The sequence below is a fragment of the Podarcis pityusensis genome, assembly GCF_964106645.2.
Source record: "Podarcis pityusensis genome assembly, chromosome: 9".
NCBI classification, from domain to species: domain Eukaryota; kingdom Metazoa; phylum Chordata; class Lepidosauria; order Squamata; family Lacertidae; genus Podarcis; species Podarcis pityusensis.
The window spans coordinates 39,986,907-40,275,264 of NC_138034.1; the positions used below are offsets into that span (position 1 = coordinate 39,986,907).

The following is a 288,358-nucleotide window of genomic DNA, read 5'->3' on the forward strand; positions in this document are numbered from 1 at the left end:
TTTACCTTTATTTGAAGGATTGGTTCGTTTACACAAATATCTGATTAAGTTTTACATATTCTATAAAGGACTATGGTTTTCCCCAGGAGAACTGGGTTTTGCCACTCAGCCTTCAGATGTAGTTGGTATCCCCAATATGGAGGCAACACAGCCTAGTCTAGAAGCCACAGGCTCTAGAGATTTAGACAAAAAGCAGAGGGAGGTGCTATATGGCCTGCATGCTTTTATTTGTCCATTCCTCTTTCTGATTATTTGTAAAAATGTGTACATTATGCAAAATATACATATACAAATACGTGTATATTTTTTATTGCACTATTTTTTATGAAGACCTTTAAAAAAATAAAATGTGGAGAGATTGGTAAAAATGAGCCAAGCTTCTTCACTGTATTGTATTCAGTGTAGAGCTCTGAAGTTTCAGCCAACCATTAGTCCAGGAGTTAGAGAACGTTCAGAACTCCTTTCTAAATAAAGTATTGACTTTACTTGTTGGCAATCCTGCCACTTATATTTGTGCAGAAGTGGTTGGCCCTCTGCTGGGCTAGAATTCTAGTCCAGGTCTTATATTTCAATAACAGAATGTTAATTGTGCCATTGCAAGCCTTTAAAGTTTCAAAGGTGATTAGCTGGTTTAGGTACACGTGCCAGAGATCTTGATAGTGAACTGACTAAGATCTAGTCAGTGGCTAAGTGACAGTTCAGGCCTATCCTATATGGGAAGGAAGGCTTAATTGACTGATCTGCTAATTATCCATTCACTGAGATTTTCTAGGCTGTATCCCTATATCAAGCCAGATTATCAGAAAGCTCACTGTTTGGATCTAATTAGCTCCATGTAGGAATGCTTTTCTTGAAAGAAATTACCCTTGGAACCACTCTTTTGTGTGTCCCGTGAAATGGTTATACAGGATATTCTTCACTACATTACTCAGTGTCCTTTTATAAAGGTCCTGGAGAATAATATTTGTCCAAGTTAGGTTTCAGGAAGAGTTTTGTCACACTTAGTGAGTTCGGGTGTTTTTTTGCTTCTTGACATTGAAAATTGTATTACAGTATATTGCCTGTTTCCTTGTTTGTGTTGGCAGCCAACAAAATTTGCAGCCAGCTAAAATTGTGGCTCAATTCTGAATGTTCTTTATGTTTTGTTATGACTTACAGCCAAGCAAGTAAAACTATTATAAAGAGAACTTAAGACTAGAAAAATGAGAAATGGAGAGAAACCAACATAGTCTGATTCACACATCCCTAGGAAGGAACCTCTCAAGACAATTCACCCTACTGCCCAGCACCTTTTACTGTTAGGAAGTTTCTCCTCCTACTACTTAGCCAAATTCCTTACAATATCCACCCTGAGCGCTAGTGTACTATGCATTTTATGCATGTGAAGCAAATGCTCCATTCGTACATCCCCTTGGATAGCTCAGGCAGTAGAGCTTGAGACTCTTAATCTCAGGGTCATGGGTTCAAGTCCTGTGTTGGGCAAGAGATTCCTGCAATGCATGGGGTTGGATTAGAGGACCCTCATGATCCCTTCCAACTCCATAGTTCTATGATTCTGTGTCAGATGCAGCTGTGAAGAGCCAATCCAGAAATGGGTCTTCTCTGCACATAACTCAGCATCGAGTGATGCTCAGTGCCGCACTGCAAGGGACAGCAGGAGGATACTGTATGAATCAAAACGAGGTTCATTTTCCACTTCTGTTGTCAAACTTGAAGGGCTGGATCTGCATGTGAATAGGCATCAGATTAGGTACCGGTACGTGTATTGAACCTTTTCACACATATGCATACCAAGATGACCTCCATATCTATTTTATTCCAATCTCCATCTGGCAATGCAATCCAGAAGATGCCCCAATGTATACAATGCAAGCAGGGCTGTTGTCTGCTGGCTCTTCATGGAAAACGTTTGCACCTGAGAGCAAGACTGTGATCATGCAGTCTAAGCCTGAAGAAGCGCTGAATGAGAGATGACTGACTCTATAAAACCATTCCCTGTTATAGCCTTATGTCTAATTATTAGCAGGCATGGAGCTGAGCAGCTAACCATTTTATTTTTTTAAGTATCCTTATCTCAGATTCTCTGAACTACAGTGGCAGCGTTGTTTAGATTCAAGTTATTCATTTACGCCCAGATGCTTTGGAACAATGCGACGATCTATGGTTTACACCTAACAACTTGCTCTCCTGACAAGCAGGGAAGTTAAATTATGAAGCCAACTTGAGCTTTGAAGAAATTTTTTATTTAATCTGTATTCCCCTGTTTCATCTGCTCATCCATCCGGCACAATCTGCATCATTATTAACCGCACCATATTTCTAAAAAAAGAGCCTGAAAAGTAAGACATCTGTGTTATAGCATTAATATATTCAAAGGTTTTTCACTTTCATCTTCCAGGCATTAACACTATGTAAGTGCAATGTAGCCGCAACTTGCAGCATCAGTGAATTAGCCATGGGGGGGGGGGGGGGGGCGACGACGGAGAGAGTCATTTAGTGACAAAAAAGGGTGATCATCGTGGTGGCAGTGGCAGTGCAGAAGATAAAAATAGTCAGGGCATTATGTAAAAAGCTGGCTTTTATTTATAAACAGAGCCTCTCTCCTTTTTCTTTTTCTTTTCCCCCCTTCTTTTTGCCCAGTGCTGCTGTGCACCTTGATTTCTAATTGCTAGCACAATTTTTAAGGCACTGAGGCAAGCCTCCAGCAGTGTGCTGAAGGTGTGTTTGTGCTGTTATGCCCTCTGGCTTGGCTGCCAGCCTATTCCCTTAGATCAGAGCCAGAAGGCAGACTGTTTTCGAATACCGATCACCTCACCCGGACCTAATCCTTTGAGTTCTCTTTGGCATCCATTCCTTCTGCCAGTTTCCTCTTCTGTTCCTCTCTTTTCTTCTGAAGTTGACAACAAAGACATCCTCAGGGCCCTCCTTAGATGTAAGACCACTCTTGATGTTGCTACAGTGGTTGGGGTTTTTTTTTTTTTGTACCCTAAAGTTGTGCTACTTTTACATTCAGCTAGCACAATATTTGCACACCAGAAGATAAAGAAAATGTGAATAAGTTATATGGTTTCTTTTTAATTTGTACACCTTGGTCATTGGGATGGAAGCCCCAGTTGATACCTCTGATATTCATCTCCATACCTGATCAAGAACCTTGAAGGTTTTGGTTTTTTTAACACACACACACACACACACGTAGGCTACGTGGCTTATATACCTTAAATTGGCCTGAGCTGCCACTTTTAATTTTAAAATGATGGCTGCATGGGATGTGGATGAATATGGAATTTCTATGAAGCACAAAACTTTTGAACGGTTCCTGTCCTCTGTGATAGTGAGTTTTAAAAGGGAAATCTCCAAAGAGCTAATTAGTAGACAAGTAGAGCTCAGGCTGAACAAAGCTGAAAAGATAGCAGATAACTAAAAGGACCTGGCCATAGCTGACAAAAATCAAAGCACTGACAGAGAGCTGGCAGTAACCTTGGGCTGCTAACTGACAGGGACAAAAAAAAAAAAAGCCTCTGAGTGTGGCTGAGAGTGACAGCTTCACCACAGGCTCTCTAAAGAACATGAAGCCTCCACCAAAAAAGAAGAGATAATCTTCTGACTGGCGATAACATAGGCCTCAGCCCTCCTCTCTAATTCGGGAAGAGCTGAGCTTGTTTTTATTATAGCCTTTCATACAATATATGGGTCAAGGTAGAAAACATGCAAGGACATGAAGACCCAAAAGCAGGGGAACAGGGAACCTTTGACCATCCAGGACTACAACTCCCATCATCCTTGACCAGTGGCCATGCTAACTGGGGCTGATGGGTGTTGTAGTCCCACAACAACTGAAGGGTTGCAGGTTCCCCAGCCTTGCCATAAAGGCTATGAGTTAACAGAGGATTTGCTCTAGTGTGAAAGGAATAGTTGGTTCTGATGGTAACATTTCTAATTTTGATTCTCATTTTTTACTAATCCACCTCACCACCACACCACTCAGTAATGCCATCTATGTGCCATTTTGGGGCAGCAAAGTGTTGAAGATTCATTCCCCATGTCTGCAGTCATGGGATTTTGTCTTTCACATGACGGTGTATGTTTTGACTCCACAGAGTGGGAAGTGACGGAGACAGGATGTTTGTGTTACTGTGTTCTGTGAAGTTGGGCTATCGTCCTTTGTTCATTTTCTTTGCTGTCTGATGCTAGAGAGAGAGGGAGCCATATTGCAGTGCTCCACATGTGTTTATATGTACCAAATAAAGTAGATTAGCGAAAATGCTGAGTTGCTGAGGTCTGTTACGCAAGCTGTGAAGACTCTGTGGATCCCTAAGTGTGCCGATGTCTGTTGGCATCGGTCGCTGTGATGTGTTTTGGACTGAAGAAAGCTTTTGAAGCTCCCGAACGAACAACCAGGAGGGAGAGAACATGCCAGTCGGGCATGTGACTCTACCAGGGTCCTACTCGAGTGTAGGACGAGCTCCTGACACAAAGATGTGCAGAGGGGAGTTTGGAGTGGCTTCTCCATAACTGTAAAATGTCTGCTCTGGGAAATCCACCAAAGGACATGCCTGAAAAATCTTTTGTAAGTCTAACACCACTTTTTCCTTGTTGGTTTGTTTTTTTTATTTTAGACTGTTCGGTTGTGTGTTCATAGGGTTTTCATCATATATTTATATGATGAAATGATATATATTTATATTGGGCTACATATACACTCTGACTTTCTGTTTTTCAAAACTGGTATTTCTTTTCCTTCCATCGTCTCTAAAAAGTAGAGCCATGCCCTTCTGCCAGCTTCTTCTTTTATTGGGATAGGTAGGGCTGGTTCCTGCCTTTAGACATAGTGAGGTAGCTAGAGATGTTGGAGGTTTTGTACCCCCTAAGCTAGCCTGCTTCCCGGAAGTGCAGGAGAGAGGTCTGCCTTGCCACCAGAGCTGAAATAAGGTTCAACTGCCAATCTGGTTGACTTTTTTTTATATGGAATGAGAGAGACATTGTCTTGTCCTTTGCCTCAGGCTACAAAATGTATTGGGTTGGGCTTGTCAATATGTGTGCTATGTTGTAGCATCACGTCTGGTCTGTGTAATGCAAATATTCTACGGTTGTGCCAACTCTGTGTGGCCTTTTATGGTCTCGTGGTTTCTCTCCATGTTGGCTTTTCCACTTCAGCAAGTTTGGTGTTTGCTCTATATTTTCTTCTCAGTGCAATGATGGAGTCCTTGATAACAGGGATTACATGAAGAGTTTGGACTGGTCCTGATACCTTTGCCTCCCCATACCCAGAATGAATTTAGCACCAATTAGAAATTAAGAGACAATACGAGCCTTAATTTACAAAATACATCCACAGAATCATTCAAAACTCTATATTACTGATACTTCTATGGCACTTTTGTTTGGATTAAATGTAGTGCCTACTCAGGGCCTTTGTGGTAAAGTATATAGATTCAAATAAATAAATAGCCCTTGGCTAGCAATAGGTCACCAGGCCCTTTGCAACTATAGTTTGTGTTCTGTTCAAGATTATCTATTTACCAAGCATCAGATATATGTGCTGAAGTGTCTGCAGGGGGGGGGTAAGGGTAAGGGAATAACACAATGAAAGGTATTAATAATTTATATATATATATGTGTGTGTGTGTGTGTGTGTGTGTACACATACACACACAAAATGGAGACACTTACTTGGCTTAGGACAGAGTCTGCTTTTACTAAAAATGTGGAGGTTATTCCTATGTGAACCAACAGCCCTGGAAGGATCAAATTCACTGAAGTACCACTGCCATACATATTCCTTCAAATGATGTACAGCCTTTAAAAGTGAGCAGTTTTATCCCATCCCCCATTTCCTAAAAGTTTAGAAAAAGCTAATAATAAAATGGACGAAAAACCCAACAGAAATTGATAACCTTCCCCCCACCAAACGCTCACTGAGAAAACTCGTACATTCCAAAACTCCAAGTTGAACTGAAGAGAGTTTTGCCCATGATAATCAGACAAGTGAGATTTCCTGCATCAGAAGTAGGGTTTTTGAATGGTGGGTCCTTCCCTAGGGTCTGAACCACATAGTCCTTCTGACAGCCATGCCTGATGCCTTGCAGTACCTTGACACCATTGATTTACTTTCCAGCACCCTAGGGGAGCATCAACCAGCTGCCAAGGATAACTTGGTAATGGTAGGAGCCAACTTTTCACTCTGAAAGCCTACTTTTTGTTTATTGACCCAAATTAGCACGGCTTGTGCAGACTAGGATGCCACCAGTTTGGCTCTCAAGGCAGCAGCTGAAGCATCTCAGGAGTGCCTGAGCGCCAGTTCTATCCTCCTGTCATCTGATCCTCAGGGAGTTCTTCCCTCACCATAGGCAATGCTGTCTCCTTAGATAATGAGGCAGCTGCCTTAGGAAGCTCAGGCAGAACAGCGTTTCCTTCACAAAGGAAAAGGTAAGCTTGCTGACTCTGAGGGAGTGGAAGGGTCTGCCCCACATGAATCTAATGAGCTGTGCAAAGGGGTGAGTAAAGGGGGGGAACCGACTAGCTCCAGTTGTGCCAACTGCTGGAATGTCACAATTCTGAAAGGTCCCCCCTGAAGCAGAAGTCTCCTTCCCTGTCTTGGCCCAGACGTTTAGAGAGATAATGACTTCATGAAGTAACCTCTCAAATGTAACTGAGTGTGTGGGGAAGAGAGAATCTATTGAGGAAGATTAGGATGCTTCCAAAGACTTTAAATTGCAAATGGGTCATTGAGATACCACAAATGGGTCATTGGCAGCAGGTGGTGTTGTGGAATAACTTACTGGTTTTCTGCAGAAATGAGAAATTTGAATTAAATAGCAGTGGTGGGAAAACAGACTAGCATTTTGATATCAATGAAGTTTGGATGTTGCAAAAATATTGCATGCATGAGGAGCACTGATCTCAGAGTAAACACCTACCCAGAAGCACCCTCATTATCGTGCCTGAGCTTCTGTCCAGAAAGCAGCACAAGACAGGGAATCAAATCTCTTGCACCTGCCCTAGTCTTTTTCTCACTGATTTTCTTGCACAAGACAGTCTTCCTTTGTGCTTATAATCCAGAGGGAGAAAGACTCTGGAGAAAATATGCTTCCTCTTATTTGCCTTCCTGGTATTGATGTTTTATTTTTATTGGTTTTTATGTTGTTTTTGAGCCACTTGGATAACTGTTTGTTATGGGTGGCCTAAAATTAATTAATTAATTATTGCATTTATATCCTACCTTTTTCTCCAAACAGCTCAAGGTGGCATACATGGTTCTTCCCATTCTCATCTAATCCTCACAGTGATTTTGTGAGGTAGGTTAGACGGAGACGCAGTAACTAACCCAAGGTTGCCCAGTAAGCTTCATGGCTGAGTGGTGATTAGTCTGGCAATAATTCATAATCCATTCAGTAATAATGAATGAATGAATTGGGATCATATGGATGGGCTGTTCAAGTTCTAGACCAGCCTTTTCCAATCTGGTGCCCTCCAGATGTTGTTGAACTTCCGACTCCTCTCAGCCCAAGCAAACATGGTCAATGGTGAGGTATTATGGGAGTTGTAGACCAAGATACCTAAAGGGCACAATTTTGGGGATGGCAACTCTAGACCAAGGAGTAAGCTATGAGAGCACTTGCTTTGCATACAAAGATCCCAGGTTGTTGTTGTTGGTGGTGGTGGTGGTGGTGGTGGTGGTGGTAGTGTTAGAGTGCAACCACTGCAGAGCAGTGTCCCCAATACTCATCTCCCATAGACAGTCCAGGAGGATACCATGGTTGATGATAACAAAAGCTAATGAGAGATCTAGTAAAAGCAACAGGGTTGTATTCTCCTTATCCATCTCCCAATCATGATCATCCTTCTTAGTGACCAAGGCAGATACAATATTAAACCTGGGTCTGAACGGGCCTAGATTACCAGTTTCCTCCAGGAATGTCTGCAGCTGCATTACTATGACTCTCTCAAGTACTTTGCCCCAAAAGGGGGGCATTTGCAACTGTACTGTAGTTGTTAAATACAAACGGGTTCAGGGTGGACTTTTTCAGGAATGATTATTATCTCCTCCAAGGTGGCTGGCACCACCCCATCAGCAAACAACTCACAGAGGGTCTCTGGGGGCTCTCAGGCTCCATCCACTGATGTAAACAGTCTATGGACTATCCTGAAGAGTTCTGCTGGTTGATGTTAGGGATGGGCAGGAACCTAAGCAGTGCAGGAATGTGTGGGCAGAGAAGACAGACTGGGGGGAGGATTGTCCAGGGGAAGGAGTCCGTGATTTGTGGGGATTTGTGCCACCTGTGCTGCAGCCGCCAGTAGTGGGTGAGGAACAGGGTCAGGAGCAGGAGACTGGGTAGTCAGAGACAGCGGAGAAGGAGGCAAGAGAAGAGCTGCGGGAGATTCTGGGTCCAGGAGAGCCTGTGGAGCTCTGGGAAAGGCTCATGTCTGCAGAATCCCCTGGGTTCCCTGCAGAATCCCCTGGGTTCCCTGTTGTCTCCCCATTCAAGGAGGGACTTGAAGTGAAGGGAATAGCTAGAGCTTCCACTGAGGTGGAGCCATTGGGTGCTCAAGTGCACCATGTCAGCAAGACGGTTTAAGAAGAATAATAGTCCCGGCATCTCCAGAAAGGGCTGGAAAAGACCCCTCTTTAATAATAATAATAATAATAATAATAATAATAATAATAATAAATTTTATTTATATCCTGCCCTCCCCAGCCGAAGCCGGGCTCAGAGCGGCTACCAACAGTAAAAATAACACAGTTTACATAAAATCACAATCAATTAATTGAAATACATTCTAAAATCAATTCATTCTAAAATCAATTCAAAATCAGATTAATGGCAACCATTGGGCTAGAGTGCTATGAGGATTACAGGAGGAGGGGGTAAGGCTGTGCCTTGGCCAAAGGCCGGGTGGAACAGCTCTGTCTTGCAGGACCTGCGGAAAGATGTCAAGTCCCACAGGGTCCTTGTTTCTTGTGACAGAGCGTTCTACCAGATCGGGGCCAAAGCCGAAAAAGCCCTGGCTCTGGTTGAGGCCAGCCTAACCTCCCTGTGGCCCAGGACCTCCAAGCTGTTTTTGTTTGAAGACCGTAAGGTCCTCCGTGGGACATACCAGGAGAGGTGGTCCCGTAGGTACGAGGGACCTAGGCCGTATAGGGCTTTAAAGGTTAAAACCAGCACCTTAAACCTGATCCTGTACTCCACTGGGAGCCAGTGCAGCTGGTATAGCATCGGGTGAATGTGATCCCGTGGCGAGGACCCCGTAAGGAGTCTCGCCGCAGCATTCTGCACCCGCTGGAGTTTTCTTTAGCCCTTAAGAGCCAATTCTATGTCAGTGTAGACAATAGATGGACTAATAATCAGACTCAGTAACATATATGGTAGTTTTCTATGTTCCTGCTAGTAAGACATGGCCACAGAAAAGGATGGGGAAACATTCCATGTGAAAAACATGTTCTGTCGCATGTTTTGTCGTACACTCAGCCCACCAAGGCAGAGAAACATCTGAACTTCAGGAAGGAAAAAAACAATTCTATACCCAGGTTTCAATTATCTTTGATAAAGGCTGTCTCTTACCAGTTTCAAGAAGGAACTGCACCTCAGAGATTGGTGCTCAGTGCTACCTGGAAAAATGAAGTAACCTAAAGGGCACACTGTACATGATTTCAGTTTTATTTGTCTGTACATTACGATGGATGAGGCGTAGGAATGTACTTTGTTCTCTCTCTGGCCCTTTTGGGAGAATGCAGCTGAAGACAGATAGCCCTAGAATCTCTGGACCTAGTGAAGATAATGTGGCAAACTAATTAGCACTTCTGCTGTATAGTTTGCTCACAGTCATGAGCAATGATATGCAATTTGAAAAGTTGGATAACTAGGAAATTTCTAGGTTACTCTTTTCAGAATTACCTTCAGCAAGGCTACTCAAGTAAATATTCTATTACTTCTGGGCACTAGTCATCACTGTGATTTTCCCTGCTTCCTCTCCCCATCTCCACCCTCCGCTGCCTGCAACTTGTAGCAGTTGGCCAGAGAAATTCAAAGGGTATCTATTGCTTGCTATAGTGACTGACAGTTTGTTTGTTTGTTTGTTTGTTTGTTTGTTTAGAAACCAAACATAGTATGTGTTTGAAAGGGGGAGAAGGGGAAGAGAAAGAGGGAGATAGGCAGAGTTTTGAATTTAAAATTCAATATATGAGATGTGAGTGGGGAGAAGAAAAACATAGTTTCTGATATTTCAAGGATCCCCTGGTATAACTACACTATTCATTAAGAATAAAACCAATTAAATTGCATAGTGATCCATTTTTGCCTTTGCTAGGTATGGGATTTAAAGTCTGATTTCTTCAATTTGCCAAGTTTGGGGATGAAATTGGGGGGGGGGATATTAATTGTGCAATATATATATTTTGTGCAGTAATGGATGCCACTGATTAACAATTTTGATACCAATCCATTTCCCCTGCCGTATCCTGTGCCCTTGACAAGATGTGGGTTGGTTGTGATTTATTCAGTGTCTCTTCTCATAATTCCTTGATAGCAACATACTTTTGACGATGTCAGCGGTGCTGAGTGTAATCCAGTGACTGAGTATGATACACAGGCTGCATGAAACCAATCTCTCCTTTGCCCTTTTCATGCCTCTTCTGGTTGTGGGAGACAAGGAGGGAGGAAATCTTATCAAAACAGGAGGGGGAGACATCTGTGACTCAGCCAGCCTGACTCATCTCTGCCTTTTGGCCTACCTCCTCCCCTGCTTCAGCTTCTGCCTCTGATTCTGGACTCCTCTCTGCCACAGATTCTCCCAGCTCACTAACCTCTGTTACCTCTTCAGCTTCTGACACCATGTCTTCTCAGTCTTCTCCCTCTGACCACTCATTGTTGCCCCACCACCCGTCTGTGGGCTCTGAGCCTTCCTCCCTCGATGGTTCCCCCAGCTGGGTTCTCCCACCATTCCTCTGCATCCAAAAAGTCCATGATATCTGGATGGAGGACAGAGAGGTGTGTGCGTGTGGAAACTAGCCTACCATACAAAAGTAACATTGACATTTGTTGCTCTGTCCGCTTTTGCCGTTGGTCTTGCTCACCACTGGCATGTGGCCTCAGGTTGCCCAGAATGGAATGTGGCCCTTGAGATGAAAAGCATTCCCCATCCCTGGCCTGATGGGACCTATACAGTCTGCTATGCCAGGCCAGCATAGCTCCAGCTCAGCCTGGCAATGCCAGGGAAACATAGAATAATACAATCATAGAATTGTAGAGTTGGGAGGGTCATCTAGTCCAATGCCCTGCTAATGCAGGAATCCCAACTAAAGCATCCATGACAGGTGGCCACCCAACTTGGGCTTAAAAACCTCCAAGGAAGGAGAGTCCACCACTTCCTGAGGGAGTCCATTCTCCTGTCTAACAGATAATCTTGGTTGCCCTCCTCTGTACACGTTCCAGCTTGTCAATACATAGAGTACAATGCACAGTTCTCCAGATGACATAATAGGTCGCAGACCCTTAATGAGGATTGTGTCACACAATCCTAAATGCTTAAAGGGCAGTTCTGAAGCTCCTGGGAATTGGCATCAATGGCATTTCATGCCACACCCTTGTTGTGTCAGGCTTCTGATGCTTTTCACAGGTCTCTGTAAATATGTCTTAGTCCTGTCAATGCTCAGGTAAAACTGAGGACACAGACCTTTTGGGCTCCAAGACTGTATTTATAATTTTGTACATTTAACCTAAATAGTGGCTAGAAATGCTTTCTTCTTCTTCTTCTTCTTCTTCTTCTTCTTCTTCTTCTGACTTGAAGATGAGATGTGTGTTGTTGTTTTTTTTAAGAAGGAAGACAGCTTCTCCGTTTGTGTAATGAATTTTTATTTTGTATGTGCTCGTATAATCTGATAAGCATATTTTATAAATCAAAAAGTGAGGCATACAATTGTGTATAGTGCAGTCAAAGAGAATGTGTTATGAAAGCTTACACTTAACGGTATCTAATTCAAAGACCAAAATCCCACAGCTTACCACAGGAAATGGGAAATGAAAGGGATAATACTAACGCAGACAGATTTAAAAGTCCAGCACTTTCCTCCTTGTCCCTGAAAAAGTGTTTATTGCAGCACAATTTCAAGGTAAAAGCAATGGGCTAAATTTATCCTTAGCATTGTTGTCAATGGGGTGACACCTTGCATGAATTTGTCCCATATTTGCTGCAATCAATTTTTGTTGCCTTGTCACAGCAACTCTGATCTAATGCGTTGAAAGCATAATTCTTACATGCCACTGCATTGATTAATGGTCTAGAAGACTCATGGGTGTGTGTGTCTCACTCACTCACCTCATCATTTATCTAGCTCCCCAATATCTTAGGATCCTTTATCCCAGGAAGCTGCACCCTCAACAGTCACAATCCAACAAAGACATGGCCTTGGTTGGCATCCGTCTGTCTCAGGAGACAGTGGAAGAGTGTGCCTTTGGGGGTGAAGTCAAATCGTAGGAGAGTTATAGCGCCTGCTGTGGCTGCGGAGACATGCTTTATTGCAGGTGGGGCAGATGAAGGTGTCTGGTTTTGCTGCTACAGATGCACAATGGCATTTCTTCTTTTTGCAGTCCTCCCAGCGATCCTTCCTCTGCTGGTCACTGCTGTGGATACACAACTTGTCTGTCTGTCTCCAGGCGCTGTGGCCACCTGCAAGGAATTCCCACACACTGCAAGGGTTAATGTTCCCAGCCTTCACGTCACATTTGCAGACATCTTGGTAACACAAAGCTGGTCTGCCAACAAACCTGGTGCCTGAAGACAGCTCCCTGTACTGCACATCCTTGGGGATCCTGTCAATTAATGGATTATGTGTCCATTGTGCATTTGAGTCTACTCTTATTTCACACCATACAGCAGTATTATATTGCTTTAACAGTCTTGGGGGTTCTGACCTCACAGAGCTACATTTCCCAGCATTCTCCATAACTGTTAAAGTGGCATGATAACGTTTCAAATGATGTGGATGTGATCACAAATTCCCATTGTTCAGAGCAGATAGGGCTAAGCAATGGCCCACATGTCCAGTCTGGTCTCCCAAGCTATTTTCTGCGACTTCCCAAGAATTTGCAGCAAAGCAGAAGAAGAAATTCACAAACTGTACTGCCCTGAGACTTTGCAGTCCTTTCCTTTTCATTTCTTCCCCAGTAGCTTTTCCTTCCCAGAAAAGCACAAAAGTGCAAGGTGAAGGTGGAACTATGAGAAGCTGCAAACCTGCTGATTCCTCCTGTCTTATGATGCCCCCAGAAATAACACATTCTCTCCCACCCCCTTGCCCTTATTTCTTCATCCATTCCTACTATGATTGCTAAGAGCAAGAAGCCCTGTTGCTGCTGGAATAGGTTTTATTTGCATGCCGTTAGTGGAGAAAGCCTTGCAAGACATCACTCAGGAGAGAGAGTGTGAGCAAGTAGTTCATCTGAGCTCCTTGATGAGCTTGCTGGACAGCTCCCTGGCTAGAAAGGTCCAACACATTTGCCAAGGAGCTTGATGATCAAGGACTGGAAGACAAAGAAAGCCACACATGCATCTGTGTGTGTACGTGTACGCATGCATGTGGTGTTTGCGTGCATCTGTGTTCATTTGTGTTTCTCTCTGAGTGTGTGCTCCCTCCGCATTTCTCCCACACCTGCCACTCCGCTGTTTCTGTTTTGAAGTTGCCTGTCAACAGTTAGCACCTAAGGTTGCCACCTGTCCTGTATAATGCAGGATTGTCCTGTCTTTCAGTATAAAATGCTATGTCCTGTATTGATACAGTTTTGTCCAGTATTTCAGGTCCTCTCTCTCTCTCCCACCCAAGTTAAGGATCCTCCAAGTGCATGTGTTGGGTTAGCTTAGCACAGATTGTGTGTGTGTGTGTGTGTTGCAAATTCCAGAGGGGGGTATCCTGTAAGGCTGCAATAGATTGTACAGTGGTACCTCGGGTTAAGTACTTAATTCGTTCCGGAGGTCCGTTCTTAAGCTGAAACTGTTCTTAACCTGAAGCACCACTTTAGCTAATGGGGCCTCCCGCTGCCTCTGTGCCGCCGGAGCACGATTTCTGTTCTCCTCCTGAAGCAAAGTTCTTAACCTGAGGTAATATTTCTGGGTTAGCGGAGTCTGTAACCTGAAGCGTATGTAACCCGAGGTACCACTGTAATGGTTTGCTTTGAAATAACATCAGCACCAGATAATAATAATAAAATCTTCCACCATTCGCACCACCCTACACCGTCGTGTCCTGTATTTTGCCATAACAAAGGTAGCAACCCTATTAGCACCTGACCAGCACTGACTGTGCAGGCACACAGGTCACCTGAACCCTGTCTTGCCTATAGTAGTGACAGCGGTTACCATGGGCAAAGGCAGTAAGCTTCTGAATACCAGTTGCTGGAAACTGCAAAGAGAGTTCTTTTGTGTTCAGGCCCTGCTTGCAGGTTTTCCGCAGTCAGCTTGTGTGAGAACAGGATGCTGGACTGATCCAGCCAACAGTCATTGGCCTGATCCAGCAGGCTCTTCTTATGTGCAGTGAATTGTATATCTATTCAAATTACATATATTCTTTCCCTATTGTGCCAATTTAATGCAAGTCTGTGCCCTGGCTTGTTTTCTTTGTTTGGTCATGCACAAGTCCTCCTGTCCCCCATCCCCTTAGAAGAAGCAAGATGAGTAGCCACCCCACAATTTGACTCTCACATTTCCTTGCCAGAGCTACAAATGGTTTATTTAAAAACACATTAGACTGCCAGTGACAGGTAGCAACAACAGCAGCTAAGCAGGATACACATGAAGTGCACCCCTGTTGCTAATGAGGTAAAATCCAATTCCTATCAATCCTGTGAGCATTCAGAAACCTTTCCCTCCCATATTGCTATATAAATAAAAGCCAACGAGATGTGACACACACGCCTTTTTGCAGACGGGTAAACCAAAAATATCAGCGATTCAAGAGACACTTTGAGAAATGTGTGGACTGAGCAGTAATAAATGCGTATGTTTTCATCTCCTCATTCCAAAAAGAGGAAGGGATCGCTCTTTTAACAGCCATCTTGAATTCATTGCAGCTGGAATAGGCAGTGGTGAATAAGCCATTAAGGCAGGTACAGGGGAGCTGATGTTTATGATGTTTCTGCCAAATATGTTTTCTGCCTTTAACTGAGCTAAGTATTTTATTTTTTCTGTGCCTTGCTTTTTTGCTGACAATTAGAGAGATTTTTTTTTTTTAAAAAAACAACTACTTTCCTGCCCCAAAAAGATTGAAGGTGGGAAGGGGGTACCTAAATCTCTTCGTTGAAAATATACTGTTATAAGATTGTGGGTGTTAGGCTTCCCCTAAAATCCTGGGTTCAGTGAACGTTCGAATTTTTTTAAGGCTTATGTGTTGAAACTGGGTAAGCAGCCGGAGTGTGTATTTAAGCCGTGTGCTAGACCTTGCTAATCCTTTAATTAAGCCAAGTGTCAAAAGCCAGTTAAACCGAGTGTCAAAAGCAAGTTAAGCCAGGACTAGTCTCCTGCAGTGAAGTATTAGCCTGGGGTAATGATATATTAGCATGACAAAGGATCAATGGCAGTGTTTTGAGGTTAGAGTTTAGAATGGCAGTTAGGAGTTACACAACAGAGTTAGGAAGCAGTGGGCTGGAGAGAGAGAGTTAGAGAGCAATGTTTGAAAACAGTGGTTGGGGTCTGCTTAAGTCTAAGGCTGCTGTGGCAATGGAAGAAGCCAGAACCTCTTGAGGTATGAATGCTGTGACCTCTCAATTGGAGGCTCAGGTTGTATCTATGTGTAAAGGTAAAGGGACCCCTGACCATTAGGTCCAGTCGTGGCCAACTCTGGGGTTGCGTCGCTCATCTCGCTTTATTGGCCGAGGGAGCCGGCGTACAGCTTCCGGGTCATGTGGCCAGCATGACTAAGCCGCTTCTGGCGAACCAGAGCAGCGCACAGAAACGCCGTTTACCTTCCCGCCGGAGCGGTACCTATTTATCTACTTGCAGTTTGATGTGCTTTTGAACTGCTAGGTTGGCAGGAGCAGGGCCCAAGCAACGGGAGCTTACCCCGTCGTGGGAATTCGAACCTCCTACCTTCTGATCGGCAAGCCCTAGGCTCTGTGGTTTAACCCACAGCGCCACCCGCGTCCTGTTGTATATATGTGTACATAAGCCATATATCACAGAGACACGACAGTCTCCACTGTGCCTCATTTCCAAAAGGAAACATGAACCCCAGGTTGTGTGGTGAGGCCCTGGGCCCTGGAGTTCTCTTAGATAATAAACACATGGACTGCACCACAGTTTAAACAGCAAGAGGCCACGCCATGACTGTGCTGATTGGTCTGCATGACGTGGCCAGGAGTCCTGATGACATGGGTGGCATCCCTCTGCCCTCCAGCCAGGTCACTGGGAGGTCCCAGATGCCCTTCCGCAACACTGCCCACTGGGGAAGGTGAACGGACTAGATGCTTGGAACCCCTGGAATCTTGCACTACTATGGAGATTAGGGTGGCATGTAACAATACTATCACATATCATAGTTTGGCAATTATTTCTCTTAAACAGCCTATCCCACAACTTGGACTGATTAAGAAAGGAATGAATACTGCAAATAATAGTTGTTCAGGTCTGAGTGTGTGAAGTGAATGTCTAATGAAAGACATTACTGTATGTAGAAGACATAACCTAATCCAGAATCAGAAACAGTAATCTCATCCCGTCTCAAATGGGTCGTCTGCTTTCAGCCTCTGACACCAATTGTGATCAGTCTACTGTAAATAAAAGGGTAAGATCCCAACATTCCATACCACCTTCCCAACATTTTGAAATACTTCAGTGTGGCCGAAAACAACAACAACTACCACCACCTCAGGACCCAGCTATGTAGACAGAAAAAGGCTTCATTCTCAGGGACTACAGTCATTAGGGGCAAGGAAACAAGTTTACCCCTCACCCCTCTGTATATGTTGTTTATTTCTTATTTAAAATATTTATACACTGGCTTTCTATTCCCCCAAAAATCCTTAAATTAATTTACATAATAAAATTGGGCAACAGTTAAACTGTCCTTAGACCTAGTGTATTTGGACTCTCAAAAAGCTTTCAGCGAAGTATCTCACCAAAGATTCCTGACTGAATATGCTTAACAGTTATGGATAAGAAGAGAGATCCTCAGTGGAGAGCTGAATAGCCTGGTACACATCTTTCATCATTCCTATGTGAATATTATGTATGTGTGAGGCATTCATGTGAATAGCTGACCTGTAGGAATATCAGGTGACTTAATGTTGGAGAGCAGCTGACCTATTGGAGCATCTCATGACCTGGTCAGCTGACATATAGAAACATCATTTGTGTAAGTTTGGTGTGTGCTGTTGGTGGGGAGAGAGAGAGAAGTATTAAAAGGTGAAATGCATGTGAGAATTATCTGACTAGGTAAGAAGTCCAACTCTGCTTGCTGGGTTCAAGCTACCAGTGATGCTAAAAGGAGAATGCCTATGTTGAAACTGCACTCTTATTTTGAAACCTAGTACTATACATCTGCTCAGGAAGGAGAAGCAGTATTGTAAGTACAGATAAATCCAGGGAATGCTTCACATCACATTAATCTGATAGCCCCAAATTGAACTTCATTGCACTTTATTTTGCTTTATGTTTTGTAGACTGGTAGTGAGAATATAGCACATCATGCATTATTGTAGCAAACAAGTAATGTTGTCAAGGTGATATAATGGTGTCTGGTGACAACTTATTAAATAATATTGCAGCAGAGTCCAATACAAGTCAACTCAACAGTAAGCCCCATTGAATTCAATGGGACTTACTCCCTGGTAAGGGGGCATGGGACAGCATCATTGGAAACCTTTTAAATGAGGGAATTTCTCCACCTACCTTAAAAACATATGTTTACACCCATGCATGTGCACACATGCACATGCAAGCGCACATACACAATAAATCCATGTATTTTGTTTCCAATAAAATATTATCTACCAAATGTGAAGTTTTTTCAGATCTTCAGCAGTGCTAAAGGTACTTCCTAGCAGTACACTATGGAAATACAATGCATGTGTGTATTGACACTCACGGTAAAAAATAATTGTTCATGTTATCTGTAAAGATTATTGTCTTTGAGAGAAAGACATTTATAACAGTAAATTATTAAACCCAGAGGATTCACTACAAGGAGAAGAAATTGACTTCTCAGCTGCCTTTTAAAGGAGCCAATTAATTGTAGTTAAAAAACAAAATAATAAATGCCATTAAGAACTACTTTGATCTAAATTACAGTCTTGAAGTAACAAAAGACGTAACTGAAGAAACATAAAATGGTTGTCTCTTCAGAGCTGTTCTATTATGTGTACACCAAAGGGAGAAAGGCAGTGCCAACCAAAGGAAAAACATTAGCAGTGTAGTCAAAATAGGTGTGAATCTGGCTCAGATATTGAAAGCTAATAATTTATAAGGAGCATTTTTTTTATTTATCACTAAAATTTTATCTCTCTATTAGGAGTAACTGTGTGGGGTGACACTCTGAGTCCTACTGAAGTTAAACTAGGCATTAGACACGTTCCACATAATTTGCTTTTTCTGTAAAAAGTAATCAGTAAAAGTGGAAGGGGAGCCTGTGCCCTTGACTGGGGTCAACGTAATCATGCCCTCGGTTACAATCATGTAACAAAATAAATTAAGTCAAAATTACAAACCAAAACCAGTGAAATGCTGCTAAATGTCTGGCCAACATTGGTGCCTTAAAGAAAGCAAAGATGGTGCCTTGATAAATGTCTCTGGTGAGGAAATTCTGCTGCCTGTTCTAAGGCCCCGTTCTTGATAGACACTCCCCTCACTTCAGAAGGTGAAAGCACCTGGATCAGAGCCTTGATTGAAAAGCATAAAACAAGTTTATATGGGAGTAGGCAGTGATTCCATGATCACTGCAGATGGTGACAGCAGCCACGAAATTAAAAGACACCTGCTTCTTAGGAGAAAAGCAGTGACAAACCTAGACAGCATCTTAAAAAGCAGAGACATCACCTTGCCAACAAAGGTCTGTATAGTTAAAGCTATGGTTTTCCCAGTAGTGGTGTATGGAAGTGAGAGCTGGACCATAAAGAAGGCTGATCGCTGAAGAATTTATGCTTTTGAATTATGATGCTGGAGGAGACTCTTGAGAGTCCCATGGACTGCAAGAAGATCAAACCTATCCATTCTGAAGGAAATCAGCCCTGAGTGCTCACTGGAAGGACAGATCCTGAAGCTGAGACTCCAGTACTTTGGCCACCTCATGAGAAGAGAAGACTCCCTGGAAAAGACCCTGATGTTGGGAAAGATGGAGGGCACAAGGAGAAGGGGATGACAGAGGACGAGATGATTGGACAGTGTTCTCGAAGCTACCAGCATGAGTATGACCAAACTGCGGGAGGCAGTGGAAGACAGGAGTGCCTGGCGTGCTCTGGTCCATGGGGTCACGAAGAGTCGGACACGACTAAACGACTGTACAACAACAAGGCAGTGATTCAGATACTCATCTCCCTGACTGTTTAGATATCTAGTAGCAATCCTAGTAGCAACTCTGTCCAGTGGGAATAACTCAAGGATAATCATTTAAATTATTTAGACCAGAGATTCCCAAACTTATTTGCCCTACTGTCCCCTTTTTAGCACCCCCACCTGGAAATCTACCTTCTTTAAGTGAACAGGAAGTTGCAGTCTATTTGTATTTCTACTTGCGTCCTGCAATATAGTAAAGAAAGATGCTGTTGTAAATAAGACACCTCGAAGCTTGAAATTATAAAATTATTTCTTAAAATAAAACCCATAGTGTAGCTTGCTGGCTCAGTCCGATACGCCACAGGAGCAGAGCCAGTGCTGGAGTCCGCCTGCCATCGGCCAAACAGGCAGGCAAGCTGCGATCCACTTCTTGGGCCTGAATGAAGCCAAAAAGGGTTCGCCCAAGCCAGGGAAAACCCCTTGGCTCCAGCATGACTGCCAGATCAAGGGGAGGTGTGGTCGCCCCATAACAGCGCCTGACCTGGCGGTAAGCATCATTACACAACAGATGAAATGTGCATGAATGGTTTTTCATAATTTTATTCTCTTCTTTCTTTATGCTTCCACCACCCCCTTACTTTTATTCAACACCCCCCCCATTGCTCCCAAGGCTACTACCACCCCCAGGATCTTTCCAGAGCCCCCTGCAAATATTTGATTTTTAATAACTATACTACTGCTATTTTGCTCTATACTATCTACATAGACCTGTATATCTTTCATACTTTAGTGGGCATCCTTGCTTTCTAAGGAAGTTATATATCATTCTTAGTACTTCTAATCACAAAGCATAACTTAATGAGAAACATGCAAATATGGGGATTATTTGTTCATAGCCCAAGTTTCTAATATACATTTAAATTGTGCTATTAAATAAGCATATTAACTTCACAGTTTCTGTTTTACACTTTTATTTTTAATTAAACCACTGGCAGCTTCTTTTTATTTCACATTGTAGTCCGCTCCAAACAGGCTGCAGATTCTGAAGTATCATTCAAATGCCTGTACAGGATGAAAGTCTTTCATGCTATTCCATACAGTGAGAAACCAAAACGGTAAATAATGTGCAGTATCATTTTTGACTGACTTGTCTTTGAAATGGATGCAATCTACGTAAGCTGTTCTGCGGGTGCAAGGTTTTGAACCGCAACACTAAATCATTCCATAGATTAGTCTGCTAATGTCGAAAATGATTATAAACATCTCAGTTCATCATATTAATGAGTTATAGTCAATGGGAAAGGACAAAAATCCATAACTTTTCCACAAACTTAGTTAAACGTCAAGGTTTTTAAAGGCCTAGTTAGCAAGTATATTAGATGAGATATGTCAGTTTCCCAATTTACGACTCTGACTTGTCTCTTGTGATTCCTTATAGCCTCTAGCCATTCTCCTCTTACCTGAGGCATTCTCTGGCAAAAACCTGATGCTTCCAGTCATTCTGCATTCTTGTGTTCCTTCAAAAATAATTGGACAGGCAGCTCTCCATAAACAATCATCATTAGTCATATAAGGTACACAGATAAGGACACCACAAATAAGTTGCCAGAGAATATATTCAGCTAAATAATAATAATTTGGCCAGCAAGTGAAAAAAAATGTGATTGACAGAGATTTAATGCACTTAACACTTTTCTAGGAGGCTGTTAGAATTGCGGTCGTTCCTTGATGCTCAGAGAGTCCTGCTCCCTGAAAAGTGACACTGACATTGACCATTGAGATGGTTGCTGTTCAATAACATCTTCACTCCCCAGACTGTATGATTAAAGTCATTATGGCAACTGTCAGCAGGGAGGAAAAATGGAAAATGTCATAAAAAGCAACTGACAGAAAATATTTTTTGTTAAAAAAAATTAATGTTCAACTCAATTAAAGCATCTGATTCTAATTTCCTCATGCCAAACTAGAATAAAAGTTAAAATAAAATAAAAATCCAATACTGTTAGCCTAGGTCCTCCACATAATTGCTCATGCCTAAGTTTTGCTTGCTGCTAAATTCTTCATTAATACTGGAAATCAAGTAACAATTTGACCTATAACCTATAGAACAACTTGGATTTTAGCCACTTTTACCCCACCAATCTATTGGGTTCAAGAGGATTTATATTTTACCATTAAAAAAAAAATCATCACAGCTGTATTTTAAAAAATGCTATGTGGAATTTAAAATTTCAAAACCTGTTTGTTTAAATTGACAGGATATCATGTATGACTCAACATCAATAATTCTTTCCAAGCATTATATTAATGTATATACTAAAAAAGGAAATACTAAATATGATTATACTAGTTCTTAAGAAAAATGTGTCTTTCATTAGCATGAATATCTCTGTTTAAAATAATATTAACTGTGCAAACCTAGACTACAATCTTATACACACTTTCAAAGTAAGTACCCTTAGAACAATGAAGGCTATTATTTCTAAGTAGGTATTACATTGTTACAGAGAGATCCATATTTGTTCAAAGTAACATATGCACAACAACAAAAATATGATTTGGTTCTGTTCGTAGTACTACATATTTAGTTTATCATAGAGCAGAACATTGCAGATGGGAGTGTATATTTCTATGCATGCACTGTACATTATAAAGTGCATGGTATTGAATTGAATTTCAGTATTTACTATCATTATAGTAACATTGATGCACCTGAGTGGGCTTTAATGTGTCCCTCTGTCAACTCATGAATACATGACTTGCACGTTGCTCTAAGATTTGTTTTCACCTTTACTTTGTCAGTGTAGCCTCCTGACCCTTTTTCTGCATTAGGTTTTGAAATGCTTTATACCAATCGAGAATGACCTAGCATAGAGGGCAGTGTTGTTGTTTGTTTCTAACCCTACAGCTGCCTCATATTTATTTTTCTCTCCTCTATGCCTATGCCCAGGTTTTGACATTAGGTACATTGTGTTTGATATTTTCAGCATTAAAAACCACTTCAGGCTTTGGTTCCACTTTACACCCAGTCAGAAGGATCAGAAAAAGCTCAAGTCACACAGTGAGAAACTTTATTCACTGAATGAGACATTATTCATTCCACTAGACTACAAATCAAAGAGTATCTCTTAGGCTGCTTAAAAATTCATTTTAAAATCTGATCCTGATTGTACTTTTATGGTAATTTCATACCATCAATCATCCTTTTACCTTTAGTCTCTAGGTCCACTGCTTTCCCCATAGATCTCATTCACTCTACCTCATTATAATTCTTTAGGTGAAAAAACAGAGTAAGAAACCTTAACAGAAAATGAGAGAAAGATGTAAATTTCTTGAGAAAAGTCAGGTTCACTAAGAAGCATGGCTAATGATATGTTCTGATCTAGTTTTTTTAAAATAAAAAGAAGAGGAGGGGTAGAGGAAAGGACAGAATAGAAGTGGAAAACATGTTTCCCATGCAAATAACTTATTTGTACATTGCACTGCACCTCAGTCACATCATTTATACTACTAAGCTGCCAAAATACTACATGCAGGTAAGTTGGAAGGAAAGGAAATCCAACCAACCCACAAATATTTCTGGTGTTTCCATGCTACTTTTTTCTGGTTTTGAACTTCTTAGAATTCTCTCATTTTCCTCTTACTCCAATTCTGCTTCACCTTTCTTAACTCCATTGATTAGAAACATATACTACATGAAAACTTTTGTCAGTGTGGTTAACATCTGTGTAGCTGTGAATAGGATAGCCATCTCAGTTTACCATAAAATCAGGTGTGTAGCTTGGCTTGTTTAACAGCTTGTGCTAGCCTTAACTACAGAAAATATATTGTTGGTGCAGATTTGTAAAAGCTAATGGAACTGTAAGGCTGTAAGCCACACACACACATGCAGTGGTACCTCGGGTTACAGACGCTTCAGGTTACAGATGCTTCAGGTTACAGACTCCGCTAAACCAGAAATAGTATCTCGGGTTAAGAACTTTGCTTCAGGATGAGAACAGAAATCGTGCGGCGGCAGCACAGCAGGAGGCCCCATTAGCTAAAGTAGTGTTTCAGGTTAAGAACAGTTTCAGGTTAAGAACGGACCTCCAGAACGAATTAAGTTCTTAAACCGAGGTACCACTGTACTTGGGAGAAAATCCCATTGAACTCAATGGGATTCCCTTCCAATGAGACACTGAATGCACAATAAATATCTAACCAAAGATTATCATAATAGAGCATTTTTGCACTAAATTGTTTTTGTAGGTTTGGAGTCAAATTGTAAAACAAAAGCATGTTTCACAGATCATTACATTTGGCAAGGTTAATTCATTTCATCCTGTACACCCAATAAGCTGAATCCAATAAATGGGAAGAATTATTAACCTCCTGGGGGAAAGAATCACCTCCCCCCCCCCAACTCAGTTTGGGTAATCTCTATTTCATTTCCTAATACCTTTAACAAAATGTAGCCATAAACCACTGCATACCTAGTAATAGGCATAATCCCACCGAAATAGGCTCTTACCAGCACTTAGTGACCAGTTTCTTATTTAATAGCCTAAGGGAGAGAGGCTTTAAAAAGACTCTATGCAATGTTTCCTCTCAGGCAATTTAAATGGATGCATTAAGCTGCATTTTTTCAGGGTTTTTTTTTCCAAATGTCTCTAACCTTAACAAAATTCTAGTCTGAGGAAGGTGAAATAAATCAGCCATAATTTTTATCTATTTATAATTAAAAAGTATTGGGGGTGGGGAGCTGATAAGGGTGCTGTTATCCAGATATTTAGGCTTAACCCATTTATCCCACTGATACATATTCTTTGCTCAAAAACCTTAAGTACCTTGACTTAACTATTGGTGAATAACTATCAGGGTTGCATTGTTCTAATTAGGCAAACCAGCTTCATTTGAAAGAATTTCAGATACATCACTGCAGATTATAATTTGTGGTTAACAAAAACAGAAAAGCACACCAATAACTTAGATGTTATAATTCTACCTTTAATAAAAATGTAGAGAAAATACCATGTTTCAAACCATAGTTCAAGCAGATCTTAGGAACCCAGTAAAAACTGACCTTAGAAGCCCTAAACAGCCTTGGCCCTGTATACCTAAAGGAGCATCTCCAATCCATCGCTCTGGTAAGGTCCAGCTCCAAGGGCCTTCTGGCAGTTCCCTTGCTGCAAGAAGGGAAGTTACAGGAAACCAGGCAGAGGGCCTTCTCATTGGCACCCACCCTGTGGAACACCCTCCCATCAGTTGTCAAGGAGATAAACAATATATGACTTTTAGAAGACATCTGAAGGCAACCCTTTAATGTTTCATGTTTTATTGTGTTTTTCTATTTTGCTGGAAGCCGCCCAGTGTGGCTGAGGCAACCCAGGCAGATGAACAGCATATAAATAATAAAAACATCATCATCATCATCATCACCATCATTAATCTAGCCAGTGTTATCCATGAGAATAAATGGGTTTTCATTTGCAGATCTCTGCACCCATACATGCAAAGGGGACAATTCCCGCATACAATGACATAGCATATAACAGAGCTCTCAGCTCTGACAGACCAGTCGCCTTTTCAGCCAGAGTAAGGAGAAAGCAGGTATCAGATTAGTCTAGATGCCTCTGGACTACCCAAAAGGTGTTACCAAAAAGTTATCAGCACTTGGACCAATCCCTACCAGAGAGGAGAAGCAAGTATTACAGGAGGAGAACAGAATGTGAGCAGCCTCCCACTTCTTTAGGAAAACATTTTGGATATGTGCAGCAAACTACTTTTGCTCCAGATTGCTTTAATAATTCTCTCCTACTGCATACTGTTGAGATTTCAACTGATATATTAATTTTAGCATGGTAGTAAAATAAATAAAATTAATAAATGGAAAATATTCACAGACTAGGAAGATTATGTTATTTCATCTAACATACTGGATATAAATATTGGATTCACTGAAGAAGAAATTAATCAGAAACATTAACCTGACTATGCTAGAAAAATCAAATGGCTTACTGGCATAAGACTGAATACTCTGAACTCCACATTGAAATGCACTCACTCATTGGTACAATCATGATAAAATACTGGACATTGGTACAATAGGGTGATAAATTTGACCTATAAACACCTGAGAAGGCTGCCTCCTTTTCTTTGTGCAGTCATAACTGTTAAGAATACTTCCATGTTGCCAAATTAAATCAGCAAGGTGGGCACAGAGAGAGGCCTTCTTAGTCGCTGACATTCAATGGGCCACCTAGAGTGACTGTCAGGAGTGCTCATACAACAATGATGCGGAAGGCAGTACAAATAAGATGATGATATTATATACACACACTGTAGAAGCAAAGGGGGTGAATTGTGCTCTGTGAAATCCCTCTAAATATAGTAAGTAAATTAAATGAAAGGCAACTCTGTGAAATTCAAATCTCACTTAACCCACAAAATCAATCTTAAAAATGCAGTCTTATATATATATATGCCCATTGAACTCAGTGGGGCTTACTTCTGAGTAGACATGTGTAAGATTGCAGCGTAAATGACCTTACATTTATATACCTCCTTTTTCCTCCAAGGAGCTCAAGGCAGTCCTCCCCTCCCAATTTTATCATCACAACAACCCTGTGAGGTATGTTAGGCAGAGAGACAGTGCTTAGCCCAAAGTCACCCAGTGAACTTTACAGGTGAGTAGGGATTTGAACCCTTGTCTCCCAGGCCATAGTACAACACTCTAACAACACACAGTCTCACAAGCTCATCTGCGACATGGGAATAAAAGCAACAAAACTATCCTGAAAAGTGGTTGTAAGGACTATTGGGACAATGCCTCTTCAGTGCTTTCAACACTAAAAAAAAATAAAAAATCTTTTCCATCATACACTTAATCATATTTAATCATAAGAAGGCTTCGATACTAATCGCCTGTAAGTTCAGAGGATGAGTTTTATGAATCTATGTGTAGAGCCACGGTTTGGAGTTGAAATAGCCTAACAAGGAGTGAGACACTTGGCATTATCAATTCTCTGTGAGATTCTTCTGTGTAACAGAGAAGCCGTACAAAGGAGAATAAATAGGAAGACCCACCTGAATTAGTTCATGCTAAGCATTAGGAACACAAGCATTATGTGTCTGAAAGCAGGTGACTTTGGGCACAGAAGCATCCCAGATGAAAAATACAAAACACAGGTAAGAGGAAAAAAATCAGAAAGAGTGCTTGAGGCAAAGAGACAGAGATGATCAAGGGTGAGCAAGATGGGAATAGTTTTCTTTAGTGTAGCCTGAGATGGATTTTCGGCAAGTAGAACAGCCTCTGCATGCATACTTTGGGTCACCCATTAAAAATGGCCAGGATGTATTTCCAAGTTTAAAAAATATTATTTAATACATTTCTATACCAACCTTCATCCGAGGATCACAAGGCAGTTTACAAAAAAAGAAACATAAACTGCATAACATAGTAACAAACAAAAACAATCACACATACACACACGTGCATACAGAGAGAGAGAGAGAGAGAGAGAGAGAGAGAGAGAGAGAGTTTAAAAGGCCTCAATTGTTTAATTAGCCAAAGGCCTGGTAGAAGAAGAATGTTTTTGCCTGGCACCTAAAGATACGTAACAAAGGGAGCCTCCCTGGGGAGATCATTCCACAAATGGGGAGCCACTGCAGAAAAGGCCCGTTCTCATGTTGCCATCCTCTTGCAGAGAAGGCACACAAAGAATGGGCTCAGATGATGATCATAGGGTACAGGTGAGTTCATATGGGAAGGGGTGGTCCTTGAAGTATTGCGGTCCTGAGCCATTTAAGGGTTTACCAGCTCTTTGAATTGGGCCCAGAAACTAATTGGCAGCCAGTGCAGTCGGGCCAGGATTGGCATTATATGTTCAAACCCTCTTGCCCTGATTAGCAACCTGGCCACTGAATTCTGCACCAGCTGAAGTTTCTGAGCTGTCTTCAGAAGCAACCCTATGTATAACATGTTGCAATAATCTAACCTGGAAATTACCAGAGCATAACGTGTTCCACTGAAATAAATTAAATGGAAAGGCACTCTGCACTTGTGGTGTGCAATTCTTTTCCAGTAAGATTCTAAACATATTTTGTCAATATACAAAATAAAACATTGCCCTGATTCAAAGAGCTCATCACATAGAGCAGCATGCTGCTGCTACATCCAAGGACTATCCCTATTGAATGGCCAATTGGCACCCTCAGCGTTGACAACAATTCTTACCACCTGTATTGAGAACAGCCTGGATTCTACCCCAAGAAATCAAAATCACTGTCAGAGAGGCCTGTTTGGGTGAATGCGCAGTGGAAAATCACTAGATGTGCACAGCCAAATTAAGCAGTATTTAATGTGCATAGAACCTGAACATTAGAAAAGTGTTCAGTCTGCCTTTGGTCTCATACACCTGGCAATATTAGTTTAACTAAATCACTTGACTTGAAGCCTGCTTTCTGCATTACCATTGTATGAGCTCTCATTCTATGTCAGAAAACATCACATGAAAATTATTGGTTTTAATTATATGGACAAAACTACAAATCAATTCTATTAAAAATATGGTATCAGGATGCTTACTACACAAGTCGTAATAGTTTGGGGAAAGATGGATTTGCTACAAGACTCCAAAAGTGGCTTCACAGCACACGTCTTTCTCTGAGACCGATAATATATTAATCACCCCCACGCTATGTTTTCAGATGCAGGAATGACTCTCAGGCGCACTCCTGTGTCATTAAATCATAATGTGTAAAGCACTCCTGAGCTGGAAAGTTAGACTAGTATCGCAAGTGTTGAAACTTCATACTTCCTATGATCAAGATGCTTATTTTTATTTTGCTGCCAAAGACAGAAATGAAGATTGTGTCGTGTGAAATGTGAAGATGTGGCATTGGTAGTTTTGTTCACATTGTGGCTTAGTCAGTGTGCAGACTTATATAACTATGAGTGTACTGCAAAGAGAATTTACTTGGTTTCACTACTCATCAAGTGCATCTTACTGGTGTGTGTGCCTAATTTTGCCAGTAATTGCCAAAACAACTTTTATTCTTTATTTATCCTTCCCTTCCCCTATCCTCCTTCCCCACCCCACTTCATTCTCATCTCCAACGATCTTTCCACTTGTATTTCTGCTCCCCAATGTTTTATTTACATTGTATCACTGAGCACTCGAAGGGACCTTATGTTTCATGACTAGCCCCCTTTTCAAAGCTCCAGGCTCAAACAGAATAACTTAGTATTAGATGACCTTTTGCACTGATTTTTCAGTCAAAGCTTAGGCTAGAGACTGCCAAAAGCAGTCTGTGTATCGGAGCTCTTCTCATTATGTAGTACAGTTTCTGCAGTGCAGAAGATGGTATTCAGAAACATAACCTCTGCTTTTCATTTAACAGTGATAAGGAGGAAATCGAAGGATTGTTTAGTTGTAGTTATCTGAAAGATATGCGTTGTCATTTGCAAAACACTGCGGCAAAGCTTGCTGAGATTGTGTGTGCAGTTTAAGTGTACACAACCTAAGAGAAATAGGCAGAAATTCTTGATTGAACAGGTGCTGTATCGCACATCATACTGTTTTATGAAAAGCTGACAAAAGCCTAAGCTTATATATCTGGGACTAAGCACCATTGATCCTATTTCTGAGGATACATGCAGATGAATGCACTTCTAACCAGAGCAAATTGGTTCATTATTGGCATACTGTGCAGCCTGATCCTATGCATGAGATCCTATGCATGCATGGAATACATGAGGACTTTTCTGAGTACAGTGGTACCTCAGGTTACATATGCTTCAGGTTACATATGCTTCAGGTTACAGACTCCGCTAACCCAGAAATAGTGCTTCAGGTTAAGAACTTTGCTTCAGGATGAGAACAGAAATCGTGCCCTGGCGGTGCGGCAGCAGCGGGAGGCCCCATTAGCTAAAGTGGTGCTTCAGGATAAGAAGAGTTTCAGGTTAAGAACGGACCTCCGGAACGAATTAAGTACTTAACCTGAGGTACCACTGTACTCAGAAAAAGTCCTCATGTATTCCGTCTGGAGTCCTGTGCCCTGTTGACTTGGCTAAGTGCCATTAAGCACAGTGGGGCTTACTTTTTAGTAAGCACACATTGAATTGGGTGCACATCATGCAACTATTTTCAAAAGGAAAGGCCCCATTATAACTGACAGAATCATGTGTACCTTTGAAACGACGTCTGTACTTGGTAACATAAATAGCAGCTGAAGGGATATTTCAGCTGTTTTGGGACAATGGGAAGGGTGGGTGAGAGTGAAAAGTTTGACTCTTTCTCCCCCTGCCTCAATCCTGATTAAAAATGGTCTCTCAGAAGCTCCTGTTTTCATTTCAAGGGAAGCTTCCATTGGTGCTGAATGGTAGAAGACTTGGGGCAGACAAGAGGGAGTTACTTATTCACACAGCACGTGGGTGAACATAGAATTCACGGCTAGAAGATACAACAATGTCCACCAACTTAGGCTACCAGTCATGAAAGCCGCATGCTGCCTCCAGCATAAGGGGCAGCATGGCTCTGATTACTGGGCGACAACGGTGAGAGAGAGAGCCGTTGTTCTCATGTCTAGTTTGGCATGTGGTTAGTCACTGTGGGTGGGTCACTGCTAGACTAGGCAGTGGGGGCTCTTTTATGTTTAGAGTGGGTGGTATGAGCATATGGCAGTTCCATGGCCCCCAGTCCATTTCCGGTCCCAAGTCCAATACTGGTTTTGACATTTACAAGACCTTCACAGCTTGGGACCCAAGTATCTGAAGTATCTTGTGCTTCCACATACATCTACCTGGACCTTTTGGGTGCTGTCCCCACTGTCTGAGATGTGGTGGGTGGCTATTGGGGAAAGGGTCTTCTCAGTGGTGACCTCCCCACAGTTATGGAATACACTCCCCAAAGAAGCTCACCTTCTCAAGCTCCTTGATATTTCATTTATTTATTTTTGTTTATTTATTTATTTTCAATGCAGAATCATAACAAAAATTACAAACATTGAATCCAAAATAATACTATACAAACAAACAAAACGGAACATACCAAAAAAACCCCAGAAAAGTAAAAGAAAAAAAGCAAAGGAAACAAAACAAAACTAAACAAAACAAAAATGAAAAAACACACATCTACAGAAAAAACCCATATCATTACGTACATTTACACATATTGACTTCCTTCCTTTGTTCTAAGACCTCAAAAAATTTACTCTTACTATATTGTTGTGTCTGGTTAGATTACTTCCATCTTTGTCCTTTTTTTTTTTTTTACACCATTTTTCCCCCCTTTAACCCTGTAAAGCATCATTCATTACATACCAATATACTTACTCCAGAACAATGTTTTTTCATATACTCTTTAGCACAACTCCATTCTTTTAATAATTTCTGGTCCGATTTTCCCCTTATGAATGCTGTGAGTCTTGCCAGATTTATGTATTCACAAAATTTAATTTGCCAATCTTTCACTGATGGAATTTTCCTCCCTTTCCAGTTTTTTGCTATAAGCATCCTGGTAGCTGTTATTGCATAAAGGAATACTTTCCTTTGATTTTCGGGAATATCATTTGTAATTAAACCTAAAAGGAATGCCTCCGGTTTTTTACTGAAATATATTTTAAACATCTTTTTGAGTTCTTCGTAAATTTCGTTCCAGAATTGTTTAATAGGTCGGCATTCCCACCACATGTGAAACATTGATCCTATTTCTTTTTTACATCTCCAACAGGTATTCGATTTTAATTTGTAAATTTTAGCCAATTTTACCGGAGTTAAGTACCATTGGTACACCATTTTCATAAAATTTTCTCTTATTGTATAACATGCCGTGTTCACGGCTCCTTGATATTTCATCAGCAGGCTAAGGTCTTCCTTTTTTTCCTGTGCCTTTTAATCTGCTCCATCTAAAACTTAACCAGTTTTATCTTTGCTGCACAATTTTTACATACTTTATTGTTGACTTGCCCTGCTATGTTGTATGGATTTGCTTTATTCAGTCTAATCAGGCAGTAGTTACTAGGGGGTAGATAACCAAACCTATCCCCATCTAGGTACAGTGAGGGGAAAAGTATTTGATCCCCTGCTTAATTAGCCCATTTGCCTCCTGACGAAGAAATGACCAGTCCATAATTTTAATGGTAGGTTTATTGTAGCTGTGAGAAACAGAATAACTACAGGAAAACCTGCAGAAACCCAGAAGACAAAAGTCAGAAATTGATGTGCATTATAATGAGTGAAATAAGTATTTGATCCCCTATCAACCAGCCAGATGTCAGGCTACCTGGTATCTTCACTGTATGTAACTAGCTGAGATTAGAAGCACCTGCTGTAAGCGAGAGGTTTTACCTGTAATCCCAGCTCATTACAGTACAAAAGACACCTGTTGACAGAAGCAATCAATCCAGCAGATTCCAAAGTAGCCACTATGACCAAGACCAAAGAGCTGTCCAAGGATGTCAGGGACAAAATTGTAGACCTGCACAAGGCTGGAGTGGGCTACAAGCAGCTTGGTGAAAAAGGTGACAACAGTTGGTGCAATAATTCGCAAATGGAAGAAACACAAAATTACTGTCAACCTCCCTCGGTCTGGGACTCCATTCAAGATCTCCTCTCATGGAGTTGCAATAATCATGAGAACGGTGATGAAGCAGCCCAGAACTACACGGGGGGAACTTGTCAATGATCTCAGGGCAGCTGGGACCATAGTCACCATGAAAACAGTTGGTAACACACTACGCCGTGAAGGACTGAGATCTTGCAGAGCCCGCAAGGTCCCCTTGCTCAAGACAGCACATGTACAGGCCCGTCTGCAGTTTGCCAATGCACATCTGAATGACCCAGAGGAGAAGTGGGTGAAAGTGCTGTGGTCAGATGAGACCAAAATCGAGCTCTTTGGCATCAACTCAATTCGCCGTGTTTGAAGGAGGAGGAATGCTGCCTACGACCCCAAGAACACCATCCCCACTGTCAAACATGGAGGGGGACATATTATGCTTTGGGGGTATTTTTCTGCTAAGGGGACAGGACACCTTCACCGCATCGAAGGAACGATGGATGGGACCATGTATCATCAAATCTTGGGTGAGCACCTCCTTCCCTCAGCCAGGGCATTGAAAATGGGTCAAGGATGGGTATTCCAGCATGACAATGACCCAAAACACACGGCCAAGGCAACAAAGGAGTGGCTCAGGAAGAAGCACATTAAGGTCCTGGAGTGGCCTAGCCAGTCTCCAGACCTTAATCCCATTGAAAATCTGTGGAGGGAACTGAAGGTTCGAGTAGCTACACATCAGCCTCGAAATCTTACTGTCTTGGAGAGGATCTATCTGCAAAGAGACATCCTGAGATGTATGCAAACCTGGTGGCCACCTACAAGAAACGTCTGACCTCCGTAATTGCCAACAAGGGTTTTACCACCAAGTACTAAGTCATCTTTTGCAAAGGGATCAAATACTTATTTCACTCATTATAATGTACATCAGTCTCTGACTTTTGTCTTCTGGGTTTCTGGGGGTTTTCCTGTTGCTATTCTGTCTCTCACAGCTACAATAAGCTTATCATTAAAATTATAGACTGGTCATTTCTTCGTCAGGAGGCAAACGGGCAAATTTAGCAGGGGATCAAATACTTTCCCCCCTCACTGTAAGGACTATAGCAGATGCAGATGCATCAGCCTAAGCTGGTAAAAGGTTCTCTGTGCCATGGAGGAACCATGTGCCTCCAGTGATGGTGGATCAAAGAGCATGACCAGACTATATACCTGGTTCCTTGGGGCAAGGGTAGCTAACCTGTGGTCCTCCAGATGTTGTTGGACTCCAACTCCCATCAGCCACAATTACCATGGCCAGCAGTCAGACATAATTATAGTCCAACATTATCTGGAGGGCCACAGAACAGCCACTTTTGCTTTAGAAGGAATGTGACCCCACTCTAGAACTAGTTGAACATCACTCACCTGGGCAAAACAGCCACCTGTTAATAGCATCTACATCTTTCTGGATTGAGCTTCACTCTACTAACCTTCATCCAGTTCATTAATACACCCAACCACAAATTCACCACTGATAAATCACAGATTACATGCCCATTTTTTGTATATTTACAGGCTTACATCCCTCCCAACCATGGATTTCAACAGCCTGCTTTTCACATATGGCACACCAGGACCGTAGGAATATGCAGGCTCCCAGAGAGGAGCTTGCAGCCTCTTTACTACTCTCTGATCTTTTTCATTCCCACAAGGCCTGGTTAGCAAGGAGAGAGCTTAACCACGACTGGATTTGGATGACGCAGTAAGCCAAATCTGCTCCAGAACCTATTTGTGTCCCCTGTTCTTTGCTTGTGTGTTTGGAAATAAAACAGATATTGCAAGAGTCCAGTTCTCTGCCATCCAAAGGAAACTAAATCCTGTGGCAATGTCCCTAAACTTCTCACCACTCAGGAAAGTGAGGAGTCTGTAATGCTATACACTGATTACTTGTAGAGATTGGTGTGGAGGGGGGCGGAAACACTGATTCCCCTGTGAAGACAACAGAAAGGTACTATTAATTGTAATTGGGATGGCAGCTTTGTTCTCGGGGACATAAAACTAAACTGGTAAATCAAAGGAAAATATACTCTGACAATTTAAACAGAGAGCTCTGATGATCTCAGTGTAGCACAGCAACTTTCAGTTTCATGTTGAAGGCTTTGATACATGCCTACACTTGCTTTAAAAAAATAATAATTTCAGAACAGGTCTGTGAGTGATCAGCAACCAGTCATGGGAGAATCCACATAACAGGAAGTTTAGAAAAGTGTGGACTGGAAGGAGAATGAGAAGAGTCTCTTCTTTTTCAAGAAAATGGCATTCTTTGTGCTTCTGACAGCTTCACTAACACCGGGGCGGGGGGGGGGAGTCTTCAAGTCTTGTTTTCTATTGTTTGGGATGATGTATGGAGCCCAAAGAACACAGCTTCACATTTGTTAGACAGTGGTGAAATGATCAAAAACTTGTTTTGACTGGTAAACTGAGCACACATAGAAAGGAAGTTATAAAGCAAACACTTCAACACCAAGGTCTCACTTTTACAGTGTCTCCGTGTGGGTAGATGGTTATGTGCTTTTTGCACAGGGTGGAAAATACTTTTTTTATTTCATACCTGTGAAGTAAAACTATGGAATGTGAAGAACACTTTTGTAACTTCCTGGTACGGATACGGAATAGGAAATAAGCATGGCAATGCCAAAAAACACTGAGTTTGTGACAGATATAATATAGTGGGTCCAACTTGACAGTGTGTGTGTCCCTAAAAAGAATGCTTTGGGATTCTTGTGTGTGCACGTTGATGCATTTGGCCTTTTGGAAAGCAGGAGGTGTGTCACAAAATGGCCTCTGTGATGGCATGGTTAAATACAAAATGGCAAGAAGTAAAAGTTTGATCTAGTAAATAAAAAATGAATAATTGTGAATGAGCATGATTCTCACATACAATTTCCCATGCCCCAAACCACTATCGATTTAAAGTTTCAACCAGTGCAGCCATCCCGTGCGCTGTTCTGTAGGGGGCACCACAGCAATGTTGCGTAAGAGGCAGGGGCGCCAAATTTTAGCATCACACAGGATGCCACTGGGACCTGAGAGCCCCGCATCCACCACTGCTCCAACCTCCTTCCTTCGTCCACTCACTACTGATCTTGGGGACACTCCAATTTCAGAACAGTGTGAGATTCTCCTGCACATAGTAGGATATTCTATATCTTACACCAATGAATCCACTGTTAAGTTATGTTGGGGTGGGAGCCTCCATTTGAGAAAGGCCACGGTTAGTTCAAAGTATCCTGGAAACGGAAGAGAAAGTTAACTTGCAAGCATCTAATTTGAAGTTTTGGCACTTTGAAACTATGCTTCATGGCTGTACTTTGTACTAGCATGACACAGGGAAATCACTTCTAAATGTGTTCACATTGCATAGGCAATGCCAAGATCTACCTCTATCTAATTTGTTATTTATGAAACATGGGGGCACAAGGAATCCAAGAGCAATAAATAAATGTAATGCTAATACAGGAGAATGCTTACAGGGCAGCTTTGAGTTAGGGCTGTACACTGGAGCCCAGTGAAAGGAGAACCAGGCTGCTGTGGGCCATCTAGGCATATAATAATGTAAAGCTGTCATCTGCTATGTTAATATAACCAAAGATGTGGCCGCAATCTTACGCGAAAAGAGGCAGTCACCAGCTGCTGTTCCTGAACAAACAGAGGAAAATAAAAACAGGGAACATTAGGACACGCGGTGACAAGATTGTATAAAATTAAAAGACTCTTTAATACCCTAACACACACACACACCACCCCTGCCCCCCCCCCACAAAAAAAGATCAGGGGCTGAAGGCAGGGAAGGCAGGAAATGTACTGTAGGCTGTAATAATTGCAGGCTGCCCAGGGAAAAGGCATCAAGGCCAGAGCAGCCACGGTTCCATGCAAGCACATCCTCTAATTATTGAAAAACCTGTGTAGAGTCTCAATGTTAATCAGTCTCTGAGAGACTTCAGCTTTATATGGTTAGTGCAGATTTGTGGCATTTTTCTTTTCTGCTTATTAAAACTGATATTTCACAAGGAAGGATCTTTCTCCAGACAACTGTTAAAATGCAAAGTTTCAGTCATAAAAGAAAACTGCAGGATTATTCTGAGACTATTCCACAGAGAAACCAAACAAGGAGGATAAAACACATCAAAAGGCAAGCAGGGTAGGATAAGAAAAGAGACAAAAAATTAAGTGAAGACTCAACAGTTGGCCGATAGATTCCAGAGGTTAGAGCATAATTAATTTCAGTGCTTGTTGCAATTACAGAAATAAACACAGCATCCATAAACACAGCATGAGCTATGCATAATTATTAGCAAGCAGAAACAAATTGCGCTGCTTGTATGAACATGTGACTGAAGTGAGTCACATTGTTGAGCAAGTCACACTAATAAAAGTGTGGATTTTGAAAGTGATGTCACACAGCCAAACTTTGCTAGACTTGCTACTGTCAATGCAGCTATTCAAATTAATTCTGTAATTTGGGTGAAAAAAACATAGAAGCTGTCTTATGCTGAATTAGACCACTGGTCCATCTAGCTTAGCATTGTCTACACTGACTGGCAGCTGCTCTCCTCAATTCCAGACAAGGGATATTTTCAGCCATACCTGTAAGTACTAGGAACTGAGCATAGTACGTTCTACATGCAAAGCAGATGCTCTGCCATTAGAGCCCTGTTGGGTGGGTGTGGATATTATAGCAAACTCTTGTGGATCATTCCTTTGTTACTCTGGTAGCCCAGAACACCTGGCATTTCTCCTCAATTGGGAGCTGATGACAAGAGATGACCTCCTGGGACTCTGCCATTTTGCCATCATGCCTCCTGCCAACCTCACTTATCCCCACCTAAGGTCTGAAGTTAGGAACCTGCTGAACATACATCGGCTCCCCCCGTTGATTTAGAACCCTAAGTTTACAGGGTGCTAAATAATGCAGGGAGCCCATAGAGTGAGCAGGCACCCTGCTCCAGACCTTTAGCACCAATATATGGATGACCTGAGAGTCGATAAGCTGAAACCTGCTAAGACATGCACCACAGTTCCTAGGTCCAGATTTTGCCTGTTGTAGATGGGGTAACACTCTCTCTGAAGGAAGGGGTATGCAGCTCAGGGATGCTCTTACAATTATCTTTGTCCATAGAGAGCAAAACGAAAAATGCATAGTAGAGAATACATTGTTGTTGTTGTTTAGCTGTTTAGTCGTGTCCAAATCTTCGTGACCCCATGGACCAGAGCACGCCACGCACTCCTGTCTTCCACTGCCTCCCGCAGTTTGGTCAAACTCATGTTTGTAGCTTCGAGAACACTGTCCAACCATCTCATCCTCTGTCATCCCCTTCTCCTTGTGCCCTCAATCTTTCCCAACATCAGGGTCTTTTCCAGGGAGTCTTCTCTTCTCATGAGGTGGCCAAAGTATTGAAGCCTCAGCTTCAGGATCTGTCCTTCCAGTGAGCACTCAAGGCTGATTTCCTTAATAATGGATAGGTCTGATCTTCTGGCAGTCCATGGGACTCTCAAGAGTCTTCTCCAGCACCATAATTCAAATGCATAGTAGAGAACATTTCAGGTCCATTTATCCTATGCAACTACATATAAATAGATTTCTGGTCTCTTTGTAACACAGCATCCTGCAAAGTCATTTGCACAATGAGACACGAAAGATGGTTGGCAACATGCCACTTTTAAGTCCACTCTTGACCAGGTGGACCAATTCACAGGTGGTCCTGAGCAACCAACCACAGGAACTTCACACAGCCTGGAAAATAGAAACAATACCTTTGGGGGGCTAGAGCATGAATTGATTCAGTTGTCAATAGCAGGGAGATAGGGGTTGTCAAAGTGTCCCTACAACTAGAAAATCTGGTAATCATAAAGGGACAGGTTAGGGCAAGGCAGAACCGTGTCACATCCCTGACTGCCAGTCTTCAAAAAGGAACAGAATAAAACTAAACAAGGTAAGGTTGCACTACTTCTCATTACAAAATGACAGTCAATGGATAAACGCTGTTGCTGTTCCTTGGCAATGGAACCTTGGTTTCAAATCCCAGCTGAGCCAGATAGAATTGATTCAAACCTTGGATAGGCCTGGGGTTTTTTGTTTTTTTTTTTTTGCACATACTGGAATTCTGCTCCCATCTGCATTAATACAGAAGTTATGCAATGTGCAAGTTGGGAGGGTGGTCAGAATTGCTGTGCCTGAGAACAGGTTTTAAACTGGCCATATGAATGCTAAAACCAAGAAGTCTTGCAAGGGCAAAAAGCTGCCCAACATGAAAGCCGATGTAGACTTTCAACAAGGCCCTGTATTGTCAGTAAAACAAGGATTGCCATGTTCTATCCCACAGAATTATTACAGATGAATGATGTTGTAAATGCATTTGATGAACTCTAAAGGGCCGTAGAGATATGTCATAACGGCAATAATTTTATACATCAGAATTAAGAAGTGATAATATAGCAATGACTAACTCCCCCTCCACAACTCAGTTCTGAGATTTCAAAGCTTCTACAGTGTATTGCTTCCAAAGGAGTCAGCAGGATTATGGGATAAAGGATATATGCTCTGAAGCAAGTGCGCTGTCCCTTCCTTAGCCCAGTGGCAGAAGATAAAAGTCATAGTGCTATTATCTCTCTCTCTCTCTCTCTCTCTCTTTCTCTCTCTCTCTCTCTGGCACAGTGATCGTCTCCCGTATGCCAAAGCACAGTCACTATTTTGCCAGCTTCAGCAGTTCAACTGTTTTTATTTTGTTTCAGTTTTTTATTATGTGGTAATTTAGATGTAGCTATTGAAGTTTCTACAGTTTGTGTTAGAAAATTCTCAGTAATCCCCCAGAGTTTTGTATCTTGTTTTCAAGTCCTTCCCTTGTTTTTATCAGTTGTCATCTATTGTGCTTGAGTATTTTACTCTTGGGTATTTCAATTATATATGAATGTGAGTGCTTCACAGCAGCTAGTTTTCGTTTGCCATCTAAGTATCTTTGTACATGAATGGAGCAACCTACATTTAACTTCAGAAGCACTCGTGTAAGTCTTTTGTATTCAGGGCTGTGTGTGCATGTACATGCATGTGCCTTGCTGGCTCTGGCTCTGGTTTGCTTGCTTTTATTTGATGGTTTCTGGTTGATTCTTGCAGTGTTCTTCAAAAACAACATTTTAAACCCCCTTTTTAAAATGCACTCCCCTTTAAAACAAAAAAAAAACACCTTATCACCTCCATCCCGATGCCTACAGCAGTGGCCAGTCATAAATTTTTGAACAGTTCCATTTGCATGCGGGGGGGGGGGGGGCTAGGCCCGGAGTTAACCCATTCATAAAAACACAGGTCCCATGTGGATCTCCACACTGAGGGGCCTGTCTGAAAAATCACCTCACAGTGGGAAAACAATGCAAGTGGAACAGAAAAGAAAAAAGTGGGACTATGTGCATGCTGTTAAAAGCTTCAGTGCTCAATTTTCAATGCAATCCATGGATACCACTTTGACCCCTTTACATTCAGCCTAGAAACTGCTGCATCTGAGCAACTTGAAGAACTAGGAAAGAAAAGATGGCTGCATAGATCAAAAATACAGGGTGGAAAAAAACCCAAACAGCATCTTTTCTGAATTTAGGGACTCAGGGACCAGGGCTGGGAGCTCTGATTTTTATATTTATGGGCCTTTCTGAGAGACAGCAGTTAGAGCGAATAGGCCCAAACCCATTAACAGACTGATTTATTTCCTATTTCTTTCGAAGTCTATTGTCACACTCTCCTAGCAAAACCTTCAAGGTAAGTGTCTGTTGCTTCTGCCAGGTTCTATATAATCTTCCCATAGCAACTTTGTGGGCTTTCCTTCCGGTTGTCACTATTCTCTTCTCCCTCCACCTTCTTTGAGAGCTTCTAACATCTATAGGATTCTCCTGTCTGTCCTCAGAAAAATTCCTGCCTCTTTTGCCACATTTCATCCCTGCAGGCTGTTGGTGACCACTTTACTGGCATCATTGAGACACAGGATGCTGTGGTGAAGTAAACAGCACTTCTCTCTGTGCACATGGAGAGATACAAAATTCCCAGTAGCGAAAGCAGTATACAGTGGTACCTCGGGTTAAGAACTTAATTCATTCTGGAGGTCCGTTCTTAACCTGAAACTGTTCTTTACCTGAGGTACCACTTTAGCTAATGGGGCATCCTATTGCCGCTGCGCCGCCACCCCGCAATTTCTGTTCTCATCCTGAGGTAAAGTTCTTAACCCGAGGTACTACCGGTATTTCTGGGTTAGCAGAGTCTGTAACCTGAAGCGTCTGTAACCCGAGGTACCACTGTACTATCTCTGAACATAGGTCATGATGGTTATTCAGCCAAAATAGGGCTACTGAAAAATAAAAGGCAGATACCGGCACGTCTGGCAGAAGAACAAGTGTTGGTATTGTTATTTCGGAGGACTACCGTATTTTTTGCTCTATAAGATGCACCAAACCACAAGACGCACCTAGTTTTTGGAGGAGGAAAACAAGAAAAAAAATATTCTGAATCTCAGACGCCAGAACAGCAAGAGGAGTCGCTGCGCAGTGAAAGAAGCAATCCCTCTTGCTGTTCTGGCTTCTGGGATAGCTGTGCAGCCTGCATTCGCTCCATAAGACACACACACATTTTCCCTTACTTTTTAGGAGGGAAAAAGAGAGTCATATAGAGCAAAAAATACGGTAAGTATGATTAGTGTGTATGGAATATTAAGTATGTTGCAGTGAGGGGAAAATGGAAACTGGAGTAAGCAGAGAAATGGAATCATAGAGTTGGAAGGGACCTCAAGGGTGAGCTAGTCCAATGCCCTGCAATGCAGGAATCTCACAGTCCCCCATCACATTTGAAACCATGCCAGAACCTGCTTAGCTTTACAAATGTGCTATCAGTTTTATTGCTGCACCTCTAGGTGTAGTAACCTGTAAGAAGGCATAACTGACTTGCACACTGAACTGGAACAGTCCACACTCCCAACATTTTTTGCTAGTCTTACTTTCTTAGTTTGAAATGATTAAGCAACTCAAGGAGTCTGAGCAGTCACAGTTAAAAATCGCAATCAAATGTGCATTACCTTTAGTCCGTCTGAAGTCAAGTTAGAAATATATTCCTCATATCAAAGATCTGCGATTTATAGGTGAGAACTGAAAGAGTTTAAATTAATCAAGACAAATCTTTTATGGTTACATCCATCTAATATCACACCTGTGCTACATTACCTCTGAGTATATGAAAGGGCTTGTTAATCGTTTACCTATATCTTTTTTTAAATGAGGGAAGCTTTTTGAAGTCACGTGGTAATCCACGATCTGACTGACAGTTGTGATAATTGGGGAAATAACATGAATAACTGACTAAATAAATACAAGTCAAAAAGCATGAAAAAATACATGACTGACAAAAACAACAACAGGAAATCCATGGAGGGTGATGCTGTCCTCAATCCTGCTAAAATACAAATTGAGCTTAAGATGTGTAATTATTGGTTAAACTATGTTTAATGAAAAGTAAAGACCTTTGTACTCCTGAATGGATAATTTATGTGCCACTTTATTGTCTCCCAAGGTTTAATTAAATGTTTGCCTCGTGGCTAACATTAATAAGAGCTACAATTAATAAGAGAGGCTTATATTCATGTCACTTATAGGGAATGTTGAAATGCTCTATTAGAATTTCACTAACGAATTTGTTGATGGCCCAGAAAAATAGAAACTATTTTCCCTCAGAGTCCTAGTCATAAGAGTAAGCAAAATAAAATGCCAGGACTAAGCAGGTACAGCAATCCTATACTTGCATTGCCCTGAGACTGGAGATGCTCCTCAGTTACACCAGCGGAATGACTGCTGAATCCAATGCATGTGCAGCCCAGAAAGGGAAGAGAAAAATGCAATGGGAAAATACAGTGGTGGGCAGAAAAATGGCAGACACACCCACAACTTTCCCACCAGTTTCCCCTTCCCCTGCTTACCTGCATGAGGTGCACTGTCCTCACATTTTCATCTGTTGGGAGGAGAGTTTGGTGTTTGTGAACCACCAATCAGGGACTGTGCTAGTGGTGATGCTCACTTGTTCTGCTGCTGGCCAAGGGGGTCTCTCTCTCCCAGTTTGCATGAAATGGAGTGTGAAATAGATCTGGGACAGTGGCTGTGAAGAGCAAAGGGTGGCATAGATTGTGTAAGCACGAACATGTTTGTAGCACAAAAATGTAGTTTTTCCTCATCTTCAACATGCTGCTTTCAATCAAGGCATACTTTGCTCCCTCCACTGCATCCTCATTGTGCTGTTCGGAAGAGCTTTTCTAGATAGTGTGGGGCCTTTTGTAGTCTGTACTGAAGGAGGTGGCAGAACCGACAATAGCTCACTGACACTTATCTGTGCAGCATTTTGAGGATAAGATTGCTAGCATCCACTGGGATGCTGACTCCGCAGGTGTTGATTCAGCGGATGAATCTCAATGAGTGTCCAGAGCACTGTCTAGTCCTGCTGTGTTGGTTGAGTTTTGGTTGTTCAGACTTGAAGATGTGGACAAGGTGCTTGGATCAGTCCTGGTAACCACTTTTGTTCTGGACTCCTGTCCCTCTTGGCTTATAAAAACTAGCAGGGAGGGGACAGCTGGCTGGGCCGGGGAGGTGATTAATGCTTCCTTGTGAGAGGGAGTGGTCCCTGCTTGCTTGAAGAAGGCAGTGGTAAAACCACTCCTTAATAAGCCCTCCCTGGATTTGGAAAAGATGCTGATGACACATAGCTCTACTTCTCCTTTACATCTGCAGGTGTGGCAGTGGATGTGCTGGACCCTTGTCTTGCCTTGGTAATGGGCTGAATGAGAGCCAACAAACTGAAGCTCAATCTAGATAAGACTGAGGCACTGTTAGTGGATGGTTCTGTAGGGCCAGATAAAGAGACCTAGAGAGGGTCACATTTGGCTCCTGGGCCTGAAGTTCCCCACTCCTGTCCTAAGACTATCCCCTCAACCACACACTGCATTCTAGCCCCACATCTCTTCTTGCCCAAAAGGGGAATTTCCTTCCCTGTCTCTTCACTTGCCCTTCTCCATATTTTTACTTTTATTTCATTATCTTTAACCAAGGTGGAACATAGATACAAGGAATCATTCTTTGAATCAGTCCTTATGAAGCCTGGTTGCTATTATTTTCCTTCAAAAAACCCAAAAAGAACCCCCTCAAGAACGACATAGAAAAAAATGTATCTCACACTATGTTTTGATTATCTTTCACTCATTCATAAAGGAGACCTTCACGTTCATTTGCCTGAGGCTATGAAGAACTCAAGGTAACAGCTACTGTTCTAGAGAAAACCTTTGATGCTTGGATTCCTCATTTTATTTATTTTACAAGATTTATATACCGCTTGATTATAATACAAGACCTCAAACAACTGCTGGTCTATGACCATAATAATAAACTGATTGACTGACCTCAGTTTACAAAAAGGTGTTTATGCAGCATTCCCGTCATAATTCAATCCAGCCGTGTTGTGGCCAATATATGTGCAAACTACCAGTGTTTAAAAACAAATCTTTTGCTGATAACCTATAGCTGAAAAGAACATAAGCAGTAAGTTTAGCATTTAGATTGCAATATTTTAATACTGCTACATGCAACTCCCAATCTCTGCCAAGCAGTAAGAAGATTCCAGGGGGTTCTGGGCACTGACCCAGAATTGTGTTTCCTTCTGGAGAATTAGGCACAGCAGAGACTGCCGTGTTTATATGAAATACGGTTTAATTACACATATTTACAACCTGCACCTAGATGGAGAGAGTTCCCAGCATTCACATCACAAGAGAGTCCTTTGTCGCCCTGCTAAGAGCAACCAGCTCGAATCCACAAGCAGATGAATCAGCCATGCTGCCTGCACCCTGTAGAGATGGCTGCTTCTTCTTCAGCGCCGTGTGGCTGCCTGCCCATTTCCTGCTTCTTCCCAGCACCAGTTGCAGAAACAACTCCTCCTCTTCCGCTTATAACTTCCTCCTCTTCCGCTTATAGCTTCACCCACTGTCACCCAGGCAACTTCCGTTTGCCAAGCCTATTGCAAAGCAACCACTTTTTTTCAAGGCCCACTGTAACCCAGGCAACCCTTGTTTTTCCCAGACTCAATAATCTTCCTTTGATGTGTTCATGACTGGTCATCAGCACCTTTGTACTCCTTAACAGCTTCCCCCCAGGCGATGCCCTGGTCTGGAAAAGAAGCTTAGTCCACAGGAATCTATAGGGAGGCAGGGCACCCAGACACCCAGGGGAATTTGGATACCCACAAATCCATAACAATACTAATGTGAGTTCATATGTGTATGCAGATGTGGAGTTTAAGACAGTAACTAGCATGTGAAATGTATTCCTCCAATTTCCATATATCTTTTGACCATTTTATTCCTCAAAATCTATCTGCATAGGATGAATTCTGTTCTGATAAACTGCTTCAAGCAAGTATTCTCTTCTTTACTGGCAGAACAATATACTCTCTCTGCTGAATATATTATCCCATCCCACACCTTAAAACCCTCCATTACAAAGGAATTGTCTTTCAAAATAAAAAGATATTATTTATCTTATATTTTAAAAAATGTAACTGCTTCATCAAAAGATGAATATAATATTTAAAAACCTTAAAGACATATTAAGAACATAAAACTTAAGGAATGGAGGAGGCAGTTCTAACTAAATATCACACATCTTTTTTGGATCATTATAAATGTACAGAACTAGGCAAATTTCAATTTGCTCAGTGAGTTGTCTACACAAATCCAATCCTCGAGCCAAATAAAGAGCATTGGCAATGGAATTACTCCTGTGGCTTTTGCATATAATGTTATTGATTTATCCATCTAATAATACCTACCACTAGCATCCTAATCTGTAGATCAATTTCCCTTTCCATGGAACCACCCATCTTTAAAACCCCATTATTGTATGTTGTGTGATGGTTAGGTAAAGATATGCATCATAGTAGATTTTTAAAATCTTTCTGGAATTAAGGATTCTTAGTACTGGAACTGTGAATTTAAAACTTAGTACCATTACTGTAAAATTATGTAGTTTCACAAATTTTAGTTCAACATGTAAGTTCATGGATCACTATTTTTGTAAAGGTTATGTTTACTCTCTGTGTATCCACTATTAGCAAACCCTGGAATATTAATATTTCTTTTGCTCATTGTCTAAAGACACACTTTACATGAATTAAATCTGCAGGATAAAAGAGTTTTCTTCAGTTTTGAATTCCAGACCTTCAAATGGCATGAAAAGAGGCTGCTTGAGAAAACAATTTAACATACAGTACCTAGTACTTCTATTCAGATTCTTTTTACTTTAAATTGATTTTTCCTCTAAGTAACCATAAACCAGCTCTGAGCACTTTTTCACTGCCAACAGCACAATCCTAACCATGACTACTCAGAACTATGTCCCAGTGAGGAACGCGGGTGGCACTGTAGTCTAAAGCACTGATCCTCTTGGGCTTGCCAGTCGGAAGGTCGGCAATTTGAATCTGTGCAACGGTGGTGAGATCCCGTTGCTCTGTCCCAGCTTCTGCCAACCTAGCAGTTTGAAAGCACACCAGTGCAAGTAGAAAAATAGGTACTGCTGTGGTAGGAAGGTAAATGGCATTTCTGTGCACTCTGGCTTCCGTCACTGTGTTCCGTTGTGCCAGAAGCAGTTTAGTCATGTTGGCCACATGACCCAGATAGCTGTCTGTAGACAAACACCAGCTCCCTCAGCCTGAAAAGCGAGATGAGCGCTGCACCCCATAGTCACCTTTGACAGGACTTAAGCGTCCAGGGGTCCTTTACCTTTTTTACCTTATGTCTCAGTGAATGAAATTGGGCTTACTCTCTGGTAGGGACCATTTGCCAGTAAGTACTTGATTTATCTTTATACATGGCACAGCTAACACCAAGCCTTAAATATGTTTAGAGGAGCTTACGCTCTGGTAAATATGTTTTAGGACAACAGGGGATGGCCTTCCAGCTGTTGATGGACTCCAACTCCCATCAGACACAGCTGGCACTGTCAATGGTTAGAGATGGAGACAGATGTAGTCCAACATCTTCAGGAGGACCACAGGTTACCCCATCCTTTCTATAGAAAGACTAAATAAAATAAAAGTTTTGGCTTTTTAGCCACTAATGACAAGAAACATGATGCTAACCCATATTAATGAAAAGCAAGACTGGAGATTCCTTTAGTGATTTCTTTATAGAAAGTCTGTTTGATCTTCATTGGCACCCACTGTCTCCATCACGTTTCTCAAACAGAGTTAAACAAAAGAAACACATGACACAGAGACAATTCCGATCATGGTTCTATAGAAACTATGTCTATCTTAGAAAGAAGAGACAGATTACTTTAGTAGGTAGGGTGTTGTTTATACAAATGTAAACAGGCTGTCTTGGTAATCAGTCAAAAGAAAACCAGCATGTTTAGTCAGGGGGGGAGTGTTTTATTGAAATCTCTATCTTCATAACTTTTAAGGAAATAATAGGAGATTAAACATTGTTATATAGGGGTTTGTAAAGTTAGCATGCTCCTAGGGCAGGCATCCCCAAACTCAGCCCTCCAGATGTTTTGGGACTACAACTCCCATCATCCCTAGCTAACAGGACTAGTGGTCAGGGATGATGGGAATTATAGTCCCAAAACATCTGGAGGGCTGAGTTTGGGGGTGCCTGTTCTAGGGATATGTAGCGGAGTGAGGTGAGACAGAAATGTCAGAGAGGGGGAAAACATGTTGAGGAAAGAGTTGGGACAAATGCTTGGTTCTTCAGTGGCCATTTAAGAGGCCAGTGAGAAACCTAGAACCTTGGCATACACACAACTGTGCAAAAAGGAGAAGGCTGCAGTCAATGCTGTTTTCCTAAACCTGCCCATGTGGGCACAGAGCAACAGCTCTCCATGTCAGTCAAAACACCAGCCTTTTGCAGCTACAAAACACATTCTGAAATTTGCAAGGGAGAAAGATTGCTTGGGAACTAGACTGATATGATAAACTGAAAGATACCCATGATTGTAATATCATATTAACATTATTTCTAGACAAGAAAGGAAGTTATATGTTAAAAGATTTCTAGAGTTCTTTTATGAAATAAAAACAGACAGCTCATACCACACAACCTATGATTCTTTCACATGGGCAGCTGAATCTGAAGCATATTTACTCAAAAGAAAATCCTGTGGAGCTCAGTGAGACTTACTTTCTCATATGTGTCACCACCAGCGTAAGGCCTGCCAGGGCGCTGCTGCTGCTAACCTCACAGGCTTGCCTCACTCCCAATGGCAGGAGTGCCAGGCTGCTGGCAGGCCCGCTGAGCCACCAACGTTGATGTACTTCTGGAAGCTGGTGCCAGAAGTTTGCTTCTTGAATAGGGCTGGGCAATATATCAATATATCGCCCCAAACCAGTTTGAAGTTCATATTGTGATAATTGTTTCATAATATTTGAGCTGGGCAGTGGCAGAAGTGGCGGTGGCCTGCCAGGCCTTGCCACAGCGGTGGGAGGAGGTGGCAGAAAGCAGCGGCAGAAGCAGCAGCCTGGAAGGCCTCACTTCTGTGCCAGGAAGTGGCAGCGGCAAAAGCGTTGGCGGTCTGCCAGTCCTCATCACAGCAGTAGGGGGCAGTGGCATAAACAGGTGCGGCCTGGCAGGCCAACGCCACTTCTGTCCATACCTCCTGCCACCTCAGCGAAGCCTCCCAGGCCCAGTGGCGTAGCGTGGGGGGTGCAGGGGGGGCCGGGCGCAACATCTGGGGGTTAGGGTTAGGGGGCGCAAATCCACGGGTTAGGGGGCGCAAATTACTTGCCTTGCCCCGGATGCTGACAACCCACGTTACGCCACTGCCCAGGCCTGGCAGACCATTGCTTCTGCCACTGCCTCCCACCACAGCAGCAAGACCTGCCAAGCCACTTCCACTTCTGCCACCTCCTGCAGCCACTGCCAGGCTGACTCCGCCTCTGCCACCACCTCCCGTTGTGCCTAACACACAATCTCTTTGTGAAATCCTGCATGTGCTCCAAATTCAGCCCTGCACACCATGTGTGAAAGGCGTCATCTAGCTGCAGGCCGAAGTTGCCTGTTTACCAAGAAAATGTAACCGGCAGTACCTTCCAGCACCTGGGTTGGGATACTGAAAAAAGTAATCCAACAAGATTTTTCACTCACACGCCCATAACAGACTGGCAGCTATTTCGACTCTTGCAGCGACCGACAAAATAGCAAAGGGTGAACTGTGAATAATAGTTGTTGTTGTTGTTGTTGTTGTTTTATACCCTGCCCATCTGGCTGGGTTTCCCCAGCCACTCTCCATGAAAAAGTCTCCATGAATCGAAAGTGGAGACGAAAGATGCACTTTCCCCCGTTTATTTGTTTGTTTTGTAGCGCAAGGAAATCTTTCAATTAAAGCCAGTTTTTCAAATGAATGAATGAAAGAGCAGCGAAGGGAGCCATCGCAAGACGTCAGCCGGCCACTATAGCAGGAAGCCGGATCCTTCCTCTTCCCCCAAGCCAGGCCGAGGGCGCGAGGGCGCGCCTGGGAGGCGGGGGCGGAACACTTTCCCTGGCGCCGCCCCGTTGCCATGGTGACGGCTAGGCGTCTTTCCCTGCCCGAGTCCGTAAGGCCTTACAAGTAAGCTGTGCAGAGGTGGGGGTAGACCCGGTCTTCACTTTCCCTTCCCGGGAGGGGGTGGGGTTGAACGCCGTTATTCATGCTGGGAGGCAGGCGGGGGGAGGGAGAGAGAGATATGGAAAGAAAAAGAAAAGGAAAAGCAACAGGTTGCGCTGGTGGTGGAGAGGGCGCCGTCTCCACTCGCCCCCAGCCTTTGTATAGCCTGGCTCTAGCTGCAGGTGCTGTGCCCTCCCTCTCGCATCCAGCGGAGGGCAGGGAGAGGGGCTGTCCTCTCTGCGTGTGCCCGGCTACTGGGTGCTTCTTTCACACGTGCATAGAACTGGGCTGAACGCGCCCGCGCAGAGAGGCGCCTCGCCCTTTCCCCACCTGTGTGGGGCTTTTTCTTGGGGGGGGGGGGAGTTGCGCGCTTTTGTGTCTGGATCCTATAGTGTAGAGTCAGCCCACGTTTCTCCTTTCTCCTTCAGTTCCGGGTTGAGGCGAGTGGGCCGAAGTTGGAGGTGATGGGCAAAGGGGAATAGTGGGGAAGATGGCGAGGGGGGGGGGGGCGACGAAAATCCGAGATCAATGGGGTCTCCCCCCCCCCCCCGTATTGCAGGCTGTGTGTGCAGAGACTCTGCTGTGCCGTCCGGTGTCCAAATGAATCGCTCCTGATCCCTGATAACGATTAGTTGCATCCTTGGGATTTGGGAACCAGCGCAAAGCTGGAAAGCAAAAGGTGCTTTCAGACGCTCCAGAGCTTAAACTGCTGGCGCGCGGAAGCGCAGCGAGAATATATATATATAAATGTAATCGGGCACATTTTAGCTCCGGAAGAATCATTTTGCAGTTGTCAGTCATGCATCACTTTAATAGGTGTTGACCCTCTAAAATGTACAACACAGCAGCGCAAGATCTCGGACGCCCTGCGAGAAACCTTTGGTGGGGAGGACGCAGTGGAAACGCAGTTTCTCTCGCTAACTGAACAGCAAGACCCTCGTCAGATTCGTGTAGCTGTCCAGTCTTTTTAAAAGCAAGCGAATGCAATATTTCAGAACTCCCTCCAAGGCTGCATTTCTGTATTCATCATGCTGGTTAGAGGTGGAGTGGTTGTTTTGCTGCCACAGTAGTCTGAAGCGATTTGAAATGTGGTTCATTAAAAAGGATTTGCCTTAAGTAAGTCAATAGGCAGGGAAACTTCTAATTCAATATTTATTTAAGGGCCAAAATAAGCGTACAAGCCCACAGCCAACAGTTAAACTGACTTATGCAAACTGAAATCAATATGCTTGAGCATGCCTAGCTCTGTGATGGATTTAGGCATAATTATAAGTTACTTCCATATTTTAAGTTAGGATATACTAATGTTACACAAAGACTGGGTGGGGATGTACTTTTGTGGGAGGATATAGATAGTATTTAAGGTTTTACTGAATAGCAGCAAAGGGAAATTATAAATGTCAATAAGAGATTTTAGGAACACAGTCTTGTCAACCCTTTGCCAATCACGAAAAGGCTTGTCTTGAACCTTTCCAAGTGTAGGGAACAGAAAGGATCCCAGGCAATCAAAATCATCACAGAAAGCAAGAACTGTCCCTTTGAAACTGCTTCTTTTGGGTGGCATGCCCTGCACTTTAGCACTAATCCTTTCAAGAGCAATAGTGTAATATCTCTAGCTGATTAAGAACACTGTGAAATTGCTTTTGATGTAGGAATTCCTCTCTAATTAGGCCAGTTTGGACAATTCACCCCCAAACCTCTCAAAGAAGGGTTTTTTAAAATGGCTAGTCCTTTGTTAAAATGACATTCTGTTGCTAACTTTACAGTTCTAGAGGGATTCTCCCTGCTTCAGAATGTAACATTATGGCAAGATATGTGTATGTAGATCCTCAGCTTTTTACACAATAACTTTAAGTAGATACAGTTTGTTACTTGGTGAGGTGTAGGTTTTCTGCATTTCATAGTGAACTCTTGGACTATTTTTCTTTCAAGATGATTGTATTAACATTTCCCTGCACGTATTTTTTGCTTGCTGTTACACACTATCCCCGTCCCATCTATTATATAAGCCACTGCTTGTAGCTATTCTAGAACTGGATTGGGGTAGTGCAATTATAGCTCAAGCATCAGTTTTTGTGAGTTTGCTGCAGGTGCATTTGAAAAGGCCTTCAGCAACAGACGGGGCCAAACTAGATGTTATGCTAACACAGTTACAATCCTAGCCCCACATTTGCCAAGATAGCAGGGCTGGGAGAGGGTTGGCAGCGGGGTGGGGTGTTTATCTTCTCCCATACCCATTTATAATCCACTGCAAATACCCTCATAGACTTTTTCCTTCCCCTTGTTGGGGGTGGCTAACTTTGTTGCAGAGCTAGTGTGGGGACAAAAAGCTGGCTGAAGGCACAGAAGAATGATTTGGTGATTAAATTAGGACTTTGGCTAATTAAACAATCTATGTCTTTTTAAACTCTGTGTGCGTGTGTGTGTGTGTGTTGCTGTGCTCTGTATTTTTGTATTTTTATATTGTAAACTGCCTTGGATGAAGGACAGCACTGAAATTTAATCAATCAATCAATAGCCATTCTGTCCTGCTAATCCCTGCAACTCTTCTGTTGGAATTAAGATGGAAAATGTGCTTCTTTTGTAACAATTTGGGTGACAAAAGCAACACTGTATGTGGTAATGTGTATTGGCTACCCACAAGAAGGAAGTTCGCCAGCTTTTTTTTTTTTTTTGGATAAGATATGTTTCATTGTCTTGTAGGAAGATTTATTTATTGAGACTGTGAATAGATAAGATGGTTATTTTTCAGGAATATATAAATCAGGCGGTTATTTTTCAGAAATAATTTTAACATTCTGACCATTTGGCAGTTCTTTCCGGAATTTGCCACTCATTTTAAAATTAGCATAGTTTATGGAAGTTGGGTGACTCGATCCAAATGCAGCAGAAACAGTTGTCCGGGTTTGCAGCATACACCAAAAAAGCTTTAACCAATTTATTACATCACAAGCATTTAGGAAATGTGCACATGATTATGCTGCAAATGTTATTACACATCTAATCAGTAGTCAGTCCCATTGAAATCAGTGGGTTTACTCACATGTCACCTGTGTACAGGATTAGAGTCTTACGGTATCTGTCTATCTACTTATCTGTCTAAACTAGTTCCCAAGAACTGTCACACTATTCATGTGACCAAGAAACAACCCAGATGCAATTTGATTCACAAATGCTAGGGGCAGAAGAGGTTTGAGTAGTTTAGCTCCTGGTCCTGTGGTGTACTCCTTTACTTTTCCTGACATACTGAATATTCAATTCCCATCCAATCCTGTGGGGTCAGATAAAGTGCTGCACTTGAGTGTGCTTCTAGTGAGGGCAAACCTGCTCTTAGCTCTCAATGACAGCGATTGTGGCAGGGAGTGTAGCGTATGCACAGAATATGCAAAGACACATTGCAGTCCCCTGGTAGCCTTGCAGTGTATAATCCCCACCCCTGTGGTGCCTACCAGGAGGGACACTTTGCCAACGCTTAACAATTTATCAATTTCTTTGTCCGATATGTGTTTAAAGTGCATTTCTTTCTTTTTTAGGTATCCTAAAAGAACAAGCACAGTACTGCCCATCATTAAGCTGTAAGAGTTTATCATCTTTGGTTTATTATTCATACAGTTTGAATAATCTCTGTTCTGATTTCTGAGATGTTTATGACACTCAAGTAGCAACTCTTGGCATGGGCGTAGCCAGGGGGGCAAGGAGGGGCAGCTACCCACCCAATCAATAAAAATCAATAAAAATACATAGTTTACTGAGGTTCTCTCTCTCCCCCCCCAACAAAAATCCTGGCTATGCCCATGGCTCTTGGTTATGTGGCAGACTGCTCATATGCAGTCGCTTATTAGGTGGATGGGGAAGCGTTCATAAGTCATGGCAAACTTCCGGTTTTGACATTCGCAGTGCCATGAGTAGAAAAACATGGTGAGCTGATAGACACAAATGTTTCAGTATATGTTGCCATATGGAGTGTATTAAAGTGAACACCGTGTGGTAACTACCCCATAGCCTTGCTTCTGATGTCATTGATGAAAATACACGAACCACTGATACATCTAAAGATGGCATTGTGTACTTGTTGGTCATAGTATTCACAGACTCACTAATGTGTAGAAATAAATTGCTGTTATTTTTATTTTGCAGTAAAATGGTGGTATTCTGGGTAATACTTCCTCATATTACAACTTTGTGTATTTTATATGTTTTTTTCTTTAAGAAGATGTATACATCTTTTGATTATAATAAAATCTCTAAGTGGTTTACAAGAAATATTAAAATTATCAGTAAAAATTAACAGTAAAACAGATGAAAAGCTGTCAACATCTATTATTCAGTTTGTTTTGTAAGCTGCCTTTGTAAGCCTGAATGGCAGCATATAAATCTCTTAAATAAGTAAATGAGATCTTATTTGGCTTCATTAAGCACTGTTCGACTTTTCAGTGACAATGTACTGTCACTCTTCTTCACCTGCTGCTGGCCTGTCAATCTGCATTTTAAGCTGAACCTGAATACATCCCCTAAGAAGTTTTTTATTTACTTTGTTTGCACATTCTCATGGCAATTATCCTGTCAAATGGTGTTTTCCCTAAGAGAAAGACCTGATTTATATACATTATTCTGTGTCTTGATTAGTAATGGGCAAGCTTTCTTTCACGTACTTTGGAATGGGCTCAATTCAGACCAGCCCATTTACGTTTTAGGTCTAATCACACACTTGGTGATATAACTAGGAACACAAATGAGGCAATAATGATTGCCATTCCCTGCTGCCTCTTTCACTTTTTCCAAATCTTTCTGGGTGGTAGCATGCAATTAGAGGTGGTTTTAGGGCAGTGCAACTGGTTCCGCCACACTGGGCACCAAACCTAGACAGCCACAGGGCATCGCAACTATGATGTAGTGAATTAAGCAGAATGGAAGGCGAGAGGTGGGAGAGCAAATTTTAGCTTCGCACAGGTCACCACTGACATTTGGAAGACCAAAGTCCGTTCCTGATGCAGTTGTTTCTTCTGCTTCTGCTGCCTTGATTAAATCCTGGAACACTCCAGCAATCACATCACGCTTGCCAGAAACTCTGGGATTATAGTGAAACCTGCAATTTTCCAGGAATCTTGAGACACACAGTGCTGTTACATGGCCTAACAAAGTCCCTTTTAATCACTGAGCCCAGATAGGTTTCAGCAAAACAAGGGAAGTGAGTGGCTTTGGTTGTGGGAAGGGCTGGTGTTGGGGCAAAATTGGGTTAATTATGAACTGAACCCAGTCTCTAGGTATGTTTGTCCTTCATTTGTAATTTATTCAGAAGGTCCAAATGGAAGAAGTTCGCATTCAAAAGACTGTGCAGTTCTGAACTGGGGATTATCATTAGTCTTGATCTAACAACAGCAGAGGCTCTGTTACTTATTTTTACTTTTTAACTACTATCAGCTATTCCGTACTTGTAAAGCAAACTAAATTTCCTTGGAATAACATATCTCTAACAACTGGAGAACCTTCTCTCCATTTTTACAATGCTGTGTTTCTGACTCCATTAAAAGTTTGTGCCTTCAGGCCTGCCAGCAGGGCTTACAATATCTACATTAAACCAAATTTAAGAGTAAGGGTGCTCCTGCTGCTAACATTCTCAGATCATAGACTTGCAAAATGAAGGAACTGGCAGCTGTAACTTTAATGGTGGGAAGTGTAAGCTGAGTATGTGGGGAAAAGAACACAGTGCTCTATGTGACAAAAAAGTCCTATTAGCATTTATGAACTTCAAAATGACAAGCTAGACTGCTCTGTCTAATGGCTTTTTGTTGTTGTTCTGCTTAAAAGAAATAAAGCTTGTGCTCATATAAGACTAATTGTGGTATTAAGTTACTATCATTATGTTGTCATTATAACATGTTAGTGTTCCATAAGCAATGTTCTTATAGCTACTGAAATGTAAGGCTGTTAAAATAAGCACTTGTTGGGTCATTATTTAAAACTGGGGTTTCATTCTAATATACAGGAGGAGGAAATTTGTTGCAAATGTTCAGTTAAAAGAAACAAAACAGTGAAACTGAATGTTATAGTTAAATGCTGGGAAATGCTAACTTGAGATACTTGTAGGCAACTTGTACTATCACTGTTACAAAAATAGCTATGTTTTTGTTTTCCCTGTTCAACATGAGGTCTAGCAGTATGATCACAATATTCTATGTATTAATTTCCCACCTGCTCCATTATAAAACATAGATTTGTCTCATGCCTACATGATGATAAGAGATCCGTTCTATTGCAAGCACTGTTTCTGGGCCAGTGAATAGAACCAAATCTAATATTTCAGTCTACAAATACTTAGAATGTTCTTGAAATCTCTGTTTTTATAAAATAAAATAAAAACTTCTCTGTGCTTTCATTGTTACTTTTATTCGCTCCCACTATTCTTGGAAGTTTTGCATCCCTAGTTAAAATATGGTTTTGGGATAACACCTTTTCATTGCTGCTCTTGTTGATTTCAAATTGGTGTGTGCTATGAGGGGTCTCTGTTTATTATGATGGGTATCTAATGAGTCAATTTCACAGTGACTAAAAGCTCTGCTGATATCTCAGTGCTGCGGAACCTTTGAACGACTAGTATAGTTTACACCGAACAACACACCTGTAATGAATGCCTAAGAAAAGTGAAAACTATGTGACATGAATTTCTGACAATATTCTGTATTCATTTATTTAGTTCAAGATGAATATATTCCTTCCTGTGCCAGTGCGAACCCCCAAAGCGCATCCAAGTAAGGAAGAGATGAGATGCCCATCACCAGAACTTGCAAGGTGTGTGTTTCTTGTATTTGTTTGTTTATTATTTCTCAGTTGAGTGTACCACTCTTTAAAGCTAAAGTACTAAAGGAGCACATTGAGATACAGGCCAGCTATGAAGAAGAGTCAGACCTGTGCACTAATTGATTCTGAGAGGGACTGTATGCAGTCAACTAATGTGTAATTAGAGTGTTTTAAAACTTGACGTCTCCCTCCCCTTTCTGCTGATGACCAAGTCACAATAAACTGTGTGCTTTGTGATAGAAGTACAAAATAGTGGAGCTGAAATTAAAATGGAGAGGCATTTTTAATATTTGTGGATTCTCAATAGTAGCTGTTTTTGTAAGAAAATGGGCAGGTGGTCTAGGTATAAAAAAGAGCCTGTTGGGGGGGATAGGTGAAGGCACAGGGGCCTGGAGGAGAGAGGAAATCACCCAAACCAGTCTTCCTCTGCTTTAGGTTGACAGATGCCATCCATCAGCAGAGGGGACAGCACTGGATACCACCCACAGTCTCTAAAGTTTCTTACCAATTCACTATATTTCCCCCCTCAGGAAGCTACATTTGAAATTTTTTTCGAAATTGAAAGCATTATTTGACTTAGTTCCCTGAGTTTGATGTAATGAATGCATTAGGTCTCAGTTGTGCTCAAATGTTACATCTTATCAAAATGTTACTAGGATTTTGTGAACTGCCATCAGTTGGCTTTATCTGAAGCAGTTCGTTACTGGGCTGTGCCCTGACTTTTTCACATAGGTTAGATAGAACTCTGCTAATATTTCAAAACATTTGTGATTAAACCTGATTTTCAAAAAATAACAGAAATCCTTCTCAAAAGGAAATTCTGTTGAATTTAGTGAGGATTACTCTCTGGTACATAGGGATTAAGATTTCAGTCTAAATGTATCTTGCCCAACTCAAATAATGCTCATTGTGGTCATTGCAGTTGAGAGAGAAGATGCACATTTACTTCCCAATCATTGCAAAACATGGACTCCAATAAGGTTTATTATTTATGTACTAAAAGTGAAAGTCATAAATAAAAGGAGCCTTTTGCTAAAGCCAAGTGTACTTTTCTACAAAATAAAGGTTTGAATTAGCTGCAGACCCAAAAGGTAAAGTGATACTTGTACATGTTGATAGTATGTGTTTGATAAAATACTTTGTCAATATTTTAATATTTATCTGTCTTTGCTTGGCAAAGGTTAATACATAATACATGTAGCAGATTTTGATGTTAAATCACCTCACTGTTCTTTAATTTTTTTTATTTAAATTTAGGATGCATTTGATCAAAGGCAAAGATGCCATAGATCGTTATTTGGCCAAGCATATCAAAGGATTGTCAAAACAAGAGGCTGCTGCGTAAGTAAGGTCTTTCTGAGGCATTTTTATACTGAAAGTTTATTGTTTTCTTTCTTTCTAGTCTTATTCATTGAAATCTAAAGTTCCTCAGGCAATTTTCTGAGGAACATGGCATTTAAAAATTAAAACTGATATTAAATAATTATGTTTCACTGCTACTTATCTTGCATATATCAAAGCTTTCAGTTCAATGTTTGTGTTAATTCACTGATTTACCAAAGTAGATTTGCAGCATTTAATTGTTTGTCAGTAATTAAAACGTATTTTTCTTCCTTGGTTTTTGTAAAGCCTCTCACTTAGGGCTGAAATTTTACTTTCTGAAATATACTATTGTGATTTGCAGTACTTAACTCTATAATGTTCCCTGGTTCTCTAAAACCCACTGTCCAAAGTCAGCCTGGGGAAAAGTGCAATTTCCCACACAGTTTACACAGCACAATCACTGCTGTTTCTACATAGTGTTTAAAAATAGTTGTATGCATAGCAGCATTTTGATATAGGTCATTATCCCAACTTTTGCCCTTGTTTTGTCTGTGACCCTGAAATTAACATTGTAATTCAGGAATTGCTACCTTAGGGTTCAGTATTGTAGTTGCAGGCAGCATTTGCCTTTGACTTGCAAAAGAGCATTTTATTGGAGTCTAAATGTGATTCTTTTTTCAAGGGTAGATACCTGGAGGAGTTACTGTCTGATCGTCTCCATTCTCCCCCTCCTGAATATTCCTTATTACATGTAACAGTACCCTTCATTCTTATTGTGCAAGCTCATTCACTATCAGTATCCAATCACTAGTTTTCTCATTAAAGCAAGACAGGTGAAAAAAGACTAACATTTGAAAGTGAGAGAACTATTTAAAAATACTTGCTAGGGGCAGCCCATCATATGACTTCATGCTGAAGGTCCATTCAATTTTTGATTCCTTGCTGCTGGGATCTGTTTAGGATTTCTGTGAAATCCAGTGTAAGAACCTGAATTCATGCGTCTGTGATTTTTGCAGACGCCAGCTTCCATGAGTCCATCTGTAAGTGTGGCACTCTGGCCCCTTTTCTCTCTCCTGTCCCTTTTTCTGGTGAGGAAACCTCTGAATCACTGCCACATTATTCACTTTGGTCATGCTTCAGATTGGAGGACACAGGACAGAGAATCTCCGTAATTTGGAAAAATAATTTCCTTATAACATGTGTTGATAAATCACTAAAGCTGCAATTGCACTGCAAAGGGTACCAAAGTGCAAGAGTAAATTCTGGACTGCACAGTAACATTATTCCTTTCCCTTTATATTATTATGTGCTATTGAACATTCAAAAATGAGATTGTTTCAAAACAATTAACAGCAGGCACTGTTAAAATATTACTTTTGGAGAAAAGAGTTGAAGTATGACATTAGAGATTACTCTTTGGAAAACACACCCAAAGTCTCCTTGTGCACAGTTGTGCTGTTCATTTAAATCTAACCAAAATAAAGATCAAATGTAGAATATTAAAGTAGATTAAGAAGTGCTGATAAATTATCCTAAAAGCAACAGTCCAGAGCATTGTCCCTCTAGTTGCAATAAAGGAAAGAAATCGTATTTCCCACCACAAATACCATTGGTGCTCACTCTGTTTAGCTTTAGATGCCTATTAAAAACCCTTACTGACATTGTGAAAACTTTAAATATTTCACAATTAACAAAATGCAGTACAGGTATAGGAAAATAAATTAAATTGGTATCTGAGTATGACAGACAGAGATAGGAGCCCATAATGAAATAAAATGTAATTTCAGGGATACTAAATTATGCCAACTGTGTCCTTAAGGTTTGGTACAGTTGAGAAATACCTGCTGAAGGTGCCTTTGTTTTAGTGTTCCTTATATCTTCAGTAGAAGTAGAAGAGTGAAAGACTGCTTATACTCAAAAAACTACAATTCCACATTTGGGTAGGAAAGTTAAGTCAGCTTTCTTATAAAAGGCACATAGTACAGTATGATGAGTACATTAGAGCAGCTTCCTAATGTAGTGTTATGAAATCAAGCATTTTAAAAAAAATAGGGTTCTATCCAACCGAGCTGCTCACTGATGTTCAAACTTCTGTCAGCAGAATGAGAGAAACCATTTTCAGTGATTTCCCCTTCCCACTCTGCATCCCCACATGCCCTCCCTAAATCTGCTGCAGAGGAGAAAACTCAAAGTGAGTGAGATAGGGGGTAGGATGGTCGCTATGGATTGCCAAGGCACAGTTCACATATTACCTAGATACATGGATTCTGCATTCTATCAGGCAAGAGAGAAATCCTCTCAGGGTTATGACTCTTCTGCCTAGGACTTAAGCATTAGATGCTTATTCAAGTTGGCTCAGCTCAACTCACCAAATATAACTCCCTGACTTGAAATAATCAATTTGCATCACTTCTGTTCTGCCTCTCCTACTGCACCTAGCCCACTCAACCCCTTGCTTACCCCATTACTTCTCTCCACCTTCCATTACCTGCACATCTTACCAGTGTGTCTGTACAGGTGTATCATGTTAGGGATGGCAGAAGGTAGATCTGTGTTTGGGGTGATCTTCCAGTAGTTCAGCAAGGGTTTCTGACTGTCAGCTGGCTAACAATAGCAGCAACTAACATTGTCCGCTCCCCCTAAAAAATAATCGGTGGCTGAAAAAGGACACCAGGGGAAACCTGAAATGGATTTAACTTGTTTGCTTGGCTGAGTAAGTACTCAAAAGCCCCCTTTTTTAATATATCCAACTGAGTTCTAGTTCTTTTGCACCTGGTTACGATTGCTAGACATCAGAGTTCTAGGAAAGAAAAGTAAATACCTAAACACTGATATTTGGCCTGTCCCATACTTTTGGGGATGGGGTATTGTCATTACAATCCTAAACACACAAGGGAATACTTACAACTGAATGCACTGAAACTTTCTATTGAGTAAACATTCACAGGATTGTACTGTGTCTCACCTTCTTTAATATCTGTGCCAGACAACTTTTAAAGCATTTATGAAAAGATAATTTAAAAGCCCTGAAGATCCCAAAATTGAGCTATGCATAATCAGTTTCAACTCATCTTTGTCACCACCCTTATTTGTATATATGAAGCCTTAGAAATTAAGAACCTTTCTGTGTAAAGCAGTTGCTGGAAGATCTAATATAACTTTTTCTTGCTATACTTTTGAATCTTGCTGCTTGAGAAAGACTAGCTTATTAGCATTTTATTTGAGTTGATAGAGTATTTTTTCCTAATGAAAAAAAATAATATTTGAAGATCGCTTTCAAATCTCCTCTCGTTCTCCTCTTTACCAGACTAAACATACCTAATTTCCACAACCATTCCTCATAAGACTTGGTCATCTTGGTCACCCTCTCATTCCAGCTTGTCAATATCCTTCTTAAATTGTGGTGCCCAGAACTGGGCACAGTACTCTAGGTATGGTCTGACCAAAGCAAAATAGAGCAGTACTATAACTGCCCTTGATCAGGACACTAGACTTTGGTAAATGCAGCCTAGAAAACCCTAGCCTTTCTAGGCTGCATCACATTGTTGCCTCATGTTAAGCTTGTGGTCTACTAAAACCCCTAGATCCTTTTCACATGTACTAATGGCAAGCACATCTTAAAAAGCAGAGGCATCATCTTGCCAACAAAGGTCCATATAGTTAAAGCTATGGTTTTCCCAGTAGTGATGTATGGAAGTGAGAGCTGGACCATAAAGAAGGCTGATCGCCGAAGAATAGATGCTTTTGAATTGTGGTGCTGGAAGAGACTCTTGAGAGTCCCATGGACTGCAAGAAGATCAAACGTATCCATTCTGAAGGAAGTCAGTCCTGAGTGCTCACTGGAAGGACAGATCGTGAAGCTGAGGCTCCAATACTTTGGCCACCTCATGAGAAGAGAAGACTCCCTGGAAAAGACTCTGATGTTGGGAAAGATGGAGGGCACAAGGAGAAGGGGACGACAGAGGACGAGATGGTTGGACAGTGTTCTTGAAGCTACCAGCATGAGTTTGACCAAACTGCGGGAGGCAGTGGAAGACAGGAGTGCCTGGCGTGCTCTGGTCCATGGGGTCACGAAGAGTCGGACGCGACTAAACGACTAAACAACAACAACAATGGCAAGCAAGGTGCTCCTATCTTATATTTGTGCAGCTGGTTCTTCCTGCCTAAGTGCAGAACCTTACATTTGTCCCTCTTAGTTTGTTAGTTTGGCCCAGTTCGCCAATCTTTTCAGGTCCTCTTGAATCCTGATTCTGTCTTCAGCGGCATTGGCTACCCCTCCCACTTTGGTGTCATCTGAAAACCTGATGAGCATCCCTTCAATAGCTTCATCCATGCCATTTTTAAAGATGTTGAACAACAACAAGCCCAGGACAGAACCCTACACCACTACTTGCCACTTTCCCCCAGGATGACGAAGAACCATTAGTGAGCACTCTTTGGGTTTGGTCAGTCAGCTACAAACCCACCTAACAATTATCTCATCCTGTTCACATTTTACCAGCTTCTCTACAAAAATAACATAGGCGACTATGTCAAACGCCTTACTAAAATCAAGATACAGTAGGTCCACAGCATTCTCCTGAGCCACCAAGCTCGTAACTGAGCATGTTTGGTTCTCATTCAACTGTATTGGGATTTCTCTCTCTATATAAAAAAAGTACTTATGCAAACATACTTATCCTAACCCTGCTGATGCTTCCTTCTTGTGGAAGTTTGGTGGGGGTTCCATTTTGGCTACATAAGGCTCCACAGTTGGATAATGTATTCACTATCAGTATATAGTGAATTCAAAATTAAAATTTGTTTACTTTCTAAACTCCCCACTGATATGATGCTGTCCAAGAGAAAAAAATAATATATGTTATAGACAGTATTATAAGACACAGATTTGATGTTTTTTAATAACACTGACATTTTTAATTTTGTTTCAATGTGTATTCCTCTTTTGTCTAAATAATTCCTAATAATCTTGCATGTTGTGACCAAAATTTTATGTTTTTATGAAGCAATACTCTCTTAGAATTATATTCTCTTCGAAAGAGAGGAGGGAAGTGAGTCTTTTATTCAAATCAGTGGTCTCTCCACACTTTGATTTGATCTGATATATATGGTGTAACTAGAGAAAGACGAAATAATAGGAATGCAAGGGAAATGAATAGTTTACCGTTCATGAAAAAGCTGCCCTACACATTTGGAAGAGTTTTCTTGGAAAGGTTAAAAAGTTCTAATCAACTTCTGTACATTATGTAGAAGTTCCATTTTCTAAACTCTGCAAAAGAAAGTTTCATATTTAATGGGAAATCATGAATAATTCCATTTATTATCTACTTCCTCCTTTCAAAGACATGATCTGGATAAAAGGCGGGGTGAATAATTTCAAAAAATACAATACATTTTTAATGGGAAGGTGCAAACTACAGATTCTCATGACTATTAGCAAGTGTAGAGGAAACAGAATTTTACTTGCAAAAACTCATCAGATTCTTGCAAAGATAAAATACAAGACATTATTTAATAGAGAAGAACGCTGTGAACTGAAGTTAACTTTGTGTAACTTGTTTTTGCTGAGTTTAGTCCTATTGTTTTCTAAACCTTTCTTTTATCAATAGTTCAACAATATTTAATAGGAAATATAGGGCAAAAGTAAACAACTATGTTTTATTTGTGATGTGCTCAGAGATACTATGAAAATATTCAGAATGTAAAATGATACAAAATGACAAGTGGGAATTTCATTGTCCTAGAATTTATAGTGAAGCTTCTTTCTGAACTCCATCAGGCTCTGTCTCTCTGTCTCTGTCTCTGTCTCTGTCTCTCTCTCTCTCTCTCTCTCTCTCACACACACACACACCCCGCAATTAACGGTGGTACCTCGGGTTAAGTAATTAATTCGTTCCGGAGGTCCATACTTAACCTGAAACTGTTCTTAATCTGAAGCACCACTTTAGCTAATGGGGCCTTCTGCTGCTGCTGTGCCGCCAGAGCGCGATTTCTGTTCTCATCCTGAAGCAAAGTTCTTAACCTGAAGCACTATTTCTGGGTTAGCGGAGTCTGTAACCTGAAGTGTCTGTAACCCGAGGTACCACTGTAATTGTGTGTGTGAGTGTAAGTGTAAGTACACACACACACACACACACACACAGAGAGAGAGAGAGAGAGAGAGAGAGAACACACACTGAAAACCAAACATGAATTGTAACTTTGATGTGCTGCATATGTATTGCCTAACTTCTTTCTTTCAATGTTCCCGTTATGAAGCAGAGGGAGTCTAGTAATGTCCCGGTTTGAAAGGCAATGGTCTTGTTCAGAAGTAATGAACAGCTATAGTTATGAAAATTAGCATGCATAAGCCTTGGGCTTTTATGATCCCCCTCTCCTCCCTCCCTCTATGCATGAAAAGAGTTGTTAAGACAGATCAGTTTGTTGAGTTTGGACTTGATGGGAGAACTATTTTGAGTGTTAAAAAGTGAAAGCTTTCAGTGCATTTTTTCCTTGCATGCTAAGAGGTATGTAAGCCAATGCTGGCACAGGCTTGTTCTGTGAAAAACAATACATGGTTTGTCATTTCATCTGAACTCAGCCAATGAAACAAAGCTGCAAGCAATTAAGGTAATATTCCTGACGTGGTGTTTTTAAATCTTTCAATATGCCTTCGGCCCGGTATGGTTCCCCTTTAGCACATACATAGCCCAACAAGTCAACAATGAGAATCTGCCAACAGCATACAAGACAACAACGAGAATCCACCAACAGCATACAAATCAATCTGGCTAACCTGATCCAAACACACACACACACACACACAAAACAACTCTCACTACAGCCAACCAAAGACAACCAATCACATCCTAGGCCACCCCCAACCTCTCTCACCACCAAGGAAATACAACAAGTGAATAGTAAGAGAACGCACCCAAGTGACTCTGACACAAAACCCCACACATACACTAAGTAGAAGAATTGAAACATAACCACCCAACCCCACACCACTCCCCACTCCCAATCTTTTCTTCCTAACCTAACACTGCATGCAACACTAATGTCTCACAACAAATGAAACTGATCTGTAGACAACACAACTTGAAAAAAGAGACAATGTATTTTTGTAAACTAAGAAAACTTTAATAAAATATATTTTTTAAAAATAAATAATTGAAAGGTCAATTTGGCTTCCTACACCTGAATGTATTTGGAATATACTGCTTGTTGGGACACTTGCTTTTGTTCAAAGGGATGATCCAGTATGAAATGGCTTCCCTAAAATTTATAAGCAAATTCTACTCTTCACCACCTTAAGTGGAACTGTGGGCTTCTTTCACACTTCATGTGTTAAATTAACATAGCTTAACTACAAAGATGTTATTAGCAATGACTGCTGTTCCGAATTGGTCATTGTTCTTGTATATCTTTGGCCTTTTTATAGAAATGTTACAGACTCAGTGTTACACCTTGTTTTATGTTTAACTCCTTCTGTAGGTACTTTGATTTCTCTGTTTGTCATCTAATGATAACACATCATGCAACAGAAATAAGCTCAAGTCCACAAAGATTATGCTACACAAAAATTCAGTCTTTTGGGTGCCACAGGAATCTTTTTGTTTTTCTTTTGTTAAGTTACTTTGCATTAATAAAATATGATACGTTCCTTTATTAAGTGAACATATTTAAACTTCAGAAACATGTATTTCTCACATCAGCAAACAGAAGTAAAAAAGAAGTTGATTTTTGTGGAGAATAGCATTTCCTCCCAGTGTTGATAAATAAATAATACTTTCCCCCAGTATTTCAAATTGAATTGGCTTAATGTTGGAATATTCTAATACAAGCTGTTTCTTATGTTTTAATAGCACAATCCTATCCATGTCTATTCACAAGTAAGACCCATTAAATTCAATTGAGTTTACTCCCAAGTAAGTGGGTATTGGTTTTCAGCCTAATCATCTACTTATCCCAATTCCAAAGGATTCTAGTTGGAATTAAATTTTGTTTGTTACTGCTGGGGCTTTCATGCGCATAATGAAAAACTGACAGATAAACAGGTTTCAAAACAGAAGTTTCAATTTACCTGTGTTAGCAAATGATACATTCACTAATCTGCAGTCATTTCATCTGTGACTTATTTAGGATGGTTACTGTTGATTGGTTCTTCTTTCTCTGCATTACTAAATTGAGATGCATGTATTTACAGATTAAAGACATTTTACTGACATATACATCTTCAAATATATTCCTGACATCCAAATGGTTAATTTAGTACAAACATCATTGTCCTTCTCCTGTAAAGGGGAATTTATAAAAAAATAAACAAATTAAAAGAACAAGGGTAAAGCAATGTAAAAGGATCAGAATATTGTTTTATAGTAAAATATTCAGAATTGCAACAGAAACAGTTGGAATTATGCTATTTATAATTACTTAATTTCTTTTTAATCCAATAATGTACAGCTTTTTTACAATAATATCACTTGAAGTGTGGCTGAACTGCATGTCTACTAAAAGTGGCATAAGATTTATGAGACTGAAACTGGATGCTCATATTCAAAATAATATCTCTCTGTTTAATTGTTCTATTATGAAAATATCCAGCAGTGTTTGGAAGTTAAAACAATGTTATCAGAAGATTGTATATGCTCACTATAAAGCCTTCTAAGTTTGTTGAACAGTCTTTTGTAAAAGAAATTAAGCAATATAAAAAAGTATATTGTAGTGCTTGCAATGGCCCATTGGTTATTGGGTTTTAATTAAATTTGTTTCAGAAATCACAGAAATCACTAAGACCTTGAGGCCACTTAAAGAGATCTCTGCTTGAAGCTTGCAGGTGCCTGTTACAGTTACCTGGGGGCTGCTTAAGGTAGAAGTGCAGGTTGCAGCAACAAGAGCTATATTTTTATGAGAGTTCTGGGGCTAAAAACATATCCAGGTTTCTCCTGGAAATGTAAGCAACCACTGAAGGAAACAACAAGAAGTCATAAGTATTTTATTTCGCTCTTACAAAGAAGGGATCCTCCCTTTTTAACAACTTGATCTCAGTTTCGTCTTCTGTCATTTAGTCACAGTTGTCAGGGTCTCGTAAGATAACTTATTCAGGACCCAAGATGGTTGAGTCGAAAGACCCTACTCAGTAGCTTATTCAGGCAGATGCCTCACAGAGTGCCATTAAAAGCACCTGCTGGAAGAAGGAAAGGTCCACTTTATCAGAAGTTAGAAACTTGCATGCTGGAGCACATGAGTTTTCAAGGGAGAGGCAAATGGCAGAGATCAACTCATCTTCTAGTAGCCTCACTTGTATCCTCTACTGCTAGCTTCCTCCTTCATTTTGGGGGGCCAGCCTTTTGAAGCCACAGGCTCCACCTTCTAGTCCCAAAGTGGCCTGTTTGGTGGAGAACAATATTTGAAATGTGCAGAGCTCTTGCATGGCTTTCTGCCCTTTAGAATAGGGAGGCTCATCAGCTGAAAATTACTCCTTGGCCATGGTTAGGTCTGAGCTCTTCTTTCCATCATCAATTTGGGTAGTTTTGAGGGTCACAATCAGGCAGCATTGCATAATACTCTGGCCTTGTGGTAAGTAATGAAAAAAGGAAAATCTTTGGGTCCCCAGAAATCTTTCTCTGAACCCTTTACTCAAAAGCTAGTCTTTCTGCATAATAATAAATGTTATGCAGAAAACTTTAGCCAGCTAAATAGGGAAGAACAAATATGTAGATGTGCTTCAAATAACAAGCTTCTAGTAGTAGTTTGAAATCATCCCGGGGGGGTCAAAGCATCCCATTAGGCTATAAAAATGATATGAATGTGTATTACAAGATTTGCCTTAAGGTCTCACTGCAGTGTCCTAATTTAGAAATGGTTAAAGAGTTCTTAGGTTATTATTTTGGGAGTATTGATCAATACAGTGTCACATAGTTTCAGCAAACGGTCACGTCATAAGCTTGTGTTCACGTTGAGATCAGTGGGAAAACTCTCATTGATGCTCCGAATGTGAATCACACACAATGCACTTTGTATTTACTTTTGTTCAACAATGCTATATTGTGCTGTGTATCACTTGAATAACCAGATTTAACTGCAATATTGCAAAATTTCCAGCAGATGCCCCCAGAGGCCATTCTACCTATTGAAACGGTGTTTTTAAACACCAATACCTTTGAATTTCATTTCTTCCTAGAACAATATGATGCTGATTAGAATTTTCTAATTGGAACAAACAGCATGGTTATAACAAAATCTTTGCCGTTTCAAAATCAGCTCTGATAAGGAGCATAAGAAATAAGACAGATGTTCAAAACTATGTTTTAGAAGTAAGAATCTCACTTGTAAATACATCATGTCAATAGGTTTCTTTGCATTTGGTGGCTTCCTCCCTGTAAAAGCCAGAATATCCCAAGTATGAATAGATTTTGGGGCTATATATGAGTAATTTCGCTTCTATCTACTTTGATGGTATAGGTATAATACAGGATCATTGTCAGTTGGTTAAATCCTATCAATAAAAACCATGGGGATAATTTATTTGATTAAATTGTCAAATTAGAGACAATACAAGTTTTTTAAAAAATCTCATGTTCTGAGCTACCCATTAATTGGCTGATCAATTGCTCCATCAGGACGTTGGCTTATGCTTTATTACGTATCCTATACAGCCCACTCAGAAAGAAGAGAGAGATCATCCAGAGACGGAACTGGCACTGAGTAATATTTGTCCCCAAAATTCCAAAAAAAAGAAAAAGATAAAACAAAGAGCAGCCTATAGTCCCTTTACTTTTATTCTAAGCATTTTGAACACCTGATCCTTTTTCAGTGTCTGCCTTTCCTTTCTTCAGAATCTTCTTTTAATTCCTTCCAGCCTGGTTTCTCCTCACATCACCCTGTTGAAATTATTCTCACTTCAAGGAAGCTTCTGCCCAGCTGTTTATTATGGACTTGGTACTGATCATGCTTCCATGTTTTTCACACAGTCCACATGATGTCGTCATCCTCAAATTGCATTGCAAATCAGCAACATGGCCGGGTAACATCACGGGCTAAGCAGAAAGCCTTTGTGTACTAATCCATTGCTGAGAATAGATAGTATGTCTGGGAAGGGGGAAGGTAAACAAACAGGCTGTCTTTCTGCAGACAGATTCAATAGGGGTCTTTTGGTGGCATCTGTTTTCATCATGGAAATAGGCATTCTCTACGGAATCACCTCTGCCCCTGAAATATAAAAGTTTCTATTTTGCCAAATGTGACTTATCCTGGTAATATTTGTTCTTATGCATTTTCTGAGACACACCTGTGTGCATACCCACAATATAAAAAGATAGAGCAGGGCAGGAGTAATTGAGGGGAGAAACAAAAAACCCCACACCCAGAATATTTTTCATTAAGCTCTCCTCCTCTGGTGTGGATGGGAAGTGATGGAATAGAAATGAATATAATGAGTGAAAAAACAAGTGTGTATGGACATTTGCATATCAAATGTGTTAGAACTGCCCCTTTCCACAATAACACCTCTGTGTCAAAGCATCCTAATTTCCAATAACCTTCTCTTAGCTAAATATTAGGTTATTCTGTCCTCCTTGTCTGATTTTTTTGATAAGGTAAAGGTAAAGGTACCCCTCTCCGTATGGGCCAGTCTTGACAGACTCTAGGGTTGTGCGCTCATCTCACTCGAGAGGCCGGGAGCCAGCGCTGTCCGCAGACACTTCCGGGTCACGTGGCTAGCGTGACGAAGCTGCTCTGGCGAACCGGCACCACAGCAGCACACGGAAACGCCGTTTACCTTCCCGCTATAAAGCGGTACCTATTTATCTACTTGCACTTAAGGGTGCTTTCAAACTGCTAGGTGGGCAGGAGCTGGGACCGAACGATGGGAGCTCACCCCACCGCGGGGATTCGAATCGCCTACCATGCGATCGGCAATCTTTTCCTTGCTTTAGATTTTAAGCATCCTGTTTTTGCTAGATTTGTCTTCTTTTTCTTTTCTTATTGTTTCTGTTAATAGTACTTTTAAAATCCCTTTCTCTTTGGAGTTCCATGAGGCTCTTTCTTAGGTCTTTCTTAGGTGTTAATTTGACTTCCCTTGTTTGTTCTTTTAACACAGACATATATATAGAGAGAGTTTTATTCTACTGAGCTACAACTATATATTAAATCTTCCTTCTTCTTTTTTTTGTTTAGCTAATAATCTGTGGCTGTTTTATTATTTTCCTCATTAATATTTTCTTGTTTTTTGAATTTATCCAAAAGTGGAGTCTTAGTTTTGCATCTGTAGGGATTTCTACTGGTCAAGAAGAGGAAGAACCTGAAGGAACCATTTTTCCTCAATCTCCTGTTCTGAATAATATTTCTTGTCTATGTCCTCAGATACACCTCTCCAGAGGCTCCCTTATCTCTGGGGGCTCCATCTTCACTACTATACCAATCCTAGAGGCCACAAAGGACTTGTAGGGAGGTTTCTGGTCTAAGCTCTATTTAGATCAATGCTCACTTAAAAGGGCCATGCTCTAACTTCTGCAGCATGAACCTTCAGCGGACCCTTTTAAGTGAACGTTGATCCAAGGAAGAGCCTAAGACATACACCTTCAATAATATTCAGTCTTCAGTAAGCTGCAGACCAGTTCTGGAGCCAGCATTCTGGCCTTCTTAGTCTTGTTCTGTCTCCTATTATCAGTGTAGTGCCTCCGGTCTTGACATATTTAAATTACAAAATCCACACTATTGCCTTTCTACCATGCAAGCTCTGTAACCCATGAATGGCTGGGGCTGTATGTATTGTACAACTTTACTCCCACCGTCTGGTAATTGGCCATGTCACCATTGCTAGGAGAGCACACTTGATCAAGCCAGAATGTCATATGTTATCTCTTATTTGTCCCTTTTTAATTTACTTATTTCTTACCTGCTGACAGTGTATTCTACAGGTTAGGTAGAGTGAGGTAGATCAGGTAGAAATAGAGGTAGAGTTAGGTAGAGTTAGGTAGATCAGTCAGGAGCAGGATGGTATTGGAAGATAGACCTTTGCCAGCCATATGGCCTGCTCTGTGTCCCTAAGCTAGCTTGCTATCAGGTGTGGTGAAAGATGGTGCCCTGTCACCAGTAAGTAAGATTCAGCTGCCAACCTAGCTGGCTTGTGTATGTGGTAGGGGGAAAAGCATCAAATGTCTTGGGCCAGCCCTGTGCCTTTTTGCATGATATTACGTCAATTTTCCTTTAAACTGTTGTGATGTATTTTATTCTGCTAGGTCTCTTCTTTAGTTTTCTGCAGTTTCCTACTCTTTTCCTCTGTCTCTGTGTCCAGTAGACTATAAACTTTTGCAGACAGGGCTTGGCTTCAACTTTATTTGTTGTACAGTGCTTTTTTAAAGTGCTTCGCTAATGTTTGTTGTTGTGTATAGGCTTCTGGTTTCAACAGTAAAAATGCAGTTACCATTGTCCTTGAAGAACTTATAAAGTGATGCAAAGATCTTCTTGCTTTCTTTAAAAACATTACTAGTTAGTAAATAGCAGTGCTCTGTTTTGAAATTTACTTTGTATATAAAACCATATACTAACCATTTAGGGACTGTTATCAAGTTCTACTGCTTATATTAAAATATGATCAGAGCAATGCTTTTAAGCAAAATCTGTTTCCATGCATGTTTCAATAACAGGAACAAGTAAAAATGCATGTTTCTAATGTTCAAGTGTATTTTAACGATACAATATTGAAGGGCAGCACTTTCTGTAAAATTGGAATTAACTGAACTTTTAATCAAAAAATCAACAATTAATATTCTACAGTTGATTTGATGTAACATGAAAATGGCCTTACTATAGCAGAGTAATATGCCTTGAAATATGTACCATCTCTTGATAGTGTTTAATTATACATGTTTTAATATGAATATCTGTTCCATGTTTATTATTAGAATAACTTTGATATACATTCTTCATTGTATCTCTGTGGGTATGTCATTTGGTTTTAAAATTAGGTGGAAATTATGAAACTTCTGTGTTACTAAATTAGTCCCAGCTGAAGACAGATATTGAACACAGGGAAATAATATGTAAGGAGTCTAGTTCTAACAAATACTATGTCAGACATTTTAAACCAAACCACCATAACCTCCAGCAAAACTATTTAACATATACATTGTTTTGACATGCAGTATATGCTTAGTTTCCCCCACTGCTCCCTGTTTTAAGTAAACTCTGAGCTTGTGTTCTAGTGAACAAATGCCGCAACGTTTGGGTAAGTCCCCCCCTCCCCCCGTAGGTTAACTCAGTTGACCTTCATGGCTGATTTCAATTGCAGAACACTGTTATATTTGTAATGCAGTTCTAGTAGAAATAGTATTAAACGCCTACTGCGGCTTTCCTCTGTTGAAGACGTGTGGGCATTTACCAAGAAAAAAAATGAGTTGGTGAAAGGAACACTTGTCACATTTTAATCACTGGTGTATACTGATTGCGTGTGTGTGTAAGTAATATCTGTGTGTGTATCTTGATCTCTTTCAGTGGAAGTAGATAATTCACATTTAAAGAATTAAAACTGGCCTTTTTTAAATTCCCAGTTACCGGAATTCATACAAGAAGAACATCTGCATAGACATGCTGCGACAGGGTTATCACAAGTCTTTCGCTGAGCTCTTTACTCTGATAGAGCACTGGAATGCCTTGAGGGAGGCTGCAGGGCCTGGGTCAGCCATATGGCTGGAGAAGTCCCTAGCGGAACAGCCTGATAAGCTGGATCAGCTTCACCACTTCCTGACCAGGGCTGAGGCAGCCCTACGATCAGGTAAATAGAGGAATTCTGGGTAATGGAGCAGCAATGTGTGCCTGAGGGAAGATTCCAAATTGTTTCATGTATGAATTTGAAGCATTACTGGGCTTTAGCACATTTCAGCCTTAGTCAACTGTATTTATAGAATAAATTGTGGGTAACACTGAATTATCAGACTTACAGTTAAATACTCAGGTGACAAAATGAGGAGTTTCTCTCTCTCTCTCTCTCTCTCTCTCTCTCTGTGTGTGTGTGTGTGTAAAGATGTCATCAGGATCCCATTGATAGATTTAATTAACATCTCAATTACAATCACTCTAGTGTTTTCCTTACTGTTTAGTTTTATGTATTGATTTTTAAAATTAAGCACTTGCTATTGTATTATATGTTTTTATCTAGCAATTAAAGTCAGTTTGGTCTAAAATGGAAGACCCAGAGTGTTCTGTGCATGATATTTTCCTACAAATTCCAGGCCAAAGTTCTTTTCTTTGTGTTTAAGAATGGGACCATGACTATTAATATTCTTTGATAAAGAATGTATCCATGTATCAGTTGTTGAATTCCTCTGATTGAAATTGTTGTATTGAATATGGTCCTTCTAGGCTGCAGTCTCGCATCCACTTAACACACCAATTTCATTGTGAAAGTAATTTCACTGTGTTAGTGGTGAAGCGTTGCAGCTATAAGACATAGATGTCTGAGGAAAGGCCTCAGGACATGCATCAAGGGCATTAGTAGGTAGGAGAGGAAAGGACTTTGCATCTGATGGGGTCAGGGTGCAACAGGATTGGCTGTTTTGGAATGGTGATCTTATACCCAGACTGCAGGTGGAAAGGAGGTTGAAGGAAGAGGCAGGACCTAAATATGGTATGGTGTCACAAAGAGTTTTCCATATTAGTTATTGGAGAATTCTGGGCACACTGTGTATAAGAATAGGGGCTGTAGTCCATTTAGATAATGTGGAAACTGGCAAAATTGCAGCAGCAAGAAAAGGCTGGTATGAATCAGAGTGAAGGGGAGCATTTAATACTACATTTCATAGGATATGCTATCCAGTTTTAGATATTGTAGTGCAGTGTATGCCAGCAAAAAGCTTGCAAGCAACTTGATTGCCATGTACTCCTCTGATGTGCTTAGTAGACATAGAAACAGGGATAGTTCGTACAGAGTCATCCTCAGTAAATCTTCCTGAATGCAGAGTTCAATATTATTTTACACAATATTGAAGTCCTAGTTTGATATCCCTATATATGATTTTCTCCAAATGGTTAGGAAGATGCCGACTGTATTATTTTAATGGCTCAGTCTGTCATGTTGGGAGCTAGGATGGGTTTGCAGGCCAGGCTAGGCCTAATCCATAAAGTAATGACCACCTTTCCTCCATCATGCACCCTTCCCACAAGTCTATGAGTTGCTGGTTATTCCCAGGTACAACCTGGTTTACCCAATATGGCCTAAACTATACAACTGCTGAACTGTGAACTCTTTAATCTGTCTACCTTCTCAGAAGCCTTCATTTTACTCACAAGGTTCATCACTTCTGTAATGTTTCAGTTTTAGGCTTTCTGTTGTTAGCTTGAGGTTTAATTCTGAAACGGACAGACAGAAATTAAAACGACAGCTTAGAAAGATTACAGGAAAATGAACAATTTTAGATTGTGTTTATAAAAATGTTCATCACATGTTGAAGACTGGCTATGTGGAAGACAAAAATTCGTCTTCTAGAAAGTGGACTAACCCATGCTAATAGCATACTGTGATCAACAAAATTTTGTTTTGAACCCAAAGCATGCTGAAATATAATGTGGGCAATTATCTGGGAGAGCAGTACTGTCTCTTTTTTTATACCTGTCTGTGCAGTAGTCTAAACAATGTAAAGAGACAGCTAAAATAAAAAAAATGCTCTGCTTTATTCATATGACTCCAGCACATTTGGCCAGTTTGTGTCCAAAACAATTATACTGAAACGGTTATCTTTGTGCACGACTTATTCTTATTCACTGAAAGGATAGACACTTGAGGGTCACATTAAAGTTCATTCAATCAGGGCTGCAGCAGTAACAATAGTCAGCCTCAGGTCACTTCCATCTCTTGAGAATTGTAGGGTACTTACCTCAAGTTATTTGCATAATTTTACAGAACTCTGCAGCTTTGATATTCAGTAACAGAGAGCAGTTAAAGCTATCCTGTCGTATGTATTACTTTATTCCAATTAGCAGTCACTCCATTTTTTTCTTTGCTCTTTTTGATCTGTTTACATGTGATATACTTTATGATACCATTTAATAGGTTTATTGTTACTTGCATTCGTATCTGCTGACATACCACATTAAAATGCAGCTGGGTGACTCTGAGGACTGGAAATGCAATATTGAATGTAACACACGTGTGTTTGTGTGTGTCTGTGTTGCACTGCCTCCGAAGTGGACATGGTGGCACCATTTGATTTAATATTTGCATGGCAGGCTTGTCCTTAGAGCTAGAAGAAGACAATAGCCTCCTTGCCCTTTTGCTCTTTTCTCCCTCATACAGTACTTCTTAAGGAGACCGCATGAGCATGTAATTTCATTTGATTTTCTCAAACTAGTTTCAGAGAATAAGCACTCTTCCAAGCAGTGACACTAAGGTAGATGGGAAACTCGCATTACTTCAGGAGGGCCTCTAGGAAGGCAAAAAATAGCTGCTGCAGACCATTCCATTTACCCAGTAAAGGAAGACCACAATAAACTTGACCAAGAGAGGCAAGGGAATCAGTCAAGTGAAGATTGAGTCCTGAATGCCAATGAAAAGGTGCATTTGAATGGGGGAGATTTGCTCCAATAAGTACTGTAAACAATAACATTCTGCCAGAGCAGTATGATTTTTCTCATGATACCACCAGATATTCCTGCACAAAATATACCGAGCTACAATATGATTATTTATATGCACACCTTAAAGCTGTGTGCAGGGTGGAGTATAATAATCATGCCAGAACTGGTTCTTATTAGTTGTGCTTCACAGGGAAACTGAGATATGAAAGCTAGCAGCTAAATGTCACCTTAAACCTAGGTTATGGTCGCTGCAACAGAACGTCTAGGCACTCTTTCGTATAACAAGAATGCAAAGATGAAAATGAATGGACTGGAGCTAAAATCTTATATTCATTTTTCACATGGTCTAGTCCTCATCTGAGGACTACAAAAAACAAGGCCATACTTCCCCTGCCCTACCCCTGATATTCTTATGAGGGTCCCTTCTCCAGTCCTCAGAGAGTGGCAGAAAAAGGTCCTCCTTTCGTTCCAACAGTGGCCGTTTTAATCTGAAATCTTAGGCACAGTACTGCTCCCAGAGCTCAGAAACTGCTCGCATTAATGAAATTCCCTGTCGCAAAATGTGCCTAGAACAATGGGAGTTTGGGACGCTGTGGGGCGGATGGGCTATACTATAGAAATTTACTTCATTGTGCCACATAAATTCATGTTGCTATCAGAGAATATTAGGTTCATGACAAGGAAGCAGTCTAGCCAAAGTGTAGAAGAGATTATGTTGAAATTGGTATTTCAGAACAAATTCAGTTCTTGTGTTTCTATTTCAAATGCACATCTATTTGATAACATTTGATTTCCTTTAAAAATATTATTATTATTATTATTATTATTATTATTACCTGCCTTTCACCAGCAGTTCCCAGAGCAGGCTGCAGCAATTTCAACTTCAGCATTAAAAACAGTTAAAATAAATTACAGGCAACGACAGTTTTGCGCAGGGGTTACATTCCTGACCCTCATGCAGGGTGGCGGGGTTCACATAAGCCTGCTGTACCCTGTTATGCCCCATTATGCTTCCACCCCTGTCTAATTCCCTTTTCCAGCCCCTTCCAGGTTGCAGTGAGGCGCACGCATGCTGTTGCACGCAAATTGAATGTGTGCAAAACTGTTGTTGCTTGTACAGTAGCAGGAACGAGGTTGGGTCCTGAAAACCCCCATCTCAGATGTCAAAGGCCAGGGTAAAGAGGTGCCTTTCCAACATCTTCTGAAAGCCAAATGGTGAAGGTGTCAGACACACCTGTGTATAGAGGGCATTCCACAGCTTCTCTATATCCTCAGGCAGCAATATTTGAAATTGATCCAGTATGGATGGAACAGACTGTGTATTCTGAACATAAGAGAAACATTATGCCTCTCTGCAGGGTTGATCTTGATGGGAGGCTGAATGACCCTGGAAAGGAGATCTGGCTCCAGTTGCAATTGTGTTTGCCAGTGTAATACTTATATTTTCCTCTATAAGTGTAGATGGCTGCTGTTAAGGCATGTATTTAAGGGCAATGTTAGGCTTTGAACTTCACCAGCTTCCTGACCTTTATGATCCCAGTTTCTTGGGGAGAGAGGTTTTGGCCCACCTCCGTCTAGTTCAGGGATATGTGTGAACTCTTAACAAGCATTTGATCTACGTAAATACTGCCCAGAAGGGATAGAGTCCAATGAGATCCATAGAAAGAAATTCAAAGTCTTGAATCTTGCGTATTTGTTTTTAAACTTAACATTAAGAAAGTAAGCATAGCGTATATTTTATCAAATCTTAAGATTTAATTACTTTCTTTTCACTGAAGAATTCTATGACGAGGTGTATTGTAACCAGCTAAATTTGGCCTATTGCTTCAACAAACCAGAAGACAGATGGCTAAGGAATTACTTCTATGAACAATGCTACAAAACTGCTCAGCTGATTAAAATAGATGGCGGAAGAAGAGAAGCTGAAGCACATTCAAATATGGGCCTTGTGTATGAGGAGCAAGGTAGGTAACAGAGAATATGCTTGATTGCATCGAAAATTATTGGCAAAGTCCCTCCCTAAAAATCTGTATGTGAGCAATAAGGTTGTAGGATGTGGCATCTGATGTAGAATCTAGTAGTTTGGGTATATTTGTTTTCACGTGCTTTCTGAGGGAACATCAACATTTGATGATCTTTGCTGAAGTGACAAAACCATCAAAATAGCATAAATTCTAGTGACCAATAGTTAGGACTGTGTGCAGATGACGACTCAATGAACCGTTTGGTAAACACCAATTTTGTTTCTAAATTTTGTTCTTAACAGCCGTGGAATCTACAGATGCAATTACTAAGTAGCATTGCCCTTTATACAAATCTAGTGTTCACATTTTCTTGTGTTGATTAGTGTGTGGCAATACTGCACATATTTCTGTTGAGTTATGGCTAAAGAATTCTTTATAATAGCAAAAGCTGATGCAGACTTGATTTTTGTCGGTTTCATTTTTAAACTTTTTCACCTTTCAGAGATCAAAAATGAAGTTACTTTCAGAAAATTATATAACAATTAATATCTTCAAAGACTCTTGCTAAGTGGGACTCTCTACCCTTATTAACCCACTGCCTAAACTCTGTTTAATGCATGGTATGAGAAAGATAATTTAATAGTTAAATATATTTATGGCAACTTTGCATGATATACCAAAAAATGATACACTCCAAAGGTCCTAATGAAACCTTGTTCAGAAGACGGCTACAGAGGTTTTCAGACACCTCCCATTTACTGAAAAATAGCAATGGTGTTCAGTCTGTTCTGATTGGAAGAAGCACCAAACCTGTTTTAAATAACATTTTATTTTCACAGGAAAGTGAAGCATTGTGAAATAGAAGTAGGAAAATTCTGATTTGCTCTGAGGGAGTAATTTGTGGCTGGAGCATCTGTAGGATTCCTTCACTTAATAAAAGCTAAAGGAATTCAGCTACAAGACTTAGCTGTAGGAAATGATTGAAGGAATGTGAATTATTGCATTCCATATAGATTACTCCTTTCAGTACACTTATCTTTGCAATAGTCTACATAACAGTGGGATCTGTTTATTTCAGCATGGAATTCCTTTAGATGTTAGTGCCCTTTCACAGAATAAAAATGCCAAAAGAACAGATAGTATATTAACAATATAAATAGTAGCAACACTTTAAAACAAATAATATTGCAGGCCAGATACTTCACACAGCAGTGAAAAGCCAGAAATGAGGGGTGAGGCAAGCAATCTCTAGGGAGAGAATTTCACAGTCTAGGATGGCCACAGGAAAGGCTTCCTTTCTCATTCCTGTTAACCTCAACTAAAAAATGCAATAGTAGCCTATTCAGAAAAATTAATGATTGGGCAGATTTATACGGATACAAGGAGTCTTGTAATTATCTCTTACTAAGCCATTTAGGATGTCTTTAGATTGAGCCCAGAAACAAACCAGAAGTCAATAGTAGCTATTTTAACAAGTGTGTGTGTGATCTTAATGAAAAGCCTTATTCTGCGCCAGCTATAGTTTTTGGACACATTTCAGAGGTATCCTCATATTCACAGTACATTGCATTAGTCTGGTCAGGATGTGTAACTAAGACATGGATCACCATGGCCAAATTGGACATCTCTAATGAGCATAGCTAGCCCTTCAACCTAGTCTCAACTGACACCTAAACATAAGGTTCGAGCCTGAGTCAAAATTACAAACCAGAGTCTTAAAGAGGACTGCAATTCCATCCAGACTTTGTATTCTCATATCAGTCATGCTACTCTGTCTTGCTTGGAATAGCCTTCAATTAATTCACCTACTGACAGCAAAGTGTACCTATTGGCAGCCAAGAAATTACTGTAATATTTGTAGAGAAGTATTGTGTGCCAATGTAATGCACTTCCAAATTTATATTCTGACAGTGTTTTAAATCTTTTGATTCTGTATATGCTTATGTGGTAGGAAGTCCCACTGAACTCAGCGGAACTTACAGATAGGCATAGGATTTTGCTGTTAGGTACATTCAGGTGGCAACCCCTCATTGAAGCCTATTTTAGAATTACATTTTCACTTTGGAAAGTTGTTACCAGTCTTCCACCAAAATGCAGTGACCCAATTCATGCGTAACACTGAGCTGAACCATGGCTCAGCATGAACATGTGAGCTCCCAGAGGGAAGACTGCAGCTGTTTTGCTCCTTCTGAGGCATCCTGCTGCATTGCTGTGAGCAAAGAAATGGGTTGACTTGGTGCATCACCGAAATCTGGGCTCCTGATTTGTTTCACTGCAGGCAAAGCATGAATAGTTAGCAAAAGAACAAACCTTGGCTACAGCTTGGGGTTTGGCTATTGTGAGTCAAACCACGAGCCCAGGTTCAGATGATATTCTAGGTGAGGCTTCCTCAACCTCGGCCCTCCAGATGTTTTTGACCAAAACTCCCATGATCCCTAGCTAGCAGGACCAGTGGTCAGGGATGGTGGGAATTGTGGTCTCAAAACATCTGGAGGGCCAAGGTTGAGGAAGCCTGCCCTAGGCCAAATCACAGTTTAGCTCACAGTGTCACAGCAGTAGCTGGACCAGAGGAAGAGCAAAGCAGGCACGATTTCTTCTCTGGGAGTCCATGCGCTCGCACATCCGAGCTAAGCCACGGTTTAGCTTCGTGTTATGTGTGAATCAGGTCAGCAATAGTTTCATAGTTCCAGTTGCATTAAAAATTAAAACCATTTTCATTAGCCTATGAAGTTTGACTTGAGAGGTCAATGTGAGAGTTTCTGCAGTATGTTAATGTGGAATGTCTTTGGAGACTGGTACAATTCCCTGCCATTCCATGACCAGAGGGAAGCACCCATAAATCCAGAACGACAAGTCTGAAGAGCAGACTGATGGAAATACTTATTGGATAATTCAGTTCATCTCTATGCAAGCACAGGGTTTTGCTTCCCGTACAAAGATTGTAATCTTATTACACTGAAATAATATATTGCTATAGGTATTGAACTGACAGTTATTTGCTTGAATTGATTCCACATTGATTATTTGTATCTTCAATTTAAATGAATAGGATGATGAAATCTACAAATAGGCCTATGTGACAAAATGATATGCATGCTGATGAACAAAAGTCATATTGTTGTTAACCATGGTAAAAATGCATACATGCTTGCAGTTGAACTATAGTAGAAATTGGAACAAATTGAAAGGATTTGTCATGCTGCATTTACTTATACTGTACTACTGTTTGGCTTTTTGTTACAACTATATATTTATGTTTTAATATTAGGGAGGGGGAAAACAAGAACAAATCTCCCTTTTTATAAGACTTTGTGTAAACATTTCTTAAACAAATAATTTAGATGGAAGCAAGTATAGCTGAATTAGCCCTGTATGAATGCCTTTTCAGCATTCTGGCTAACACACATTTTTAGTAGTATTTTATAACTGTAGTATTTTGTAATTATTTTTGTTTTCATAATTTTTAACTTACTTTCAAAAATCCTAGAAATATAGGGAAAGTGTAGCAGTTTTAATGATGAAGCTTTTTCATTATACCTTCTATCATTTTAAGTTTAATATCTTAGACAGTTGACGTGCAGTCAAAGGTTTAGCTAATCAGTTCAGTTCGATTTATTGTGTTTAATGAGTAGCCATTACACACAAAAAAATAAGAAGAATAAGAATACTGCTGATAATAGTGGTTTACATTTCTAATTAGTTCTAATTGATACATGAACCCTATCATCCTCTGATCACCACTTTGGGCTCCCTAGCCCACAATCTCAAAAGTTTGCCTTGTGTTCACCAGCTCCATTGATGCTCCTGTTCCAGAGCTTCTTCTGCACTTACCTCATACATGAGCATTTCCTTCAGCCTCGTTTTCTCACTGGCCATCAACTTATACATGGTACAAGTTGTCCCCCTTTTCTTCAAGGCTTATATTTCCCTCCCTTCCTGCTTCTAAGGAAGTAAAATTCTGTGCTGTGTGTATGTGAAAATCTTTGCTTGGCGTGCCTCTGCTTTTTAGCAAGGAAGTGAAAAGTGGAAACCTATGATCAACAGGGACAGCCTAGACAGGGGAAGGCAGAGACTGTTTATGTACTAAATGTATAGGCCACTCTTCAGCGCAAGACTCTCATGACGGTATACAATAAAAGGAATAAAATCATGCAATAAAACACTATATGAAATCAATACATATCATGAATTGGCCAAGGACAAGTAAAATTGGTTGGCAGGGCTTTGCTTTGATGAGCCAACTAATTTTGGGAGGCATTCCCTTGTCGTTTCTCTTAACGAAACAGGGCAAGGTAAAATGAAAAAGGAAGCTGTTTGTTTTTTTACCACACCATCAGTACACACTCTCATATTCCTCAATTCCTTGCATGGTGACAGTAGTTGCCCTGCCGTCAGTGGAAAGGAAGACAGAAGGGAAGGAATAGGGGCAGCTTGTGTGTTGATGGGGAGCTGCTCCATTCATCTCTACCGCTTCTGGAATAAGCATAGCCACTTCTTGCTGTTCTGAGAGTTTGGAGTCCAAGTTGCAGGTATTCATGGAAACAAAGTGTTTTTCTTTTTGCTGGAAGCCCAGGTGGCCTTGGCCTCCTCCTCAAAAGCCATCTTCTTGAGCCTCTTCCCCCACACCCCTCTTAAGGGTCACGGTTGTTGCTCCCACGCCCCCAGCTTCTCTCTGAAGTGAGGCAAAATAAGCTGAAGTGAAATCAGTAACAGCACTGCAGATAGGAAAAGATAATAAAACTCTAAATGGGCCTGCTATCTAGCTATCCTGATTTGTAACACAGCCTTTTCCTCCTGAATATTCCCTGTCATGGAGACTCCTCATTGTCATAGGTATAATACAATACAGTGGTACCTCGGGTTAAGAACTTAATTCGTTCTGGAGGTCCGTTTTTAACCTGAAACTGTTCTTAACCTGAGGTACCACTTTAGCTAATGGGGCCTCACACCGCCGCATGATTTCTGTTCTCACCCTGAAGCAAAGTTCTTAACCCGAGGTACTATTTCTGGGCTAGTGGAGTCTGTAACCTGAAGCGTCTGTAACCCAAGGTACCACTGTACCAATATCAAATGGTCATGATTGAGCTGATTATTAGGGTACCATTATGTTAGCTTTCTTGTCTGCTATATACATATCAATGCATACATAATATTAGAAATGAAAATAAATCTTCTATCATTCATCATAAATGTATGTTTGGTCTTAAGCACTAAAGTTTAAGGTCTTGTGGTTGAAAAAATATAGACACAGCATGCTCTTTTCTCTTTACTTTTGCCGAATTTCTTGGGCTGAAATTTGCTCTGTAGAACGTCCAAAGCATGAAGTCCACTGAATTCAAGTCCACTGAATTCAAGAGGAAACCTTGGGGGGAAATTTCATGTGGGCTCCATGGGCTGCTTCCCCATGAATTGCTCTTGTGCAATATGCCCCCCCCCCCACCTTTTTCTGAAGTCAAGGGAATTTTAAAAGCAGTCTGTGGGTCTGAAGGAACAGCTTCTGAAAAGGAAACACTGTTTAAAAAATTTAGGTGCCCATTTGGATCATAATTAGGTCCCATCCCTAAAGTCTAATATATCTTTAAACAAGGCTGCAATTGAAATTTATTAAAACTTCAAATGAATTATTTCATTGCTTTTTTAAAATTCATTTTTCTACATTTCTCTTTTAAGTCTGTTACTGACACCGCTGCTTGTATTTTACCTGTCTGTTTCTGTGGTATTTTAATTATTTATTGTTTAATGAGTAGTACTGAGATGAAGCTTCATTCAAAGCTGCTTTCACCCCCAAAACTTTTTTTTTTTTGCTTCAAAGCTTCACAAGGCATTGGAATGCTGCATTGGATCCTAATGTTCTTGTTAAACAGAACAAACTTTTGGAGAGGCAAAGTTACTGTTAGTTCTTTGCAGAGGAGACCTTGGTTTTAGAGATGCCCTTTCCACTGGAGCTATGGAATTATTGTCTAGGGAATAAATGATTGTCTGTAGAATAATTGTGCGGTGAATTAATGTATAGCTAGGATCCTTGTTTTTTTATATCTATTTATACATTATTCAAGTGTAATCTTGGAAACAATCCAGCCAAACGTTTGCTGTCACACTGGTTTTAATAGAATTAAGCCTTAAAGTCCCCCCTGGTTCATTAAAATGGATTTAATATTACTTATTGATGGCTGGAATGTATAGCTAAATTCTTAGGTTTTACAGTGGCTGGAACTGATAGTGTATCTGCAATGAAGTAGTCAAATGGTACCTCAAACAGATACTCTGGCAGTGAGACCCCAGATGTCTTACTCTCCTGAATATATGGCAGATCACCAGAAGAGGGAGCTACTGCCCTGCTATCGGAAGTGTTTGAGTGTCACCAAGGCAGCTGAGTATTACTTGCTGACCTACAACTGTCAAGTGACATAAGGGGCCAATAGGATTTCACCTGACCCTATAAAGCATCAAATTCTCTAGCCAGTTCTCCAGTCTAAGCAGCATTGCAGTCAGAAAAGGCTGGGTTGGTATAGTACATATACATATTTGCCCCTTGCTTGCTCTGCTGTACCTTGCTTGCCTGTGTAATTGAAAGCAATAATAATAATAATAATAATAATAATAATAATAATAAATAATTTATACCCCGCCCTCTCTGGCCAAAACCGGGCTCAGAGCGGCTAACATCAAATGTATAGCACGTTAACATAAAATCAGGTAATCCATTAAAATACATCCTAAAATCAGATTAGAATCAGAATAAAATCCAGAATAAACTGGTCTTTTGTCCACACAACCAGCCCTGACATAAAATGCACTTGTTTATTTTAAGGAAATATAACCCACAGTTCAATAAAATTTGCAGGGCAACATACAAGAAATTAAAAACACAATAAAACAAATTAAAAACATATATTATCCTGTTTTGCATGTGACACTAAGCCAAACCACAACTTAGTGCAAATGCGCAGGATCCTGGAGAAGAGCAGATGCTTTGCCCCCGCACCATCTTTTTGCTGCTGTACCACATTGTCTTGGCATGTTGTCCCAATCCAGGTTCATTGTTTAGTTTTCTCCACAATAATAATGAGCTGTAACTAAGTTTTGACCAGTGATTTACAGCTTGTGGTTTGTTCAGCACAGCTAAACCTGCATGCTCATGTGTTTCCTCTAAGTTGTGGTCTGGCTTAGCATGATGTGCAAGCCAGGCCAATAAAATATAGTAAATGCAGTAAACTCAAATAAGTATAACAAAAAAACAACAACTGGCCAAGATAAAACAGATCAAATTGAATTAAAAGGCCTGGGGAAATAAATGGCTTTGCCTCGTGTCTAAATGGCATTGGAGTAGATGTCAGGCAAGCATCTCTCCCTTTTCTAGTGGCAAAATTCCTGGTTATAATTTCTTGTCTGGCAACATATTAATTAATAGTCTCTCTTGCAAATCTTGTAGTATGCTTGTATTTCATGAGCTTAGGCAGTATACATTTGACTTTATTGAGTTTCTGATTATTTTGCTCGTGATTTGGGCTGGTAGTTTGATATGAAGCTATTAATAGTGTTGGCAAAATGAAAGCCAATGCATTTGGTAATAGGAATTGCTTACTATTAACCATAGGAAGAACTGGGCGATATACTTACTCTGTGCTTTCTAAAATCCCATCCATTTTTAAAAACAGGTACATAGGACCGTTTGGTGCCACTGACTGTACTAATAGGCCAAATAGAATGTAAATATCTCAAGCATTTAAACTGACTTCAAGCCCTTGCATTAGATTTGAATCAGAATAATATTGTTCACTGTTGGTTCCTACTTGAAAATAAGCTCACTTAAGTTACTAACCTGCAGGGGATGGTATATGTTATGCACTGAAGTTCTCACCCTGGGCCAGCAGGGGGATACTGTAGATAGTTTTCACTCAGGTCCACATATGCAAATAAGGAATTGAAAGTGAGGCTCAGTGATTGGATAGTTACAGAAAGTTGTTACTGTTGCATTGTAGTGGAGTTCTATATAAGCAGGCTGGCTGAACCCTTCAGTTCAGTTCTGTTCTGGCCTGTGAATAAACAAGAGCTGTTTAAAGAATCGCTGTGTCGTCTGATATGTTCACCCACAACTTAACAGTATAGGAGAATCTGTATTTCCCTCAGCAAACCTCTCTGTGCTTGGGCTGGAGGAGGAAGCTGAGCAGAGAGGAAGGATAGAATACCCAACCTGCTTTCTGTGCTGTCAAATCACGGAATATTATTGTGATTTTGAGGAGATTTGTATGGTATGTGGCAATGCTGCTTTCATGCCTGCAAAACCTAGGGGCCAGGGGGCTTTAAGGGGTTAATTCTGTCTCTTTTATAAAATGTTAAGTTTCTCACAGCTAAGTTATATGTTGAGATGGAACCTTGTGGGAATTTTAATCTCTATGATAGGTTTCTGCTGATCCCATGCTAGCACCTGGAACTGACAGTATATGTTAGTCTTAGAAGTTATCTATGTTGGCAGTCTCCCAAACACCCTAACAGTACATAAGCCTCTAGATCACCTCTGCTAGGATTTAAAAGATTTATAATAATCAGCATATGCCATAGAAAGCAGAAAGTGTGGTGTACTGGCCAAGCTCCAGCTTCAGGAGTCATAGCTGATAGGGTTGCTGGCAACCTCAAGGATGTAAGCATAATTGTAATGCTTTGTAGCTTTCTTTTTAGCTATTTAATATAATATTTAGCCTTCATTTCTATGTTCATTATGTTCCAAATTCATAAAGAAAACACTTTGCCCTTTGGCGGATGCCAGCATGCAATTCCTCCTTGCCTATGGCTACCAGGTGAGTGCTTAAACACAAGGCTGCTAGTAACTCTCACTGCTAACAGATTTTAGAACTGTGTTGTATTATTGTAATTATTATAATTTATTATCCGCTCTTCACACTAATGTCCCTGGGTGCTTTACAACAGATTAAAACACAATGTTAAAAGATGTTTAAAGTAACTTACAATCACAAGAAATAAGGTGGGTTCTAAAAATATACACCTCAGGTGTCAAAAGCCACCGTAAAGAGGTGTGTCGTCAGTACTGTACTGTATAACAGCTTATTCCACCAGATACAGATTTTAGAGCTGCTACATACCATAATAGTAGCTTATTCCCCCAAATATAGATTAAAATTGTAATAAAATGTTATTGGCTCTCTCTCAATTTTAGCTTTTTTCAAAGTTTCCAGTACAATGTGGACAATATAAAATTAAATGTGCTTTCTATCATAATGCTGCTGAACAAATGCACCACATAGACATGTCAGATTATTTTTACACCATTGTTTTCAAGTGGGTTATTTTCATTGCAAAATGTAAAGTCTAGCAGAGAAGGAAATAATTAGTTTCTCTCGATATTGCTGAAACATGGAGCTAGAACAGGTCAGTCAATGCCTCTTGCAGATTGCGACGTTTTGAATTACCTGAATAATACTTGAAGCAATCTTTGGACCTAATTAATGTCAGTTTGTTACATACAGACCTAAGAGAGATTTGCATTTATTTACTTATTAAATATCACATTCTTCCAATCATCCGTCTTTATTTTTCTGTATTGTAAACTTCAAATTTGTGTACTGTTTTCTTAAGTGGGGTAACTCTTCTTTTTCTTCCCCTGCCTTCAAGTAATCAATGTGCTGCTGAATGAGTTCATTTTAATGCATTCAATCATGCCTCTAATGTTTGTAGCTTACGGGCGCAGGCATCAGTAATGCAGGAATGTTATATGGCTTTAGTTTGGGCCATTTCATAAAATATTCATGGAATCAAAAATGTGCATCAAAATAGCGTCTGGGAGAATTACATTTATGTGCCTGCTTTTATGGCAGCTTCACATTTAAACCCATTTGTGTTAATATCTAGTCAATCTTTCTGCTCAAAAATAGTGCAGAATGATAAAGATCATATATATCCTTTTTCATTCATATTTGCCTAAGATAATTCTTTCCTAATAAAAATTTACACTTTTGCAGTTATATAGAAGAATAAGTGTAAAGAAGAATGGTATTCAGAAACTATAGAGAAGAATAGTATTCAGAAACCATAGAGATCTATGTGAATATGCATTTCCTTTTACATCATATAGTTCGGGGGGGGGGGGAGCTATACCTGCCACCCTCCCAAAATCAGGAAGGATACATTGCAGTTTAAATGTAGCCCAGATACCAGATTATTATTCAAAATGTAAACTTTTTTTAAAGCCACAAATCTTTTGCACTCACATTTCTAGTTTCTATGAAAAATGAATTATTTACTATATTTAATTCATTTTAATATATGAGTATTGTCTTTCCATTAGTATAATAGTTTAGAATGGGGACCCCCTATTGAAAGAAGCTTGCAGTTATACAGTGTCATTTCAGCTATTAAAAAACAAAGATTAACTGATTGATTTGATGCTATATCCTGGGGGCCTCTTAAATTATAAACATTTTTAGCAATTCTTTAATTTCTGTTAGTGATTCGTGTAATGGTATGTAAAAGTGCTGTGTTTTCCATTTCAAACGTATGATATGTTTGTGCTGATCAGAAGGTTGGCGGTTCAAATCTGTGCAACGGGGTGAACTCCCATTGCTCTGTCCCAGTTCCTGCCAACCTAGCAGTTCAAAAGCATACCAGTGTCAGTAGATAAAGAGGTACCACTGCAGTGGGAGGGTAAACAGCGTTTCCATGCGCTCTGGTTTCCATCACAGTGTTCCGTTGTGCCCAGAAAGCTGCCTGTGGACAAACGCCAGCTCCCTCGGCCTGAAAGTGAGATGAGCACTGCACCCCATAGTCACCTTTGACTGGACTTAACCATCCTGGGGTCCTTTACCTATGTTCATGCAATTTAGGGTGATATTGCTCAGGTAAGTTAGACAGCTCCTTTTAAATGGAATTACAGTTCTCTTCAAGGTGTTTGGAACACTTTTTACAGATTTTCTGTAAACGGGAGGGGAGAGCAGTGAAATCAAAAGTTCTCAAGCATGCCTAACTCTTCACTGGTTTGTAGTGAGTATATTTGGGACTAATCTTAATTCCTGCTGAATGAACATATCATTATGTTTTCTTTTCTTTTTTCCCTTTTCCTTTTTTCCTTCGCTAATATTTCCTCCACAAGTGACTATGCAACTTTTAAAACACCAGCTTTCTTACAAAATAACAATGCTATAAACCCCTACCATACCTATGGTTAATTCTGGGATTCTCTGCAGCTGGTTTCCTAATAAAGTTTAATCAAAATTATAACTGATCAGTCACATATGACCATCACAGCATCTATACAATATGGGATCTGTTCCCTGTTCCCTTGCTTACCTGTGTGAGGTGCACTGTCCTGGCACTCTCACTTGTTGGAGTGGATTTTGGTGTTAGGTGTTCATGTCCAGAGGCCAAGGCACACTACCTGTTAGGCCCCTAGTATTAACAGCACGCTCAAGTTCCCATGGGCCATGTGTGCTGTGAGAGCAAGCTGTTTTGTGAAAGTGCTCCCCTGGTGTGAAAAGTGCCTTTTCTCCATAGTTTCCTCTCAGCAAATTCCCACTTTATGAGCTCTAAGCATTGGTTCATACTATGTGCCCAGTCACCTGAGTTATGGTCTCCTTGTGAGGTTTATATGCAGGTGGTAGAAAATGTTGATTGCGTGCTGAGTTACATCACATCCTATGCTTGGTCTTGGTGAGGTGGGCAGAGTGAACATTGACAGCTATTTTTAAAATTCTTCCTCCCATCCCACAAGTCAATAGAAGGGAAATTTCCTGCACCAGGTTCAGGGCAGGTGCAAAGTTGTGCCTTCAGGAGTATAGCTACAGTATAGCTTGAAGAGGTCCACACCTTTACCAATACATCTTCAGCAGTGGAATGGCTGGGTTGATGTACAGAATATCAGGAGTATCGTGCCAGCATATGGCTTCCACCATATTTTATAGCCTCTCAGCTGGCATAACTGATGTATTGGATTTTCTCCACAGCTGACTTTCTTATCCTAATCCTATATTTTGTAGTTCTGAATACATTGATGTTTTCATCTATATTTGATCCTGTTATCAACTAGTGTAGCAGAATTCTACTAGAAAGGCCCTGCCCTATAGTTTAATTATTTGTGATTTGCTCTCGATTAGCTCATCACAGTTCTGACTATAGGGATTAAGTTTCTAAATGTGTTCCTTTAACCATCTAAACTAAAAATCAGATTGAGAGAGAATGGAATTATTGATATACCTGGTTTCTCCAATTGCAGTCAAAAAGTCACTATATATTGGAAAGCTTTCTGCAACTATATTTCTCACAGTAGGCCCTTAGTGGAAAAAGAGTAGACACAGATGCTTTATATATGTGACTCTTGTGTGGCATTTAGTAGCATTTCGCCCCTCATAGTCTTTTAATTTTATTTCAATTTCCAGTCTTTCTTTCAAAACTCCAGTGGGTAGATTGACAAGCTAAATATGGATGAATCAGAATGCCAGAGTTTGCTTTGAGGAATTGTCTAGAAAGGCCCAGACCTTCCACCTATATATGGAAGAGACCTCAGTGATGGGGTGATCTCCATAAAAATGTATATTCAACATCTGAGAACTCACTTTTGCCTATGCGTCTCTCCCAGGACTCAGATCAAGTTTCTTGATTGAAATAGTTCATTGATCTGAGCCACTGGATCACATTTTCTTTTACTGATATGTGATAAATTCATATTGTTGCACTCAACTGATTTTACTCCTCAGATCTCCCAACCAATACTTGCCTTGGGGTGGGAAATTATATTTTCCAACTTCTTTTATTAGTGGCTGCTTGCTTGGGATCTCTATGATGTTGACATAGTTGTCCAAAGTAATCACTTGGAGATTTCTTCTGTTTTCCATTGAACTTCTGAGGGCATATTTTTGAAGAGTATGCCTAAAAGCATATTTCTGGGGACAATATCATTTGTGGAAATAATCTGTTTCTCTCCAAGATTTACAGCTGACTTTACAAAGCATGGACATGGACAGTGTTAGTCTCAAAAAGACTATATTTTACAAGCAAGATCAAAGGCAGTGGAACAAACACCAAATATTATATGCTCAATAACAGACTATAAATACTTCTTTTAAAAAATATTTCCCTGTTGTTAGCTGCAATTTTATAATGAAACTATAGATAGCAGGTTGAGTCATATGTTTCAGTCCAGCTCGTGAGTGCCTATGCATGTTGGAATGAGTTTACCCCTAGATACATGTGGCGCTGATGTGTGTTTCATCAAGCTAAGTTCAGTTCAGGGGCAGATGTGTGTGGATAGCCTTAAAGATTCTGACAAGATGTCAGAGCCTTTCATCCTGGAGAATCGTGTGCACAAGAACCCACTAAGCAGCTGGGTTGGTGCAATAGTGCAGTCCTTTCAAGAACAATAGCTTTAAAAGTATTTAAATTCATTAGTAAGTACTGGTGATTAATGATCTACTGTCGGCTTTTATTTCTAGTGAAGTCGAAATTAAGAGGAACACACAGTTCAAGGTGTACCTGTATAGACAACCTTCTGACGGCTGTATTTGTCTACAAATCATTTTTATTTGTTTTGCAAACTGAAACTAGTAACAAACAAAATAAACATGTAATTACTTTATAGTGTATACTGGTCCTAACTATTACTGCCAGGATATCTCTGTACAAAGAAATATGTAGTGCTCTATTAGAAGCAGCTCCCTGTTTACGTGGGGGCTGCATTCTGAGGTACCACAAATGTCGGTGAAATCGTGTATAATTGAAACCCATTGAAAAAGCCTGCAAATGCCCCACCCCCACTCTGCTCCCGTTCTTCCCTTTTAGTGATGCTTCAATGACATCTTTATGATGTTTCCGGTCACTTCCAGGTTTGGCGCAATGCACATGTGCATGGTTGCACGGATTTTGGACATGCGTAAATGGGGAGCTGCATGTCTGCTCTTCCAATATTGCTGTGGACAAACCCCACATTTTTGTCTTTGAATTGGCATATCAAAATATTGTCCGTTTATCATAATGTTATTATCAAATATTATGCCTTTAATCAGTAAGTAATATCCTACTGGGAGTAGCTAATGATGAGAGTTCTTCAGGAATATTTTGTAAACTACGTAGATGCCTTATCAATATGACTGGCTTACATTCTTCAGGTCAGTTCCTGAAAGCCGCAGAACATTATGAAGCATTCTATCAACTGACAGTGGGACGGATATGGAAAGATGATACAGGCAAGACTCTCACTTCACTAGCCTGTGAGCATCTCTGGAGAATTTACACATTACTAGCAGACAAAATGCTAGGAAATAAAGAACACCAACAGGCCATCAGAACTCTAATAAAAGCACTTGAAATGGCAAAAGAAGGTGGGTAGAAAATAACACTCCTGCATTTCTCTCTTTAATGTGCAGGCCTGTTCTTTCCCAGGAGTAAAGTAAAAAACATCAAGTGTTTGGTGATTATTTTCTATGAAATTCAAGACAAATGCTATCAATATATTTCTAAATCTTGTTGTAAAACAGAAGTACCTACTTGCTGACAAGTAGGAATCCATTTATTTCTTGAAAGCTTTTAACACCAAAAATGCAGTCTCCTGAGAGTACTTTTGTAAAACAATGAGTCCATAATCGGAAGTAAGGTCACTGGCAGCACTGCTGGTTGTGGTTGTTCACTGATTATTCACTCTTACTTGGCTGGCATTGCTTATTGGACTGTCAGCTAATTATGAAAACAAGATCGTTTGTATCAGAGCTGATAAGCTTTTTCACCTTAGTGAAAAGTGACTATCTTAGTGACTAAGATAAAAGCTTAATTATTGGGGAAAGGGTTTTGTGCTCCCTGTGGTAGGGTTTCAGGAAACTTGGGAAGTTTAGAGCACTTTTGTTTGCTTGTTTGTTTGTTTGTTTTAGTACCAACTGTATTTATTTATTACATGCATTTATAGCTTGCCCTTCAGCAAGCAGTCCCAGCATAGGTTGCACGCAGCTAAATAAACAAATAAAGCTAGACAATGCTTATCAGTAAGCCAATAATTAAAACCAATTTAAATAGCAAACAAAGCCTGGGCAAAAGGATGTATCTTTTCACACCAAGATTTGCCCATCAGAAGAATTGTGTTTCTAAGTTTCACATGCATGCATGCATACACTTTAACTTACAGAATATCAAAATTATTAGAGTATTTCCTCAAGAGATAAGTTGATTTAGGTAGATACTATGTAGTCTTAACTTCCTTCATGCACAAACTCAGCCGCATGGGAACTGCTTTGCTGTGGTGCTCACTGTTGATTATGCTGAAGTAGAGCAAAGCCTCAACTCCTTCCAGAGGGGAAGAGTTGCGAGCGGAAGCCGGTTCCCGTGTCGGCAGGGGGGCGTATTCGGCCCCCTGCGTCATTACCCGGCTGCCGCACCACGCCCATCCACCAACCAATAAGGCTGGCTTGGGGGCGGGGTTTGTTGGGTTGAAATCACGACAGACGAGTGGCGGGTGTCAAAGGAGAGGCGTCTGCTGGGGCAAGCCCCGGGAACTCTCTTTTATTGAATATTACAAACATTGCCACAGGTGTGCTTGTGGCTGATTGGTTGATACAAACACAAAGCATCTTGTTGCTGATTGGTTAACATAGGTACAAGGCGGGAATAACATATTACATTAATCACTGATAGTTCAAAGACTGGGAACGGAGCTGGAACTAGACAGGCATGAATCCTCCTAATTAAATTATAACTAAAGATTAATATAACATGACTAAAACAATTACTAATGATTGATCATAACATGAAAGTTCCGTATATGTGGTTAGCTATGCATTAAGAACAGACCATGTTGTTTTGTACATGAACTTGAAATGAACTGAAGAATGACAGAATGTCTGGGTGTGCTAAGCTTGGTGTGTTTGGAACAGTATGTGCAGAAGCGAGACTTCCCAGAATCCAAGAGGAAAGAAGCAAGAGTTCTCATAGTAAGCATAGCAAGATTTCATAGTAAGACTTCCCACAATGCCACAGTTATGTGCAGTAAGAGAAACTGCAGAAAGAAAACTTCCCTTCAGGGTTTAGTCATTTTCAAGCGGCCGCGGCAGCACCGTCCCCTCATTCTGCCACCAATTGGCACCAGCCTCTCGGTTTTTCACCTTTGTTGTTTAGTTGTTTAGTCGTGTCCGACTTTTTGTGACCCCATGGACCAGAGCACGCCAGGCACTCCTGTCTTCCACTGCCTCCCACAGTTTGATCAAACTCATGCTGGTAGCTTCGAGAACACTGTCCAACCATTATTAACTTAGGCCCATTAATTTCAGTGGGTTTACTCTGAGAAGAACCTAATTGGATACAACCCAAAAACTTTATCCTTAATTGAACTACCATTTCTGTGTCTGGAATCAGGACTGGCTCTAAAAGCCTGAGATGCCCTGACCCTCTAGAATCCTTTCCATTAGTTCTCCTACTTGCATATGGAGGAACCCTCCCTGCTGGATACACAGAGATTGATAAAGCAGCTCGTTCCCAGCTTCTGCTGGAGCACAGCTTGTATTCTCCTGACACTACAGTTCTCACTTAACCTACCTGGTCACTGCTCACCATTGACTAAAACAGGAGAAGGCTGCTTTGTTATGGTATTGCTTTCTGATAACTTACATCTACAGAAAATGTAGTGTGGCGGGACAGTAGCATTCATGTAACCTCCCAGCAGCTGAGTTGCTGCTACTGCTTCCCAGAAGAAGGAGGCAGTGGGGAGGTCCATGCAGCATGAACACACTGGCAGGAGCACCATGCCATCCTCCCTTCTGCCTCTTCCTTCCCCCTCTCCTGGTAAGCAGCAGCTTCTCAGGAGGTCAAGTGAGCACCACCATCCCACCACAACTGGTGTTCACAACTGATCTACAGGTTGAGGAGATAAGTAATAATAAAGTATTAATGTAAAAACATGATATTTAGAAATGCATATCAAGTACCAGGCATCGCATTAGTTTTTAAGCTTTCTGATGATAAATCTTAATGATAATTATTGCCTTGATACCTCTTATTTAGCGGGGAACAAAAAGATGGAAGGAGAAGCTGCCTACTGTTTGGGTCTAGCATATCATACAGTTGGAGAAGAAAAGACAGCAATAGAAGTAAGTTTTTTAAAGAGTTGGTTCATTACCTAATATACATTATGGAACTTACTATTTAAGCTATCATATCTGTGGTGGGGTTGGTTGTATATATTGTTCTCTTAATGGATTGAATTCTGAGAAGAGATAAAACTATTAGCTCAGTAACTTAATTCTATGTCAATTCTTAGTTTTCAGACAGCTCGACAACCTAAGATAATTAAATACAAGCACAGGAACTGGCTTCTAAGAATGATTGAAGCAATTCTCAATTGTATTTTTTTCTCTGTTGTTTCAAAATAATAGTACTGCAAAAGACTCATTAAGTGAAACCCTGAATTTTCAGATATACGTTAAAGCAGTTTATAAACTTTGCTTCCTGCTGTTTTAATACAGTTTTCCTGATGGCCATAAAGCTGAATTAGGATAAATAAATGAGAACAAGCATTCACAGAAACAGATAGAGCTAAAAATCTATTTGGGCATTTTTCCCAGGTGTCAAACATACTTTTTCAAAACAGAAGCAGGATTTCCCACATTTTTAGGGTCAAAATCAAACTTGAGAAGCTTTGGTGAACCCAAAAGAACATTGCTGTTGCTTAAAGGTTACCATAGCCTAGCTTTTCACTTCATGGGATTAGCAGTTTAACACTCCTTTTTAAGTAGAATATATTTAACATACAAACTTTGATTAAAATAGCTAGTATTTCTAGTTAGAATACTTTTACTGTAAACAGTGTAATAACCAGAATTATAATACAGAGGAAGTTAAAGTCAAAGTTAGTCCATATTATTATTATTATTATTATTATTATTATTATTTGTCATGTCACACATGTTATATAATATATGTAATACTAAATGTGGTATGCCATTTAACTATAATATCCCCACAGAAGAAATTTACAGAATAGTAAAAATAAAGTGCAATTCTTACTAAGAAAAAGTGCACAGTGAGGAATGAAAAATGTTTTATAGAAGCCTTTAATCCTCAACAGTGATCAATATATATACAGTGGTAAAATATCTGCTGTTTTCAATTCCATTGAGCACATGTGAGCTTTACTATCCAATTAGAAATCATTGGCTTAAAATTTACCCTTCTGTTCTCAGTTTAATGGTCCCTTTATCCAAGGGGAGCTCAGATGCTTACAGAGATAAATCATTGCATTCTGCTCCCAGAGGACTACTGGTTATCATTACTTGTAACATGCAGACAATACTGCTGGAAGCCAGTTTGCCACATGGTAATGTGTAGTTCATCACCAGCTTCTGTAGCATGCTAAAAGGGTCTTGCCACACAGCATGGGCCTATTCAGGTATACACTCAGGGGTCTCAACAGTTATTTTCCTGCTTTGCATCAGAGTTTTCATCTTCTTTATCCCTTTGTTCTGTGGGCCACCTCAAGCAGACTCCTTCTGGGAGAATCTAAAAGGCACAGTTTTTTTCAGATGCTGTTGCCTCCAATTGCTGCCTGTCGTTGGTTCCTTTTGCCATTTTGTTATTACTCTCCTTCCACAATGCAAACAGCAAAGAAAACAAAGGTTCAAGGTAATCCACCTGAAACACGAGTTTTACAAGGCGATTTATGATTATGATTTAAGTACAATTATGTGCCCACCTTGTCTAAAGAATGGAACTGGATTTTTCTCCCTTGAGGTGCTTAATGACTGAATGATATGTATTCATTACAGCAAAACTGACTTTAAGTGGATACTTTAACAAATGCAATTTAAGCCATCTCTGTCACAGGAGGGGGGGGGTGCCTCTGAATAATAGTTGCCAGGGAACACAAGTAGGAAGAGCGCTGTTGCTCTTGTGTTATGCTTGCAGGCTTCCCAGAGGCATCTGGCTTGCCACTGTGAGAACAGAATGCCAGACTATATAAGCTTTTGGTGTGATCCAACAGGTATCTTCCTCTGTTCTTCTCCTGTTTCCACTGCTTGTCTGGAACCTCGAGAACAAGGAAGTGGTTAAACACTGGACAGGCCACAGCACATGGGTGATGGGCTGCAGTCACCTTCATCAAAACATGTTGTCCATTAAGCACACGTATTAAAGCATACTTTACTCAAATATGAATAGAAATAGGCTTGTGTGTTTGGAGCAAGTTGAAATATAGGGCCTAATGGCATTTGGGAATGACTGGAATTCGAAAATATTATAGTCTGTTTCTTCGTCACAAGAGGGTAGTGGATCCTGGTGTTCTGAGGTCTGCCTCCGCAGCTGGTTGGCACTAGGTGAACTTGTATTAGAAGTGGGTTTCAGAGACAGGGGTCTATAATGCACTAGGAAAATACGATGAGATATCAACCCTGCAGCCAGGATAGCCGCTTGGGTACACATCAGGAATAATGCACTCTAGCAGGAGGCCTTGGAAGATGACTCAAAAACCTCAGCTAATGCAGAATGTGGCAGTTTATCTGGTAACAGTGTGGCTCAATTCATATTATTTTGGGGAGCACTGATACCCCATATGGCTCCCCCCCTTAATACTTAAGATTTTCTGCTCTTAAATCTACAAACTCCTCTTCCTTACATGCACTTCTCATTTTATACTACATTTCCTTTTGACCACAGAAAGTCCAAAGGGAACAGATATTTGTCACCAGAGCTGGCCTTATTCTGTTGCTATTGCTGGGGTCTCCCCATAGCTGTTCCTCACCAAGGTGGCTGTTGTAAGTTGGCATTAAAGCGGTAATCAGTAAAGTTCAAGCTTGTTCTCATTTGTGCCACTTTCTCTCCACCTTCCCCACGCTGACATGAGTTAATCACTAGCACACATTAGAAATGATTCTCCTGAGAGAGGCATGCATTGAAAGAATGAAGAAGGCCACTCTTTGCAACTCAGACCTCCCTGATTGTCTACTGTACTGTACAGTATATAAAACCACCAAAGTTGCATCTGACAGAAGCTAAAGTCATTTGCATGCTTTAAAATACTTTGCTTGTGCCTATGACGCAATTATAGTCCGAATTTTTTTAGAATGACCTGCAGTTGTCTGATGCCATGTGGGTGGTTGCACCTGGTAACAAGGAGCTTTGTAAAACATGTAGTAGACATACACCTTAGATGAACAAAGTGTTTTTTGCATTACTAGCAAGTCATTCAGAAAACTGACTTGACTCTCTGACTTGACGTTCATTATGTGCAGCTTTGAAGGTAGAGTATTGTTCCTTTCAGATGCATCAGACAAATAAAGATAGCTGTGTATGTAAACAGGTGATTTGAAAAGCTATATCTGTTGAATTTCTGCCTTGTCATATTTATTTACTACTGCATTCCAAATGAGCTAGTTGTACAATTAAAATTCATACACAGGCTGATTCAAGCAATCCTCTTGTTCTCCCTGCCTCACTTGCCCATCTAGGTCCACTTGTGTACATCCTGTCATTATAAAACAAGCTGTAGATGCTATGCAACTTCCTTTTTAAAAGGTTCACAGCCCATGACTACCAAAAAGACCTTTATTAGGAGGAAAACATGGGCTTTTGGGATCATTCACTGCTGATATTGGGTTTGTTATGGTATGACAATGTTTTTAGTTTTTCAATTTTAGGTGTTTTAAGTAGTGTAAATGGTAGTATTTTTATACTGTTGTCTACTGCCCTGAGCCTCTTTGGGAGCAAGGACAGTATATAAACATTAATAAGATAGTTTATTATATTATTAACCCTCTCCTTGCTTTCCATTATAGATATGCTAGCTTTCTCTTGCTTTGCCCTTCCGTCCTGCCAAATTAATTGCCTTAAAAAGCCTTACTAGGGGAGGGAGGAATCAAGTGCTAGAGGGCTACCAGTAGCTTCAAATGATGCACAGGAATTCACCATCTGTTACCACTGCCAACTTTCTCTTGATCTCTATCCGCAGCTCTCTGCCCTATGACATACATGTTTTTTCCACCCTGCATGGCGGTTCTTCACGTAGAGAAAATGTAATACATGATCTAGAACCAACTTAAATTTAACAATTTGTCATCCCCCTGCCTACACAAAGTAGGGTTAACAGAGAGCCAGGATACCATGTTGGGAGTGGTAAAACACAACTAGCTTTACTTTTCTACAGTACTTGCAATCTCTAGCCTCCTTGCACAGCACCACCTACTGGCCTTGTGCATCACAATAGAGTGACCCAGCTGATTGAGGGGGGTCAGATACTCTGTCCCTCTTCTGCTGATATACATACTTTCCATGCTAACCATGGAGGAAGGAAACTCATTTCCTCCATGACTAGTGTGAAAATGCAGTCTGCTAGCTGCTTAACAGGATTGTAGAAAAAATGCAGGCTATTAACTTTGTGGGTTTATTTACATGGCTGGTAAATGTAAAATAAGCTACAAACATGAGTCTGACCAAACTGCGGGAGGCAGTGGAGGACAGGAGTGCCTGGCGTGCTCTGGTCCAGGGGGTCACGAAGAGTCGGACACGACTAAATGACTAAACAACAAAAAATGTAAAATTAAATAGATTTGTTTCATATTATCGCTTTACTTGCAAACACTTTGTCAGTGAATTTTAAAAGCAGATAAATATAAATCATTTAATAAAATTTTGGAAATAATTGAGCTCAACTTATGTTTATGTTCAAAAAGTGGGAGTGTTTCCTCATTCTATTCTGCTGGAGCTCATCTGATATCAACTTTAAAATATCTACAAATTTTACTTATGAATTATAGTTGGGCACCTTTCACAATAAAACCGGAAGTATTAGTTAAGCCTGCTCATTCTGTCACTTTATTTTAAGCAGACATGTATTTCATAATTTCAGTTCTAATCAGAAATGTTGATAGTAAACAGTAAAATAAATAAACCGGCCATTCCATACTGTGAATGTAGTAATATCAATATTTAAACTATTATTGTCTGAAATCTTTTTATGATTGCATGTAGCAATAATGCTACTTCTCTCCACTGTTTTATACACTATGATATCAGCTACTAAACATCATAAAAGTATTGTATTTTATCATTTAAATGTGCCCAAGATTTCAGTTTTTATTTGCATGTAAAGGTCTAATTTTTTATTGTCAATAGTACAGTGAATTTCTTGCAATTCTGTGGACTTAACCTTTGCAAATGCAAGCTTTTATTGATTGAGAACTTTTCCTTCAACGTCAGTAGTTTTGAAAAAAGAAAGTGATTATCCAAATCATGTGTTTTTTTAACTTAGAAATGCTTCTGCCTGTATTTTTTTTATCCCCTTATCTTAGGGGGAAACTGGTATATTATTATTTTATGGATAGCCACTGCTGGAAATGACAACATTAATTTTAGAGTATTGAAGTCAATCAGCAAATATCTGTGAAACCTTCAATTGCTGATTGGCTTCAATAGTCCAAAGCCTATGTTTATATTCCCACCAATTAAAACACACACCATGGTATCAACAAAGCAACATCATCCTGACAGCAAGGTATATAAGTGTAGGCATATTAGTGTGATAAAAGCAATTCAGACATCAGGATCACAGTGCTGCTGTACAAGAGCATGCATTTTTACTTACCCGAATCTTCAGGCACCTTGCATCTAGCTCATTGTTTTCTTCGCTGTCTTTGAAGAATCTCCCCCTTTCAGAAATCCTCTCCATCTGCTGGTGTGTGTGTGTGTCTTGGTGGCCCTTATGCTGCCCATCATATTGAAGAATCCTCAAGGTGAAGGATGGTAGCCTCATCCCTGCTTCCCTCTGCACTGTTTTCAGGCTTGTCACTGCTCAGTACTCAGCGCCACACTGGCTTGTTTTGTCAATAACCATTTATTTGTTGCTGGAGTAGTAGCAACCATTACATCTGACCTCCCTGTTTCATCAATTATGGATAGATTATTGGATGTGAACATCTGCAAAAGCTTGCTGCTGAATTCACCTCCTGGCTGGGATTAGATAAAGTATTAAACTGTTGTTTATTGTCAGGCCAAAACTCTACTGGGAAGCCAGGGAGTTCCAGGACCAGCAGATTCCCCATCAGCAAGCACCAAAAACTGTTTACTATTGCCACTGTTTCCCATAAGATCTTAGCATTTATTATTTACACTTATTACTAGTTGTTATAACATACTTGATAAAAGCTCTTGGCAGGCCTAGCATTTTGAGCCATTGTCACAGCTGTCAGGACAGAAAGCATACATAAATTGCTTTTGCCTCTTATATCACCTCTGCAGGATAACAGACGAAGCCTCTTCAGACTGTCACAGCATTTATGCTTAAATATTCACCACATTTGCTGGCTGAAAATATTAGGTTCCGGTTTCTAAGGGGGAAATTATGCTAAGCTTTAATTTTGTTTAAAGAAATGAAGCCCATGTTATTCAGGATTTGAATTTAAGTAGATTCTGAGCTATCCGTATTAATCTAATGTACAAAGTTACTGGAATTTGTAAGTAATTACTACAAAGATAAATACTGTATATGTTGTTGAAATAGCTTAGATTTTATCAGTATTAATGTACGTGCTGATATAAAAATAATCAGAGAATCAGTGCAGTAAAGGTGATAAAAGAAACAAAAAATATAGTTCAGAAGTGCCCGTAGTTCATTTTAGGTGCCATATTATGTAGCCTATTCATTTCTGCTACTTATTGAAGAAAGTTATAGCCAGTTATGACAATAAGAATAGATGTAGACGTGATGACTGAAGAACATGAGAAACACAATATCCATGTTCACAGGTATGAGCCAAAGCAAACTTTCCACCTTCTCTCCTGTTCCTATATAGCTGGGAGGAGGAGTTTGGAAGCTTTTGGTTCTATGTTTGGTTAGCCACAGCTTGATCTGATACTAAAATTATCTAGCAAGTGTTTTGAAGCACCCCTAAAGATATCCAGCTTTTGCCATGATAGCCAGCACCTCAAAAAGAAGTTTCAGTTTTGACCTGGAGAAGCTTCAAGGCAGACTCCATTACAGACAGCAAAGCTTGCTCCAAACAAGGTGAGCTGCAAGAGAGATGGTAAATTCATTGTCGCCTTACACAGTAACCTCTGCCATTCCTCCCTCATCATTTGTAAATTTGGAACCACAGCAAAAGAGCATCAGACTCATGGGAGCATTAAACCAAGATGTGGCCACCCAAATATTACTCCTTCCTCCCCACAACCCTCACATTTAGTAATCAAGAAGTTTAAATAGCCTGAGGAGCTCTTGCCAGATGTTAATCTCTTTTTCCCATTTTACCTGGACAGCAGAATATTGAAACAATTTTGTGAACATGTATTTAGACAAACTCTTCCTGGCTGACATCATTTTGCTTTTTACACCCATTCACTGTCATCTTTGGTAATTTTCTAGCCTAACTCAAGCATAAGAAGTGGTGCCTTTCACCATAATATCTAGGAATCTTTCAGAAACCAAGGAAACCTCACCCCTCTGCCTAGAAACTTTCCTGTGGATTCCCCCCTCCATTCCTTTTGTTGCTGAAGGGGAGCTCTCACGTCTAACACACCAAATCCCAGCATCACAGAACAAGGACAGGTATTAACACCACTTCCTCTCCAGCGAGCCCATCGGCTGGCCAGACCCTCTCTCTCCCCTTCCACTACCTTGTGCTTTCAAGCCCCATCATTTCTCTTTTTTTCTTTGAGACATCTCCTGTCTTTATTCCCTTGCCATGCCCCAAACTCTTCCAAATGCTATATTAGAATTCTTGCCCTAAAACATTTGTGTGTCGAGGTCCCCAAATTAACTCACACTTCACACAGAAATTTTTGTTTAAGGTTTAAGGTTTTTGGCAGAATTTCGGCCACAACTTTATTTAAATACACAAACGTGAGTGGTTTTTTAGGCATTGGTTACGACTTTCTGTCCATGGCCCAGGAACAGAACTGACTTCCGGATTCCAGCAGAAGCCAGTCAGGGAAAGCAATATTGGGGATCAATGAAGCTGGGCAACAGACCCTCACCTCTCCCCGCATGCTCCCAGGGGCTTATGTGGCCCAAACCCGATGCCAGGGATCTGGAGGAAGGCATGGCAAGCCCCCGGATTCCTTTAACGGAATTCCCTTGCAGCACCAGCATTGGAGGGGTAGGCACTTACCCCTCCACCAGCCAATTTTTTAACCAATGCCTAACCGCAAACCTTACAAGTTGTGATGATTTGCTACGCGGTAGGCAAAAACCAAATGGCACCAGTCAATCAGCCAAATGGACAAAATTCCTACCAGGCCCCTGCCCCAAAAGCAGGCAACCCTATGACAGGCATAGCAAGGTTAAGCGAAATAACCCTCATTTCAGGGAGGGTGGGCGGGTGATTCGGTGCACGCAGCAAAAGAGAAAGTCCAAAGCTACGTGACCTGTATTTAAAACCTTTGTGTCCCACCCCCAAATTGGCAACATGAAAATCTCCCCAGAAACTCAACTGCCCAGTGACTGCCTGTGGCCATCCAAACAGATCTGCCCAGCAACAGTGGGGTGGCCTGCTAGGCCCCACTGCAACACGTGCTCTCTATTGGGAGAACACGCTTTCCCAGACTCCCACAAAATCACTACCAAAACATTCCTTATTCCCAGACAACCTCCCCATCCCTTTCTATAAAGAAGCAATGCAACTCTGCACCCAATTTTTTGCCTTCTGGTACCACTTCACCCCCATCAGTGAAATCTACTTCCTCTCATTCATTTCATCCTCAATTTTCCTGGAAAAATTCTGGTTTTCCTACGGAATGCTTCTAAGTATAACTCTTGAACTGGCTTTTAGTTTCCTAATATCAAACTAATATTAGTGTACTTCGTAACATTGAAAGTTTATTCTTGTATTATTACATAATTCTGTGAAAATTGGAGGGAGAATGAATGTGAAGAACAAATCAAATATTCTAATATTTGAAAGTGGAAAGATACATTATTGTTTCATTGGTAGATATATAATTGTATGAAATGTCAGCACTGGGTATATCTAAGTATTCAACATAGTAGTATATTTTATATATCTACAGATACTTGACAGTGGCGGGAAATGTTGCCTGGAGTAATGTCTATAAAGTACCCAGTAACAAGAAGTTTGAAATGCAAGAGATGAGGGGGCTGCAATGTTATGTTGAGGAATGAAAGCAATTGAATGAGAAAGATGGAAATGATGTTTTAGGGTAACCAAAATAATTGCAGTAGTCATGAAGACTTCAGCAAGAGATACTTTGAAGCTGAAGACAAATAGTACATTAGAAAAAAATATGTAGTCGAGCTTGGCAGATTTGTACATGGGCTCTTATGAAATAACACTAGAATGGTCAAGGATGATGAAGACAGATTTATGGATAGTGGTAAGGAAGAGTGTTTCCCTTCTCTGCTGTAAGACAATGCCCACAGCTCAAATGTTGAGTTGAAGCTGACCTCCATCTTGAAGTCTGACCTTTGGAAATACATATTTAATGCTAAGACAACATAAATATAATTTAAGCCTACTGCTGGGTTTGAGTATTCCAAACATTTCTTCTAAAACAGATTATTTCAGACCTCATTTTATACCACTCCTGTCTGTACATCGGGAGTTTTTTTTTTACTTTGTTTTATTTCATTCAACTGGAATGCTCTGTTTCAACATTTGCTGTGACTTCTTGATACTGCTAACATATTTCCACTCTAGAATTGCTTTTGCTACAGGCAGTGGTTTATGCCTATGCATTGGAATGTTTCTATTTCTATCCAACATACCATTATTAAGCCTTGTGAAACATAGCCTCTCTATGCCAGGATAGGGGGGAATAGACAAATGTGGAATGTGCCCACAATTTCATCATTATATAATGTTTATTATATAATAATGTATATTAGTATATCTTATACGTATATGATATGTGTAAATATTATACATACTATATATGTTTATTTTAAAGACATTGTACAAACCTAGAGAAATGCTTGATACCCAGAGTTGAAATTAGTAGTATTTGTAATATGTATTGTTTGCTAAGACAATTAAGGTAAAAAGCCAAATTCTGAAATAAATTAAATTCATTTTTAATACATAAGATTAGATCCAGACATTAGTCATACTTGGAGATGATTCACTGAAATCAGTAGGACATAGATTAGAGTCTTCTCTAAATATAGCTGGCTCTTGATCTAAGCCACACTTCTTTACGGTGTTAAGGAAGTAACTTTTCAGAATGTTAGGATTGGCTTTATATGTATCTATATTTCAGCATTATCCATTTTCCTTCTGATGCCCTGCATTATCCATAGTTCCAATCCACACTAACTATAGGGCACAGGGAAGAAATCTGCTATATAGAATCATAGAATCATAGAATCATAGAGTTGGAAGAGACCACAAGGGCCATCGAGTCCAACCCCCTGCCAAGCAGGAAACACCATCAGAGCACTCCTGACATATGGTTGTCAAGAACGAGAAAGATGCTGCTACCTATTTAGAAGTGTTTTATTGAATATGATATAGATATTCCAAAAAGCGGAACAGGATTCTAACATGGCCACACTTAAGCTGTTTGGTGGATAGCAGGGAAGCAAGGTTGTGGCAGTTGAATACGAAAGTGGCAGAAATGTCATTATGAACCACATTATGAACCATGAAAGACTGTAAGAAAACAGATAATTTGTTCAATAAACTGCTTCTAGAGATATGTGATGCTCTGGTCAAAGAAGTTAGATCTTTACCTCTACTTCATCCAACACTTTATTCAATACTTTAGACATGACCACATCCCCTTACAAGCTTCCTAGCGCAGTATTGCAGTCTTTTAAATAGTAGAATCATAGAATCATAGAGTTGGAAGAGACCACAAGGGCCATCGAGTCCAACCCCCTGCCAAGCAAGAAACACCTATAGAATCATGGTAGCAGCTGACACATTCCAGGCTGTCAGCACTGCAAAGGTGAAGTATTCTAGCTCACATGGATGAGATCCAGTTTAGCCAACCCTTAGAAAAGATTGCCCTATGATGTGTACTAGTCAAGGTTCATTTTGACTGGGCTGCATGTGCTCCACTTAAGGTACATCTGAACATCAGTAAAGCCTTATGGTTTGCATAGATTTGTCCAGCATGGTTTGCATAGATTTCCTGTTCCCTTCCCATCCCCCCATTAAACCTTGTAAATGACATTCACTAATCCTTTATTGAAAATGTGCAAAAAGGATTTCCATAGATAGTCTTTGGAGAGTTCTTGTGTCCTCATGTGTGTAATAGATTGGGTCAAGGTACTAAGAGGGAGGGAGGAAAGAATGAGATTTCATTATATATACATGTTTTCCTGCGACTCATTGAAAAAATTGGAAAAGAAATTATGCAATACAGATTATGTGAGTGTTTAAATTAAATTAAGTTCATATGTTTCACTGTGGCAGCTGTAATCCTTTGTTTACAGAAGAGGTCACATTAATAGACTACATTCCAAATGAATATTAACAAATCACTTTTGTGCAAAGATTATTAGAAGCACATACAATAAATTTGTATACAACAGCTTGTTTTCAAGTTTACCCTTTTAAATTCTATACAATCTATTATAATGGATTCCTCTGGACTATAATAAACCAAACAAATACATAGTAACTATTACAAGGAGATTGTGCATTTGAATGATTGAATCCAAATCTGGGTACAGCTAATGGAATTTAAGGATGTTATCTCATAATTGCCAAGCATGTATGCACAACTGGTAAATTGTATAAATTTCTTTGTTAACTGAAATTTATGTATTTAGCTTCTTATTAGGCTAGAACAGTGATACATTTTCATTAAATCAGACAGTTTGTGTGTATGCGTAATGTTTACAGAGATGTGAAACAATTACACAAAAATCCCTTATGCAAATGCTTTCACATAAATGCTGTCCATTTTTGTCCCGCAATGTGGACAAAAGGTTTCAAAGCATAAATTGCTAATAGTGTTTATATCTTCTTTTTTGTCTCACAGAAGCTAAATACTTATCTGGAAATATCCAAACTACTGGGAGATTTCGCTGGTTTAGGGAGAGCATATCAAGCTATAGCTCAGGTCCTGGTAAGGTAGGTTAGTGCCTCCTTGTCTTACTGTCACTGTAAATTCATTCAGCTGTGAAAAACTTAAATTGTTGGATGTCTGTTGCTTCCCATTACTGACTGCTTAAATTTTAAGCAATGGCCTGCTTTTCCACATATGGCTTTTCAATTCGGAGTTACTTAAATTAATATACCTTATCAGGCATCAAAGCATTTCTTTGTGCATCATAATCTTATTTGAGGGTATTAAGCAGGATTGGAAGTTGCGTTGTTTATTTTTGCCTTTCAGAAAGGGTAAGGCACGGCTGAAAAACAAACATCCTGTCATATCTTACAGGCTAAAAAGCAGAAAGCACAGAAAATTATAACATACTTCAATAGGCATGCCACAGTGTAACCTTTCCAGAATTCTTCTTTAGAAGTTTTTATTTATTTATCTAGATCTGCCTCACTTTTTCCAGCTTTTAGAACATGAGTAAAATTTCTAGTAAATATCATTCAATTTCTATCATCCCAGATTATTATTATATGCCATGAAAGTGTGGATTATGGGGGGGGGCATTGAAACACCTGGAATTTAGTGGGAAATCATTGATACAAACTAATGTTTTTGTCAGTGAATCCTGTGCAGTCATCCCAGCACAGAGTTGAGCGTATTCTCTAAGGTGCTTACAGAGGTCATGTATGCACAGAAGTCCCCATTTGTTTCAGTAAAAGGACGCAAAATACAGATGCAAAGGAACACATGGGGAGATCAGCTCCCTCCATTAAAATGCATGGTTCGTTAACAATTAGTATTCAGAGCAGGCTATTTTATTAATCTTTTGTTTTTAAAATTATGTACTACTTTTCAGCATGTTTTCAGGGCAATGTACAAAATTACAATAATCACTATAGATATTGCAATTTTCAACCTGAATGTCCTGAATCTCAGATGCAGAAAAGTTGAGGTTCTTCCAAAAACAGATTGTTTAATGTGTTGCTGGCCAAAATGCCCTTATTTTTCCTTTCTTGGAAGATATTGAGATGCATATCAACACACTTAAGCAAACAAACCTAAATAGATTTTTGAACATGCTTCCAAGATTTCCTTTATTGTCACTGGAGCTCCATCATCAAAAGCAATAATGGCAATGCTAGTGTACTTTGATCAATCCTTTCCCCACCAACACTAATTTTATATTTAGGACTACTCTGAGCAGCAAGAAATATGTAATAAGATTCACATTATAATGGAATTCAGAGGCTGAAGAACAAAGCTACATATTTGTATGTGTGTGGCTGTAACTACATGACCACTTACAAAGATTGCTGATTTCTTCCCTCACTATTTTCCAAAGACTAAGACTACTACTGATAGCCTGTCTGTCCTTTTGCTTCTAGAGGTTGTGAAAGCAGGTGATATGAGTATATGGCAAGCAGATAGTGTTGTTATAGTAAGCATCCTTTTCTTTTTATTGAAATTGTTAAGGGACCATCTGGCAGAGATCATAGCCTGAGATGAGTTGCAAAAGTCTGATCTTTGAGTGCTCTTGAAAACAGAAATAATGTTCTACAGGACAATGACAATAATCCACCAACAGCATACAAATCAATATGGCTAACCTGATCCAAAACACCCACCCACCTCACTCACACACGAAAACAAAGATCACCACAGCCAATCACAAGCAAACAATCACACCCTAGGCCAACCCCAACCTCTCTCACCACCAAAGGAACACAAGTGAACAACACAAGCAACGCTGACACCAAACTCTACATACATTAAACATAATAGAAACACCGCCACCCGACCCCACCCCCATCCATCTTCCCTCTCTCCACCCCCCCTTCTTTTTTCTTTCTTTTTTCTTCTCCCCCTAATGCCTCAACAAATGAAACGGATTTGTAAAAATGTTACATGAAAAAAAAATACGAGGCACTACACTTCTGTAAAACAAGAAAATCCTTAATAAAATATTTTAAATAAATAAATAAATAAAGAAAGAAATAATGTTCTTTAATGACAAGTAGTTTTTTGAAATTTGAACAGAAAACTACAATCATCTTGTTTTCAGATTAATAAACACTGGTGTTTCCATGCTTTTAAATAGCTGAGGCACGTCTGGCACCTGCACATATTTACTTTTAAAGTGTGTAAGAGAAATTACTCACCTTCAGCAGAGTTTACACAACCTGTGTTTCATATTATGGGAGTGCTTTCTGCAGAGTTGCAGTGGGAAGCCTCCACCTATGAGTGGCAATTCACCTGGATCTCTACGCTGGGAATAACTGAATTATTAATTTATATCCAGTGCAGAGATGCGGCAATATTGCCAACTTTCCAAAAGAGACTTAGAAGAATGCAAGTCTAATCAAAACAGTGATGCAGCAGACTCCTTTAGGAGTGAGCATGTACAGTTCCCAAGATCCTGTAATTATTAATTAAGGTTTAATTGCTTACTTAAAGTACTTTCATGGCACAAAGTTTAGGAATTCCTATTATTTACTATTGATGTGTGCCCAACCTAGCACCATAGTCTCAACAAAATGAGTCTTCAAAGTAGCCATTTAAACTACTGAAGGGCTGGGTATTTTTGCCAAAATATATTACTTTGAATGATTGCCTGCTTCCCTGCTAATTTAATTGTTTGCTAGCAACTGCTGATTCTGTACAGTCTTGATTCAGCTCAAACTTATTTATAGGAGAGCCCTGCTAGAACCCCATTTAAATAAATGAAGAAGATACAGCACAGTACTAGGAGGATTATACCCACTACCAGTGCTTAGATCTGTGCACTTGGTTCCAGTGAAAAAATGGAAAAACTGTTCAGACAGGAAATGGATGGCATTCACTGAGATCTTATCAACTTGCCATAATTTGGCTTGTGACTTTTATTTCTCCTTGATGGCCATATTGTTTGTTGATTGCATATGCATAGCATACCTGGCAGTTTCCTAGTTCCAAGTTCTAATATGACTTCCTGATCCCATACAAAGGTAGCTGGCATCTTTGGCAAAGGTGACCCCATGCTATATTATATGGGGGGGGGCAGGTCTGAGGCATTTCAGCATTTGAGGCTAAATGCCCTCAGGAAGGGATCCAAAAGGTTTGAGAAACACTGAACTATGCACAGGAATCTGTGGTTTTCTAGCCCAAACTGTTGAGCCAAGACATAGGATATTGTGCCTGAGACTCTCAGGTAAGTGATTTATAATGTTCTTTTGAACACCTTTAAGAAAGGAGATCACATCCACCCCTAAATAGTTTGATCATTCACTGAAGAAGTATTGAAGAGTTGAAAGCTTCAGAAAGTGAAATGCTTCTTCATTAGAATCATCAGGTCTCAAATTATTTAATAACTGTTTCAGTAATTTGGGAATAATTAATTCTTCATCAAGATGCCTTATCCTCCTTCTAACATAAATCACAGGCCTCATGTAAATGTAAGTTCAATGATCTGTAGGAATCAACACATGAAACCTTCCTAGGGAACATTCATCCATTGCAGAGGTATGGACTGTATTTTCTAACAGAGCCTAAACATACCCTTCATTATTTTTAAAAAACTGTTTTTTACCCCCCGTGTTTGTAGCTTCTATCACATAGTGTGATGTTTTCTGTTACCAAGGAGTAAATGTAATTTGTAAAGCATCAAATTGTACCAGTATCAGAGAAGGCATGTGTGAGAAAGTAGAAGGCACTATTTACTAATCTGATGAAATTCCACTGAAATTTCTAGCTCTATCTGGAAAACAAGACTTATAGATAACAAATAGCCACTTCTGTCTGCTGAAGCTTCAAGATGCACATTCTGTATGATATATGATATATAAATGAAATGAAATAATTAAGAAAAGTTTAGTTCAACTCAACAGATGTTAATCTGATAGTAATGCTTGTTTAGGGTTTGCTCCCTGCATAATCATTTGGCAGACCTGTTTCAATCCTGTTTTAATCTTGTAGCAGAGTTTTATTCTCATGGCATAAATAAAGCTTTGTGTTGGCATATTGCCTTTTGATTATAGAACAAATTAATTCTTCTTTCTTTTTTCTTTCTTTAGGTAAATGGTATTTATTTTTTGTAAATGGAATATAGGTTCATGTAATGCTATATCAAAAAAGATCAAAAATACATCAAAAACATTTCTATTAATTCATTACATTAAGAAAACCTTTTTACATTTTCTCCTGTCACTGATTCCATTTGACTTATTACTTTCAGCTTCTAACCCACAAACGTGGTGGCACAATCAACAAAACCCTCAGTGGCTGTTTCATCTCTGCTCTATTTGATTTCTTCACTCTGAGTAAATGATTAAGATTTCATGCATTGGTTCAACCAAAATCTATGTTCACTCAACCACATCCTTTATTGATTACTTCTACTGCAAACAGTAGGCCAAGTGTGATATACATAATTGGACAGTTGTCAGGGGATGTGGGTGTTAACAGTCCTGTTTTCCCAGTTGGAAACTGGAATCACCTTGATACACAAATATTCTGCACAGTTTCATTCTCATTCTTTGGACCAAGGAGTACTTTTCCTCAGAATATATGTTTTTAACTCTCTAAGGTCTGGTTGAATGAATTTAATGATTATACCATATAATATGCTGTTCAAGTTGCACCTGTGCACTGCATATAGAAAACTAGAAAAACTGGAATTAATATTTGTCTAACATTTTAACCTTGTCCTTTAACTTATATAAATCAGTTCAGTTCTTCTGGGTGGAAATGTTTGATTCTCTCCCCTTTGAAAGAAAAATAGCCATCAAAATGTGACTTTGATTTTAAACTTTAGAAACCTTTTGACATATGGCAAATGTTTGCAATACATTTTACATTCCAGGAATGTTTGCTTGCCGCCTTCTCCTGATTGTAATAAAATAAACACTTCATAAGGATGAAAAAATGTTAAATGTTAGACCATTTTCAACCTCATGGAAATTTTGGACTGTAGTCCTAAGACTAAACTCCGTTAGACAATTAGACTTTATCAGTTTGTTACATGTTATATCCACTTAATCATGTGGAGGCATCATGGCATTGTTACAATTTTGTAGATATTGTCTTCTATTTTTATGGCTCATATGTGAGGTTAGAGAACACCACCATTCATATTTTGGTACATAGATATCATACTATGTTGGTATATTTTTATTTCTTAAAGCTCAGTCTTTTGCTGCATAAAATTAACTTGAAGCTTCTTCTTTAAAACAATAAGAGAACAATTCCCTTTGTCATTACCTATAAACTTTAGTTTCTACACATTTCTATATTAGGACTGGAGGTTTTGGCTCACTGGTGGCGTGACATTTAGTTTTCTGCACTGCCACATTAGACACTCAGGTTCACAGCTAATATTAAGGTCACCAGCTATGACACAGACTCAGAAAGAGGAACTGTGTGATGTTTCACCCACAAACAAACTGTAGCATCTGGCTGTGTGTTGTAATGGTGGTGTGGAGGTGCTTTGTTGTTAATATAGCTTGCTTTATTAAAAAATGTGCAAATGTCTTATCAATGTACATTTGCCAATATTCAGCTTAGATTTGGCAATGACCTCAGGTTGTGTATATTGAATTGGGAATTAGAGGTAACACCTGCAATCTACTGCAGATGTGGTAGGTAGTATGACTCCAGCAACCCTTGGCTTACCCAGATAAAGAGCAGCAATTACATCTTGAAGGAGGCCATGGTGTTTATGAGCTCCAGCCTTCAAACTGTGATGTAGCTGCTGTGGCCTACAATTCTTCCGCAAACAACACTAATAATTTCAAGCTACAAAATTTTGCCTTACAAATTTCAGTGCACTGATTGCTGAGCAGAGCTTCAACTATAATCAGTCATGGTATGATGAATTTGCTCATTAAATGTTTATTTCTTGTTTTGTTTCTTAGCCTGGGAGAAGTGGAGGAAGCTATTAAGTACATGGAAATGTTTATGGTTATTACCAACAAAGTTAATCTTGGCCCAAGTCTAGTGGATGCATGTACATTCCTTGGAAATATTTACAACCAAAAAGTAAGTATTAGTTTGAGAAGTTCTATCATAGATTAAGGATAACATTGTCAGTGGATTCATATGATCTGATTCTTAAATATAAGTATATATGTTCAGTTGCGACATGGTTGGTTTGTTTATTTTTATTGATGTATGTTATGGATGCTTTTGATAACTTCAATATAACTTGGAATGCCTTATGTGCTTGTATGAAAGTGTGGGTCATAAATACTTTAATGCATGCATGAAAGAATGAAACGTTGCTGAACATAATGTTTCCTTAGCTATTTTTGTGCCACATCCCAACAGTAGCAAATCTTGGGAGTACTTGCTTTAGATAGCCCTAAAATGAAATGTGTGGGATTCAACTAAAAATGAGAAGCCCTGCAAAAGGATTTCTACTTGCACAACAAATCTCAGGGTGGGGTTGGGGGTCATTCCATCTGGTAAGCCAAAATGTTTGCCTTGATGAAACGATCGCCATAGCATGATGTTGAATTCTTCCCAGTGATTTTAGCATTTTTAACTTTCAGATGATGACTTGATGCACAGTCTAACATAGCTGCAAATACACAGTACACATTTGGAAGAGCTGCGGTTGACTTAGTTAAGATCCAAAACTTTGCAGTCTAGCAATTTATTGAATAGTACAGAGGTATTGGCCTGCATACCAACAAAAGACGGCATTATCCTGGTTGTATGGTAACAGTGCATATCTTTCAGAAACTGGTTGGACATCTGAACCGTAGCTAGCAAGTCAAACATTCAATCTTATTGTTCTATTCTGATGCAGCTTCAGCTGTGACTGAAACTCCCCCAATGTGATTCCATTCTTCAGTGAGCAGGAAAGCTGATTTCTGCACTAGGCTATTACAGTAAACTGCAGCCTTAAAATGACAGGCATCTGTGCTGCTTACTGCTTCCCAGCTTTTGAAGAGGGTAAAATACGGAATCCTGGGTGGTGTCGGATGTGAATCTTAGGTGCTCATCATTCACTTTGATTGGTGCCAAAGTCTGCACAATGTCAGGTTTTCTGTTCATTGGTTTGTTTAATCAAGCCCTTTTTCTGAATCGGGAGCTGAAATACCACTTTAAGTTATCTTTTAATACCTGTTCAAAAGAGTTTTTCAGAGAATAGCTCATGTTCTAATGCTTTTCATTCAAGTTTGATTTGACTCAAATCCTTCACTGAGATTTCAGATTCTTTAGGATATGAAGAACTGCCCCAACATCAGTGCATTTTTTCTAGAAAAAGAGGTGAAGAAACTTCCACCTTTTTTTGACGGATGACCCAAAGTTCTTGAGCTTTTTTCTTTAGGGGGAGCCAAAGACGTGGAGCATTCTTAGGGGGGGACCAGTTTTTAGGGGGGAACACTTCTCTGCCTGATCGCCCCACTGCCGGCATTGCTGCAGCCGCATTACATCAACTCCGACATGCTACAGAAAAAACCATGAGCAGCATGAAGCCTGAAGACTCTGGCACACAGCTCTGGGCGCCATGCTGCTATACAGCTGCCGGTACGCTACAAAGAGGTACTGGAAGACACCAAAGAGGTGTTGGAACTCAGTTCTGGTGAGTTCTGGCTGAAAAAAAGCCCTAGCCAACTGCCCAATTGCACATGCACAATTTAAAAAAAGAAAAACCAGGAGAGTTAGAACATTAATTCCTATCAACTAACTTTTTTCATTATGCATGTGTATCTCACATGAACAAGTAACATGGAGAAGCCTAGACAGTCCATAGTCACTGGAATACCTATCTAGTAATAACTATGAATTAATTCCAGGGACACGGGTGGCGCTGTGGGTTAAACCACAGAGCGTAGGACTTGCCGATCAGAAGGTCAGCGGTTCGAATCCCCGTGACGGGGTGAGCTCCCGTTGTTCGGTCCCTGCTCCTGCCAACCTAGCAGTTCAAAAGCACGTCAAACTGCAGGTAGATAAATAGGTACCGCTCCGGCGGGAAGGTAAACAGTGTTTCCGTGCGCTGCCCTGGTTCGCCAGAAGCGGCTTCGTCATGCTGGCCACATGACCCGGAAGCTGTACGCCGGCTCCCTCGGCCAATAAAGCGAGATGAGCGCCGCAACCCCAGAGTCGGTCACGACTGGACCTAATGGTCAGGGGTCCCTTTACCTTTACCTATGAATTAGTTCGACACATGTGTTTTAATGTTTCTGTATATGTAAAAAGTAACCTTTATGAATGTGTTACAGATTAATGACTGGATGCATAGGATCCTCCCTAATTTCTGCCAGTTGTGCCTCTTGCTGCAGCCCCCAGCTGCATACCCCACATCATTTTAGAGAATTACCCAATTATTGGGAGTAGCTTTTGTTGTTTGTATTTTGCTCTACATTAACTGTGTTTGAGAACTATTTGGTTGAAGGGTGGCATAGACATGTGCTACATTAATATTACTTTTTATAAACTTAGATTAAAAGTGGAAGGCTATCACAAAAATAGTTTTATTTGTTCCACTCTTCCTTTTGGTTTCAATCTTCCTCCAAGGAACTCAGGGCAGTACACATATTTATTTCACCCCACACCCTGTGAAGTAAGCTAAGCAGAGAGTGTATGAGTGGCCTAAGGTCACCTAGTAACCTTTTTAGCTGTGTAGTGATGTGAATCATGATCTCGCCAGTCCTTGTCTAGCACTGTCATCACGACACCCCAGATAAATGCTTGATAAAGTGAATTCAGCAACACCTAACTGCATATATACTGTATCATACATCTTCAGGCTATTTTCTAAACAAAACGTGCGGTTGAATTTCAGGGTTGAATAAGGACCTGAGTATCTTATTTAATGTTTATACTATTTTTCACCTAACACGGAAGTGCTTATCCATTTAGCATGCCCATTCTGCCTGTAGTACAGAAGAAGAGAACTGCTTCATTATTATTGTCTTTCTAGATTTCAAGTATACCTTTATGGCGCACTTTTATTTGCGGGCATTTTGTTTGTTTGTTTGTTTGTTTGTTTGTTTGTTTGTTTGTTTGTTTTGGCTTATAATCTATTGCATGTCAATGACTTGGAGCTGGTAACCATATTCTAATTATTCTACTCCTATTCCTGGCCACAAAAAGGTTTGACTATCAAGCACTGCTTCCAGAAGATATACACTGTACAGACTTAGGTGTAAACAAGTCTCAAAGGGGGGGGGGAGAGTCCAGACCACTAGGGAACACCCATCTCTGCATAACCTTGCAGTCCTGACTTGGTACATATTTGCTATATATTGAGTATGTTTAAGGGAGCCTTCCCAGCTGATCTTAAAGGTCGTAGTGGAACATTTTACTGTAGAGTAGGATTATGGGGGAAAGTGACAGTGGCAGTAATTCAGGGTTCTAGCAATTCTCTGAGATGATCCAAACCATAAATTTAAGTGCCTCCTCCATGTTCCTTGCTTGTATTGGGAGAATAGGACTCCTGCTTTTGCAAAAGGTAAAGCATAGAGTCAATAGCATTTTCCCTCCCCGTTTTTCATCAGACGAGGAAGGTCATCACTGGAGGATAATTATCCTTTTAGTTACAGTACTTCCAATATTGGTCTGCTATTTAATGTTCTTTCCATTTTAAATGGTACAAAATGGAGTCAATAATGTAAAGCTGTAAATCCAGGGGTATCTATGACAATTTGCCACTTTGTTGGTTCAGTATGCAACAAACTGCAACCTCTTAAAGGCTGCAAGTGGGGAAAATAAGAAATGCTGGAGTATTTGAAAACTGGGACGTACCTGTCTTTTCTTTTATTAGGGTAACTACTCCAAGGCCTGTGAGTATTTTGATCAGGCATTTGCTACAGCAAATTCTCTTTCGGACTGGGCTCTAGTGAACGAGACAAAGGTATATTGTGGCATTGGGAAAGCTCACAACATGATGCTGAAATATAACAGTCACACAGAAGCTGCAGATTACGCCAACATCAAGTACCTGGTGGCCTGGAAGGAGAACCGAAGTGACATGTTCACTGACCCTTTTCCAGTTGGTAAGACAGTAGTTATGAAACGCATTAGTGCTGCTTTGTCCTTATGGTTAAGTCATTTTTCTTGTATAGTTTTATTAAATTACTTTGCTGAGTTTAATCCTATTGGACTAACTTTGTCCTGGGTGGAGGTACGACTTGCGTTTGCATGAGATTTTTTTTAAAAAAATTATTAAATAGGTCTATACAAACACAGACAATCAAGTCCAATGGATATCTCTGCTAGAAGCTCACTGACATTGTTTTTGAAGTTATCACAATTTCAAGCTTAGAAAACATTGATAAAGTAATTTCTTTTCTTGATACATTAACCAGGCCACATTCTCACAGGAATGTAACAGCAGTGTATTATTTCTCATGTGAATCTCAGTTAAACTGTAGCAGTTGTAACCAGCAGTGCAGGAGCAGAAGACAAGCCTATGCAATGTCTCTCTTCCTTTTCCTCCTCTGCCTGCATCTCCCTCTGCCCCAAAAAGCCTTTCCAGAGGGTAGTAAGGGCCTACCAATCATTGCAGATTGTACAGGTGGCGGGTGGGAGCATGAAATCGCCTGAAATCTGACACACAAATTCCTCTGCCTAGTTTGAAGCAATTCCCAACTCCCACTGCAGCCTGCAGAAGGTTGGATAGAACCCTTAGATATTTATCTCTTTGATATGGAAGCAGGGCTATGAAATGGCTTTTATGTAAGTGCTGGAAATATACAGTGGAAAATGTGCAGTGGTAAAGAACTCTAAAACTCTTTGTATGCATATGTGTGGGAGTGCATATAGTAGCCTTCACCACAGTCGTTTTCATGGCATATTATAAGGATGAAAAAGGGGTCTGCCCTCTTAGTTTACCTTGTCGGCTGGAATCTGCAAGGCCTTATAGATGACTCTGTAGCGGCCAATGGGTCCTTTTAGGATAATGTATAGAATAATATTTTTAATAGAATATTTATGTTGAAGTAATGACCCTCTAAATATGGGCCATTAAGATAACAAAGGAAGTGGCTCTGTGCCAGATAACAAATGAGTGGGCCCTCCTTCCTCAACTCCCCTTAAAAAGACAAAGAGGAGAGTTGAGAGTTGAGTTATATGAGTGAGAAGGTAGAAGCAAGGCTGCAGGTTGGGAGATAGAACCATGATTGATTTATGCTGGAATCCAAGGCTGCTGCTTTGGGAGAAGCAAGACCCTCCTGCTGTGAGTCCCTCCACCATAGGCCCAGGTTGTATATGTGTGTAAATAAACCATATATCTTACTGTAAAGGCACCATAGTCTTGCTGTCTCTCATTCTGAGGAAACATGAACCTGGTTATGTGCCCAGAACCCCTGGAATTTTGCACCTCATGGAAATTGGGGTATCGTGTAAAAATATATGTGTGTGCATGTAAAATTTTAATTCTATCAATGCTTAATTCTTTTTTAATGCTTAATTTCCCCCTATGTTTTAACTGCTCCTATTTTCTGATCAGGATTTGGCTTCAGAAACCAAATTGGATAGCCTGTGAGTCACTTTTCTGAGTCAGTTATTTCCTGAAGCACCAAATCAGGAGTCCAAATTGTATCTTGTGGTTGGTGTCTGTGCCTAACACATTGTATCGCTTCCATTAGAAATCCCATTTATTATTATTATTATTATTATTATTATTATTATTATTTGTTATTTATACCCCGCCCATCTGGCTGGATTTCCCCAGCCACTCTGGGCAGCTTCCAACAGGATATTAAAACACAATAAAAGATCAAACATTAAAAACTTCCCTAAACAGGGCTGCCTTCAGATATCTTCTAAAAGTCAGATTAAAAGTTTATTTCTTTGACATCTGATGGGAGGGTGTTCCACAGGGTGGGTACCACTACCAAGAAAGCCCTCTGCCTGGTTCCCTGTAAATTTGCTTCTCGCAGTGAGGGAACTGCCAGAAGGCCTTCGGTGCTGGACCTCAGTGTCCGGGCTGAACGATGGTGGTGGAGACGCTCCTTCAGGTATACTGGGCTGAGGCTGTTTAGAGCTTTAAAGGTCAACACCAACACTTTGAATTGTGTCCGGAAACGTACTGGGAGCCAATGTAGTTCTTTCAGGACCAGTGTTATGTGGTCTCAGCGACCACTCCCAGTCACCAGTCTAGCTGCCGCATTCTGGATTAGTTGTAGTTTCCGGGTCACCTTCAAAGAGCGCATTGCAGTAGTCCAAGCAGGAGATAACCAGAACATGCATCACTCTGGCAAGACAGTCCATGGGCAGATAGGGTCTCAGCCTGTGTACCAGATGGAGCTGGTAGATGGAGCTGATTTCCTTGAGGTGTGATGCCTTCTAAAAGGGCACCTCGTTTGCAGGTAGTTTCATTGCTTGAAACTAAACTGAAAGCTGTTCTCCATGAACCCTCAGGAACATTTCCATTTAAATGGGAATCCAAGAGAGTCCTAAGCTTCACATTGCAGAAACAACACTACAAGCTTTGTAGTTGCTTTAACAGAGACAGCTCACTAGGCATCTGAGCCCATAGGAAGAGAAACCGAGGCTTCAGGTGCTAGCCATGTAGGCTTTAGAAACTGAGGCAAAGGCCAGCCAACTAAAAGTGAAGCCAAGAAGAAAGAATCTGAAGTAGGTGGGCTGCTGAGGTGACATATTAACTATTCAATCCTACAAGACAAGAAGAGGGAGTGTTAGGAAAATACCAGTAGATCAATTTGGATGCCAATAGCGAGAAAATAAATAAGAAATTTCGGCTTCAGACCAAAATGCATTGTACTTATTCAGAAAAGGAAGGGGATTTGCAGTTGTTGGTGTGGGGGAGAAATTCCTGGTATTCCAGCAGTGTTACGGGGATAAAGAATGATTTTAATTCAAACTCATTTCTTGCACTCTGTTATTTCATCTTCTGTTTAATTAATAACCAGTTGTATAGTTAAGTGTTCCCAGCATATCTGGCATTTTTATTATTCCATTATACAAAAAAGTGCTAAGATTTACTCTCATTTTTGTCTTAATTGCAATTTATTGCCCCTTTGCTATTTTCCATATGAGCATTAAAACATCTCCTATACTTACTTTATACTTTTCAATTAAATACTTTGTCTCTTTAGTTCAGCATACATTTTTAAAGTTTCTTTCATCTTTTTTATACTTCATTTATAACTTTGTCTTTACATGGTAGATCATTAGTATATTTCTTGAACAATTTGATGCCCTCTGAACTTATAGGCACAGCACATAAAAAGAGAAAATTAGAAGATTATAAGTATTTTTTTAAAACTTCTCTCTGATTACTGATTTGCTGCTAGTTGGTTTTTTGGGTTTTTTTTGAGGTGGGACAGACGGACTTGAAAGCTTTTATTTCACGAAAGTTCCAAAATACAGCACAACTGTTAGTTGAACTATGGCCACAGTAGTAAGATTCGTCACAGTTGGCGGGGGGGGGGGCAACATGTCCATCCAGGCAGATTTTTACATTTTAAAGGAAATGTTCGGGCTGGGGGGGGGTTAATTCAGGCAACTTGGACTTGGGCTGATCTGCATGCCACAGCTGCTGCCAGCCCAAGTCAGGGAAAGAGGCATGGGGTATTATTATTATTGTTGTTGTTTAGTCATTTAGTCGTGTCCGACTTTTTGTGACCCCATGGACCAGAGCACGCCAGGCACTCCTGTCTTCCACTGCCTCCCCCAGCTTGGTCAAACTCATGCTGGTAGCTTCAAGAACACTGTCCAACCATCTCGTCCTCTGTCATCCCCTTCTCCTTGTGCCCTCAATCTTTCCCAATATCAGGGTCTTTTCCAGGGAGTCTTCTCTTCTCATGAGGTGGCCAAAGTATTGGAGCCTCAGCTTCAGGATCTGTCCTTCCAGTGAGCACTCAGGGCTGATTTCCTTCAGAATGGATACGTTTGATCTTCTTGCAGTCCATGGGACTCTCAAGAGTCTCCTCCAGCACCATAATTCAAAAGCATCCATTCTTCAGCAATCAGCCTTCTTTATGGTCCAGCTCTCACTTCCATACATCATCATCATCATCATTATTATTATTAATGAGGTTTAGTTGAAGGGTCTCACCCATGTTGACTGACTGTGCTGAATAATGCTACACAATTGCCAGAAGAGTTGGCAATTTTCCCTTTCCTAAGTTTGAATTGCACAAGTTCAGACTAAGATATTAAATTGTGGCAATGACAATGCTACACATGTGTAAGTAAACACAGAGCACCTAGCTTCTTCTGCTAAGAAAGAAAAATGGGAGTGAGTGCCTCTTACAGATGTCTTTGAAGGACACCCTTGGCTCACATGTCCTATTGCTCTGAAGACTAAACTGTATTTTGCCAACCAATGTATCCATGGCATCCTAAAAATAAAATTAAAAAGCTTGAGATTTACCCCCAAAATTATGCCTTGTAGACATAATGATTGTGCTGAAAGTACTGAAGGCATCATTGTACGATCTGACAACATTCATAAGAAAAATAGGCGAGTTTTGAAGCAGTTGTAGTTGTGCATGGAACACTAGTGGGATTCTGTCCACAGCAGTGAGACCCTTTGTTCATCTTTTGGGCTCACTATACTTCCATATCTTGAATGTAACATTTGCTTAGAGTTGCCACATGTAGAGTTGAGTAAGGTCATTTCCTGAAAGGAGAATTAACAGCCACACTGATCAGGTCTATAGTCATTGAGTCTGTAGTCATTATTTCAAATGTTGAATACAACAATGAATATCTGATGGCACCAATACATGGTGCAGTGGTACCTTAGTTCTTGAACTTAATCCATTCCAGAAGTCTGTTCGACTCCCGAAACCATTCGAAAACCAAGGCACGGCTTCCGATTGGCTGCAGGAGCTTCCTGCAGTCAAGCGGAAGCTGCGTCGGACGTTAGGCTTCCGAAAAACGTTCACAAACTGGAACACTTACTTCTGGGTTTGCAGTGTTCAGGAGCCAAAATGTACGAGTACGAAGGCATTCAAGAACCAAGCAACAACTGTGCAAATGCACTCATGAGCCCACTGTGTACTGGTCTTGTGTGTAGGCTCTATATTGGTCCATAGTTTTACACCAGTGTTTTTCAGTCTTGGGTTCCCAGCTGTTGTTGGAGTGCAGCTCCCATCATCCCTGACCACTGGTGCTGCCGACTAGACATGATGGGAGTTGTAGTCCAACAACAGCTGGGGACCTAGGCTTGAGAAACACTGAGCTGATAATGTTGAATTGGTTGACCCGTACAGGAAAGTGACTGACACCCACCATTTCCAGTTTCCTAGCTCTTTCATTTCTGTTGCTCTTTACTCTGGGAAAGTTCCAGGTTAGAAGGTAGTAGAACAAGAAACCATAGCCAACAACTAATGATGTCAGATCAGCCAGGGTCAAACTGAACTCTGAGTAAGGCAGCATTTTCAACTGTGCTTTCCCAGAAGCCGACTATCACCTTACAAGAATGAAATAATGAATATTCTGCTACTGCCCACATCCAAACCTTGTACTGGTTTCATCCTGGCATTTCAGCCCCAGAGCATTCTGGGTGATGTTTAATATTTAATGATAACTGTGTTGGAGTGAATGCACAATGTGCACACACACACATATATTATTTATGCCTCTTTTACTATATATAAATTATATTGGATGAACCAAAACAACTGAGCTGGTTATCTAAAGTGTGATCTCCCAAAAGGCCTTGTTAAGCAAATGTAAATTGCTTGGATATTATTATTTTCAAAAGTAAAGTCACCTGGGCCAAAATATGTCTGGGATGCCTTAAAATCACCCCGTTCCCTAATTTATTGACAATTATAATAAAATACATACTTACAATGTGTAGCATTCATTTAAAATTGCAGGTACTATGATGCTAAGCAACAGGCTAGACACTTTTATTTACCTATAGTGTTATGTTAAACCACAGAGGAGATGGCAGGAAAGTTATTAATGTCATATTGTCAGCACATGGGAATCACCAAGGAACTAATCCCCATAGAGTTACTAATACTAGTACTGAAATCAACAGGTTGTTCATGTTCATGTTCGACTGCAAAGGTTTTTTCCTGATGATAATTGAAAATTTTTCTATTTGTGATTCTTAGCAACAGTCAGAAACAGAGGTTTGCAAAAGGGAAATTATGCATTTATTGCGTGCACAGTACACATTTGCTGTAAATGCATACCTCATTTGATGAAATGATAATCATGACAATAAAAAGATACATGTACAAAAGAAGGAAGAAAACACATATATGATACAAATTAAGCTTGATTTTGCTCTCTGTGACTGCGAAATTGAATAGGCATATTGATACACAGGAAATCCCATTTATAATTACATTCTAAATTGCATGTGCCTCAATCCCTCCCCCCCCCCCCAAAAAAAACCAGAATGTAGAACAAAAAATATTTAGATAAATGGGACAGTGAATTATGGGGATATCATTGACGCTGAAATGTGTGCTCTGGGACATAATCTAGACACCAGAAACCATTTTGGATGAAAGAGATTGGGATAAATCTCATATGTCCACTGCATTATGTTTAACACTCTCAGAAGCTGGTATTGAGCCCTGTTATTGTGAGGTACCATGCAGTGTTAGAAAAACCTTTACATACTAATTTTATTATGGGGGCATTAAAGAAATTATCTCTTTGGCAGAAGGATACAAGTGGAAGTCTCACATGTCCATAGGAAAACATGGGGTTAAAGTGGACTGTATGTTAGGCTGTATTCAGTTGACTTGCTGTGTGGGGAGAGGCTGAGCAGTCCTGGCTAATGACTTGTAGGTACTGAATCCTCAGGTCTCTCAGGTGGTTTCACTCGACCAGTTTCAGCAGAATGATGAAAAGGCTGAGATAAAATAAACTGACAGTTGCTACTCATCGCAGGCAGCAAGCTGTACCCCAGCAGCTGAGACCCTGGGAGCCCTCTTTTTTTAAACAAAGGCTTTCACTGCAGTGAGCAATGAACTCCACACACACAAAAAGGGAGAGGGAGATTGGCAGCTGGTGACCGACAGGAGGAGGGGAAGGAGGAAAACTGGGAAACACAGCAATTGTTGGCTAATTAGAAGCCGTTCCCACCTACTTAATACCAACCCATTAAGCAGAAAACACTTTTTCATCTTACTCTTCACATGACATTACTGCTTCACATGACATTATACTCCAATCAATACCCTCCCACTGGCTGCCTCAGTGCCCACAAATGAATACATTTCAGTTCAAGAATGCAGTAATTGAGTTGGGGCAATGAAATTGGAGCTCTCACAGACAACATCTTTCTCTGAAGATACAAATATTATATTTGTGAAGCTTGGATAAAGAAATCAGATCTTCCTATTGACAGATGTCTGAAATGGGCAAATGAAAAAAGACAGTGATTAATATATTTTAACCTTTGCATTTAAAGACTGGGACAATTTCTATTTTCTGTTACTCGTTTCTCTTTTTGATAGAAATATATTGATATAAGTTTACATAAACAGCAAGCCTTCTGCAGTTTCAAGCATTATTTAATGGCAGATTGATCTTTTATTTGCAAGTGATTCAGAATAGAAACAGAGGACCTATTAAAAAACCATTCATGAAATGACAAATGCATCATGTGGGAACTTTCTTCCCAATGATGACTACCATGTAGTCAACATGTGACAAAAGCTTCAAACAAGCAGGCTGATGTGATAAGAACATGGAATTGGATTCTTAGTTGTCCTTACAGCTCCTCCCATTTTAAAAAATCATAATTGGTAGCAATTGTTTGTATCACACTTCTCTGAATATGAGGGAAAGTAATCCTAAATTCATCTTCTCCTTGTTTGTTTAGCCGTTTAGTAGTGTCCGACTCTTCGTGACCCCATGGACCAGAGCACACCTGGCACTCCTGTCTTCCACTGCCTCCCGCAGTTTGGTCAAACTCATGTTTGTAGCTTCGAGAACACTGTGCAACCATCTCATCCTCTGTCGTCCCCTTCTCCTTGTGCCCTCAATCTTTCCCAACATCAGGGTCTTTTCCAAGGAGTCTTCTCTTCTCATGAGGTGGCCAAAGTATTGGAGCCTCAGCTTCAGGATCTGTCCTTCCAGTGAGCACTCAGGGCCAATTTCCTTATGAATGGATAGGTTTGATCTTCTTGCAGTCCATGGGACTCTCAAGGGTCTCCTCCTTACCTCCCCACAATAATGGAGGAGGCTCTGATCCAGTGGAGGCTAATACTGGGAGAAGTGGGGGAAGCTATTTTAACTGATTTCCCCCATGTCCTCCAACAGCTCCCAGTGCTATCTCCCATCAGGGCCGTCTTTACCTGGGGGTGCAAGGGGTGCCGAATTCTGGGGGGCACCCGCTGCTGAAGTCACCTAAGCTCTTAACTATCTACCTGTTGTGAAATAATAAATAATTTTGATCAAGCTAGAAAACAAAATACATATATACCTAGGTGTTACCGAAATGTATACCTACTGTTTCACTAAAGGACTTTCAACTTTGTGCACTCATTTACCAAAGACGCACCAGCAGCGGCACTTGTCATTCACAATGGTGGCGCTTGTCAGACTCAACGACGGTGCTTGTCAGACTCAGCGGCGCCGTGCACGCAAAATTAACTCTTACATCAAAATATTATGTTACGTATTGTCTGGGAGCTAAACTAATTTTGGGGGCGCTGGGCGGATCTTTGCACCCCGGCGGCACACATGCTAAAGACGGCCCTGTGTCCCATGCTGCTATTGAAATCCTCTGGAGCTGTTTTTGAGAGGGCATAAGGGGGCTGCAGGGCAGGGAGGGGTTGCCTTCCTCTCCTTCCTCTCCTTCCTCTCCAGCAGGAATGTTCCATAAGCCAAGTTCCATTCACAGAAAGTTAGGATCCAATCCAATAGCATCTTAATCCACCCTTCAGTGTAACTCCTACTAAATTAATAACACTTTTTCTTGAGTTGTTCTTTGTGTGGAGCTCTAATGGATAATGATTTATTGTGTGTGTGAAATTGTTTTGTTGTTTTTGCCATGCTTTGTTGTGAACCACTTACAATATATGCAGATGAAGTGACTCTAGGTGAGTAAACTTACAAGGAATGTAGAGGTTCTAGGGGTTGCTCGTGCGTAAATCGGCGCCCCACCTGGCTGGGTTGCCTGAGTGAACCTTTTCTGTCCGGACAGCTACCCGCCCGTCGCTGTCTCAATTGCTGGCAGAATCCGTCAGTGGGCATTTCTTGAACTTCTTCCAGCACAGAAGTTCTTTGACGCCCAGTCTCCACCTAGTCTCCCTGCCCGGAAGCCTTCTGCGCAGGGAGGGTGTGGGCAGCGGAGGACCCGTGCTCTCCCCGCTGGTCCCCGGCGAAGAGTCATGGAGCCACCTTGCCGATTCCCCCATCTGCCCCCCTTCTCCACTGGTGCTACGCTGATTTCCTTCCCCAGAAGATGTGCTGCTTCTCTCCCTCCTGGGACGCTCTCCGGAATCCCTCTGGAGCCCTCCCTCTCCCCCTGGCTCCGATGGCAGTTCCCTGACAAGGAAGTAAGTTCAAGCGATATTAGAGGGCTTGCATCCAACTAGGACTGCAACCCCATGTAATTAGATACAAAAGCTACCTTGAATTCAGTAGCAACAACTTCTGAGAAAACATGCTTAGGATCACACTGCACTTGATTTTGGAAGCCAGAGCAATGGGAATAGTTCTGCAGTTGACAGATTTAGAAAGTCTCTGTGCCAAAACACGTGTGGTAAATGTGAAGATACTGTGAAACCCTTTTGGCCATAAGCTGTGATTTCCCCTGCCTTTGAATTCCAGAATTCCAGAATGCGTCGGTATAGAAGGAAGGAACTTTTTCAAAGGAAGTGTTTTATGCTTCGACTTCTTATGCATTTTCATTCTCTCACACAGCTCTTTTTTTTCCCAAAGCCACAAATTGAAGGTTTATAAATAGAAAGCAACTCATAACCCGCCTGTATCTGTCTTCTTTTCCATGTTCTTCTATTATTCCTTTTCATCAAGCTTTATTGCATGCCACTTCTTGTCTTGGACCAGACTAGGGATAGGATAGAAATTTGATTCAGTTTGCATTTAAAGCTGATCCTACCTATTTCACACTTTCCAAAACAATACTAGAACTGAAACACAAACATATTTTGTAATGTGCACATCTCTGAATTTTGTGATGCAGTTCTTCAGTCAAACAGTGTTTACAAAAATGCATATATTAGGGCAAAGTGTGCATATAAATGAATATATTGGTGACAATAACATTAAAATGCATTATATTAAAGTGAGGTGGCTTGGGAAAATATGTGCATTAGTCAAAACTGCATACACATGGAAGTTTGGCCACTTGTGGAGCCAACATGGTTCCCAGTCCCTAGTCTAAAATAATATGATGTGCTTTTAAATAAATTTACTGCTTTTCAGACAGCCCTTTTTTGTTTATCGAATGCTGAAGTGCTCTTTAGCATTATCTCAAGAACCACAGCTTTAAAAATGAAATGAAGTACTTACCAATGTACTAACCTTTAGCACAAGCTTTTTAAAGCACTGGGGGTGCACAAATTCTTGCTGTGGTTTTTGTTCTATTAAGTAGACTGAGCCCTGACTCTTGATCCTACTGAAACATGGTTAAATATTCTGTATATCCAAGATAAGCGCATAAAATCATAGAATTGTAGAGTTGGAAGCGACTGCAAGGGTCATCTACTCCAAACCCTGCAATGTAGGAATTTTTTGCTCAACAACCCTGAGATTAAGAGGGAGATAGCTCTACTGACTGAGCTATCCTCTTTGTGGCACTGTCATAAACACGCTCATTTTCTGTCAGTTTGTTAGACAATATACATGGCACTTCTGAGTCATAACCAGATATGAAAATCCAGGGTATGTTTGGCTAAAATTGGAAAGAATCAAAGACTGGGAGTTGTGGGTTTCATTAAAAGACACTATCCTTCTCTCCTATATTTCAAATGCCACTCTTCTCTCTCTGATGAACTCACTCATGGCTTTAGACAAGCTGCCTTCTTTCAAACTTGCCTCGTCAACACATTTTCTATAATAATAATCAGGGTAGTTGCAAGGTAGATCCTCAATCGGCTCTCTCTCGAATTTGTAAAAGTGAGCTTGAAATGGCTTGCACCCAAAGTCATGTCACAGGTTCACATTTCTGTGCTATAACTAAATATATAAATATGCTTGACAGGAAAGCTGTGGCTTGAACCAGGAAACCTTTCAGAACATGGATGAGGAGCCTCTGGCTCTTCAGACATTGCTGGACTACAGTTCTCTCATCCTGGAGTCTCAGCCATGCTGGCTGGAGCTGAAGAATGTTGGAGGCCTGCGCAGTCTCCATTTCTGCTCCAGAATCTAACCTGGTGAGCTGCCTGCTGGGATTCTACTTGAAGTCTCAGAGCCAGGTGCAAAAGGAAAGAGTGCTGTGGAACATTGGCTCTTGCAGTTGGCAGGCAACCTTTGGATGAACAAGAACTGATATAAATGCTAGGATTCTGGCTTTCCTGCTTTGCCTAATGGGTCAGTTAAAACACCTTATTGAAATATCTCTAGCTGCTCCACACCCTCCAGGTCTAGATTGAGTTCTGTCAGTACGAGTTACTGCATTGCTTGTTATGTCTACACACACGGTGCACATGCAGTCCTGATCTGGTTTTCGGGTAGAGTTTGCTAATAATATAGCAGTAGATCTAGGATAGGTTTCACACAATTACAGTGGTACCTCGGTTTAAAAACAGCCCTGTTTACGAACTATTCGGTATACGAACTCCGCAAAACCGGAAGTAGTGTTCCGGTTAGCAAATTTTACCTCGGTCTAAGAATGGAATCCTAACGGTGGAAGGGAACCAGCAGTCGGAGGCCTCATTAGAGAAAGCACACCTCGGTTTCAGAACAGCTTTAGTTTAAGAATGGACTTCCGGAACAGATTAAGTTCGTAAACCGAGGTACCACGGTATTTGGCTGAGCAGATCATCATGCATTGACCCTTTTTCAGTTGAATTTCTTCCTTTGAGGCTTTATCTTGATTCCTCTTGGCCACATTCTGAGGCATGGGTAATCAGCTTAATTCAGCAACAAAATATTGCCATAAAAATACTCATTTTTTGCAATAAGCCATTTCAGAATCTTTGTATTCTACAAAGAGAATGAAGTTGTGGAGTGATTTGTTTTTCTTTTGGAAGCTGAAGAAAGCTATTGATTCAACCTAGAGTCTGTACTGTGGATTATAGTTCTGTATTTTGTGCTCTGGTCCTGGAATGCACTTTGTCATGTTGGATGGGGGGGGGGCGCTGGGAATCAAGAAAAAAGCTATAGAGTGAGGCACTTTTCAGGTACATGCTTTTTATTTTTGGTTGTGTTTTCTGGGTTGAAAGTAAAAAGGTTATCTTCAAGAGTGTTGCTTATTGCTGTGGCTTCTTAGTAACAGCATCATAACTCAGTACGGGGGGGGGGGAATACTGGACATCTCATAGTACAGATTAATTTGGAAGGTGATGAAAAGCTTGTATTATTCTCTTTAGTTGAAAACAGCAAAAGGGAACTGCCTGAGAAAACCAGTCTGAGGCCTTAGGTGTACATGCGGGGGGAAGCATTTTGTGACTTAAAACTAGGGGAGGTTAATGTGATAATTTTTGTTTATTGAATAAGAGCACCCAGGTTGATTGATACAGTAATTTCAGCTTTTGCTATGGCAAATATTTAGCTCATTATCAATTTTAATAGCATTTTGCAGAACAAGCCTTTTCTTGATATGCAGAAAATACTATTAAATTTCCCTGCATAGATACATTGTTATGACATGCAATAACTACTTGAATATAAAGGGGGATTAATAATTTAGGAGGTGTTAACAAATTAGGGCCATCATTAAAAATACTTTGAACCATTTTGTAGAAAAATCAGATTGAGGTAATGCTTTGCTCTTATGATAAAGAATTACAGCATTAATTCTGCAAAGTGAACTTATTGCTCCTATTCGTCTCCTAAACCCTAGAGCATTAAAAGACAGGAAGAATGAAATGATCATTGCATTTTTTTTCTAGGCATAACAGCTCTAATATTTCCATCACAGTTTCATAGCTTAGCCTTCTTGGATGTGCTGGAGGAAAAGCCCACCAATGTTATCTTTTCCTTTGTTTTGCTATTGCTGTTTTATGAAATCTGCTCACAGTTTGTAATAACACGTTGGGAATTTTGCTTGTACAGCATTCTACACTGAATACATACTGGAATCTTTTTTTAAAGTAGTTTGTTGCTTCAAATTATAAAACCTTCTTAGTTTTGTTTGTGCACTTTGCCTTGATATATTCTTTCTTTTTTATTTAATGCAAATAAAATAGAAAAGAAAAGAACAATGTCAGCTCACATTAACAAAAAATAACACATCAATCCTGACTTAAATGTATATATTAATATAGGTAGTCCAGATGTGCAAATAGATTTCTGCAGGAGATTGACAAATATAAGATAGGTGTTTAATTGTAGAAAAGGCAGTAAGATCTTCAGACCACTGGTGTTTGGTGCATATCTTTCCAGCCTTCAAGTGTCTTTCAAACATAAGAGCTCACAGGATCCACTTTCATTGCCCATCTGTTCATCTCCATAATTTAAAAGTGTGTGAACATCCACAAATATGAATGATTTTTCCAAAACATAGCTAATACAGCTTCTAATCAGAAAGAAGACACTACAGGACACTCCCACTTCGTATGCCTCAGAGAGGCGTTATCAGCATTACATCACCAGCATCTATCATAACTACACAATTTCTTTATAAATAGGCACTGTAGAGTCCTGATATGCTTGGAACATCCATTTTTGTCTAGTCTCTAGCCTAAAGAAACACTAGATACAGGTGCTAAAGTGTTTTTCCATAGATTGAGTGGAACGGAACACTGTCGTTCCCTATTCCATTCATCTCTAAGATCCTGAACATCCAATTTTATAACATTTCAATAAACATTTATAAACAGCTACTGGAAGTTCAAATTTCTGTAAAGATCCCATCATTTCCTCCAGCAGTGTAGGAGATACCAAGGCACTCAAAACTGACAAAACATTTTTTTTTTATCATTATTGAACACCAAAAGGTGTTGCAGTTGACAACAATGCCATTCACATTAGCAGGCAAGTGATATCTAAGCTCCAATGTAAAAGAAAAGAAAAGAAAATCCATCCGTTCTTATTAACCAATCCAGTTCAGTTACCATCTAGCTCAGTGTTGAGTAAGGGTTGGGAAATCCCCAGAAAAGATTTAGAAAGCATGAGGGGGTGGGAGAGAGAGAGAGAGAGAGAGAGAGAGAGAGAGAGAGAGAGATCCACTGTGGAAGCAAATGGAGCAACCTCACTGGATGCAATCTGGTATTTTCAGATATATTTTTGCCCCCTTTGTCATTTACAACAATAGTCTGTGTGTGTGTGTGTGTGTGTGTGTGTGTGTGTGTCGGTAGAATAGGGCATAGGACCTTTCCTGTGGTGGCATCCCCACCACATCCCCAGAGGGGTTTACCTAGCACCTGTGCTTCTGTCTTTCAGGCATCAAGGAAATACTTTTCCATTCTCCCAGGCTTTTGCTGATTTTTATACAGTTGTGGTTGTAATTGGTATGTTTGTACTGGATTAATTCTTACTATTGTTATAATGATTATGTTGCATTATTGGATGGTGGGGTGGAGTGGGTAGGGTTCAGTTGTTCTCCTGAATTCCATCATAGGAGGTGGGCAAACATTGTCCCCATCTTTAAAAAGGAGGTGTGTGTTGTGAAAGTACTTCAGTTATTTTTTATTTCTCCACCCCATTAGTGACTCAGTCACTTGAAGTCACCTCAGACTGGGGGAGGCAAGGCTTTACAGCAGTCGCCAAGGATACATATATGCTTGCAGAATGCAAGCTGAATTTAGTAGTGTACATATATCCTACCAAATAGAATCCCACTTGCTCCTAGAATGATCAGATGATATAAATCTTAAAATTATTGAAAACCAGAATTGACTGGGTTATAAGCATTTTCACCATCATTATTTGCAGAGTTTCACTAGTGTGTCGGTGAGAAAATTTAGGAGAACATGGTGCCATAGTAGAAGCAGCAAATCTCTTGAATTACGCCCCCCCTTTCCCCCAAAAAAACACTGCAGTTTATTTTTATAGCACTCTTTACGTAAAATAAAATGCAAACTGGTCTTCAGGGAGTAGTCAGCTAAGTTCAGTGAGCTTTCCTTTTGGATGACAACTCTGTAAAGTGCCAGGTTTTTTGAGTGCAGAAAATTGCACCAAAAATCTATTTCTCTCATCTGTATTGTGCTGCTGCAGTAGAGGCTGTCTTCTTGCTCAAATACCTTAAGATTCTGCTCCCAAATGTAGCCTCTGATAAACTGTCTGAGAGCCAGTGTGGTGTAGTGGTTAAGAGCAGTGGACTTGTAATCTGGTGAACCGGTCTCGCTTCCCTGCTCCTCCACATGCAGCTGCTGGGTGACCTTGGGCTAGTCACACTTCTCTGAAGTCTCTCAGCCCCACTCACCTCACAGAGTGTTTGTTGTGGGGGAGGAAGGGAAAGGAGATTGTTAGCCGCTTTGAGACTCCTTCGGGTAGTGATAAAGCAGGATATCAAATCCAAACTCTTCTTCTCTTCTTTTTCATGGGTAGTGTCAGGGAACTGCCATCGGCTCAGGAACAAGAGGGGAAAAGCCGGATGGATTACAGAGAGCCCCCAAAGATCATGGGAAGCAGCACCTCCTCAGCGGAGGAGAGTAACCACGCCTCCAGTGGAGAGGAGCTTCAGGGCTCGGAGGAGGCGAGGCGGTGCCAGGACACCTTGCCTGGGCAAAGCGGGGAGGAGAGAGGTCCTCAGTTACCCACGCCCTCCCTGCACAGTAGGCTTCCGCGCAGAGAGGGGAAGTGCAGACTGGGCGTCAAGAAACTACTCTGCTGGGGAAGGTTTAAGGAACGCCCACTCACAGATTCTGCCAGTGAATGAGCCAGCCACGGAATAGTGGTGCTCTGCATGGTGAAGGTTTTTTGGCACAAATAATGTGGCCTTACAGCCGACCAGGGAGGCATTTGCCCGATTGCTCTCGAGTAACCCCCTGATATCCTTACAGGTAGACTTTTTCCAATATGTCCCATTGAGAACATTAGGAATAATTAAGTTTTTGTGCAGAAGACTGTGAGCTTTTCTTGGTTTTATGTCCCTTTAAGGCAGGAATGGGCAACCTGTGGCCCTACACATACTGTTGGACTCCAGCTTCCATCAGTTCCAGCAAATATGGCTGGTGCTGAGGAATTATGGAAGTTGTTGCCCAACAAGAACTGGAGGGCCAGAGCTTCCCCCTGCTGGCTTTAAGACTTTAAGATTTCCCTACCTGAAATCTTCCAGTGTTGGGAACTTGACACCCCCCCCCCCCGCCGAAATAATCTTGAAAATGTTGACTTTTTGTATGGGTTTCTGTAACCAATTCTGTTCAAGTTGGATTTCGATGATCAGCATAAAGTTAGTTCCATAAGGTTTTGGTTTGAGTTTGAGGTTTGGTTGGTGAGCAGCAGGGAATGGTTACATTGGTTACACCTTGGTTCAAATAACAAAGAATGGCAAAGTATTTTTCACTTGTATAACTTTAAAGAATTGTAAAACATTTCTGAGATCTGTGCATGTGACTTATTGAAGTGTGCATGGAAGTTGCATGGTTGCAATAAAAATCTGTTGAAATAGCTGGAGCTCATTAATGAACTAATCCAGGAAGAGTAAATAACATTGCTGGCACAGCATCTACTGCCCATAGAGAAGGAGGGTGAATTTGGAACTGTGATAGGTGAGAGGTCGGATAGGGATCTATAGCAGTAATGAACAAAGATCAGAGGGTGCCACATCAAAGAATATTGGAAGGTTTAGAAAATCAAACACCTGAGAGAGAACCACATTCTCAAGAGAGAGTGGAAATGAGAATCAGTAAAAATGGCAGAAGGGTATATGGAAGAGGTGCAAGACATAGCAGCACAATTCATTGCTTACTTTGTCTATGGAAAGCCATGCCACATCCTTTCTATTTGCTGTATTGATGAAGTGGTATATCTATGCTTTACCCTATTCATTCATCTTCCACATTTTCTAGCCTTACCTTTACATTTACCTATTTCTCTCCACTACTGTATTCCTTCCTTCCACACACTTGTTTTGATTGATGGGTTGTTGCAAACAGAGCCAGGAATATATAGGATGCTATTGTTATTGTTGTTAATGTACTTGGCATTGACTATAAATATATTTCAGAATTTTATGCATCCCCAATACATTCTGTAATCAATGTATTCTAATGCAGTGAAGTACTAGGAACCAATGTAAAACACAGAAATAGATTCTCTTAACTGTGGAGCAAAAGAATAAACCTGTTAATAGAGTAAACTCCCCTCTAGGATTGTGTATTTAACAGATGTCTACTGGATAACATATCTAGGGATTTGATTCTTTGTTTAGTATAAGTAGCAATGGGAACACAGTTAAAGGAAAGGCTAGCCTTCTTTGCTGTCTTCAGAGCAGATTGCCTTAAGAGACACTGAGACTAGAAGAGAAAAAGAGAAATTACATAGATCCAATAGGCTGAGAGGGTTCTATTATATTTCTACCTCAGAGATTGTACCACCATTAAATCCACACTTTAAGGCCATGGGAATCAGGCCAGCATGATAAAGAAGTTTGGCTAAAATGAATCTGCTATATTAGTTTTTGTGGAAATGATTAAGCTTTCTGGGTATGAGATCAGCACTATTTTTCAAACGGTCACTGTTTGGAAGCTAGGCAAATAATCCCTAATATGAGAAAGAGAAGGAAAGGGAACCAGACAGAGATAAAATTGTGTACCAACATAAACAAACCACCTGAATATATTATTTGAAATAGAAAACAATGCAAGGTAATTTATTTGTACTAGCATGAAAAAACCCTTTTCTACTGGCAGGAAAATATTTTTTTAAAGTATTTAAAGTAGAGTGCCCATCAAGTAAGCATATTTATAATCAAAATCCTTAGAACATTCACAAAAAATCCTGAAGGCAGTCAGCTCTACTCAAATTAGTAACTCAGATAAATCACCGTTAATTAGCTAATATAAGCCAGCAGGTGGTTGCAAGCCCATTCTCTGCTTATTTAAATTATGTATACTACACTACACCAAAGTTAGAGTAAGTGAAAGGGGAGCAACAGACATGAACGTATTAAAAAAAACCTGTTTAGGGGTAATACTCAACTAAAATCTCCTGCAGTCCAGTCCCCAGATCCGCCCAAAGGAATAGAAGGCAGCTTTGACCCACCTCCATGCTCAAATAATATAATCTATGAACACTCCATGCTGCTCTTATTTCAGCACTGATTATGCATGCAGTGAGCAAAGTCTGCTTTGGAGGAAAACTTGCATATCATAGAATCATAGAGTTGGAAGAGACCACAAGGGCCATCGAGTCCAACCCCCTGCCAAGCAGGAAACACCATCAGAGCACTCCTGACATATGGTTGTCAAGCCTCTGCTTAAAGACCTCCAAAGAAGGAGACTCCACCACACTCCTTGGCAGCAAATTCCACTGTCGAACAGCTCTTACTGTCAGGAAGTTCTTCCTAATGTTTAGGTGGAATCTTCTTTCTTGTAGTTTGGATCCATTGCTCCGTGTCCGCTTCTCTGGAGCAGCAGAAAACAACCTTTCTCCCTCCTCTATGTGACATCCTTTTATATATTTGAACATGGCTATCATATCACCCCTTAACCTCCTCTTCTCCAGGCTAAACATGCCCAGCTCCCTTAGCCGTTCCTCATAAGACATCGTTTCCAGGCCTTTGACCATTTTGGTTGCCCTCCTCTGGACACGGTCCAGTTTGTCAGTGTCCTTCTTGAACTGTGGTGCCCAGAACTGGACACAGTACTCCAGGTGAGGTCTGACCAGAGCAGAATACAGTGGCACTATTATTTCCCTTGATCTAGATGCTATACTCCTATTGATGCAGCCCAGAATTGCATTGGCTTTTTTAGCTGCCATGTCACACTGTTGGCTCATGTCAACTTTGTGGTCAACCAAGACTCCTAGATCCTTTTCACATGTACTGCTCTCAAGCTAGGTGTCACCCATCTTGTATTTGTGCCTCTCATTTTTTTTGCCCAAGTGCAATACTTTACATTTCTCCCTGTTAAAATTCATCTTGTTTGTTTTTGCCCAGTTCTCTAATCTGTCAAGGTCGTTTTGAAGTGTGATCCTGTCCTCTGGGGTGTTAGCCACCCCTCCTAGTTTGGTGTCATCTGCAAATTTGATCAGGATGCCCTTGAGTCCATCATCCAAGTCGTTGATAAAGATGATAAAGATGTTGAATAAGACCGGGCCCAAGACAGAACCAAGACAAAAGCTTTAGCTTTTCTGACTTTGTGTCTACACGTGCTGGCTATTTGTTTGAATTCCTCTTTGGTGGTTTCCCCCCTTTTCCATTTTTTGTACACATCCTTTTTTAATCTTAACTCAGTTAAAAGTTCTTTAGATAGCCACTCTGGCTTCTTTAGGCACCTTCCATGTTTCCGTCTCATTGGTATTGCCTGAAGTTGTTCTTTTACTATCTCCCTCTTAACAAACTCCCAGCCATCATGAACTCCCTTTCCTTTTAGTATTACTTTCCATGGGATCTCACCCAGCACTTCCCTAAGTTTTATGAAGTTGGCTTTCTTAAAGTCAAGAAATTGAGTCCTAGTATGCTTGGCTGCTCCTTTCCGCTGTATAGTAAACTTCAGAAGAGCATGATCACTCGCGCCTAATGATCCTTCCACTTCTACCCACTAACCAGGTCATCAACATTGGTTAGGACCAGATCTAAAATGGCTGTTCCTCTTGTTGCTTCTCCCACTTTCTGGACAATGAAGTTGTCTGCAAGGCCAGTGAGGAATCTGTTTGACCTTATGCTCTTGGCTGAGTTTGACATCCAACAAATATCCGGGTAATTGAAGTCCCCCATTACTACTATCTCCCTTCCTTTTGCATGCTTGGCCATCTGTTCCAGGAAGGCATCATCTATGTCCTCCTTTTGGCTTGGGGATCTATAGTACAATGGGAAAATAACTTCTGAAATAGTAACCAGTTTTAAAAATTACGTCACGGATATTTGAAAGATAAGGTCAGTGCATTATACCTGAGTAATCTTTTTCATTTGGATTTCCTCAGAACATTATTCGGAACTTAACTTGGATGCAATATGTTAATGATGAAATATAAATCACATGTCCTGGTTAAAGCTGAAACAAATGTAGAATTAAAATTCAGATCTCTAATGCAGGTGTTACGTAAACAAATATTTTATATATCAAAACTTCAACAGACTCTAAAAGTTGGGCAAAGGGTGGAATGAGAAGTACTCCATAAAATTCTGAAGATGACAGACTGGCCCTTCTACAGCCATATCCAATATTATTATTTTTCTCTAACTTTCTCTGTTCTTCTTCCTATTTGTAATCCTCTCAGTTCTGGAGACCACACACTTGAAATTTGAAAAGTGATAGAAGTGTGAAACTCCAAGCTGTAGCCTCATATTGAAGAACAGGTCTCTAGATCTTGTGGTTGGATGACTCTTTAAAAAAAATAAGTGTAAAGACAAGTCTCTTGTCATTTGGCTTACTGAGAAGGAAAATGTATAGTCATGATTAGAAATGATGAGTGTCAGGAATAAATGGCGTGAGCATGCACAAAGCATACCTGTCTGACTAAATCTCTGTACATTGTTTAATGAGATGATTCTACAACATCCATTCCTGCCCAAAAAGAAACATATGTCTCAGGATGCCTTTGAGGAAGTTGTTGGGGAACATAAACAGGATAGTGCTACTGCACTCATGCCTTGCTTGTGGGCTTCTCATAAGAACTTAAGAAGAGCCTGCTGGATCAGGCCAGGGGCCCAACTAATCCAGTATCCTTTTCCCACAGTGGTCAACCAGCAAGGAGGAATATAGCACAAGAGCACTCTCCCCTCCTATAAAAGGTAAAGGGACCCCTGACCATTAGGTCCAGGTGTGACTGACTTTGGGGTTGCAGTGCTCATCTCGCTTTATTGGCCGAGGGAGCCGGCGTACAGCTTCTGGGTCATGTGGCCAGCATGACTAAGCCGCTTCTGGCAAACCAGAGCAGCGCACGGAAACGCCGTTTACCTTCCCACCGGAGTGGTACCTATTTATCTACTTGCACTTTTGATATGCTTTCAAACTGCTAGGTTGGCAGGAGCAGGAACCAAGCAACGGTAGCTCACCGCATCGCGGGGATTCGAACCGCCTGTTAGGATATTTCCGTTCCACCTTAAAAGGGAGCAGGCTTTGTGAGTCAGAGTCTGCGTATTTCCTGTTCACAGGATGTTTATGTTTTATGTTGCTTTCGTTTTCTCTCTGTGTGTCGCAGACACTAAAAGCAGGCAGTCATGTTTTTCTGTGTTCTGATCAACGCTGAATAAACTTGTAAATAATGCTCTCCTGAATGCAACTTTTGGCTGTGCATTATCTGCTGATAGAGCGTGCATGAGCTCTAGAATGTGGCAAGATGTTTTTCTAGCAACTCATGTCGCTGCGTGCCTACGGGAGGTCGATGGATCGTCCGGCAGACGGCTTGGGGGGCCTTGATGGACTCTATCTCCCTGGCAGTATCCCAACAACAGGTTATGGGCCCAGATTCACAGCACTTACAGGAGAGTAAGACTGCGACAGACTGCGTTGAGAGGTATGTGGAAGAAAAGCGAAAGTGAGGCTTTTCTGTTTGCCGAGGCAAGGGCCTTTGAACTCCGGCAGATTAATGGATCTGGGAGCCGCGCCAAAGGCTTTGTGATTAATGAGCTGCTGAGATAAGACGTCTTTGAAGGCATAAAGGCTCACGGCTCAAATAGAAACCTGGAATGGAGTTTTTCCAAGCTTCTGAGGCTGCTGAGTGCCCAAAGCTAAATCGGCACAACTATCAGACCTGGGCTGTGTGGTGTGAGAGCTTGCTGCGTCAGTTTGGAGTGTGGCATACTGTGTCTGAAGCCCCTCCAGTTCCTCTGACAGATAGATGGAAGGCCGAAAATTCGAAGGCGATAGACGTAATAGTCTTGTCCGTCTCTCTGGAGGAAATTAAGACGCTTGCTGGCAATGTGACTGCACGTAAGATGTGGAATGCTTTGAAAGTAGCCCATCTGCCAATCATCCCAGCCCAGAGTTTGACTGCATCGGAGGTCCTGGCTGTTTCCCAGAATGCGAGTGAATGCAGGGATGCCGAGGGCACCGGTTGCAAGCTGCAGGGGGAGCTGACTGTCACGTCATCCCAGGCAGCATTCCAGCCTCCAGGGGGAGCCAAGGAGTCGGCAGCTGAGAGCTCTGTTTCTCATGGGAACCAAGGTCATCACCTTTGCAGAGGCCGGAAGGGCAAAGGTAAACAGAGGCAGACGCCTGCAGATGGCCAGAAGCAGAGGGAGGGTGAAGAGCCCACGCCAGAGAAAAACAAGGTTTTGTTTGCTGGCACAGTTTCACCAAAGGCTAAATGCAAGTCTGATGGCCAGGAGCAGGGGGGCAAGCTGCAAAAGCCCATGCCGGTGGAAAACAAGGTTTTGTTTACTGGCACAGCTTCACCAAAGGCTAAAGGCAAGTCTGATGGCCAGGAGCAGGGGGGCAAGCTGCAAAAGCCCACGCCGGTGGAAAACAAGGTTTTGCTTGCTACAAAGGCTGCCCCAAAGGCCAAAGCCAGGTTTGTTGTTGATTCAGGCTGTACCCGCCATGTGTCGAAAGACCGCCATCTCTTTATCTCCTTCAAGCCTCAAGAAGGTGAGATCCACCTGGCTGATGGAAAGACGTTGCGAATTGCAGGAGAAGGGACTGTGAAACTGGCAAGTCTGCACACTACCATCAAAGATGTACTATATGTTCCAGGTGCTGCAGACAATTTGCTCAGTGTCCCACAGTTGACTGGGCGTGGTTTTGAGATTTCCTTCAAGAGGAGCGTCTGTGTCATCAGAAAAGGCAAAGAGGACATTTTGCATGCAAAGTTTATGGATGGCTTGTTCTGTATAACTTATGACGACAATGGTGCTGTTGTGTCTAATGCTGATTCTTGTTGTGTTGCACAAACTAACAAAGTTCTTCATGCAGGATGCATTCACGATGCACATCGAAGGTTTTGCCACCTCTCTTGGAAGGCACTGGCCAAGATGCCAGAGATGGTTGAGGGTTTGAACATCAAACCCTGTAAGTTTCACATGAAATGTGTATCTTGTGCAGAGAACAAGGTGAAGGTTGCTCCAAAAGGCAAGGAGTCTAGCAGGCAGGCTTCCAAACCCTACCAGCTAGTGCACGCAGACCTGGTTGGTCCACTTGCGCCCTCTTTGGGTGGAGCAAGGTACTTCATGGTTCTAATTGATTCTTTTTCCAGGTACATTCGTGTGTTTATGCTCGAGCAGAAATCGCAAGCGTTTCCGAAGTTCAAGGCATTCTGTGCTTGGTTGGAGAATGTTCACGGTAAACGTATTGGCTGTCTCTTTACTGATCGGGGCGGGGAGTTCACTTCTCAGCAGTTTGAAGCTTTCCTGACTGAGAAGGGAATCCAGCATGACTTGTCAACGCCTAGATCACCATGGATGAATGGGCTTGCGGAGTGAGCAAATCAAACGTTGCTGCAAGGAATGAAAACATTGTTGCATGATGCCAATCTCCCTGATAAGTATTGGGGGGAGGCTCTGTCGAATTTTGCTTACACTTATAATCGCAGATTGTCATCACCTATTGGTTGTACCCCCTATGAGAAGATGTTTGGTAAGAAACCCAACATCAAGCACATGAGAATCTTTGGTTCTGACATGTGGGTACACACCCCGCAAAGCAACAAGCTTGGGAAGCGTGGGGCACATGGTTTGTTCATGGGGTACAAAAAAGGTGCATACAGGGTGTGGATGACCAACTCTAAGTCCATTAAGTTCACAAAGAGTGTTGAGTACAATCCTAAGTGGGGGGGAAATGTGGGAATTTTCCAGAGTTACCCAGAGGAGGATGAAGGTGATGTCAAAGAAGCAGCTAAAGCTGAGGAAGCTGCTGAGGATGATGATGATGATGATGATCAGAGTTCGGATTCCAGTTCAGTGGGCGGCGCTAATGCTGGTGTCAGTGACAGTGATGACACAGCAGACTACAAGAGCGCAAAGGCCTCAGTCAGACCATCTGATGCGTCTGACAATGAACTGGAACAACCACTGTTCACCATTGGTCACTTTTCTCCTAAGAAGGAGGAGATGAGTCCAGAAGACTTGTGTCTAGTACGCAGATCTGAAAGAGCCACAAAGGGCAGACCTCCAAAGATATTTGCTGATGCGTTTGCCAAGACAGCAATTGCTGTTCTTAGTAGCTCAGAGAAGGTGTGGGAACCTTCAAGTTTCAAAGAGGTTCAGGAGTTAACCTCTAAAGATGCTGAGCCTTGGCTTAATGCCATGAAGGCTGAAGTTGATTCCTTGAATAGGAACCAAACTTGGGAGCTGGTACCAGTAGTCCCAGGAATGAGACTGGTTGGCAGCAAATGGGTCTTCAAGGCCAAGACAGACCAAAATGGCAAGGTTGTCAGACACAAAGCCAGATTGGTTGCCAGAGGTTTTTCACAGGTACCAGGACAGGATTACCACAAGACCTACTCACCCACCGTCAAATATGAGAGCATTCGGCTGATGCTCAAGATCGCTGCGGAGGAGAAACTGCATGTTTCCCATCATGACATTAATACAGCTTTTTTGTACGGGATTCTGGGGGAAGAGCTGTTTATGCTTCCACCTGACGGGATGCAGATACAGAAGGGAATGGTCTGTAAACTGCGGAAATCCTTATATGGTCTCAAGCAGAGTGCCAGGTGTTGGAACACAAAACTCACTGAGACATTGCTTTCTCTAGGTTTTCACCAGGGCAAAGCTGATCCATGTGTGTTTGTCAAGGAGGAGGGGCAAAACAAACTGTATTGTTTATGTTTTGTTGATGATCTTCTGATGTTTTGGAAGAATCAGGCTTTGTACCAAAGCACCCTAGCTCAGCTGAAGGAGCACTTTGACATGAAGGATCTTGGTGAGGTATCCAACTATCTTTCTCTGCAGGTGGAGAGGGACCAAGCAGGTAATTTTCTGGTACACCAAACACAGAAAATTGCTGATGTATTAACCAGGTTGAATTTGGTTGATGCAAACCCAGCAGACACACCGATGGTGACAGGTTATCAGGTAGACAGTACTGCTGAAGCGTTTTCTGACACAACGCTGTACAGATGCATTCTAGGCAAGTTGAATTTCATTGCTAGATGCTCAAGACCTGACATAGCTGTAAGCTGTAACCTGCTTAGCAGACATGCCAACAATCCTACTGTTCAGGATTGGAAAGCTCTGAAGCGCATAGCCCGCTATTTGAAAGGGACTTTGCACTACAGGCTGAGGTTCACCAGTCAGAAGACTGGAGGTCTTGAAATCTTTGCAGATGCCAGTTTTGGAAGTGACACCACGGATGGTACAAGCACTTCTGGAGTATGCTACATGTACAACCACTGTCTGTTTGACTGGTTGTGCAAAAAGCAGACGACAGTGAGCCTAAGTTCCTGTGAAGCAGAACTCAATGCTCTGTCATTTTCACTCATGGATTGTGAATGGTTGATGCAACTGTTTAAGGACATCAGAGTTTCTGTGAAATGTCCTGTACAAGTGTATCAAGACAATAGATCGTGTTTGGCTTTGCTGAACTCGGAGAGTTGCAAGCAAAGGACCAAGTACTTGCAGATTAAGCTACATCGTGCAAGGGAGTGTATTCAGAAAGGACTCATTCAGGTGTCCTACATGCCAGGAAATGAAATTCCTGCTGATCTGTTGTCTAAGGTTGTTAACAGAGAACAACTTAAGGTTTACGTACAAAGGTTGCAATTGGGTTGAACCACAGGTACTACAGGTTACACGGAAAGGGGGAGGATGTTAGGATATTTCCGTTCCACCTTAAAAGGGAGCAGGCTTTGTGAGTCAGAGTCTGCGTATTTCCTGTTCACAGGATGTTTATGTTTTATGTTGCTTTCGTTTTCTCTCTGTGTGTCGCAGACACTAAAAGCAGGCAGTCATGTTTTTCTGTGTTCTGATCAACGCTGAATAAACTTGTAAATAATGCTCTCCTGAATGCAACTTTTGGCTGTGCATTATCTGCTGATAGAGCGTGCATGAGCTCTAGAATGTGGCAAGATGTTTTTCTAGCAACTCATGTCGCTGCGTGCCTACGGGAGGTCGATGGATCGTCCGGCAGACGGCTTGGGGGCCTTGATGGACTCTATCTCCCTGGCAGTATCCCAACACCGCCGACCTTCTGATCGGCAAGCCCTAGGCTCTGTGGTTTAACCCACAGCACCACCCGCATTCCTCTCCCCTCCTGTAGTTTCCAGCAACTGGTAGAAGCACTGCTGCCTCCTACTGTTGCATCTCTGATTGTCCTCTGGTAAAATGACAAAGTCTTTGTCTGATCCAGCAAGGCACTTCTTATTTTTCTATGTTTAGAAAGCAATGACACAAAAAGGGCGTTTATAGTGGTTGCTCACTTACAGTACTCCCTCCCACTACAGACTCTCCCAAGTCCAAGCCTAAGCACCTCCCGGAAACACTGTGAAACCTGTCGGAAATCAAGCCTTTATCGGGAGAAACTGGCAACTCTCCCAGGCACCCGGCTTGGTCTCCTGTTGACCTCCCTGGCTGCATTCCCCAGCAAGATCCAGGCTAGGTCTCGATAGGCGATTCTTCCCAAACGTGGGAAGAACACACCCCCTCCCTCCTGCTCCCCCGGCAGGGAAAGGAGATAGACAGAAATGTATTTACATGCCTTTATTTCTGTCTTTGCAGCATTACAGAAAACATGTCTGTACTCTTCAAACTCCAGCAATCAAGTGACAAAGACTTCCTGTTCTTCCTGTACATACACAAGAGGAAGAGCTCATATTACACTCTGGTGCACTGCCCTGTGAACTGACTGTCCCGCTGTTTCCCACGGACAGTCCCAACATTCCCATCATGTTTTGTTTTCAAGCTACCAGTTTGCAGCTGCATTGCTTCTATATCGTAACAAAACCTACCTCTTTAGGATCACCTTTGGGGCTGAGAGTTAAGGCAGGAAAGGCTGGGATAACAATCCATGTGACTCCATTTCTATTTGAAAGACTCCAGAGTGAAGGTCGTGAGGACCAAGTTGCAGACTTCACATAAAGTCCTGAGTGTGCTGGTGTGTGTGTGTTAACTGGGGAAGAGAGTGTTAACTTGGCAAGAACTGATATCCAAGCTACTTTGGTCATGACTGCTGTTAGATTTGAATTTTATTTCAAGCGGCCCTCCCTTGAGCAGTAGGGACAAGTGATAACAATACTTTATAATTTTCTGGCTTTTATGAATGTTGCTTTATTTTTATGGCCTGCTTTATACTTGATAAGTGTAATTTTTATTACATGTATTATTAAAAGCCTATCTGTGGCATGTTAGCAAGGGTGACTGGTCTTTTGACATGCAGCATAGGCTGGCATTAAATACTTCAACTTTCTCCTTAAATAAGAACTTGAAAGGTTGTTTTTAAAAGCAATACAAGTATAACGTGTCTCTTCTGTAATAGTTTCTTCCTGGTTTATGTTGTACTTGTATATACAGTCCTATTACATAAGTAAGGGATTAGTTTTGCACGTCAGTATTTTACATCTTGGATTCCTAGTAAATCTCCCTTTGCTAACCTGATGTTGCAGGGATCCATATTGATCTTTTTTTCTACATGTATTTGTGGTGTTTATTTTTTGAGATATTGGGGATTAATAACAAAATTAGCAAGTGGTGAAGAATGTTTCTTTAGTACCTTGGATTACGTTCTTTTAGGAAATAAAGAGAGCGAAGGAGATGGCATAATAAAGGAATCGATTTATTCTATCACTGAGTATAAAAACATTAGCCCTGGGAAAGAACCTTCCTCCAAGAGCTTTAGCTGCCCAGTCCCACTTACGTGGCACAAAATGATTTGCATTTTTAGAGAAATTTCTGGTCTTCAGTGAGCTCTCGTGAAACATGAATAAATTGCTCTCTTTTCCTCTTTTTACAGACTTTATGAAGCTGAATCCATTAGGAGCTGAGTCAAAGTGTAATGAAATAAAGGCAACAACTGACATGATGGAAACCCTGGATTAGGTTTCCTGCTAGTCGAAGCTTAGCTGTCATGGCCTACGTGTCAAGTTAGTGGTCTTTGGGGAGGCTCATGAGTACATGTGGATATTTTTTTAAAACTGCTGCATTACAGCAGGTCTCTAAAGTAGGCAGAAATTAAATAGAGAAGCAAAGATTAAGAATTAAACTCAACAGTAGCAAGCAGTTCGCTACACCAAACCAGATTTTGGTCATATGATCCTTTTCTAGCCTGCTGGCTTGCTATCATCCTGTAGCTGTTTTGCATGACGTATAGATAATATTGCTTTATGCCTGCCAAGAATAGCATTTGTATAAGAAAATCGTATAGACAATGCAGGGCTCATAAATCTGGTTGTGAGCTAGAACAGTTACCAGAATTTAGTGCAAAGGGACATCTGTGAGCAGTGAAGCACTCTGCATTTTAAGTGTGCAGGTGTTGTTTGCAAAATAACCTATTTAGCTGGTGTCACTGGTAATTCAGTGCCTTGAATATTGGTCCAGGACTAAATTTATTTGTCAGCCTTTTAGGATATATGAGCTGCAAGCAGTCTGGTTTGGGAAACACCATTCAGAGCAGACCTCACACTTTTGACTGTGAGCTAGGGTGGACCCAAATGGTTCCTGACATGAATGTGTAAGAGACTGCACCTACAGTTTATATATACCTTGGTTCTCGCACACCTTGGTACTCGAACGTTTCGGCTCCCAAACGCCAAAAACCCAAAAGTAAGTGTTCTGGTTTTCAAATGTTTTTCAGAAGCTGAACGTCCAATGCGGCTGTTGGCTATTGTTTTACTATTGGCTATTGGACTGTGCCAATCGGAAGCTGAGCCTTGGTTTTCGAACATTTTGGAAGTCGAATGGACTTCCGGAATGGATTATGTTTGAGAACCAAGGTACCACTATATACCACAGTGCATCATGTAGGACTCCTTGGCTGCAATCCTGTACACACTTCTTTGGAAGTAGGTCTCATTTAACTTACTCAGGTCTACCTCTGATGTGTAAGATTGCACTGTTTATCTGTCTGGGTATTGCAAATCAAATAGACCAATAGGTTGGTGCTACAAACCTGGAGAATTAAAGCAGTCTTGTAAATAAATATAGAAATATATAACTCACCTGCATATACTGGGAGTTGCAGAACATCTTGAAATGAGAGGAGGGCAAGCTGTTAATGCAGAATGCGTAACTACAGAAACGAGAAACTACAAAACCAAACTCTACAGTCAGAAAAGAAAAAGAAAAACTCCAGTTGCTGCAGGACATGACCCTGCTGTCCCCTTGTGCACTTAGTTGCTGAAATGGCACTATGGGGTAAGGATACGGTCATGAACCCAGTGACTAGCTCTGGGCCACCACTTTATATATTGATATGCCCTCCATTTCCATACTAGCTGATTCCACAACTCTCAAACATTATTTTCCTTGCAGAATAGGCTTCCTTGAAGAAGAAGAAGAAAAGGTTTTGCAGGGAATGCTTTCTCTTTCCTCTCCCTAAATGGATGCTTGCACATTCATTTATATTCCCTGTCCATATTAAGAGACAGAGCTAATTGCCACTACTAGGAAAATGATTTTACCCTGTGCAAAGATGCACAGATACCACTGGAACAGCTGGATGGCTTCAAAGGGTGACTTTTTTCTCCCTGAAGAGTTTTCCTGAAGGAAAACCGGCTCTTCTGTAAGGTTCAGTGACAGGAACTCTACCTGTACTCTGAAAGCATCAGAATCTTCAACCTGCTTTTCCCACACTTCCTTACCCTGAAGGGATGCACTCAAGGCTAATGCTCCTTAAAAGCTTTAAAGCAAAACTCTAGCCTTACAGAAAATCTCCCTGGCATCCCATTTTGTTGCAGATGCATTCTTGGATTTTCTCTGCTTTGCTGGCTTCAGTTTCAGTACCCTCATAAAATACCTTTTGCTAAGATCTTGAAAAGCCAGTTTCAAGGAGGAAACTTGGTGTGATCTCTAAATAACTCAGATGTCACACGGTCTGTAAGCAACTAGGCAAAATATTGCCAGAGTTGCCAAAACAAAAGTTTCTAGCTTCAGACTGACACGGTCCATTCTTACTAATATTTTGTTACTGTTGATTAGCAAACGAAGACACACCTTCTGAGGCAGACAGGTGTGAGAAGAGGCCTCTGTACTAAATAAACCTTAAACATTTCCAGAAAAGACAAATCTCTGTTGATCTGTACACGCACAAAAAAGAACCACTACTGCTGATATGCTGATCAGGAATCTAGGAAGAGCCCTACTGGATCAGACCAAAGGCCCATCTTGTCCAGCTTCCTGTTCTCACAGTTGTTAACCAGATGCCTATGGGACATGAAAGATGGTGCCAGGCAGCAGAGGAACCAACCCCCACAACAGGTTGGCAGGAATGGACAAGACAAGGGAAAGTCCTTACCATCTGCTTTTATTCAGTATTCACAGAGAGAGGCTTGGGATGTGGCCTCTCGGAATAATGGCGTTGCTCTAAGTAATTCTCCCCTCCCCTTCTCTCCCACTTCCTCATTCCTCATCCCTTCTACAGCTGGCACTGAGGGCCTTTTGCTTCTGAGTGCTTTGCTCTCCTATTTTTAAGGCTCGCCAGGTTCTGTGAGATGGTGGGTCTGGAATGCTTTCTAGTGACAACGTGTCAGCCAGGTGCTACTCCGGTTCTGCCTCCTACTCCTACCCCTCTCCCATTATTTCCCAACTTTTCCCCTCATCTTCCTCTGAGCTGTGATCTCCCTCAAACCCCTGTTGTAATTCTGAACTGTCGTCTTCTTCTCTGGAAGGGTCAGGCTGGGGAGGCAGTCTCCACCATTCCTCCTCTGCCCAGTCCCTGACAGATAGAGATGGTGCACTGTCAGCATGCCTAGTAGCCTTATTGTTCATAAATTTGTCGTGGATTTTTAAATATAAAAACCTAAGTCACCACAGCCTGTTCCAGTTGGCCTGTACTTCTCCCACTGCTGAGTCAACTACAACCAACTATTCTTATAACTTGCTATATGTTGATATTGTTTTGTTTTGTTTTAAAATTAGCATTGCTGTTATTTGTAAGCTGCCTTGGAAGTATTCACAGTCTAAAAGGCAGAATATATAAATAATTGTAATAGGAACAGAGGAAGCTGCCTCCCACCAAGCCAAACCGTTGGCCCATCCGGATCCATACTGACATAATGGCAGCAGTTCTCCAGGGTTTCAGATGGGACATTCCCAGTTTTACCTAAAGATGCTGGGGGTTGAATCTACACCTTCTGCATGGAAAAGGGATATCATTGAGCCATGGTTCTTCATCAGGTGTAAATACATTCCATATCTTTGCTTAAGAAACATAACTCAGCAATTTAATGCTAGATAAAAAGTCTTGATTATCTGGGAGCTTTGCCTTTTAATTCCCCCTAAACTGAATTTTGCAAAGACACCTTCCCTCCTTAGTTACAAATCCATGCACACATTTTACCACATTACGCAAATTAGAAAGAATACACTATTCTGGAGCCTTTGAGGCCTTTTTACTTTTCAGAGCCAGAAAGATGTTCAAACTTCAAGTCGAGTCGGCCCTGACAGCCACAATAGTTTCATGAAGAAGTTTGAATGAAACTGTTTTCAATAAATAGATAATAATAGTGGCAGAAGAAGAGATTTCCATTAGGTTTTCTATCTCGGCTCAAAAATTGTGCTTACCGGGATCCCAAAAGATTTGACTTCCCATTTCAAGGTGTATAAAATAAATCCTCCTTCTAATTCATAAACTGGGCCCCAACAATCAAGCCTTCTGCTCATATAAACCTACCTATTCAAAGTCAAACATTCCAAACGCTGTTCATTTAGGACTCCCACTTGTGCTCATAAAGACTCGTTCATGGCTCTGTATAATACATTGCTTCAAAGAGACCCCAATAAAACATCTTTACAATCTACATTAAACAACTTTGAATAATAAAAGCAGAGGATTCTCTGCCTTAAGTCTTCTGGAAGAAGCACCGAGTCTTCTATTTAGTATTTTATTTTATCTAGATTGGGCTGAAATATCTGAACAGTAAGTGAAGTAAGATAATGCAGTTGTTTTGTCTTCTCCTGTGGCAACTAATCGGCACCGACTTTAAGCACAAAGGAAGTTCAGCACAAAAATTACAATTTGTAATATAAAATGTGATATAAAAGGGAATGGAAGATGAGAGGTGTGTTTTGTATTCATTTGCAGATGACTCCTAACATACCTGGTGGTGACAGGAATCATTCTCTTTTTCTTTTCTTTTCTTTTTTTGAATTATTTTTTATTCATTTTACAATACAAAAATATAAAAACACATAACACAATTTTTCACAAATACTTTTCAAATAGTCTACAAATTTACTCCAGTCTTCAGTGAATCTGTGGTCTCGTAGGCCTCGAATCCTTCCTATTAGTTTATCAAGTTCTGCATATTCCATTAACTTCATTCTACATTCTTCCATCGATGGTAATTCTTCTTGTTTCCATTTTTGGGCTAGCAGTATTCTTGCCGCTGTTACTGCGTATAAAAAAAGCTTATAATCTTTTCTATTTATTTCATTTCCTACCATTCCTAACAAAAATGCCTCTGGTTTCTTAACAAATGTATATTTCAACATTTTTTTCAATTCGTTATATATCATTTCCCAGAAGCCTTCTCTACAGGAATCATTCTCTACAGTAGTTGGTTATTTTAGAATTTCTCTTCGGACAGTAGGCCCTAGTGAAAAATGTTTATGCAGCAATAAATCTGAAAGGCTTAAGGAGGTTCATGAAAGGAAGTTTTCCTGTCCCTCCTATACTCTGTATCCTCCTATGCTCCCAAAAAAGCCTCTCTGGAGGATCATTTTGTCCTTCTGAACCATATAGGGTAGGATGTGGGAGTGATTTCTCTCTCCCAGCAGCCCCCTGTGCTCTATCTTGTGGGAATGTTGAGGGTGGCAGGAGAGAATATATTGATTATTAATATCCTTCCTAACTCGCACTAGCAAGTTTCTTTATATAGCAGAGAGCATTCCCCCCTTACGCAGCAGAAAACTGGTTTCAGACTTGTGTGAGCCTCTTAAGACAATAGACAATTCAATCTGGCTTGCCCAGATTGAGAAATGTTCTATTATTCCTGGTAAGACCCCTTTGATCCCTCCTAAAAGAATAAAGACACCACAGTCTTATTCATAAGGAACAAAAAGTAGTTTTACTTGCAATCAGGCAGAGCACAGTGTGATCCCTGAAGACAGGCTTTAAGCTTAAAGTTACAAACATGTACAAACAGGTTTACCCCATATGGGATATAACCTGGGGGGCGGGGTTGATGGCTGGCAGCCAGCAGTACAGTCCAGGTGAATCAGGAAGTTTGCAGGACGAAAAAGAAGATCGAAAAGAGGGAGGTGGCTGTGAGACTTGGCCTTTTACCAGGTCTGGAAAGTTCACGCCCACCTACTAGTCACATGCAAGGAAGGATGCTCCAGCCAGGTGTAACAGGAAGTTCAGCTGACTAGACCAACATCTCCTGCATGACCACTCTAGCAAAACAGGTACAGTGGTACCTCTGGTTACGTACTTAATTCATTCCGGAGATCCGTTCTTAACCTGAAACTGTTCTTAACCTGAGGTACCACTTTAGCTCATGGGGCCTCCCGCTGCCACCGTGCCACCGCCGTGCGATTTCTGTTCTCATCCTGAGGTAAAGTTCTTAACCTGAGGTACTATTTCCAGGTTAGCGGACTCTGTAAACCGAAGTGTTTGTAACCCAAGGTACCACTGTAATGTTGTACTTGACTGTTCCCAGTGGATTACATCCCATGTATCTTACATTGTTCAACTGTCCTGAGAGGTTTATGAGGTGGGAAGCAGCTGGCTACAGGGGGAGAGGAAATTTGACTTCCATGAACTTCCTTAAGTTATATTCTCATAAGATCCATGCCTTTGTCTTCAAGGTGCCCACAGGACACTATGGTTTTTTTGCTGCAACAAATTTAGCATGGCTTCCTTCTGGTATTTATTATTTAATATTACTGTTCCGTTTCATTTGTTCTGTTTCCTTATTTGTTCCCTGTACCCACCAAACACAGGACTGCTTGTCTGTTAAACTCTAGAAGATCTAGCTTACTGATCCGCATCAGAGCTGTGCCTAGACATTTTTATGCATGGGACAAGTTCTAGGCAGGTTCCCAATTCTGTGTCTCCCCAGGAACCCGGCATCAGAGAAGGCTGGTCCACTAGGGCAAATCAGGGCATTTCCTTACTAAGGGGAATTGCAAGGGCACACCTGGTAGACCTATCTGAATCGTAAATATCTATTCTGAGGATGCTCAGAGCTGTTTCCTTGATGGCCACACCTTTCCATCAAGAGAAGCAGCAGGAAGTGTTTCCTACTTGGAGAAGCCTGTTTTGCTTTGCTGTACACGTCCTATTGTGAGGAAAACAACAAAGTTAGAAATTGCAGCCCTGCCAAGTCAAAAGTGCCACCAGCTTCCACTGCCTGGCATTAAACATGGTTTGAACTCCAAGGCAGAAGCTTGGGAACAATGAAGAATGGATCAGGGGGACAAGAGGTTGAGAGAAATGGTGAAAGGATAGGATGCTCAAAGGTTGAATCTACCTGCTTGTGCTAGGCAGCAGACACAAAGCCAATGAGAGCTGCAAAACCGAATCTGCCCTGCTGCCCTAACTAAGCCTCCAAGGCAAGCTAAGGTCTGACTTAAAATTGTTCTATTCTGGAATGCTGACAGGGTGATTAAAAAATCCAGCAGTTCTGTAGACCCTCAACACTTAATATGTGTTTTTGAACTGTTTAACCGATAGCTGAACTGTGTATAGTAGTCTCATAAAGTGCTATTTTTCTAGAAAAAGAGGTGCCAGAACACACCGTGAACAACTCCTTTGTTCTCTTATAATGGCAATGTGCCCACCTGAGAGGTGCCAGAACTGGTGAGTTCTGGCTGGGAAAAAAGCCCTGGTCTCATGTAATCCTTCTTTCATACTTTGCCTGGTACTTATCTTTGCTAGACTCTCCAGCCCAGTCATAAACCCGGTCGCTCCGTGTAGCTTGTCTCTAAATAAATACACTTAGGACTGCCACCTGAATAGGGTTATAATTATTTTTAAATAGAGTATTCTTGTGCTTTTCTGAAGCACTTCTCATAGTTTAACACACTGTCTGGCCTTTTCACATTATATGATCAACTTTTTGACAGGGCAGGAGTGGACAAGCACAGCTAATGGAATAATAGCCTGCAGGGTCTAGCTAAATGATATACGAATATAATCAACCTTTGTGATGACTATTCAAAAGTAATCCCTTTAGCTTTCAAGTGCAACATATATTTCAGCACAGCAAAGCTGCAAGAAAAAAATCTCTGCAGACTGCACTGATACAATATGGCTTTCATATCTCCACAGTGGTTTTGACGCTCATTGTGATGCTTAAATTTAAGGTAATGGCTACTGTATATTCATGTAAGTTGAGAACAATACCTTTGATTTGTTGTGGAAATGCTATTCTAGCTACCAAGGGTCCTATTCTGTAAACTTTGACACAACCCTTATATGCAGTTTACTGCATACTCTCTCTCTCTTTTTAATGGAATGTGCTAGATAAAAATGGTTTGTGTAGCCAAATTTTACATATTCATTCATCTGGATCTTAATAAAGCTACCAGATAAAACTGCCACTGTTTCCAGACCTTTACTTCTGATAATAGTTAAAATCAGCAGCAATTAGTAACTCTGCTGATACTGGTTAAAAACATATTAAAATTATTCCATGAGATTTTCCTGCACAATCTCCATGGAGATACATGGAAACTGTGCAAAAACCCTACTGTGCTAGGAGAACCTCAGAGAGGTTATACCCATGTCTAATTGTGGCAATTTCCCACAGTGATTTTTATTCTGTTTTGCTAAACCGCAAAAGCATGACTGTTTGAAAATTCAAATAAACTTCAGAGCAGAATAAGGAAATGTTTCTTGTCACTTGAAATATGCCAAATCGAAGAGACTGCATATCCTGTCAGATCCTGGTCAGATTTTATCAAATGTATGTTACTATAGAAATAGCATGTATATGGTTTACACTTACACTTATTGAAGTGATAACTCACACGTCAACAAATAATATAGTGCAGACGGCAACAAATGGAATTACAGAAAATGAGCATGAAAATCTTGCAAGTCTAAGCAATACTACCTGAGTTTTATTTTATGTGTGCTATACTCAAATATTTAAAATATAGCATAACAAGCAGAATAAAAATTGGCTCAGTTATTGGTTTAATTTCCTTTGAAACTGCTTCAGTGTGAGAAACTTGTGCATATAATTTTGTGAATATCCAGAGTACCATAAATACATAATGGGTTAAATTTTCCAAAGTTCTTGAATTTTCACTTTTTATATTTTTCTAGTGGGTTGAAATGTTGGACCTGGGGGAAAAAATAGTGGGCAAAGAAGCAGGGGAGGGAGAGAAGTGATAGTTCAGTGTTTAACTGCTGGTTATCTTAAAGCATGGGATAGCCAACATGGTGCCCTCCTGATGTTGAACTACAACTCCCATCAGCCCCTGCTAGCAGGGCCCATGAAGGCATTGTAGTTCAGCAACCTCTGAAGGGCACCATGTTGGCTACCCCTGTCTTAAAGCAACATAACGATCAACCATTAATTAGCAACAAACCTACAAAGTTAAAGAGATACTATTGTTAACCGAGATAGCTCAGTTGGTAGAGCAAAATGCTCTTATTCTCAGCATTGTGGGTTCAAGCCCCATGTTGGGTAAAATATTTGCATTGCAGAGGGTTGGACTAGATGGTCCTTGTAGTCTGTTCCAACTGTTTGATTCTCTGAGTCTATGACTGTATCATGGCACTTTATAGGGTAACAAGAGAAGAGAGGAAACAGAGAAGAACGTGTGCCTATTACTCGTATGCTTTGTTTCAGTAGAAGATGAGGATGTGTCAGAGGCGTCACAGAAAATACATTTTTTTAGGAGGAGTTTTCAGGGAAAGAGAGAGGTGACAATCCTAGGTTTCTGTGGGGGAGTTCCAAGCAAATGGGAGTAGCAAGAGTGAAAACACTGACATTTAAGGGAGCAGGAAACCTTTGGATGGGAAAGCTGGAAAAGAGAAGGTCGCAGGCACAGATATCTCAGAATAAGAAGTTGGAGTAAAGCAAGAGTAAAGCAAGGGAGGGCTTTGAAGGTAGGAATGAGGAAGTCATGCTGGATCCAGCTGTGAATGGATTTAACAGAGACCACATGGCCTGAGTAACAAAAGGTGACAGAATTTTGAACAAAGCTAGTGAGAAGACCAAGGAGTGGCATCAGAAAGCCAGGGAAATGGGAGTTAACTTGAACCAGTTTTCACTGAGAAGGCAGAGAGGGTGGGTCATATTTTTATAGCATTGTACAGGAAGGAGCAATTTGATTGAATACTATTGCTTAAGTTGATGTAAATAGTTCAGCTCTGTAACATTAACTCCCATCATTTGTTATTGCCTATTTACTCTATCTGCATACACCAGAAGTCACTCACAAAAATGAAGGGGTAATGGAAAACTAATAGGGAAAGGAAGGCTGCTTTATAAATTACTTCTTCCTTGTTTTTTAAATTACTGCTTCTCCACAGGCTTCAAAGGAGCTCTACCCATACTTTTTAAGAAGGTGTCACAATTAACTCTGAAGTTGTGCATAATTTTCTTTCCCATACAAAAGGTTCAATGCTTCTCTAATACTGATATCGATTAGCCAAGGGTACATAAATTTCCAAGCTAATTGCTGGGCCGCTAATGAGGTCCTTGCTAAAACTAGATATTATGTCTAGCAGCCTTCTTCAACCTGGTGCCCTCCAGATGTTTCAGACTACAACTCCCATCATCCCTGACCACTAGCCATGACATCTGAGGCTGCTGGGAGTTGTCTGAAACATCTGGAGGACACCAGATTGGGGAACGCTAGTGTATGGTGTGTGCATCTGGATTAATAACATATTATAATATTAAATACTGTGATTAGCATAACTTGAACGCATGACATATTTCTATGTTGCATGGGCTTCAGATGTTTCAGCAAAATGGGCTGCTACAGAAAGTCAGCTCTGAGTTATTTTCAATACACAGAAAATTTCAGTTTATGGTGAGTGTACAATGAATACCCAACACTTTGATTAATCCTAAAATTAAGGTCCCATGGCAATACCTACCAGACTTCTTCCTGTGGTGCATAGATCAAAGTTGTAACACTAATCAAACTCTGGCACTCTACAATGTGGTCAATTTGGAATTACATTTTTTTATATCTCAATTTCTCAGTTAAGAAGGCTGTCGTCTCAATAACTCTGGGTTCTTCTGAACCATGCAGCTGTGGTAGAAGACTCCTTACTGGGATATCTGTCTCTCTTATGTCTAAATAAAATGTCTTATATAGGTTGCTTGGGTTGGGAGACTGTAACTCTATGTCTAAGATGAAAGAAGACCAGTCAGTTCTACATCCCAAATGGAGCCCACAGCACTGAGATATAGCTCAGCAGAGAAAGGCAGTTCACTGTGTGTTTTTAAGAAGCTACTGTCATTACTGACATCTTACTTATAGGAAGAAACTACTGGGAAATTCCAAAGCATGTTTGTGAAACAGAGCTGCAAGCTTTAGTTGGTGGGTTAATCAAGTACGTAAAGCTTTGGTTGGTTAAATTGTAGGGACCAATTTTAATCAGTGAGCACAAAATTTAATTGGCAAAGCTGAATGCTTGCTTATTTTTTAAGACACTTTAATAAAGTTCTGGTGTGCTGTTATAGTGGGAATTAAAAGGAAAATATCTAAGAGGACTTTCCTTCTTAAGGAGAAACTTATTGTTTATTAAATGGAGTGTTATATTGTGTTTCCTTCAATATGTCTTAAAGTCACCTTTAGTGGAAGTCTGATGGTGGACAGATCTGTTGGTATCTAAATGATAAATGAATCAATTAACTGATGAAAATGCAGATGTGTTAACTGCTTAAAGCTTTTTTTACAGCTAATGAACCACCCTAGTGTCAAAAAATGCACAAAATATTTGACCACAATGCCTGCAGTTCACATGAAATGTTATCCCTAGTTTAAAAACAATGCTGGGAGTGGTTTTGAAAGAACCGTTACCCTGTGCAATGTTTCACATGCTTGGCATAGTGTATAAATGGTTGATGCCAGAAGTGGTTGACGCCAGAGCATACAATGTTAGCATGGTAGGTATCACTGGGAGTAAGTGATGCTGGCATGCTGATTAAATACAATCACTGATAAAATCTGCACATGGCAGCAGAAACACCTAATGAACCGGGGGGAAGTTTGCAGAATAATTGGTCCCCACTTCCCCTGGCTATACTGGTCACAATAGCGCTTTTACTGCTTTCTGTTTTCTCAAATGCATAGGCTTGCATGAGGAAGAGTGGAGATGTGCTGCCAAGCCTGATCCCCTTTAGTGCATCACCTTGGGCCCCTACACAGCGCTCCATGGGTTTGAGAGTGAGGGTGTGGAGCAAGGAGCCTTCTCTACTCTTGGAAGCTCCCCACACAACTTAGAACACTGATTGTGCACCTGTGTTTCAAAGTCGTGGGGAGCCTTCCCATCTAGGAGGCGGTTCTGTTTCAGACCCCCATCCTGTAAGGGGCCCAGGGATAACATGGGGCATGGCTGGGCATTGTGCCTCCACTGACCTTCCTGTGGCTGTTTATATGCAAGGAAACAATGCCTGCGTAGGGCTTTGTAGCATGTGTAGAAAGCAGTGATGACCTGGGACTAGGAGAGGTCTCAAGTAGAGCCACTCTGCACTCTGTTCCAGCAAGTGAAACTTCCACCTGTAATCTCTGTAGCAAGTGAAGCATCTCAAGTACTGGTGTGTCTTTCAGGTGGCAAGACAGAAGAAAATGTTGAACGTGTACTTGGATCCACTGCTGCTTCAGACGTCGTCTGGTAATCTTTTTAACTATATGCCAGATATCCATTCTGTTCACATCTGTATATGCTGTCGATTCTACATCTTATATGGATGTCAGTAAAAATAGTTTTAACCCAATCGTGGATATGTTTTTATTACGCATTTTTGATTTATCCTATCCAGATACTTTATTCCTAATGGAATGAATAAAGCTATATTAGAAATGCATTTACAATTCAACGTTAACCAGTTAATTTTTTTTAAAGAAACTTTATTAAATTTTAAAATAAAGACAAAATACAAACAACATCAAACATCCTGATACAAAGGAGGCAGGAGGAAAACTAGAAGGGAGGAGAAGGAAAGGAAAGATTCATGCAATGCTTCTTTTATAATCACAGTCCAAGACACTGAGAAATCACTTTATCCTAATCTTCTAAAATATATCATCTCCACAAACATAATTGAACCTCTGGGGATCTGTGCTCCATCTCTATTATATTGACATATATCAAAAATTAGGCCAAATAGCATAAAAATGATCTGATTTGAAGTCTCCCCTGGTTACTTTTCTTTTATAGGTGAGACGCTCTGGGAGATCTATATCCCAGACTCTATCAAACCAATAATCAACCATGGGAGATGAACGAGATTTCCATTGACTTGCTATTTACGTTCTGGCTGCTGCTCATGAAAAAAAGACCAATGTCTTATAAGATTATCTGGAATTTGCATTGCTTTCTGTGAAAGCAAGGCCAAGACTAGATCTGGTGTTGGTGATTTATCTGTTATTTGAGAGATAGTGGTAAAATCCTTAATCCAAAAACTATATAAAACTTCACATTCCCACCACATATGCATATAAGTTCCAATAGTATTATGGCCTTGTCAGCTTAGTGGAGAGATATTTTATTGATTTTGAAAAGGTGTTCTTGAGTCCAATACCACCTAAGTATTTTTTTAGAGTGGATTACTGAATCCTATATTATTTAGGTTTTAGTGAAGCATTTATACAAATTTGATCCCGTTCATGTTAATCAATCTGACATTCAAGGTCACCCTCCCAGGATATCCTAAGGCCCTGGGAGGAACCATAACCTAGCTTATTAGTAATTTGTAAATATTGGATACTGAGCCTTTGGAATTCAGAGATTTCTGAGTTAACTGAATCCATGTATGTGGTATATTTCCATTTTTTTCCCTTTAAGGCTGACATGGACATAGGATGACTATTAGGAAGAATATTCTCAGTTTTATAAATTTCTGCTGCCTTCCATTGTTTATATTGTACATATTTGTCTGTACGGCAGAAGGATAGGTGGTCCAGTATAGGAATTAAAGGGGATGTAAATGGAGCTAAATGTGAACATCAGTTAACTTCGTTTCACTTTGTTTTCCATTCTGCAGAGCTATGGGAGAGGTTCTGAAGCTGATAAATGAGTTTAAGAAGATACTTATTAGGAGAAGCCCAATGAAAGTTTGCATTTCATTTTGGAACGTTTAATAGGGGAGCACATGGCAAGTATAATCAGATACATGTTTTAATGTGTATTATCTTTCATATCCACAATCGTCAACATACAGCAGCACATTAAAAGAATTCCAAAAGATATTTACTTTTTATTCATTGCCTAACTAGCACCTTATTCTACAAGGTGACCCGCAATTAACTGCTTGGTGCTTTCATTTCCATCAAAATGAATGAATGCAATGGATTTGTCCGACTAGATACTGTAAAGAACACTAAATATATTCTCTGGTGTACATGAGTCAAGTAACTGGTTTGCATTTTGTCTGTTAGGATTATAGCTGGTGCTGCCTCGGAACTTAGCAAATGAACTTCACAAGTTCACAATGATCTCCTGGATTCTCTTTCAGCAGCACAGAAGAAAGCTTTGCTGCACACACATCTTCCCTGTGTTTGTAGCATGCTCATGGGTGGCCACAGACTTTAGAAACCTTATGGAAATTGCCTCCATTGCAGGGTGTCCAGACTCAGTGCTCTGCGTTTTGTCCCCTCTTGCACTGTGAGAACTACTCAAAACACATCATTTGGCTACTCTGTAGGACATTGGTGTAGAATGACCCCAGCCAATCAGGCCCATAAGAGGAGGAAGGAACAAGCACCTCTCCCAACACAGACAGGGGATTGCAAAGCACCAAAATTTCTTGTTGCTGCTTTGCAGCACCTTCCTTGTGCTTTTGTTTTAAATTTAGACCTAGTGCGAAAAAAGACAATGAGTGAGCAGTGTGATCAGTAATTGGTAAGGAAGTAGAGAAGCCCCTCCCCTTTCCATGTCATCTCTCCCCTGATTTCTTCTTTCCTATTCTTTCTCAGAGCACCCCCATTTGGTCAGGCCCATTCCTCGGAGCTTCTGCACTGCAAGCCTTCCTGGCAGGGGCAGAGTTTGTTTGTTTGTTTCTGACTGAGGGCCACATTTCCTTCTGGACAATCTTCCAGGGGCCGTATGCCACTGGCGAGCAGGGCCAGAAGCAAAAGTGGATGGAGAAATACATGTAAATTTTACCTTTCTATAGTAGACATACACCTCTCTATATCCTCCACCCAGGGAAACAAGGACCATCACATCCCAGCAAGGCAAATAACACTCAAGAAGGATGTGAAGCAAGACTGGTGGGAGAGACAGGTGCCTGAATAGGAGTGTGTCTTGTAGAGAATCTTAAGAGACAAGTAGAGAGGCCTGGAGCACCACATTTGGCTCCTGGGCCTGAGGTTCCCCACCTCTGCTTCATGGGCATAGCCTGAATTTTTGTTAGGGGGGCAGAACCAATGTGATGGGCCAGTTAGTTAAGTATTTCTATTGTTTTACTTGATTGGGGGTGTGCCCTACACCCATGCTCTGCTTTCTGGCAAAACTGCTCCATTCCCAAAAAAAAAAATTGTCCCAATAAGGAAAGCACTCAACATCTCTGTGCTGAATTTGCAGGGTATGTGCATATGTATGTGTATCATTCCAGAAGGGAAGGGGGAAGTGTGTGTGTCTTTAAGTCAAACCTGGTACTAAAAAACAGTGGTCAATTCCTGAAGAAAAAACAATTCTCTAATTACTTGAGAGCTGGGAGTGGAGCTCAGCTACATCAGGCCTTCTCGGTAGTGGCACCCTCCCTGTGGAACGCCCTCCCACCAGATGTCAAAGAGAACAACAACTACCAGACTTTTAGAAGACATCTGAAGGCAGCCCTCTTTAGGGAAGCTTTTAATGTTTGATGTATTACAGTATTTTAATATTTTTTGGAAGCCACCCAGGGTGGCTGGGGAAGCCCAGCCAGATGGGTAGGGCATAAATAATAAATTATATTATTATTATTATTATTATTATTATTATTATTATTATCAGGCAACTCAAGTGGGTGGGTGGGCATGTCATGAACTGGCAGGAAGACAGGAAGGGAGAAGAGTAGAGGATCCCAAGGAGGAGTGTAGCCGGGACTGGGACACACCAGAGCAAGAAGGGGGAGAGGACGGAAGTACTCACAGGGTGACAGATGGCAAAGGGATGGGAGTCGGTGCATAGGAACCAGAGGAGCAGGAGCAGGAGCCAGAGCGGCCCCTGTCTCCATAAACACGGCAAGCTCAAGGAGGCTGAGGCAGGCAAGGGCCCACAGTCCAGCTCCCTAGCTGGCCAGGTGGAGCTCACTAGCTCTGGGAGGAGAGATGTGATTCCTCAGCTGGCTTGGAACAGGTGAGGGTCACATGCCTCGTCAAGCCCAGATGCTGCAATCAGTGTGCAAAGGGCAAAAGGGAAGCAGAGCTGAGGTGCTTTATTTGCTCAGCTTCCCATGTTGGACCTTGGCTTGGATGCACCTGGACTTCTATGGAATTGTGCTTTGGGTTTGACTCTGGACTGTATCCTGACTGCTGGACTTCAGACATGGCTACTTGGATTGACCCTGGACTGTGTTTCCTGACCTTTGGACTTTGCTTTTGTGGACTGACCCTTGGACTTTGGACTTGGCATACTGACAGGTAGGCCAGGGGTTCAGGACAGGGGGCATCAAAACCAGCCCTGTCCTCCTCCCATGCATTTTGTCTTTCCTGCCTTCTTTCCCTGAGTCCCTGAGCTTGCTTTGTCCTAGTCCTAGGAGCATTGCATGCCCTTAAGGCAAAGAATGATCTTCCATTCTGAAATATAAGTAAAGCCTCTTGTACTGTTTGCTGCTTTGCAGGGAGAAGGAGGGATGAGAAAGAGAAAAGTGTGTGTGTGCTTGTGTATGTATTCGTCTCTTCTATTGAGTGGGAGAGGGGAGACAAGGAATATGAAGTAGCTTTAGGCAGAGCAATGTTTACTCTGATGTGCATGAGACCCATAAAACAGACAAAATGGCCAATTCTTGGACCCTGAACTCTGCTCTTTGTGTGGAAGCTGGTCCTTCCAAATACATCCTCAAGCAGAATATGAGATAATTCATTTGTTGATGCTTCTCAATGAAAAATTACAGGATATAAATACATTACAAAGGGCATGAAACAGCCAGAGTAAAGCACTTCTGAGACCTGTTTGTGTAAATGAAAGAGTGAGTTATGCATATGCCACGTACGCAAGGAATACTCCTGAACACAGTGGCTTACTTCTGAGTAAAGAGGTGTTGGGATGTGTTGTCAGGACAGATGAACAGCCATAATTTAATATATGTGTGTAATACCTCTTGGTAGACTGAGAAGCCTGTGAATGTCCTGGGTTATTGGTTGAGATGATCTGGCTCTGTTGCATCCAGTTTCAGTCAGTTGCCAAATCTGGTTACTCCTGCTTGCAGCAGAATTCCTTGTTGTGGTCCCAATGTTTCAAGGCCTAAATCTGTCTCTGACTACTGTTAGCTGCCCTGGCAGCCCTGCCCTCCACCCCACTAGCCCCAGTGGACCCCAGCTGCCATGGCTCAAGAGCTTTGTGGAAATTACAGATTTTGATGAACTGGTCCTCTTGTTTTTACCTTGCTTCTCCCATGATCCATTGTGAGAAAAGAGCATTGCCAGTGTATTCAAAACCTGACAGTACATTTGGTGGTGATGGCTGAAGAAATGCCTGAGGTGCTAATATCTAAGCAGAAGAGAGCCAAGATTTATGACTTCAAAAATGACTCCTGTCAGGCTGTGGTTCTTGGAGAACTCTGAGCTAACACACACTAAATGCTCTGAGAGGGATGTAAATACAAAACACACTTGCTCATGCATATTTTTCAGTAATGTTAATATAAATGACAAACTCTTATCAAGGGAAAATTGGTACCTTTGTGGTTCCATATAAAGTTTAAGCATTTGTCTGTAAACTGTGCAGATTTCCATAATAACAGTAAATAGATCCCTAACTGTGACAAATACTTTCTAAACATTGCAGCGGTGGACTAATATGCCAACCTTGCTATGTTGGAAGCTTGCTAGGATAGCTTAGAATGTCAGGCTGAGTGTTCCACAGCAAACATCTTTCTGAGAAGCTTGAGGGGTCTGGAAGGGGAGCAAAAAAGCAAGACCTGTTTGGAAGCCAAAGACTACATATCAATTTCAATTTGTGCACTCTGTGTATGACTGAGCTGGATATTCCCCACTGTTTTTACATGAAAGACCAAATCAAAATGGAGTAGCAGTGTATCCTCAGTGAGATAAAGCATTCTTATGGGTTTGGAGGGGTGAGTCTGGATGATCTTTGTGGGTCTCTTCCAAACTTGTGATGCTGTGTATCTGAAGGTAAAATCTATAATGGGAAACCAGCCATACCTGTTCCCTTGTTATGGCAATAGCCTTAGCTGGCCAGTTAAGTACTGTTGTTTACATTACCTATTGCAGTTGGTTGATTCTACAGCCTTTTCTTCCATCACATAAAGGATTCTTCTAAAATGCTTGTCAGGGAGTATTCAAGGAAAAGAAGGGTAAACGGCAGATTCCTTCCTACCCACCACCCACCCAAGATTCAAGTTTCTTAATAGCAAGCCTAGGGAAGAATGTTTGTATCTGCATCTCACCCACCCACCTGGAGACTTTTGCACGCATCCCCTCTCTCAAGAAGCAGAAATGAGGATGGGGCAGAAGTAAGTCATTGTGTTCAGCGGGGCACCCATCACTCTGCACCAGCCTGACTTGTCTCTGCCTCTTGGCCTCCCTCACCCCACTCTCCTGCTTCAGCTTCTGCCTCTGATTCTGGACTTCTTTCGGCCACAGGCTTTCCCAGCTCACTAAGCACTGTTACCTCTTCAGCTTCCAACACCTCCTCCCAGTCTTCCTCTTCTCCCTCTGACCACTCACCATTGACCCACCACTACTCCCTGGGCTCTGAGCCTTCTTCCCGTAGTGGTTCCCCAGCTGGTTCCTCCCACCATTCCTCTGTGTCCAACCAGCCCATGACATCTGTGTAAAAAAAAATTCTCCCCCAACCTTCCAGTACACAGGCACCACTCAGAGCAGTGTACAATTTAGAATCACAATACAATTATATAATACGACAATTTTAAAAAGTATTATTGTGAGGATCAAATGACAGAATTATGTGATAAGCAGCTGGGGCTCAGATCAAAGACAATGTAGTGTAGTGGTTAGAGTGCCAGGCTAGGACTGGAGGGACCCCACTTCAAATCGCCACTCAGCCATGAAGCTCCTTCAGTGACCTTGGGCCAGTCACAATCTCTTGGCTTTACCTAGCTCACAAGCTGGCTAGCTCACATGTGAAAGAGGGTGGATGCTCATGGAAAGGAGAGGTTAAATTGGATTTAACTGGCCCAAATTGTTTTGGAACCTCTGTTTTTAAATTTAGGTGAAAAGATAAATAAGGCCAGATAACTAAAGTTTTAAAATGTTAAAATTAATAAAAGCATGTAAAGGAATCTGGTATTTGAATTCTCCCCTCCATTAAAAACAAACAAACTATTCACACAGAAAGCCAGCAGATTACAGACAAGGCTAGGCTAGAACTTCTCTTCCCAATTTGCTAGCTTGCAAATGGAAAGGAGTTCTTTTGATGTGGATTTGGTCGTGCTGTTCCCTAGCATTCTGGAATGGTACTGTCCTAGGAGGACATGCTTTTTACAGAGAGAGAGAGAGAGAGAGAGAGAGAGAGAGAGAGAGAGAGCGCAACCTACACATGACCTTGCATCTCCTGTAGCTTCCTTCTGACCTTCATGACAGACAACCACCATGATATCAAATGATGCTTAAATAAACACAACAAATAACTGGAAGTTGCCACAACCACTTTGCTTTGAGATAAATATGACACATGAAAGCAAGTTTAGTTCAAGTGTTTATTAGCTTTACTTCTTTAGCATTTAATGTGACTAACTTTTCACATATATGAGCCCTATTGACAATATGATGTAAATGAGCATAAAGCCTTATCAAGTCAAAGGATTTCTTTTTATTTATTTGTTTTGACAAGGTGGCTTCTTGTGAATATGAAATAATCCTGGGAGCCATGGCAATTTTTATTACAAAAATGAGATATCAACTGCTCTGTGTAAAACCTGACTACCCGTGTTTAGTGTCTCTCTTCATCCAGCCGATTCCATTTCATCAAAAAGAGCATCAAATGGCTGCGAGTTGCATTTAAGAAGACAGAATTAGAACAGCTGTAGCAAAGACTGCTTTGAGTCAAAGATGTTTTACAGGAAAGCGGTATGAAAGAATCTCTAGAGAAACATATATCTTTGCCCCAGCACTCTCCATTGTTCAAATAGATCTATAATTGTTTTATGAACAAAAGATCAGTTAAATAAGCTACCTTTCCTCCTTTCATCCTTTCTTCAAAATAAAAGCCATCAGATCATAGTAACCTATGTATATTTCTTGTGTATGATACAATACACTGCATAAGAAGTAAGAGACCCTGTGAGGTTTCAGTTTGGCCAGCTTGGCCATGCCTTTGATATTACGCCAGGGGTGGGAAGCCTCAGTCCCAGAGAACAAGTGGGGTGCTCCAGAACACTCTTCCTAGCCCTCAGGACATTCCTAGACCACACCCTCACTGGTCCTGCTCTGTAGCCTTCTCAAGTACTTTGGCCTGGCTGGAATTGTAATAATGCCTCCTGCTTGCCTCGATGGAAAGGTGTGGGTATAGAAACCTGGAATGTAGTCTTCTGTAGACATTCGAGTCCCATTCGTTGCTCTGCCCAGTTTTTGCCTCTGGGCTCATCCACTTTTGTACCTGGCTCCATTCACAACTGGCCTGGTGACCCTGGAAGGTTGCCCATGAGGGAATGCAGTTCTCAGAATTAAAGAAAGGCTTCCCCATTCCTGGAATAAACAATACATTGGAAAGGATTCAGATTTGTGCCCACTGCACCAAATCAAGTATAGATCTGCAGTATTGTTAAGTAATGCTAATTCTCACCCCTTTGTGCTCCATTACTTTCAGCCAGGGGTGCACAACCTGTGGCCCTCCAGGTGTTTATTGGACTACAACTCCCAAAAGCCCCAACGAGCATAGCCAGTGATCAGGGATGCTGGGAGGTGTAGTCCAACAATATCTGGAGGGCTGCAGGTTGTGCACCCCTGCTTTTAAATCAGAACACTTCAGTACTAAGCATGCACAAACCATGCCTCATCTAAGGTTACTTGAGATCCTACTTTGGCTCACTTGCATCAATTCACCAAGGTAGTCTTACTTGTGTGAACAACTTACAATATGAGAAGGCAACCAGTGTGTCTCAGGTGAAGCAAAAGTCTATAATGAACCTTCAGTTATAAAGTTTGCTGTACCTAAGATCATAGATCTTCCAGATCATATAAATACTCCAAATAAATGGTTTATATTGTCATAACAAGTAAAAAGCTTCAACGAGTGAAGAAAATAAGTTGCACTGCTTCGTGTATTTTTATGATATTGGGAGCTGCCCTTAGTGGGCTATGCACCCAGATGCAACATAGAGATTTTTTTTAATCATATTGATTATTTGGACTAGTCTTCCTGTGCATCACAGAAGGAAACCGTGGCTCTAAACAAAGGTCAAAGCAAAGCACTGATTGTTGGCAAAATAAACTGAAACTATGTACATTGTATATACCTGTGAATCTGCTTCTTCTCATTTGCTTGCATTCTAACAGCCCTAGCCCACCCTCCTTTTTGTGTTTCAGGGCAGGTTTAGCAGGTCATCTGCTGATAAAAATGAATTTTAAAGCCTGGGCTACCTCCCAGCCAAAGTTAAACACACTCAAGTCCCATTTATTTCAGTGAGCAAGCTAAGCACACATTTATTCTTTACCACAGTAAGTACTTAATTTTTACTGTACTTGACTCTCTTCTTTTCTCTCTGTGCATAACTTCAACTGACACTTGTTAAGATGTTGTGTAACAGACTACCAAAAATTGAGGTCCATGTCAGAAATAGCCTTACTTGTATTTCTCCAGTCTAGTACCCTGGACAGCTCCATATACCCAGTGACAGGGTCCTGCAGAACAAGCGCACTAGGCTACAAATCACATCATCAAACCCTCAGAAGTGCAGGGAATTGAAAAATGAAGTGAAATATGGGCGCAGTTGGAATTGAGAGAAGTCACTAGCTGAGGTTAAAGAATTTAATCCATCCTGAAGTCCAAGAAGTTTAACAGTCTGGCAGAAAGGCTTGTTAAACCAAAATGAATATTCCAATTCCTTCTTTAATAGGAAATAAATGTTTCACTTTTTTTTCAGGTTCTCACCTTGCAAACATTTTTTTAACAATCACAACTTTATTTATTTGTTCTCAAAAATAGAAGCATGCCATTCAAACTTTCTTAAAAGTAATACCGGAGCTTTTACAATGAAATGTGCAAGATAAACATCAAAACAGAAACTCTTGTTCACTGTGTGTCTTGTTCATGCCACTATTTATTATTATTTTTACTACTACTACTACTACTACTACTGTGATGTCATTTTACTCACAAAAGTAACCCAAAGTGACTTACACAACACAGCATAAACAGTGAAACCAATTACAACACACAAACCAATAAAAACAAAACAAAAAACCCCACATCTATACAAATAAAAGACAGGTCTTACAGAACCTGCCCCACAGCTATGTGAAACCCTTCAAATTAAGGAACAAAGGACCAGGTTTAAAAAAAGGTTTTGCCTGGCACCTAAAAATAGCACCAAGTGCATCTCCCTGGGGAGAGCATTCCACAAACAGGGAGCCACCGCTGTAGAGGCCTGTTCTCATGTTGACCTATTTGCTGGAGCCAGAGTAAATGGAAAGAGAGGAGTGTGTGAAGTGGGAAAACATATCCTGTGAAGGGCAGTTTCTCAGCAGTATTCTTTTTGACTTGAACCTGAAAGATTCATTCATATGCTGTGAAGTAATTTCTCTAGGCCAAGTCTGTTAGCTTTATCTATTTACTCTTAGCCTTGGCTTGGGTTCATATGATTCCTTTGTTGCCCATTAACCAAAGTAGGCTTTGCTTTGGGGTGGTTTTTCTTCTAATTTCAAAATCTATTGCAAAAAAAAAGGTTTTAAAATTTACACTGGTCTCTGATAGCTATGGCTATCCTAGCACCCTGATGACTAACTTCCTCTCTGTGCATATCTTGTTTTGAGCATAAGAAGCTGCCTTATACTGAGTCAGACCAGTAGCTCCATGTGGCTCACTACAGTGGCTCTCCAAGTTTCAGACAAGAACATTAATCCCAACCCTACCTAAAGATACTGGAGATTAAACCAATGACTTTCTGCACACAAAACATACACCCTACCACCGAGCTATGGCTCCCAAACGTTTACATAGACACTACAGAAGTCTTTGACAGCATTAAAATACTTAAATATGTAATTTGAGGCAGTCAATATGCTCTGAAGCAGATTAACGAAGTACATATATTAGCTACATTGTTTGAATAGGAAACAAATTGCCTGCTACTTGGTTCTCCTTGGGTCACCAAGTATATAACCAATTTCCACTAGCTCTGCACCCAGCTAAAAGTTATTCCACTGTCACCTCAGCTGCCCGCAGTGATTTCCACTACACCAGAAACTGACTGTGTCCCAATGAATGGCTATGCTATGAAATCCACAACACCAACCGGCATGACAACAGGTGTGATCACAATTCTGTCATCTGCATGGAAGCAACAAACCCATCAATGAGCCACTGAAACAATCATGAATTAATTTAACACTTGTAGTGCTTCTTGGGTATCTGTGCAATGTCAACGCAAAACTGTCCACCTGGTGCCTGCTGTAGCATGATACAAAGTTCTCCATCTTGTTGACTATATGTTGTCATTACTCAGATACCTGTCACCTGGCCTATACTTACACCTTCTGAACACTGAGTAGTGATTATTCTCCCCATTTCACTGCAGTATGAAGAGATGCTCAGAATGGTTCATGGCACATTGACCCAGGTTATCAACGTTGAACAGCCAGATAAAAGACCATGGGTGGTTGGTTGTGATGCTCATCATTTCTTCAGAGAAATAACCTAGGTATTCAGCAAAGAAATGAAAGAAAAGAAATTAATGGGTACACGAGCAACTGAACACTCAAGACACACATTAAAAACTTCCTTTAAAGGAGAAATACATGAAAATACAGTGGGGTTATATGTATCATTTAAGGAAAAAATGGAGATTTGAGGAGATACAAACTGTTAGAATCTTTTCAATAGTGTTTTGGTTTCCATTTTATTTGTTACTAACTATGCTCAAAAGTTCTTACAACTGTGGAGCGAAGAATGCACACACAGAAGCCAAGTCATAAAACCTGCCACCTGAGATCAACTGGCCTCTGTGACATCCCCCCAACCACTGGCAGTGGCTGCCCTAGATCTCTGGCAGGGGTCTTTCTCTGCTACTTCAGGTCCTTTGAATTAGAGATGTGAGAAATTATAACATTATTAGGAGTGGCGAGGTCAGTGGCTGAGGACACACTTTCAATGCAAAAGGCCCCAGGTTAAAACAGTCAGACTATTTTATGAACTAAGACTGCAATCCTGCAAATTTACCTGGGAATACATCCCATTGAAAACATATATGCCCACTGCCCATTAACTAAAACTTTACCCCAGTAGTGTGGATTGTGGAAAGGCTGAGAGTACTGAAGCGAATATAAATGATATTTTATAGTTAATAAGTCTTGCAATAACATATCCATTTTGACAGATAATTCTGGGGTGTACAGTGAAGTCCTGTGTCGGCCTTCTTGCAAATACAGACTTCAGATCTGCATGAACTCCTTTGGGTTCTTTTTTTATTAGAACCCTCAATCCACTACTTTGAGTCAGGCAAAATTCTGCCTGTGGGGGCAGAACCAGGTGCAAAATGGGAGCACAGGCAGATCCAGTTACATACAGCCCCCATGCACAGTGGTGACTCGCATACACATCTGTGCTACTACAGAGATTCTCAAATGGCCTAATTGGGGGGTAAGGAAAAGCTTTTAAGTTGTTACATACGGTTAAACAAGTGGGAGTCAGAAACAATTGCCAATCTACACAATGCCAGTGTCAAGATAGACTGATGCCTTGGGCAATGTTGTCCTTCCCTGTCACTCGCTGACCTCTTCCTTCTTGTCTTTCTTTAGCGTTTGCCACCCTGATGCGGTAGGATTGCCATATTTCAAAAAGTAAAATTCCTGACAGCCACTGGGAACAAACACAAATTGTGTTGGTGGGAAAACTCCCCTTAAATTGGGGTTTTAAGCTTTTAGAGCTGTTTCCACTGCTCTTTCCATCACGTTGCCATACATCCGGGTTTTCCCTGACATTTTGCCGATTCCCCCGATGCCATTTTTACCTCCCAAAAACCAAGACATGTCAGGAATTTTCTTGATGTATGGCAAGCCTAGATGGGGTGTGTGGTACCTCTTCAGGGCCGTCCTCCACCTGACAATGTATATCACTTTGGAAAAGTGCACAATAGAACAAATGGTCGTTCTAGAAGAAGGCATTGTTGAGTGTCAAGCCCTGAAGCGTTTCTGTGCCACGGCTGCTTTGCAGCTGCAAATACTTTTTAAGGTTTAAGAGTACAGTGGTACCTCGGGTTACAGATGCTTCAGGTTATGCGTTTTTGGGTTGCACACCGCGCAGAACCTGGAAGTACCGGAATGGGTTACTTCCGGGTTTCAGTACTCGCACATGCACAGAAGTACTAAATCGTGCTTTGTGCATGCACAGAAGTGCCAAATCGTGACCCGCGTGTGCACAGGTGCGGCGCTGTAGGTTGCAAATGCTGCGGGTTGCGAACATACCTCACGCATGGATCACATTCGCAACCCGAGGTTCCACTGTAGTGAATGGTTCCAACTTAGAAGGTTTTGTCACTGTTAAAACTTCAACCAGTATTCAGTGCAGCAAAGCAACAGTAGCAGAGGAGACAATGGAGATATTTGGCTACTGTGCTCAATGCTCTGTCTCTTCTACCACTCATACAGTGATGGAGAAAGCCGCTCGGGCACCTGGGACAGGGCGAGCCACCCATAGGGACGGGGCGCATTGTGGGGCCTCCGGGGTCTGCCTACCTCCTCCCACTCAGCTGCCCTACAGCTGGTGGGGGGGGGGAGGCAGCAGGCGGACTGTTTGGGCAGCACAGAGCCTGCGCACGCCCAAGTCACCTAAGTCCATAAATTACCATATAGCATATATTCAACACAAAAACAGTGACAATTTGTTGTTGACAAAGGACAGCTGGACATATAAAGGGCCCCATTACCTTCAGTAGCTTAGAGCCTCATCAAATCATACCTAAATCCGGCCCTGCTAAGGGTGCATATGAGCCACAAGGACCCTTCCTGGTGCCTGCAAGGTCCTCTTTCCTCCCCTACCTTGGAATTAGGCTTGAAAGAAACATTACTTTGTAGTCACTAAACTAGGTTGTGGTGTGTGCTTGGATGTGATGTCCGTGCATGGTGTCTGTGGCAATTTTTCTTGTTCATAAATGCACCCATGTGAATAAAAAGGTTAGTGAACCTGGGTCCATATGACACAAAGCATATGCAAATTTTATGCAAAGCTATGTCATCTTTTGCAAGTGTATTTGAGGGTCAGATCCATATACAGCATACCAAGCCATGAAAATCCTGTTGGCACGCCTGCCTATGGCTTCTGAAGTTACCTTTAAACTGAGACTAGTGCGGCTGAGTTACTTGCAACAGTTGAAGTTGTTTTGTATTTGATTAATTGCTTTTAACCCAGTTTTGTTGTCCGGTGTACCATAATATGGTGATGCCCTTTCTCCTAGTTTTACCCACTCTTTATCTCTGAGTGCTGCTCAGACCAAATCAAGTCTCTCCAGTTTTTCTAAGGAATTCTTGCAGGTCAGAAGCAGGGCAAAGGGTACTAATGGATGCTCTGTGATTCAACCCTCCTCTCCGCACCTCTCTACTAAATACCAGGGCTTCGATTGTTTTCAGCACAAGTCAAAATGCTGCATGGATTCACTCAGCTCAGGCACAGCACCCTCTAGTTCAGTTGTGTGAAGTTGCCCTCACGCAACCAGTGCCATTTGGGGCACGGGGATTGGGTCTTGGAATATAGACCTATCAGTGATTAGTATTGGGGTGTAAGCCCATCCCTGATGGGTTGAGGCCTCAGTTCTGGGGGAAGGTGGGCAGTGGCAGCTGGTACTGCTGCAAAAGGGTTGCGCTTCCAGGGCTGACCTGTGCATGCGACGGACTGAGGCAGCCACCTCAGGCGGAGGAAGCCAAGGGGCACCTCTGCAGGTGGCAAGAGGGGGACAGCATGCAGATGACACAGACGGCAGCACCTTCCCATTTCTCCTTGCTGCTCTGGGCGCGCCTTTGGCAAGCACCGCCTCGGGAGCGCGCCTCGCCTGCCTGCTAACAATGGGCCGGCTGCCTCGCTCGCTCGCTTGCTCGCGCTCTCCCTCCTGGCTGGCCTGCCTGCCTGCCTCCCTCCCGGCCGGCTGTCCCCCTCCTCGGCGCCTCGGGCCACTGGCACCGTGTCATTGCCACCACGCGGGCTCCCGACCTGCCTCGCCTTGACCCAGCCGCTCATCTGTCAGCGCGCTCTCATTCCTGTTATTTACATCTGTCTTTAGCATTCTAATTACTCGCTTTATTACTTTCGCCCGGAGGAATCCCGGAAAAGGCAGCCGCGAAGGAGGTGCCGACCAACAATAAAACGGCGCCCGCGGATTCCCGCTGCCTCCGAGGCCCCGCGCGCCTTGGTGACCTCGAGATGTCCTTAAATGGGGCTTATTCCTGCGGGGGCCTCCCTCGCCCGGGCGCCACACAGCGGAGTCCGGCCCCGCATGGTAACATAAAAGTATACTGGTGGGGCGCAGTGGGGGTGAGAGAGAGAGAAAGAGAGAGAGAGAGAGAGAGAGAGAGAGAGAGAGAGAGAGATTTTATCACACGGTCACCATACAGGATGGATCCAGCGCCTGGCCGTCTGGTGGAGAGGAGAGACAAAATACAGAACGAGAAAAGTTCGCTCCTCTTCGTCATCGGGTCTTTCTGCTCTCCAGCAGATTTGCCTTCGCTCTTCCTTCCAGGAGGAGACAGCGAACTGCCCGAGCTAATTGTGGTGATTTCATCTGTCAGGTGCATCAACGTGCCAAGAGGTAGAGAGGGAACGGGGAGCGCGGATCGATTTCCTCGGACCGCTTTACGACGCCATCAGACTCCCATTTTAAAAGGGGGGGGGCGGAGATTAAATTTATTTGGATTGGGAGCTGTTGGATACAAAGCTGCCGCGCGTTCGGTCTAGGCTTCGGCTTCATGGAATACAGGAGGCCGACAAATTTCGGGCAATAGGATCGGGACGCCGAGAGCGTTCACGTCGAAGGGCTTAGAGAGGAGCCTAACCGAGCCCAGGGCTCCAGTTTAGCAAATCTGCTCGCTTTCTTGGTGAGATTTGGCCCCCACGTGCTTTGCTTTGTACACCACCTTGTGACATTTTGCTTGCCCTAACAAAGGTATTGCCCTGAGACTGAATTTTTAATTGTACCCTTTCCGAAGGGGGTGGATACATTTTCGACTAATCTGTCGAAAGCAAGACATCCTTTTTAAGAAGACCTGTAATCCTTTGATTTCCTCTTCAGATCCACAATGTCTCCCATCCCTCCTCTTCTAAGCAGATCTTGGACCTTCATCTCCTTCCTCCCCCCCCCCCTCGTTTTCCCTTGCCTCATCTCTACCCTTCCCAGCCCCTGAACTGAAGGAAGGGCTGGCGTGGTTAATGGCGAGCCACGGAGGGGGCCCCGGAGGCTGTATGCAGATTTCCCTTATTTATCTGAGCTAGTGAAATGCTTGTTGCACTCAGCGACAATTTAATGCCGGGGCTAATGGGCTTCCCTTTATTATCTTTCACTAACATAATATCCTGCAGGAAAAAAAAGATGACAGAACGTATGGATTTTTAGATAAATAACAGGGGTAATTTATTGCCCTTGATGCTCTTCTGATGGAATGGTTGATAGATAATGTAATAATATGTACATAATTAAGAGGGCTTACTGTACCTCCGTCAAATTAGGTTCAGCTGCGCTGGAGATGGGCTTTCCCCCACCCGCTACAAGCAGCCACAAGAAACTCCGGGTGAATTCATGGTGGTGAATCCTCCCTTCCTGCTCACTTGGGAAAACCCTAAGGCAGAGGAGGCAGATCCCTGGAGATTTCCAAAGGCGATGATTCGCTCTTTTACCGGCGGGGGGCGGGGCGGTGGTCGCGCGACAAGGGTTCAGAAGTGCCTGCCCTATTGTACTGCTTCCTTGTCTTGTCTCTGCTGCCTGCCTTCACTTCCTCTGTCGTTTCCCCTGCGCAGAATTTTAGTTTTTCATTTTATTTTTAGACTCCTTGGGGCACTGCCACTTTGTGTCCACAAGGGCGGCGCTATATACATAACTAATCTAGGTACAATCATAGACCCGGATTAAAATCGCCATTTTCCACACCGAGACACCTACACAAAAACTCGTGCCTACTTTAGTCCACGTTCTTTAAGTCTGGAATATGTACCCAATACCCATTGTTGGCTACTGAAGAACAGCGACACCCGGGAAGAGGATTCAACCTTTAACCACGCTGAAAATGAATAAGGAAGGACAGTGTCCAAAAGATTAAAATTAAGGGGTAACTAATGAATGCAGACCCTTGTTATCCTGAGTGAGCTTTTTTTAGGTTTTAAAGACATTTTCACTAGAGGAATCGGTTGAGACATCTCTCTCTAACACACACACACGGAGCAAGGGAGAAGCTTCTACAAGGGGCACTGAAGGAGCGCAGGCTGTGCAGTCAATGAGGACTAGTATATTACGCAGCACCTTTTTTTGGAGCGTCTCAGCTCCTCATCGTTGGTCCGGTTAGTCCTGCAAACAGTGCAGGCCCAGGACTTCTCCTGCTGCGCAGCTTTCAGAGTAGGAGGCTCTGGAGTTTTCCTTCTCTATTTTCCTTCCCGCAATCCTCTCGCCTCCTTTGTAACCAAGTCAGCCTCGCTCTCCCCCCGCGCGCCCCCTTGTTCTTGTAGGTTGTCCATTCAAGGCATGGCGCACTTGCTCTTCCAAACTCATCTAAATTACATCAATAACAGAGCGCACTCTTTAATGAGCTCTCAACTTTAAAGACTTGAAGGATATTAACAAGCCGCTTGACAAATGGTGCTTAGAAGCACATTAAAGACGCAGCTAATGGAGCGCATAATGACGGCTAATTTTCGATCAGATATAAATTAGAGCCCCAACAGTTATTTGCCTTAAGGACTTTATGTAAATGATCCTGTTCTGTATAAACTGGAAAGCCAAGAGAGCCCTGCCTGTTGGCAATCTTTGTGGAGATGATTAATAGAGCCGCAACCGAACTGGGCAGACAACGCGTGGCATTTCCAGCTAAAAGTCACGCGGGGGGTGGAGCAGTAAATATTGTGCCGGGCGACGCCGAGACAATGAGGGCGGCCGGAGGCTGAGCCGAGCAGGCCGAGGCCGAGCAGCCGCGACAGATGGGAGGACAGGGAGCTGCTCCACGGGAGGGGAGGGAAACACCCCGGCAGCCACGGGGGCTCCAGCGCTGCCCCTTCTGGCCTCCAGTCCCACTCACAGCCTCCCATCGTGCACTTCCCTACATCCATCCATCGGGCTGGCTGGCTAGATGGCTGTCCAGCTTCCTTCTTCCCTTCAGATCCACTTCACTGCCTGGGAAAGTTGAGGCTTCAATCCAGACCCTCCCGTGGCCATGGTGGGGGCAAGTCACCAGCTCTCTGACTTAAACATTGCAGCAGGTTTGTGGTGAGCAAAACACCAAAGGGTAGGCCGGGAAGCGCAGAAAGCACGTGTATGCTGGGAAATGGTCTTCTCTTCTGCCGCTGATACAGCTCTTATTCCCTTAGCACCAACAATGCAGTGGCTGATCATCTCTGGTTTCTTTCCAATGGCTTCATGTGAAGAGAAAGGAGATTCCAACTTCACATCAGGAAAAACTTTCTGACAGTAAGAGCTGTTGGACAGTGGAACAGACTCCCAGGAGAAGTGGTGCACTCTTCTTCCTTGGAGAAGCAGAGATTGGGGTGGTCACCTGAGATTGCAGGGCATTGAACTAGATTACCCTTGGGGTCCCTCCTAACTCTGCAATCTTAAGATTCTATTATTCTGGGTGGAGAGAGCTGGAAAGCACCCAAGCTGCACCCAAAGGAATTCAGAGACTGTTCCCAACCTCACTTTCTACTTTTTAAAGACACTTGGAAGTTGTCCCAATTTCTAGAGGGTGAGATGGCCCTGTTGCCTGTCCTGCATCAAGAGCCACAGAGTCTTGTAGTACCTTAAAGACTAAATGGGAACAACTTTCCTGGAACAGAATCCTAACACCTTATGCCATGACACATTTGTTAGTATTTAAAGGGTTGCAAGGCTTTGTTGCTGTAGAAGAAGAAGAAGAGTTTGGATTTGATATCTCGCTTTATTACTACCCTAAGGAGTCTCAAAGCGGCTCACAATCTCCTTTCCCTTCCTCCCCCACAACAGACACCCTGTGAGGTGGGTGGGGCTGAGAGACTTCAGAGAAGTGTGACTAGTCCAAGGTCACCCAGCAGCTGCATGAGGAGGAGCGGAGACACGAACCCGGTTCACCAGATTACGAGTCTACCGCTCTTAACCACTACACCACACTGGCTCTCTTGAATTCTTCTGAAAGCATGTTGCCTGTATTCTTGATGTTCCTCACACAGCCAGTTCTCCACCACAACCAAAGGTTGTGAACACATCAAGGTTTAAAAGAGAAAAGCTACATATGCATGGGGATCTACCTGTCTGTTTGGAGTCAGTACTCATGTGATATGCACACTCCTACCCTCCATTCTGCAAAGACATCCGATTCTTACCCATTGTATTACCTCACCTACCAGAACAGATGCCATCGTACCAGCAACACATCTAATCCCAGTGCTCTCGGCTTTCTTTAACTACCTCCATGACATGCAAAGGTCATATGGACTCACTGAGGAGGCACACAGAGTTGCTGGGCCTCCTCTCAGCTGACTGTGAATGGCTTATCTGGGAAAGAAAGCTGCCTGCTTGCTCTCTTGACTCCCTTCCTACCAGGTCCATAGTTCAAAGGATGAGTCCTGTGGATCTGCACATCTCTGAAAATCTCTTTGTTCCCTATTGAAGTCAGGTGTGTTAGAGAACCCCTCCTCCAATTGTCTATCCTAACTTGTTTGTTCCCTTAGGCTGAATGAATTATTTCCTGAAACTTTTGTGTTTTCTAGACCAGGAGTTCTGTGGCCCTCCAAATGCTGCTGGACTCCTATCAGCCTCAGCCAGCATGTTCAGTGGTCAGAGATTATGGAAGATGTAACCCCAGCATCATCCGCAGGGACGCAGATTCTTTATCCCTGTTCTGTACGATTGAATATTTATATCTTATTTTAAATAGGAAATGTGTTTTGTTGAAAAATAAAAGAGAAACACGTTTTAAGAAAAGAGATTTGCAACACTCAAGTGTTTAATAACAGGTGCTTCTGAAAAAAGAGTTCATCCCTTGTCACAAAGTACTGACCCTCTCCCTACCAGTTTTCTTTATATAAAGCCCTTGTCATTTCCTGTCTGCCCCGGGGTTGTAACTCATCCAGTCTGTAGTTATTGGTAGGAAGCATGTGCTTGTATATTATTAAGGAGGGGGGAGAGTCGTGACTTAAAAAAATAATATATGGACTTTCTTTCTTTAGCATTCCTAACTTACCTAGCCTATCCCCTTACGGTTCCTAGGAAGAAGGTTGTCGGTCTAACTATTCTCATACTTCTGTCCTGTTTCTATATAGAGGGCAAACGGCTCAAGCAGAGGTGGCACCTGATTCCTGAGACTTTGTACCTGCTGGTAAGGTCGGGCGCCCCCTGTAGGCCAGTCAGTCTCTGCCGGCTTCTTGTTCCTTAGCCGCACGTGTCCAGGCAGCAAAAATACGTGGCAGGAAAGATGTACACAGTGAAGTACAGAAGGGGAAAGGTGTCCTGCGAAGTAGCTCTTGGGTTGTAAGAATGAGCTGGAAGCCTGAGTTCGTGCAGGACCGGATCATCCTTCAGGGAAGTCACCTCTGATCCTCAGGAAATGCTCTGATGTGCAGCCTCGGCTTATTTCTTCCGTACTGATTCCAGTTAAGAAATTGAGCAAGCCGGCCAATGTTCCAAACAGAGGTCGCGAGGAGTGATGCGCTCTTTTCTCCCCCACCCCCGCTGCAGTTCGTACGAGGCCTTTGAGGAAGTATCCACCCACGCGCAGAGTTCCTGCCCCCTTTTGAACTTCTTTGTGCAAAACCGGCAGCTCTGCCAGCCTTGGAAGGCCCTGCTTGACGCCTTGGATTTTGCCAACCTACCTGCTGCTGGAGTCCTTCCTTGGGAGCCTGGGTGGGGGGGCGTGTGTGGCTCTACAGCGCTCGATTCCCTACTCTTCCTACTTGAAAAGATTTAGAAAACTGGATGGACCAACTTCCGGATGGCAGGCCACTGGTTTCCAGAATGGTGGCGGGATGGGGGGGGGGTAACAAGAAACACTGCCCCGGTAGCCTCCCTTCCCGTCGTTGACCCTTCACTCCTATGCGATCAAGCCCCCAACGCAGAAGCCGGTAGATCTCTGTGGGAGGATTTCTCTGGATCCCGCGTGCAGTCAGAGGAGAAGCATGGGAGGTAACTTTTCTGGAATCTTGGGACACCGGAAGCCACGCCCTCAAGCTCTTCCAAGGACTTGCGTCTGCAGGAGGTTCTTGTCCACATTTCCAAGGGACGAACAAACCTCTAGAGTTATTGTCAAGAAAAAGTGTCTGGTGCGAAGGAGAGGTGATGGAACTGCAACCTGCTCTTTATATAGGCTTGGAGAGCAGGCGACAGCTGTGACCTTAGAGTTTGGTTCATGCCACCGGTGAATTGCTTCCAGCTGGAAGCCTTTCCTTGGAACCTGATCTCTAATTCCAGAGGTTTAAGATTTGGCCTGTGGTTTCTAGGGGGGGAGACAAAGGCACTCTTCGCTTTTTCAGTATTCCCTTTTAAGTCCCATTCATCAAATTCTAGAGCTGTTCGGTTCAGTTCTGGCGATCATTGCTATTTTCTTGGAGTTGCATCGATCAGTTCTGTCCTAGAGACGACTGCAAGAATGAGGAACCTGTGGCCGCCAGATATTTCTGGACTACAACTCTCATCATCCCTTGCTATTGGCCATGACGACTGGGGCTGATGGCGGTTATAGTCCAGCAACACTTGAAGGGCAACACGTTGGCTCCACATCAGGCAAATTTCATAAATCTGAGCCTTGCTATACCTAGGAGATGGAACTGACAAAGAACATTTATGGTAGGAAAGAACTAAAGGCCGGTTAGCTTTGGCTCCAATGTGTTCAATATGTTACTGAAGATTAATCCATTTCTCCTGAAGATGGAAGAGGGGCTGGATTTTGCAAAGCTTTCATAAAGTTTGCCTCCGATCAATTAACTCTTTTAAACCCCCGAAACAGAAAAGCAAGCATCTGCCACCTTCACAGAATACACTCTGCTTTTGGAACATTATAAAGCACAGTCAGAAGGCGGTAATTAAGATCCCTTGCTAATTATAATAATAAATCCCTAATCATCATCATTATTAATAATAATAATAAATACAACCCTGCTCTCTCTCAATTAGACAGTTCTCTCCGCCTGCCACTTCTTTTAAGTTAACAGGGATGCGCTAATGAGTCGAGAGATGCTGTCGCCAACTTACCCTCTTCCGGAGGGCATACACGCTTCCTCTCGCTGGATGAATGAAATGGGGCTCCGTTACCTCGCGACTCTCCTCCATGCGGTATTGCTCTCAAATATTAGCGATGCAGCGCCTGCAGGAACGAGGAGCACACAGGGAAGTCAGTGGAATTATGCACATCCAAAGACGCACGTCCTCCGCGCGGGGCGAGGTCTAAGCAATGGATTAATTAAGAGCTGCTTGAACACAAATGTTTGAGATTGCTGCAGAGAAAGACGCGCATCCGCTCTGGATAGTGCAACAAGTCTGAATTGTTTGGGGAGAATAGGACGACAGTCTCCAAACTAGAGGAAGAGTGGTGCGGACTGGCTTTCTTTATTCCATTGGAAAGAATGGGCAAAAAGTTCGCAAGGAGTCACTACCCTTTGGGGGAAGGGCCGTAGCTCAGTGGGAAGAGCTACTATTTCAATCCTGGGCATCTCCCAGCAGGCCTGAGAGAGACCCTCTTCCCTGAAACCGAGGGATAACTGCTGCCAGTCAGTGTAGGACTGAGCTAGCTTGACGGGTGGTCGGACTCAATTTAAGGCAGCTTCCCTCCCTAGTTCCCTTAGGATGAGTTCTAGCCAAAGTCAAAGAGGCGATTCTCAGTGCAAACTTACCTGCGGCTGTGTCCTTCAGTGTGCCCCACTTCCAAGCCGGAATACCTTGGACTCCTTACTATTTCCACCGAGAGTGTTAAGCCAGCTTCCATTGAAATCAAAGGGTTTTAATAGTGCTCAGCCGTGGCTTCTAGATCCTCCCTAATTCTATTTAAAACCAAAACTAGTCGTCCCCGTGATGCTTCTTCCTGACAAATTTCCATGTGTGTTCCTTTCCTTCTAACTATAATGCACAGAGTCTGCGTTTAGTTCCTTGTTGAAAAGGCCACCAAACACTCATTCCACATGAGCTCCCATTTACATTATAATAAGTGGAATACGTTCCCTCTAGCTTTGCAGGAGCTCAAGGGGCTGATGGTATATAGACGTTATCGAAGATGGAGCTGAAATAGAAATAAAGGTTAGCGGAAGGGAGAGGTAAATGTTTAGCCAGTGCAACTTGCCTCTTGTTCGTGCCTTCTTGCTCAGTGACGGATCCTTCACTGCAGGCTAGAATTTCTGTTTATTTAGAAACACCCCTATCAGTTGAGCAGGATCGCGGCTTTCAGATTTTTGTAAAGGATTAACCGCTTTGTAAATGCTTTTTTTAAAAAAAATCTGGGCTCCTTCGGGACGAAGGGTGGGAAATAAACTCACATCATCCTCCACACACCTTTAGGCAGCAATCCCATGGCCATTTACCCAATTGAATTGAATCCTGTTTACTACCGAGTAGACGCGTTAATAATTTGAAACAAAGCGCTTAACTTTTGCTGGATGGGTTCCTTCTGTTGGGACCTGCGCTTTTGCCTTTATTAGAGCCTCAGGAAAAAAAAAACCGGACAGGGGCGTTCGCCTTGTTATCCTCTGTCTGAAACGAAACACGGAACAACTCCCCCACCCGGTGGTAATTCTAACTGATGATCGATTCCTCCTGGTCAAGGCAACCCCAGAGGAGGCGCGCGAGGAGGGGGCTCTGAAATGTGTGCTCCGAGTCCGCTCTGCTTATAGATCCGCGATTCTATTTGGCCTTGTCTGTTCCCTGCCTCGTGAGGTTTTGTGAAGCCGGAATGGAACCAGAGGTGGAAAAATGCCCTCATTTCTAAGCACACTTTTTTTTAGCTTGCTGCACTAAGACAGGCGTGAGGAACCTGTAGCCATCCAGATGTTGCTGAACGGCGATTCCCGTCATCCCTGGCCTTGCATGCTAGAGCTGAGGAGAGTTGTAGTTCTAATATCCGGAGGGCCAAAGGTTTCCCTACCTGCACTGTTTCTGTGACAGTGTTCCGCCGCTGAATATCTCCTCTGGGACATGAATCAGACCCGTGGGAACATGGAGTTGGGAGGAACCAGGCACTCAAGCCCAGCGTTCATTCAAATCAGTCATTTCCCACTAGCGCAGACGATGTGAACTTACCGCAGGTTCCGAGAAGTACAGTGAGGAGCAACTTCAGGGCACCCATGTGCTTCCAAGGAAGATAGCTCCAGCAAGTCAGCCAAGCCACAAGCTGCAAGGGGAGGCAAAAGGAGATCAAAACCCAGAATAGCGCCCCCTTGCTTTGTGCACATCCTCAATATACCCTTCACTCTTCCTCATTTCCCAGGGGTAGCGAAGGTCCAATAGTATCTGTGCTAAAGAGGGAAGCAAGATCGGAGCTCAGAGAATTCATTTTTACAGCCTACCCGGGCTGCCTTAGAGGAGCCCAGGTCACTAAGTTGAAAGGAACCCGAGATAGATATGCTTACGTGGAATCCCGAGCCCAGCAGGCCTCCCTCCACCGCCGGGCAAAGATCTTTAGGATTGCAGAGTTAACTTGCTGTTAAGGTCAAAAGAAATTCATCCTCCTCCGTCGTTTTGGTCAACATAATGAACTGTTTTTACAGAAGGTTGCTGTCTTAGTTAACCATCAAATAGTGCCCTTCTATTCATGATATGACGCGGGCAAAGGAGCGTTGAAATGAACAACCACTATCCTTTTTAAAGGTGAAGAAGGGACTCTAGTGCCAATTATCTGACCTTGCTTCCTATAGGGGTGCGGTGCTCTGTTAAGGAGCTGCTTAAAGATCTCTGCGATGGGTAATTACTCCCAAGTAACTTATTGGTATGGCGTATTTAAGTCTTACAAAAAAAAGTGCAAGGGAGGGCAATCAAAGGGGGGCGACGTGTCCCCCCCCCCCCCAAAAAATGGGATGCTCTCATTTATTGAGCTTTAGTCAACAGGCAATAGCTTCATTGCTAAATTTGCTGTTTTGCTTGCCTTCTATCTGAGACATTTCTGTAGCATAGAAGCAGAACCGATAAAGTTCGCCAGGGTGCCCTTAACCTCAAAACATTTACTTCTGAAGTAAGCCTACTGACTTAAATTGACTCTCTCCTGAGTAAGGAATTTGAAAGTTGCCCTTTATTACAGGCTTTCATCTTTCTTTCACCTTTCTGCAGCCTTTCACTTGACCTGAGTAGTGTTCACTTTAACATGGAGAACAGAAAAGGAACCGTCTCTTAACGTGTCGGGGTTTTTTTGTTTTGTAAGTGGACAAGATTTGGTTGAAATGGGGGTTTGGTGGAGGCCTGGGTTGTTTTCATCAAGGCCCTTACCTTCCCCTCTCCGGTAATTCTAGCAAATGGCATTGAGAGGGACTCGCTCTCACGTTAATTGATACACAAGGTGTATCTACCTGCGCGAACAGGCGTCTCGTCAAAGGAACACAAACAAACACACACACACACACACACAGACACGAATATCATAGCGGCCCGAGTCTGTACTGCTAGGGCAACTAATATACTTGAAGTAGAACCGAGCTACAAACCCCACATGGTATTATGTCAGCCATTGTGGGGGGAGGGGTGACAATGGTCGTGCTGAACATTATTTATTTTGAAGGGAGAGGGAGCTAAGAGGCTCTGCCCCGAAGGGCTCGCAAGCTTTGAATGAATGAGTGACCAGTGATCTCTGTCTTATTAATGCCCAAGGCCCGGTTCCTTTTCTCATTAAAGTGGATGGCGCTGTCCCCGGCTGCGGTTCTGCATCGGTTCTTCTCAGCTACGCCTCCGCCGTTTTGCTTCCGCCTGGGGCTCATTGGTTTAATTTAAAGCCAGCCTCTGTCGGGCAGGAATATATGCAGCAGGGCGGGATTAACTTGCTGCGTTAGGGGAAGATCCGGGACAATGTCCAACCAAAGTTTAAGAAACAGAGAGCAACTAACCGTTTGGGGGTGCAAATCCTACAGGATTCTTTCAAACGCGCGCACACAGAGAGACAGTTCTTTTCCATTTCACTTTGGAGTGTGTCGTTTGGGAAAAGGAACGGAGTGTTACCTTCTCTTCAGCCAGCGCTCAGAAGTTGCCCATGAACGCACCAGACAGTCGTCTTTTCGATACCACCGTGTAGTCAAGTCCTCCCTCCAGGACTGTTTTGTTGGTTTCACATCCGTATGCTACACGAAGATAAAATCAGAAAGCTGCAGTTGAATTACTCACAGTGAATAATCTCAGAGGGCTCTGAAGCTTGGATAGGTGTCTGCTAATCAAGAAGAAGAGATTATCATAGCATATTCGAAAATGTCGTGTTTCAATAGACCTCGCAGCAACAAGGGAAAGTCCAGAAGAGAGCTTATATTTTGGGGTGGGGTTGAAGTGTCGGACTGGAGACACAAGTTCAAACCCCTCTCTTAAGCCATGAAGTCATTGAGCGACCTTGGGCCAGTGCTTTCCAGTCCAACCTACTTCACAGGGTTGTTGTGAGGAAATGCGGGGGGGGGGCACTTTGGCCGCCTTAACTTCCTTAAAGGAAAGGCGGAATATAAGAGCAGTAAATGATACCATGCAGACCACGTTTAATTCCCGAAGCATGTTGACAAATCTGGACCTAAAATTGACCGTTCTCAACCCAGGCTGGGAAGTAAGAAAGGGGCCAGGGCGTAAATTAAGTCGTGCTTTTTCTCGCCCAAGAATATGCAAGTTTCATGTCTTTTTTTTTTTTTTTTAAGGATAATATATGTATTGAGCTCTCCATGGCATTTTCTTGGAAGGGAAATGGCGAGGCCAACTTAGAATTCAAATGGCCGCGATTATTAAGAGGCAATGGGCTTAAAACAGCCCTTAATTCTGAGTGACTGATTTGGGAACTTAAGGGCCGGGGTCTCTTGTGGAGAGGCATTTGTTGGAAAGAGTACGGCGAAGGCGGCGAGACAGTTAGCTAAGCTGTACAGGCTTTGGTTCTGCCTTCAACCCAGTTCTGGGGCTGCGGTTCTCCCAGCGGTGGGGACTTTGCTGTTGGGAGGGGGGGCGGTTTGCTGTGATTAATGTTCAGCAGCAGAGCAAAGCCTGGAGAGGCGTCCCCTCCTTCCTTCCTTCTTTCCTTCTCCCTCCAACCCACCCGCCTCTCAGCGTACCAGCTACAGGCCAGGCCGCTGCCTCGCCTCCCTCGCTCGCTCTACCTGCGCGAACAGGCGTCTCGTCAAAGGATCACAAACAGAACTGACAATCTTACTCACCCAAAGCTTTGGGAGCGTTTGAAAGCGAGATTACACCGCAAGGAGAGAGGTTGCCTTTGCTCTTGCCATCCCCAGCCTTCATCGATTTGTTCCTGAAAAACCCTGCGCATTCTTAGAACAGCCGCAACCGATTAATATTGCATTAACCCCATTTAGAAAAAGAGAGCGAGAAAATCCAAAAGCACCAGAATCCCGTTCCCTATCAAAGCCATGTATTATTAACGCACGTGTAATTGGAGAAGCGAGGTAGGGGTGTGGGTGTGTGAGAGTGTGTGTGTGTGTTACTGGACAAAAAAGGGAAACACGATTGGTGACAGGACTCTAGGAAGGGGAAAGAAGCCGAAAAAGCGTCTAATGTTTCATTTCAGGTCTGTGGTTTTTCTAATTCGAGATTAAAAGCAGTCACGTCTTTGAAACCAGACATTGGGTGTAAATGTACAGTTAAAATATTCCATGCCAGAGTCCCCAGACGAGGCTCCCTCCAGTCCCAGGCTTCATTAAATTTTAATTATCATCCCAGGCTCCAGCAAGGGAAGGGGCGGAAGACTGTCCACCTAATTACAACTGATAAAAAGCCTCAGATTTTCCTCCTTTTTCTTCTCCAATATGTGATTAAAAACATGCTCTTCCCATCCACAGCGTGTGTGTGCACTAAAACATTAGATGTAGAGAAAGGAAGGGAGGTGATCACCTAGTAGTGCGCACTGTAGATTTGCTCGTTACAAAAATACACTTACGCTTTAAAGGGGGGGCGGGGGTCGTGTTGAATAAGGTGATGTGGGAATCCTGACATTAGCTCTGGGCGAGATTTGGCGAAAGATCCACAGAAGAGGCGACACTGCTCCCTCATTAGGTTCTCGCAGTTACGAGATGAAGGCTTTTATTGTCTTCAAAACAAAGCGCACGCTGCTTCCCTGAGCGCTCTCGGTTCCAAGAGCCCTTCCCTTTTTTTGCAGTATGAAAGGAGGGAGGACGCTCCTTCGCCCTCGATTTTGGCGCCCCGGTTTCATCTGCCTTTAATAGGCGATTAAAGGCGTGACCGTAGGATACTTTCGGCTTCCAGGCCTAGCTCACATATAATATAGATATAAAAATATAGGACTGGTTGATGTTTCCAGATTGCTTTTTTAAAAAAGACGCGATTTTTCTCTCTCTGTCTCTGTCTCTCTGCGTTTTGACTTTCTAAGCAGCTTCCTATTATCGCCACTTAATTTTATTTCCATTCTCTGCAAGTTAAATAGCGAGGCCGGGCCTCGCAGGGGAGCTGCCACGCGCCTGCAGACTAGGGATGTCAAGCAAAGCCTCGCTGCGCGAAGTTAATTTCAATTCCCGAGGAGAGTTTCACATTCCAGCTCACTGTGACCCGCAGTAATTAGCTGAGATAACGAATGATTACTTACTTATTCCTTGTAATTATCTGGATTTAATAATTTGCCGTGTAATTTATTAATAGCCTTTAAGTGAATGGCTCATTTAAGAGGGCCAAGAGGAAGTGCAAAGACTTCGTCTCGCCTTGCGCAGGTCTCTGGACAAACCCCCCCTCCACCTCTGCAGTCCTTAGGCATTGGGGCTCGTGCTTTTTCGGGGCTTGTCCTGTCTTCAGAGCTATACAGTATAGTCGCCATTCTTCTTCCTCGTCTTTGCTCTTCCTCACTGTGAGCTATAGTCAAGTTTCAGATTCAACCGAGTTGCAAGATTTCTGAACAGGATCCCCCATTACACATAGAACGAAAAATAAGGGGGTCCGCTAATATTTCATCCATCCCTTGTGGACCAAAAAATTATCACTAAAAGAGCTATATTTTGGACAGCGCCTTTTGCTGAATTCTTTTCTTGCCAAAATACATTTGTCGCACGTTGACGCTCCCCGATGCCTGAAAAAAAATCTACACTATTTAACTAGTAAATAGTTAACTAGTAAATAGTAAATGTTGAGGCTGCCTTTCCTATCCTCACCAGATTAAGACGTGAGATACTTTTATTAAAATAAAATAATCATAATGCTCATCGTCAGTAGCACCAACATCAACTCTGTCCTCATAGATTTAGCTTTCAGTTTTAAAGAATCAGCTGCAGCAGAAATGTGTAGGTAAAACTCAGTTCTAGACAGAGAGAATGTGCACTGAAGTTCTGCTTCTTTGTTGACAATCCCCACCCCCATCAACAGTGTGTGTGTGTGTGTGTCCTTTTTGATCGACCTAACGTGGAAACGGAGAAAAATTGAACCCTATTACAGAAGCTGTCTGCCAATAAAGACGAAACTCCGAACGCTTTGTCCAAAGCACTGGTCCCCCCCCTTTTTTTTTTAAGTGTGTGCGCAACTCCAATCTATACTTTCTGTGTCCACTACCTCAGCCAACTCCATCCCCGGGATCATATTTCCATGTTTTAACAACTATCCCTAGCAGCAACTGCTGCGCCCTTTTGAGTGTTGTCAAAATATATCTCAGCATATGGGCCATCTGCTTTGATTGAAAGACTATCAGGCTCCTAGGAAGCACTTCTTAGCCGTTCAAAGTGTATCAGTAATAATATTTCGGTACCGACAGGCGAATCTCAAAAGGTGGCGTTACAAAGAACCGACTAACTTCTTCCTTTTAGCGTCAGACGCCGCTACTTTCTAGAAAATCGAAATAGACTGTACCCTACAAAATCAGGGGGTTTTCTGGTCTGTATCATTTTATCAGGCAAGGAACCTGCATTCATAGAAAAACAAGAGATCAAGGAAAACACAGTTCCTTCTAACGCCTTCCTGATTACACCTAATAAGCAAATGAAAGAGAAATACTTTGTGCTTGGAAGCATAGGGCTCTGAATTAACATAACGCGAAGAAAGATTTATTTGATCGATTAATGGTGAAATTACACCATTATAATATGATGCATCATTTCAGCAACGAGATATCAACTCTTGTACTGTCGGCGGTGGGGGGTAGCGCCCTTTATTCTTCTCTCTGTCATATGTACAAAGCCTATGGATTTGTGTTAGCTCAAAATATTAAGTGGCTTCGTTGCCAATATTTTGCTCCTCCGTTGCAAATCTTTCCCCCTTTCTCGGTATTTTGTTTTCTTAAACGTATTTGCAGTAGGTTCGCACGTGAGCGTATTTTCTAAGATCAAATGAAACTTCGTTTAGTTTGCTGAGTCCCAGTAGCAAAAAGCTGCCACATTCATCTCCCTTCCTCCACCCACCCCTCCTTCCCAGCTCACTCCGCCGCCCCCTCTCTTTCTCTCTCGCTCTCATTGCATCTCTCTTCTTCGCTGTCTCCCTCTGTGAAAGGGAAGAGACAGCCTCTGGCAAACTGGCAAGATTGAACTGAGAGCAAGAGAGCGCCGAGGAGCTGTCCTTGGTGCTGAAAGCACTGGCGGCAGGGAGCAGATCGGCTGCAGTGGCAATATCATCATTGTCACCGAAAAATCAAAGGTGGGCGGAAGAAAGGGTGGAAAGGGAAGGGTGGTGAGGCTGTTTCCACTCGCTAACTTTTGTATGTAAAAAAACAAATAAAAGATTTTTTAAAAAATACTGGAACCTTGTTTTGCTCACAGACCAGTCTCTCATAGGCCACAGACCCGGCTCCAGAACGGCAATGACAAGAAGACTTCATTTTATCACTCTAACACCATTTTAGGGGGGGGATGTAGATAAGCTCACCGCAGCCTTAAAACTCCAGCAGAAAACAGCTCCCCCCTCCCGCCCCCATTCAAACTCGCTACATCAAAGACGTGTCTCCTTAGGCAATAAGGTTGCCAATTTGCACACCTCGGTTTGATTCCAAGGAGACACAACACACCAGATACAAAGCTTTCTATGGGCTGCTAGTTCTTTACCAGGACAGCATAGTTCTGTCGGGTATTTATATAGCTCCTTCTGGGCGATCTTTTGATCGCATGGCATCATTTAAATTTAGCTCTTGATCCGGGGCAATTCGTGGCCGCTTATCAAACCCAAGGGGAGCTACAGCAGCGGTTTGTCTGTGGGTGGTGGGGTGAGGGAAAGAAAATCTGCTGTCCTTTTTTCAGATCTTTCCCTGGGGCGTCTTCGGTCTGTCCACAGAAGTGTGTCTTGTTCCAGGTTAGGAGCACACGAAAAGTTCTCCACCTGAACATCTTGTAGAAACCTCTGCACTCCTAACCTGCCCAACCCTGTGCATTTTCATTCGGAAAGTAGCCTGCGTTCAATAGGGCCTACTTCGTATTAAGTCTGTTTAGGATTGCAGCAGCCTACATTTGAAACTTGGCTCCGCTATTGGTTAGATTTGTTTAGCTGTGATGCTGCAGCTGATTCCCCCCCACCCCCGCATGTCTTTGAAGCACTTTAAGCAGTACAGGAAATGAGGACAAATAAGCGGGCAAGCCTTTCTCTTCTTCTTCTTCACCCCCTCTCTCCTCTCCTCCTCCCCGGTTCTGTCTGTCTCTTGATCTTGCTGCTTATGCGCTTGGCACTGCGGTGGTGGCGCGGAGCTCTGGGGACTCAACCTGCCCTCGTCATCATTCCCAGAGTCCAGCTACGAAGACGGGCTAATTGAATAGCTCCCTTCCAAAGTCCCTAAGCGCCATAGTCATTTTCCATGCCCCGGGTTTTTGCAATCTGGCTATCTACAGCCACAATACACTGAAGCCCATCAAGGAAATGTTATAGATTTACATACGATGCGCAGGAGGAAAGCAATAACGTAATCCTTGCAAGGTCCAGAAAATAAATGCCAATACAGAGATCTGTGGTTCTCTCCTAGTCTGAATACACACCAGGAGTTTGAAATACTTTGGGTCAATAGAAAGGGCTACTCAAAGAAATAACTCATACCTTGAAAAGCTGATCCTAAACCCAATGAATTGAAAGTAAGTCCCACTGATTCCAGTGAAATCTGTTTCCAAAGAAGTGAGTTCGAATTACAAGTCTCTGTAGCGTTTTGGAAAGAGTTCAAATTCAATAACACAATCTAAAATGGGGGGGAGGGGGGAAGGAACTCGGGAAACAGGTTTTTTTGTCAATAAAACGTTAAAATCTTTTTTTTAATGAAAGACAATTCAACAACATTTTAAATAAATCAATACATTACCATAATAAATAAACTTTCTATTAACAAAACCAAAGAAATCGTCATAATGTACAGAAGTAGGACTTCAAAGAGCCTTTCGAACATAACAGCAATGCAGCGAAATCTGTAAGAATATAACTGTATGTGCGTCAATTCTGAATGAATTATTTACAATACACAACGGTACCACAATCTAAGTACCTCGGGGAGGGTTTGTTTCAAAAGAGTTGTACCGAACAATGTGAATTTACAAACAGTGCATTCTCCCTTTTTATCTCTTGCGCGCCCGATCTCTCTCGCTCTCCTTTTCTCTCCCTAATATCGTTTTGGCTTTTCTACAAACAAAACCTCCGAAAATAATGCAAAAGCGAGAGAAAAACACCCTCTAGCAATCAAAGGAAATAAAGAGTAACTAGGAGACCTGAACACTGACGAGAAATAGCCTTGAAATCTAGAACAGATAGCTACTTAGATGAAAGGAAATCTAAAAGCAACAGAACCCACCACCCTGTCGCCTACTCAAGGGGCATCTTTTTAAGCAGCGTGTGGTGGGGACGATCTGGGGAATCCCCCCATTAAATATGTAACGCAGTCAACAAATACCTCCTTGGACAAGTGAGTCATTCTACACAAACAACGCAGGACAGCCACTATAGAGTGAGAACGCCTTACAAATATTTGCTGGAGAAACAGTTTCAATTCAGGTGAAAATATACAGATGGCCAAAAGGATTCCTCCTTTTTAAATAGTAATAAAAAGTTTAAAGTTCGTAAACGCTACCAACCAACGGAAAATAATGAATTTACACTAACCATACTTTTTTCCTTTTAACTTTTTTTTTATCTAGACTTTGATGAAAGAGGTGCAATTAATTAGGATGAGCACAAAATGAAGTTACTAGAGAGATAAATCAATAATTTACAAGGGGTTGTTTGGCAGTAATCTAATAATAGCTCTTAAAAGATCTGTGAACACAGCAGGATCAGCGCTTTCCTTCCACGTTATCACTTAAGAGAAGGAAACAGATAATAGCCACAGTAAAAATATATATATATTTATAATATGCAGTGTAATCGCAGAAAACCTGCCATCTTATTTTTTAAAAAAATCAAAATACTTTTGAGACGCCTCTCTTACGGTATAAGTTTCAACTCTAGATTAAAGTTTCAGTCTCTCTAATCGGTTTATTATTTTTTCCTGAAAAATAGCTGCAAAGGGTACTCTTACATCTGAACAAAGAGGATGTCTTTAAGAATAAAAACAACTCTTACTTGATACGTCTTCGGTCCTTTATAAAGATTTCTTATCTGCTTTCACACAATCAGTCTGTCTTTGATGCCTGCTCAAAAAGTCTGAGCTTTCAAGTCCAATTATTTCTGCTGCCAACTTTCTCAACTTGACAATTTACTTCTCCAGTCAAAGTCTCTCTCTCAGTGTGTGTGTGTGTGTCTCAGTCTGACCCTCTTGATGAACTCTGGCCTCTTCCTTTCTCTTCCGGAAATCGAAGTGGAAAAGTCTCCTTGCAATGTTAGTGTTTACTTATTATTTTACTTTTCTGGGGTTTTAAAAAAATTTCTAAGCAGAAAGGTTTCCAAAGACTCTAAATCCCAGCGGAATATTTCATCCGTTTCTGTTTCTGTCTCTGGTTACAGAACCAGACCCGAACCACGTTCTTCTTGAGGTCCAGTTTCTCCGCGATGGCCGCTATTTTTTCCGAGGAAGGACGCGGCTGGATGGCGAAGTAGGCTTCCAGGGACCTCTTTTCCGGAGCCGCGATGGAAGTGCGTTTCCTCTTCTTCTCTGCGCCGTTGAAGAGCTCCGGCTTGGTGAGCTTCTCCCGGTGCGATTTCTCCGCCTCTTCCAGCCAGGCTTGTAGGATGGGCTTGAGGGCAATCATGTTGTTATGGGACAAGGTGAGCGACTCAAACCTGCAGATGGTGCTTTGGCTTAGGGATCCCACCCCGGGGATCTTGAGGTTGGCCAGGGCCGAGCCCACATCCGCTTGAGTCACCCCCAGCTTGATCCTCCTCTGCTTGAACCGCTCGGCGAAGGCTTCCAAGTCCCGCGGGTCCGCGTCCACGTCGCTCATGCAGCCCATGTGCGAGGGCAGCCCGTGAGCGTGGGCCATGCTGAGAGCCGCCTGGTGCATGGGGTTCATGCTGGCCATGTGGGGAGCGTGGCCCGGCGTGGAGACCACCGAGCCGTCGGGGCCCGTCATGGCACCCAGCGCCAGCCCCGGCGTGATGTGTTCCAAAAGCTCCCCTTCCAGCGCCTGGTGGGGTTGGTGGTGGTGGTGGTGGTGATGGTGGTGGTGGTGGCTCCCGGACAGGGCAGAGGGGTGGGAGATGGGCACCGAGGAGGAGGAGGCGGCCGACGTGCACGGGATGGTGTTCATGGTGTGGTAGGTGGCGTCGGGCTTGAAGGGGCTGTGGTGCGGCGGGTGGTGGTGGTGGCTCTTGCCGGGAGAGACGATGTCCACCGCAGCCAGGGCTTCCGCGCGGGCCAGCAGGCTCTCGTCCAGACCGCCGAAGATGTTGCTCTGCAATTGCAAATAGAAGGCACACATTACTGCTGCCAAGAGGGAATTCGCCTCCTTGCTCCTCGGGGTGCCATCCGAGGCAGCCCAGCCCTGCTCAGAGAGAGAGAGGGGGGGGAAATGAGGAGAGAGAGAGATGAAAAGAGAAAAGGAGGAGAGAAGAGAGATAGAAATACGGGGAAAGAGAGAGCTGGAAAGAGAGAGAAAAATGGAAAAAGAAATGTATAGAAAAAGGGAGGGAGAGAGGCAGAGAAGAGGAAGAGGGAGGAAAGGAGGAAAGAGAAAGTGGGAAAGCAAGGAGGGCAGAAAGAAGGGGAAAGAAGCAGGGGGGCAGTCAGGCAACTCTAACTCTCTCTCTCTCTCTTTCTGACGCTTCCCCCCCTCCTCCCAGCCCGGCTCGGCAGCAGCATCGCAGGTCGTAAAAATTCATGGCAGCCGCTTGGAAGCCTGCGCTGGGTTTGGGGAGGGCGGGAGGCGCGCGGGGTTGATTTGCTGCCTGGCCATGAAATAAACATGCCGGCGCCTGGGCTGCCCCCTTTCCACCCTTCCCGCACTCGGGAGCGACGGAGCGACCTACCGGCGGGGTGGGCAGGCAGGCGCGGCGCAGGGCCTCCGAGGTGCTGTTGCTGCTGGTGGTGCTGCTGGGCGCGCTGCTGCGCCCGCCCGCGCCCCCGCTGCCGGCGCTGGAGATGCTGGGCGAGCTGGCCGACGGCACGGAGGCGGCCGCCGACGAGGTGCACGGCGACGCGGAGTGCAGGGCCGAGTACTTGGCCTCGTGGAGGCCGCCGCCACCTCCGTGCGCCATGCCGAAGGGCTGCTTGCTGTTGAGGGACATCATCATCATGGTGGCCGGCGGGAAAGGCGAGGAGGCGAAGAGGCGGGAAAAGGCGCGAGGAGAAGTTGCTGCCTCAGCGGCCGCCGCCGCCCCGTCGGACTGAGGCGCCTCGCCGGCTCTCGCGTCCTCTGCCTGCCCCTTCGGCGAAGCCTCTTCCTCTCGCCACTCTCCGCCGTCAAACTGCCCCCTCAGCCGCCTCGCCGCTGGCTTTTTACTCGCCTTGCCCCCCCTCTCGCTGCCTTGTCACTAGGACGCCCCCCAACTCTTTGGGGAAAGTCCCTTCCCTTCCTCCTCCTCCTCCTCCTCCTCCTCCTGCCCCTTCCCTGCTAGTCCTCCTTGCCTATGCCTGCCTTCCTCGCCTCTCCTCAGCGCCCCTCCTTCCCCTCCCCAGCGCCTCCCTCTGAAGCGCCAGAGGCCCCCTCGTCCCGCCCGCCCTCCGCTGCTCCCGGCGCCCCAAGAAGCCCCCTCCCCGCCCAGCCCAGCCTCCCTCAGCTTGGAGCCCCGGCAGCTGTTGCTCAAACTGGAGCAAGAGCCCCGAAGCGCTGCCTTCTTTCTTCGCCGCCGGCTTCCCCTCCCTGCCCGCCCAGCAGCAAAAAGAGGGAGGAAAAAAGGCGGGAGGAGCGCTCTAGCCTCGCCCTATTGTTCCTTCCTCGGCGGCTGGGACGCCGCCTCAGCGCTGGGCTGCGGCACACCTTGGCCTGGCAGGTGCCTAGCGCGAGCCAGCGAGACCTCCGCGTAACTGGGCTGAGCGAGTCTTTCTGTCTCCCTCTGTTTCCCTCTGCTCGTCGCCCATTGGACGCGGGCGAAGCCGGGGCTGACAAGGCGAGACGCATGCGTCCTGCGAGAGAGCGCGCGCGTGTGTGACTGCCGAGCGAGGGGCTGGAGGAGCGCGAGGAGGAAGCTCGAGGAGGGAGACGGAGAAGGGAGCGAGGGATTGTATGAGCTGCGCGTGTGAGAGAGATAGAGATAGATATTAGACGTTAATGCTAAGAGGGAACCTGAAAGGGATAACATCACAAATATGTTGGCAGGGTGGTGTGCGGAGAGGGGAGGGGAAATGTGTGAGTGAGGGGACACGGGGTGGAAAAGTGCGAGAGAAAATGTCCTGTGGAGAGCAAGTGAGGGAGACCTCGCTGCTGGAGAGAGCGGGGGTCCCCGCGAGGCCACGTCGTGGTCCTTTCTGAGGGGCTGAAAGACGAAGGAGAGAGCGGACTGTTTCGAAGCATAGCAGAATGTGTGTGTATTTGTGTGTCTCTGTGTGAGAGAGAGAGATGGGGATTGAACTTTACTGTCCTGGGAGGTGAGCTCTGTGGGACGGATAAACGTGTTTACTATAGTTGTATGTAGATGACATACGGTATTTGCGCTTTTTTCTGCCTCTGTGCGGAGTCTATAGAGCAGTGCTGTGAATGTGTGTTTGTTTAAATATAGTCTAACGTATCTATCTCCCTTGGCTTGTGTTCATACGTTGAGGCAGCTCCCTGGTTGGGGCTGTTGCAATAGTGTCGCGAGGGGGGTTGGGAGAGACAAGTCCACCCTTCTTCTTCCACGAGGCGGAGAGAGCGAAGGGAAGGAGGGGTCTGGAGAAAGGTGAAAGCCTTTCCATTCGAGTTATTATCACTCATTAGCCACCGCGGAGTGGGGGGGGGGGAGCAGTTTGCCCCGAGAGACTTCACTGCGCAGGTGCAGCAGGAGCACACCCCGCGCCACACACCCGCTACCCCTGAGACTGACTGGCACTACTCCCCGGAGTTGCCGCTGGCGCCTGGTTTTTATCCTGCCGCGGTGGCTCTTGGGAATTGGAATCCTGCCGCTCTCCTCCTCCGAAGTGAGCGCGTGCCAGAGGGTGGTGCCGTCGCCTCCCCTCGGTCGCTCCCCCGCACCGTCACCTTTGTTTGCAGTTTCCTGCGTCGCGCTCTGCAGGCTGGATGAAGCTGCCCGCCTTCGGGGCCAGGCGCTGCGGGAGAAGGAGCTGCTTGCTGGAGGGGGTGCGAAGGGCGGGGCAGAGCGGAGCCTGGGACCAGCTGATGGCTCTGCTCCCTGCCAGCCAACAGCCTGTCTCTCTCGTGCCATTGCTTTTCCGCTTGTGCAGGAGTTCCACGTGGGATTTCCACGGGTGCCATGGGCCTCTCCAGGCTAGCGTGACACTAGGGGAAAGAGATGCCCCCAAATGTTCAGACCATCCTCCTCTTTCACCTCTTGCAATCCGGCATCTTAGTGCCACCCAAAGCCGCATGATGGGCTCAGTTCTGAGCCCAGCCATTTCCTTGGCTCTGTCAGTTTTATGATGGATGGGTTTCATATTTAAAATATATATAGGTGTGGGTGGGTGAGTGTGTAAAAGGGGGGGGGAGGCTGCTGAGTGACTTATTTCAATACAGCTGGCCCTTTTGTGTGCCTTAATTTTACACTAGGCGGCTCCAGCAGGTTTCTCACCCCAAACGATAGGCTTCGTAATTTTCAGGGAAATAATAATAATAATAATAAAAATCCATTGTATCAGCTCTCACTGTCGCCAGCTCAGAGAAATGAAATAAATCAAAGTTAAAAGCTTGAGTATCATTTAATTATTGTGCGAACAGCGCTTGGAAAGGAGTGGAACAACATCTCTAAACAAATTATGGCCGGGCCAGGAAGGAATTATTAGATTGAAATTTCATTTAGGCTCGGGAGACACAGCGCTTCAATATGTAATCTGTTATGCCTCATCTGATTTGTATGCTTAATTCAGCTTGACGAATTTATTAGTTTTCATAATAGAAAAAAAAGAGCAAACCACGGAGCAGCACTATGGGCTAATGCATTGTGTGTACTATAAATTGTATGTAACCGTTGAAAGGCTGAAGTCTATAGAAATCTTTTATTAATGGCAACATAGAAAGGGAGCAGATTCTTGCAAGCCTTTAAGGAGTTCATGTCAGCCCTCCACAGGGCTGTCTCGGTAGGCCATTAACATATCGTCATACTAATTAGGCTACTTCATCAGTGATATAATTTCAAACTTTAAATTATGTTCTAATTAACAAGGGTTGTCCAATTTGCTTAATCTTCAAAAGGCTTTTGGCTTGTCTAATTAGTCTAAACTATTGAGTATCTCAAACGCCTAATAAAAAGATCTGTAGATAATATTTTTGTATTTTCATTGAAAGAAGTTTACAAGGGACAGTTGAAGGGCAGAGGTGGAAAGCAGGTTTCTCTAGCCATCAGCCATTGGACTGGCCAGTCATATTCCATATTTGTGTTACAGGTCGAGGAATCCTAAGCAAGCAATAGCTGTTTAACATTGCATTTCAGGATACTATTGAAAATTAAAAACAGAGGCTGAGGACAATTATGCTTCCCACAAATCAGCCAAATAGACCTCAAATCAAATTATCTTCTAATTTTCTAACAGATAATTAACAGGGTATTCTCAATTTAATACTTAGCTCTCAAGTGAACTTTGAGTTTAAAAACCCTCTTTTAAAAATATTTAACCCCCTGTATTGGGTTTAATTACTTGCACTAGTTGTTTTAATGTATGCTGTCACATGGGAGAACTGAGAATGCATATCGTTAATATGAATTAATCTTGATTTTAATAGCAACTGACAACTGATCTCCAAAATGCTAAACACTTGTCACCACTTCCTATGGTAAATAAGGGATTATAATATATTAATGAAATAAAGGGAACACTCGTGAAATAAGTGGGCAAAGTTTGTTTGGTGCTACGTTTAGCTAAGATTATTTAAACACTGCAGTCTCCAAGGCCTCCTTTTCCAAAGGTCTGGGCAGAAGGGAAATTACCAAATCCGCGATACTAATGTAGATTAGTCATTCACGCTCTTTTCAGCAAAACCTTCTCCCCTCAACAGTATGTGACCTATATTGTCTGCTATCCTGTGTATAGTTGGGGGGACAAATCCTACCGAAGCAAATGAGACTTAAGCCGCCCAGTTCTGCTCGGGAATGGAACTCTTGTCATTAAACATAGATTCGTTTGTAGTTCTGATATGTAGCTATAAGCCCTTTTTTTCCTCCATGAGAAAACACATAGAAAGAAACAGAAACCCTAAGTCACCATTCATATAGTTTCCTTCAAGCCCACGTGACAAAAGTCAGGCAAAAGCGGACAACGTAAACAAGGTGCTAACCTTGCACCAGACATTTTAAAATCTCTTAGTCACCACAAAATACTCTGGAATAGATGCGCACCATATAATGTAATCTTGTAGTTTGCGCTTTGACCTCTGTGAAAGGGTCGAGTCCTGACTCCTGGCCTCTCTAAGATCAGTGGGAAATTGTTCGTTGGATGGGATGTCAAATGCTTGGGAAAGGTTCTCTTGGATAGTCATGAGAAAACAGAGTTGTAGGAGAATTCGGGGGTCTAAAGAGGCGACTGTTGTCTCATCATGAACCTGATTGGAGTTGAACTGAGGACGTATTCACGACTTAACAGTTTGCCTTCCAACAGGAGTACATTGTTCTGCATGTTGAAGATGTTATTATTTTTAAACCCCAAGCAGGAAATTAGGTTGGGTTCCCCACATCAGAGAGTCTTTGGGCGCTTCTGGATTTGGAGGCCTCTTTGTCTAGCAGCAGCTTCTGCCACCGACTGGCCTCAGACAGATGTGAAATGCAGCTGTCCCAGAGCAGCGTCAAGCCCTCGGGTACCAGCGCAAGGCTGCCTTCGCAAGCCTTCCAAAGCCATTAGTCTTCCTGCAGGCTCTGCGCACAAATGGACTTGCCTAAATAAAATTAGAGTCCCCCTTTCATTGCCTGACCCACGCAGACATCTGGGGAGAAATCACTGTCGCCTCTCATGTATCCCTGCTCTGATTTATGATTAAAATTTAAAGCAACGCATTCATATTTTACCGAACCTAATGCGCCGGATGAAATTTTAATCCATTAAGATGCAGGCTATACTTTAGGAAGCCCTGCCTTTGTTTTTCAGCAAGGAATAGAGAGTTCGGTTATGACCAGGGCAGTTATTTATCGGAAATGCGGCTGTCCGATGCCCTTCCTGTTTTATATTAATGAACACACATTGCTTAGCACCTCCGTTTTATTTTAGTGCACGGGAATGTTCCTCCGCCGCTGCCTCCCCCCACCCCGCTCAGCCCGGCTTTCCCAGTCAACAAACCTGCTCTGAGATGATTTATTCAAATAATTTGCTCGTTTTCTTTGCCTAACACCGGCAATCCTATGGGGAGGAATGTTGCGCGGCACGGCTGCCAGGTGATGACAGTTACTGGCTGGTTAAGTGAAAGAGTCAGAGCTGCGCTCGGGAGTCTGCCTGGCGTGAGGGAGAACTTTGGAAGGAGCTTCAGGACCCTGGACAACGCAGCGCGACCGGCGCTCCCTCTTCCTATTGCCAAGTGCGAAACGAGAGCAAATGAGCGCACCACCTTCCAACCCGCAGGAGATCCGCCTCGCTCCCTCCTTTCCTTGCGCGCGCGCGCGCGCGCACACACACAAAACACAAACAAGAGTAATCCTGAAGAGAACCACCTCGGCCAACACGCCGATTCACGCTGAGGCCAGAATCATCCTCTCAAGGTGCTGCTACCTGAAGACAACTTGGAATATTATACTAGCACCGCGTGGACCTTGTTCAGGTCAAGTGTTGCCTCGCAGGATACTAACCCCTAACATAGCCGAGATCGAGAAAACAGGAATGAGCTGTTCGTTGTCTGTTCTGCTGGTTCTGCATGGAAATCCGAAGGCTTGCTTAGAATAGCTCCCCGCTTCCTGTTGAGAACCTGCGATTTGAATGGGTCTTGGAGAGGTCCGAGTTCAAGCTCATAGCTGAGCATTGGGTCCACTGGAGGTTCCCGGGCAGGTCATTTCCCCCCTTTTGCAAGTAGGAAATGGTCAACGAGGCAGAGGCATGTTTGAACTTTTGTCTGCCACGAACTTTTTGGGCAGCCACAAAGTGAGTCTAGGAGCACCTGCTGAAAAATGGGTATAATCGCGATCTATTTCACAGACTTTCTGGGAAGGTTTTGAAGACGTTGTGAAGCAGTTATACACACATTTATTATGCTCGGATGCAAGTCCCACTGGGCTCAAAGGAAGTGTGTTTAGGATTGCAGCCTAAATCTGCAATTCTAATCTATGCAGGCTTCCTTGGCTGTAAACTTGACCCCAGTGGGGCTTGCGAATAAACATGCATAGGATTGCACTGCACAGCTGTAGTCCCACGCAGTTACTGGGGACTGTGTCCGACTGAATTCAGTGCGGGTTACTTTTGAGTAAACATAGAATCGGGTTGTAAGGTGCCAAATAAGGAATAAATTCTGCTAATATTTAATCTATGCTGAAACCCGTAATGATTAGTCTCCCTGGACAGAGTTCAGATTACTGAAATTATTTTGCCATCTCTAAACACTGACCAGTTCACCTGTGTTTTTGTTACTTCTCATATCTACCTTCTCAAATTGCAGCCAAAATCCAGGTATGAAGGACCAACTCCCCCCCCCCGCTTCCTGAGCAAATTGCCCTATAAGCACCTTCGCCATACTCAACGTTTACAGCGTCCTCCTGTTGACGTTTGCCCTGAAGCAAGTTCCTCCGAGTTCAGAGGCGCTTCACGTTGAAGCTGAATGACTCCCTTACCAGGGGCGGGGCAGTGAGAGCGGAGTGCCCTGATGACTTCCCCTGGCGAGTGAATGTACCTTTCCCGAAGTTAAGTCAAGTCACGAAATCAAACTTAAGGCACGGAACAATCAATGAAGCTTTTTGCAATCCGTGGCGCCTTGTGCTTCCTGGCACTAACAGAAATGCAAGAAATCGAAACTTAATTACTTGAAAGAAATCCAGAAATCCCTCTGCATAATTTATCCGGGAGTTCTGGGGAGAGTTTGCGTTGAATTGTATGCATTTAAACTTGGTGCCTTCTCTCTCTCTCTCTCTCTCTCTCTCTCTCACACACACACACACACACAAACAAACAACACACGCTGGATTTGTAAACTCCTGGTTACTGGACTTCATTCTAAATCCTAGGGAGTATTTACATGCTCTTGTTTACGGAGCCATTTACCACTTGACTAAAGTATTTCTCATCGATAACTAAAAGAAAAAATAAAAGTGATTTTTTAACAGAGGACACCCCCGCCGCCGCGGCTACCACCAAATATATGGTTCTTCCCAATGCTGGAATTTCAGTTTAGCCGCTAGTCTGTTTTACTTTTTCTTCTTGGCAGCCGTTTCATTTGCTTCGACAGGGAGTGAGACAGTCTAAAGACATCGAAACGGTTCCGAGGATGGAGAAATCAGACTGCTGGGCAGTGCAAGCTTTGGAGTTCCAAAGAAGTCTTCCGTAGAACCAGTTTTGTTTGACTAGAAAGCTCGCTGCCCTGCGAAACATAGTGGGCTCCTTTAAACCCCTTTCTGACTTTCTGGATATCCCTGAGGCTCTGCCTCAACGGGAGTTTGGTGGTGGTGATTGGGAGTTTCGAAGCTTGCAAGAGAGCGATCAGTACTTTCTTTTGGACTGTGGAAAGAAGACCATCAAACCGGTGCTATGAGCTGCAACCGCGGTTTGTCTATTGTTGTGTGTGTTTTAGCAGTCCCCCAAATCGCCCAGCCCCTCTTGCTTTCATCAGTGGTACCCGACTATCCGCTGCTCAGAGTCACAAACCAACTTTTATGGCTCATAGAATTTGAACTGATGTTATGAAAAGATGAAAAATGCATGGGAGGGAGGGAGGGAGGGGAGAAACTCTCTGGAAACATCAAGTACATTTTTATTTAACTCACATTAGTGAAAATATAATGTAAAAAGTGAAAGGATCTAACAAAACCATTAATAATTTAAAAAATAATTAAAGATAGTCTGTCCTTACTATTCATAGCCATTCAGCACCTTAGACAAAGAAAGTGGAATATGCTTAGCGTGAGAAGGGATGTGAGCAAACTGCTAATCAGGAATCAGGTAGAAACAATGATTGGCCCTGCTTCTCTAAGAGATGCAGAGGAGAGAAGGGACTGTCTTGTATTGGCCTTGTTTCTGCAGGTGAAGATGCATTCTGGATTCCTAGTTGTATAAACCTTTCCAGTAAGCTGTTACCCACATTTCAATCACTTCATAAACCCTGGTCTCACCCATGGAGGGAGCACATCGGTACTGACATTGCTGTCATTTTTTACCCACTGAGTTCCATAAATTTCCTTTCAGAGAAGTAGCCCTGACAACATGAACAACGCATATAGAGCTCCCATCATTCTCCTTTGAATGTAGACTTTTTCCTACAAGAATTATTCTCTGTGCATTTGTACTGTGTAAAAACTACCCACAAAGTGATTGGGGCATTGAATTGGAGAAAAGTGGAAAGGGTAGTGATGGCCACCAACTTGGGTGGCTTCATAAGAAGAGCAGATGAATTCGTGGAATAGAAAAGCCATAACGGCTGCATTCTACTTCCACTGCCAGAGACAAAATGGCTTTGAATAACCATGCTCAGAACCATGGGTGGGGAGAATGCTGTTGCATTCAGGTCCTGTTTGTGGGCTTCCCACTGGGGCAACTGATTGGCCACTGTGAGAACAGGATGCTAGCTAGACCAGATGGGCCTTTGGCCTGATACACCAGGGTTCTTCCTGTTTACTTATGATGAGGTATCCCATATGTCAAGGTGGACAAGTCCTACAGTCTCTTATTCCTGCTTAATCTCTTTCCCTCAAACCTGGCATAATATAGTTCTGCATTAGGGAAAACCCAAAACACCAAAGGAAACTTGAGATCTTTTAGACTGGTGGAAAGTGAAGAACCTGCCACCCTAATTTATTTTTGATATATCTCAGTAGATGAGAGGGTCAGGACAATCCTTCCAATTCATCTGCTATGTGTCAGGCAGCTGTGTCAGTCAACCAGTGTAAAGGGAGAGAACAGAGCCTCACTCCTCCAAATCGTGGAGATATAGAACCTATCTTTATACTGAGCAGATGGGAAGATCCAAGAAGTGTGGGTTTCTCTTGGGCTGGATCAGGCCAATAGCCCATCTAGTTCAACACATTCAAAATACAGCATTTGTGCTCAGGGAGTTTGTACTAAGGCAGGAGAGCAAGTAGTTTCTTACCTGTTTTGCCAATATATATAATATTTGACTCTGTAACCTAATTAACCCCCATGCATTTATTTATTTCATATATTTCTACTATGTTTCTAAGGCACCCGTGGTCCATCAGTGTAAGCACAGGCAATATAGCTGAGGATTCCTTGGAACATATCCAACATGCCTATCCCTTTTAGCTAACATAGGTCTGGGCAGTGTCCTGATATGGATGAAACAAAGACAGAACAAGGTGCTATTTTAGTTGGAATTGTTCCACTTTTAAACTGTGCATCATTACAGTCTAGTGAATCTGGCAATACCGAAAGACAGGTTAGGCCGAGGAATTATTTAGATTGCATGTGTCTCCACTGCTTGGAGTTCAAACTCCAGCATGACAGATGAGACAACAAATAGCAGAGGGATAAACTGAGCTACCATTGGGGGCAGATGTTGTACATTAGTGCACAACCCTCTACCACCAGTGCTCAGATTGCATGATTATGTTGCTTATCAGCACTCTGCTGGCAGCAAACCAACCTGCAGGCTTTTGTTGTGTAGACACTGCCTAAGAAGAGGCTTGCTGGACCTAGGGGCCATCCAGAACGGTACCCTGTTTCCAACTGCAGTCAGTCAGAAACTTTCAAGTGCACAAGGTGGGTATGAAGGTGGCAGTCCTGCCATTATTGGTTCCTAAGTAACCTATATAGCCTTCCCTCCAATTGTCTTTCTGACTTGGCACGCTCCAAACTGTAGTCACCTGGAACTAAAGTCTATATAAGCATTCAGAAGCAAGTGAAAGGGGCATGGTACCCACCTCCATGCCTACTTGTGCAAGCTTAACTGGAAAGATGGGAAGGGGCAGATGGTTTTTATCTTGGGGCCCCCATCCAGCCCAAGACCAAAACCATGGTCTTGATATTGTAAGCCCTCTCCCATCTATTAAGAAAACTGCCTTCCATCAGGGGCTCTTCTTTAAAGAAATCAGTATTAAGCAATAATCTATAATGGTGTTCCTTTGAGCACATGGTATTTGTTCCTCCAGTGAGGGATTACAACTGTATTCAGTGTTAAGGAACGGGACTTGCTTCCAGAGGAGATGACAGGGCATTTATGCAGGTATTGAGCCCAGCATTTCTATTTAAACAGACAGACAGACAGACAGACAAACTTTGCTCCAACGTCCTTTGGCAGCATTCTGAGAATACAGCCAAAATTGTTAATACTTAACATTTAACCAGTCATCCCACCTACTGGGCACCCAGAACTGGCAAATCAGGAGAAACAAATCATACACAATGTGTACAGCCCCTTCTACATTCAACTCAGTTCCTAATGAATGAAATATTATTAGGTTTTGATGAATATTAACATAATTAAAAGACGACAGAAAATAATTTTGAACATTATGGAAATCATCCATATCAGAAGGATTGAAAGTTAATTATACAGCATCACAATTACATGATTATAAGGTGATTACACTCTTCTGGAAAGTAAGTGCTTAAGGCATCCATTCCATTACAGGCAAGTCTCTTGCTTCAGTCAGTCATACAGAGCTGTTTTGTACTGTGATATGAAGCATTTCTAAACCAAAGCTAATTTCACTGGTCCTAAACTTTGGTCATCGCTGTGTGAGTGCCTAAAACCAGGCACCAGGGGCCTCAGATAGATGCACTGCCTTACTTGCTCCAAAGCATCCAACAGGGAAAAGAGAACAGAGAAATTTAAAAGCCACATAAAGATGTTTTACCACACTGTTTTCCATTCAGATCAGAGGTGGGCAACTTACAACCTTCTGTCTAGTTTCAGTGTGGTGCAAACACTCTGGAGGAGCCAATTCAGCATTTTAATTTTCTTATTTTTATTAGAGATTTTCTTGGTCTACAAAAGTACATACCTTGTCTCTTTTTTTAAAGTTGTATAGACTTTCTTCTAAACCAGTTTCATTTGTTGTGAGACATTAGTGTTGAGTACAGTATGAGGGGTGGGGGAGAGGAGGAGTGGGGTGGTGAGGCTTATATTATTTTATATAGCATACGTGTGGGGTTTTATTTCAGTGTCAACTAGGTAGATTCTCTTTCTATTCATTTATTACATTTCCTTGGTACTGAGAGGTATTGGGGGGCAGGGTGTGGTTAGTTGTCTGTGATGGGGTTTGTTTGCATTTGTGAGGGCAGGGGGAGGGCTTGTTGACTCAGGCAAACCAGATTGATTCGTATGTTGTCAGTGGATTCTGGTTCTTGTCTTGTTGGGCCATGTATGTGATAAGGGAGAGCCATACTGGGGTGAAGGCATCCTCTTCTATTTGCCCCTATGTCAGTTTCAGTTTATTGGTTCACTTTTCCAGTAAGGCCATTTCCCATACAATTTGATACCATTGGTCCATGTTTACTCATGACAGGTCTCTCCAGTGTCTGGCTATGAGGCTTCTGGCTGCTGAGAGTAGGTGGGTTATAAGCTCTGTATAATGTGAGTGGCCTTTATGACACTGGAAGGTGTTCAGTAGGGCCAGTTCTGGGGTGAGTTCTAATACCTGTTTAGTTATTTTGCATATCTCTTATAGGACTGCTATCCAGAAGGGTTGGGTTTTAGGGCATTCCCACCAGATGTGGAAGTTTGTGGCTGTGGAAATGCAGCCTCTCCAACATCTTGGTGAGGTTCCTGAGCGTATCAGTGCCAGTTTCCTTGGTGTTGAGCACCGCCTGTGAGTGAGTTCCCTTCTTTTGGCTGATATGGACTTAAAGGGAAGTTTAGACCACATTCTAATCCATTGAGTGGGGTTAATTTCATAGCCTGTGTCGTGCTCCCATTGTTCTTTGATTGCGTCAAGGGGGTTTGTGGGATTTTGGAGCAGTATTTTGTATGTTGTGGATACCATCCCTTTGCAGTATCCTTTGCCGTCAGAAGAAGGTTTTTGGTTTTTTTTGGTTTTTTAATAATATTTATTGAGATTTCAAAAAAATACAAAAATTACACAAAAAACAAAAAATAGAAAGTACAAAAACTTACACAAAAAAAGAAAAGGATACAGAAGTAAAAAGTAAAAATATGAAAAAGTGAAAAATACAGAAGAAAATAATAATAAAGAAGAAAAAACATTAGACCTCCTCCTCCTCCCTTCCTTTGTATTCCAGTTATTAATTATCCCAGCAAATCCTTTCCATCTTTCTATTATAAAATAAACCTTAAAATTTAAAATTTAGATCTTAACTTTACCAGCTTCTTATATTCATAATGTTCTTTCATAATTCTTTAATAGTTATTAATTATCCCAGCAAATCCTTTCCATCTTTCTATTATAAAATAAACCTTAAAATTTAAAATTTAGATCTTAACTTTACCAGCTTCTTATATTCATAATGTTCTTTCATAATTCTTTATACATCTTTACTAAAGCCAGGTAATTTCTTCCAACATTTTTCTATCATTCATTTTTCTATCATTCTATCATTCATCAACTTTATAAAACATTCTGTTAGTTAAAAAACAAAAAAAGAGAAAAAAGCATATAAACAAGTCCGATCTTAATCCAACATCCCTTCCTCCTGGTTTCGGGATTTGTCAGTCCTTATTCCTCAATCTAACCCGGTGACCTTATGTCCGAGGCCCTCAGGTCATTTCCATGACCCATCCGCAGCTTTTCTTCATATTTGTGGCTGTAGTCACTTGTTCGTAGTAACTCCAACTTAATAGTGTTTTTAACCCTTCTCATCAGATCAGATCCTTTTCCCTGTTCATCGCTGCATTCCATGTAGTGTTTAAGAACATACTTCAAGGGCCCTCCGAAGTTGTGGGCCCCCACAATTCCAAACATGTCGCAGCCTGTTACTGTATTTATAAAGTCCAGATATCCCAACATAGGGGGGTCAATCCAGCCCCCCATTTCAAAACCGCACCAAACTTTCCCTTCCCATATCTGGTTTTTTCCAAATTCCATTATCAAATCCGAAGGATCAAGCTCCTGTTGAGACTGTTCTGTCAAGCCACACTCCTGATTTAATGCCACAAACCCCTGTTCTGTCAAGACACACTCCTGGTTTGAGTCCTGGATAGACTCCACATATATTCCCACAGTTTGATCAAAGCCTTCCACTGCCTGTCCATGATTTCCAGTCGACTTGGCCATCTGGTTCACCTTATCATGTAGTTCTTCCAGTAGAGTCTTTGTTTTATTAAGCAGGCAAACCACAACTTCTGAAAACATTGTTGCACTCTCCCACGATTATTTGTAACAGCTGTCAAGTCCTTGGCATTAGTTACAGTCTCTAAGGCTCCCCCTAGAGAAAAGACTTATATTTATTTTTGTTACTTTTCCATGTTACTTGAGATACTTTATCCATATATATTCCTTTAAAATGCGAAAGGGAACAGTAGAGTTACAAAAATTCTCTTCTTTTAACTATCTGTCTCACACAGATATCTTGATTGATTCACGTCAGTCCTGACTTCCCCGCTCCAGGATCAGGACGAAAATAACTTCCTTTTACTGCTTCAAATAGTCCAAAAAAAATATTCCCAATTTAAAATGTTGGAATCCACTCTTTTAAAAGCAATTTTCAAAGCTCTAGTATAAGTTGCCTTTGCTTTGTTGTATTTACAAAAGAACGGAAGGGTGACTTCCTGTTTAGCCCTTCCCGCTCCGTACCAAATTCAATCGATTTTTCTTTTTTTTTTCTTTTTTTATAGTCCAATTCTGTCCTTTTCACAAATCTTCATTTACTGTCCCAATTTGTTCAAATTCTGGGTACTCACGGATGTTTGTTTTAAAGTCCGAATTGTCCAGGAAAAAAGGCAGCGCTCTCTGGCAACAGCTACGCGGCTTCACTCCACAAAAGAAGCAGACGACTCGCAGCACAGCGCCACTTCCCCGCTCTGTTCCGGAGACCGTTGCCGGGTTCTTTTACAGATTGGGGGGGCGCAAACAGTGCCCGCCGAGTCCCAGGGTCACAGGCTTCACCCGCCTGTGGTTTAAAGGGTCCCCGCTGCGCCGAAGCGGTATTAGACCCGATTTCTGTGGAGCGGTCTCCCTCCGAATTAGAGGGATTCCGTCATTGCCGTTGGCGCCACCTCCGGAAGTCGCCGTCAGGAGAAGGTTTTTGGTCAAGGGCATAGTGGCTGCTGATTTTACTGCTGGATTGTTTAAGAAGGTGTGTTAGCCAAGGTATATGGGTGTCCCCTAGTTCGTCTTGCATTTCTTGTGTTGGTATAGGTTTGTTGTTTTTGTATACATCTTTTAGCCAGTGTAGGCCTTTTGCTTGCCAGGTTTTTATCTCGAGAATTTGTGATGTGTGTTGGAATAGTGGGTGATAGGCCAAGGGGGTTAGTGGGGATAGGGATAGTTTGTTTTGTTTACTTTCCCCTTCCATGCTGTGTGAACCTGTTCTGTGTTGTGGAGATTTTCTTTAGTTTGTTTTGAAGAAGTGGGGGTGTTTTCAATGGTGTCTCTCTCCAAGTGGACCCAAGTGGCTGTATTTCAGTTCTCATACTGTTTTGGAAAGTGCAGATTTAATAGATTTACCTTTAATTACAAATTGAATATAATTTCTCCCCCATCCCTACCTACCCTTAACAAAAAACGTTGCCTTCCTCTGACTTACTGTAATATTAATTTGATGCAAAACATTTTTGTTTGGTGTTGTTCTGGATTTGTGTTGGTCTAGATACAGCACATAGTCAAAGCCAGTGTTTCCCAAACTTGTGTAGATATTTTGGGCTGTTTTGGAGCTAACGGGGGTGAAGTCTAAAGCACCTGGAGGAAATCAGGTTGATCCAAACAACTCTTCCATTTTGAACTAATTGAAACTATCCATTTCAATTTAATTTTTTAAAATAATATTTATTAAAATTTCAAAAGAAAAAAAATCACATTAATAAGAAAGTTAACAATAAAAAGGAAAAATACAAAATACAAAAAAGAAAAAACAGTTAAAAACAATTCCATCTTTTCATCACTTCTTTTACATTTACTTGTTTCCCGGACCTCCTCATACCTCCCTCTTTTGTATTCCAATTCAATATGTTAATCCAGCAATTCCTTTCCCTCCTTTTTAATCCTGATCTTTAATCTTGATAAATATTAACATTAAATTTTTACATATTAAAAACCAATTTTTCCATTTTTTTTGTACCATTACCGCTAGAAACCGCTTAACTTCAATCCGTCATCATTCTAACATTCATTAATTTTACAATATTTCTGTAAGTAGTCTTTAAATTTCTTCCAATCTTCTTCCACCGACTCTTCTCCCTGGTCTCGGATTCTGCCAGTCATTTCCGCCAATTCCATATAGTCCATCATTTTCATCTGCCATTCCTCCAGTGTGGGTAGATCTTGTGTCTTCCAATGCTTTGCAATAAGTATTCTTGCTGCTGTTGTAGCATACATAAAGAAAGTTCTGTCCTTCTTTAACACTGATTGGCCGACTATGCCCAGGAGAAAGGCCTCTGGTTTCTTCAAGAAGGTATATTTAAATACCTTTTTAAATTCATTATAAATCATCTCCCAGAAAACCTTAATCCTTGGGCACGTCCACCAAAGGTGAAAGAATGTACCTTCAGTTTCTTTACATTTCCAACATTTGTTATCGGGCAAATGGTAGATTTTTGCAAGCTTGACTGGGGTTATGTACCACCTGTATATCATTTTCATAATATTCTCTCTTAGGGCATTACATGCCGTAAACTTAATACCTGTGGTCCACAACTGTTCCCAGTCAGCCATCATTATATTATGTCCAACGTCTTGTGCCCATTTAATCATAGCAGATTTCACCGTTTCATCCTGAGTATTCCATTTCAACAACAAGTTATACATCTTTGACAAAGTCTTAGTTTTGGGTTCTAACAATTCTGTTTCTAATTTTGATTTTTCCACCTGGAAGCCAATTTTCTTGTCCAAATTGTATGCCTCCATTATCTGATAATAATGAAGCCAGTCTCGCACTTTGTTTTTTAGTTTTTCAAAACTCTGCAGTTTCAATCTATCTCCATCTTGTTCCAAAATTTCCCAATATTTCGGCCATTTGACCATATTGAGCTTTTTCAGAGCTTTCGCTTCCATCGGTGACAGCCACCTTGGAGTTTTATTTTCCAATAAATCCTTATATCTTATCCGAACATTAAACAGTGCTTTCCTGACAAAATGGTTTTTAAATGCTTTATGTGCTTTGACCTTATCATACCACAAATATGCATGCCATCCAAATACATTGTTAAAACCTTCTAAATCCAAAATGTCAGTGTTTTCAAGAAGCAGCCATTCTTTCAACCAGCAAAAAGCTGCTGATTCATAATAAAGTTTGAGGTCTGGCAGGGCAAATCCACCTCTTTCCTTTGCATCTGTTAATATTTTGAATTTTATTCTGGGCTTCTTGCCCTGCCAGACAAATCTAGAAATATCTCTCTGCCACCTCTTGAAACAGTCCATTTTGTCCACAATTTGCAATGTTTGAAACAAAAACAACATTCTAGGCAATACATTCATTTTAACCGCAGCAATACGGCCCAGCAGTGAAAGCTTCAAATTTGACCAAATTTCTAAATCTTTTTTCACTTCAGCCCAACATTTTTCATAGTTATCTTTAAATAAATTCCCATTTTTTGCTGTCATGTTAATCCCCAGGTATTTAACTTCATTTCAATTTAATTTTTAGGCTTCATTGGCATTTTTTTTTTTTTTAAGAATTCAGATTCATGCTGATTGAATATACTTTAATAGGTATCTAAGCTCTGTCTGTTGTGCTGCTGCCAATATGTGTAAACACTGTTAGAGTGCTAACAATCTCTCCACATGAAGAAGCGTTAGATTTCACAAGTGTGATTAACAACACAATATATGTTGCTTTGTAGAAAAGCTAAGTATTGGCTGTTTTTGACCTTTTACAAAGCTCCCCATGACAATTTCAAGTTTAGCTGCAGTCATGGGGAGAAAACACTTTTTTTTTCATTAAAAAAGATTATGAAATTGGAAGGGCTTGTTCCAGAAAATGAGTTCACATTCAAATATAGATAAATAGATTAAAAAGTGGCATAATAGCCATAGTAACATCCTTGGCCTTTTCTTTTCCAGAAGAAGAATAACATGCTCTTGTATTGTCTCTTGAGACAGATGGATGCCAAAAACAATAGTAATATTATATTACAAACCTTTAAATTTATTCAACCCCCTTCATGATGAAATGTAGGTTAGGCTTCTCAGGTTGAAAAGGAGTTTGTAATGCATTTAGAGGAGCTGCTGTTTGGAAAATTTTGTTGTGGTGGGTGATAGCTAATGTCAGTCTTACTCAGAGTAAATGGTAAAGGTAAAGGGACCCCTGACCATTAGGTCCAGTCGTGACCGACTCTGGGGTTGCGGCACTCATCTCGCTTTATTGGCTGAGGGAGCCGGCGTACAGCTTCTGGGTCATGTGGCCAGCATGACTAAGCCGCTTCTGGCGAACCAGAGCAGAGCACGGAAACACCGTTTACCTTCCCCCCGGAGTGGTACCAATTTATCTACTTGCAGTTTGATGTGCTTTCAAACTGCTAGGTTGGCAGGAGCAGGGACCGAGCAACGGGAGCTCACCCTGTTGTGGGGATTCAAACCACCAACCTTCTGATTGGCAAGTCCTAGGCTCTGTGGTTTAACCCACAGTGCCACCCGCATCCCCTTACTCAGAGTAGACCCACTGAAATCAGTGGATATAAGTAAGTTGTTCATTATTTTCCAAGGGTTTACTTTGCATGTAACTTAGTTGGGTATCTACCATTGTGTTTATGAGTACTTCTATTCTTCGTGTTTTAAAAAAATCTACTTTACATATTCATAGCTGGAGGCAGCTTTCAACATTTAACAGCACAGCAAATGTTGTGCTAAATACATATGCAAGTCCACATAGAAGGAAAGCAGAGGTGCAGCGGTGAAGTTCGAAGTGCTGAGACTCATCATGACAGCTCCCATAGCCACCCATGCTCCCAAGAGGGAGAGGGAGAGCTGCAGGGAAGGTTTGAAACAGTGGAGACTTTGGAATGTGGTGGAGAATTCTGACGTTCTAGAGCAGTGGCGTAGCGTGGGTTGTCAGCACCCGGGGCAAGGCAAGTAATTTGCGCCCCCTAACCCGTGGATTTTACTAGGGGCAGAGAGCTGCGAGTGCGAGCGCGCCCCCCCCCCAGATGTTGTGCCCGGTGCGGCCGGCCCCCCCTGCACCCCCCACGCTACGCCACTGTTCTAGAGAACTTGTGGGAAAACTCTAGCAAGTTTCTTCAAAGGCTACACGATTTATCCTGCATATCTTGGATGTCTCTTTGGCATGCAGCACTCTTTCTGATGTCATCCTTAGACCTCTTTCCAGGGCCAGCCCACCCTTGAAGCAAGATGAGGTGACTGCCTCAGGCAGCAGGATCCACAGGGACAGCAGGTTCAGTGTCTCAGGAATTCATTGCCCGCCACCACTGTGGTGACATCAACAGCTGCAGCACATTCATTGAAGGCCGGATATGTTGCCTCTTTGGCAGTACCCCACCCCCCATACTGCCTCTACAGTGGCTTCTTGGTGAATAGGAGGCACTAGTGGTCTCCTCCTACCCTTATTCCTGATGTAGGTCTTTATTCCCCACTTGATCCTTATGTTAATCTTCACTTACCCCTTGTTCCCTGGTGAGCAGGCATCATTTTGTGGTCTGGCTCAGGAACCAAAATGGTTTGGGCTGTCCCTGCCCCTTTTGACACCCAGCAAGTCTTTACAAAAAGGAACACTGATGGTAAGGACTGAGAATTCTCTTGAACTACACTGTTGGGGAGGTATGTAATTTAATCTTAGTCTCTTGCTGTGGATCTGTGAATGGCATCCTTGGTTTTAATATCAACAACCAAATAATACAGAGAAAGGAAGCAAAGCCCAACAGATGTTTGCTTAATTATTTAAGCACTTAATTCACTTTAAGACTTAAGATGATCCTGAATATGTGAGTTGGGTAGGGTTTGATCTCATGTAAAAGAGAGATTTTTGATGGAGGTCTGACCATTGGCCATGCTGGCTGGGGTCTATGGGATGTTGGAGTCCAACAACCTCCAGAGGACCACTGGTTTCCCGTCCCTGTTATATAAGTTTGGTGAAGGAAATGTACAGAACATCAACTGCTGGGAGTTAATATGCAGTTTGTTCTGATTTTCAGTTTGAAAACCGTTTGATTGCCATCAGAATTAAAATAAAACTGTGAAGACTTGTGTGATGGCCTGGGATTCCGATTCGGAGGATGAAACAGAGGAATCCCAGCCTGCACAGGAGTCCCCGCCTCCAGGGCCGGCTGAACTGGGGCAAGGCCTAGATGCTGAAGAGCCTGCACCTGTGGCAGTGCATCAGGAGCTGGCCCCAGGTGAAGCCCTTCTGGCCCCAGAGGGGCTTGATGACTCAGTGGCCACAGGTGAGCCTCCTCCAGGGCCCAGTAACCCTTCGGCCTCTCCTGATCTGCAGAGGCTTAGGGCAGAGAGGCGAAGGGAACTGGTTGCCCCCAGGAGGAGTGCTCGCCTTAAGGCCAGAGGAGGCGGGGCTCCTGGGGACCGGGACCGCCCCTGGCCTTAGAAGAGGATAAAAGCCCAGTCAGCCCGGCCCCAGGTTGCGGGAGCAACGTCGTTGTTGGCTTCGGACCTTCCTGTGTTCCTGATCCCTGCTCGGCTTCCTGTTCCTGACTATCCGGTACTCCTGTTCCCTGCTCGGCCTTCTGTTCCAGCGTTCCTGTTCCCCGCCCGGCTCTCTGCATCGGACCTCACCCCTCTTCGTGTGGACTCTGCTACACTCACGGTACCTTACCCCCGGGACCAGCACAACTTGAATCCTAAGATAACTTAAGGAAGTTCATATAATTAATGTTTCCTGCTGCCTTCACTCCCTTATTCTTCCTGAACAGCATCTCTGGAGGGTTGAGATGACCTCCTGAACAAAGCAGGATGGAGCCCAGAGGTTGCTGGGCAAGAGAGGAGAAGGATGGGAAAAGTTCCTTCCATGAATTTTCTTAAATTATCTTATCAGAGAGTGCTAGGATATTTTGTATGTTTTGGGAGGGGTGGGGTGAAAGCACCACCCTGAACACGGGATTAATTTTGGGGGGTTCTAATAATTTTTCAGAGGAAGCTGCCTTCTCTTCAAATACAGTGGTACCTCGGGTTAAGTACTTAATTCGTTTCGGAGGTCCGTTCTTAACCTGAAACTGTTCTTAACCTGAAGCACCACTTTAGCTAATGGGGCCTCCTGCTGCCGCTGCGCTGCCGGAACACGATTTCTGTTCTCATCCTGAAGCAAAGTTCATAACCCGAGGTAATATTTCTGGGTTAGTGGAGTCTGTAACCTGAAGCGTATGTAACCTGAAGCGTATGTAACCCGAGGTACCACTGTATGAGGTGTTTGAGGATTTCCCTTTCCCAACAACAAAAGCCTTGCCATTGCTTCAAAGCAGCAGCTTGGCTGTTCTTAATAGGCCATGCAATTTCATGATGTAGTATGGTTCCCAAGAAGGCTTGTCCCTACCATTAGACAAAGAGACACAACTGCCTTAGACCACTCATTTGGGGTATTATAAAAGAGCAGCACATTTGTTAACTATTTAATTTATCATTCTTTGTTCGGGTTTGTTTGCTTGTTTGTTTACTGCCTAGAGAAGGGCTTATGGGATTTTCTGCCTCAGATGCCAAAATGATTTCACCAGTCATAGGTGAATAATTTCACCCACATTGACTAGAGCACAGGCAATATAATTTGCTCCTCCTCCTCCTCAGGCAGGAACATACTTGGGGGAGTGGGGGACGTGTCTGCCTCCACTGGTCTGGAAGTTACAGAATAACCCTTTTGAATGGTCCCCTGAAGGTGTGTATTTGTGTGATATTCAGCCCAGCTTTCTTTACAGGAGCCAGATTTTGTGTTATTGTCACATCTTGCAGCAGACTCCTGCACCCAAACACACACTGTTCAGAAGGGGGCACCTAACTTTTCTCCCACAGAGGCATTGGTGGGGGGTGTCAAGTGGTAAATTAAGGATCTAAGCTAAAGAACACAATTACTTTTACTATTCTGATATCTGATAAAACCAAATGTATATGTAAAAGAAGCAATTGCATTCGCAACCTGCCTGCCCTTATTCCCCAGGAGGAAACCTAATTCATCTGAGTTTGTCAATTCTATTGATCACTCTTAAATAGTGGAAAAATCAACTTTCCCTTCAGTGATCAGCATAGAGTTTACAGTCTAATAAGTAAAAGAGGGAAGTGTTCATCCAGACTAATCTGGCAAGGAAACACACTTAAAACCTTATCCAGATATTTTATACCTGGCAGTTAGGAAGCATGAATGCATACAGGAAAACAGTGTAACCTGAAAATGCCTAAAATGATACAAGAAGCAACATCAATACTAAATATGGATTTAAAAACAGCCGCAGAAAGAAAATATTAGAGCTGCTTCCCCTTTTATAATTTTTTTCCATCTAGCGAGCATCCACCAAGCACTCAAGTGATACAAATACTAATATTTGGGAAGAAGGAGAGACAGAAGGCATTGTGCCCAGACTTAGCTCTGGCTGAGATGACACAGCCACACAGCACAAGCAACTGCCGCTGCAACCTCAAAGCATGCAAACTTAGAAGGAGGTTGCAGTATCAGTTAGGCGTGCCCATCCATTGCACCTCCTCCACAGTTCCACACTCTGTTTGAGGCAAGGAACTTTTCTTAAATTAAAGTACTAGTTATGACCTTCAAAACCCTAAACTCTGTGTGTGGAGGGAGGCTTCATGTCCTTGCACAATTTTATGGAAATGTAAAAATTTGGGAAGAATTTAACCCCCGACTTGCAAATCATGTATGAGTATCACAGTGCTTAAAGCAGCTAGTCAAAGCATCACTTTGATTGAGGCCTGCTTTCACTGATTTAGAAATCCCCTTTCCATAATACAAATTGATTTATGAAATGCCCAATGCCAAATGACTTCCAAGAGAGATTGAAACTTGTAGGACCAGGATCTTCCACTAGCCGGTGTTTGTGGAACATCGCTATCACAACTTTTCCTGCAGCTGGTACAAATGTCAACAATCCTCAAATGCACTCAACGTGGAAGCCGGACCAGGAAATAACTGATTCCAGTTGAGCTGATCTTTATAAACAAGTGTTCTGGAAAGCAGGGATGCAGAGGGCTTGATTAACTTATTCACAGACCTAGGGTTTACTAGTACTTTATTTCGTTCAGGGACCCCTTGTAGCTGGCTAATCTTTCTGCACATGGAAGAACACATGAAGAGAGCAGTTAGGCCATTTTAATCATTCACTGCTGCTGTTAGACAGTGCTGTCCAGTGGTACCTCGGGTTACAGATGCTTCAGGTTACAGACGCTTCAGGTTACAGACTCTGCTAACCCAGAAATAGTACCTCAGGTTAAGAACTTTGCTTCAGGATGAGAACAGAAATCGTGCTCCGGCGGCACGGCGACAGCAGGAGGCCCCATTAGCTAAAGTGGTGCTTCAGGTTAAGAACAGTTTCAGGTTAAGAACGGACCTCCGGAACGAATTACAGTAAATTCTTAACCCGAGGTACCGCTGGACACTAAAAGGGGCATCTTAATATGAAAATCTAGGTGCAGAGCTGAGCTGTTTCTTTCACAGTTCCGGGATCATGCTGCAGTGGTGAGATTTTGTATTAAGTGCCGAACTTGGCGTCCCTCTCCCAGAGGCAAATGTAGTGTGACCAATTCCATCGCACTGAGCCCTGAGCCTAGGGGGTATCACAACTATGGCATAGTGAATTAAGCAGAACAGGAGGCGGGGGACACCAAATTTTGGCCTCACACAGGGCACCACTGAAATTTGAAGGACCAAAGTCTCTCCCAAAAAACCCCAGCTGTTATTTCTTAAACAAACAAGGTTCTAGTCCTTATGACTCTGAAATGTTTTCAGTGCCTGATCAAATATGGGTTTGTATGGGTTTACTTGTGCAGGATTTCCATTGGGCGTGGATCTGTGCCTTGCATAGTTAGCTGACCTTTCACATAGCTAGCAGAAATAGGATCAGCTTTGCAAAACAAGCAAATATATGCAACTTGTTTGCATAGCAGGGAGGAGAATGAATTTAGGTGTCCCTGGCACAGATGGGTGTTCCCCACCCAGTTTATCATAGCCTCAGCTGTTAAGTAAAAGCCAGGCTGAGATACAAAAAAGCTACTTTAGATATGTCCAACTCAGGGGTGCCAACAGGATTTACTAGGTCTGTGGAATGGGGTCTGTGCTGCACTTTCAAAAGAGGGCACAACTCTGGATGTACCTTCTGTCATATGCAAATTTGTATCTCCCGTCTCGGATTATTTACACCGGACAAGAGGGTACACAGAGACTGAACATGGAGCCCGGCACCACTTCCGTTGCGAAACTCTGCAAGCTATCCGTGCCTCCCGCAAAAATCCTCCTCAGGCCTCTTTCTCTTGCCGGTAGCAGAGCGAAACACAGCGGTGAGAAGCAGAGTGCAGCACGTGTGGAATAAATCAGAGCAGACACAAGGCAGTCTTTATCTACTCTTGCCTTTTAATCATGTAGAATAACATCATAAATTCAGACCTGGCGAGAACTGACACATTCTCCCTTTCGCATGGCGTCCGAGAGTCAGACTGAAACACACGGAGTCAAACCCCTCCCTTAAGTGTTTCTAACCACGCCTCAGGAAAGAGACGTCACCAGAACTCTTTAACTCTGTGAGTTCTGAAACCATTAACACCCCCTCTCGTCACGAATCCTGAGGGAAACTGTGAACCCCTATTTTCAAACCTCTTTGAGTTCAACTCACCTCCCATTGCCTTTTGCCTCCCACTGGCATCCATCCCAGGCAATTGTTGAATCCCTTCCACACTCCCAGAATCACACTGTGCGAAACCAACCCACGCACTGGTGACCTGAAACCTCTCCGGTGGAATGCCCTTTGTGGTCCGAGTTGACCGCCGGAGCACAACCTCGGGTGCTCCTCCTGACCCACTGGGGTCAGCAAGTGTGTCTCCAGCAAGCTCAGAAGACTCCCCCTCTGACTTGCTGCGTCTTCGGGCCTCTTGCACTTGGCTAACAGGAGATGAAGGCTCACTCTTGGGTTCTCTCTTAACCTGTGGAGAAACCCACCCCTGTGCTTGACCATCATCAGCAACCTGGTCTTCAGCAACAGGCTCCGCCTCTGCCTCTCCTTCCTCCCTTTCTTCCTCCTCAGAATCGGACAGGCATTCTGAGAGAAAATCAGAACCATACCTAGGCTGTGACCAACCATCCTGCTCAAAGAACTCAGCATGCTTGCTGACCAGCAGCGTGGTCTGATCACCCTCTGGGTATGCAAACTTCCACCCATTTGTTGCAGGATCATACCCACAGAAGATCATGTCCTGGTACCTAGGACCACCCTCCTTCCGTTGCGCTGTTGGTATTGGCACTGAAGCCTTGGAACCAAACGAACGGAAGAAATGCACCTGTGGCTTCCTCTTGTGCAACAGAAAATACGGTGTGTCACCTACATCGTGATTGTAGGACCTGTTAAAAACAAAGCTGGCAAACTTCCCAGCCTCACTCCAAAAGCTCTGAGGCAGCCCAGAGTCACACAGTAAAACCCTGACAACTTCAGCCAGTGCTTCACTCCTGTGCTCTGCCACGCCTCTCTCTTGAGGAGACTTTGCACCCGTCACCTGGTGACGAATTCCCTTTTCCTTGAAGAACTCCTTCAGAGCAGACCCAGTGAACTGTGACCCACGGTCGCTCCTGAACTCTTGCACCTTGGTGGAGAACCTTAGTTCCACCTCCGCAACCCAATCCTGGATGAGTTGCGCTGCCTCTCTCTGCGACCTGAGAGAAAAAGACCATAAATTCTGGGTAAAATCATCCGATATCAATAGCAGAAACCTGGCCCCACCCAGACTCTCACACTTCATTGGTCCCGTAAGGTCTGTGTGAATCAACTCAAAAGGTTTTGTGGTTACCCTCTTTACCCCGGGAAACCTGCACCTTTTTACCTTGCTGCATGCCCTGCACACTAGGGATCCCTCACATGGCGTGATTTTACAACCTTTGGTGCAGCCTGGCAGCCTCTTAACATCCTCCAGACAAGCATGAGACATTCTCTTGTGCCATACATGAACACATGAATCATGGCTGGGAACACTAGCACACTGCGCCTGTGCTTTCCCTGCATTCCCACCACCCTCCAGAGGTGTTTCCAGAACAAAGAGATTGTCCTTGCTCTCCACGTTGACAAGTTGCCTCCCCCCTCTGGAAATGGAACAGGTATTATTTTCAAAACAAATTTTGTATCCCTGCTTCGCCAGAGCAGAAATCGATAACAGGCAACACTTCATCCCTGGTACAATGAAGCACTCCAGCTCCGCCTGCAAAACAGAAACATATACATTTGCTACTTTAGATACATTTCGTTTTTTCCCGTCAGCGAATTTACAAGTCATTCCAGTCGAAACAGCCCTGCAATTCCGCAGCTCCCCAGCAGATGGCGTTATCAGGTGATGACTCGCTCCTGAGTCCAGCACCCACTTCACAGTTGTGTCCCTGCTGGCATTGCTCTGTAGCGTTGCCATGCCAACAAACGTCTGGCTGCACCTGTCCTTGGCAGCTTCCGTAACCGCAACTTCCTGCGTTCCTCTGAAGACTGGACTTATCTCAAAGTTCCCAGACAGCTCTGCAGCACGTATCTCCCTCTGCAGCAGATGGCTGGCCTTGAAGCCTTTCACACTTTTCTGTTTCCCAGGCTTCGACTCACGACGCAAACAACTCTTGGCAGCCTTTGGAAAAAGAGGCTTCTCTGAGCTTTTACTGCTCACCGCCCCCCCACTGCTCACAGGGCTCCCAGGACGCCTTCCTGCACCCCCAGTGATGGGTAAAGGGCCCCCAGCAGCTTGCCTCTCACCAAGCTCCTCACGCAGACATGTTACATCACTCACACAGCTTTTAGACTCTGCTAAACCAGCAGCAGCAGCAGCAGCAGTGGCAATAGTCCCTTCGCCCCCCTCAGGGGTCCCACAGCCTTTCCCAGCTGTGCACCGGCTTTCCGTGCTTTCTTGCCTTTTTTCCTGTCCTGACGCAGCCATCTCCCGGCCCTGGCCTGTGCCCCCAGCTTCACACGCTTCCTGGAGAGCTACCCAAGCGACCTCAGGCTTCCTTGCATCCAGAACTATAGGCCTCAAATCAGCACTGACGTTCTCAGCCAGAAAAGTAAGCACACGCTCCTCAGCTTCACGTTGGCTTGTACCAGCCCCAGCTGACGTAGACATCGGCGTGACTGTTTCCCAGAGCTTGGCTCCAACTAGGGACAACTCTGCTAAATAACTCCACTCTAACCACGAGTTTAGAGTTAGTTTCGCACACGGCAGCTTAAGCTCAAAGCCGTGTTCCTGGGACTGAGCCATCTCCTCCTCCCCGGGGGCTGAGCTTACTCACGTCTCCCGGCTCCGGCAGATCGGCTTCTCCTCCCAGCGAGCTCCTTCCAGCTTCAAAGACACAGCTCCAGAGCTCCAGCTGGACCCCAGCAACTTTCCTGCTGGCTTCCCCCACACGTGGGACGTTCCTGCAATGCTTCAAAGCTTTGGCGAGCTCCCATAACCTGTTCGGATTATTTACACCGGACAAGAGGGTACACAGAGACTGAACATGGAGCCCGGCACCACTTCCGTTGCGAAACTCTGCAAGCTATCCGTGCCTCCCGCAAAAATCCTCCTCAGGCCTCTTTCTCTTGCCGGTAGCAGAGCGAAACACAGCGGTGAGAAGCAGAGTGCAGCACGTGTGGAATAAATCAGAGCAGACACAAGGCAGTCCTTATCTACTCTTGCCTTTTAATCATGTAGAATAACATCATAAATTCAGACCTGGCGAGAACTGACACATTCTCCCTTTCGCATAGCGTCCGAGAGTCAGACTGAAACACACGGAGTCAAACCCCTCCCTTAAGTGTTTCTAACCACGCCTCAGGAAAGAGACGTCACCAGAACTCTTTAACTCTGTGAGTTCTGAAACCATTAACATGCTGCACTTTCAAAAGAGGGCACAACTCTGGATGTACCTTCTGTCATATGCAAATTTGTATCTCCCGTCTCAGGTGGAATGCGGGGCCAAAAATTAATTAAGCGCCACATACTAGTAACAAATGCCATTTCCATACCATGCCATTTCCATAAGAAAAGGCTTAACCTGTTGAATTTCTGCCTGCCACACAGTTGTAAAATGTGTAAGAGCACTGCTTTCCCCTAATGTTAACCATAAACCATGCAAGCAGCTCATGTGACATGAACTGTAATCCAATGATGTTACTGTAGAACTATTGATTTGAGGCTGGCAATACTATACTCAGTGCAATATGAGGCATGGTACTTCAGAGGGAGGGGATCAAATGAGAGTCAAGATTCATAGCAACCAAGGTTCTGATATCACCGCTTGGATAAATTCAAGATCAAATTGTTAAAAAGCAAGCAGTGTGTGTTAAAAGCATTTGTTGTGGTTATTTATTTATACTGCACAATAGCTATGGCAGTGTTATCAGAGCAGGTCAAACAGCCACTGTTTTATTCTTTGAGCAAATAAATATTTCAGCCTTTGCCATGAATATACTCATTCAAGTATTTATAGCTGCTACAACAACCCACCTCAAGAACCCTATTTCTACCCCAAAGATGGAATTCCTCCACTCCCATGCTGCTGCTGCTACAATTGACTTAACAGCCCCTCCAACTGCATTCCCCTAAACACACACACACATGCACACACAGAGAGACTGAATACTGTATTTTAAATATAAATTGAATTTAGCAACATTGGGCTACTTTGCAGAACTTATGTAACCCATGCATTCTTAACCACAACACAACACACTTTCCCTGCACAGCATGGCTATAATACTGATTAGTTTAATTGCATTTGCAGTGTAATTTTTTAAAATGTTTACATGGGGGGGGGGGACTGTTGTCATTTTTTTCATGAAATTAAACCTGTGTTGCAGCTATCCTATTTTTGCTGCTACTGCCAAGTCACAATTGTACTAAAAATCATGACTTTCTAAATTATTTGCTCTGGGCTGCAATCACTTCTTTACTAGGAAAGACAATGGAAAAGCAGCTTCTATGTGAGTCAGGAATTCCCTTCAAAACAAAGTCAGTATCTTCTCCACTGCCTGAGTCAAGAGAAAAAAATATAGACACCCACCCACCAAGGAAGTAAAAAACAGACCTTCCAACTCTGCCTTACAAACTCTGCATTGTCTGGAGAAGTGATTCCCTGGGTCATTCTGAAGCCATTTTTTGGGCACTATTTGATACCATTTTTTCTCCTTTGGTAACACAGACTTCTATCAACGGCTTTTTGATATGGTACTGAGAAATCTCAGCTGTGTGTGTACACACAGAATGATGAAACCACACTCATGCTATACCTCTAATATTAGTTGTTTCAAATTCTTGTATAAAGGACCAAAATGAATATTGATCCTACAAAAGGAGATACATCCATAATAAGAGACTGAAGACTGAAACCCTTTGTGATTAAAAAGTGTGTGTCATTTATAAAAGTGACAAAACATTTAAAAATAAAAAGGTGGTGCTTTGGGTGCCGAATGTTGGCTTCAGAAATGCAAAAAGACGAATAAATCTGCATTTTTGTGAAACGGGAAAATGTTTTTATTGCAGCAACAACTTAACATAGCCAACAGCACAATCAATTAAATTAATCCCATGAAATAAAACTTGAAATAAAGATGATATCTGAAATCATTTTTATTCATGGTTAGAGACCATGCAGATTCATTTGACAAGGCTTAAAAACCTTATGGGTGATGTTGAAAACTTCAATGTACAAGTACTGATTCAATTTGAAGGGGAAAATTGACTTGATAGGATGGTTTCTGTGGAGACATTACTAGAACAGCAAACCCCCAAGCAATACAAAGGCAACTAGAGTATTGTATGCTCATTACCTGAATTTTCAAATGCTGAACAACTGTGAGCAGTATGAATATGCAACGCTTGTGGGCTCTGAACCAATATCCTTTAAAAAAAAAAAAATCTTCTCTGCTTTTCAAGGCAAAGATGTCACCACTTCAGGCTCAACCTTCCAATATTTGTGTGCACCTTTGTCTAAATTGGAGGAATTGGAAGTTAAGGATTTAGAACAGAACCCTTTCCTCAGGCCTGCACTGGGCAATACTACTTCTGAAGTCCTATGCACCCAATTATCTGGCATTTTAAAAATGGGAACCCTCAAAAGGAGTTGGAAGCAGAAGCAAAAAAACAACACCATGAGGTAAACAAGAGAGACATCTTCAGGGAATTTTAATGAACGGTTATTCAAAATTCTGATGAGCTACCTTCCTATTCAGACATTACCTGATTACTACTTATAGATATTACTAGTTGTAATATCTCTTTGCATTCACAAGGATGCAAATCACACTCCTACAAGCACCCATCTAAGCTTAACTATACATCTGCAGCAAATATTTGGCTTGTAAAATGTACTCTGTCATTGGGAGAGATTTAAAAATGATGATGATGATTTGCTTTACAGTCGTACCTTGGGTCTTGAACGCCCTGGAACTCGGACATTTTGGCTCCTCAATGCTGCAAACCCGGAAGTGATTGTTCTGGTTTGTGAACATTCTTTTGGAACCCAAACATCCAACAGGGCTTCCAAGGCTTCTGATTGGCTACAGGAGCTTCCTGCAGCCATTCAGAAGCCATGATTTGGTTTTTGAACATTTTGGAAGTCAAACAGACTTCCGGAATGGATTCCGTTTGACTTCCAAGGTATGACTGTATTTATTAGCTACTCTTCACCAGTTGGTCTTATGGTGGGTTACAACCCTTTTAAAATACACATTAAAAATAGTTAATACAAATTACAGTCAATGGTATAGGGTAGGACCTGAAAACACACATCTCAGGTGTTGAAGGCCACAATGTTGGGTGTTTTAAGCATTCACCTGAAAGCTGTATAGTGAATGCACGTCCTGGGTTGAGTTGGCATCCATCTGCCTTGGGAGACAATGGAGGAGTGCGCCTTCGGTGGTAAAGTCAAACCGTTGTAGAGTTACAGTGCCTGCTGTGGCCATAGAGACCAATATGGGAGACATATGTCTTATTGCAAGTGGGCAGATGAAGGTGCCTTGTAGACGAATGTCTATTGGGAGGGAATTCCACAAATTAGGAGCTTCCACAGAGATGCTCTCTCCCAGGCTGCCACCCATCCCTACCCCCAAGTAAGTAGGCCCACCATCAAAGGCCAGTGAGAGGGAAACATCATTGTCCAGAATAGTTTGTACACCACTGATGATATGTTTTAGTGGGTTCCGCTGGGAACAGCAAGTACCGGTAATTGCCTCATAGCCTGTCAATAGAGGTTTTGTACAATAAAAATGTAGAGTGTGAAACATGCTTCTCTGCTCCTCTAATGGTGATTTTCTCATCCCCTTCAAACACCCATACAGTCGTACCTTGGAAGTCTAATCATAGCTGTCAACCTTCCCTTTTTTTGCTGGAAATTCCCTTATTCCAGAACTGTTTCCCGCTTCTTCCTGCTTCTATCCTGGATTGTTAGATATCCCGTAGACTGTCCCCAGGACAGGTGGGGCTGCTGATCCCTTATTTTCGAGGCTGCTGATCCCTTATTTTCAAATCTGAAAGTTGACAGCTATCAGTCAAATGGAATCAGTTCCGGAAGTCCATTCCACTTCCAAAACATTCGGAAACCAAAGTGCGGAAGCTCCTGCAGCCAATTGGAAGCCGCGGAAGCCCCTTCAGACATTTGGCTTCCAAAAATAGTTTGCAAACTGGGACAGTCACTTCCAGGTTTGCGGCATCAGGAGCCAAAACATCTGAGAACTAAGCTGTTCAAAAACCAAGGTACAACTGTAGTCTTGTCGCTCGTGGGAAGTATTCCAGGAGAAAAATGTAGGCAAAGACTAGGTCAGGACCTGCTCATCCTGGACTCCCCAATCCCAAACACAGAGATAGTGATGTACCATCAACTTCCCTGTGAAAAGATCCCCAGATTCCTGCTTCACTTGGACTCCCCCTTCCCCCCACTGCTATGGCCATCTACCTTCAACTAACTCTGTGAAGGATTCCAGGGCTTATTTTCAGCCAGAACTTGCTGGAACTCAGTTCTGGCACATCTCAGGTGGGCATCATTGTCATTATAAGAGAAAAAGGGAGGTATTCATGGTGAGGTCTGGCAATCTTTTTCTAGAAAAACAGCACTGAGTGCAGCTAAATATCACCTCAGAGCCTGCTCCAACTGAACTATCCTTTCCCCCTCCTAGGGTTATTCTGCCACCAACTACCTTGTCAGAAACATGCCAATTACATTCCATTCATTGGTAGCTTTTAAAAAGTTAGATTATAATATTATTTGTAAACTGCCTTGGAAGGATTTGTATCCTGAAAGGCATGCTCTAGGTAACAGTAATATATAGTGTCATGGCACAAAAGTGTCAGATGCTTATTGCAAGATTTGCAAGAATGAGCTTGCCTTGGCCCATAATTTGGGTTACTTTGTGCAAGAAATCAAGGTTTTCCCCCCAGATTGCACACATTCCTGACTAAAGCGTTTGGCATTTCACCCATACAGGCTATTTCCACATGTAAATTTACAGTCAAATTTTGAAATTGACTATTACTTAGCATTGAGGCAAAAAGTATAAAAAGCAAGAGCCAACGTGATCAAGGCAATTAAAAACTGGTAATATGTCCATCTGCCAGATGGTGATCAAAGGCCAGTGATGCCATTAAGAGATCATGCTACTTCCCCTCAGTCACCATAGTGACAACTTCTCAAGAAGCATTTATTAAAACTCTTAATATTTTTCCTTTTTCTTATTCCTACAAGATGTTCACGATTCAATCAAAACAGAAAATATTTTTCTTTATTATTCTTAATGGTTTTCAAAAAAGAGCAGGCTTGCAAACACAAATGAAGAAGTTCATTGCTCAAGGCTTTGCTCTACGTAACTTGCATAAAAGTATGATACTTAAGAGTTGCCAAATTAGTATTTTTAAAAAATATTTGCATAAAGTTATCCACATTGTTGGAGTGTTGATTTGAAAATTAAAAATGCAGGCCAGACTTCAGGAAATTTTTACTTACTGTGTTAATAAACTTTTGTTTATGCCTAGAGGTGCTGTTAAATTGCCAGCCAGACATTAATATAGAGTCCACAAGGGATCCTGTATAGAAAATGTGATTATTGCTGTAGGATTCACATAGAACTTGTAATGTGCTTGGATATCTGCTGGACAGGAAGCAAGTCTAAATTTATATCGAAATGCAATCTAAAAGTTTATTATTATTATGTCTGTTTTTTAAAAGTCCAAAGATGGAACTAATTTTTTTCAGGTATTATTGAACACATTTTGAGACACACATGTTCTTAAAAAAAAAAAAAGGTGATATGGAATTAAAAAGAAACAAATAGTTTTCTGAGGAGAGATGTTTTGAAGAGGTCCAGAGAGGCCCAGCTAACTTCCAGCCTTTAAGGCTCTTAGCTATAGTAATAATTTTTAAAATGACAACATCATAAAAAATTAAATACTACTAGTTTGTTTATATAATCAGCTGATCTGATAGGGTACATCCATCATGGTTCATCTGATATTGTACATTCAGAACCTTTGCATTTTTAGTAATACAGTGGTACCTCTAGTTGCAGACACGATCCATTCCGGGGTGCCATTCACACCCCGAAAAGTCCGCAACTAGAACGGCGCTTCTGCACAAGCGTGGAGCGTGATAGAGCACTTCTGCGCATGTGCGAAGCATGGAGTATACACTTCCGGGTTTGCCACATTCGCAACCTGAAAAGCCACAACATGAAGCAAACGCAACAAGAGGTATGACTGTATTTATGAAAAACATTTAACTCTTTAATATGACAAAATCTACATCAATTAATAACAACAAAATAATTTTACCCAATCACTTATTTGATTTGTTCAAACTTGTAGCTTTGAGGCAAGAATGGTCGGATTAGCAAGCGGCGAAACTTATCAAATGCCAAAAAATTTACCAAGTGTCTAAATTTTGGGCCCGGTTTGTGGTTGAGGTCCCAGGCCAAATAGTCCCTTTGCTCTACCCTGCTTGTGATTGATCCTGTTTGAAACTCGATCGGAGATTGTGGCAAGCCATTTGAAGTAAAAATATTTATTTTTGAAAGTTATATTGATCTTTAAAACAGTTTTGTGGATTTTAGCTTTTTTCAACTATAATTGTATTGGAGAGTTTTAAGCTTCAGTGGCCCACGAATCTTTCTAAATAAACAAAAGATGGTTGTGTACTCTGCATTGGAGAAGGAAGCCTTCCTGATGACTTGGATTATAATACCTGGAACCGTTTTTTATCATCTTAGCAGCAGTATGATGTGAGGAGAGGAAGGCCACAATGTTCTAACAGAACTGAGTTCAAACTGATGGCTGCATCCCTCAATCAAATTATTTGTTTCTGTTTCTTGTAATTTGAGGCACTGGTTTTAACCGAAATATGGTTTGTTCTCATATTGCTGTGTCATTTAGCTAAACTCCTACATGATGTAAATAGCTTGGATGCCCCTTCTGCAATGGCCACTTGGGCAATTTTGGTAGGACCGCAACTCTACAAAGCACCACAAGAAGTACTGTGTTTCTTTCACATCTGTAAAGGACAAAACTGTGGAGGACCAATTAGGAGAGCTATTTTTCCAAGTCTGCCTCTAAGAATGATGCTAGATCACAACCTAGCATTGTTCTCATGGGGGCCTTTTGAAAGTAAAGGAACGCTGCTGCACTGGGACTGGCTGCACATTGAGGAGTGGTGGCTGGAGCCTGGTAACTGGGCACAGGGAGAAGAGGGGTTGGGACTGACTGGGAAGAAGAAGGGATCAGTGAACTGGGAGAACCTGTAGCGGCCCGGAGGCAAGAGACAGAGGCAGGAGAAGCTGCAGGACTGGAGAGGGATGAACAGGTGCAGGAGGAGGGAGGGACAGGTCAGGCTAGTGGAGGGTCAATTCCTGCTCCGTGATTGCAGTCATGGGATTATTGTCTTTCACATGACGGTATATGTTTTGACTCCACAGAGTGGGAAGTGACAGAGACAGGATGTTTATGTTACTGTGTTCCGTGAAGTGGGACTATTATCCTTTTTCTCTTTGCTGTCTGATGTTAGAGGGAGCCATGCTGCAGTGCTCTGTGTGTGTTTATATGTAAATAAAGTAGATTAGCCAAAATGCTGAGTTGCTGAGGTCTGTTATGCATGATGTGTAAACTCTGCGGATCCCTAAGTGTGCCAGTGTCTGTTGGCATCGGTCGCTGTGATGTTCGGGTTGAAGAAAGCTTTTGAAGCTCCTGAACGATCGATCAGGAGGAAGAGAACACGCTGGTCGGGCATGTGTCTCTACCAGGGTCCTACTCGAGTGTAGACTGAGCTCCTGACATTCCACACCTCCTCCTGCTGCCCCCATCTCTCTAGCTCCATTGTCTCCTTGGACCAGAACATTGAAGAGAGAGGAGCAGAAGCAGGTTACATGCAGGCAGGGTCTGTGCCTGCTTGCATGCAGCTCAGATAGGGGAGATACATAAGGTGAGGTCGGGGCAGGGGCTGGGTCTCTCTGAGGTGGTAGCTACTGCCTCATCAGGTGCATACCTAGGAGTAGCTGAGAGATGGAGGACTGATGGACATGCCTTTTCCTAACTTGTGAGTGTACTTTAGGCAATAAAGAGTTACCGTATTTTTTGCTCTATAACACGCACCCGACCATAACACGCATGTAGTTTTTAGAGGAGGAAAATCCGTAGGCATGCCACCCGTAGGCATTCCCTCCATAACACGCACAGACATTTCCTCTTACTTTTTAGGAGGAAAAAAGTGAGTGTTATGGTGCAAAAAATACAGTAAGTCCTCACTCTGTACATTCCCTGCCTGACAGAAGACAGCTGCTCAGGAAGATCCACCTTGTGGGGGGGGGGGGAGTACAGGAAAAACCCTCAGTACCCATTGTTTGGAATAGAAAACCCCTTTCCCTGAAAATTGTAAGCCTTGTCCCCAAATCACTGGATTTTTCCAAATTTGTCATCAAAAGAATACCACTGCAAAAATTGGGGGGGGGGGGGGGCGCGCGAATATTTGGCCCAGCTTTATAAATTTATATACCATTTCCACAATAAAACACCAGTCTGGAGGGGCCGCTTAAAGTAACAAAACCATTTCCATAAGACTTTGCATTCTAGAATCTTCTCTCTCATTTGGGGAAGGATATTTTAATTCTCATGTTATATTTGCATGTAAGTCTCAAACATGGGAGTGACTCCCAAGGGTGTGCATATGTCATTCGTTGAAATTTAATGTGAGAAATGTCGCTCAGTTGGGATTTGCTTTTACATCTGATCTGTTCTGAAGAAAAATTCTTCATCGTTCCTAGGAGGAAAGCTCACAAACACTCCCAGAGAGGAGATGCCTTCAAAGCTCAATTATATACCACTATCTGTATGCAGGAATAACAAGAAAAACAGGATAGTTCCCATTCTGACAACAACCTCCTGCTGTGCCATTTTTTAAGTACTTCAGGTGGCGTGTATGTGGCACTAACACCACAAACTGACACATTGGATAGGTGAAAGGATGCACACATTTACAATAATGGTAATCACCACAGAGAGTTCTGTGGTGCCTTAAGATTATATTTCTGCATTTCAGGGGGTTGGACTAGATGACCCTCGGAGTCCCTTCCAACTCTACAGTTCAGTGATTCTATGATTCTATGGACTACTTCATCCACTTAATCTGATACACTGAGCGTTTTCAGAGTTATATCTACATGTGGTGGTGGCAGCACTGTAAGAAGGGATCTAGATTTCTGAGCTAACGTAACTATACTAAATTCATAGCAGCCATTCGAATTCTTTATACATATAGGTAAAATTAGTAGGTAAATGACACCCTGGACAGTTAAGCCCAGTCAAAGGCTTTCATGACATGCAAATCGTTTGTGTTTTTGGTGATTAAGCAGCATATAAATACTACTAAATATATATATGTTTAAATTCTCTTTTTGCACTGTCCATCAGTCTCTGACTTTCACAACCAACACTCCCCCAACTCCAGCAGTCAGAACCATCCCACCCACCTAGTGGAATTATTCTTCCACTAGCTCTTCTGACACACCTAAATACACACTTACCTGGGAATTCAGTGGGGCTTACTCAATTCTGAGGATCACCCCCCCCCCATTCTACTCATGGTAACAAAAGAAGGGTGTGGCAGATGAAGTGAACTCTCCTCCAGGAAAGTTTCAACATAATCAATCTGTTAGATTTTCAGGTGCCACAAGACTATTTGCTGTTTTTTATGTTGCAAAAGATTAAGATCTGGAAATAGTTGAAAAAGAAGGTTGCATCTCTTCGCTGTATACCTCCAGGCTACTCAAGCGGTAGATGAGGAACTATTTCAGACCAACATCTGTGAACTAACTGCAGGGTGACTGAGGCTGTAATCCTAAATACACTTACTAGGGAATAATCCCCACTGAACACCATGGGACTTCTTCCAAAAGCAAATATAAAACAAATGGAAGACAAAAAGTCACTAAGTCATAAAAGTGATATAAAAAGAGCCAGCAGGATTAAAGTATTTTAAAAGTTCAGGATTTGTTTTAAAAGGGTTTGTGATGGGCATCAAAATGTCAACAACAGAGATGTCAGAGAGCGTTCCACATCTGTGGTACCACCCCTGAGATGTCCCGGTATCTACCTACACCTCTTCAAATGGTGAGACACCCATAGGAGTTCACTGAAGATCTTAATGCATTGATAGATACATATAGAGGCAGACCTTCAAGTATGCCCACATTCCTGCCGTTACATTTCCCTAATATAGCATAGATTTTTACTTTAGGCAAGTGTGAACACAACAGCAATTCCTTTCAGTGGCTGGGGGGGGGGGGCGGGACTGAACTTATGCCATTAAGTGCTTGTGAGAAATAAAAATGGGTTGTAACCTGTCTCCCATACATTTCTAGATTTCTTCCTCAACTTCTCTATTCATAATTAATATCTCTCTTTATCTTGTTCCTTTTGACTATCTTTGTTCTTTCCAAGTTAAATTATTTACCACCACCTCTTCTTTTCATTTAAGCTCTCTTTATCTTGTGAGCTGCTTTCCTTTATTCTGAAATCTCTGCTGTCTAAACGCATAATCAGTTGACATCCACTGCTGTATGGCTTAAAAACCTCGGTGGGTTCGTGAAAATCATTTAACTGTGTACTTATTTGATCGTAAGGTAGGTCATGTGGATAAGGAGCCAGCATACTTCAGAGAGATGTGAATTAAAAGGTCAAGGACTTCAGATCACCACTGAAGGAAACCTTTACACATCACTCCTGCCAGCCACAGTGGACTTTCATTAGGCCTATCAACAGATATAGTTTAGCAGAATAACAGTTTAAACCAATTAGCTAATGAAACAAGGATTTTTAATAATATTCAATAAATTTTGTTTGTACCATCTGCTTGAAGATATTTAAAACAACATCCTTCCATAGCTTGACCAACCCGAACACAGCTCTACAGCTACGTAAAGTGCTTTGCCAGTTAGTTGACAATTTCTCCTTTTTTTGCAACCCTGGAGTGATATCATTACAGGATGATAATATGATATTTGAGGCCTCCGAATTTTTTCTCTTTCACACATGAGGAAGCTGTGGAATGGAGAAGTTTAAAAGAGTCAAATGTTTTCTTTCACTGTTCCTTCCTTCTCACTGTACTCAAACAACAGCAGAAGTTTGAGAAAATCAAGGATGGAGCAACACTGAGAGGCCATTTTTAAAAACAAACACACCAGTTTTATCAAGGAAAAGTAGCAGAGATCGTTACAACACAGAAGTTAACACTACAACGCTAACACAGCCTTTCCCAACTCCCTTGTTGTTGTACTCAAACCTTGTTTATATGGCCATTTCTCCATCCTAGTGTCACCCTTCCATCACACTTCTCAAACCTCTGCTATTGTTCAAAACCGGCATTCCCTACCCCCCTTTGTTTTTCTCTATTCCTGCCTTCTCTTTTGCTCCCCTGCCCCACCTTGACCATGCAAATCAGGACTGTGATACAGTGAATGTGGCACAGATACCATCATGGTTTATCACATCTTTTGATAAAGGACAAAGACTGAAGGGAAAACAAACAAATAAAAATAATAATGAAGTACAGTACTGGGGCTTGGAGGATCAGAGTTTATACTGTGCTATCAGTATCTATGGAGCCTTACAGAGTTTCATTGGCAAAAATGGAAAGGTCTTTTCCCCCAGGGGGGCTTACAATGTAAAAAAAGACAATGTGGGAAACAAAAGGCGTTGGGGAGCTTACGGCAAGAGACACAAAGGACCAGGGATGAATGTGAGAAAATGCACTACCTAAATTTTGATGATGTTTGAAAATGGAGATTAAGAAATTAAGCCAGAGGCTTTACAGAAATGGATATTGAGGAAGGATCTGAAGGACAATGAAGAAATGGCAACACATATATGTTCTAAGAGAGTATTTTACGATATGCTTTATTAGCAGAGATTTATTTAACATTGAAATAAGCCCACTGACTTTCAGGTAAAGTACAGAAGAGGATCATATATATTTTCCTAAGTCTGGGAGCAATCTTATTCAGCAGGAACTCATACATAATGAAACAGAATAAATCACAAGAGATTAAGTTGTCTTTAGTTTATAATAGGTGTGCCCTTTCCCCAAGGAATGGCAGATGTTTCAGAATCCAGTCAGGTCAAGGCAACACTAATGGTTTTATAGAATTATTAAATTAGTCATTACCCTAAAGCTAATTCTTTTCTGATTCTGGCTGTATACCACTTTTGATTGTTTGAAAAATAGCTATGTGAAAAGCAGTCTTTTTTAAGATACTTGTATAGACTGCCTGTTATCCCCTTCTCCTGCAACTGTGATGACTTAGCAGAGCAGACCTGTCTCTTCCTTTTCTAGTCTCAGAGAAGTGCTGATCTGTGAGGAGGAAAGAGCAACTGAGAACTCAAGTTACCAGTTCAAAGAGCACAGCATTCTCTTCTAGCCATAAAAGGCTGGCAAACTCTAAGACTAGGAGATAAATTGAACGAGTGCCCCCAAGCCATGCATGGACAGGAGCAGTTAGTGGATGCTCACACAAGAAACACTTGCTACTTATCTGAAGCAGGTGAATGACAAAATATAGGACTGTATAAAACGCAGATAACATAATTTGGAGGACCAAAAATGGTAAGAAATGGATATCTTCCCTGAGGCAAGCAACCAGAATCCTTTGCTTCTACTGTTTGTTCGGGCAGTTAAGCTGTTTTAAGTTTTGATGGTTGCTGCCTTTAAGCTGCCACTCTATTACCCAGCCACTTGCATGTAAGCCTCACTGAGTAGACATGCATAGGCTTGCACTGCAGTCTACACCTTTACAGTGGTACCTCGGGTTAAGTACTTAATTCGTTCCGGAGGTCCGTACTTAACCTGAAACTGTTCTTAACCTGAAGCACCACTTTAGCTAATGGGGCCTCCTGCTGCTGCCGCGCCACCAGAGCCCGATTTCTGTTCTTATCCTGAAGCAAAGTTCTTAACCTGAAGCACTATTTCTGGGTTAGCAGAGTGTGTAATCTGAAGCGTATGTAACCCGAAGTACCACTGTATTTCCTGTCTCTCACTCTCCAATACAGGGGTGCCAACTGAACAAAATATTGGGTAGGAGGTTAGGTAAGCTACACCCCACACAATCGATCCCATGACGTGGCGCGCACACAGCAACTGAATGGCAATGCCCATCAACTTTTGGGGGGTCCAGCCCCCTCAAATATTTTATTGTGGTAGCTGAAGGGACCTCTGCCCCTAGGAGCTGGCTCCTATGCTCCAGTATAATTGCTAATGTTTTCCTTCTTAATGAATTGCTCCTTGTTGCTTATATACTGCTTGGTATATGCATTATGTGTGCTCCTGAAAGGACAGGCTCTAAGAACTGGTGGTGCTTTCCACTCAATGGGAGCAGCAAAAATTAGCAAGGTAGGAAGCTACTTTATACTGAGTCAGACCAACTGTCCACATAGCCAGTACTGTCTATATTGGCTGGAAGCAGCTCTTCAAGGTTTCAGACAGGAAGTCTTTCTCGACCATACTGGAGATGCTGAGGATTGAAGCGAGGACATTTTGCATGCAATGCCATATGCTTTACCATTGAGTCATGGCCCATCCGTGATAGTTACAGGTGAACCATCACAGAGAGGCTGTGCCACACCTTCAACATATATACATACGCTAAAGCATAAATGCCAAAGAACAGCTGCTCTATGTCAGCAACTTTTTGTCCCCCCGTCTCCGTCTGAATGCAAATACAGAAAAACTTTTGCAAATCAGCCTCTGGCTCAGAATATACACACACTTCAAAACAAAACTGCACAAAGGATACAGAGAGAAATTCTGCTAGGTAACACTATATATATATATATATATATATATATATATGGATATTATTCTTATTTGTTCATTTAATTTATGAATCACTTTTTACAATTTACAAACATACTATAAAAACAGCTATAAACAGCTTTAAATACAGTGCAAAACAAAACTATAGAAAGACATTCATTCTGTATTGTTTTTAAACCTAAGGCAAGTGGTGTTTTGATCCAGCTAGAAAAATCTGTAGGAGCAAAAATGCTTTCACTTGTTTCCAGAAAGTTAGTGGGCACCTATTGCATCTCAACAGGGATGCTATTCCACAAAACAGAAGCAGCCACACTAAATGTCTTACTCTATGTTATGGCGAGAGCTTCTGATACTTTGGGGACTCTTAAGGAGAAACTGTTTGCAGAAGGCATTGATCTACTGGGAATATAAGAGAAAAGGCAATCCCACAAGGAAATAGGACCTGGGATGCATTGGGCCTTATATATTAGTACCAAAACCTTGAATTTAGCCCAGTAGCAGATTGACAGCCAGTGCAAATTCCACAGACTAGGTGTTATGTGCAGGTGGTAGTTTGCCTCACAAGCAACCTAGCCATTGCATTCTGTGCAAGCTCAAGGGTAGCCCCACACAGAGTGAATCACGGCCATTCAGTTGTGAGGTCATCAATGCATGGACAACTGTGGTCAAGCTATCTCAATTTAGGAATGTCCTCAGCTCTCTTACTAGCTGTACCTGATAAAATGTACTCCTAGCCACTAAGATCACCTGGATCTAGAATTGTGCCCTAGAAGTACTTTTCTCTCTTAATGCAAATACGCTTGAAAGCACATCAGCTTTGGCCCTATAATGCCTAAATTATCCTTTTTTCCAACAAGAGATGGATTCACAACCAGTAGAAAACGTGCTCTTCTATAAACAAAGGTATCTTCCTTTTTTATATATATGTTTACACCCACGATTAAGATTTGAGCACTGCTCCTTTGTCACACTTCTGTTTCCCCATTACAGTAGATCACCTTCTCTATTGTCTTGACTATGCTACCACTCAGTGGATTTGTAACTGGCTGACTGACCGAACCCAAAGGGTGCTCATCAATGGTTCCTCTTCATCCTGGAGAAGAGTGACTAGTGGGGTGCCACAGGGTTCTGTCTTGGGCCCGGTCTTATTCAACATCTTTATCAACGACTTGAATGATGGACTCAAGGGCATCCTGATCAAATTTGCAGATGACACCAAACTGGGAGGGGTGGCTAACACCCCAGAGGACAGGATCACACTTCAAAACGACCTTGACAGATTAGAGAACTGGGCCAAAACAAACAAGATGAATTTTAACAGGGAGAAATGTAAAGTATTGCACTTGGGCAAAAAAAATGAGAGGCACAAATACAAGATGGGTGACACCTGGCTTGAGAGCAGTACATGTGAAAAGGATCTAGGAGTCTTGGTTGACCACAAACTGGACATGAGCCAACAGTGTGACGCGGCAGCTAAAAAAGCCAATGCAATTCTGGGCCTCATCAATAGGAGTATAGCATCTAGATCAAGGGAAGTAATAGTGCCACTGTATTCTGCTCTGGTCAGACCTCACCTGGAGTACTGTGTCCAGTTCTGGGCACCACAGTTCAAGAAGGACACTGACAAACTGGACCGTGTCCAGAGGAGGGCAACCAAAATGGTCAAAGGCCTGGAAACGATGCCTTATGAGGAACGGCTAAGGGAGCTGGGCATGTTTAGCCTGGAGAAGAGGAGGTTAAGGGGTGATATGATAGCCATGTTCAAATATATAAAAGGATGTCACATAGAGGAGGGAGAAAGGTTGTTTTCTGCTGCTCCAGAGAAGCGGACACGGAGCAATGGATCCAAACTACAAGAAAGAAGATTCCACCTAAACATTAGGAAGAACTTCCTGACAGTAAGAGCTGTTTGACAGTGGAATTTGCTGCCAAGGAGTGTGGTGGAGTCTCCTTCTTTGGAAGTCTTTAAGCAGAGGCTTGACAACCATATGTCAGGAGTGCTCTGATGGTGTTTCCTGCTTGGCAGGGGGTTGGACTCGATGGCCCTTGTGGTCTCTTCCAACTCTATGATACTATGATTCTATGATTAATCCTAAGCATGTTAATTCTGAAGTCCCACTCAGTTGGCTGCAGGTAAGGCGACTGCCTCAGATGGCAGGATCCACATTGTTGAGTCGGAAGGGGTCCACCTAGTCCAACCCCTTGCAGTGTAGGAATCTCAACACACACGTCCCGCACCCCCATTTGAGGGGGCCGCATTGCTTGCTGTTTAACAGCAATGTGTTATTTTGCAACGTTTATCTGCAACCATTTCAAGGCCGTTCCTCTGTAAAGCTTCCAAATGCATTCTTGTGGTGGGGAGCAGACGCGCTTCTACTCCGCAAGGGGTCCAGACTGGGGATTCCGTTTGCACCAACGCTAGCAGCCCGTCCAGATCAGCCAACACTTCCCCACGTCCTTAGAACTTTCATAGCCGAAGCGGCGGCCACCTGGCTTTAAAATATGGAAACCCTCAATAGCGGCGCGCTTTGCACCTTCAGGTGCCCGAGAAGCAGGCCCCGCCCCGCACAACCCGGCCAGCCAATCCTGCCTCTCTCTTCGCCACGAGCCCAACTCCCGGGAAACGCGTCCCACTCCAGGAAACTGAAAGCTCCGCCCCGCCCTCCTAACGTCAAGCGCGTCGCGTCGGCGAACGGGCGTAAAGTCTCGAAGAAGCGCGCAGCCCCGCACCAACCGCCGCTCGCGAGGTTACCGTTGCCTTTCCCCCTCCCCCACGAGCAGACGCGGGGCCTCGCTGTCCCGCGCGCCGCTGGCGGGCGAAGGGGCTGCCGGGAGTTTCTCTCGCGCGCGCCTTCCCCGCTGTGAGGGAAAGAGGACGCGGGCCTTTTTCTCCCGTGTGACTGACGGGCTCTTTCGCGCAATATGCCGGCGACGCGGTGGCGGCGGCTGCTACTACTGCTGAAGAGCTTCGCGTTTCTCGGGAGCCGGCCTCTCTCTGCCTTCGTCCAGCCTCAGCCGCCGCCGCCGCACCTCGTCGCTTGCCGGCTTCCAGAGATGGCGTGCGAGTCTATTAGTAGGCGCGTGGTAGTGATGGCGGCTTTCAGGGAGACTTTTCCTGTCACTGGATACTGTTCCTACTACCGGCGGCGGCGGCGGCGGCGGCGGCGGGAGCAGCTCCTAAGTAGCCCCGCTGCTGCTGCTTCCATGCTGCACAGCCCTTCTGCAGGAGGGGCCAAAGGGAAGTCTTGACCAACTCCCCGCCTTCCTCCTCCCCTCCCTTTCCTAGCTGCCTGCAGCCGCGGGAGTTTCGCGGCCACGCCGCCGCCACCATGGGCTTTTTGGACAGGCTGAGGAAAGACTGGTTCATTCTCGGAATAGTCCTGGTCATCACGGTGGCCAAGCTGGAGCCGGCCTTTGGGGTGAAAGGGGGTAAGTCTGGCCGTGGGCATGTCATTGCCTAATGAAATGCGTGTCAGCCCTGGATTCTGCCCCCCCTCCTCACATGCCCAACTCGCTTGTTTGCAAACAAAGAGGAAATTGGGATTTTTAAATATATATTAAAAAGTCGGGTGTTGTGGGTATATGGGGTCCATTGCAAAATGTTGCGCTCTCCACACCGTAGGAGAACTGGAGGAAGCCCACGGCCCGAATATCTGCACGCTGCTTGGGGTTTGCTATCCGACCCCTTCTTTCTTTTGGCCGCTGCAGCCATTCTGAGGTTCAGTATACTGTAGCTTCCCTAGCGCTCCAAAACTCTTCGGCAGAGGAGCTGCGTTGACACGTTGCACACTCGGAGCGAGCGAGACGACCCAACTTCCGCGTGGTGACACCCAGCAAGCAGGAGGGGCTGAGCTCTGGGACGGGTTGAGCAAACTTAAGTCCCAGCAACAGATAACATTGAAGGAGATATGTGGACTCCTTTAAAAAAATGATAATAAATTTGATAACTGCAAGCACCAAGCAGTTGCAAAAAAAAGGGACAGGGATTTAACTCCCTCACTCCCCAAATCGCCTTTATTGTTTCCCAGCCAGTGTAGAAACTTAAAAGTACATTGACTAGCTGGAAACTCTTGTTCTGCTATTAGGCTATGTAAATGAACATGGAGAGGGGGAAGTCATTCCCAGATCAGGAAATGATTGGGTTTGATGTAATCCTTGTATGCTCCCACCTTCAGAAATGTGTGTGTGCGTCAATAATTTTCACAGTAATAGTTGGTAAAACATAATCTGGAGGAGGTAGTTTTTCACATCCGTGAGGACTGAGTTAACAATGAACTTAAACAAATACACTTGTTAACAGGGAGCAACTTCCTTACTTCCACGTACTATATCCATTTCACCTGGGAAAATTACTTCTGTTGAATCTGGGATAATTACTCCTCCTCTTCCGGAGAGAATTACTTGGAATGCATGAATTATGTATAGCCATTCCCCTAGTGCATGAGAGAGCTTATAAAGCAGTTGTGTTAGTTTTGTTTTCTTCAAATTATGGGAAAGAGCAAACTTCATTACCATTGGGCCCTTTTAAAAGCATATAAGTCCTGAACACACCACCAAAAACTGTTGTGAATAAAGCACATAGACTGCCTGTGACTCAGTAATACTGTCTATGTCTGTTGCACAAAGAAAGAAGCTTGAATATTAAGACTCAGTTTGTGGATTTGCTAAATAGCCTTTGACATACCATAAATGTACAAGCTGTTCTTGTTCAAGTGTCAAAATGAAATATTGAGCACTGAGTCGAAAATATGAGTAGGAACATCTTCCTTTTTATTTTAAAATGTACTGGTGAGTACTTAATGCCATATCCTCTCAGTTAGTGTGTGCCAGTGATGTGGGATGGAAAATTTCCAAATGCTTAATTTTTATCTGCATAAAATGTTCTGTTTCAGGAGTTCATTAGAAAAAATGAATGGGTGCCCAATTGCAAATACAGTTAAGGCAAACTTGGCAGTTTCAAAGTTTTCTTTACTAAATGCAAGTAAAATAAACTTGCTAAATTAGATCACTCCCTCGGGATGCAAACTGACATTTTTCTTATGCACGTTAGCTTAATTTCCATAGAATTCCCCCTCCCTATTATCTTATGCATGTATACATGAAAGTAAGTCCTACTCATTTTGTCCCTAATGGAGTGGCAAGATGTAAGAAGTGGATGCAGCTCTGACAAAGCTATACTTGCTGAAATATCTTCTACACAGATTTCTGTTAAAATTGTAGGATACCTGTTTTCTCTTTTTCATCTGGTCACCTATCCTGCTTCCAGGTAAGCATGCATAGGACATTGCTATCATGTTTTGAAAATGGCAGGAAACAAAAAAGCTTTGAAATTGATGCAAGGCAAATGGCTCTTTTGGCTAAAACTTATATAAAATGTATAGCTTACTTGGCCTGCAGATTCAACCACTTGCTTTAGCTTTTTTTGTTCTATTTATCTTCTAATTTTGTGGCCAATTTTTAGATATCCCAGAAAATATTTATTGTCTCATAGCACATGGCTTTGTAGGAAGAGCTGCTAACTTTTGTGTAGAGCTTAACAAAAATATATTTTAAATAATGCTATGAGTTTAATTCTGCAGATTTTACTATGGGAGTGCTCCAGTGTTTAAAGAGGATTATCTGTTAAAGTGGTAATTTTAAACTGGACAGTGGGGCATTTTGTCACATACCTTTTCCTCTTCAGTGCATCGGAGCACATTTACTGATGTAATTCCCACTTAGTTCAGTGACTTTTTATTTTATCTGTGGTGATCCAGACTTGGCTCCTGCAGTTGCATCTGTCATATATCACTGGTCTTCTGCCATCTGTAAGCTTGACAGCCTTTCAGTAGCCGGGCTAACTAGTCTTAGGCAGTTATTCTTTCAAGGTTTTTGGCCAGCAATTGTTTACAAATGTATTGAGCATTGCATTTAATCACTCTTCATTTATTAAGGAACTTTTATGTCCAGGAGACCACTTCTTTCCCTATATCTGACTGCAGGTTAAGAGCACACTTTCCAGTCTAGTTTTCTGCCAGGTTATACTGCCCAGTGGAAGGCTGGAACCTGGACATGAAGTTCTTGGGTTCTTAATCTTCAGTTCCATGACTTCATATATTTTGCACCTGAATTTAGAAATGTTGTAATTAACCCTGGGTCAGAAATCTGGCTTAATAATGGCTAGTAATCTGTTCTGTGGTAGGTAGCATGTTGTGTTTCATTGTTTTGGTAATGAAGAATTGCTTTCCTCCATTGAGAAAACACTGGTTCCCAGGAGGTTCTGATGCATTTTATGGAAGGCATAAAGTGTTGATACTTCCACATTTGCCTGTATGTCAATTCAGTGAAATGTGAGGATCGTTTGCCTGGTGTTCAGGATAAATAACAGAATCACAGAACTGTAGAGTTGCATGGGATCCCCCAAGGGTTATCTAGCCCAGCCCCTTGCAAAGCAGGAATCTCAACATAGAATACAAACTTTACATTTCAAAAAAGTCTACAAAAATAGTGTCAACTAAGGGTTCATTCTGTTTCCCAGTTAGAGAAATTGACTGTGTTGATTGTTTGATTAAATGTGAAACAATTGGCATATATATAAAAACAGTAGTTATAAACCAAGGCACATAGTTCTTTTCTCGAGTTGATGTGCATGTGTGATGTATCTGAGAAAGAAGAAAGCCTCTTCTAAGATAGCGTTTGCTACCTACAATTTGTATAATTGTATTAATGATAAGCTTTTTAAAAAAGTGCTAGCCAATTAATTGGGACTTTTAAATTTATTTCGTTTAGCAAGATTTATATACCACTTCATAAATAAACAGTCTCTAAGCAGCTTACATAAAAATAGTTCATGAAACAATTATGTAGTTGAAACACTTTTTAATTGGTTTTTACAACTGATTGTACCAGCATTACAGCCCTGCTAAGGATGCTGTGAGGCATAGCATTTTGTGAGTGATTAGCACTGACTTAGAACAGTAGCCATTTACCAGTAAGTGCACCAGTCATTCCATAATGCTCATCCCACGCCAGTTATTTCTAGTCCATATGAACCAGCAGGTACAGTACAGCTGGAGCAATTACCATGGTGTCAAAACAGTGATAGTACCTCTAAATTTTTACTTTCCCTGTGGTCCTTCCTTTTTCAGTTCTGCCAGTGCTGCTAGAAACAACAATGGAAAACTTCCTAAAACTGACTAATGACACTCCTAAGGGAATACCATCCACATACCTTAAGGAGGTGTGGGGAGGGAACATTATTTGAATTTATTCAGTGTATCAGCCAGAAGTGAACATCGATAGCTTTTCTGTTTTTCCTGCTAACAGTATAACAAATGCACAATATTTACTGTATTTTTGGTTGCCAAATATCTAAAGTTCTCTGGGTGACATATAGCATATAATAAAAACCATGAAATACAAAACACAATTCTAAAAAGCAGCATTAAAACAATTAATATAAAACTGAACTAAAATCAAAGCCACAACAAAAACATTCCAGGTGTGAAACAAGGGCAAAAACATCAGATTTTAAAAGACCTGTGAGAATAAAAAAGTCTTTGCCTGGCACTGAAACATACTGCTCATTTATTATGTGAGCCGGACATCTCTCAAGGAACCACAAAGAGGTCTAGGTTATCTCATTTCTTCAAAACTAAAGAACAATTTTTTTTTTGCTGAGAAAATGCAGTTCTTTCTCCAGTTAGCCAAACTGTGCAATTAAAAGTACTGCCCATAATGCTGTTGCACATATAGTGTGAGGGCCTATTGGACAGTGCTTGTGACATCATTAATGGGCGATAATGGATATGCCCACTGTTTGCAGGCTCTTGTGTGTTAAAACTGCTTGGAAATTAGTCAGCATGGAGAAGCCCCTTACTACTTTCTCGTCCCACCCACTTTCTATTCCATGTTGTGTACTCCATCTCTTGTGAACTATAGGGCACTATATAGCTCAAGTATTCCACTACCATCATCTTTGTAGTGATTCCCATCCCCCATTCATTATGTGTGAATTTGATATTGAATTGTTGACTTTGTATTTGGACATGCTGGATTACTCTGCAAAGATTAAAATCAAAAGGAGCTGGATTTCAACTGCTTGTCCAGATATGAACCCCTATTTTCCCCTATTGAAAATACACATTAGGACAGCACAGAATCTAACTTACAGTAATTTACAAGAAGTAATTATAAAAGCTAGGCCTTTCTTCATAGCTGGTTTTCCGGGGGGGGGGGCGTTAATGTTAAAGAAGGCCTTTGCTTTTATTCTTTAGATCACAAGTCTGTTAGATTTTTGTTTCTGCAATATCCAAATCTTATTACTTCCTTGTCTCTGTCACTCCTTTGTATATGAATCATAACCCTTCATATTGATCTTGAATGCATTGACTACACTCTGGTAGAGCTGGGCTGCTTCTGCACTTCTGCTCTTGGCAATGGGAAGAGAAGAAGCCAGTAAGCTTGGTTTTAACCTCATATAGTCTTCAGTGGGAACCACATAATCGTGTGTGTGTGGAGGGGCCTGTAAGTCTTATGTGGAAATCAATCTTGGCTGTCTTGGTTTATTTTGGTTTATTTTTTGTGTTTGTATTTTCAGGACCACTGAAACCAGAAATCACCATCACATACATAGCTGTTTCAGCTATATTCTTTAACAGTGGGCTCTCGTTGAAAACTGAGGTACTGCAAATGAATGTTTAATCTTTCTCACTTTTTTGTTGATGGGAGCATCAGGCTGCTAATGGCATAGTACCAACAGCAGTCAATATGTGCTTGTAGTTTTAGGAGAGTATATGCATCCAGAGTGGGAGAAACAGATGTAATGGATTACATCCCTGTACCCATAAACAACTGTCACAAGGTCCCTTATTGGTTCTGTATTAAACTTGATATTTTGCTATTAGTTTAACATGGAAATTATCTGTATGGATTGTGTTGAGTCTACATCTGCAATCCTACAGTGGGTCATTTGCAAAGTATTTACTTGGAGTCATTTTATTGATTCAAATGCAACTTGGGTCCCAGAAAATTGTGATCAGGTGACTCTAATTTTGGTAACACAGGTGTTTCAGAGCTGATTCTGCTCGTATGGGCATGTGGCTAATAAATTGGCATTGAACCAGCATCAGCTGAACAGCCCATGTGATCTATTGAAGTTAGGTATATTTCAGAGCAGTGACATCCTGTTTTTCCCACGCTCCTAATTATGCATTGCAGCATGACCTTGGTGTGTGGGCAGCTTTTGTAAACGTGTTTAATATCACCACTTATCTCCAGCTGTTGTAAGTTTGTTCCCAATTTATTATTTCTCCATGTGTAATCTGAGGCTCAGAATTCAAGTCCTGCAGTATTTATGTGGTAAAGTAGGCTTGGAGCCACCTTACATAACACTGGATGGTTTTTTGATAAGTCATTTGGGGGGGGGGATTAGAATAGCTTTAGATAACAGAATTGTTTATTTAGGGTCATAGCTTGACAAATATTGAAAATATTATTGCACTAGGACTAGCCATTTATATACACGCGTATATATGCTAGCTAGTCTTTTTTTGGGTGGAGGCAGGGCTAGCCTTTGGTGAAGTCTTGCTGCTACGTAAAGCTCTAAAGCAGCCTTCTCCAACCCTGGGTCACCAGATGCTGTACTGTAATTCTCATCATACCTGACTGTTGGCCATGCTGGCTAGGGATAATGGGAGTTGGACTCAAAACACCTGGGGACCCAAAGTTTTAGAAGACTGCTCTAAGGTCTATTATTTTTTAACATTGTAGGTACAGGTGTCACCTGTCCAGTTGTTATAATTTTTAATTTGAATGTGTATTTTACTATTAATCTAGCTTATGCTTAGTTTTTGCAATGGGTGATTTAAAATTTGCATGCATCAGGAGAGGTGAAGCAAAGACCCTTTTTTACAGATTTGGAGAATAGGCTTTTTGAAGCAATATGTATCTGACATATATAATAATGATACCAACTTAAGCAATACAAAATAGAACTGACTTCAGCTGTTAAAACTGCAACCTCTTCTTCTCTTGTTGCTTTGTAGGAGCTGACAAGTGCTTTGATGCATGTGAAATTGCATCTTTTTGTCCAGATCTTCACACTTGTATTCTTCCCAACAGCAATATGGCTATTTCTTCAGCTGTTATCTATCACACCTATAAATGAATGGCTTTTAAAAGGGTATGTTTTAACATCTAAAGGGTGAAATATTTATGGCTGCTTTTCCAGAAATGTGCTTTCGGTATCATTAGGGCTGATTTTCCCCTCCTGTGTACGTGATTTTTCTGCGTACGTTCATGCTTTGACACTTGCTGTTGGAAAAAAAAATATGTATGCAAAATATTACTCTTTCAAAATCTTGGTCTCATGTATCCAAAGACTTGGCAGCTAATTTTATATGTAGGGACTTACTCAGCAGATCATGCCTCTTCTTGACAAGCCTTCTGTATTGAATTTGCTAGTTTAGGTTTCAAGGACTAGGAGTAAAAATGGGGGGAAATTGGTGGTAGAATAGAAGCTTAACTGTTTGAGTATGTATGAAACAGAATATGCAGCTTCACTCTCCACAGCAGGGGTGAGGAACCTTTTTTCTATGAAGGTCTGTTGACCCGTGGGAAAAGTCAATCAGGGGTCACAGTTGATGGCAGGCACTGCCAGGGCCAAAAGCGAGTGGAGCTGGCAAGATTACATGGTGGTCTCTCTCTTTAGCTATTAGCTTCCCAGCATCTTGAATTATTTTTTCACTCTCTCAAATTCTGACTAAGAAAAGTCCTTTGCCATGATGGTAATTGTTTTTCAATGCAGTATGCCCCTCCCCCATTTTATCTGTAAATGCTTTCAGAGATCAAGAGCTATAGAAAATTGCAGTGTATGAATATGGCTGTCAATGTGAAGAAAAAATATCAAGCTCCATATTGCAGCATATTCAGCTAAATTCTGTAATGAAAGCAGTTCAAGTTGTATCCTTTTCTAGAAGTACTCTTTTTTTGCCTCTAAGGAACATAGCTGCTTTATTTATTTATTTATTTAGTGTGCCAGTATGCTACCGTTCCATCTGCGTATTGCTCATGGCAGATAATAAAAGGAAAATCAGAATACAAACTGAAACATACTCAAAATACACCATAAAAACCACACACCAATGACTGCACCAGTCATGCATACAAGCAGTGGAAATGGAAAATGATTAAAAATCGTTTTGAGCCCAAAGAGGGCTTCATTGAGGGCAGGGGAAGCCCCAAAGAGACCGGAGGCGCAGCAGGACTTTGTTAAGGCTGCTCAGGCTCCCTGCCTAGTAGCTGACATGTGCAGCCCCACAACCCCAGCTGCTTTTCTGCATAGCCTTCAGCTGGCCCCAGAGCTTCAACTCTACTTGAAGAGAGAGTTGTGTGGAGAGAGAACCTGAAAAGAGGGAGCTGGAGAGCAGGGAGAAAATGGGTGTTTAAAGGCTTTTTAGAGGGTGTTCCCACTTAGGCGATTTTAGCTTATGCGTGCAGGGGCTCAGAACATAACCCCTGCACAAGTGGGGAGACACCTGTACAAATGTAAACGCTGGTGTGTAACTATTCACAAAGATAAGACCCAAATACTTAGGAACAGGACAGTTTTTATTTTACTATTCGAGAGTGAAGTGTTGAATTGCAGGTAAGCTGTTAGAAATTCAATGCAAAACAGTTGCAAAACAAATGTGGTTTGAGGAATATTGTTTGTACATCTTCTCCCAGTAATGCTATTTAGAAGGTTTTTTGAAGTGCAAAACTGTGTGCCACTCCCTCAACTTTAACTCCAGTATGTAGAAAATATTACAGCAAATATCTCTGTTTAGGGCAATTACTTACATCTCACTCACAGGCTGTCAGTCTACATTGTATATTATTAGGCTACTAAATACTGTATAAGAACATTTTATTGTTTACTTCTGGTATAATAATGCTGCCTCCTTTTTATTTCTTGATCTCATCTTTGCCACATAGGATATGTTTTGTTTAGCTCATACAATATATTGTCATGGTCGTCTTTGAGACTCTTGTACTAACTAGGGTTCATTAATACCAAGAATGTGATCATAATGAACAGCGCTTTTCCATAAGGGAAGATCTTGTGATGCAATTCCTCTGTCCTTTCATTGTGTTCTGGTTATTATTTCTCTTCTGGCAATGTTATAGTGAGAGCAATCGTACTTGAGATTTACATGGGGTCATCAGCAGGGAGCTGGACCAGATAGCTTTTGAGATTCCTTTCAACTTTATGATTCTTTAGCACTTTCTGACTTTGAGGTAGATCATGTTTCTGTCTCCTTTTTTGTGGGTAGAGGGCAAAGAGAGGATGGAACACATGAAACTGCCTTATACTAGGTCAGACTAATGTCAATTTCATCCAGTATTGTCTACTCTTAACTTGGTGGCCTGTTGCTTGTTCCAGGATTGAACCTGGCACCTGGAGGCAAAACATATGTTCGTCCACCGAACCAGGGGTCCTCCCCTAAGACCACTTCAGATTTCTCTCAGCACTGTTGCTAAGCCTGCTTGCAAACCACATCCTCTGAAGCAGAGAATACTTTCTCCAATTCCAGATATATGATGGATGGGGGTGGGGTATGTAATAATGAAAATTGTACTCCGCATGTGTTCAGGGGTCCTCTTGTTTCTGGAGCTGAATCTTGATATTGAAAGCAGATTCTGGGAGTGAACCTTAGTAGCTTCAAAGTAAGCTTTATATGCACATCCTCTCAGGAAGCTTCTCAAATTAATGCATGTATTACCATATCCCCAGCAGAAACAACCACTTATAATGTAAAGGCAGAAGTTCCTGAAAAGCTACTCAGCTCTTTCATTCTCAGGGCTTGCCACCTTCCTAGGTTACTCCTACCTGTACAAATTTACCAAACATTATTCACATTAAGGCAGTATTCTTCAATCTTGGTTCCCCATAGGTCATTGGACTACAATTCCCATCATCCCTCAGCTGGCCTGGAAAGATGGGAGTTGTAGTCCAACAGCATCTAAGGGCCCAAGCTGAAGGACATTGCATTAAGATTTCTCTATAATCTGGAAGGGGTAGAAAAATGCTTTTTAAAAGAACAAACATAAATGTTTGGAAATTAGATGTATTGACTACACCTGGAAGCTAGAATTTCACCATGCATGGCACAATCACAGCGTGCAGTGAGCACCTCCTTGTGTTCCTGTGAATGGTAGGACTGGTACTCCTGCCACAGGATGTAAGAGTACACCCTGTGGCAGAAGTCTCTTAGACTTTGAGTTCAGGACCGGAAGAGATTTTAGCATGTTAGTCTAGTTCAGAGCATCTGCGAAGTTGGATTTCAATTTTCAGTGTACAGTATATTCCTTGGCTTCAGTTTTTAATAACAGTTTTCTATCTCCTTTCCTGTCATGCCTAATAGATTGCAAGCAGAGATTTTTTTTTAATTAAAAAAATTATTGCCAAGTGCCCAGATATTTTAGACGCTGAATAAATAAAAGCAACAAAACAAAGCAGAGACAGTGTGTTTACCTAGGAATGAACTGAGGCCTGACCCAGCCAAAATTTACAAGGACAAGCATCCTACAGCCGCCACTCCATGGATTATTTTCCATAACTGATGAGGGATCTTGGAACATTTTTTGAATTTAATAGATTGGTAGGTCATGCCTCAGAGCAATCTACTGCCACACACTCCATTAACATGAATAAAGTTTGAACAGTTAAAGTGTTTAGGGAATTGTAGCTTATGCCTCAAGAGCCCTGCACTGAATATCATAACATTCCGATTTACAGAGGAAAAACAAAGCTTTATAACAAAGCTTCTTATCCTGTTTTGTGTAGAATGACTTCTGCAAGCTGCTCATGTATCTGTATACATCTGAAAAGGAATGAGCAGTAGACTGCAAATGGATTTATCAGGAGATCATGTGGTCTTCCTTAAAGGGAATATTTAGCTTCTTGGGCAGATACAGAAACAGCTTGTATGAGTTGCCCATTATCCCAGTCCAGATCTACTTGTGCATTACAGTTTGAGCTACTCCATTTACTTTCATGGGGCATGTAGCATACAGATACTTGCACTCTTGTGAATGGGGTAGCCTTTGTGGATTCAACTATTTTATCACAGAATTGTGAAGTTGGATGGGACCATGGCGGTCATCTAGTCCAACCCCGTGCAGTGCAGGAATCTTTTGTCCGATGTGGGGCTTAAACCTACAACCCTGAAATCAAGAGTCTCATGCTGTACCAGCTGAGCTGTCATACCATCTCAGTTAAGAAATCTATCCTGTTTTTGTATTCTAGTCACAAAACAAAGAATATTGGTATTCATGGCTTCTGAATGTAGTGTGTAATTTTGCCCATTCTCCTTTATGGGTTGTTTTGTGATTAATTTCAATGAATATTACATTTGTATCTGTGTATGTTTTCTGCCCCTTAGTTTGCAGACAGTAGGCTGCATGCCACCTCCTGTGTCTTCAGCAGTGATTTTAACCAAAGCTGTTGGTGGAAATGAGGTGAGTTGATTACAGTTTTGTTTTATTAATTGCTTTTTAAAAAAAATGCTTTTGTGCAAAAGTTTTCTTTCCTTAAGGTTGACTGACAGATCATGAAAATACCACTTGAGATCCCATCAAATAACAATACCTTCAAATGCAGAGGTGTAACTTTTGGTGAATATTTTGAAACCTTGGGGATACATGCCCTTTAAACTTTCAAAATGCCTGTCTCTTCGTGGCCATAGCTCTTTTGCAGTTTCATCAGAGCCAGGATGGTTAGGCCTATTCTGACCAAATCAAGTGTCATTATAGAGTGATTATTCCCTGCAGTACAAGGATGAAGGGAGAGCAGGAGAGAAGCCCCTCTATCCTTAAAGGAATATCCTACTTACCTTCCCCTCCTCAAGTCAGGTAGGGAGCCTGGCAGCAGAGACCACTGGACAGGCATGGACACACAGCCTTTTGGATCTAAAGGGAATCTGTAGGTTTGAAGTGGTGGTAGGGGAAGGGGATTGGACTGTGCCACATGTCCTTAAAACTCCTTTCCTCACTGAATGGATCCCAGGTGAGGGGTTGACTTCCTCCATGTCCAATTTTCACCCCTCATCATCTTTTTGGTGAGGGGATTACTTTCCAATCATTTCTGGGTGGTTCTATGCTAAAGGTATGTTCTGTCTTTACTAAAAATCTTTAAAGGAAACCTATTTATGACTCTCATGATTTAGTGTTACACATTTAAATCTGTACTAAATTTCTTCATTTTAATCTGTATTCAACGCACAAAAGGTGTTACTTAGTGTAAAGAATATTATATTTTTAGATCTAGTGATGCCTCCAAATCTAAAGCCTTTTCAGAAATGAAATCTTGGAGAGTCCCATGGGGCAAGGTAAATTATTGCATGTGGTGAACTCTTTAAGTCATAGACCAAGGTCAAGGCAGTAGGAGTCTTATTTGAAAAAGCTTTTCTCTCTGCTTGGAAAGCAAATGAAACCTCTCATCATTTAACTTTAAAATTATAGCTTTAAGAAAATTTTCACTGCAGCTGAAAGATCAAGTTCATGGCAGACATAAAGGACTCAGAAGTCCTTTCTCAGATGTAACCGTGGAACAAGAGACGTTCTGATTCTCCCACCCCTCGTGCATTCTTGATGGAAAATAAAGAGTTCACAAAGATCAGAATCTTTGTAATCTACTGAATAAAATCAAAGGCTTCACAAGGCAGAAAGGAATACATTAAGTCTTAGACTGCTTTATTTTATTTAAGACAATACTTTTAAGGTAACTTTATTTCAATTAAGATTATTTGGTTAAAATGTAATGAAATAAAAGGTTTTGAACATTTTATCTGTTGAACATACCTCAGCGATCTGCTTTGCATGCAGAAGGTTCCAGGTTCAATCCTCTGCATCTCCAGGTAGGGCTGAGAAAGGCTCCCTGCCTGAAACCCCCAGAGAGCCACTGCCAGTCAGTGTAGGCAATACTGATTTAGATGGATCAGTGATCTGACTCCATATAACATTTCTTCCAAGGAACTCAAGGAAGTATACAGTTCTCTCCCTTTCCACCTTATCCTTAAATGAACCTGTGAGGTAGAATAGGGTGAGTGAATGGACCAAGGTCATCCTGTCAGCATGAAGCTGAATGGGGATTTGATAAAGTAAACACTATATCATGCCATTCTGGATTCCATCTGGCAAATGCTCCTACGTTAGCATTATAAGGCAATGCACTTGGGAGTCCTGCATTTGCATTAGGCCCTCACATGTTACCCAAGTTTGCCATCATGTGTAATACCCATTTAGAGGAAATAGCCAGTTCCAGCTCTCTTAAGTGAATGTATGGCATTCACATTTTATATTTTTAGCAATGGTTATAACTATATTACATGTACATCTAAAAAAACACCCCATGACACTATATGTGACGGTCAAGTATTTTTTAAAACCACTGTCAATTTTGCAGATAACTCTAGATACTGTATCATACTGGTTTTTGATATCTGCGATGGTGTGAGTCAGAACCAGAAAAAAACAAGCAAGCCATTTCTGCGGTAGTGCCACTGAAGCTTGATACTGCAGCAGATCCACTGATTTTTCGACTTTAGCCAGAGTGTTACAATTTGTCTAGTCGGGAATGGGCACAAAGCTCATTGATGGCAACTCAGTTGCTTGATCTGTATGAATTGCCCTAAGTATCTATGACATACCAATTAGAGTGATGTCACATGCAAGTTATTACGGTTTCCATCTTCTTTTAAAGAAAGTGAAGAATTTTACTAATACTATGGAAGGCACTCACAGTGCTGTTTCATTCTGTTCTGTTCTGTTCTGTTCTGTTCTGTTGGATAAAATTGGAAGGGCTGTATAGAAATGGGAAGACAGGCAGACTGTAAAATGCAGCCAGACCATCCACTGGACAGATAAAATGTTTATTGTGCTGATGATGAAGGTGAGGTAGCTATTGGGTGTATTGGGCATTGTTGCATAAAGGAAAACTCAAAAGGAAAAAAAAGAAATGAAATAAATGCATGAATGCTCCTTGTGCTGATCTTATCAGTGGAGAAAGCAGATGTCCATCAAATGTTTTCCAAAGTCAAACCCGGTTTTTAGTGTATTGTTGCTTTCGTTATTTTTTAAAATTCTCAATTTTCTAATCACCCCACTATCTTCAAACTGTTTATAGTTGGGAAAGGGGAGAAAAAGAATCTTCCATACTGAATTAACAGTAGTGGCATTGCAAAAGATGTTATTTAAATTTGTTCAAAAATAAGGCAAAACTGTTGTATTGAGTTTTTCTTTTAATTAGCAGGTGCCAGCTGTTCTAGGCAGAGAACACCTGTGCTACTTGAGGTATTAGGGAGTTCAGGTCCCAGTCTCTTTGCACACCAGTCAAAATTAGAAATAACGGATTCCTGTGGAGATGTGGGTTGTTAATGGCCTTAGCAGCTACTGTTCTCTTGACACATTCTCAGTCTTGAGATCTGAGGAAGTTACTTGAGCACTTTGAAAGTGTTGGAAAACCATTGGCAAGACCAGAGGTCAGCAAACTTTTCCAGCAGGGGCTGGTCCACTGTCCCTCAGACCTTGTGGGGGGCTGGACTATACAGTGGTACCTCGCAAGACGAATGCCTCGCAAGACAAAAAACTCGCTAGATGAAAGGGTTTTTTGTTTTTTGAGCTGCTTCGCAAGACGATTTTCCCTATGGGCTTGCTACGGAAACGTCTTGCAAATTTGTTTCCTTTTTCTTAACACCGTTAATACAGTTGCGACTTGACTTCGAGGAGCAACTCATAGAACGCGGTGTGGTAGCCTTTTTTGAGGTTTTTAAAGACTTTGGTGATTTTTGAAGCTTTTCCAAAACTTTCCCGACACCGTGCTTTGCAAGACGAAAAAAATCGCAAGACGACAAAACTCGCGGAACGAATTAATTTCGTCTTGTGAGGCACCACTGTATTTTGGAAAAGAAAAAAAAAAATTCCTATGCCCCACAAATAACCCAGAGATGCATTTTAAATAAAAGGACACATTCTACTCATGTAAAAACATGCTGATTCCCAGACCGTCCACAGGCCAGATTTAGATGGCGATTGGGCCGGATCCGGCCCCCAGGCCTTAGTTTACCTACCCACGGGCAAGGCATTTGGACCACAGGTGCTTTTAGGAAAAAATTGCCCCTGCTCAAAGTGTACTGAAATCATTTAGCTTCTCTTTACTGGTTGATAAAATCCATTGCCCATATCTACCAATAATTTGTAGAAGAGTTTTGAATGTAGTTTAAAAAATATATAAATTAGCATTGTTGAGTGAGTGAGTAGACTCTAATGTTTTACAAAACATCCTTTTTAACACGAATATATGAGCATATGCGAATCTTAAGCTTTACTTTTGGGTCACTCAATAAGTTTTAATCAAAATATAGAGGTACTGGGGTGCCAATACAATACCATATCTAATATTATTGTGGTGGGAACCCCCACCCCATCACTAAGAAACATTTCACAATTTTGGAGGTTGGGCTTGATCTCCCCCTTGTAAATGACCATCATTTTTTAAAAACAACAACCCTGGTCTCTTTTTGTTTGTTTTTTAAAAGTTCCAATCCACCTCCATGGATTCTTTCACCCTTTCTTCTCTTTATATAGCCTGAGTCTTGACAACCTGGTTGGAAGTGATCAGCTGCACATGAGGGAAACATCTGCTGTGTTTTAAGAATACTGTAACAGTGGTGCAGTTAGTGGGCTTGAAGAGGTTATTAAGATATTGCTTGTTGCCTGACCCATATCGATTTCTGGCTAGTAAGCATATGGAGTACTGTGTGGCAGTTTAGATGACAGTGCCGTTTTAGCTCTTATTATTGATGGGGCTGCTGGCTTGCCACGATTTGGGAGCAAGGATGCTATGCTTAAACAGGTGGGACAAGAATTGATGAGGGAGCCCTGCACCTGACTGACTGTTTTGGGACCTGTTTGTGTTGTGGGGGGAAAGAGAAGTTGTATCTCGCTGACAGAAGTTGTACAGTATCTGTCTTTGTACCTTGTGAGGCAAGAAAGCTCTTGTATTCCTGGATGGAGAGAGAGGAGGGAAGGAAAATTGCTTCTGGCTGCCAGTGCCGGGAACCCACTTCAATATTTTTGAGTCTTTGGAGCGTACAAGGCTGCTATTATCTTATTTATCATAATGCTATAGAAAAAATAGTCTCACTAGTGAAGTGGATGTTTGAAATCCTGGCTGCAGAACAAAGGCTAAATGCTTAATCATGTGTTGTCTCAATGTTGGGTGTTTTGTTTTTTAAAAAGTATGTTGCTTTTACAGCAAAATACTTTACTTTATCCTTTACTGGAAAATGTATACCCAACATGCACAAAAATATTAATGCAATTATTCCTATTCTTGTCTTTATTTTCTTCCTATGTAAATGTGTGCAAATTTGCATAAATTGCTGGATTTTTTTAAAATTAATTACCAATTAATCTGCCTGCAACCCTAACTGGATCCCATGTTAAAACAGCTACACATTTTTGTTAATGTGATCTTTCCTGTACATGATTGAATGGTGTGAACAAAGCTGTACAGGGAAGAAGGCCTGCAGTTCATACAGTTGGTACTACAGGAATGTTTGGTGAGAGAGTTTAAAATGTGGCCCCAGCACTATCCTGCAGAGATCTTTGGGTCCATAGGACTTTTCCCAACATCTGAACCATGAAGTGACAGATCAGGCAGGTTCAAATGATTTTAAATTTTTTATGAAGGTACAACATATGAAAGAGCAACACACACAAAAGAATAAGCAGTACAGCGAAGGATATTGGTTCGCATCCAGTGCAGGTCAAATTCCTTCTTTCTTCCTGACACTTCTCTTGCTACTCTCAAAGTTACTATTCATTCAAGCCGTAATCTTTGACTATCACCATTCACATAGTGCCATTCTGATTGGCTCTCTCCCCTCAGTAATATCTCGCTTTCTACTGTTCCTACTAAAACCCTGATTTAAGATGAAATACTGAAAATGTTAAGCATATTTGCTGCTGAAAACCTCTGTTCACCACCTATTTAGATAGAACTACTAACATATTCTCTCTGAGGAGATGAATAAGGGTAATGTGGGTCTACAGCATTTTATTTATTCATTAAAAATATTTGTATCCCATCTCTTAATTGCAAAGATAGCCAGCAACACATAAATATAAAATTCCTATAAAACTACAAAAAGCACCCACAAGTAAAGCAAAAATCAACAACTGCAGTTCAGAGGAGATACTAGTATCAAACCACATTAAAAACTTAGGAGAAAAAGCCACAATTTCAGTTGCTTTCCAAAGGCCAACACGTTATTTATTTTCACATTAAGATTGTTTGAAGAGGACACCCTTGGGAAACCAAATGGAGCTCAGAAGAAGGGTGTGGTGTTACAAGAACTGTACAAATGGCTTTTGCTGGGGCACTTCCAGTGGCAAGAAGGAGGAAAGGAATGCAACTGGCTGTTTTGGGACCTGTTTGTGTTTTAAGACATCAGTAGCCTCCTTTGCCTTCAGAGCTGGGAATCGTTACAAGTGGACTGTTTCTTAAAAGGTAAAGGGACCCCTGACCAGTCGCGGATGACTCTGGGGTTGCGGCGCTCATCTCGCTTTACTGGCCGAGGGAGCCGGCATACAGCTTCTGGGTCATGTCGCCAGCATTACTAAGCCACTTATGGCAAACCAGAGCAGTGCATGGAAACGCCATTTACCTTCCTGCCGGAGCGGTACCTATTTATCTACTTGCACTTTGACGTGCTTTTGAACTGCTAGGTTGGCAGGAGCAGGGACCGAGCAATGGGAGCTCACCCCATCGCAGGGATTCGAACCGCCGACCTTCTGATCAGCAAGCCCTAGGCTCTGTGGTTTAGACCACAATGCCACCCGCATCCCAAGGACTGTTCTTTAGCTTATGACTTTTGGCAGTGATTTATGGGTTGCTTTGAATTACTTGGTATATAGACTACAGAGGACTTAAAGTGGGACTTAACTCTAAGTGACCCACCTCCGCAGTATAGCATCTTTTAATCCAGGCCCATTTCTTATTTCATATTTGCACTTGAGTGCAGATACCAAAGTACAGAATGCATGCACCTTATGGCAATAGATAATTGCATACACAGGTTTTAGATAACCAGAAAAAGATCAGTCCTATATTTTGTTATCACATAAATGGCTTTTGATGGAGAAAATTGTGACTTGAATGGGTGAATGGCATTCACAAATTAATTTACAGGTGTATTCATACTTGGGTAGTTGTATCCAATGTCTAAAAGTCTTGGCAGAAGGAAACATACGGTAGTTCTTGGACCATGTTAATCAGTTTGAGGCTAGGTTTACAGGGATACTTTTATGGCTGTGAGTTGACCAGTAACAGTAACACTTGGAAGCTTAAACTTTAGTGAGGCAATCTAAAGAAGAAAAAGGCAGCAGTCTTAGATTCCAGGGGCAGGAATAATTTTAAAATAATACTTTACACCTTTTGTCATTTTAAAGAAAAATCTTTAGTTTCCCCCTTTCCCCTTGTGCCTTTTTTCTGCTAGTTGACAGGGCACACTTTATTTACATTTTGACTGATAGCCCTCAAAGATGTGCTGAACTATTTCTCCCCTTTGCTGTGCTAAAGCAAAAACCCCTGCAAAGCGCCAGCAGACCATATGACCCCAGCCTGTAAGAAATGTGAAGACAATTGTGATATGCCAATTCACTTTCAGGATCTGCTAATACTGTAATGTTTTTTCCCTTGCCAGGAGCCTCCTTGCCTGGTGTCATTTCTTGAGCTCTTTTGGGATGAGATTAGTCTACAAGAACAAAGTAGCCAGATGTCTGGTTCTGAGAGAGTCCCAGGGGTCAGGGTATGGTAGGCAACTGTAATCATTTGGGGCTAAGATCAAAGATACCTGAGAATTACTTATGGGCACATAGTGTGTGTCATGCCCGTTATTAACAGTCTGTGAAAATTTGTATCCCTAATTAACCCTTTTGTTGGTTAAGCTTTAGAGAATGAATGCAGTCCTGAATGAGAGAATAATTTGTTCTTTTTCGTAGCTGATACAGACACCTTTCTTAATCTTCAACTGTGCATAATCTCATTATAGCCAAAATGAATATTTTGGCTGGAATACTTGATGTGAGTTGTAAGAATTTGTGTCTTATCCAAAAATGAAATTGGCAGAGAAAAATTCTGAATCCTTTCCCCGCCTTTCCCCAAATACTGAAAATGTTAAAAATATAGTGTTAGGATTCACTTAATGTAGCTAGCTTAGTTTTGTTCTAGCATTGGATGCTAATGTCAAAGTGTGGGCTATATCAGTTGGTTGATTGTATTTAAGTGAACAAATGCAGTGCACCAGTCTGAAACATGCTCTTCCTGGCTCTAGTATCCTCAGCCTTTGTTATCAAGGGCCTCATTAGTGGGCCAGTTGTCTGTTTTCAGTGCTGTGACTTCCCTTTCTTTTATACAAAGTAATGTTAATGTGCTGATATGTATGTAAGCGTGTGGAGGGGGAGGGGGGAAGAGTGGTTGTGTTCATGATAAAATTGCATTTGCAATTTATTGCCTGTGATGCATGTTGAGCAATTTTAAGGGACAAATTTGAGTGAGCAGACATTTTTAAACCCTGGTAGGAAAGCCCTCTGGAGTAATTTAAAGGACATAATTGATTTATCTGTTTCAAACTTGACAGCCTCACCATTTTCTTTCTTGCTCTCTCACTCTTACTTAAGAGCACTAAAGGAAAACAGAATAAGCTGATCATTACTGAAAGAGTGGCTTAGGCTAAACTTCCTTTCTTACTGGTGATGCCTGAGGTCTGCATGTGTAAATTGAGAGTGCTTATAATGGCGAGATTTTATTATTGCTTGCAGCAGGCTTAATAATAACAAAAGCAATGAAGGAGGTTGAAACAGTGGCTGCAGAAGGAGGTTCGTGGTGATCTTTGGATTCTTGCACTACACTTTCCCAATGCAGGCACCCATCCACCCCACTTATGTGCAGATTATGTTCTGGACCCCCACGTGCATAAGTGGAAAAGGTGCAAGTGTGGAGCACTCTCTAAAAAACCTCTAAATGCTGGGTTTTTTCCCTGCTCTCCAGCTCTCCCCCCCCCCTTTCTTCCCACACAACTCTCTCTTCAACTATAGTTGAAGCTCCTGTGCCGGCTGGAGGCAGGAGGGGTGTGCAGAAAAGCAGCTTCTTATCCCCCCAAGTAAGTGTATTTAGGATTGCAGCCTAAATTTCCTTGTGTCCTGAAAAAGCTTATTTAGGGATACAGTGTGCCTTTTTCTAGTGACTTGGCCCCCATTTGCTAACATTATGTAACGTCTGATTATTTGTGGACTGTAGAGATCCAGGAAGGATGAGTTGTTATTCTCAGTAAGCAAAAAAATAGAAGAAAGTTCCCTTAGATGACTGAAAGTTGAGAGTGACTCAAGTAGAGGCTTTTTATTGAAATGTTTTAGCCTTTCTGCTGATCTCTCTAACAAGATCAAAAAGCTGCTGTTCTTCCTCCCTACTTTGTATGAGTTAAAACAAGGCTGTGCAGGGATCCCATGTGGATAGAGAGGCCTCTGTAGAGCATGTGTATAGCCTGGAGGGATTCTTCAGATGCCCATTGCCACCCATTTTTCTTGCAAGTGGGGGAGTGACTACACGGGTCTGGTTTTTGAATTTGTTCTTTTTGTTCTGAGAATAATTGATTAAAGTATTGCTGCCCCCCTCCGCAGTTTGGAATATAATCTCACTGCAGATGTAACATTTATGTTTTGACTATGCATTTATTGAGAAGATGAAACTTAAAGCACTCTTTAATTCTCTGTGGTGGTGTGGAAGGCTTTTGGAGATATTTCATTAATGAAGGCCAAATAACAAACCTGAATGGTTATTTGCATGGTTTTTGACAGGATAAACAATGTAGTATTAGGGATTATTAGTGTAATCACATTTAAAAGTATAAAGAGATGGTATGTCTTACCTGAATGGATTGAACCAAAATGCAAATTGCTTAAAAAGTGCCTTGTAATGTTGTATTATGAAATGGGGGCTGGGGGGAACTCCTGAAATTTATTCTAGATAAAGTGGGAGTGCTACCATACATTAGTTCTGATAATCTGACTGATGATAGCCAACATTTTTTTATTTTCCTGAAGCAGCTAGGGAGCATTTTAGGATTACTCCTTAACCTGGCCCTTTGCTTGGATGCTCAAGTGCTGGCAGTTGCCTTGTAAAGGCTTAATCTGGTTCACATCTGCAGTCTTTCCTGAAGAACCTGGTGTGGTCTCTTTGTGGGGCTGCCCTTGGAGACAGTGCAGAAGCACCAGTTGATGCAAAATGCAGTCACAAATTTGTTTCCTGGAGCTCAAAATACATAATTTCAGGTTGGACATAGTTGGTTGTATCAAAGAAGTTGTCCTATTTGCACAAAGGCTTCTACCTGCACAACAGGACTTTCTCTCCCCCTGCATCCTCCCCATTAGCTTTGGAGGATCAGAGGAATCACAGAACACATTTAGGGTATGTGCAGGTAGACGAGAGGGAGAAGTCCTGTTGCAAAGTCCTTGTGCTAATGAGATAACTTTATTAGACAAAACCCAGTGTGACTGAACACGTTTGGGATAATGCTGTTGGTGTTTTCATTCTCAGTGCCTCTTCTGACACTGAATTTTCATCTTTCATTGTCATTGGATACCAAGTTGATATTCTCTTGAATTATTGTTTACAACCCTAAAATCTATTTACTTGGCAGCCACCACCAGTTAATAGTTTATCAGCTTATATATTAATGTAATTTAATACATAAAGTGATGGATTTTTATATTGCCGTTAAAAAAAACCCTGAGCAGCTTTAGAAATGCATATTCACACACATCAGTACAAAGAGATCAGGAGCAAAAAAGCAGCATAAACTAATACCGTCAAGGCTTAATAGTTAAGTAAAAGTCATTTGAGAATACCAGCCTTTGACTGGTCTCAGAAAGATAAAATACATACCAGGTGAAACTTCATTGGGAGAGCATTCCACAACCTGGTTGCTGCCACCACTGAGAAGGCCCCCCGAACTTGTTGTGGGGGCAGGGTGCTGTGAAGTTAGCATTTTGTTATGTTAGTATGTACTTCTTTGTTCATACTTATACATTATGCCTAATTTGCCCTTTGTTTTTTGCCCTTTAACCCATTTTGATATGTTATATGTTACTTGTAAAGCATGTTTAAAAGTAAATCCAAGGCAAACAAAAGCATAACATAGTTCAATATTTGCTTGATTTAAGCATGGTAGAAAAATGGAAATCTGTTTTTCATTTTTAAAAATCTCATCTTAGAACAAGGGAAAACCCAAAATAATGTAATGGGTTAATGCAATGTCTTCATGTTGTAACTTAATATCGCTTAAAACTGTAGTATGCTTTATTTATTTAAACATGCATTTATTTGTACTCTTTGAAGCATAGCAAGGGACATAGTCAACTCAAGATTTCCCGTGTTTCATCAGAAATTTGACTGCAAACATGATCAAGTTGATAGCAGTCCAAGGTTTTTGCTGGCTGGTTGGGGGACACTGTTGATTGCCTTTTCTCTATTGGAACAGGATTGTGAAGCTTAGGGTAACACATATTTTGATTCATTCTTTACCTTGCTCTTTTTAAATTCTTCTGCTCTTCCCAAATTAATCAAGAAGTGAGCAACAGAAAGATGTGTTTTGCATTTTGCAAAGCTGTGCTTGTGGTGGAAATTTGATTTGAAGCCTCATTTCTGCTAGATGCAGCAATATGTCCTCTAGACTTTCAAAAGTTAAAAGGCAATAAGTCAATCCCTCTGGAAACTATGCAGAAATTCAAATCATAAATAAGGAAATGCGTCAGGTACATTAAACAGACACAGAAAAATGGCTTTCTGTCCTTTGTAGCAAGGTAATTGGGCACCACAGCTTGGCAGGAGCTGGTGCTATTGAGTTGGCTGTAACTGCCACAGGTTGATAGGCAGGTGATAAGGCAGCTTCCACTTGGGTCTGCACAGGAGGCCTACCTAATATGCTGTCTGCCCTAAGGGCCTATGGGAACACAGTTGGATTATTATGTTAATGCATGAGCCTGCTGCCCTCTTCCTATCCCAGCTGGGTTCCCTGTTGTTAGGAACTGCTTTGCACTGACAGTGGAGTAATATGCTTCATGATTGAAAGGGCAAAGGGGCTTCGAAGAAAAAAGAATAGGCCTGCACAGATATGTAAATGAGGAAAGGAAGTCAGTAGGAGGGTTTCCATATAGGTATAGATAGAGAATTTATTAGAAAATGAGTAATACAGGGCTGCTAATTGCACTGTTGTTTAAAAACCCCATTAAAAATAATTTCCACGTGCGTTTTTACTTGTAATGTTAGTGGATGCCAGGCTGGTAAATATTTCTGAAGGAGTTGTAGGAATTCTGTTTGGTTTTTTAAATCGAATGATATTGTACAGGTCACCAGTATTCAAACCGATAGCAGTTCAGTTGTTTCAGGCTTTGATCCCAGTTTATTCCCCATTGCTAATTTTCTAAAAAAATATGTAATTGCCTGTGGAGGTGTACAGTTCCTGCATTGTCTTTTAAAAACCACTTTTTGATCTTTGATGGATTATGTGGCCATGGGTATAGCAGTTTTATTTTGTTTTGTTGAATGTTAAATCTTTAAATATACCGTGTGTGTGTGTGTGTGTGTGTGTGTGCGCGCACACACACACACACACACACACACACTGTATTCAAGGGACCCAGTGATGGAGTACACCTTCTGTGTATCCTGGGCTTTATCTGCATACCTAAGGCAACATCTAGCCCACTATTTGCTATATTGGAAGGCTCTGTTTCTGGCACTAGCAAATAAGCAACATTTATTGCTGTTGCTTACAGATCTTCACCCTCAGTTGCTAGGGCCTAAGGCTAGCCTGTTTGTGCTATTTATAGCTAATTGTAATGAAAATATAGACGGTCTTATTGCCCCCTAGTATTTTTACCAAGCCTTGATAGAGACTTGTCTTGAGCTTGCCAGGGTGACACCCCCCTCTGTTTGTGTAGGGCTGGGAAGGCTTTGATAACAAGCATACAATTTGCAGGATTGTTTGGGGACACTTCCCCATGTAATGTGCTGTGGATGATTGGTACTTTCAGTTGGAACACATGTCACTTGGAAAGCATGTATTGATGGTGCAGTTTCATACTATTCCAGACAGGCTAGAAAGTTTTTGTGGTGGCACATTTTAAGCTCCTACACTAGGAGTTTTCTATTCCTTGAAGTTCTTCCTTCTTCAGAGCTATAGCGGAAACTGATAATACTGTTTTGAAGGCCCCATTATAAATAAGTAGGATTGTATGTGTGACTTGAAGAATTTGGTGTCTGTTTCTTTTAAAATAATGATGATGATGATGCCGAATTAGGAGAGAAGGTTTGGGATTAATGGGAAATTGAGGCATGCGTACTGTATGTTAAATTTTCAAGATAGAGTTAATTTCATTTTTTTCAAAGTTATGTGATGTGACCTGACTTTAAGCTTGTATGCAGACTTGTATTACAAGTATTATTAAAATAAAAAACATCAGGCAGCACAACACATTGTTTATTGTAGGAAACATAAATGTGTTTGATGACAAATACATCAAGTATGAAAGCAAAATATGCACACAACTTTCTATGCTCAGTGCTGCTGATAGTCAATGTAAGTGGTGGTGGTTGCACATGAGAACACACATGCAGATCAGAAAGCTGTTCCGGGTATAATACTGGGTAGATTTAGGCAACTGGTTAACAGGTAAACCACATAATGGATTATATCATTGCATGGAAGCTCTTTTCCCACCCCTACCTTACTGATTGCTACTGCTTTTAACAGATGAAATGACCAGCTTGTATTGAGCAATTATGTAATGAAAGATTCAGTTGGCTAGGCTGTCATATAATAATTGCAGTTAACCATGTGAATAACATGGTTGTTCCATTCCATTAACTGTGGCTGATTGGTAACTCCTGTTTTTCACCTATCTTAATGCCTCTACAGATAGTTTCACAGAAAATAGCTGGAGAGTATAGGTTCTCCACAGAAAAATATTTGTGTTCATACAGCCTTGGAGGTAAGCTTAAAAGGGCACCATTTAAGATGTGGCCTTGTTCTTTCAGTTCACTTAGAAAGTAATATTCTTTGAAGTTATGGGGATGCATTGTTTTAACTAGACCTCTAATCGTGTTATAGATTATTTGTCTTGAGGAGGATCAAGGGACAAGACCTTTAAGTGTTTTCATCACAGCTTAAGATCTCAGGAAAATTTTAGCTTTAAATGAAACCTCTGTTTGGGAGGCTGTTATTGCTCTGTATCCATTGGAGAATACATTCTGAGGTAATTTAAAAGACAGAGAGGAAAAGTCACTTAGAGATATAAAGTGCTTGACTAGAAGAGAGTCACATGTTGGCAGTTACTTAGGCATCGCTGTTCAGGGGCCTCTTCTATTAAATCATAAAAGTGACAAACCATTTGTCCTGGTATGACAGCTATTGCCTAGCCTACTAAGCTAATAAGCCTTTGGTAGTGAACAAAACTGAGCCATAAATTAAAATTTCAGATAGTTTCATAGCTGGGGGTTTGGGGTTGCCTTTTATTCATTATTGAGTAACCTTTCACTATCTGAAACCGTATATGAATAAAGTTAGGTTTTGGAAATAGCCGGGCAATGGGCTTCATCTCAGACAAGGAATACTGTAGAAATTCTTTGGACCAAATGCAGTCAGCTGCATTCCGGTTTGATGTCAAGGCAACGAAGCCATTATTTCATTTGTCTTCGTGTAAGTAGGTACTGGGTTACATTAGAACAACCCTAAACCCTTCAGAAAAAGAGGGGGGAAGCGTGCACATTCCTGTAAAAGAAACTACAAGTACAGTTCACTAACTACTTGTGCTTTGCAACTTCCACTTGTTTCAATGTGGATTTTGTGGTAGGCCGTGCAAGTGCCTTTGAAGGTTGCATAGTAGTTTGGTGAATTGAGATATCATCTTAACTGTGTCTACTTAGCAGTAAATCCCCCTGAATTCAGTGGAACTTGGGATTGCAGCCTTATACCTAATGGTTATTTGCTAAGGTTTTGAACGAAGATGCTGCAGTGCCTTTTTATCTTGTACTAATTCACTTTATATGTTAACATTTAATACTAGAAAGAGGAGAAATTATGATTTCTCTTTCTAATAAATTTGCACTCTTCTGTTGTCATTCCAACAACTAAGTTTGCATGCCAGAGGAACAAGCTGGCAGCCAGGTTGTCCATGCTCCTTCCATCAACACCACCATTGCCACTGGTGGGAAAGGGAAATGAAGAGAAAGTCTTTTTCACCCTTCCCCCTTCCCCACCACTGCCACTTCTGATGGGAGGAGGAAGCCTTTGGAATATAGGGAAGGAAGTTCTTCTCCCCTTCTGCCATGCCCCCCACCAATGATGAAGAAAAGAGAAGGATTTTAAAATGCAGGCTTGCTTCTCTTGGCAGTGGTGGGAGGTGGGTGGATGAAGAACAGGTTAGGTGGAGAGTGGTGGCTGTGCAGTATCCTGTGTGCATCTTACATGCATTTGACTTGCTCAATTTCAACCATACCTGGTTAGAGGTGGGCTGGTGAGGTGAAGGATCCCAGGTCCTGGGCAAGGCCCATTTGGAGCACCCTCCAAGCAAGGGAGCCTTTGGCCAGCAGCACAGTGACTCTGGAACAGGTAGGAATTTTATGGGAGACCCAGCAAGAGCCAAAGGTGCCCTGCTTGGATGTTGTCAAGGAAGAAATGCAGAGTTCTCTTAAAAATGCTTGTAAATGAAAAGTAGCTTTAATAATAAAATACTTCAAAATATTGTACTTTTCAGAGATTTTACATAATTTTTTTAATAATTTCAATACTGCCAGTATGGTCAAATTGCACTCTGATCAAATTCCCCTCGCACCCATTTCCAGCAAAGGTTTACTCACTATTGACTTGTTTCAAATCCTGGAACTGAAAAATTGAATAAAGAAACAAATGTGTATGGCTGATCTATGTAGTAGGAGACAAAATTCTGAATTTGTAGAAGGCAGGAACTTGGAGATCGAGTTCCCAAAGTCTCCAGTACAGTTGGGACTCTTGAAGGACGCTTGCTAATTGTAAAGTTCTCAGACATGGAACATTTCCAGGTGCAATATTGCATGCAAGGAGACAACCCTGAGGCAGGTGGATTCTTCTTCTCTACCCCACTCAAAGCTGGGGTTTGGCATTGCAGGCGCTGCCACCTCTTCAAACCAGCAAACCAACAACAGGTGAAATAGCTTTAGAACATGAGAGCTGAGTGGAAGGCTCAGAGTTGAAGTATATTATATAATCTTCTAACCTGGGGCTTGGGGGAGAGATCCTGTCCTTTGTGGAATAGCTATTGTCGAGCTAATCTTCCTTCTTCACTTCCCAGGGGTGTATTGTTGCTTTCTTTCTTCCCCCTCCCCCTTTACCCATATGATAATGTTTTTCAAGATGAATTTAATAGCAAATTCCAGAGGTCTGTGTTCCCTCTGTGTAGTGCATCCTGCTCCAGCCTATTAAATCAGTAATACTTTTGCTTTTAGTTTATGATTTAAATGAATGAATGAAGGCATTCAGTTGTCTCCTTTGGATGTGTCATCTACCATGGATCATGTAACAGAGACAAGGAGGGATGTGAGGATCTAAATTTTCACCTTCAGTGTTTTCAGATATGTGTGATAGGGCTTGCATGCCATGCAACCCTGTTTTTGTTGCCAGGAAGGTCCATTTTCCAGAAAAAGTAGTAAGCTAGTGCACATTCAACTCCAGATATGCATTCAGTTTCCACTTAGTTCAACTACAAAGGCTTATCAAAAGACAGAATCTGGATCTCACTGCGTGTTAAAGTGGTGGTGTAGTACTAAAAGACACAACCTGGGCAGTTTTTTGTTTGCCTTAAAGGGACCATTTTATTCATTCCCTGTCTTTTGTCAAGCAGTTAGCGCCACACTTTTATTTTGCTGTTCTGCAATAGGATTTTTATATGCATTTTAACAGTTATTTAAGAGTCCCCGTGTGCTTAAAAAAGCATCTGAATATATGTACTTCCCCCCCTTCTTAAATAAAGCTGCATCATAACCAGAGTGTTCCATCAATACAGAAGAATGAGAAGGGAGCTGTGGCTGGAACAATATGTAAAAATACTGCTCGTAAAAAATTTCCTTTATTAACTGTCATCATCCCCAGAATATATGTTCAAATAAACGTTGTGTAATAACTAAATTTGAGATTAATAGGTCCCTTAAGAAACGGTGAAGTCATTCAGGATAGTCAGTGAAAAATAGGCTGTAAGACTGTAACATGCACATATTGTCCTGCTTACATGCTCTCTCTGGTGTCATTCCCATTTATCAATGTCGGCAGGCTCTGTTCTCATTAAAACACTCGTGCACAAAAGCAACTTAATTTTCTTAAGAGGAAAGGACACCTGATTCAATTTAGCACCAACAACCAATAACTTGAATATATATTCTTTTCCATTCTGATGTCAAATGAATAGTTATGAGCAGGAGCTGAGATAAAATGCATTCCTATTTTTTATTTTTTAAGCCTCAGAGATATGTGAACATGCTTCTAAAAAGGAGAGCATCTAATTCTTGGAAATCACAGTTAAGACTTAAACTGAGATAATATTAACCTTGGTTCCAAAAGGAGCACTTCAAAAGAAAAAGGATTGCTTGATGTGGCTCTTTTAGGCACAACTTCTCACTGATTCAGTCTAGTATGGGTTTGCAATTTAGGGCTAAATTAGATGTTATGCTGAACACCCAGGTGAAGCCAAAAAAAGCAAGCATGGGTTTAGCACCCTCTTGCCCTCTGTATCTCTCTGTAAGACTTACCCATTGCCTGACAGTGCAGAATCCTGTATTTACATGCTCATGGCTGGGGCTGATGGAAGTTGTAATTCAAAACATATGAGGGGCACCAGGTTGTGGAATTAGAATATATGTTCTGAGACTTACAAAGGGAAGGGGAAAGCTTAATGTGGGTCAGGGAATTGGACATGTAGTGGCAGGGGTGTGGAAGCTGTGGCTTGACTCCAACTCCTACCTGCCTCAGCCAGTGAGGAATGAAATCAAGGAAGCACCCAAAAGAGGAAATGTATTAATGGGTGACTTCAACTTCCGTTACGTAGACTGTTTGCATATGCATTCCAGTCACAACAAAGAAGTAAAAAATCTAGATACACTAAATGATTGTGCCCTAGAACAGTTCGTCATGGAACCAACCAGGAGAGCAATGACACTGGGTTTAATATTGAGTGGCACCCATGATGTGGTGTGAGATGTGTTGTTAAGTCAGTTTGAAGCAGTGACCACAGTGCTATTAAATTAAATATACAGTGGTACCTCGGGTTACAAACACTTCAGCTTACAAACTCCGCTAACCGGGAAGTAGTACCTCGGGTTGCAAACTTTGCCCCAGGATAAGAATGGAAATTGTGCGGCGGCGGCAGTGGGAGGCCCCATTAGCGAAAGCACGCCTCAGGTTAAGAATGGTTTCGGCTTAAGAACCGACCTCCGGAATGAATTAAGTTTATAACCTGAGGTACTACTGTATATGTAAATGGTTAATTGCCAAGAAAGTCCAACATGGTCACATTTGATTTCAAATGAGCAAACTTGCCCCAAATGAGGAAATTGGTTAAAAGGAAGTTGAAAGGCAGAGTCCAGAGGGTCAAATCACTCCAAAATGTTATGGAGTTGTTTAAAAAATGCAATACAGTGGTACCTCTGGTTAAGAACTTAATTCGTTCTGGAGGTCCGTTCTTAACCTGAAACTTTTCTTAACCTGAGGTACCACTTTAGCTAATGGGACCTCCCGCTGCCACTGCGCCTCAGTCGTGTGATTTCTGTTCTTATCCTGAAGCAAAGTTCTTAACCCGAGGTACTATTTCTGGGTTAGCAGAGTCTGTAACCTGAACCTGAGGTACCACTGTATTAGGAACTCAGTTGGAGAGTGTATACTGCAGGTCCAAGAGGATGCCAGAGGACAAATTCATGATCCAACAGACCCTTCTTATATTCAATATAGTGAATGATCAGGGTTTTTGGGAGTTGTAGTACAGCAACATCTGAAAGGCCACAGCTCCCCATACTCCTGTGCTATGGGCTAGGTTTCTAGCTTATGACAAAGGACATATGATTCCTACTCCTTCTGTCCCGTGTTTACAAGTTTTAGGTTTCTATCCTCTCTCCATTTGAATCTAAATTTCACTGGGGGGGAATGGCAGTTTTAAACAACAGCAGAACTTTGAGTAAAGCATGGGTGGAGAAATACTGAAGAGTTTCTTTTAAAACAACCCAGTTTGAAATTTATATTCTGCTTGATTGTAAAAAAACATTCAAAGCAGTTTACAAAAAATAAAACCTCATAATTATCAGTAAAAGTGGTTGAAAACAACTATTTAAAACATTCAAATAATAATGAAGCAATAAGCTAATAGAGTAAAACACATATTTCTTTTCCTTTCAGTTACTGCCATTCAAACTTTTGCAGCTGTTTTAAGTCACCACTTTCCCCCTCTGTCTCCTTCTCTTCTTGTTCCCATGCCAAGGCAACTGCTATTGTGCAACATGCCTTCACTTTTGCTCCCCTGCCCTGCCTTCATGCAAATCCAGGATTGTGATGAGGCCCTACAGATCTTCCAGTGGGGCTGTATGATGATTCTCTCTCTGTCTCTCTGTCCTACACCCACCCACCTAAAAATCACTATACAGCAAGGATGGGGAACCTGTTGCCCTCTAGGTGGTGTTAGAGTCTAGCTTCCATCAGCTCCACCTAAAGGTCAGGAAACATGGAAGGTGTAGTCTAGGAATATCCGGAGGGCTGTAGGTTTCCCACCCTTGCTGCTAAAGATGTTCTGGAACCATGCTGTTAGGCTTCCCTGTGCTAAGTAGATTCTGAAATGGTGCGCTGTGCATGTTGGGTTCCATGGAGTGCCATGTATGTCTCTAGCCCATGCAGAGCCAGAAATGGTGAGTGTCTATCTGTGATTCCACATGATCCACTGCTTTAATAGTTATGCCCTACTTTACCCAGATGTACAAACATTAAAACGGTCTTACTTTTTAAAAATCTACTTAGAATCTTAGTTTCAAAATCTCAATACTCTCCTCCTTCTTCTTTGGCAATCATTTGTACCCGAATAAGATCATCTTCCATGAACACGGTCTTAACAGTGAGTTCGTAAGTGACTCTGGAGGCCAATTCTGGATCCACACATCCTTCCACAGTGGGGACATAGGATTCCGGGTGGGAGTTGATCACGGTGAGGGTTTGCCAGCATACCGTCCTCTTAGCACATTTCTCCCTTTTTTCCTAAGTTTGAGCGTCTTCAAAGTCCACGAAACCTTTGGTGAAGGCTGTTCTCCAATTGGAGCATTTGCAGGCCAGTGTTTCTGAGTTGTCTGTGTTTATACTACATTTTTAAAGATTTGCCTTTAAACCTCTTTTTTTGACCACCAGCATTACGCCTTCCATTTTTAAGTTCAGACTAAAGTACAGTGGAAAAAGGGACGCAGGTGGCACTGTGGGTTAAACCACATAGCCTAGGACTTGCCGATCAGAAGGTCGGTGGTTCGAATCCCCGTGACGGGGTGAGCTCCCGTTGCTCGGTCCCTGCTCCTGCCAACCTAGCAGTTCAAAAGCACTTCAAAGTGCAAGTAGATAAATAGGTACCGCTCTGGCGGGAAGGTAAACGGCGTTTCTGTGTGCTGCTCTGGTTCACTAGAAGCGGCTTGGTCATGCTGGCCACATGACCCAGAAGCTGTACGCTGGCTCCCTTGGCCAATAAAGCGAGATGAGCGCCGCAACCCCAGAGTCATCCACGACTGGACCTAATGGTCAGGGGTCCCTTTACCTTTTAAAGTACAGTGGTACCTCTGGATGCGAACGGGATCCGTTCCGGAGCCCTGCTCGCATCATGAGCAGAACGCAACCCGCGCGTGCGCGGGTCATGATATGTCGCATCTGCACATGCGCGTGACGTTATTCTGAGCGTCTGTGCATGCACAAGTGGCGAAACCTGGAAGCAACTCATTCCGTTACTTCAGGGTTGCCGCCGGACACAACCTGAAAAGATTTAACCTGAAGCGTCTTTAACCCGAGGTATGACTGTAGTTGCTTTGGAAGATGATAATCAGGCATCCAAACAACATGACCAGTCCAAAAAAGTTGATGTTGAAGAATCATTGCTTCGACACTGGTGATCTTTGCTTCTTCCAGTACACTGGCATTAATTCGCCTGTCTTCCCAAGTGATGTGTAAAAATTTTCGGAGACACTCAAGGAGTTGGAGATGGCGTTTATAAGTGGTCTGTGTTTCACAAGCATACAGTAAGGTTGGTACTACAGTAGCTTTGTAAACAAGCATTTTGGCTTCCCTGCAAATGTCCCAGTCCTCAAACACTTTGCACTTCAGTTGAGAGAAAGCTGCACTCGCAAAGCGCAGGCGATGCTGGATTTCGGCATCAATTTTAACTGCCCAGGTAGGAGAAGTGATCAACACTTTCCAATGTTACACCACTGAACTGGATTTGTGAAGCTGCAGAGGGGTTGTTTTGTGCTTGTTGGTGCAGCATTTTGGTTTTTTGGATGTTGAGCAATAGGCCAAGCTTTTCGTAAGCTTCTGCGAATATATTTACACTAAAGCAGAGAAGCATTCCATCAAATGCTCAAGAGGATAAAGCTGCTTTCACTGAGTACCCTGAAATATAATATTGCTCATGCCACATGAATGTCTTTGGGGCAGTGCAAGCCCAATTAGGGTCAACACTGTGAAAAGCTTTGTTTCATTTTTAATGCACCAGATCTACCATATAGAAACACCTAAAGCAGATTGCTTCATTCTAGGGCCATTGTGTTTAGTGGGTATCATTTGTGCAAAACAGGTGAAAAATGACTTATGTCCAGGTAAAGTAAAGGACCCCTGACCGTTAGGTCCAGTCATGACCGACTCTGGGGTTGCGGCGCTCATCTCGCTTTACTGGCCGAGGGAGCCGGCGTACAGCTTCCGGGTCATGTGTCCAGCATGACTAAGCCACTTCTGGCGAACCAGAGCAGTGCACGGAAACGGCGTTTACCTTCCCGCCAGAGTGGTACCTATTTATCTACTTGCACTTTGACGTGCTTTCGAACTGCTAGGTGGGCAGGAGCAGGGACAGAGCATCAGGAGCTCACCCCATCGCGAGGATTCGAACCGCTGAACTTCTGATCGGCAAGTCCTAGGCTCTGTGGTTTAACCCACAGCGCTACTCAGCAAACCTGTAAAGGCAAGGACACCTAGAAGACAGCCTTGGAAGATGATTGCAAGGGAGATAAGTTCATACTAGAGAGGGCAGTTCTTGTCTGAAGTGCTTTTACAGCTTTGTGGGTGACTATTGGCTATGCTTACACGGTGCACCTGTCTCAAGGTTTGAAACTATAGCTTGGTAGACTATTAGTTAAATTCCTCCTTTTCAGAGAATACATGTTCCTGTTCTCTATCTGTGATTGCTGGCTAGCAGAGTTGTCTGGACTAGTGCCTACTCCTTATGTTCAGAAGCAGAATGCAGATGAGGTAGAGGTGTTAAAATATGTTGCTGTGGTTCTACAACTGTCAACTGTGATGTTTTATTCAGCTCTGTCTATTCAAAAGCTCCCTGCGCAATGAAGAATGCCATATGCCATTGTCCTTGCTTGCTTGCTTGCTTGCTTGCTCGCTAGCTGGTGAGCAAGCAGCTAGGCAAAGGTTTCTAAACCTGTGTTTCCTTGTGTGTTTGGGCCACTGAGAGAGACTGCGGTCCAGTGCTATCTTTTATTGATAAGGCCAGCAAAGGATGACTCTAATGAAATTATCAAAGCTTTGAATTAATTATGAACTCGAATAAGAAAGCTAAGCTCTCTGGAGCCAAGCATCTCATTAGTCATTCATTCACATTGCAATCTCTTTATAGAGGCAGAAGGCAGGTTCTGCTTCAGCTTAGCCTGTGTTTGGATTTGGTTCAAACTTGCCAGCTCTTTCAAACGTCCTTGCTCTGTGGCTGCAAGACATCCTTGGTGATTAACTTGATTCTGCCTCCGTTCTTCATTTAAATGGCAGGTTCTGCTCTCCCCACCCCCACTTCCCTTCCCTTCCCTCTAATCCTGGTTCTGCATCATCGAAGTGGATGTCATGCAAGGGTTTCTTTTTCTCTGATAGCAAAGGGGAAAGCTTTACAAGATTGTAAATATTTTATGTCTCGTGGAGTTTGATAGCTTATCCTTAATGCTTGTTTCCATCATTGTTTCTTGGAAATTTAGGTAAGCACAACACTTTATTTAAAATCAATTCAAAGTCATTTATTTTTCTTACTTGTTGAGTTCCTTACATTCTATCGGTGTCTCTGGCCTTCAGGATTAAAAGTCTTGTGTTCTTATGGTTTACCTATTTCAAAATGTATTCAGTTAAAAGTTCATAATGTAGATGCCTAATATTAAAGTAAAATATGGCTTGCTACAGTTGAGAAGTTCTGGCAATTTGGATGAGTAACACTACTATATTCAATTATTTTTCAGAATTTTCCCAGTATTGGATTTTTATTTCCCCCAATAGTAACAGTATATTTCTAAGCACTGAGCTCAGTAAGACTTCTTCTCTAGTAAGTTTATGTTAGGATTATACTGTTGGTCTGTTTGTCCTATTTGTGTCAGCCATGTAAAAAAAAAAAAATTTCACCCTGGACAGGTCTTTAACAGTAGTTTATCATTTGTATCATATTCACTGGCATTGGTCCGTTTGCTTTCTGTGCAGGCTCCATGTTTACATATTTGTTTTCTGAATCACATAATGTTATAGCTACTTGCCATTGTTATAAGAAGATTTGAATGAAATGAAAGGAGTGTTTTGTGTAAAGCAGAAAGACTTAATGGTTTTTCTTTTTTCTTTATTTAGGCAGCCGCTATATTTAATTCAGCATTTGGAAGTTTTTTGGTGAGTCATACTGTTTTTTTACATGCCTCTTTAATGTACCATTGTTTAATATTTGTATTGCTTGGGAGGAGAATTGGAGACCGTTATTATCTGTCCTGGTGCTCATTAAATATACCCAAGCTTGTATTTCTTTTTTGTGTCTCCTGCTGTTTGGAAAATTAGTGCATGAATAATCTCTGATCAATATAATTTAATGATGCTTAAGTACATGTTAATAGTCTCCTTAATGAGGTGACAATCTATTATTATTCAGATGTTTTGGAGGCTAGTGTCAATATATTGATTTTCTAATGAGGCTTATCACACAATCATTATTTTCTATCAAGGGGCCATGGATTTTGAAAGGAAAACATGGCCCAGATGATGAGAGAGACAATGCTAATTCACTCAGTGACGTGTCACCATTTTTCTCTGCTCCATGACCCCAGGGAGGCTATTGGAAGAAGTATAAATAAGCATACAGTCAATGCTGCTCAAAGTATCATTTCTGTATTTACATGTTAGGGCTGCACTTCCTGAGCACACACTATAAAAACATGCAGAAAGGGCAGCTCAGTAGTTCTTTCCTCTGTTTTATGTATTCAGCAAATCAAACAGTTTGGCCCCTTAAGAGACATTTTGTATAATTTTGTATCTTTATAATACACATTGCTCATCTCAAGTATGGTGCTGACAATTACTTTGATAAAAAGTTGCATTATAGTAAATACTTAAAATAAGGGGACATACAATATTACTTTGTGCCTTATGAACACTTATCAATAAGTTTAACATGCATATACAAAAATGCTGCAAATAATATGAGATAACCTAGGTATTTAGAGAGAGACTTCCATACTCAGATGTTATTTTCATGTATATAGCTCATAATACTTGAAGCCTGGTATTTTTCCAACTTTTACTATTTTTTAAGCACTAGAATACATCGCAGAGCAGTGGTGTTAGGCCTGTGTCAATTAGCTACAAAGCTGCCTTTTGCAGCTAGCTGTAGAACTACTGTGGCCCTGCCACGCTGCATGATCTCAAGAAAAAATGTGGAGAGGCGTAATATGGTCAGTGTACTCTATATACTTCGTTTGGTTCCTAAGCCTCCAGTTAAATTTTGTGTAATAAGACTAGTATGTGGTACAATATGGCGTGGCTGTCCCTGTGCCATATACTCCAGTATATCTGCCCGTTCAGCTCCATAGTTACCTCATATAAAGTAAAGCACACTGCAAACCCTGACATTTGCAAGAGGCCTTCAAGATGATGCTAGTTTGTATGTCAAGGCCTAATCTCCCCAAGAGTGTTGGATACTGAAAACTGGTTCACTGAGTTGGGTTAGATGACCTATAGTGTGATAATTCTATGACCAGTAAAGACATTCCTGTAAGTGCTTTTCAGATATGCAGTCAGGTGACCTGAAAAGAGAAGAAAATGGTTCTATATATGGTTGGGGAGATCTAGTTTTTCAGACAAAGTGCTGTGCTTTTCTTGGAGGTCCTGGAGATATGAATGAGAGCTTTCTGAAATAATATGTATTCTCCAGTTATTTAAATATATTAGCATTTGATAGTCTGCATTTACTGGCAATGACAGAGGCATATACTGGATGTATGGTTTTTAGAATTGGAACTAAACTTCAAACCAATCTCAGAAAATGAATTGCTTTAGTTTTGCAGGCAGAAATATGTGCATATTTATAACTAATGTAATAACATCATAGGTCTAATTAAAACATAGTGTTTTAAAGAACTAATTGTTACAGAAAACTTTTTTTCCTGTAGCTAGCCTGGTAATTAACTAATGATAGATGAATTCAATTTACATAAATTTCAGACCAAGAGAATATTTTAGAATTATGCCACAGAGAATTGCTCTGAGTTTTAATATCATTATCTCCTCCCCTCATTTAAAAAGTTGGGTTTAGAATAATTGTGGAACATAAGTGATTTGAGTTTTCCCCATGACAGCAACTTAATAAAATATGATAGCATTTTAGTAATTCAAAGCAGTTGGTTATCAGCAATAACTGTGGCTCTAAGATGGTAGCTCTATGCACATTTATTTGAGAATAAATCCATTGAACACAGTGGGACTTACTTTTCAGTAAACACATAGGATTAGGTTGCATAGCATGTAGTTATAAAAAAAATGCTGATTAAATCTAGACTACCCTCCTGCAATGCTCTCTACAGAGGACTGCCTTTGAAGACAGGAAACTTTGGCTAGTGCAGAATCCAGTGTCCAGAATGCATGTGTGTATGTAGGTGGCTTTATCATATTATTATACAAATTTTCATTGATTGCAGAGGTTTCCTATGTTTTCAGATGCTAATGTGTTAGTGATATTTGAAGTCCAGAACAGTTTTGGGAGTATGTTTCTTAAAAGAGTACCTACTCTCATATGAACTTGCTGGGCCCTGCTCTCTGCCCAACAACCAATGGAGACGTTTCAGTGGTGGAATTTTCTCCCCTGAGATCTCTGCTTGGCCTTGTCTCTTGAGGCAGAACATAGTAATAATAATAAGCCACTAAGGATTTTTCTTTTTAAAAAATTGCTGGATCCCTGTTTATGACTTTATCTGATGCTTTGTTTTATCTGATGCCATTTTACCAGATGTTGTTTGTTCAATTATGTGATGTATTTTCCATTTTTATTGTAAACTGCCTTGTGAAGGCTTGCCCTAAAAGGCAGGATAGAAACAAATATAATAAAAATAATTATACAATAAAATACACATTTTATTATACTGTCGCAGACCTGGAATAATTGGTGTTGTTGGAGTTCACCTGCCAAAGGCAACTGGTTCCTGCATTAAAGGGATAAAATGCTTAAATATTAACTAATTGCACTGTTGCCCAGTTATTCTGGATGTATTGTTTCTAAGGACTGTGGTGTTGAAGTGCTGGTTAGTAGCTTGGTGCTAATATAAGAACAGTGTGACTGTACATAAATTTAGATATGTACATGCACACACCATCCTTCCACAAAATGCCCTTCTAATAAAAATGTATGGAATTCTTATCTACTCCATTTTAGTAGGCATAATGCTTTATATAGCCTGACAGGACCTGTGTAAATGCATTAGGTGCAGTGTCCATTTTTCTTGCAAATTTGTGACAGAGATTTAATTATGAGAATGACCAACAACTTACAAATCTAATTTTCATAGGCTGAGCCAACTTTTTTATTTTTTTAAATAATGATGGATTTTTATTTTTTTTAAGCAATGATTTCATTACTATTTAAAGAAATTCCATTGGTGTGGAACTAACCAATTGACTGGCATTTTTATTTCATTATATTGCACCAAATGCTGTTCATGCTTTTTTCTGTTAATTGTTCTACATTGTGTTAAAAAAGCCAAAACATTGTGCAGAAAATTTCAGGGGAGGAGACTGGCTTGTTGATAATATCTTCTTTCCCAGTTTGTAAAATCAGGCAATATTTTTTAAAAGAAAGAAAAATGTTTGAAGAATGTTGGCCAAACATACCTCTTTGCCTTTCTTATGAGCGCTTATTTTAAGCAACTAAAGTAAGTGTTCACTACTGGTGTTGAATAATAATGTGTATAACATCTAGCTGTTGCAACTATGTCTTCATAGGGTAATTTCATATTCTCAATAGTCAGTTTTCCTTTTCTCTGTTAGGAATTGTGGAGAATTGATCCTCTTTTCAGCTTTAGATTCTTTTAGCTCAGATTCCTTACTCCTTGCTGTTTATTTGAGAGGACCCATGTACTAACTTAGATCCATTAATTTCAATAAATCTACTCTGAATAGAACATAATTGGATACAACCCACCTTCTTTTCTTTTGAGTAGACTGGAAATGGCGACGCTTTGCTATGGCAGTGAACTGTTTGATGACTTAGCTTGTGGAAATTATTTCAAACTTTCATTAATCTGAAACTGGTTTTGGAGATCTTTTGATTTGAAATGTCTTGGTGTCATAGATCCTAGAATGGTTTAGATATTTTAACTGCAAAGCTACCAGGGCCTGCTCAAGACACGTGGACTGCCTGAAGCAAAGATAGCACGACACCTCATTTCCATGTACAGAAGCTGACTGGACTGGCAATTGAAACTTGCTTCAACACTGGTGATGGGAAAGCATCCTCCACCACATCTGAGGGTAGGCAGGGTTGTGTAGCAGATGCATGACAGGCCATGTAGCACATCCTATTCTTTTTTCCCACTGAAGGGAACAGCCAGAGGGTTGCCTATACTGCTCCACAGCCTGTCTTGCCTAAGGCAATTGCCTAATGGTAGGGCTAGCCTGAGAACCACCAGTGGCAGGCAGTTGCTTTGCACCCGGACAGATCTCATCTCATGAGTGAATGAAATCTGCTACAGGTTCTCTCCCATAAATTTATGAACAATTGGAGATCATATTGGTTGAGCTCATATAAGGGTTTATAGGTGATCAGCAACAACTTGAATTGGTGTTCCATATATATAGGTGGTAAGAAGAAAAAGCAGTTACTTACCGTGCATCTCTTATGGCTGCAGTTCTTTCAGATAAATTTCAGGAAGGCGGATGACGAAATGCATACAGGAAGGTTTCCAGAAGTGTGCTGTCTTTCGAGAGTTCTCAGAATCCTTTCCATGTCTTATTGTGTCTATTAACCTTCTGCAGCCCAGCAGGAGAAATTCTTACAACTATGTATGTGAGATGAGGCCTTGTGGTTGGAAGATAGTGGCATATACAAAAGCACCCTCATCTATTCCCCATCTAACACTGCCTGCTGGTTTAGGAGCTGGGAATGTAAAGAAGAAAATCGGGTTGCCTTTATTAGTAAAACCAATTTCTCATCCGTATTCTAGAACACTTAAATTGCTTAGTCTGGAGTAATCCCACAGGATTTGCTGGGGGAAAGGAAAAAAAACATTCCTCAAGCATTATAGTCTTTATTTCTGGTTTGCTAGTTTTCTTTATACTACAGGCTTCTGGCAACTTTTAAGCCTGCACATGGACAAACCAGTTCAATGAAAGATTGCTTGTGACATCACCCAACCATAAATCTCTCTTTTTATGTTGATGTTGTGCATATTACTATAGCAACAAATAATTCTGTGGTATGCTCTAATGAGCCATTGGTGCACTTATGGATTATTTGAAGTCCTCCTTGTTTTGGCCTCCTGCCTATCAATACACCTGAGGCATGTGGTTAATGGCCTATTAAGGTACACCCTGTTGTGCATTATTGCTTAATTGTACTGTAGTTTACTTCCGTTTTTAAATTTTATTTTACTTTATTTTTATTTTTTGCTGGTGGGAGTAAATGTAATGCCAGTTTTTTAAAAGACAAAATGCACATTATGTGCAAATAGGATAGCAATAATGTTACTCTTTAAAACATTTTTTTAGTAAATGGAATTTTAAATACATCAAAAACAAAGTGAATAGTTTCATATCCTTCTAAAGCTAAATAATTAGCAGCCATTGTGCAGTTCTTTTTTTTTATTATTGGCTGGACAGCATAAAGATGAAAGAAGATTTATAGATAGTACTGCACTTCATAGCTGACTGAAGCAGGTGTTAGAAATGCAGATGATGTGCATTGACCAAAGACTGTACAAATTTGAAATGAAAATGCCAGTGGTCTGCTTGCAGTGCTATGCACATGTGATGTTTCCAGTAGCTGAATTATTAATTTTGTTGTGCAAAATTGTTCAGCTGTTCAGAAAAGGGTGCCCTTTGAAGATTCCCCCCTCACCCTTTATTTGTATTTGACAACAAGCAATCTCTGTTCTGCTTCATTTTTATTGTCTTTGCTTGAAAAAGTGACCTGCAAATTCAGTGGCCTAGAATATTCTAATTGGCCAAGCTCCTGAGAATTTGAAGGCAGAAGAAGAACTGCTGTTGCATGCAAGAATTTCTGCATATGCACTCATCTCCCAAAATTACAGTTAATTATGTGGCAGAACCAATTATGCCTGCCATCAGTCTGGGCAAGGGTGGGAAACCTGTGGCCTTCCAGATGTTTATGAGCTGCCAACTCCAGTAGTCTAGCCAATGGTCAAGGATAATGGGAGTTGGAGTCCAACATCATCTGGAGATCTGAGTTCCAGATCTGAGTTAGGGAATGCATGCATGGACCAGAATGGCCAGGGATCAGTACAGGTGCAACCCCAAGAAGTGAATTGCAGGGTGGTTTATCCCAAACATGTACTGTTTTGCACAAGCACACTCCGTTTACAGAGGCCTACCAAACTTACATGTATGTGTGCTACATCCATTCACAGATGACCCTTGCTAGATTGGAATAACTGACTTAAATATGAATTATACTAGAGAAAATGGATTATGAATTGTACTGCAAATATTTTCTTTAATCTATAAAGAAATAAAAGATCTATATGAAATATGTTTAATATTCTGTGTTCAGATCCAAAATACATAGTTAATGTAAATGTATACAAGTGCAGTTGTCAGCTGTTTCAGATTTGTTTTAGCTGATCAACCCTGTCTTTGAACCCATAAGCTGTTATGTTGATAAAAGCCACTGTTCTTTACATGTTCTAGATTTAGGTGAATTGACTGAGTTCACACAACATTCTTGTCTGATTGCCTATGGTCCTCAGGTCAAGTTCCATACTTTACTCCATTGTTGATGTATGGAATAGTTATTAACCTTTAGTTATTGCACATATCCTGCCTCATGGCAGCACACATGGTTATTCCGTTCTTTTTATCATCACGACAACACTATAAAGTAGGTAAGCTGAGAGATAGTACCAGGGGCAAGCTTCATGGCTGTTTGGGAATTTGAGACTAGATCTTCCTAGTCTAGCGGTGATAAAGGGTCTTCTGAGGAACGGTTAAGGGAGCTGGTATATTTAACCTCAATAGTAGGAGACTGAGAGGAAATATGGGGCAACCCAGCTAAATGGGTAATAGTATTATTATTGCCATCTTCAAATGTTTAAAGGCTGTCACATGAAAGATGGAGCAAGCTTCTTTTCTCCTGTTCTGGAGGGTAGGACCAAAACCAATGGCTTCAAGTTACAAAAATGGAGGTTCTGATTAAACATCTGGAAGAACTTTCTGATGGTAAGAAAGAACAGGCTCCCTTGGGAGGTGGACTCCCTTGGAGGTTTTAAAGAGATTAGATGGTCATCTGTCATGTATGATCTACTTGAGATTCTTGCATTGCAGGGGGTTGGACTAGATGAGCCTTGGAATCCCTTCCAGTATGGAACTTGAACCCATGACCCTGAGATTAAGAGTCTCATGCTACTACTGTCTGAGCTGTCCCTGAGAACACGTGAAAGGGCCCTCTCTACAGCAGTATCCCATCCCTTGGAGGCGTGTCTAGCACTGACATTTCTGATTTTTCGTTGGTTGGTGAAGACACACTTCTTCACACATGTCTTTGTGGGGGGTGTAAAGGGGTGGTCTCTAATGAGCCACTCAGTCTGCAGCTGTTTGTCACCAGCTACTAGTTGCATATTTTAAGGATATTTTAATTTATATAAGGTTATGGTTTTACTGTACTGACTTGGCTTATTATTGTGTTCCTGCCCTGAGAGCATCTGGTGGCCTAGAAGCAGCATTGAATGAATTAATAAAAATCTGGAAGGAATCAGTGTATCTAAGCAGTCTGCAAGGCATCAGCTCCCTTAAAAGTACAATTCTAAGCAGCTTTATTCAGAAGTTCCAGTATATTTCAGAGGGATTTATTCTCTAGTTAACCGAGTTTAGGACTGTAGACCCTGCATCCCAAATGCTTGTTTATCAGCTGCACTGGTTAATCAGAGTTCAGATCAGTTAAACCTTGCCTTGTTGTGAATATGCCTCAAGGTAATGGTGAGATGTTTATGGGAATAAATTTACAATTGAATTGTTTACTTGTTAAAGCCAGAGGCTTTTACAAGTTATCGGATAGAGGTACAAAATAATATAACCATGACACACAAAAAATGTATAAAACAACATTAAAAGGCATCAGACTGCAAGCTGTCCCCTGTGGGTAATGCAGACTCCTACCACGGCTTGCTTGTTACCTCAAGAGAACAAGCTCCATTGCTAAAAAGCTGTGATTTACTTTGCAGTCATGCTGAGTCATGGTTTGTGCCCCGTTCTTTGAAGAAGGGCACATGGGATTCATTTTGTTCCTTTAGTGTGTTGGGCTGAGAGAAAGTGATATAACCAGAGCCATGGTTCATGACCAACCATGGATTTGTACCTATTTGTCCCACTTCCCTAGCCAATATTCTAACTAATACCTAGTTAAATCTACAATAATTCTGTAAAGCTGAGAAAACTGAGAAGCGTGTACAACCATACCTTGGAGTTATTGTGGGTTCCGTTCCAGACCACCACAATAAAGTGAATATCACAATAAAGTGAGTCACACTTTTTTTGTTTCCCAATGCATATACAGTGGTACCTCGGGTTACAGACGCTTCAGGTTACAGACGCTTCAGGTTACAGACTCCGCTAACCCAGAAATATTACCTCGGGTTAAGAACTTTGCTTCAGGATGAGAACAGAAATCGCGCAGTGGTGGCACGACAGCAGCGGAAGGCCCCATTAGCTAAAGTGGTGCTTCAGGTTAAGAACAGTTTCAGGTTAAGAACGGACCTCCAGAATGGATTAAGTACATAACCAGAGGTACCACTGTATAAGTTATGTTTACACTATGCTGTGGTCTGTTAAGCAGCCAGGCTACCTGCAGCTGCACCCGCGTCCTGTAAGGAGCAGCAGGAGCCACTGCATGGCGGGGACAGACTCCTGCAGCCTTGTCTCCAGCCCAGCAGCAGCAACTCCTGCAATTCTTCAGTTTGTAAAAAGCTCAAAATCTGCGAAGCACAATAAAATGAAGTATGCCTGTATTCTGCTCCATGATATTCTGCTTTGCGTTTTCTTACATGCCTATAACTTAACCAAGATGGGGCACATCAGTGGCCTTGGTTTCAGAAGCTAGTGAACCTGCAAATATGCTGCCTGAATATGAGACCTGCAACTCCTGAGGAAGGCCCCTTGTGGCTTAGTTTATTTGTGTTGAAAGAAAGCTTTTGTTTATGGAATATGGCAGAACAGCTCTCAGGATGCAAAACGAGGTGATCAGACTGTATACTGTGCTCAAGAAAACAAGGGGAGATATGTATGCATTGGCTCATCTTCAGCTGTGAGTTTGGTGGGAGCAAAGGGCAGGAGTAAATAATTTAAGGTTTCTAATCTATCATTTCCCCTGTAATTTACATGTAAATGAATGGAACCAGGTACAAGTTATGGAATCATAGCCAAGGGACAGTGAAAAGGAGGCCATCTGTGAAATATGGGTAAAAGGTTATTGCAGAGACTGTGGAGAGAACAGATGCCCCCTCTTTCCTGAGGACACATGCTTAAAAACCCGTATATTTTTATTCTGAAAAAATAATTTGAGAATAGCTCTGGGATAAATAGCATTTTGAGGTGGTTCTCCTGGGACAAAGAATACTTTGGTTCCTAATCTCTGATAAAGAGGCTTTTTGCTCTTTTGTAATGTCTTTTATCTGATTTGACAAGGTGTTCAGGGTATTCTATAATTTAGATCACATGATCATGAGGGCACAGCTCCCATAATCTCCAAGTGGTAAGGGATGATGGGAATTGTAGTCCAAAACATCTGGAGGGGAGCAGACTGGGGTAAGTGGGTATATGGAGGAATCTGAAGCAGTAGAGCAGTTTAGTAAAGCAAATAAGTTTTAGGAGGTGGCCTGCCCTCACAATTGCAAAGTATTAAAACTTACTGTATCATACTTCATTTAACTCCAGTACACTCCTCGGTTGTCTCCTGAAACAGACAGATGCCAGCCAGTACAGAGTCCTTACAAACTCCTGTATGAAAAGTGAGTAGCCACTTGCCAATGCTCAGTACTACTTATACCGCCCAGTTTAACTTTTTGCTCAGAGTACAGTGATTTTTTTTTTCTTTACAAAAGCAGTGGAGGAATGTGCAGCATTCCAGTTTAAGAACCTCTAGAAAGTTGTGCCCGTTGTATATCTCTGGCAGCATAAAGCTCTGCATTGCAAAGGCTTTGGCCATATTCTGTCAAGAAGATGTTAGCCTATAGGAAAGATGTGTGTCCTTTGTGCAAAATATTCTAGTGCTAATAATAATACACATTCTCAAAGTGCTTTGAGAAGGTGGAATTCAGAGCACAAACCTACAGTGACAATCTATCCAGTAGGCTACAAAGCAGTTATTTTCTGATACACACAAGGGTAACAACTTGGATATAATTTAAGTACAGTGGTACTTTGGTTTAAGAACAGCTTAGTTTATGAACAACTTGGATTAAGAACGCTGCAAACCCGGAAGTAGGTGTTTTGGTTTGTGAACCTGCCTTGGAAGCAGAACATGCTCTGCTTCCTGTTGAGTGTGTTCCATTTGTAAATTGAGTCCCCCGCTGCTATGGGAAAGCATGCCTTGGTTTAAGAACGCTTTGGTTTAAGAACGGACTTCCAGAACAGTTTAAGTTCATAAACCAAGGTACCACTGTATAAAGAACAGCACACATTCTACTGCTACCTTGAATGAATGAGGAACAAACATAATTCGATTCATGCGTTTTAAAAAATAAGTTCTCTGTTCAGTGAGACTTACTACTAGTAAGTGTTTTTTAGAATTGTTGCCTTGAAACAATGTAAGAACAAGGTGGCACACAATAAAAAAGTTTTTTATAAAAAGTTTGTATTACCACAAAACGTTGCCACAATTTTTTTTTGAAGTATGAAAAAGGTGCATAACATAATTTGTGCAAAACAAATTAAAGTGCAAATATGTTACTGTGAATTTGTAAGCAGTTTTGTTAGCTCAGTAGCATTATCTTAGTTAAATCCTCTAACATTTCCTTAGCTGTTTTAGCCTCATCATTTTGTGTACTATTATTATGATTATACCATGTTGCATGGCCATGCTATGCAATTGGATTACTTTCAATTTCCGTTCCATTTTACGATGCCTGTATAATCACCCAAATTGCTCATTTGTGAAAAAGCACAAGACCCAGGCACTGAGTGTATACCCAGAGAGACAGTGGCTCTTTTTTAGCATGATTTAAATAGCAATATGTGCTTAAACCCTGGGTTTTATTTTTATTTTTTTAAATGCTCAGGAGGTTTTATTGTGTAAACTACAAAAACATCTTCTTAAAAACTGTAAGTTGAAGAAAGATAATGTTTTCCTTGCATCGTGATGAATGTAGCAGTTGTGCACATATGCTGGAATAGATCATATTGAACATCCCCTGAGCTCCGTTTGCAGACAAGTTGTAGCTCCACCATGACAAAATTCCCACAAGATCTTGAATTATTAATGCTCTGGAATCTGCGGGATTCAGCAGATAACGTTCAGAATTATTGATGGCAAACTTTATCCCTTTTATTTTCTGAGATGCATAATGAAATGGGGAGCCCAACAAGATATTGTGGATAGCGTTTAGGCTAATTTTTGTAGGGACCAACTGGCCTTTTCTCTCATCTAACGTATGTAAATATAATATTTTTCTCTTGCGGCAAAGGGGAGGAGACTGGCGCTGATTTATGAAGCCTTCTAGCATTCTCTGTGCACTGCATCCTGTGAGGGCATGATGCTCTAATTACACTTGCTCTGTATAATGAGAGCTCTTAATGACAATTACGGATTATAGTTAGGGTTGCTCAGGGATTTTTTTCCCCTCATCTTGAGATGATATATTGACTTTTGCGCAAAAAGTCTTTATACCGTATGGGTGCAGTGGGTTAAGCAGTGCTCCTTTGCTAGCCCTTTGGGGGGAAATGGAAGTTGTACAGCTGAACAGCTTGATGAACTTAAGTTCCCTGTCCATATTTACATCGCGCACAGGCTTCTTTGAAGTTTATGATGGTAAAATGACATTTCAGTGTGGGCCTTGGGTTCACCATCTTCTAAGCAGCTGGTCCTAATAAGCGGCTTCTGATTTGCACATAGATTTAGCTTGGTGTTTAGGGTGGAGCTGGGCATAGTCATAATACAGGGTTCCATCTCTGTTATATCCTTGTAATGGTGGGGTGGAGAAAAGTGCACTAGCAAAGCAAAATAGGTGGCTGGGTGTGCGGGCAATATTTAATCCTTTCTTCTGCTTACCAATTACTCTCTGAAAATGCCTTCCAGGCTGATTTTAATTAATTATTTTTTTTAATGAAGCCTGGCTTTAGTGCCCTAAAAAAAAGGCCTGTTTGAAGGAGAGGAATAGCTGAGGGAGGGAGGGGGCATTTACAGGGATAAACTGGTGGACTTGGGAAGTCTTAAATACCAGTTCCCCCCTCTATGCTCTCCTTTGGCCATGCATTCCCATTACCTTGACAAATGTGGGCTGCAGAATGTGTGTGCAGAACATCTAGTTTCACCCTGAGGCTGATTTTTTGTTTTGTTTTTTAAAGAATATGGTTCAAGCTTCTGAACATTATCATAGTTGCTTCACATTTTTCATGCTTTGGCAATAAGCTTTTGCTGAAATGAAAGGTTAGACTGAAGGCCAGCTTTGTTATTCCAGCCACTGAAGAGTTAAGAAGCAAAATCTGCCATTTTCTTTAATATTATTGTAATTACTTCCCACTCGCTTCCAAACACATACCATGTCTGTCCCAAACAATATTTTCCTATGTAGGTAATCTTGCCTTGTGTACCTTTCCATTGTGAACAGAACTGTTGAACCAACTGAAAATACGTTTCTCTTCTCGCTCAGCTTTGCCTGAGTGGATGCATACCTTTTGCTGCAAGGTAACAGCAGGAAGCATTTGTCCCATGTGTCTTGGAAGATTAATGGTAGAACTGTCCAAACCCCTAGAGAAGCCTATCCTAAGTCTGCCTTTTGAGTCTTAAAGACTGACTGTGACCAGAAGAACTGTACAGATAATCAAATTACCATGTGCTTGCCCATTACTTAAATGTATGTTAAATTGCAGCAATAATTTCAGTAATGTGTGGTTCTGGTGTTGCTGTTGCCACATCCCCTAGTCATTAACCAATTCAGTTTCTGTGGCCTGAAGTCATTGGTTTTCTAATGCCACACCCCCTTTCTTTCAGATTCTTTGATTATAGAAATAGATGGTTTTGATGATTTGTTTTTGCGTAAGTTTTGCACTGCTTTCCAAATATGTAAGTCATTGAAAAAGCAGGTTCCTTTTTAATGGACTATCCATTGTGCACACACCCCACAATTCTTTTTAGAAAACCTGGGAGAACTTCCATAAGTTCTTTTACACCTGTTTTTTTTTAAAGCACCCATCACCATACTACATGCAGACAAATATTTTAGAGCTACTATAGTACAGTTTTCTCAGTGAAGAGAAGCACACACACACAACACATAAATACACAAACACCTGCTGGTAGTTATAAAGTGGTACATAGACAATAGTTGGAATTGTTAAATTTGAAATCCACTGAGAAAATACAGGGAAGACTCAAAGCATAAAGCTCAGAGGTATACCTCTCCCATGGTTTACTAATGCAGACAACCCAGGAAACCATTTAGTGATATTGCCTTACTTTACCATAGGTTGGGGGGGGGGGAAGTGTTATGGACAAAAAAGAAAGAGCATCAGTTTTTGTCCACTGCTTTGTCTTCATGTACCCGCCGCTGCCGCCGCCAGATTTCAGCAACTCCCAACACAAAACGAGAAACATGTATACTGGGAACAATAAGTTGATTAGTTAAGCAAAATGGTTAATGAGGTGGTTGCAATTTCATGCTAAAGTATTTTGGTAACCTTATTTTAATACAGTTGTACCTTGGTCCTTGAATTTAATCCGTTCTGGGAGTCCGTTCGACTCCCGAAATGGTTTGAAAACCAAGGCGTGGCTTCTGATTGGCTGCAGGAGCTTCCTGCAGCCAATCGGAAGCTGTGGAAGCCGGTTGGATGTTCGGCTTCCAAAAAATGTTTGCAAATTGGAACACTCACTTCTGGGTTTGCGACATTCGGGAGCCGATTTGTTCAACAACTAAGGTGTTCGATTACCAAGGTACCACTGTACATGTCCTAACAACTGAATTCTTAGACTGCAGTGTGGTGTCATCAGAGTCGCTACTCTGATGTTGCACCCTGATACATCATTGCAAAGTGTTAGGATAGAAATTCAGCTGTGTGACTTTAGTATTCATTTATTTTTCTTTTGCTGCATTATATACTTGAAACTGTCACAGTCATAAACTTAATGTTCTTCCTCTCCCTTTACTAATGCTACTATGACACATTCATTTTTACGAAATGGGCATTTTCTTTACTCATGATTATATCCTGGACAGCTCCACTCTCCTGACCCATTTCCTAGAACCTTCACAGTTCTTTTGTTATTACAGTGGATGTAAAATCCTGTTCAGTAATTTGGCTGTTTGTCTTCCTTTCTCAGAGCGTTGGTGAGTGCATCAACAGTAAAATGGAAAAATATTCCACTAGCAAATCTGTTACTCTGAAGTGTATAATTTGGCAAGAGCTAAGGGCCATTCCTTGAGCTATGGGGACTTTGATATCCCTTAGCCATCAGTAGCACATATTGATTCATTACATAATAGTGAAAGTACACTTTGGTATTTGTGCAGTCTTAGAAAGAGTAGTGTCCATTATGATGATTTTACTCTGTTTTTGAGCAATATGCAATAGAATGAGGAAGCTGATCAGTAGAAAGTACACAACTGCCTACAGAGGCTATATTTCTCTAATAAAACACAGTCTAAGTGGAAAACAAACTAATAACTTGCTTATGCGAGCCATTTCTTAACTTTTTTGGGACCCTCCTTCCCACTTATCTTTTTAAGTTTTTCCAGAAATGTGACACTTTATTGAAATCATTGGGTGGTGTCTGACGAAGAGCAGACCTATTTAAAAGCTTCTATTTGGAGGATGATTTAGTTGGGTACCATCCAATGGGAGTAATTATCATTGACCTTTATTTCCTTATAAGGAATTAAATCTATCTTTTAGATAAATTTTCTCATACAGTTTTGTCTTTGAATTGTCAAGCGTGTGTGTGTTTGGTCTCAATCAGGGGTCGGCAAACTATGGCCCAGGGGCTGGATGCGACCCACCAGGCTCATAAATCTGGCCCTGCAGACCCTGCCACCCGCTCGGTCAGTCCCCATGCTAAACCGGCGCAGATGCCGCAGATGCCTCTGGGTGACACCCGTTCCTTCCCACTGAGGTGGCCACGTATGGCCAAGAGCCAAGCGGGAGGAAGCGGTGGCAGTGGGGAGGCTGCTTCCGCTGCCCAGGTCAGCGGCATGCGCTCTGTGTCCCGCAGATCACTGGCTGAGGCAGAGGACGACGATGACGCTGCCGAAGATGAGTGGCGGCTGCGGCGTGAGTGGTGGGCAGGGGGGTCCTTTCAGGAGAGGGTGGGTCCGGCCCCCCACAAGGTCTGAAGGACAGTGGACCGACCCCCTCCTGAAAAAGTTTGCTGACCCCTGGTCTCACCTGTATGGCAACTCCTAGTCCAACTAGGCTTTTCAGGTGCTAATTATTTGTAGAGTGTCTGATCCTAGAATTCTCTAGCTGCTGAAGCCACTCCAGAAATAGTATCCTTTTATCTATAAAATGGAATATTAGTTGGAGTACACAAACATTGCAGTTTTCTAGCTGTACAGGTTGTCCCCAAGCTCTGTTCTAATGTATTTCTCCTTAACTTTCCACATTCTGGGCTTGTTTGTCATTTATGTTAAACATGTAAAAATAAAGAATGAATTGTTCAGAATCAGGCTGAAGGTTCAATCAATGGACTGAAAGTTCAGGAACTGGGTGTGATTGAGTGTTCTTAGGATATCATAATTGGTTGCATTTGCTTGTGTCATGATTTCATAATTAATTGTTTTTCCTTTGAGTGCAATGGTTTGATTCCTGTTTAACAGGTATATCAGTGATTCTTACTTATTTGCCAATAATTTGTCTATTTTTAAAACTGTCTATATCCCAGACTCTCTGTTCATACTCTCATTATCACCTTAAAGCAATTTGTGCATATTACCATATGTCCAATACCTGTTCTTTAAAAGTGTTGTTAGCCGCCCTGAGCCCAGCTTCAGCTGGGGAGGGCGGGATATAAATAAAAAATTATTATTATTATTATTATTATTATTATTATTATTCCCCTTTGGTGCTTGATGGCTTCATCGCTTCCAATATTTCAATGGAATGCATCGGATGGGTTTACCACTGAAATGTTGGTGGGACAGTAGGTGTGGGAGGGTTTAAAATTGATAGTGTTGAGCATACCTGTAAAGGTTCTTTTTCTTCTTTGCATTTTCTCTGTACAGTTTATATATAGCATAGCAACAAAGTGAGATGAATCCTGATTTGACCTTAAGTGCCTTGCCATTCAGCTGAGTGGTTTCCCTGTAGGAATAAAAGCTGACACTGCTTTGCCTTAGTTCCTTCAATCAATATTAGCGTGGGACAATACACATTATATAGATATGAAATAAAAGCATCCCTATTGATACAGATGGATAGACAGACATATTCCTGGCTCAGATCTTAAAAGGTTATGGCAAAGAGCAGACTATGTCTGGATGGGACTGAAGAATTTTCCTCACTGGTGAGTTAACTATAGATAGTCAGGCATTGATTTCCACATCTTAAGGCCTTTTGATTTGGCCTGGAATTAAATACTGTTACCAAAAGAGGGCTGATTTCTTTCGGCTTGCAGAATGCACTTATTAAAATTATGAAATTCATGAATATAAATCTAAAATAGAAAACTTGTAAGGAATCTGACTGACTGGAAATATGAATTATGATAAAGGTGCAGGGAACAATTTTCCTTTGACTTTATTTGTTGTTAATCTCATATATGATTTTTGTGTATTTTGATACAATGTTTATTAAATGTGTAGAAAGGAACTGGTTTTGAAATTTATTTCTATGAATGTCCTTAAGTTCCTTCTTTGTGTGGCCTCTATGCTGAACATAGCTTTGAGCATGCTTTCTGCCATATAATAGTTGTACTAATACGGTGATCATGTATAAGATTTCAAATAAGGATTTAAAAATCAGATTCACTTGCAGCTTTCTCATCTGAATGTGTGTTTTCGGCTAATAAAAATTACTGCAATTATAAACCATCTATATACATCTTTTGATTTAGGCCATTGACCCAATTCAGCCAACTCTTCCAGTTTGCATGTGCATTTTTCTCTGGATGGTTGTGTATTGATTCTTTGGTACATGCAAAATTGACTCCTCCATTGAATACAACGGTCAAGGCCACATGGACAGGAAGTCTATACAAATTGTAGTACATGTGGTGTGGTTTTGGATTGGTAATGTTTTTAAGGTTCCTGTTCCAATAATAAAGTTCCTGTCATCAAATATTCTTTAAACCTCACCTGTAGCAATTTTATCGCTAGAAGTGTTTGCAGTAGCAGTGCCCCATCCACAAAAATATACCCTGCAGAGAAATGTTAAATTGAGGGGAATGGATGGTTCTCTTTCTGGTGTTAGTCAGCTTCTTTTAGTGGTAGGGAATTTCATTCAAAAGCTTAGTATTAACATCATATACTTCTGAATTATTTGTATTTCTTAAATGTTATGTTTGGTAGTAAGAAAAGAAGAAACCAAGGGCGCATGGTAGGCTAGTTCTTCCTGTTAAACTCTCCCTCCCCCCCCCCCTCTCTCTCTCTCTGATGTTTTAGGTAGAGACAAAATCAAACCAAAGCATTTTCACTTTTCATGAAACTTCAAAGTAGGCTGGCCATGGCATTCAACAGCTATAGCTTCAGTTTTTCTAAAAGTCTGGTTCATGCATGTTACCACATGCATATGTTCTTTGCCTGTGCATGTAGAAACTTGAATGAACCAGAGATTCAGTGATGTATAGACCACCAAGGCAGTTTATGTGGTAGTGATTTTGGTTTCACCCCCAGCTGTCATAATTATAGAAATGACTGCTATTACATACTACATGTAGTTGCAGCCAGTTTATACTGAGGTTGGCTGTTCACAGAAGGAAGGCATTACATGGAGTAAATCTGATGGAAGCTAACAAGTATAAACAGCTCAAAGTCTCTGTTGCTTATGCTACGGTTGAGGTGTAAATATCTTCTGCTTCTATATTTAAGGGGGAAATACTGTACCCGAGTTGCTAGTATTCACATAATTCTTGCATTAATATGAGAAGAACCCTATTGGAGCAGACCAAAGATCTGTGTAGCCCAGCACCCTGTTTCCAATAGTGCTGGTCAGATATCTCCAGAAAGCCCACAAGCAGGGTTTTCAGTAGTCCTCCCTTGTTTGTTCCTAGCATGTTTTTTTCAGGTATATGCTGCCTCTGAACCTGGAGGCTCTATTTAGTCATCATGGTTAATAGTCTTATCTTCCATAAAGTTGATTTAATTTTTGAAACTGCTACACTTTCTTATGGCAATGATTTTTGTATAAGAACATTAGAGATACTAGATCTCCAGTGACTTAGACAGAAATCTTTCCAGGGAGGGAGCCTGGGACCATCTGCATGTAAAGCATGTCCTCTGCCAATGAACGATGAAACTTCTGTTTCAAGAGAGAGGAGAAAATGCATAGCATTTAGATCTCTGCTACTTGAGGGCAGACCAGCAAAAGCTGCCTTCTGCTTCTTCCTCTCTATCCCAGTGGTGCAATAGCTGACCGGCTGCTTCTACCTCAGGATTTTTAGGTGATGTAGTGACAGCAGCACAGGTGCTGCTTCAGGCTCTCTGGGGCCATGATCTCATCTACAGTGCCTCAGTCTCAGGAAGGCCCCTACTGGGGGGTAGATGCCCTTGGAAAGCCCTGTAGGATTGCTGCTGGCTGCCCTGCTGTGGTGGCAAACACTATTTTAAAAGTTTAACAGTATTTGCACTGTGGCAAAGCAACGGTGGCACATACCTCCTTCAGGACCACCTCTCCCACAATGCCTTGCTCTGAGGGAAGGACCCTGTCTTGGAATGAGGCACTATGAAGGCAGGGTGGAGGTGGCTGGGTTATGGAGCTGCAAGTGATGGCAGCCACAGCTGGGAGTCC

General features: G+C 41.8%; 3 protein-coding genes and 1 long non-coding RNA gene across 17 annotated transcripts in view; 2 read left to right on the forward strand and 2 right to left on the reverse strand.

Annotated features, from left to right (window-relative positions):
* Positions 1 to 44,231: 44,231 nt before the first annotated feature.
* TTC29 (tetratricopeptide repeat domain 29) lies at positions 44,232 to 156,888 on the forward strand. 3 transcript variants are annotated; one of them, XM_081021391.1, is made up of 13 exons: positions 44,232 to 44,313; positions 52,223 to 52,264; positions 55,384 to 55,478; positions 56,745 to 56,828; positions 71,345 to 71,568; positions 76,145 to 76,330; positions 90,442 to 90,654; positions 93,317 to 93,402; positions 105,242 to 105,333; positions 111,193 to 111,316; positions 115,053 to 115,284; positions 155,250 to 155,313; positions 156,686 to 156,888. In XM_081021391.1, coding segments are annotated over exons 3-13 (1,395 nt in total). In that variant the 5' UTR covers positions 44,232 to 44,313; positions 52,223 to 52,264; positions 55,384 to 55,389; the 3' UTR covers positions 156,687 to 156,888. The 3 variants fall into 3 exon arrangements, with proteins under 3 accessions (XP_080877517.1, XP_080877518.1, XP_080877519.1); XM_081021392.1 differs by lacking the exon at positions 44,232 to 44,313 and adding an exon at positions 48,650 to 48,668; XM_081021393.1 differs by lacking the exon at positions 44,232 to 44,313 and adding an exon at positions 49,748 to 49,805.
* A 5,671-nt stretch (positions 156,889 to 162,559) lies between these two features.
* Positions 162,560 to 183,376, reverse strand: LOC308485882. Of its 3 annotated transcripts, XR_013990800.1 has the most exons (6): positions 182,506 to 183,376; positions 181,369 to 181,446; positions 179,426 to 179,516; positions 177,392 to 177,503; positions 166,519 to 166,683; positions 162,560 to 163,514 (listed from the first exon to the last, which is right to left on the reverse strand). It is a non-coding gene; the product is annotated as an uncharacterized lncRNA (long non-coding RNA). The 3 variants fall into 3 exon arrangements; XR_013990801.1 differs by lacking the exon at positions 162,560 to 163,514 and having other exon boundaries at positions 164,961 to 166,683; XR_013990802.1 differs by lacking the exon at positions 162,560 to 163,514 and having other exon boundaries at positions 164,961 to 166,683; positions 181,369 to 181,529.
* A 4,198-nt stretch (positions 183,377 to 187,574) lies between these two features.
* Positions 187,575 to 191,247, reverse strand: POU4F2 (POU class 4 homeobox 2). The gene is made up of 2 exons (XM_081021482.1): positions 190,658 to 191,247; positions 187,575 to 190,083 (listed from the first exon to the last, which is right to left on the reverse strand). Exons 1-2 carry the CDS (start codon positions 190,922 to 190,924, stop codon positions 189,145 to 189,147), a joined length of 1,206 nt encoding a protein of 401 aa, XP_080877608.1. The 5' UTR covers positions 190,925 to 191,247; the 3' UTR covers positions 187,575 to 189,144.
* A 42,873-nt stretch (positions 191,248 to 234,120) lies between these two features.
* The window catches only part of SLC10A7 (solute carrier family 10 member 7), a 128,660-nt gene continuing 74,422 nt past the window's right edge, over positions 234,121 to 288,358 (forward strand). For 2 of the 10 annotated variants that reach the window (XR_013990784.1, XM_081022034.1), the window contains exons 1-5: positions 234,121 to 234,845; positions 239,995 to 240,077; positions 241,442 to 241,578; positions 245,822 to 245,897; positions 269,351 to 269,389. Coding sequence is in view for 9 of the 10 variants with exons in the window: in XM_081022034.1 (XP_080878160.1) it covers positions 234,746 to 234,845; positions 239,995 to 240,077; positions 241,442 to 241,578; positions 245,822 to 245,897; positions 269,351 to 269,389 (435 nt within the window). In the remaining variant the exon portion in view is untranslated. The remainder of the gene's footprint in view (positions 234,846 to 239,994; positions 240,078 to 241,441; positions 241,579 to 245,821; positions 245,898 to 269,350; positions 269,390 to 288,358) is intronic. The other 8 variants (XM_081022031.1, XM_081022030.1, XM_081022035.1 and 5 more) reach the window with 7 other exon arrangements.

Excerpts from the sequence above, each read along its gene's own strand:
- POU4F2 (XM_081021482.1), bottom strand. The coding sequence starts at position 190,924 with ATGATGATGATGTCCCTCAACAGCAAGCAGCCCTTCGGCATGGCGCAC. Across the intron at positions 190,084-190,657 it reads CCTGCCTGCCCACCCCGCCG|AGCAACATCTTCGGCGGTCT; the intron begins GTAGGTCGCTCC and ends TTGCAATTGCAG.
- TTC29 (XM_081021391.1), top strand. The coding sequence starts at position 55,390 with ATGAATATATTCCTTCCTGTGCCAGTGCGAACCCCCAAAGCGCATCCA. Across the intron at positions 93,403-105,241 it reads AAGAAAAGACAGCAATAGAA|AAGCTAAATACTTATCTGGA; the intron begins GTAAGTTTTTTA and ends TTTGTCTCACAG. Across the intron at positions 111,317-115,052 it reads GAAATATTTACAACCAAAAA|GGTAACTACTCCAAGGCCTG; the intron begins GTAAGTATTAGT and ends TTCTTTTATTAG.